Here is a 288,358-nt window from a genome sequence, read left to right on the forward strand (position 1 = left end):
TACCTTTAACCCTCACAGTATCTGGTAACCACAGTGAGACCATTTCCTTTTTGATTTTTCGTTCACCTTTTACACCTGTTGTTTTGGGTCATCCCTGGCTTGTATGTCATAATCCTTCTATTAATTGGTCTAGTAATTCTATCCTATCCTGGAACGTTTCTTGTCATGTGAAGTGTTTAATGTCTGCTATCCCTCCTGTTTCTTCTGTCCCCTCTTCTCAGGAGGAACCTGGTGATTTGACAGGAGTGCTGGAGGAATATCATGATCTGCGCACGGTCTTCAGTCGGTCCAGAGCCAACTCCCTTCCTCCTCACCGGTCGTATGATTGTTGTATTGATCTCCTTCCGGGGACCACTCCCCCTCGGGGTAGACTATACTCTCTGTCGGCTCCCGAACGTAAGGCTCTCGAGGATTATTTGTCTGTTTCTCTCGACGCCGGTACCGTGGTGCCTTCTTCCTCTCCCGCCGGAGCGGGGTTTTTTTTGTTAAGAAGAAGGACGGTACTCTGCGCCCCTGCGTGGATTATCGAGGGCTGAATGACATAACGGTTAAGAATCGTTATCCGCTTCCCCTTATGTCGTCAGCCTTCGAAATTCTGCAGGGAGCCAGGTGCTTTACTAAGTTGGACCTTCGTAACGCTTACCATCTCGTGCTCATCAGAGAGGGGGACGAGTGGAAAACGGCGTTTAACACTCCGTTAGGGCATTTTGAATACCGGGTTCTGCCGTTCGGTCTCGCTAATGCTCCAGCTGTCTTTCAGGCATTAGTTAATGATGTACTGAGAGACATGCTGAACATCTTTGTTTTCGTCTACCTTGACGATATCCTGATTTTTTCACCGTCACTCGAGATTCATGTTCAGCACGTTCGACGTGTAGTCCAGCGCCTTTTAGAGAATTGTCTCTACGTGAAGGCTGAGAAGTGCGCCTTTCATGTCTCCTCTGTCACATTTCTCGGTTCTGTTATTTCCGCTGAAGGCATTCAGATGGATCCCGCTAAGGTCCAGGCTGTCAGTGATTGGCCCGTTCCAAAGTCACGTGTCGAGTTGCAGCGCTTTCTAGGTTTCGCTAATTTCTATCGGCGTTTCATTCGTAATTTCGGTCAAGTTGCTGCCCCTCTCACAGCTCTTACTTCTGTCAAGACGTGCTTTAAGTGGTCCGGTTCCGCCCAGGGAGCTTTTGATCTCCTCAAGAAGCGTTTTACATCCGCTCCTATCCTTGTTACTCCTGACGTCACTAAACAATTCATTGTCGAGGTTGACGCTTCAGAGGTGGGCGTGGGAGCCATTCTATCCCAGCGCTTCCATTCTGACGATAAGGTCCATCCTTGCGCTTATTTTTCTCATCGCCTGTCGCCATCGGAACGCAACTATGATGTGGGTAACCGCGAACTGCTCGCCATCCGCTTAGCCCTAGGCGAATGGCGACAGTGGTTGGAGGGGGCGACCGTTCCTTTTGTCGTTTGGACTGACCATAAGAACCTTGAGTACATCCGTTCTGCCAAACGACTTAATGCACGTCAAGCTCGTTGGGCGTTGTTTTTCGCTCGTTTCGAGTTCGTGATTTCTTATCGCCCGGGTAATAAGAACACCAAGCCTGATGCCTTATCCCGTCTCTTTAGTTCTTCTGTGGCTTCTACCGACCCCGAGGGGATTCTCCCTGAAGGGCGTGTTGTCGGGTTGACTGTCTGGGGAATTGAGAGACAGGTAAAGCAAGCACTCACTCACACTGCGTCGTGCGCGCTTGTCCTAGTAACCTTCTTTTCGTTCCTGTCTCTACTCGTCTGGCTGTTCTTCAGTGGGCTCACTCTGCCAAGTTAGCTGGCCACCCCGGCGTTCGGGGTACGCTTGCTTCTATTCGCCAGCGGTTTTGGTGGCCTACTCAGGAGCGTGACACGCGCCGTTTCGTGGCTGCTTGTTCGGACTGCGCGCAGACTAAGTCAGGTAACTCTCCTCCTGCCGGTCGTCTCAGACCGCTTCCCATTCCTTCTCGACCATGGTCTCACATCGCCTTAGACTTTATTACCGGTCTGCCTTCGTCTGCGGGGAAGACTGTGATTCTTACGGTTGTCGATAGGTTCTCTAAGGCGGCACATTTCATTCCCCTCGCTAAGCTTCATTCCGCTAAGGAGACGGCACAAATCATCATTGAGAATGTGTTCAGAATTCATGGCCTCCCGTTAGACGCCGTTTCAGACAGAGGCCCGCAATTCACGTCACAGTTTTGGAGGGAGTTCTGTCGTTTGATTGGTGCTTCCGTCAGTCTCTCTTCCGGTTTTCATCCCCAGTCTAACGGTCAAGCAGAAAGGGCCAATCAGACGATTGGTCGCATATTACGCAGCCTTTCTTTTCGAAACCCTGCGTCTTGGGCAGAACAGCTCCCCTGGGCAGAATACGCTCACAACTCGCTTCCTTCGTCTGCTACCAGGCTATCTCCGTTTCAGAGTAGTCTTGGGTACCAGCTTCCTCTGTTCTCGTCCCAGCTCGCCGAGTCCAGCGTTCCCTCCGCTCAGGCTTTTGTCCAACGTTGTGAGCGCACCTGGAGGAGGGTCAGGTCTGCACTTTGCCGTTACAGGGCGCAGACTGTGGGAGCCGCCAATAAACTTAGGATTAAGAGTCCTAGGTATTGTCGCGGTCAGAGAGTGTGGCTTTCCACTCGTAACCTTCCCCTTACGACAGCTTCTCGCAAGTTGACTCCGCGGTTCATTGGTCCGTTCCGTGTCTCTCAGGTCGTCAATCCTGTCGCTGTGCGACTGCTTCTTCCGCGACATCTTCGTCGCGTCCACCCTGTCTTCCATGTCTCCTGTGTCAAGCCTTTTCTTCGCGCCCCCCGTTCGTCTCCCCCCCCCCCGTCCTTGTCGAGGGCGCACATATTTACAAGGTACTGAAGATCATGGACATGCGTTCTCGGGGACGTGGTCACCAGTACTTAGTGGATTGGGAGGGTTACGGTCCTGAGGAGAGGAGTTGGGTTCCATCTCGGGACGTGCTGGACCGTTCGTTGATTGATGATTTCCTCCGTTACCGCCAGGGTTCCTCCTCGAGTGCGCCAGGAGGCGCTCGGTGAGTGGGGGGGGTACTGTCATGTTTTGTCATTTATTATCATGTCTTGTCTCTGTGGTTCCCTTCTATTCGTTTCCCTCTGCTGGTCTTATTAGGTTCTTTCCCTCTTTCTATCCCTCTCTCTCCCCCCTCTCTCCCTCTCTCGCTCTCTCTCTCTATCGTTCCGTTCCTGCTCCCAGCTGTTCCTCATTCTCCTAACTACCTCATTTACTCTTTTCACACCTGTCCCCTATTTTGCCCTCTGATTAGAGTCCCTATTTCTCCCTCTGTTTTCCGCTTCTGTCCTTGTCGGATCCTTGTTTGATGTTCGCTGTTCTGTGTCCTTGTTCCGCCCTGTCGTGTTTTACCTTCTTCAGATGCTGCGTGTGAGCAGGTGTCAATGTCAGCTACGGCCGGTGCCTTCCCAAAGCGACCTGCAGTCTGTGGTCGCGTCTCCAGTCATTCCTCTCTACTGACGAGTGGATTTCAGTTTTCCTGTTTTTGCATTTACCTAGATAATATCCAGGATTATCGCTTTTGTTTAAGACTGGAATAAAGACTCTGTTTCCGTTAAGTCGCGTTTGGGTCCTCATTCACCTGCATAACAATTAGCTTATTCCAGAACTGTAATTTACATGTAAATAAACATAACCCTGTAGTATCTGTTTAATACTGCAGATAGAATGCTCTGTGTGCCAGAGATGGTAACATTCAGCATGTCAGGGGATGGCAGGACTTCAACAAAGCCAAAACAGAAAATGATTGGAAGGGGCCTTTTTGCTGTTAAATTAGAGACGTATAAATTGTCATGTTTTGTCATTGGTTATCATGTCTTGTCTCTGTGCTTCCCTTCTATTCGTTTCCCTCTGCTGGTCTTATTAGGTTCTTTCCCTCTTTCTCTCCCTCTCTCGCTCTCTCTCTCTATCGTTCCGTTCCTGCTCCCAGCTGTTCCTCATTCTCCTAACTACCTCATTTACTCTTTTCACACCTGTCCCCTATTTTGCCCTCTGATTAGAGCCCCTATTTCTCCCTCTGTTTTCCACTTCTGTCCTTGTCGGATCCTTGTATGATGTTCGCTGTTCTGTGTCCTTGTCTCGCCCTGTCGTGTTTTACCTTCTTCAGATGCTGCGTGTGAGCAGGTGTCTAGGTCTGTTACGGCCGGTGCCTTCCCGAAGCAACCTGCAGTCTGTGGTCGAGTCTCCAGTCAGTCCTCTCTACTGACGAGTGGATTTCAGTTTTCCTGTTTTGTTTTTTCCTTGATAATTTCCAGGATTATCACTTTTGTCTAGAACTGGAATAAAGACTCTGTTTTCGTTAAGTCGCTTTTGGGTCCTCATTCACCAGCATAACATAAATAGATGACTGTTGTGCCTTGTAACTACTTTAAAATGTGGAACTGTTGCACTAAAATGCAAACATTGATTTGGTATACAGTTTCAGATTATAAACATTGTCTACTTCATGTAGAACCAATTGCACTTGAAATGAACATTTCTTTAAAGATATTGCAAATAAATGCATATTTTGACTTTTTTTCCTGAGACAATCACTGAATTAGATTTCTTCATCTTTAAATGCAGTATTTGAGATGTTATGTATTTCTATCAAATCCAAACTGGAATTTCTACTCAAATCAAAGGTTGTAAAAGTCTACTAGACATTTATAGAATAAATCATACATAGTTTGATGATTCTGTCATCAGTGAAAACGGTATTGATTTATATAGTTTTAAATTGCATTTTATAGCTGTTATTTATTTCTATCAAGTCAACTGGAATTCTTCCTCAAAACAAAGATTGTAAAGCTATGCTAGACATTTATAGAATGAATTATACCTAGTTTGATGTTTCTGTGACAAACTGTGAATTAGTTATTGATTTATACCGCTTTAAATGGCATTTGATAGATTATGTATTTATATCAAGTCAACTGGAATGTCTACTCAAAACAACGGTTGTAAAAGTATGCTAGACATTTCTAGAATAAATCATATCTAGTTTGATGATTCTGTGACAAACTGTGAATTAGTTATTGATTTTTACATTTCTAAATGACTTGTGGTGAATGTCTGTTGAATGTCTGTTGAATGTCCGAATGTGTGAATATAAAATCAACTTCACCTTGGTGATTCAAACAGACCACACAGAGCCCCAGGACAGCAACACAATTAGACCCAACCAAGTCATGGGAAAACAAAAATATAATTATTTGACATATTGCAAAGAATTAACAAAAAAAAACAGAGCAAATGTTAATGCTATTTGGCCCTAAACAGGGAGTACACAGTGGCAGAATACCTGACCATTGTGACTGACCCAAAAGTTTAGTAAAGCTTTGACTATGTACAGCCTCAGTGAGCATATCCTTGTTATTGACAGGGGCCGCTGTAGGCAGACCTGGTTCTCAAGAGAAGACTATGTGCACACTGCCCACAAAATGAGGTTGAAACTGAAACTGAGACATATTTCCCTCAGATTACATAGACCCACAAAGAATTAGAAAACAAATTCAATTTTGATAAATGCCCGTATCTATTGGGTGAAATACCGCAGTGTGCCATCACAGTATCAAGATATGTGACCCGTTGCCACAATAAAAGGGCAACCAGTGAAGAACAATCCCCATTGTAAATACCAGCCATATTTATATTTTCCTTTTTGTACTTTAACTATTTGCACATTGTTACATTATATATTTTTGCCTTTATTTAACTAGGCAAGTCAGTTAAGAACAAATTTTTATTTTCAATGACAGCCTAGGAACAGTGGGTTAACTGCCTGTTCAGAGGAAGAATGACAGATTTGTACCTTGTCAGCTCGGGGATTTGAACTTGCAACCTTTCGGTTGCTAGTCCAACACTAGGCTACCCGGCCGCCCCAATATAGCCATATTTGAAATGTCTCTATTCCTTTGGCACGTTTGTTAGTGTAATGTTCACTGTTCATTTTGTATTGTTCCTTTCACTTTTGTTTATTATCTATTTCGCTTTCTTTGGCAATGTAAATATATTTCCCATGTCAATAAAGCCCTGAATTAATAGGGATTTCAATGGCCAATGAATGGTCACGTTGTCGTGCTGCGTCACGCAATCCCTTCCAGAAATCAGGGATTGAGTCGAGAAACCTGCCTATTTTCCTCGTAATGTCACAATTTCAAAACTATGCGAGAACAAGTTAATTATCTCACAAAATATATGTAATGCTGTGTGTCTTATTCCAGTAATTTATGCAAATGTTGGATTTTTGAGCTCGCACCCAATTGACTCCCATTCACTCCTTGAAGATGTGCGCGCATTGTCCCAGAATCGGCCAGAATGCACCGCGCGGGCGTTAATACCAATCGAATGGAGTTTACAATTTAATTTCTTAAAAGTATCTCTGGTTAGACATCAAATTAGCAGGGTCTCGGTAGATAGCACCAGTTAAAAAAAATGCTTGAGGGAGCTCACGTAATAACGTCGGTTGGGGTAATGTGGCAATTATTTTAAAACAGATTAGCATGGAATACGATGCCTGGTTTGCTGGCTAGGACAGGAAGGTAAATTAAGCTACGGAGCTAGCTAGCGTAGTTGGCATTGGCCATCTCAATTCACTAACTTTGAGACCCTGCTAGCTAGTTAGGGCTAGAAACAGTGTACATCTAATGTTAGCTAAGCCAGTCGTTTGTTCAATTATTTTGGAGGACATTGGCTATCAAGATATCTTCCGTTCAAAGTGAGTTTGTTTATTTGTGCACTTTGATGCAGTGACTAGCTAGTTTACCCACGGCAGTAAATTAACGTTACCCGCGACTGCGGTTTCGCCTGCAAAACCGTGCGTTTAAATCATTGTGGATTTTTTGGACTGATTGTCTGTCATTCATGGCCCGGGGCACTCCCTATGTTTTTATCCTCTGCTAGAGATGGTTATCAAACATTTGGGATGCTGATGAAAGTAGTTGAACAATACTGGAAATCCAAATAAGTGAGACGATCACTCCCTGCACCCTTTTCCAGTAGTTAACTTTCAATGGCAATTAAACTGGCAATTAGACTGGGACCCACATGTCTACTATATTCGGTTCATAGGGTGGTAACGTTACGTTAGTATTAAAGAGAAGAACGTTCTCCCATTTGTGTCTCATTGCAGACTCGAATTGCCATGGAGGGGATCGGTGGCGGAAATTTGCAGAAAGTGACTCCTTTAGCTCGAGAATTAACCCGGATCTTCAACGGCTACAATAAACACTCCATACAACTAAAAAATAATCTGAAAGAGACCAACGCATTTTTCCGGGAAATAAAACAGAACTACAGTAATGCCTGCGCATCGGCCGCCAGCTCCGAAGCAGCTGCTCTGGAGGCAGGTAAGATGTGCAGCTCTTCGGATTTGTTACCAATATAATTAACCATGGCATCATCACAACATAATGTAGAGTAAAACTCCCACATTTCTCAGAATACGTCGTGCTTCGCTAAACATGGGTAGGGTTAGGCCTTATTGAATGTCACACACCGTTCTTGAGGTTACATTTATCCATGGTGGCTTCATGCAGCTACAGTACTTATATGCCTGTCATTGAATGACCCTGTGATTATTTTACATTCTACAGTAATTATAATTTTGTTGTCTTACATTTGGATCACAATCAGTGATCCTTTGGGAAAGGAAGTAAATTATACAAATAATAAAGAACATGATAAACACATTTTATTAACATGTAGGCCTATCCTGACTAGCATTTGAGAAACTTATATTCAGAAAAAAAGTATGCATTTACTACTTACTCTGGATATGAGTGTCTGCTAAATTACCAAAAATCTCACACTAAAAAAATACAGATTTTGCCTTTGAGTGACCACTCAACAAACTCTTGAATTGTAATATGATTTTTGCTTCCAGCATAAAGCCCATCGACAAGCCCCGTAAACATATCTGACCACAAACACAGGAACGTCTGTCACTCTATATTAGCCATAGTTTGAATGGAAACTCTTCTGATTGTGGTCATTCTAGGAGGATTGGAAACGGCACAGCAGAATTGATACACATCCCATAATGTTCTAATTGGGAATGTGTGCAAGTTCTGCTGAGGTAGGGCATTTCCTACAGGGCACACAGGGTTCCGACCTGTACTCAATCTATATACAGTGGTGGGATGGCAAAACAGGTGGATAACTATTATTCGGGCGGCAGGGTAGCCTAGTGGTTAGAGCGTTGGACTAGTAACCGAAAGGTTGCAAGTTCGAATCCCCGAGCTGACAAGGTGCCGTTCTGTTGTTCTGCCCCTGAACAGGCAGTTAACCCACTGTTCCTAGGCCGTCATTGAAAATAAGATTTTGTTCTTAACTGACTTGCCTAGTCAAATAAAGGTAAAATAAAAATTTGCTGAACTGTCTTCTGAATGGGTGATGAGGTAGGCTTAAATGTCTTGTTTCCCCTCTGGGGAAAAAACAAGATTGTTCTCTCCCGGAAAGAGATTTCCTTGCCAACATGTCGACTGTAGAAAATGCATTAAATAGGATTTTAGAGGGAAAGAATGAAGAGATTAGGACCAGTAAGTCTTTCTCAACAATAGGACATAAAGTGCCACAAATATGCAGAGATTCCCACTTAAGGAACTGAGGCTAAAAGGAAACATGTACTGGTGGTGATAAACATAGAAGTAGTCACTAAACTAGTTGATTTGGGATTGCCTGACCTCAAAGTAAGTGGGCTGACGAGCAGGGTGTGGATGTGATTCTCACATTCCTGTTTAGGAGATTAGTTCTTTTGAGCCAAGGTATACTGGTGGTGGTGGTGAGGAGGAGGAGGAGGAGGAGGAGGAGGAGGAGGAGGAGGAGGAGGAGGAGGAGATTACCAAGTCCGGAAGCCACTTCACCATTAATTTTCTGGATTTGGGTTCACTCAAACATTGTTTGAAACTTTGTTTTACTATTGACAGGTGCAACTGATTTTGGGATTGTATATCGATTCGCTGTCCATAAATGTGTCAACTGAAGTATTAGTTTGTCTCTAAATTGTTTAATCAAACTTTTTGCTGCCAGCTCCTGATATCAGGGCATAAAAACTACAATCTGTGTCCTGAATTATCCTAGTGTGCATGTGCGCCCAGCTGTATACAGACCCAAGATTTTCCCTGGCTGAACTAGCTGGCCAGCTGAACTATGCTAGTTTTTGTCCTCATTGCCAAACTTCATAAACATTGCACCCTCAACTTCAATACTCCTTTCCTAGTTATACAATCATCGAACAAAGAAATGTACTGGAAAGAAACTTACATTATTTATTTTGTTGAAAAGTCATGACTGGTTCGAGCTATCATTGCTACTTAACACAGATCTAAGTTCAGTTTTGAGATCCAGCGCCGTCATTGGCGTAGGTTTTGCTGAACGTTTCTTACTGGTCTTGAAAATGTGACAGCTTCTCCCCGCATGGTTCAATGGGATATGTAGTGATTTTGCCAACACTGCCAGATATGTACAGTATTGTACTCTTCTCCTTTATTAAACACTCTTTGTTGTTTTTTAAATCAGACTTTATTAGTATAATGAGTTATCCGGTAATGTCAAGTTAATTCACTTGAGAAAATAGCAAATGTCAATGGCTACAATTAATGGCTAAATTACTTCCGGACAAAGGCTCTACTGAGCTCCTCCTCACCACTGTATACGGCTGTCATTTAAGCCCAACCTTCCTGTCCCAAAGGGATTTCAGTCTACGAAAGCTGAGCTACGGAGCTCTGTTTGTGTTGCATTCCAAAGAATGTTGTCGCGCTAAAGTTTGTAGAACTATGTAGAGAGCTACTCTGTAGAGCAGGGATGGGCAACTTGTAATGGGGGTGTGGGACAGAAAAAAATCTGTATTCATCATGTGAGCAGAATATTTTAACAACCCCCTCTTGACAGCAGAGAGAGAATATGTTTTGAAGTTAATTTCCTGAAAGTCTATACATTTTGCCATGGGGCATAGAGAATGTTGCAATTTTAAAGCATGTTTGCTGCAATTCTACACATTCTGTCATGGGGCGGAGAGAAATGTTTGTAGTTTGGAATATGATATCTGAGTGAGAGTCACTAACATAATTGATGTGGGCCCCCGGTTGGTAATTTGACAATGATTACTATAGGTTTAGATAAGTTAGCTGGCTAACTTGTCTGCTAGCATTATTTAGATATGGGCTAATTGACTGCCTAAAAGTAGGAGGACCTCTAGTTGTCCATTTTTAAGGCAGCGGTTCTCAACTGGTGGAATTATTGACATGAAAAAGGTGGGACTGTTGTTCCCTTGTCATACAATTGGTACATTTACTATCCAATATAGCATTAAAAGTAGTTTTTTTGGATTGGATTTTGGCAACATAAAATCACGATGCAAATATTGGATCGCGACCTGGTTCAATTTGGGTACTGAGGTAAAACCAGTTGAAAACCACAGCTTTAAGGTGTGTTTGGGCTTAGTATCTCCACTAGTACACACACACTTGCATCCACATTTACAATAATGTTTTTCAACATTCTCATTCTTTCAATCTAGTGCATCTAGAATGTCAAATTTCATGGGAAAAGCCCATCTACCCATACCCTTCCCATCAAGTGGGCCTATACAATATGTATGTATCTTTGTCAAACCTTCATAGTAAAGGCTAACAACAAACCACAGTGGTTGTCATGCTAGATGACATGCTTCAAGCTCTAGTAATAGTTTGTTTGACATTTTTAAATTGAAACATCGGAGTCTGTTATTGTGGAATTGCCCTGTAGACAGGACATTAGGTATCTTTTTTTAAATGCATTTCCTGTGGTTCAATCATTCATTGGATTGTTCCTGCATCTATAATGTTTTAGGTCAAACACTAGGCAGGGTAATACCAGATTAACAGTTGCAGAACAACAGGATGGTGATAGAGGGAGAAAAGAAGGGGTGGGGAGGGAGAAAGGAGTGGTAATTCCGTTTCTGGCCTCTGTTCTTTGTCTCTTGTTTAACTGAAATAGACAATGACTCAGCATCATGGAGGATTATGACCACTTCCTGTGATGAGCCAGGATGAATTGTTTGTTATTAATATGGGTTTCCACGGAGATGGGTCAGGAGATAACAGATGAGTCTGAGGGGCTTTGAAGTAAACACAATAGATTATCCCTCAGGCCTTTCATATGCCAGAAGTGCAGACAGAGCGATGCCAGACACCAGTTCACAACAGGTCCAGTTAAAGCTGAAAGCAAGTTATTTCTGTATTGTAAGCCAATCATTGGAATTTGCTCAAAGATAAAGTGGATTGTTTGTTGGTGTTATATAACATTACATTGTATTATCAACATATGCAGAGTGTTTCTATGTCTAATACCTGAAGAATAAAGGTTCCTTCCTTACACCTCAGAAGGGAGAGGCGCAATGACCCAAGCCCCCCCTGGCCCCCAGCACTATTCCCTTCTATACATCAAATCAAACTTTATTTGTCACATGCCCGAATAAGTGTAGACCTTACTGTGAAATGCTTACTTAGAAGCCCTTCAACCAACAATGCAGTTGAAGAAATGGTTAAGAAAATATTTACCAAATAAACTAAAGTATAAAGTAACACAATAAAATAACGAGGCTATATACAGGGGGTACCGGTACAGAGTCAGTGTACATGCTAGTTGAGGCAATTTGTACATGTTGGTAAGGGTGAAGTGACTGCATCGATGATAGTTAGCAGCAGTATAAAAAACAATTGGGGGGGAAATGTAAATAGTCTGGTGGCCATTTGATTAGTTGTTCAGCATTCTTATGGCTTGGGAGTAGAAGCTGTTAAGGAGCCTTTTTGATCCTGGACTTGGTGCTCTGGTACCGCTTTCTGTGCGATAGCAGATGACTTGGGTGACTGGAGTCTTTGACAATTTAATGGGTTTTCCTCTGACGCCGCCTATTACATAGGTCCTGGATGGCAGGAAGCTTGGCCCCAGTGATGTACTGGGCTGTATGCACTACCCTCTGTAGCGTCTTATGGTCAGATGCTGAGCAGTTGCTGTACCAGGCGGTGTTGTACCTTCTACATGTTGTACCTTCTCCTCCCAGGTCAGCTGAGCTACATCTTTTTCCCCCGGCATGAAGAGGAGTTCCTGCACAGCAGCGTGGGCAGCGCCCCCTACATCCTGGTTCTTGGCCAGGACTGTGCCGCACGCTACCAGCTGCTCAACTGCCTGCTGGGGGAGCGGCTCCTGCCCCTAGGTCCCGTGGCAGGCGAGGCCTGCAATGGCGTTCATGGCACGGCCTGCAAGAGGAGGAAGTTGTGCTTCACCCACGGGCGCCAGACGCGGCTCAGCCTGGCGCTGCCCGGCCAGTATGAGCTGGTGCACCAGCTGGCGGCCCACTGTGGGCGCTGGGATACGGTGCCCAGAGAGGATCTGGAGATCCAGGAGGAATGTGAGGACCCCGCCCACAGACTGGCCGAGCTGGAGATCACCCTGCACCACCCTCTGCTACAGGTACACCAGGGTTTCCGTTATCCTTAATTGCTTCTGATAATTGTTTCTGCTGGTGTGAAATGTGTTTAACAGTTTTGATTAGTGATGCACCGATATTACATTTTTGACCGAAACCAATATTTTCCTTGTCGCAAAAAACAATGCTGATATAAAACATTTTAGTGGCCTTTTAACCAGAAGGGGACTAGGGTTCCAATTTTGGAACAACCCCCCCCCACGTTCAGCTGGAAGGTGGCGCATGGGACGCAAAAATATTCCTAAAAATATTTAACCTCCACACATTAACAAGTCCAATGGCTCAAATGAAAGATAAACACCTTGTTTATCTACCCAGCAAGTCAGATTTCTAAAATGTTTTACGGCGAAAACATAGCACATATTTATGTCAAACCACCACCGAAGACACAGCTAATTTGCATAGCCAAGTTGAAAAAATATGCAATCAACAAACGCAGGATTAAAAGAAAAATAATGCACTAACCTTTTGAAATCTTCATCAGATGACAGTAATATTTACATTTAACATTTACATTTAAGTCATTTAGCAGACGCTCTTATCCAGAGCGACTTACAAATTGGTGCATTCACCTTATGACATCCAGTGGAACAACCACTTTACAATAGTGCATCTAAATATTTTATGTTACACAGTATATTTGTTTTTTTCAATAATATGCTATATATATATCCATAAATCTCTGTTTACAATGATGCATTGTTCAAAAAATGCTACTCAAATGTCCTGAGAAATGACGATAGCTCCGGCAGATAACGTCAGCTAACAAGGAATACACATCATAAACTTTGACTAAATATGCATGTTCTACATATATATAGTTAGATACACTTCTTCTGAATGCAATCGCTGTGTTACATTTATTTTTAACGTTACAGGTTTCGTTCACTAGGCTATACTATGAGTCGGCGCTCAAAAAGTAGCATTATGGCTCCTATCTTGGAGTCCACACAAACCCAAATTTACCACATAAATATTCCCTTACCTTTGCTGTTCTTCCATCAGAAGACCTGGAAGGAATTATACTTACCAAAAACAGCGTTTAGTTTTGCAGTCTGTGTCTTTCGTTTCTCAAACACGACACATTTCGGTTTGAAATGTAGCCAAAAGTCAAGTGGATGCGCACCAAAACGTTGAACTTACATATTATATGTAGACTAAACTTGTCAAACTAACTTCATTATCAAGCTTTAACATGTTATAAAGGTGTACAGCAATCGTGAGGACGAACAAGAAACGCATGCATTGTATAATCGATCTTGGAAAAAATACAGGACCCGAGCAGAGCGCGCATAAGTGACCTGTTTTTTCGCGTGACCGAAAGGTTCCGGCCCACCAAAACTCTCGTGAGCGCGCGATTCTCACAATGAGAAGCCCCATTGAAAGCTGAGATCGAGCTGAAGACAGAGAGACTGTTCCCAGACCTGTAAGTGCTTGGGAAGGGTAGGGGCGATGACGTAAAAGTTGTGCTAACCTTTCTGATGACGAGAGGTTTGGGAGAATGACTGCCCTGAGAGTTCTGCTTTACATACAGACATAATTTATACGGTTTTAGAATCTTTAGAGTGTTTTCTATTCAATAATATTTTTTATTTGCATATATTAGCAACTTTTGACAAAAAAAAAATAGTTTACTATGGGCACGCAATTACTCCAGCGGGGGCAGTAGACAGCCCTATCCCCAACAGGTTTTAAGCATTCTTGTACAGTTGAATAGTTAAAACACACACATGGACGCAGCGGTCCAAGGCACTGCATCTCAGTGCAAGAGGCATCACTACAGTCCCTGGTTCGAATCCAGGCTGCATCACATCCGGCTGTGATTGGGAGTCCCATAGGGCGGCGCACTATTGGCTCAGCGTCGTCTGGGGTAGGCCGCCATTGTGAATAAGAATTTGTTCTTAACTGACTTGCCTAGTGAAATAAAGGTTACACACACACACCACGCTGACCAACACATTATTTTGTTGGCATTTACATATGTCCCCATTACCAGTAAAACATAATCAAAACATTTCTTTCACTTACTTGCTGTGCTGTTTCGTTGTTCAGTTTGTCTCATTCAGGATTTCTACGGAACGCCATTTGGGTCTTTGCATGTCAAAAAAGATGCATCAAATAACACTGTTTGACATGTCAAATAAGCTCGCTTACCTGAATATGACTGCATGTCACAATTTAATGCGTTCATACATTCATACTTTTACGTAGTTATTACAAATTGATTACACTATCACTCAAATTTCATGTCACAACGATTCATTGATACATATGCTATGATGCTGGTAGTTGTCTCGCGCACCTGCAGTGCTGGTTATAAAAAAACCCAAAAAAAACATTGCAAAACGAAAATCTATTTCAGTAGCTATAGTTGGCTAGCTAACTTAATAGCTATGTGTCATCTAAAATAACCCTAATTTACAAGACAGTTCTTATTTGATTAACGGTTGTCGGACCCATCCGTGAAGCTAGCCACAATATGGATTAGCCACAATATGGATTAGCCACAATGGAGAACTTTGTGGTTAGCCTTCAAAATAAAAGTATGTAATTGACAGTGAAGCAAATAGTATAATTATGCCATAATTTAATAGATCATGCTAAACGAGGTTGGAATGTTATATAAAATCAACAAAAGACCATTTGACAATCTGACGTAACACTGGATGTATTATACTTTAGAATTGCATTGTGGGCATACTTATTTCACTGTGCAGTCTTGCCTATGGATTGTGGATCAATGACATGGGGTATCAGTCTACTCCATGACACCCAGAGAACATTACTGTCGTAGCTCTTATTGCGGGACTCTGAAACAACTGGGAATTGAGCCACATTTATTGTTAACCTATGTGTATTGAACACTATTCCTGATAACTCTGAGGAGGATGTTGGGGGGGAAAAATATATTGCATATTGAGTAGACTCATACCCCGTTTCATTGATCCCCAATCCTTAAGTAAAGATGTACAGTGCAATATGAATGTCAATACACATCATAGGCTGACTGGGGAGGTGATTTCACACACTCACAGTTCCAAGATAAGAGCTACAATGCTCATTTTTGTGTAAACTCCAAACAGTTGTGTTCTGTGGGTGTCACAGAGTAGACTGATACCCCATTTCATTGCTTCACATTCCAACCTTTAACATTATATAGTCTAAATATGACATGATTCCTTCTGCATCACTTTCAAAGAGGTACTTTTATTTTGAAGGCAAACTGCAAATTCCACTATTGTGCCCTATCCTTATTGTGGCTAGCTTCACAACACATAACCCGGTCCGGTTGAGCCTCACAAGCCAGATGAAGCTAGCCGGCTGCTTATAATGTTAGCTTTGGGCGACAGGGTTAAGTAGCTGGCTAGCTATTTATTTTCATGAAGTACAATTTCAATAGGCAAACAACAAGTGGCTACTTCGCTAGTACTTACTCACAAGGATTCCTAAATCATTGCTAAGTATAGTGAAAATAACTGCAGTTTCTACTGGTCATTGTTTACAGGCTAGTTGTATTGGTGCTAGCTAGGTACCAAGCTAAAGCTAGCTAGCTACCCCAGTTGCGGTCAAACAAATAGTGCTTTATTACCAACCTGGTATTGTTAACACATTGTTTGTGGCTGGTGTTTGCTTGTTTGCAGACTTTTTTTTTTAACAGTTTTGACAGTGCTACTGATAGTAGTGGTGGCGCTTGGCTTGCTCGTGCAAATTCAGAAAACACAACATTCTATAATAGAACTGTTATTTGACATATTTTTTTTTTGACAGGCAAAGACCAAACGGCGTTCCATAGTATGTCGTGAAACTAATAGCAGTGACGCTATTACTGTGTAACTCCGGTAGGGCAACATCTGGAAAAATTACGCACTTGGTAACGTTAGTGTGTACCGGTGCTCGACCAGTTGCGAAAGCCAACATCACCCACAACAGAGAGCGGTTGATTGTCAAGGGCAATAAATTCCATTATCTTGGCGTTAATGGATTTCGCCTTTGAGTTGTCTTGCTGAAGTTCTTACTCTATCAAATGATTGCTTGACTTGTTGACTGCTCGATCCACACAGCAGACATTATGGGCTAGGTTAGAAATGCTGTGTTGAACGTGTAGCGCAATTTTACGTGGTGTCATTACGTCATGTATCTACGTTATATAGGTATGCACGTCAGCTTTGGCATCAGTTTTGCACTGGCTTAACAAGACATTGGGCTGATACCGATGTTGGCATTTTTAGAAAATATCGTCCAATTCCGATATGTTAACTGATATATCGTGCATCCCTAGTTTTGATGGCCATGATTAAAATAACTACTTTTTATTTCTCAACATTATTCTAATATTTATGAAATGCATATTGTTATATTTGGTAGCACACTTTGTTTTTCTTCGACTCAAACCCCATTCGATGTGTGGAACGGATGTGGGTGGGGCTAGGTCTACATAAGGGTGCTAATTTGAGAAGAAACTCACAAAAGCTCTGAAGGCCGATATGTAAAGCTTATTAAAGAGCAGTGATCCTATCAAGAGTTGTGGGTGGGTTCCTAATCATTTTCCATCTCAACTGCTACCATACACCTGCAAAAAAGATAGCTCAGATGTGCGAGAGCCTTTTGAATTACTCAATTGGTAATTGCAGAGCTCCTCCATTCATGAACATAGGCAGCGATAGGCAGACTATCATCACGTCACCTAACACTTTGCAATGTGAGCTGGAGGTAGTAAGCATTTTGAAAAGCAGTGCATTTGGAAAGTATTCAGGCCCCTTGACTTCATCCACATTTTGTTACGTTAGTCGTATTCTAAAATGTATTAAATTGTTTTCCCCCCTCAATCTATAAGCAATACCCCATAATGAAAAATCAAAAACAGTTTTTTGCCATTTTTACAAATATAAACTCAGCAAAAAAAAGAAATGTCCTTTCACTGTGAACTGTTTTTTTTTTCAGCAAACTTAACATGTATAAATATTTGTATGAACATAAGATTCAACAACTGACATCAACTGAACAAATTCCACAGACATGTGACTAACAGAAATGTAATAACGTGTCTCTGAACAAGGGGAGGGGGGGCACCCACCAGCTACATTAAGTACTGCAGTGCATCACCTCATGGACTGCACCACATTTGCCAGTTCTTGCTGTGAGATGTTACCCCATTCTTCCACCGAGGCACCTGCAAGTTCCCGGACATTTCTGAGGAGAATGGCCCTAGCCCGCACCCTCCGATCCAACAGGTCCCAGACTTGCTCAACGGGTTTGAGATCCGGGTTCTTCGTTATCCTGTTGGAAGGTGAACCTTCGCCCCAGTCTGAGGTCCTAAGCACTCTAGAGCAGGTTTTCATCAAGGATCTCTATACGTTGCTCCGTTCATCTTTCCCTCGATCCTGACTAGTCTTCCTGCCGCTGAAAACATCCGCACAGCATGATGCTGCCACCATGCTTCACTGTAGGGATGTTGCCAGGTTTCCTCCAGATGTGATGCTTGGCATTCAGGCTAAAGACTTCAGCTAAAGGCTGTCATGTGCCTTTTACGGACTAGTGGCTTCCGTCTGGAAACTACCATAAAGGCCTGATTGGTGGAGTGCTGCAGAGATGGTTGTCCTTCTGGAAGGTTTTTTACAGAGGAACTTTAGAGCTATGTGTTCGTGACCATCGGGGTTTTGGTCACCTCCCTGACAAAGGCCCTTCTACCCCAATTGCTCAATTTGGCTGTGCCGCCAGCTCTAGGAAGAGTCTTGGTGATTTCTAACTTCTTCCATTTAAGAATGATGGAGGTCACTGTTCTTTGTCAGGGAGGTGCTGCAGAAATGTTTTGGTACCCTTCCCCAGATCTGTGCCTCAAAACAATCCTGACTCGGAGCTCTACGGATAATTCGCTTTGACCTCATGGCTTGGTTTTTGCTCTGACATGCACTGTCAACTGTGGAACCTTATATAGACAGGTGTGTGCCTTTCCAAATCATGTCCAATCAATTGAATTTGCGACAGGTGGACTCTAATCAAGTTGTAGAAAAATCAAGGATGATCAATGGAAACAGGATGCACCTGAGCTCAATTTCAAGTCTGAACACAGCTTTTTATTTGTAATACTTTTGCAAAAAATGTCCAACCTGTTTTCGCTTTGTCGTTATGGGGTATTGCGTGTAGATTGAACAGTTTTATTTTTATTTCATCAATTTTAAAATAATGCTGTAACATACCACTTCCCTTTTTCCAAATTGTCTGAATACATTTGGGATAGCAACAGCCATGTTTGCATTCATTTTAAAATCAAACAATAATTGTGACTTAGATTGAAAATGAACTACATAACAACATAATGGTAATAATAAACTGGGTAAATTAAGATGGCATAGTTCTCCTCACAATACAGGTGTGTGCATATTCAATAGGATTGTGCATGCATTGTTATTGAGCTTGTTTTGGCTAATGAGTACAGTGTATGGTTCTACAGATGACAATCTGTTTGCTTTCCATTTGGGATTTATTAATCTGCTGATCAACATTTGCATAGGACATAATATAGCCACTGCTGTTAGTTTGAGAATATAAAATAACATCTGTTCAATGCAACTTATTTTTTTGTTGTCATTTTCCTTCAGTTGTCAGGAAGCATCTCTAAACAACCCAGGATTAAATTTTGGATAGTAACACCATCTGTCAAGAAATGGGCGTGTTGTAACTTGATCCTATGCTACGACTGGATAGAGTGAAGCTGTAACTCTGCTTCCTTTCACATCTCTCTCCATTGCTCATGTCACTTGGTGTTGTTCACTGCTGCTATGAGAACTAGCTCAATGGCGATGCCGTTTGCTACCAAGCCATAAATGTTCATAAGGTGAAACGACGATGGAAGTTCTGTCTGAATGGCTCATATCTGCCCGTAGTTTGAGAAGTGAGAATGCACACAGGCGCGCTGATCTACAGCTTTCTTGGTCCATAAACATTCCACCTTTTTTATTTTGGAATTTTTAAACATTTCTTTCTTTCCCTATTATGACAATCATCTAATCTGACTATCAACTGTCAATTTACAGATACGATTATGGCTGGTCAGATCAGCACACTAGTAAATACATTGAACAAAAATATAAATGCAACATGTACAGTGTTGTTCCCATGGATCATGAGCTGAAATCTAAGATTCCAGAAATGTTCCATATGTATAAAGTTTATTTCTCTCCAATGGTGTGTACAAATTTGTTTACATCCCTGTTAGTGAGCATTTCTCCTTTACCAAGATAATTCATCCACCTGACAGGTGTGGCATACCAAGAAGCTGATTAAACAGCATGATCATTACACAGGTGCACCTTGTGCTGAGGACAATAAAAATTATGTCCTTCAGAGCTGTTGCCAGAGGATTTAGTGTTAATTTCTCTACTATAAGCCACCTCGGTCGTCTTAGAGAATTTGGCAGTACGTCCAACCAGCCTCACAACCGCAGACCCAGTGTAACCACGCCAGCCCAGGACCTCCACATCCGGCTTCTTCACCTACGGGATTGTCTGAGACCAACCACTCGGACAGTTGATGAAACTGGTTTCGCACACCCGAGGAATTTCTGCTCAAACTGTCAGAAACCGTCTCAGGGAAGCTCATCTGCGTGCTTGTCATCCTCACCAGGGTCTTGACCTGACTGCAGTTCAGCATTGTAACGGACTTCAGTTGGTAAATGCTCATCTTTGATGGCCACTGGCACGCTGGAGAAGTTTGCTCTAAACTGATTTAATCCTGGTTTTAACTGTCTGTGGTAGACCGCGTGTATGGCTTCGTGTGGGTGAGCGGTTTGCTGATGTCAACATTGTGAACAGAGTGTCTCATGGTGGGGTTATGGTGCAGGCAGGCATAATCTATAGACAACGTACACAATTTCATTTTATCAATGGCAATTTGAGAGCACAGATACAGCAACGAGATCCTGAGGCCCATTGTCGTGCCATTCAGCCACCGCCAACACCTTGTGTTTCAACATAAGGATGCACGGCCCCATGTCGCATGGGTCTGTACACAATTCCTGGAAGATGAAAATGTCTATTTCCATTGCCTGCATACTCATCAGACATGTCATCCATTGAGCATGTTTGTGATGCTCTGGATTGACGTGTATGAATGAGTTTTCCAGTTCCCACCAATATCAAGTAACTTCCGTTGGCAACAGCTGTTAAAGAGGAGTGGGACAACATTCCACAGCCACATTCAACAGACTGATCAACTCTATACGAAGGAGATGTCTCGCTATGTGAGGCAAATGGTGGTTACACCAGACAGATACTGAGTGGTTTCTGATCCATGCCCCAACTTTTTGTTGTTTTTAATCGTTATGTGACCAACCGATGCATATGTATTCCTAGTCATGTGAAGTACATAGACTAGGGGCTAATGATTTTCTTTCAATTTACTGATTTCCTTATATGAACTTTAACTCGGTCAAATCTTTGAAATTTTTGCATTTTATATTTTTATTCAGTGTGGCTAAATTTACACCGCAAGTCAGATGTCTTTGCCAAAAAGTGGTTCCGTGTTTGTAAACCAGCTAACGTTAGCTAGCTAAGTTGGCTATTAGCTCCTATATGACAACTCAGCACCATATTTATCTAGCCGGGTAGTTCGCAAAGTAGCTGATCTAGCTAGCTAGCACCACAGATGAAAGGGTTAGTTCTGATAATCTTTGTTAAAAGTTCACATAGCTATATGCTTAGCTAGCTTGCTTATTGCATGCATGTCAGGGCATGTTAACACGAGCCTTATTAGTGAATTCACTAATATTTGTAACAGGAGTTTGATTTTGGGCACTGTTTCAATTCATCAATTTCTCAATGCTGCACCTTTGTTGGAGATTGAGCCGCCATGCTTCTGCTGCTGATTTTCCCAGCTAGACATTCCTCGGCATTGTGCAGTGCTCATGGCTCAGGCGGTGAGTGGCGGTTGGCATAGTCCCTCTACATCGCAAAGCTGGTGCTATCGTCAAAGCTGGTAGAGAAGGGCCTAAAAAAGGCCAATATCAGCCTGATATATTGAACCAGACGATTATCGGTCGTTCTTTAGTCTTACGTAGAAAATAGTCCTTATAATATAGACCTAGGTCTACATAATATCCAAAACAACTAACACATTCATCAATTTTGAGTCATTTTAATTGTAAAGTCATGTCTTTCTACTCAACACCGAAACTAATTTTACCAAGTCATTAAAGTATTTATAATTTTAAGTGTATTTTGGATGTAATCAAAGCATTAGAATGTTCTAGAGGCCACTATTTACCCTGGGTGGGAGCGCGCGCCCCCACCCCCCCCGGCACGGAGCACCCTGGCTGGCTACTTTTTTTATTTGGCTGGCTACTCCATGTACTTGCGGAAGAAACATTAGCCACACAGTCAGCTATTCAATATCTGCACTGCCTGCGGGTAGAAGCAGTCTCCAACCAGGTGGTTTGAGATTGCCTGACGGACCGGACCGTAGGGGTGACAACAGTTAGTGAATGGGGTCCTTGGATATAGAGGTTCTTGTTTGGATGCAATTTGGACATGTGAGGAGGATTCTGATGGTGGGAGTCTGTTTACCATGTAAGCCTACAAATAGCACAGAGTCGCAGGATTAATGGTAAAGGGTCCTTTTACTTTTTGGTATGCTCATTGACGTTACAGCATTGATATTATAAATGCCTGTTTGGTTGGCACAGGAGTGAGTTTCTGACTTTGCCGTTCCCGTCATCCCACTGATGATACATTAGTTCGTTCTCTAATGGGAACTAGAAGGGTAGGCTTGTTTTTAATATTTCTCTCCAAGCTGGAAATGTAGCTCTCACACATGGCTTAGCTGACACACAGATTACTGCACAGAGTAGATTTTCCATGTTAGTCAGAACTCTCCCTCTCTGGGTTCAATTTCTTTCTGTGGCACCAGGAAAATGTGATGTAGTGTTGCATACAGAGGACTCGTTGACTCCTGTACCAGGTGGATAGACATGTAGCCCATCTTGCTCGGCTGATCAACATGCCTTGGTGGGTGGAGTGCACTGTGCTCACTTGTCACGTGCTGGCCGAAAAAAGTAGCGCTTAATCCTTCAAACAAAGGCCTCGCTTAGCTGGTTGTCGACAGGCCCCAGACAGCCCTGCAGACATTGCCTGCACTGCTTTGTCGGCCGCCTGGCCCCCCGCCCACCCTCCACCACTTATTGGCCCCGATCTGATGCGATTCACATGACCAGGGCACAACTTCCAAACCCTTCGCTGTGATGACGTTTCCATGGTTATGCCCAGATGCCTCCCTGAAGGTACTGTTTATTAGCGCATGTCATGGTTTACTTTTTTATTTTTTCGGTGTTTTGCCAAATTATTTCTAATAACAAGCTTATTATTTGGAGCCCAAAATGAGCTTATATGTCAGGTTGCCCTGTTATTGGTTTTGGTCTCTTTTTTTGTGTTAAATTGTCAAGGCAGGATTCTGAGTATGAATGGAGCAGTGACAGAGCCAGAGTAAGTCTATATGTGACGACCTGTTTGATTACTCACACACATGAGTAAACATTTAAGTGGAGGTGCTCCTGTACCCATCTTATTTTTCCTGTTTTGTTTTCAGTGTTAAGGAAAGTCAGATTGGGCTCCCGGGTGGCGCAGCGGTCTAAGGCACTGCATCTCAGTGCTAGAGGCCACACAGACCCTGGTTTGATTCCAGGCTGTATCACAACCGGACGTGATTGGGAGTCCCATAGGGCGGTGTACAATTGTCCCAGCGTTGTTAGAGTCTGGCCAGGGTAGTCAGTCATTGTAAATAAGATTTTGTTCTTAATTGACTTGCCTAGTAAAATAAGATATATGGTAGGCTAGATGGGGATCTATTGCTATTGTTTACTCAATGAAAGAGACCTTACCTTAGAAGCTGTCAAATTGGGCTGTAAATGTAACGTTTTATACACTTGTCAACCTGGTTTAAACTTCTCATGATAATTCAAATGCATGTGCCAGGATGGGTAGGTGGGCTAAGATGTGGTTTAATGGTGTTGTCAGAGCAGTGGTTCAGGGGTGTACCCAGCTGCTGTTTACTCAGGGGCTAGAGGCTGGCAGGGAAGCAGCTCTCAGCCCACTGTGACATTCACACAGCCATGGCAGAATTGTAACGCCCCATTTTGGGAGACCAGTAGAGGAAAGCACTAACTCTCTAATTACCTCCCCACCCCATCTCCCCTGGACTCCCCACACAGTGATACACAGAACTGGGATAGTGCTAACCTTTTGGGTGCGTGTTTCAGAGCTACGCAACCTCCCCGACATTAGTCTGCCACACATTCATATAGCCTAGAATGTCCTGCTTGTTTTCAACAATCTGTCGAGACATCTTTAGCATAGACTATCCAAGTATGTTATTATTGGAGAATGCTGTTTTGAAGTGACACATTAGAAGTTTGACAGCATGTTAGATGTGTCTCTATCTAGACAATTTTTCAGACTGCAAGGGGAAAAGATATGCAGATTGCGGGTTGAAACAGTCCATTGTCTGATATAGCTGTGTTAAAGTAGCCCACAGATATTCAGCTGTTGGACTACATTTGGAAATCGAATGTATTATGAAAATTCAAACATTCTATTTATTTTGATAGCCTAGAAAAATTTGTTTACAACCAATCTTTGTTCCAAAGAAACTGCTCAGTTGGCCACAGCTCTTGTTTCTTGGAGACAGGACTAACTGCCTCCTTTGTGTGGCTGCGTTTGTCATTTCTCTCTCTTTTACACTGTGCTCCCCCCTCATTTCTTTCCCCCTCTCGTTCTATTTCTGTTACTGTATAATTCATCAAAAGTGGAGCAAAAAATGTTTTCTTGCTTGGTTTTCTGTTGCCCTCCCATACCCTTTCCCATGACCAGACTGTTTGTGTTTATGGGTGATGGCACTCATTTATGTCCTAGTTAGAAACTGTTATGTGACTGTTGTACACTACTACCAACATCTTGTTGATGATTGTATGTTGGAGCCAATGGTGATTGAAGAAATATTGTGTACTTCCCTCTGTTTGCTCAACCTAAATCTTTGGATTAAAAAACGAATCTCAGAGAATTAGCCTTTTGATAAGTGTTTAGATTTCTCCACAACATTTATATAAGTGTCTGAGTGCTGCTAGGACCATTTGAATGACTGAAGTATCTTCCCTGTTCTGTCAGGAGGCGAAAATCATGGTGGTGCCGTGCCCCAGTGTCCAGCCCATCGAGGAGGCCCTGGAGGACTGCACGCGTAACGTGGTTCCCATCATACTCTATGCGCTCAACCAGGACACCCTCACTGCCGAACAGGTGGTCGAGCTGAGGAAAGTCAAAGATACGCTCCCCTTCCCCATCTTCTTCATCCGTATCCCAGCCGAGGCCTCCCCCGAGCCCAGCCGGCGCCTGGAGAGGGAGAAGAGCCCCCTTTACAAGCAACTGCTGTCCCTAGGCTTTCTCAGTACCCCAGTAGGGAACTGTTCCTGCGGAGCCCCCTCCCAGACACCCAGCCTGGCCACCAAACCCCAGAGCGTACTGGGGGAGGCCTTTGAGAGGCTACACCGCCTCCTGGTGCCCTTCACCCGCCAGGTGCTCCACTTCCAGCACGTGGAGGCTGCTAACCTGCTCAACGGGGTGCACTGCCGTTGCCTCGACCTCTTCATCAACCAGGGGAGTAGAGGGACTTCTGTGTGGGATTCAATCAATTAGCTAATTAAATCTACATAGTGTCACAATGTGTAACAAAGTTGTTTAATTTGAAGTAGAGAATAATGCTAGTGGTGGCAGAGACTGACTTATCCTTCTCTCCCTGGCTGCAGGCCTTTGACATGCAGAGGGACCTGCAGATCACGCCGCGGCGGCTGGAGTACACGCGGGAGAAGGAGGGCGAGTTGTTCACCTCCCTGATGGCCATTGCCAACCGCAAGCAGGAGGAGATGAAGGAGATGATCGTGGAGACGCTGAGCAGCATGAAGGAACAGCTGCTGGAGGATGCTGCCAACCTGGAGTTCACAGGTACAAAGGCCAACTAAAGACTGATGCTGTCAAAAGTCTCTGAGATAATAGCATACCATAGCTGTACTACTGACCTTCACTTGGTGATGGATGACACTGAGTTGACAAGACACAATCTTGAGGTGACCTGTGTAGGAACTAAAAGGACCTTAATTGTTAATGTGGGACATACAGCTGACACAAAAAGTAGATGCAACCAAAGACATGATTAGTTGCAAAATGCAGAAGTGTCAAATAGTTGGCATGGTGGGGGGAGCGAGGGGGGAAGATCCATTGTTCAGTCAGCAGCAGGTGTCAATATGGTACTTTGTCAAAAACATTGAAAACCACTTGACAGGTTACAAATGATGCATTTAATGTAAGAAAGACCATTTAGCCTACTTGAAAAATGTCACTGTGGAATTTCACCACATTATCTTTCACTCACTCTTTCATTCAATGTGTCTTTCTCTGACCTCACAGACCTCATAGTGGCGACCAATGGAGAGCCTGTCACTTCAAAGGTTATAAAATCCTGCATCCACCAGATCCAGGAGCTGATAGTTGTGAGGTTAAACCAAGCGGTGGCCAACAAGCTGATCAGCTCTGTGGACTACCTGAGGGAGAGCTTTGTAGGAACCCTTGAGCGCTGTCTAAACAGCCTGGAGAAGTCCAACATGGAGTCCTCCGTCCACAACGTCACCTCCAACCACCTCAAACAGGTGTGTGTAAAGTCACAACGGTAGCTAATAGGATTCCTCAAAAGACGACGTAAAACACTATGTAATTACAGTTTTCCCATTTTTAAAAACTTAAATAATAACATCTTGTTCTGTTTTCTCTCCATCTCTCTTCCTGTCTTGGTCAGATCCTTAACGCTGCCTATCACGTGGAGGTGACCTTCCATTCAGGATCCTCTGTTACGAGACTTGTCTGGGAGCAGATCAAACAAGTAACAATTCCCAGTCAAGCCTCTGGAATATGATTTAAATAGTAGTTTTTTGGAATAACAACAACCTTGATTTGTCATTAGCAAAATAGCAACTCACAAATGCTCTCCCGCTTTCTCTCCTCCCCTATGAAGATCATCCAGAGGATAACGTTTGTGAACCCTCCTGCCATCACACCAGAGTGGAAGAGAAATGTGGCCCAGGATGCCATAGAGAGCCTGAGTGCTGCCAAGCTGGCGAAGAGTATCTGCTCCCAGTTCAGAACACGCCTCAACAGCTCCCACGACGCTTTTGCTGCCTCCCTGCGACAGGTACACCAACCCAGCCTCGGCTAACGTTTTTGTCTCAAACTGGAAACGTTGTTTTTCATGCACCATCACACTCCATCTGGTTTTGCCTTGGCTGTTTGCAATTATGTTAAAATGAACTATCAACCATGTTCTTGTTGTGATAATGACATTTCAACCAGTTTTGCCTGGTTCTGTTCATGCTATGTCTTGGGACTCTCAGCCTGCTTACTTGCAATGTCTCACTTAAGCCACTCGTCAGTCATGGCTTTTGTTTTGCAACAAGTTTGATTTTCTGTTTGAATTTCTTTGATCTCAATTATCAAATTGCTGTGAGGGTTGTTGCCATGACTGAGAATGTGATTGTCATGATTGCTAAAGACCCACGCTGTTTTTTTTCCTGATGGTGTTATGTGGAGGAATGTCGTAAAGATTTGTTGGAGCATACTGAGAAGCTGTTTGTTTTGTACAATTGCCTATGAGATTTCAACCAATAACATGTATATGTGTAGCTGGAGGAAGGTCACACGGGGCGGTTGGAGCGTACTGAGGACCTGTGGCTGCGTGTGAGGAAAGACCACGCCCCACGGCTGGCCCGCCTGTCTCTGGAGAGCCGCTCCCTCCGAGACGTGCTGTTGCATGGTGAGTCTCTCTCTCTCACTCTCACGCGCTCATACATGTATACAGTGCCTTGAGAAAGCATTCAGTCCCCTCGACTTTTGGAGTCCACCTGTGGTAAATTCAATTGATTGGATATGATTTGGAAAGGCACACCTGTCTATAGGTCCCACATGTCAGAGCAAAAACCAAGCCAGGAGGACGAAGGAATTGTCCGTAGAGCTCTGAGATAGGATTGATGGGAGAACTTTCCAGAATGACACCAATCTCTGCAACATTGAAGGTCCCCAAGAACACCGTAGCCTCCATCATTCTTAAATGGAAGAAGTTTGGAACCACCAAGTCTCTTCCTAGAGCTGGCTACCTGGCTAAATAGAACAATCGGGGTACAATGACCTTGGTCCAGGGAGGTGACATAGAATCCGATAGTCACTCGGACAGAGTTCTAGAGTTCCTCTGGAGATGGTTGTCCTTCTGGAAGTTTCTCCCATCTCTGCAGCACTCCACCAATCAGGCCTTTATGATAGTGGCCAGACGGACGCCACTCCTCAGTAAAAGGCACATGACATCCCGCTTGGAATTTACCAAAAGGCACCTAAATACTCTGACTATGAGAAACACGTTTATCCTGTCTGAATAAACCAATATTGAACTCGTTGGTCTGAATGCCAAGCGTCACTTCTGGAGGAAACCTGGCACCATCCCTACGGTGAAGCATGGTGGTGGCAGCTTTAAGCTCGGGGGATATTTGTCAGCAGCAGGGACTGGGAGACTAGTCAGGATCGAGGCAAAGATGAACGGAGAAAAGTACAGAAGTCTTTGATAAAAACCTGCTCCAGAGCGCTCAGGACCTCAGACTGGGGGCGAACCTGATCGATCTCTGGAGAGACCTGAAAATAGCTGTGCTGCAGCAACGCTCCCCATCCAACCTGACATGGCTTGAGAGGATCTGCAGAGAAGAATATGAAACTCTCCAAATACGGAGGTGCCAAGCTTGTAGCGTCGTACCCAAGAAGATTTGATGGTGTAATTGCTGCCAAAGGTGCTTCAACAAAGCACTGAGTAAAGGGTCTGAATACTTATGTAAATATGATATTTCTGTTTTTCGACACTTGTTTTTGCTTTGTCATTATGGGGTGTAGATTGAGAGGGGGGGAAAAACATTGAATCAATTTTAGAATAAGGCTGTAACGTAAGTGTTGAAAAAGTCAAGGGGTCTGAATACTTTCCGAAGGCACTGTACACATACACACACACATACTAGTGGTGCGCGGGTCAGATGTTTGTAAACCAGCACCCACCCGCAATTGCTAATAACCCATCCACAATCGCCCGACTATGTGAAAAACTGAGGCCTGCGCCCAACTCTTACTTGCAAATATAGAAAATACACTATAAGCTACAGTCAAAGACAGCAGAATGATTTTTTTTTGACAGGGGGCAGGATTTCTTTGGGCCTGATTTTAGATGTTTCTGCTTATAATTTCTGACATTTTGGTAGGCCTTGTCTATAATTAGATGCATGCAGATTCTCTACGGTCATATGTTGCCCTAGAAGACTAGATAAACCTTTACTCGACAGAATGTCATAAATCAATAAAATGAATGCTTCAATCTAGTTGACATTGGTAAAGTTTTCTGTCATCTTCTTTAATGGAACAAAGATGTTTGGGGACAATATGCAATAACAAAAAAAAGAGATGGCAAATATTTTCCTTGCTAAATTCCATCAGTTTGACCGGTTTTAAGGAAATGTAAAGCGACCCAACATGTTTCTGATACTTATGTTATGTGGTTGAAATACTATCAGCTTTTATGACTGATAAATATGGTGCCGCTACAGATGGTATCTAACTGAGCATTCGCATTCTCTCAAGATGCTGAAAGAAATATCATATTTCTTCACTCCTGTTACCGAGTCAGCATTTTGCCTACATTTGGTGTATAATTTTACTGCAAGAAATGCTTAATTCTGCAGGCTATGTGAGTGATTGTAGGTCTAAAGATTTCAGTTTCCATTTAACCCATCTGAACAGTATACTGCAGTTCCTTTGACGTGACGGGCATATTTGAAGTCCCCGTCTTGAGACTGTCAAATTTGTATAGAGCCTCACAATCATCACACTACGATCATCCTCTTTTACCACGTCACAAAATCTTTCCCAAACATTACTTTTCTGTCCATTCCTTGATTACCCCCCCCCCCCCCCCCCCCCCCAAAAAAGAATAATTTTAAAGCCTTGAGACATGGATTTTGTACCTGTGCCGTTCAGAGGGTGAATGGGCAAGACAAAAGATTCGTGCTATTTAACGGGGTATGGTAGTAGGTGCCTGGTGCACCGGTTTGAGTGTCAACAAATCAAATTTTATTTGTCACATGCACCAAATACAACAGGTGTAGGTAGACCTTATAGTGAAATGCTTACTTACAAGCCCTTAACCACCAATGCATTTTTAATAAAAATAAAAAGAGCAATGTAATTACTAATAATTAAAGAGCAGCAGTAAAATGACAATAGCGAGGCAATATACAGGGGGTACCAGTACAGAGTCAATGTCAGGGGGAACTGGTTAGTAGATAATAATAAACAGAGTTGCAGCAGTGTAAAAGAGGTGTGTGTGGGGGGGGGGCAAATAGTTCGGGTAGCCATTTGATTAGATGCTCAGGAGTCTTATGGCTTTGGGGTTGAAGCTGTTTAGAAGGCTCTTGGACCTAGACTTCGCGCTCTGGTACCACTTGTTGTCCGGTAGCAGAGAGAACAGTCTATGACTAGGGTGGCTGGAGTCTTTGACAATTTTTAGGGCCTTCCTGACACTGCCTGGTATAGAGGTCTTGGATGGCAGTATTTTATTTAACCAGGTAAGCCAGTTGAGAACAACTGCATCCTGGTCAAGATGAAGCAAAGCAGTGTGACACAAACAGTTACACATAAAACAAACATGCAGTCAATAACACAATAGAAAAATCTATGTACAGTGTGTGCAAATGTAGAAGAGAGGGGAGGTAGGCAATAACTAGGCCATAGAGGCGAAATAATTCAAATTTAGCAGTAACACTGGAGTGATGTGCAAGTAGCGATACTGGGGTGCAAGAGGGTAAGTAATATGGGGATGAGGTAGTTGGGTGTGCTATTTACAGATTGGCTGTGTCAAGCTACAGTGATCGGTAAGCTGCTCTGACAGCTGATGTTTAAAGTTGGAGGGAGATGAGACCCTAGCTTCAGTGAATTAAAAAAATATTTAAAAAAAAGTTTTTTAAATTTAAATTTTTTTGCAATTCGTTCCAGTCATTGGCAGCAGAGAACTGGAAGGAAAGGCAGCCAAACGAGGAGCTGGCTTTGGGGATGACCATTGAAATATACCTGTGGAGCACGTGCTACGAGTGGGTGTTGCTATGGTGACCAGTGAGCTGAGAAGGCGGGGCTTTACCTAGCAAGGACTTGTAGATGACCTGGAGCTAGTGGGTTTGGCGATGAATACAGTTGAAGTCGGAAGTTTACATACGCTTAGGTTGAAGTCCTTAACGTGTTTTTCAAACTCCACAAATTTCTTGTTAACAAACTAGTTTTGGCAGGTCAATTAGGACATCTACTTCATGCATGACACAAGTCATTTTCCCAACAATTGTTTAGAGACAGATTATTTCACTTATAATTCACTATCACAATTCCAGTGGGTTTACATACACTAACTTGACTGTGCCTTTAAACGTCTTGGAAAATTCCAGAAAATTATGTCATGCCTTTAGAAGCTTCTGATAGGCTAATTGACATCATTTGAGTCAACTGGAGGTGTACCTGTGGATGTATTTCAAGGCCTACCTTCAAACTCAGTGCGTCTGCTTGACATCATGGGAAAATCCAAAGAAATCAGCCAAGACCTCAGAAAAAAAATAGTAGACCTCCAAGTCTGGTTCATCCTTGGGAGCAATTTCAAAATGCCTGAAGGTACCACGTTCATCAGTACAAACAATAGTAAGCAAGTATAAACATCATGGGACCACGCAGCCATGATACCACTCAGAAAGGAGACGCGTTCTGTCTCCTCCTAGAGATGAACGTACTTGGGTGTGAAAAGTGCAAATCAATCCCAGAGCAACAGTAAAACGAGTCCTATATTGACATAACCTGAAAGGCCGCTCGGCAAGGAAGAAGCCACTACTCCAAAACCGGCATAAAAAAGCCAGACGACGGTTTGCAACTGCACTTGGGGGCAAAGACAATCGTTATGTTTGGAGGAAAAAGGGGAGGCTTGCAAGCAGAAGACTGTCCCAACTGTGACGAATGGGGGTGGCAGCATCATGTTGTGGGGGTGCTTTGCTGCAGGAGGGACTAGTGCACTTCACAAAATAGTTTTACTTCCTCATGATGCCATCTATGTGGATATATTTGAAGCAACATCTTAAGACATCAGTCAGGAAGTTGAAGCTTGGTCGCAAATGGTTCTTCCAAATGGACAATGACCCCAAGCATACTTACAAAGTTGTGGCAAAATGGCTTAAGGACAACAAAGTCAAGGTATTAGAGAGACTATCACAAAGCCCTGACCTCAATCCCATAAACAATCGTTTATCCAGTCATGGTTGGTTTCAGTACTTTCCTCTGGATGTTTGCAACACAGCCAAATGTCATTGTTTTTTTGCGGGGAGTATTGACCGAAGTGAGCTGATTTGAAGACAACAATAAATGACTACCTTACGCACCAACAATTTTAGCGAAGCTTCATTGATTGACTACATTTCTGCACAATGACCACTGATCTTCTTGAAATCTAGCTGGGTAGATAGCCAATGAGCTGAGGTAAACGCCAGTATGTAATCGTTTGGGGTTGGACCACAATTCCTTGTTTGTAATCGCACGCGCAGGGAACTCCATTCTCGCCTTGACAATCAGAGGAGTTGCTGTAAGGCTTTTTACGCGCAGCTGTATTTCGGAAAGTTGTAGTTTCAATGATTATGGCGAATAAATCATGTAAAGCGAAGTCTAAAGTGAAAGTGAGACAGATTGTTTTGTTTGAGGAATCTTGGTGTTATGATTCAAACTGAGGAGCTGTTTCTGCAAGGACAGGACGTACTTCTGGATGGGTAAGTGCTAATGCCGTTTTATGAAATATAATGTATATAAAAATTATTTACATTTTTTTTGCAATGAAATGTGTGTGTGTGTGTGTGTGTGTGTGTGTGTGTGTGTGTGTGAATAACAATGGCCGGAGTTGAATGGAACAGCACTTCACCTTAGTGACTGTTCCCTCTGCTCTATACAATACATATATTTTTATTTTATGTGATGATAAAAGGCTCATAACATAAAAAAAATATTTGTATTGTTTCTTTCACAGTGATAGCGACTCCGACTGGGAGCCCCCGGTGCCAAGCTTGCCCGCTCTACCTGTGCCCCCAGTGTTGTTCATATGCCACAGTTCATTACTGCAGGCATGACTGTGCGTCAGGGCCAAAAGGGCACAGCATGGAGGCGTCGCTGTGTTCTGTGTCGCATGAAATGCACCACGTGTTCAGTTTGCCTCTGCTTTACATCAGAAAGAGACTGCTATGGGACATGGCACAGGCAGCAAAATATTATGACGAGGACTTCCAAGGGGTGTACTGTTTTTTAAAAATAGATTTATTTTCTAATATTTTTAACTTTTTTTTTGTGTGTGTGTTGGAATTGCTTTTTGATATGTTGTGTATATAGTTATTTGCACTGCTGTATATAGTTATAGGTCATTTCACCAATTCGGCCACTTGGGTACATTTGGGCAACTTGTGTCGGACACCTGGGTGACTTCATGCTAAATGTCATGTAACACACCCATTCCTGAAGTTATCAGTCTGAGACTTTGCACACGTACAGTTGCCCTCTTGTGTCATCCATCAAAATGATCTCCAGCATCCTATCTGACTGTGTGGCTATTCTAGTACATGTGAAATATGATACTACAACAATAAAAAACAGAAAACGTATGCTCTTTCTCTTTCCTTCCACCAGATCTACTGTGTTATATTCTCCTAAATTCAATTAACATTTCACTAACTTCAGAATGTTTCCATTCAAATGATACCAATAATATGCATATCCTTGCCTCTGGGGCTGAGCTACAGGCAGTTAGATTTGGGTATGTCTTCAGGTGGAAATTGAGAACAAAGGGATGCAGCCATAACAGGTTAAGTGTCCAGAGAAGGGCCAGATGGATACAGAATGGTGTCGTCTGCGTAGAGGTGGATCAGAGAATCACCAGCAGCAAGAGCAACATCATTGACGTATACAGAGAAAAGGGTCGGCCCGAGAATTTAACCCTGTGGCACCTCCAGAGACGGCCAGAGGTCCGGACAGCAGGCCCTCCAATGTGACACACGGAACTCTGAGAAGTAGTTGGTAAACCAGGCGTGGCATTTGAGAAGCCAAGGCTATTGAGTCAGTAATTGACAGTCAAGATCCTTGTCCAGGTTGATGAAGACAGCGGTTGTGATATTGTTTAGGACCTTGAGCGTGGCTGAGGTAAACTTAGGACCAGCTCGGAAACTAGATTGCATAGTGAAGGTACGGTGGGATTCGAAATGGTCTGGGATCTGTTTGTTGACTTTGCTTTCAAAGGTTTCAGATAGGCAGGATGGATATAGGTCTATAACAGTTTGGGTCTAGTGTGTCTACCCCCTTTTAAGAGGGGGATGACCACCGCAGCTTTATAATCTTTGGGGATCGCAGACGATACGAGGTTGAATAGGCTAGTTTAAAGGGGTTGCAACAATTTCGGTGGATAATGTTTTAGATATATCCAGATATTCTAGCCCAGCTGGTTTGTAGGGATCCAGATTTTGCAGCTTTTTCAGAACATCAGCTGTCTGGCTTTGGGCGACGGAGAAGTGTGGGGTGCTGAGATGTTGGCCATGGTAGGGGTAGCCAGGTGGAAGCATGGCCAGCCGTAGAAAAATGCTTATTGAATTTCTCGATTATCATAGATTTATCGGTGGTAACAGTGTTTCCTATCCTCAGTGCAATGGGCAGCTGGGAGGTGCTCTTATTCTCCATGGAATTTAGTGTCCCAAAAGGTTTTGGAATTAGTGCTATAGGAAGAAAATTTCTGTTTGAAAAATCTAGCCTTAGCTTTCCTAACTGACTGAGTATATTGGTTCCTGACTTCCCTGAAAAGTTGCTATTCGATGCTAATACAGAACGCCACAAGATATTTTTTTGTGCTGGTCAAGGGCAGTCAAGTCTTGGGTGAACCAAGGGCAAGGGTCATTTGTGCTTAGTTCAACATTTTTGGAATGGGGCGTGCTTATTTAACTTCTTTAGGCTAGGGTGCAGCATTCGGCATTTTGGATGAAAAGTATGCCCAAATTAAACAGCCTGCTACTCGGGCCCAGAAGATATGATATGCATATAACTGGTAGATTTGGATAGAAACACTGTTTCCAAAACTGTTAAAATAGTGTCTGTGTATAACAGAACTGATTTAGTAGGTGAAAACCTGGAGAAAATTCCATTCAGGAAGTAGTCTTTGTTTTGTAGTTTTCTATTCAATGCCATTACAGTATTACAGTACTTAAGACTCCATTTGCAGTTCCTATGCCTTCCACTAGATGTCAAGTCTTTAGAAATCGTTTCAGGCTTGCATTCTTATAAATGAGGGAGTAAGACCAGTCTGAAGGAGTGGACCCTACCGTGTCACAGAGCTTTTTCATGCACATGTGCATTTCTTGTTTACCTTTGACATTGATGACGTTATTGTCCGGTTGAAATATTATAGATCATTTTGGCTAAAAAAACAACCTGAGGATGGAATATAAACATCGTTTGACATGTTTCTATGAACTTTACGGATACAATTTGGATTTTGTCTGTTTGGACTGCTTTTGAGCCTGTGGATTACTGAAGAAAACGCGATAACAAAATGGAGGTTTTTGGATATGAAGCGACTTCATAAAACGAAAGGAATATTTATTGAGTAAATGAATGTCTTCTGATTGCCACCATATGAAGATCATCAAAGGTAAGGGATTAATTGTATCTCTATTTCTAAGTTTTGTAACGCTTCTGCTTGGCTTGTTACTGTTTGTAATAATTTGTCAACTGGGCTATGTTCTGGGCAAAAAGCATTTTATAAATATGACACTGGTTGGTTTAACAATAAGTTAATCTTTAAACCTATGTAAAATGTTTTGTTTTCTGAATTTTTATAATGAGCATTTCTGTATTTGAATTGGGCGCTCTGCAATCTCACTGGATGTTGGCCAGATGGGAAGCTAGTGTCCCACGTACCCTAGAGGTTAAGACTGTGTGGAAAGCACTTTTGAAGAGGAACCAGGCATCCTCTACTGACAGGATGAGGTCAATATCCTTCCAGGATACACAGGCCAGGTTGATTAGAAAGGCCTGCTCGCTGAAGTGTTTTAGGGAGCATTTGACAGTCAAATTTTATTTGTCACATACACATGGTTAGCAGATGTTAATGCAAGTGTAGTGAAATGCTTGTGCTTCCACAACAACTACCGTATAAACACAAGTGTAAAGGGATGAAGAATATGAATGAGTGATGGTACTGAACAGCATAGGCAAGATGCAGTAGATGGTATAGAGTACAGTATATACAGTGGGGCAAAAAAGTATTTAGTCAGCCACCAATTGTGCAAGTTCTCCTACTTAAAAAGATGAGGCCTGTAATTTTCATCATAGGTACACTTCAATTATGACAGACAAAAAGAGAACAAAATCCAGAAAATCAATGAATAATGAATTTTTTAAAATTAATGTATTTGCAAATTATGGTGGAAAATAAGTATTTGGTCAATAACAAAAGTTTATCTCAATACTTTGTTATATACCCTTTGTTGGCAATGACAGAGGTCAAACATTTTCTGTAAATTCACAAGGTTCACACACTGTTGCTGGTATTTTGGCCCTTTCCTCCATGCAGATCTCCTCTAGAGCAGTGATGTTTTGGGGCTGTTGCTGGGCAACACGGACTTTCAACTCCCTCCAAAGATTTTCTATGGGGTTGAGATCTGGAGACTGGCTAGGCCACTCCAGGACCTTGAAATGCTTCTTATGAAGCCACTCCTTTGTTGCCCGGCCGGTGTGTTTGGGATCATTGTCATGCTGAAAGACCCAGCCACGTTTCATATTCAATACCCTTGCTGATGAAGGTTTTCACTCAAAATCTCACGATACATGGTCCCATTCATTCTTTCCTTTACACGGATCAGTCGTCCTGGTCCCTTTGCAGAAAAACAGCCCCAAAGCATGATGTTTCCACCCTCATGCTTCACAGTAGGTATGGTGTTCTTTGGATGCAACTCGGCATTCTTTGTCCTCCAAACACGACGAGTTGAGTTTTTACCAAAAAGTTATATTTTAGTTTCATCAGACCATATTACATTCTCCCAATCTTCTTCTGGTTCATCCAAATGCTCTCTAGCAAACTTCAGACGGGCCTGGACATTTACTGGCTTAAGCAGGGGGACACGTCTGGCACTGCAGGATTTGAGTCCCTGGCGGCGTAGTGTGTTTCTGATGGTAGGCTTTGTTACTTTGGTCCCAGCTCTCTGCAGGTCATTCACGAGGTCCCCCTGTGTGATTCTGGGATTTTTGCTCACCGTTCTTGTGATCATTTTGACCCCACGGGGTAAGATCTTGCGTGGAGCCCCAGATCGAGGGAGATTATCAGTGGTCTTGTATGTCTTCCATTTCCTAATAATTGCTCCCACAGTTGATTTCTTCAAACCAAGCTGCTTACCTATTGCAGATTCAGTCTTCCCAGCCTGGTGCAGGTCTACAATTTTGTTTCTGGTGTCCTTTGACAGCTCTTTGGTTTTGGTCATAGTGGAGTTTAGAATGTGACTGTTTGAGGTTGTGGACAGGTGTCTTTTATACTGATAACAAGTTCAAACAGGTGCCATTAATACAGGTAACGAGTTGAGGGCAGAGGTGTTAAATGCTGAGCTGTAGTCGATGAACAGCATTCTCACATATGTATTCCTCTTGTCCAGATGGGTTAGGGCAGTGTGCAGTGTGGTTGCGATTGTGTCGTCTGTGGACCTATTGGGGCAGTAAGCAAATTGGAGTGGGTCTTGGGTGTCCGGTAGAGTGGAGGTGATATGGTACTTGACTAGTCTCTCAAAGCACTTTATGGTGACGGAAGTGAGTGCTACGAGCCGGTAGTTGTTTAGCTCAGTTACCTTAGTTTTCTTTGGAACAGGAACAATGGTGGCCCTCTTGAAGCATGTGGGAACAGCAGACTGGGATAAGGATTGATTGAATATGTCCGTAAACACACCAGCCAGCTGTTTTGCGCATGCTCTGAGGGCGCGGCTAGGGATGCCGTCTGGGCCTGTAGACTTGCGAGGGTTAACACGTTTAAATGTTTTACTCACGTCGGCTGCAGTGAAGGAGAGTCCACAGGTTTTGGTAGCGGGCCGTGTCAGTGGCACTGTATTGTCCTCAAAGCGAGCAAAGAAGTTGTTCAGTCTGTCTGGGAGCAAGACATCCTGGTCCGCGACGGGGCTGGTTTTCTTTTTGTAATCCATGATTGGCTGTAGACCCTGCCACATACCTCTTGTGTCCGAGCTGTTGAATTGCGACTCTACTTTGTCTTAGCTTGTTTGATTGCCTTGCGGAGAGAATAGGTACACTGTTTGCATTCCTGAGCCAGGATTCAGACACTACTAGGACATCCGGGTTGGCGGAGTGTGCTAAAGCAGTGAATAAAACAAATGTAGGGAGGAGGCTTCATGCATGAAACCAAGGCTTTTACGGTTACTGAAGTTAACAAATGAGTGCCTGGTGAATGGGAGTGATGCTGGGGGCTGCAGGGCCTGGGTTAGCCTCGACATCACCAGAGGAGGAGTAGGATAAGGGAAAGGCTAAAGGCTATAAGAACTGGTCTTCCAGTGTGTTCGGAACAGAGCGTAAAAGGAGCAGATTTCTGTGTGCGGAAGAATAGATTCTAGGCATAATGTACAGACAAGGGTATGGTAGATTGTGAGTACAGTGGAGGTTAACCTAGACATTGAGTGACGAGTTTGTCTCAAGAGGCACCATTTAAACCCGGTGATGTCACCGCATGTGTGGGGGTTGGAACAAAAGGGCTAGCTAAGGCATATTGAGTAGGGCTGGAGGATCTACAGTGAAATAAGACAAATCACTAAGGCAACACATACCTCTCCCTAATGTCAATATGCCAAGTGATCATAGGGTCTAATGAGTAGCTAGGCAAGCTGGAAACACGGTGTTTCAGACAGCTAGCAGGCCGGGGCTAGCAGATAGGCCTCAGGGGGACGTCCCAACGGCAGAGCCTGTTGAAACCCCCTCGGACGGTTACGTTGGCAGACCAGTCGTGATGGATCGGCGGGGCTTCGTGCCGGCAGCAAAGGGTCCAGGCCAATTGGCAAAAGAGGTATTGAAGCCCAGGAATTGTCTGATGGATCTCCTCGGCTAGCCGGGAGGTGGGCCTAGCTTGAGACTAGCTCCAGGCTAACTGGTGTTTGCTTCGGGACAGTTATCCAGGAGTAGCCACTCGGACAGCAGCTAGCTAGCTGGGACGATCCGGTGTAAAGTTTGAGCTTACGGAGGAATCCGGAGATGTGCTAGAGATAAAGCAGTCCGATATGTTCTGGGTTGATATCGTGCTGTGCAGATTGGCAGGAATTTGTTGGGCTGAGGCTGGCTGATGGCACAGTTCACAGTGATGACCGCTAGCAGTGGCTAACTGACTAGTAGCTAGTTAGCTGGCTTGCTTCAGATGGAGATTCCGGTTCTAAAGTATAACAAATAGCAGATTCATACCACATTGGGTGAGGCAGGTTGCAGGAGAGTATGTTCAGTCCGTAGATGGAAATTGACATTAAAAATATATATGAAGAAAACAATATACACAGGACGGGACAAAACAAAGACAAAGCATCTTTGAATGAGATGTACTGGGCTGTATGCACTACCCTCTGTTGAGATGTTGTCCTGGCACCACACGGCCAGGTCTCTGACCTCCCTATAGGCTGTCTCGTCATTGTTGGTGATCAGGCCTACCACTGTTGTCATCCGCAAACTTAATGATGGTGTTGGAGTCGTGCCTGGCCATGCAATAGACTGGTTCACCCCGCTACCATCCAGAAAGTGAGGTCAGTTCAGGTGCATCAAAGCTGGGACTGAGAGACTGAAAAACAGCTTCTATCTCAAGGCCATCAGACTGTTATACAGCCACAAAAAAGCGGCTGCCAACATAGACTCGAAATCATTGGCCACTTTAATAAATAGATCACTAGTCACTTTAACGCCATTTTAATAATGTTTACATATCTTGCATTACTCAACTCATAGGTACAGTGCCTTGCGAAAGTATTCTGCCCCCTTGAACTTTGTGACCTTTTGCCACATTTCAGGCTTCAAACATAAAGATATACAACTGTATTTTTTTGTGAAGAATCAACAACAAGTGGGACAGGACACAATCATGAAGTGGAACGACATTTATTGGATATTTCAAACTTTTTTAACAAATCAAAAACTGAAAAATTGGGCGTGCTAAATTATTCAGCCCCCTTAAGTTAATACTTTGTAGCGCCACCTTTTGCTGCGATTACAGCTGTAAATCGCTTGGGGTATGTCTCTATCAGTTTTGCACATCGAGAGACATTTTTTCCCATTCCTCCTTGCAAAACAGCTCGAGCTCAGTGAGGTTGGATGGAGAGCATTTGTGAACAGCAGTTTTCAGTTCTTTCCACAGATTCTCGATTGGATTCAGGTCTGGACTTTGACTTGGCCATTCTAACACCTGGATATGTTTATTTTTGAACCATTCCATTGTAGATTTTGCTTTATGTTTTGGATCATTGTCTTGTTGGAAGACAAATCTCCGTCCCAGTCTCAGGTCTTTTGCAGACTCCATCAGGTTTTCTTCCAGAATGGTCCTGTATTTGGCTCCATCCATCTTCCCATCAATTTGAACCATCTTCCCTGTCCCTGCTGAAGAAAAGCCGGCCCAAACCATGATGCTGCCACCACCATGTTTGACAGTGGGGATGATGTGTTCAGGGTGATGAGCTGTGTTGCTTTTACGCCAAACATAACGTTTTGCATTGTTGCCAAAAAAGTTCAATTTTGGTTTCATCTGACCAGAGCACCTTCCACATGTTTGGTGTGTCTCCCAGGTGGCTCGTGGCAAACTTTAAACAACACTTTTTATGGATATCTTTAAGAAATGGCTTTCTTCTTGCCACTCTTCCATAAAGGCCAGATTTGTGCAATATACGACTGATTGTTGTCCTATGGACAGAGTCTCCCACCTCAGGTGTAGATCTCTGCAGTTCATCCAGAGTGATCATGGGTCTCTTGGCTGCATCTCTGATCAGTCTTCTCCTTGTATGAGCTGAAAGTTTAGAGGGATGGCCAGGTCTCGGTAGATTTGCAGTGGTCCGATACTCCTTCCATTTCAATATTATCGCTTGCACAGTGCTCCTTGGGATGTTTAAAGCTTGGGAAATCTTTTTGTATCCAAATCCGGCTTTAAACTTCTTCACAACAGTATCTCGGACCTGCCTGGTGTATTCCTTGTTCTTCATGATGCTCTCTGCGCTTTTAACGGACCTCAGACTATCACAGTGCAGGTGCATTTATACGGAGACTTGATTACACACAGGTGGATTGTATTTATCATCATTAGTCATTTAGGTCAACATTGGATCATTCAGAGATCCTCACTGAACTTCTGGAGAGAGTTTGCTGCACTGAAAGTAAAGGGGCTGAATCATTTTGCACGCCCACTTTTTCAGTTTTTGTTAAAAAAGTTTGAAATATCCAATAAATGTTGTTCCACTTCATGATTGTGTCCCACTTGTTGTTGATTCTTCACAAAAAAATACAGTTTTATATCTTTATGTTTGAAGCCTGAAATGTGGCAAAAGGTCGCAAAGTTCAAGGGGGCCAAATACTTTCGCAAGGCACTCTATATACTGTATTCTATACCATCTATTGCATCTTGCTGATGCCTCTCGGTCATCGCGCATCCATATATTTATGTACATATTCTTATTCCATCCCTTTACTTAAATGTGTTTGTATTAGCTAGATTTTGTGGAATTGTTAGATATTACTGCACTGTCGGAACTAGAAGTACTACCATTTAGCTACATTTGCATTAACATATGCAAACCATGTGCATGTGACCAATAAAATTTGATTTTAGTGAACAGGGAGTACAGGAGGGGACTGAGCACGCACCCCTGAAGGGACCCCGTGTTGAGGATCAGCATGGCGGATCTGTTGTTACCTACCCTTACCACCTGGTGGCGGCCCGTCAGAAAGTGCAGGATCCAGTTGCAGAGGGAGGTGTTTTATCCCAGGGTCCTTAGCTTATTGATGAGCTTTGAGGGCACTATGGTGTTGAATGCTGAGCTGTAGTCAATGAATAGCATTCTCACATAGGTGTTCCTTTTGTCCAGGTGGAAAAGGGGCAGTGTGGAGTGCAACAGAGATTGTACAATCTGTGGAACTGTTGGGGCGGTATGCAAATTGGAGTGAATGTGTCTAGGCTTTCTGGGATGATGGTGTTAATGTGAACCATAACCAGCTTTTCAAAGCACTTCATGGCTACAGGTCGGTAGTCATTTAGGCAGGTTACCTTTGTTCTTGGGCACCGGAACTATGGTCTGCTTGAAACATGTTGGTATTAGACTCGGTCATGGAGAGTTTGAAAATGTCAGTGAAGACACTTGCCAGTTGGTTGCTCGGAGTACACATCTTGGTACTCCTGACCCTGTTGACCTGTTTAAAGGTCGTACTGACATCGGCTACGGCGAGCGTGATCACAGTCGTACAGAACAGCTGACGCTCTCATTCACGCTTGAGTTTTACTTGCCTCGACGCGAGTATTGAAGTAATTTAGCTCATCTGGTTGGCTCGTGTCTCCCTTTGTCGTCTAATACACTGCTCAAAAAAACTAAAGGGAACACTAAAATAACATATCCTAGATCTGAATGAATGAAATATTATTAAATACTTTTTTCTTTACATAGTTGAATGTGCTGACAACAAAATCACACAAAAATTATCAATGGAAATCAAATTTATCAACCCATGGAGGTCTGGATTTGGAGTCACACTCAAAATTAAAGTGGAAAACCACACTACAGGCTGATCCAACTTTGATGTAATGTCCTTAAAACAAGTCAAAATGAGGCTCAGTAGTGTGTGTGTGTGTGTGTGTGTGTGTGCCTCCACATGCCTGTATGACCTCCCTATAACACCTGGGCATGCTCCTGATGAGGTGGTGGATGGTCTCCTGCAGGATCTCCTCCCAGACCTGGACTAAAGCATCCGCCAACTCCTGAACAGTCTGTGGTGAAACGTGGCATTGGTGGATGGAGCGAGACATGATGTCCCAGATGTGCTCAATTGGATTCAGGTCTGGGGAACGGGCGGGCCAGTCCATAGCATCAATGCCTTTCCCTTGCAGGAACTGCTGACACACTCCAGCCACATGAGGTCTAGCATTGTCTTGCATTAGGAGGAACCCAGGGCCAACTGCACCAGCATATGGTCTCACAAGCGGTCTGAGGATCTCATCTCGGTACCTAATGGCAGTCAGGCTACCTCTGGCGAGCACATGGAGGGCTGTGCGGCCCCCCAAAGAAATGCCACCCCACACCATGACTGACCCACTGCCAAACCGGTCATGCTGGAGGATGTTGCAGGCAGCAGAACGTTCTCCACGGCGTCTCCAGACTCTGTCGCGTGCTCAGTGTGAACCTGCTTTCATCTGTGAAGAGCACAGGGCGCCAGTGGCGAATTTTCCAATCTTGGTGTTCTCTGGCAAATGCCAAACGTCCTGCACTGTGTTGGGCTGTAAACACAACGCCCACCTGTGGACGTCGGGCCCTCATACCACCCTCATGGAGTCTGTTTCTGACTGTTTGAGCAGACACATGCACATTTGTGGCCTGCTGGAGGTCATTTTGCAGGGCTCTGGCAGTGCTCCTCCTTGCACAAAGGCGGAGGTAGCGGTCCTGCTGCTGGGTTGTTGTCACATCCGACGAGCGTCGCAGCCGGTGTAGTTCTGTATTGATGCTTTGCCTGTTTGATGGTTTGTCAGAGGGCATAGCGGGATTTCTTATAAGCTTCTGGGTTAGAGTCCCGCTCCTTGAATGCGGCAGCTCTCATTTACATTTACATTTAAGTCATTTAGCAGACGCTCTTATCCAGAGCGACTTACAAATTGGTGCATTCACCTTATGACATCCAGTGGAACAGTCACTTTACAATAGTGCATCTAAATCTTAAAGGGGGGGGTGAGAGGGAATACTTATCCTATCCTAGGTATTCCTTAAAGAGGTGGGGTTTCAGGTGTCTCCGGAAGGTGGTGATTGACTCCGCTGTCCTGGCGTCGTGAGGGAGTTTGTTCCACCATTGGGGGGCCAGAGCAGCGAACAGTTTTGACTGGGCTGAGCGGGAGCTGTACTTCCTCAGTGGTAGGGAGGCGAGCAGGCCAGAGGTGGATGAACGCAGTGCCCTTGTTTGGGTGTAGGGCCTGATCAGAGCCTGGAGGTACTGAGGTGCTCCCCTTTAGCTCAGTGCGGATGTTGCCTGTAATCCATGGCTTCTGGTGGGGGTATGTACGTACAGTCACTGTGGGGACGACGTCATCGATGCACTTTTTGATGAATCCAGTCACTGACGTGGTGTACTCCTCAATGCCATGGGAAGAATCCCGGAACATATTCCAGTCTGTGCTAGCAAAACAGTCCTGTAGCTTAGAATCTGCTTTCTGACCACTTTCTTATTGACGAAGTCACTTGTGCTTCCTGCTTTAGTTTTTGTAAGCAGGAATCAGGAGGATAGAATTATGGTCAGATTTGCCAGGTTGAGGGCGAGGGAGAGCTTTGTACGTGTCTCTGTGTGGAGTTTTCCCCCTTCTAGTTGCACATTAACATGCTGGTAGAACAGATTTGAGTTTTCCTGCATTAAAGTCCCCTGCCACTAGCTGCTGGGTTTATTACATTCAACAGTTTCCCATGTGTAATCAAGCACCCAATGGACATCCAGGCAGCCAACTTGGCAAAAATGTGGAAAGCATTGGCCATCATCCTTGTGGAACACTTTCGACACCTTAGTCCATGCCCCAAAAAATGTAGATTGTTATTAGGGCAACAGGGGGTGCAAATCAATACTAGTAAGGTGTTCCTAATGTTTTGTACACTGTGTGTATATACAGTGGGGAGAACAAGTATTTGATACACTGCCGATTTTGCAGATTTTCCTACTTAAAAAGCTTGTAGAGGTCTGTATTTTTTAATCATGGGTACACTTCAACTGAGAGACTGAATCTAAAACAAAAATCCAGAAAATCACATTGTATGATTTTTAAGTAATTAATTTGCATTTTATTGCATGACATAAGTATTTGATCACCTACCAACCAGTAAGAATTCCGGCTCTCACAGACGTTTTTCATTAACTTCTTGACGCTACCATCCCTGTCGCGGGATCATTTGTCAGCAACCGCTGAATAGCAAAACTTAACAGTCAAATAATGGGTCTTCCAGCATGACAACGACCCGAAACACACAGTCAGGGCAACTAAGGAGTGGCTCCGTAAGAAGCATCTCAAGGTCCTGGAGTGGCCTAGCCAATCTCCAGACCTGAACCCAATAGAAAATCTTTGGAGGGAGCTGAAAGTCTATTGCCCAGCAACAGTCCCGAAACCTGAAGGATCTGGAGAAGGTCTGTATGGAGGAGTCGGCCAAAATCCCTGCTGCAGTGTGTGCAAACCTGGTCAAGAACTACAGGAAATGTATGATCTCTGTAATTGCAAACAGGTTTTTCTACCAAATATTAGGTTCTGCTTTTCTGATCTATCAAATACTTATGTCATGCAAATTAATTACTTAAAAATCATACAATGTTATTTTCTGGATGTTTGTTTTAGATTCCGTCTCTCACAGTTTAAGTGTACCTATGATAAAAGTTACAGACCTCTACATGCTTTGTAAGTAGGAAACACTATCAAATACTTGTTCTTCCCACTGTGTATGTATGTATGTATGTATGTATGTATGTATGTATGTATGTATGTATGTATGTATGTATGTATGTTACTGTTACTGTTACTGTTACTGTTACTGTTACTGTTTAGTTTATACAGACTTATTTTGTAACATCTCTTGGTTTGAACAGAACTTAATTGGTAGAAAACCATAAAACATTATTTATTGAGTGGTATATATATATCACACACAGTGCATTCGGAAAGTATTGACCCCATGACTTTTTCCACATTTTGTTACGTTACAGCCTTATTCTTATTCTAGCCTTGTTTTTAGAATTGTTTGCAAATGTTTAAGAAACTGTCACATTTACATAAGTATTCAGACCCTTTATTCAATACTTTGATAAAGAAGCTTTGGCAGCGATTACTGCCTTGAATCTTCTTGGGTATGACGCTACAAGCTTGGCACACCTGTATTTGGGGAGTTTCTCCCATTCTTCTCTGCAAATCCTCTCAAGCTCTGTCAGGTTAGATGGGGAGCGTCGCTGCACAGCTATTTTCAGGTCTCTCCAGAGATGTTTGATCGGGTTTAAGTCCGGGCTCTGGCTGGGCCATTCAAGGACATTCAGAGACTTGTCCCAAAGCCACTCCTGCGTTGTCTTGGCTGTGTGCTTAGGGTCGTTTTCCTGTTGGAAGGTGAACCTTTGCACCAGTCTGAGGTCCTGAGCGCTCTGGAGCAGGTTTTCATCAAGGATTTCTCTGTACTTTGCTCCATTCATCTTTCCCTCGATCCTGACTAGTCTCCCAGTGCCTGCCACTGAAAAACATCCCCACAGCATGATGCTGACACCACCATGCTTCACTGTAGGCATGGTGCCAGGTTTCAGGTTACTCCAGACGTGACGCTTGGCATTCAGGCCAAAGAGTTCAATCTTGGTTTCATCAGACCAGAGAATCATGTTTCTCATGGTCTGAGAGTCTTTTAGGTGCCTTTTTATTGAGGAGTGGCTGCTGCCTGGCCACTCTACCATAAATGCCTGATTGGTGGATTGCTGCAGAGATGGTTGCCCTACTGGAAGGTTCTCCCATCTCCACAGAAACTCTAGAGCTCTGTCAGTGACCATTGGGTTCTTGGCTCCCTGACCAAGGCCCTTCTCCCCGGATTGCTCAGTTTGGCCGGGCAGCCAGCACTAGGGAGAGTCTTGATGATTCCAAACTTCTTCCATTTAATGATGGAGGCCACTGTGTACTTGGGAACCTTCAATGCTGCAGAAATGTTTTGGTACCCTTCCCCAGATCTGTGCCTTGACACAATTCTGTCTCAGATCTACAGACAATTCCTTCGACCTCATGGATTGGTTTTTGCTCTGACATGCACTGTCAACTGTGGGACCTTTTATATAGACAGGTGTGTGCCTTTCCAAATCATGTCCAATCAAATGAATTTACCACAGGTGGACTCCAATCATGTTGTAGAAACACCTCATGGATGATCAATGGAAACAGGATGCATCTGAGCTCAATTTTGAGTCTCAATGGGTCTGAATAGTTATGTAAATAAGGTTATTTGTTTTATTTTTAATACATTTGCAAAAATATCTAAACCTGTTTTTGCTTTGTCATTATGGGGTATTTTGTGTAGATTGACAATTTTAGAATAAGGCTGTAACGTAATAAAATGTGGAAGAATTCAAATAGTATACACTGCCAGGGTTGTCCTCTCTCACAGGCCAATCACAATAAAGCAATCTCTGTTTCTTCGTCTTTTTGGCAGGCAAGCCCAAGCTTGGCCGAGAGCTGGGCCGGGGTCAGTATGGAGTGGTCTATCTGTGTGACAGCTGGGGGGGACGCTACCCCTGCGCTCTGAAGTCTGTGGTACCGCCCGACGACAAGCACTGGAACGATCTGGCTCTAGAGTTTCACTACACGAGGTAAGACGGCCCAGCCAGCAAAGAGGGAAGGATTTAAAGACAACCTGGATTTTAGCCATACCCTTTTAGTTTGTAGTTTCAACCATACTTTGTCCTAGCATTTCAATACAGCATGCCTTTAAACTGAGAACTGAGGTAGTAATAGAAACTTTTTAAAAAAGGTTAAAAAGAATATTGAAATTTGTCTCTACTCAAGTGAAGAATAGTCCTCCAATAACCAACAGTGGTGCGACTCATTTGTCATCAACTAAACTCTTCTTTATTGGTGGTGACAGGTCTTTGTATAGCGCATGTACTGGATAAATCGCCACACCCTCTAGGACACGCTATGGGCTCATTTGAGGAGTAAGGCGCAAGCTACCAACTAGACAAAAGTTGAGTGAATTCGGGGGAGTTGAATCTGCAACATCAAAAAGTCACGGATGTGGTTTTCTAACATCTAGGCTCAGTGCCACATGGCAGTGTTGCAATTGTTTCTAAATGTTTTTCTTTGTAATATTGAATTTAACAAGTCTCCAACCCCCATATCACACACTCAAACTGTACATGTGTGTACATCGTACTATCAATTGGTGAGTCTCAAATCACATTTAATTGCACATAACCACTGTATACATGAATCGCGGCAAAGTTGGTTCCTGTTTCAGTCACGTCTTTGGTCAAGTTCGAGTGGGTTAAACAAAAACACCTTAATTATTGGTTGACAATAGACCCTCTGACAATGCAGGTGATGAAGTTGAAGAAATTTGCAGTCAGTACTTCATGACCTTTGATCACATGGTTTTCGGTTAATATAGTTGTCGTGTAGGTGCAAGTTGGGCAATTTGTATCCCCATAATGCAACACACTTTGTAAGGTGGTGACCACTTGACAAAAGTGATCTGCTCAGACACGCCCATAGATTTGGGTTATCAATTAATTTTGGCCCGCTGCCATACTGCCTGTGGTGCCCTGCGCTACAAGTCCCAGCATGCACTGCCAACGTGCTGCATGCCAAACGGCAGTGCATTGGAGTGTTTGAAAGTGGGTGTGTCAACAGAAGTGGGAGGATCAACAAGTTGGTTTATGGAAAGTGAATCAGCTAATTTAGCAGACTCATTTTAGCTAAGCCTAGGCCTTTTCCTAAATGTCAATGTCATTCTCCTAACCTGTCACATTAATGATCCTAACCTCCTCCGTTAGTTCTCTTAACCTGCAATGTAAACATTAAGCTGACCAGAGGTGCACCTGGCTATGGCCGGTCTAACCAATAATGGAGTGCAGGATGTTACACCAGTTGCTGTTGATCCACCCACTGATGTTACACACACAGCTGTTGATCAACCCACTGATGTTACACACACACAGCTGTTGATCCACCCACTGACACAAACAGCTGTTGATCAACCCACTGATGTTACACACACACAGCTGTTAATCAACCCACTTCTTTTGCAATTCCCACTTTTAAACACTCAAAGTATGCAGTTACCAATACTTGGTACATTGCCACACACACCTCCATTACCGTTCTTCTGGCAGCACGATTGCAGATCGTCTTTTTCAAAATAAGGGCCCCCCTACAAAGACATGTTAAACCCTGTTTTTAACAGCATTGCAACCATCTTTTAAAAAAAGAAAAAAAAGTGCATTGTTAATATGGCTTATTGTATTTATACCAGCTTTTATTTGGAAAGTTTACACCAATATTGGTTTGTTGAAAGCTGTGTAGGCTATATGTTAAGATATGCAGTTTTAATAAAATACAAATATATGTAATTGGATTTAGTCAGAGTACAAAACTTAGACTAATTGATTTTGCTGAGCAATTTGTTTTTATTTTATTTAACCTTTTTATTTAACTAGTCAAGTCAGTTAAGAACAAATTCTTATTTACAATGACGGCCTACCCTGGCCAAACCTGAACGACGCTGGGCCAATTGTACTGCAGTGATGCCTCTTGCACTGAGATGCAGTGCCTTAGACCGCTGTGCCACTCGGGAGCCCCCACCCGGGTTTAATACAGAGCTGGTGACTCCTTACTCCATTCACTTCACTGCAATGCAATACACGGCATATGAATTCTACACTGTGCATTCAGAAAGCATTCAGACCCCTTGACATTTTCCACATTTTGTTACGTTACAGCCTTATTCTAAAAATGGATTAAAAAAATATATCCTAGTCAATCTGCACACAATACCACATAATGACAGTGCGAAGTTAAAAAATTGTTTTTATTAAACAGACATTCCGACCCTTTGCTATGAGACTCGCAATTGAGCTCCGGTGCATCTTGTTTCCATTGATCATCCTTGAGATATTTCTAGAACTTGATTGGAGTCCACCTATGGTAAATTCAATTGCATGGACATGATTTGGAAAGGCACACACCTGTTTTATATAAGGTCCCACAGTTGACAGTGCATGTTTGAGCAAAAACCAAGCCATGGGGACGAAGGAATTGTCCATAAAGCTTACAGGATTGTTTCGAGGTACAGATCTTGGGAATGGTACCAAAAAAAGTCTGCAGCATTGACGTTCCCCAAGAACAGTGACCTCCATCATTCTTAAATGGAGGAAGTTTGGAACCCCCAAACCTGAGCAATTGGGGGAAATGGGCCTTTGTCAGGGAGGTGACAAAGAACCTGATGGTCACTCTGATAGAGCTCTAGAGTGCCTCTGAAGATGGGAGAATCAAATCAAAATCAAATCAAATCAAATTTATTTATATAGCCCTTCGTACATCAGCTGATATCTCAAAGTGCTGTACAGAAACCCAGCCTAAAACCCCAAACAGCAAACAATGCAGAAGGACAACCATCTCTGCAGCACTCCACCAATCAGGCCTTTATGGTAGAGTGGCCAGGCGGACGCCACTGCTCAGTAAAAGGCACACGACAGCCCACTTGGAGTTTGCCAAAAGGCACCTAAAGGACTCTGACCATGAGAAACAAGATTATCTGGTCTGATGAAACCAAGATTGAACTCTTTGGTCTGAATGCCAAGCGTCACGTCTAGAGGAAATCTGGCACCATCCCTACGGTGAAGCGTGGTGGCAGCATCATGCTGTGGGGATGTTTTTCAGCGGCAGGGACTGGGAGATTAGTCTGGATCGAGGGAAAGATGAACGGAGTAAAGTACCGAGAGATCCTTGATGAAAACTTACTCGGGACCTCAGACTGGGTGGCGAAGTTTCACGTTCCAACAGGACAACAACCCTAAGCACACAGCCAAGACAATGCAGGAGTGGCTTTGGGACAAGTCTCTGAATGTCCTTGAGTGGCCCAGTCAGAGCCCGGACTTGAACCCGGTCAAACGTCTCTGGAGAGACCTGAAAATAGCTGTGCAGCGATGCTCCTCATCTAGTTTGAGAAGATCCGCAGAGAAGAATGGGAGAAACTACCCAAATACAGATGTGTCAAGCTTGTCGCGTCATACCCAAGAGGACTCTCCGCCAAAGGTGCTTTAACAGGTACTGCGTACAGGGTCTGAATACTTATGTAAATGTGATATTTCACTTTTTGTTTTTTATTAATTTGCCAAACTTTATAACTTGTTTTTGCTTTGTCATTATGGAGTATTGTATGTAGATTTAATCCATGTTCTTATAAATCCCATTTATAGCATGAGGGGAGGAGGGAAAGTGAACAGACACGCCATATTCCTAGGCTACTAAAATGTTGCAGTCTGGCTTCTGTTTTTAAAGCTCGACAATGAATAACCAAAAGAGAACCTGCAACAGAACACCATGCAAAGGGGAAACAACTGCACAACATTTTAGCACATAATGCAGCAATGCTGCATTTTAAGTATAAATCTTACAACCTACCTAGCTACCTTTTTTGTTATTTACAGTTTTTAAATACGTTTTGATTAGGGTCAAAGCATACTATGCACATCTGTAAGTAGGCCTATATTAGCAAAGGCTTGACAAATAGGCCTATATTTACTATGTTAAAATGCTATATCAAATCACATTTTATGTCACATGCTTTGTAAACAAAATATGTCGACTAACAGTGAAATGCTTACCTAGGGGCCCTTTTCCAACAATGGAGAGTTGAAAAATATACAATAACAAAATAGAAAGTGACGCAAGGAATAAGTACACATTTAATAACAATAACATGGCTATATTCATGGAGTACCTGTACTGATTTGATGTGCAGGGATGGGAGGTAATTTTCTGCATTTTGTGTTATAGCCTGAATTGATTATTAAATAGGGACATTTGTCACTGGCCTTGTAATGCCAAAGTGGAATTATGTTTTTTGAAATTTGTACACATGAATTACAAATGAAAACTTAAATGTCTTGACTCTAAGTATTCAGCTCCTCCTTTGTTATGGCCAGCTTAAATCTGTTCAGGGCTAGAAATGTGCCTAAGTCACAAGTTGCATGGATTGTAATAATAGTTTTTAATATGATTTTTGAATGACTACCTCATCTCTGTACACCACACATACAATTATCTGTAAGGTTCCTCAGTCGAGCAGTGAATTTCATACACAGACCAGGGAGGTTTTCCAATGCCTCGCCAAGACGGGCACCTAATGATAGATGGGTAAACAATTTTAAAAGCACACATTGAATATCCCTTTGAACATGAAGTAATTAATGACACTTTGGATGGTGAATCAATACACCCAGTCACTACAAAGACACAGGCGTCCTTCCTAACTAAGTTGCCTTAGAGGAAGGAAACCGCTCAGGGATTTCACCATGAGGCCAATGGTGACTTTAAAACAGTTAATGCAGAAAGGAAATGTCATTGTGGAAAGTGACCCACAAAGAGCCTATTGTGAATAGCCTATATATATATATATATATAAAAGCTTGTTTTACTCAGTTTCTAAACAAATAAAATTTAACCAATCACTGTGGCCTCAAAACATAGTTAAAAGCTCACTAATGCAGGTCATGGAGAAGTAACTTCTCATGTGGCCAGATTTCAGTGTTGGAACTGGGACTGGTCTGCCCCCCTGTGGCTGTCAGAAGAATTTCATACACATGCAGCTGGAAAGGAAGTTGTGTGTGTGTTAGTGAGCACTGTAAAAAGATTAGGAAACCACATTTCCACTTACACGAGGGTAGGATGTAATAATATGATACTCTATTGTGTATGGCTGCAGGTCCCTCCCTAAACATGAGCGTCTGGTGGATCTCCACGGCTCGGTGATTGACCACACTTACGGTGGGGGCTCCAGCATTGCTGTGCTGCTCATAATGGAGAGGCTTCACAGAGACCTCTACACAGGCTTGAAGGTAACCAGCAGACTCTCGCATATCTACCATGTACTCTATCTCTTCTATCACAGGTCTGCCTGATCCCATGCCTCAGTGTCTCCTTTTCCTCTCTCCCAGGCTGGTTTATCACTAAAGGAGAGACTCCGGATCGCTCTGGACGTGGTGGAAGGCATTCGCTTCCTGCATGGTCAGGGGCTTCTACACCGAGACATTAAACTAAAGAATGTTCTAGTGAGTAAGGGTTAACGGTGCTTTCTCTAATCATGCTGAATGTGTAACACTAGTGTTGTTTACCACATTGTCAAATCATATCACTTCAATTGTTTCCATTGATTTAATTTTAGACGTAGTTCTAATGTTGAACTGAGTTCAACTGTGGTCATGGCTGACTGGCCACAGTAGAAACTCTCCATTATTTCAGCATTCATATTCCGGCTGTGCTGCTTGCTTGGTTATGTAAGAATAGCCCCTCCCTGCTTACACAGTATGATGTTTGGCGGTGGAACGAAAGGGCTGGGTTTTAATGAATAAACAAGTTGTAGGTGTGTCGAGGCTTGGCCCCTCAGAACATGCTCCATGGCTAAATATGTGGTTGCTTCATATTGTGTATTTACGGTCTTTTATGTATTGCGTTCTCAATGTTAGTCCATTATAGCAGTCCATATGTTCTAATTGCATTGCTTCAATATGGAAATGCATTGTTAAACAGGCTATCATTCACACTGAGCTAGGGGCTAAACATACTGTAAATGGCTAGAGCATTCACTGATCTAGGGGCTAGGCATACTGTAAATGGCTAGAGCATTCACTGATCTAGGGGCTAGGCATACTGTAAATGGCTAGAGCATTCACTGATCTAGGGGCTAGGCATACTGTAAATGGCTAGAGCATTCACTGATCTAGGGGCTAGGCATACTGTAAATGGCTAGAGCATTCACTGATCTAGGGGCTAGGCATACTGTAAATTGCAGTCTGGACAAACGTAGTTATTAAGCTATTAAGGCTGGAAAAGACGGTGTATAATTCGAATCAAATTCTGATAACAGCTTGTTTTAAATAGGCTATGACTGAATACAGTTTTACATTTGAGTAATTTAGCAGAAATCTTATCCAGAGTGATGTAGTTAGTGCATTTATCTTAAGATTGCTAGGTGGGACAACCACAGTCTTATTAGTAAGTACATTTTCCCTCAAGGCAGTGATCAGCAAAGTCGGCCAGTGAGTTTGTGCACATCCAAACATTTCACGCAAGCTGGATAAAGATCCAGCATAAATAGAAAGGGGGAATGTTCACTAACCAGTTTTCTGCTTGCAAATGTAATGTTTTATAAACATAATGGAACCATCTTCCAGATCATATTTTCACTTCTCCAGAAATAGCAGACAACATTTAATTGCATTTGAGCCATGTTCTTTCTAATAAGTTTGATCTTGTTTTTTTGTTTAATTTGATTATAAAACTGTCTGCTTTTTAAACCAACTATTTCTAAATTGGATCGGGTCAGAAGCATGATATCATGAAGCGCTTCTTTTCCATTGCAGTGTGGTGCAACATGGTCTCAGAGCATTTCGCATTATTCTGTACGTAAATCCGGAACACTGTATTTAGTATGTTACGTTTCCTATGGTACCTATTAATTTGTGGATGTCCAACCAATTATAATTTGTATTGTTACAAATTTGCTAGCTAACGTTAGCTAAGTAAGCTAGGGGTTAAGTTTAGAAGTTTGGCTAAAGGGTTAGCTAAAATTTTCTTTGCAAAGTAGCTAAAAAGTAATTGGAAAGTTGCTAATTAGTTTAAATGCTAAAGTTGTTTAACCTTTGGGTTGCTAGACATTTGTGTTATACCATCTATCTTATGTAACAACATGTACTAATTTGACTGTCCCGGATTTACTATGTTACATGTTACACACATTCACACGTCTATACAAAATACTCTGCGCCTGTCAATTGTATCGTTACCCATCTGCTGTTGATGTAGCATTCTAGGGGGTTTGGAGCACAGGTCTTTGGTAATTGAACGAGGTGTGCTCTTTGAAAATGGGGATGGATAAAATGCTCGAACAAGCAAAATTAATTATTTGTGTTAATAGTGAAAAAGCATGAGGACAAAAACCTACCATATTTCAAAGCATTCTCAGACCATTTAAACCCCTTTTTCTTTAGAGGCTACTTGGCTAATGGCCTGGTTAAAGAAGCACCTATGTGATGCTGCTAAACAAGCCTTGATTAAGGCTAAGCTTGGTTTTTAATCAAATTAAACGGAATGGGGGAAGAGGAAACGATCGTTTGTTTCTAAATACGAGATTCATCGACACAAAATGCGTATCTCTTTTCCATGGGCACTGCGCGTCATGGTTGGACAGGCTGCGCTTCCGTTCTCTAAATCAATTTTATTACTTTTAAGACCAGCAAAAAGCAGGTCTTAACTTCCCATTAGCGCTGAATGAAATTGTTATGTTTTGAATGTGTTAAAGACACACTTCATATGTCAACCACTCTCACCTCAGTGCAAGTGAGACAGGTAAAATGCCAGTGCACCAGTTTTTACATGATGAAATTGCAAACTAATGTGCCGTTTGACACTTGTGCCTCCTTAGCGCTAGCCGCAAATTGATTTCTGTATGTGCAAGACCTCGTGTATCCTTTGAGAAACCAATATTTATGATCCTGACATGTCACGTCTTGTACACATCTTGCCAAGTGTTCCTAATGTGTTCCACTCCTCTGGCCCTCAGTTGGACAAGCAGAACCGGGCCAAGATCACAGACCTGGGCTTCTGTAAGCCAGAGGCCATGATGTCTGGCAGCATCGTAGGAACCCCCATCCACATGGCCCCAGAGCTCTTTACAGGTCAAATATCCTGTTACTCAGTCATAGTATTGCATCATAGACCACCTCTCATTCTAGGCTCTTTGATTTAACTACATGTCTGACCTCTTTCTTCAGGAAAGTATGATAATTCTGTGGATGTCTATGCCTTTGGAATCCTGTTCTGGTATCTCTGCACTGGCTCTGTCAAACTCCCAGAGTCCTTTGAGAAATGCTCCAGCAAGGACCAGTTGTGGAATAACGTTAAAAAAGGTAATGTAGAATTAAAGCTCGCGCAGACCCATATCTAAAATACTAACTGGATATGATCAAGATTTCAGCTTGCTGTAACACTTGTATTTTATTCAGGACTTAGTGTGTAGTTTCTGTTGACTGAATTGGGCTAGAGAGCTGCCAGGGCCTCAATTGTGCCTATGTTTTCAGGCGCGAGGCCCGAGCGGTTGGCCAGCTTTGATGAGGAATGCTGGCAGCTGATGGAGGCCTGCTGGAATGGAGACCCTTCCCAGAGGCCCCTGCTCGGCATCGTAGAGCCCAGCCTGCAAAGCATCATGGTACGGCTTTGTAAATGTGGCTCGCATCAGAAAAGCAGCAGCCTGGAGGACTCAAACTGACACAAGCGGACCAGACTGTTGCGAAGGATTTTGGTCAAAAGAAAAGTAATTTGTTGTATTTATGAAAAGAAAATGAAAAAAAAAAAGATATGACCAAGACAGTTTCCTTTTCCTTTAAAGGAGTTAAATATACACTATTTAAGATGAACTGAAACCGGACAAACATGTCCACATGTTTATGTCGTGTGTATTTGTATAGTACAAACTGTCTAGCGTACACTATGCTTTCCTCCATGCTAATTGCTATTTGGTTATAGAATTGTTACTAGATATGAAATGTTTAAAAAAAATATTTTAGATTGTATTAATTGAATTCCTGCATCTATGCAATTCCAACTTTTTTAAAATAAATGATTTTGACAAAATAATCAATTTTTGCTTCACTCTTTACATAGGATTCTGCTGTATTTATGAAGATGCTGACATGGAATTTTTGCTATTTGACTCTGGATATTTTTTTGTATACTTCATGGGTGAAGACCACCTTAGTGTAGTCTAAATTTATGCTCTAGTCCTGTAATTGGAACAATGTGTCCCCCTCGCATTATGTGGGAGCTGCAGCCCATTGAGGAAATACTCAGTGCAAGTTAACATTGTGTTTTGGTTGCAGTTCAGCATTCTACTACACAGTTTGATACAAATTCTTGGGCTATATGTGACCTCCATGGAATGCTCTTATTAGCCTATTTCCCCGGAAATAAAACAATACCACATTGAATGTGTGAATTCACAGAAAACTACAAGACACATCAGTAACCTACTACAGGTCTTGGTTTTAAGCAGTTGATTGCTTTGCGCTCCAATTATGACGAACTGTTTGTACAATCCAGTTAATGGGGGAAAAGTTGCTACTCCCTATCTAGTGCTTCAGTTGAGTAAACAAACTGATTCACTAGGAACCTGAATGGTTGCACTCATTTGTAGGCCTGATTCAAATGTTAACCTTTATCATAGTGTTTTCAACAATTGGCAATGCAGAAATTAACCTTGACAGTATCATGAATGCTTTCAGATGTCATTTTAGGGAGCACCAGTGCAAACAGTTACTTCATGCTGATAGAAAAATAACAGGTTCTCTTTCATACACATCAAATTGCCTGAACTGCTTTTATAAGTGGGAATGTAGAGGTGTACAGTTTATGCAACATGATTCAATTGAAGATGAAGTATTAGTGTTTCCTTTTACAGAACTCTTCACAGTAAAATTGGAATACATATCAGTATTACAGCACATATTTTACAAAAACAATGGAACGATCTAATCTATAAAATACAAAGTCGCTGATTCAAATGAAAGCATATCCCCTTGGACAAATACAGGAGCATTTATACAAAAATTCACAAAAGTAAAGATATCAAAAGTTCTTGACACGCAGGCTCTTTTCCTCCAATGATAATGCAATATGGTGGAGAAGGGCAGACATTCTCACCTCTAGTGTCTATGACAGCTGACTAGTCGCTGTTGCCTTTAAACATCCTTCAGTAGTGAGAGAAACTGTTTAGAGTGCTTCCATTACGGGGCGTGACCCCATGGCCTCCAGCCACACTTCAACAGGAGTCCTTTCCTCCAGTGTAGTGGTTTGGGTGGAGCTGTTCATCCCTCTGCAGAGACCTGTTCAGTCTAAAGACATTTTGTACCGACTCTTCCTGTCCACCAGCTCAGGCTGGCAGCTTCCTGAGACCGGAGTGGAGAAATGAGTTCTCTCTACAGCAAAACTCAAACGGAACTCAGTAGAATAACTAAATCCTTGAACAAAACAACTGTACAGGTGACCCTTTCTGAGATTACAAACTAGTTAAGCTTCTTGAGGAAATTCCCTGAACTTTTAAAATCTTACAGCTAAATTACCCAGCCAAAGGAGGACTTCATTGTTCTTAATCTCCAGAGTTTGAAACATAAAAAAAAAAAAAAAAATGAATCCTCTCCAGTAACTACCAGCACACCTGGCCTGGTAGTGTAAATTATTTTAAAAAGTGCATCACTTCAAGTATGTAAACAATGATTTACAAAGAGAGACTCATTCCATCAGTGAGCCTGGGCCCTTGCAGAGACTCCTGAGGTTTTGACACACATTCATGCGCGCGTGCACTCAGAAAAAAAATTGGGGTTGGAGAGAGGGTACTCCATGGATCTCCAGGTGAGGACAGTCCAACGCTCTCTGTTTTTCAGACATCAGCTCCTGTTACTCAGAGAAAAGTAAGCATGGCGATGAGGGCCGAGGCTCTATGACCTGCAAAGACACACCCCTCCGTCAGCCGGCTCATATGGAGGGGTTGCGGTGGCTGCTGGGAAAATGGGTGGATGGGGGACAAACATTACGCAACACGGGGAAAACAGAAGGAACAGAAAACAATGAATGAGAATGATTCACGTACGAACACACAGTGTGAGAGGTGATAACCAAATTATATGGGATTATTATTTTGGTTATAAGGGATGAAGGATCGATCCTGATTTCAAATTAGGATCAAGTGCTTCAGTGAATAAAATTAAAGAATAGGAATCTATGTTTTTTGGAGGGAGAGAGAGAGAGGACAGATATTGATGGTTAGTAAGCTACAATACTCTGCACTGTAGACACTGGTCATAAAATGATTTTGCTTCTATTAAAGACACTTGTATTTAGCAGTTTATATAATGGTTCCAAACAGTGTGTATTAACTCATCAAAAGTAGCTTTTACCAAGTCCCTCTGTTTATGGAACTAACCGTTTTTTGTTCACAACATGATAAAAATCACCTGATCATGGGAGTTACTTGACATCTTACCTCATCGATGAGAATGTGACCGGTACTCTATATATTTGACTTAACAAGCTAGCATGCTAAAATCAACACTACATAGGCAAAGAAGAACAGGGGACAGACTACACACAATGGTGAAGGGGGCACGACACATTCAGTGGGACATCAAATTGGTAGACTGGTGTGCAGAAAATATGACATGTAGTATACAACACAAAGCAACAAGTACTAACAAATATCTTAACTTCTAAGAGCTGTTGCTTTGGATTCTATGACATTGTGATCTGCACTGGGTTGTGTTCAGACAGAGCCGTGTATTCTGTTTGGACGTGAGTCATGTTTGGTGCTCGGTGTTGTGATGACACTCACTCTGACCCTGATGAGTCACCGTCCACTGTCCCCGCCTTGATGCTCATGGCAACACCATTCAGCTGATCTGGTAAACTGGGCTTGGCCCCGCCCCCTCGGCTCTCACCGGAAGAGGAGCCCTGAGAGGAAGCGTGGCCAAGAGCGTTCTCTGATAGCTCGTTATGGATGCGGTTGATACCATTTCTCTCCGCAATGGGGGAGAGCTGCTTCTTCTTCAGGATTCCTGCATTTGAAAAGACACATCCTATCCTAAACATTTCTGAAGTTCTGGAAATCCCACCTCTACAAAGATATAGAGTGGAATAACATGTGGAATGTTGCAGCAGGGTTGACGTTAGGGTTTGTTGCTGACCTTTCTGTGGGTGTGCGCTAAGGTTGGGCAGACTGGGCAGCAGCATCACATGGTCCTTCCCATAGCCCTCTGTCTTGTCCCCTGGCCTGTCGTCTGGCATGCCTCGGTGGTCCCATGTCTGGCCCAGTTCAGGGTTGCCCAGAGACTCTACTTTTAGCCTTCCTGCTCCCCCCAGGCCTTCACTGTTGCTAGCTGTCGTCACAAACTCCCCTGGCCAGTACAGCTTACTCAGGTTGTTATCTGACAAACACCCAGACAACTTTAAGACTACATCTTAAATGCTTGATGCATTACATCGTGGTGTAAGCTGTTGTCTCACAAGACCAGAATCGGGTAATTCAGGTGTTATTTATACATGTTTAAGTAAGAGTCATGTTCTGCTCAGAAGTGGATTCATTTAAACCCAGACAATTGTGTACAGTGTAGGTGTATTCTATTGAAGAGTTGTCTGGTATTTGTGTGATGTTTGGGTGTGGTATACTGTTAAAGCAGAAGTGTGTGAGCGGTATTATCAAGAGTGTTACTGCATGGGGCTGTGTTCACATACTACCTGCGTGTGGTCTACTGAGAGTGAGGTATTAGAGGCGTGAGGTCGTATAGAGTTGGTGACTCGGTGTATTATAGATGCGAGGTCATACCCTGAGGGTGTGGTCTCTTAGACACATTGGATGCCATGCTTTCCCAGCATTCATCTGGTGGGTAGGGCCCCTCCTCCTCGCTGTCAGAGGAGTGTGTGGAGGCGTACGATCCGCTCTGGTCATCCTCCAGAGACAGGTCACTGTCCGAGTCCGAGTCGTGATCTGTTGTTGCACACACACAAGTTAAGATGATGACAAATGAGTGTTGTAGAGATATACATACATTGACCATATGAAATGAATACTCCGTATGCCTCTCTGTGTTTGAGCTATGCACCAAAGCTGCTAAAAGGCAGTCACAGTGATCCTAATGACATTCAAATGGGAGACCTACCATCCAAATGCTCTTTAGTTTCATGGAAGAGTGAGCCGTGCTCGTTCAGAGCGATGTGTACCTGGCTATTATTCAGGCCACCATCATCCCTGAAAAACACAACAGGACTTGTAGCAGGACAAACAAAGCCCTGGTCTCCTCAGTGTAAGTTAGTATGTGGCTTTGAAAGGGGTGTTCTATCTGTATTACAGTACATAACAATGACCATCATAAAACCCACACATTTTCAATTAACCTGGAAAGAAAACTTTTTCTAGTGCACAATGATGCAGGAGGACCTAAACAGCATGTGTCAATGGGGCCTGTTGTTTCCCTCTGTGCTTACCGTACCTGAGGACAAAGGGGACATAGCTCTGCTGGCTCTTGCCACTCTGCAGGGTGTCGTTCAGAGAGACACTGGAGTCTCCAAAGGGCAGGTGGTACAGTCTGCCATCCATGTAGCTGGTGTTACAGTTATACGCCTGGAGGAGGAGGAGAGGAAGAAAATAGGAGAGGTATAAGTTAGTAGGTAGTATTCTGTTTTATTTGTTTGGTGCTTTAGTTAATGTCCTTAGTAATATAAGTCCAAGCATAAAGATGATGATGGGGGGGGCCTACAGCTGTGCATGTCTGTACTAGGCCTTGGATGACTGGTGACGTCCCTATACTGTACGAGAGATTTACCGAGGGCTTGGACTTGATCATGTGATCCGGGCGTTTGCGGCTGCAGCAGTAGCGCATGGCGTTCCTCGCCTCCTTGCTGAACACAATGCGGAAGAAGAAGATGAAGGGACCCTGGAAGAGACAGACCAAATAATGTCAATGGAGCAAAAGGACACTGACAGTCAAACCAGTGACTAAGTCTTTAAATCCTGGTTTAAGTTAAACTAAAAACAGTGTTTACTTGAAGGCAGTTGAATCCAGCAAACAAGTAGTGGAAGATGATCATGTCACTGTTGACTGAGAGTATAGCTAACAGACACGTGACAGTGACCAGGAGGAGAACCCCACATGACGTCCTCAGCCCAGAGCTAGACACAGACAGACAGAAAGACACAGGTAAGATGAGAACATCACAAAGGTTACATTAGGATAAGTGAGTTCAGAGGATATAGAAATATGTTTTTCACTTTTATTACAATCCATCATGAGCCAACAACCACAGTTTAGTGAATTGGCAGCTTCACTCTCCATTCAATGACACAATGCACTCTCTAAAGTGCTTTAGTCATGTACCCTTGGGGTCCAACAGCATGCTTATGTTAATGACAGAATGTGTGTTGTTTTTAATTCAGGCAGAACACTCACACAGGGGGCTCTTTCTTTTCAAAGCTGTGGTGTCTCATGGAGCAGGATGCTCTGGAGGCCAGGATATACAGGAAGATGTTCATCTGGAAAACACAAAATACAATTAAACTATGTATTACTGTATAACATAAAGGCATACTATTATATAACTAGTATATACAGTACCAGTCAAAAGTTAAGACACCTACTCATTCCAGAGTTATTCTTTATTGTTTACAATAAGCTACATTGTAGAATAATAGTGAAGACATCAAACTATGAAATAACACATATGGAATCATGTAGTAACCAAAAAAAGTGTTAAACAAATATTTGAGATTCTTCAAAGTAGCCACCTTGATGACAGCTTTGCATTATTCTACAATGTAGAAAATAGTCAAACAAATAAATAAAACATTTAATGAGTAGGTGTGTCCAAACTTGACTGGTACTGTAAATATCATACAATACACTGTATTGGAGATCTGATGAGGAGGTGGAATGTACTCACAGACACCACCATGGCGATGGGCCCTGCCAAGCTCCAGATCAGAGTATCGTACACGGACAGCCAGCAGAAGTCTGGGTTCCCATAACCCTCTGGGTCCAGTCCGACCGCCAGGCCTGGACGACACAACCACCAAACACACCAGTAACTAACAAATAACTACAGTAAGACTTTCAAACGTTCTAATGGGATACATGAGTTGGCATTGTGTGTGTGTGTGTGTGTGTGTGTGTGTGTGTGTGTGTGTGTGTGTGTGTGTGTGTGTGTGTGTGTGTGTGTGTGTGTGTGTGTGTGTGTGTGTGTGTGTGTGTGTGTGTGTGTGTGTGTGTGTGTGTGTGTGTGTGTGTGTGTGTGTGTGAAATAAGAACACGAGAAAGTAAGTCACTTAAATAAAGGATCAGTTCCAGAGTCAGTGCCAATACCACATTTACAATGTGCAGGGGTAAGGTGACAGGGATACTGGAGTGGTAGGGTTAGATATGTATAGGGATAAGGTGACAGGGATACTGGAGTGGTAGGGTTAGATATGTATAGGGGTAAGGTGACAGGGATACTGGAGTGGTAGGGTTAGATATGTATAGGGGTAAGGTGACAGGGATACTGGAGTGGTAGGGTTAGATATGTATAGGGGTAAGGTGACAGGGATACTGGAGTGGTAGGGTTAGATATGTATAGGGGTAAGGTGACAGGGATACTGGAGTGGTAGGGTTAGATATGTATAGGGGTAAGGTGACAGGGATACTGGAGTGGTAGGGTTAGATATGTATAGTGGTAAGGTGACAGGGATACTGGAGTGGTAGGGTTAGATATGTATAGGGGTAAGGTGACAGGGATACTGGAGTGGTAGGGTTAGATATGTATAGGGGTAAGGTGACAGGGATACTGGAGTGGTAGGGTTAGATATGTATAGGGGTAAGGTGACAGGGATACTGGAGTGGTAGGGTTAGATATGTATAGGGGTAAGGTGACAGGGATACTGGAGTGGTAGGGTTAGATATGTATAGTGTTAAGGTGACAGGGATACTGGAGTGGTAGGGTTAGATATGTATAGGGGTAAGGTGACAGGGATACTGGAGTGGTAGGGTTAGATATGTAAAGGGGTAGGGTGACAGGGATACTGGAGTGGTAGGGTTAGATATGTATAGGGGTAAGGTGACAGGGATACTGGAGTGGTAGGGTTAGATATGTATAGGGGTAAGGTGACAGGGATACTGGAGTGGTAGGGTTAGATATGTATAGGGGTAAGGTGACAGGGATACTGGAGTGGTAGGGTTAGATATGTATAGGGGTAAGGTGACAGGGATACTGGAGTGGTAGGGTTAGATATGTATAGGGGTAAGGTGACAGGGATACTGGAGTGGTAGGGTTAGATATGTATAGTGGTAAGGTGACAGGGATACTGGAGTGGTAGGGTTAGATATGTATAGGGGTAAGGTGACAGGGATACTGGAGTGGTAGGGTTAGATATGTATAGGGGTAAGGTGACAGGGATACTGGAGTGGTAGGGTTAGATATGTATAGGGGTAAGGTGACAGGGATACTGGAGTGGTAGGGTTAGATATGTATAGGGGTAAGGTGACAGGGATACTGGAGTGGTAGGGTTAGATATGTATAGGGGTAAGGTGACAGGGATACTGGAGTGGTAGGGTTAGATATGTATAGGGGTAAGGTGACAGGGATACTGGAGTGGTAGGGTTAGATATGTAAAGGGGTAGGGTGACAGGGATACTGGAGTGGTAGGGTTAGATATGTATAGGGGTAAGGTGACAGGGATACTGGAGTGGTAGGGTTAGATATGTATAGTGGTAAGGTGACAGGGATACTGGAGTGGTAGGGTTAGATATGTATAGGGGTAAGGTGACAGGGATACTGGAGTGGTAGGGTTAGATATGTATAGGGGTAGGGTGACAGGGATACTGGAGTGGTAGGGTTAGATATGTATAGGGGTAAGGTGACAGGGATACTGGAGTGGTAGGGTTAGATATGTATAGGGGTAAGGTGACAGGGATACTGGAGTGGTAGGGTTAGATATGTATAGGGGTAGGGTGACAGGGATACTGGAGTGGTAGGGTTAGATATGTATAGGGGTAAGGTGACAGGGATACTGGAGTGGTAGGGTTAGATATGTATAGGGGTAGGGTGACAGGGATACTGGAGTGGTAGGGTTAGATATGTATAGGGGTAAGGTGACAGGGATACTGGAGTGGTAGGGTTAGATAAGTATAGAGGTAAGGTGACAGGGATACTGGAGTGGTAGGGTTAGATATGTATAGGGGTAAGGTGACAGGGATACTGGAGTGGTAGGGTTCGATATGTATAGTGGTAAGGTGACTTGGCATCAGGATATATGATAAACAGAGTAACAGCAGCGGATATGATTGTACGCGAGTGTGTGTGAGAAAAGTATGTGTGTGTGTGTGTGTGTGTGTGTGTGTGTGTGTGTGTGTGTGTGTGTGTGTGTGTGTGTGTGTGTGTGTGTGTGTGTGTGTGTGTGTGTGTGTGTGTGTGTGTGTGTGTTGGAGTGTCAGTGTGTAGAATGTGCATAGAGTGAGTGTGTGATTGTGTATAGAAAAGAAAGTTAAAATAGACAGGTCATTGCAGACAGTTCGTGTAGCTATTTAGCAGTCTTATGGCTCGGGAATAGAAGCTGTCAGACCTCATCCACCGGTACCGCTTGTCGTGCGGAAGCAGAGAGAACAGTTTATTGCTTGGGTGGCTGAAGTCTAACAATTTTTCTGATATAGAGGTCCTGGATGGCAGGGAGCTCAGCATCAGTGATGTACTGGGCCGTACGCACTACCCTCTGTAGCGCCATGTGATGGAGGGCGGTGCACTTGCCATACAAAGCAGTGATGCAGCCAGTCAAGATGCTCTTCGTGGTGTAGCTGGTGAACATTTGAGGGCCCGTGCAAAATATTTTCACCCTCCTGGGAGGGAAGTGGCGTTGTCGCGCCTGTTCGCGTGTGTGGACCATTTTAAGTCCTTAGTGATTTGTACACCCAGAAACTTGAAGCTCTCGACCACTCTGCTGCAGCCCCGTCGATGGGGACGTGCTCGCCCCCGTTTCCTGTAGTCCACAATCCTTGGTCTCACTGACGTTGAATGAGAGGTTGTTGTCCTGGCACCACACTGTCGTCACGGACCTCCTCCCTGTAGGCTGTCTAATCGTCGCCGGTAATCAGGCCTACCCACTGTCATGTCGTCAGAAAACTTGATAATGGTATTGGAGTCGTGCTTGGCCACGCAGTCGTGGGTGAACCGGGAGTACAGGAGGGGACTAAGTATGCAACCATGTGTGGCCCCCCATGTTGAGGGTCAGCGTAGCGGAGGTGATGTTGCCTACCCTTACCACCTGGGGTCGGTCCATCAGTGTGTGTGTGTGTGTGTGTAAGGATGTGTGTATTGTTCAGACCTGTGATGAAGGCAGGCACGCCCCAGCCGATCATGTAGTAGAATCGCATGGGTCCGTAGTTGATGTCTCGTATTTCGCTCAGCATGCGGTAGACATGCAGGCCCTCCAGGAAGAGCCAGGAGAAGGTGCACAGGTAGAAAAAATGCAGCAGGATGGCAATGATTGTGCACAGAAACTACAGACACGGGGAGAGAGAGAGAGCGAGGGGGAGGGAGAGAGAGCGAGGGGGAGGGAGAGAGAGCGAGGGGGAGGGAGAGAGAGCGAGGGGGAGGGAGAGAGCGAGGGGGGAGAGAGCGAGCGGGGGGAGAGAGAGAGAGAGCGAGGGGGAGAGAGAGCGCGAGGGGGGGAGAGAGAGAGAGCGAGGGGGGAGCGGGGGGGAGAGAGAAGGGAACTTATTATACTCTTTATTTACAGGGCTCAAAGTGGGCAGAATGCTTTGATGATTTTTCCTTTGTTTTTAATCAGAACAATATCAGACAGCTATTCCAAACAGAGGAGAGGGAAGGTAGGATATTGAAAGTGGTGTACTGAACCCGAGATCGACAGGAGGCCAAATACAGTATTAAAAGGTAGACAGAAAATAACTTTGTTCCAGTAGTTTACCGGGTTGTCTGCCAGGTTAATGCCCAGGATGAAGATAAGTTCGGAGATGAAGAGGGCGGTGGCGCCGTTGTTGATGATGCTGGTCTTGTTGCAGTGCATGGCCCGCAGGCAGAGGAGGAAGAGCGTGGTGAGGAAGAGGAAGCCCAGGGTCACGCTCACCGTGCTCCACGTCACCAGCTTCACCGGAAGGATCTCACCGTTCTGAGAAGGAAGAGAGGAAGAGGAGGGTGGAGGAAAAGTTTAGTTTAAGAAGAGCTTTGTTTGGTCATTATAGTGAACAAGAGCCCTATAGGGTGTGGTCTGAGGTGTATCGAGGTTTATAAAGTGAAGTCTAGACTCGTACAGCATATGGTGTAGTTCTGTCTAGTGTTGTGGCCTTGCTCACCTCTCTCCTGGAGATGTCCATGAGAACAGCGAAGCTGGTCATGTGGTAACACTGGCAGCTGATGTGAGTGTTGTTCCTGAACACCACCTCACAGCCTTTGGCTGACCAGCCTCCGTTCCCCGCTCTGACAAACACAATAAACAGTCAAACAATGCCATGACAGATTATTGGGTTTCAACCTAATCCTTTATATAACTTTTAAGTCTTTGTTTCTACAGCTCAAAGTTGAAATAGCTTTTTTGTGTGTGTGTGTGTGTGTGTGTGTGTGTGTGTGTGTGTGTGTGTGTGTGTGTGTGTGTGTGTGTGTGTGTGTGTGTGTGTGTGTGTGTGTGTGTGTGTGTGTGTGTGTGTGTGTGTGTGTGTGTGTGTGTGTGTGTGACTCACAGTATGGAGTGGTTCCAGAAGACACAGATGGGTTTGGAGCGCTCCTCGGTGGTGACCATGCGGAACTGCACAGTGATGGGTTCGTCCAGCATGTGCTGCAGCAGCTCCTCGTTGTCATGGACCGTGATGCTGACCACCGGGGAGTTGATGACCGGACGCTTAGGCACTCTGGTGGACATCACACAAAACCACTAAATAATTCTTCAACAGGAACCTTGTTGCTGCTCTTCCTCCTCCTCATTAATAATTTTCTCCAATTCTAAATTGGCCGCTAACCCCAACACCAGGGCTGCCCAACCCTCTTCCTGGAAATCTACCGTCCTGTGGGTTTTCAGTCCAACCCTCTTCCTGGAGATCTACCGTCCTGTGGGTTTTCAGTCCAACCCTCTTCATGGAGATCTACAGTCCTGTGGGTTTTCAATCCAACCCTAATTTAACACACCTGATTCTACTAATTAGCTGCTCAACAAGACCTTAACTAGCTGAATCAGATATGCTACTACTGTATTCTTTATGAACTCGGTCAGGCTTCGACCACTGGGATCATATAAACACACAAGACACTGAAAAATGTGTCTAATTGCAAGAAATTGGCTTAAAATCTGCAACATTTTCTCTCCGCTAACATGAGGGCTGTGAACAGTTTGGGGTTGGCATGGATTGCGAGGTGGGGGTTTGTTACTACGACAGTAAAATATCAGTCTGGTCCTTTGTCATGTAGGCAATTTGTGTGACCAGACCTTATCAAATAGTACCTGCGTACCCCTGCCTTAGACCTTTGTGTAGATCTGAAATGATCCGCAATATGGCAGAAATACCACCAGGGAAATGTAGACCCATGAACATATTACTAGTATGTATCCAATTAAATCTATGTGAAGTATCTAGAGGTAGGAGGCAAGGGGTCAATATGGAATCAGGTCCCTGTCTCCCTCTGTCTCACCTCAGACTCCTCTTATCAGGGTCGTAGCTCGCAGGCAGCAACGAGGCCAGGCTGTGGAAGATGATCACGCTAGCGATGGCCTCCTGCTCAGGGTCGTCAGGACCTCGATGTCGCCTCTTCCTGCTGGACGTGTGGTTTCTCACAGAGGATTCTGGGAAGGTGTCCAGGTGGCGGTGGCCCTTGGTCTCCATGGGCGGCTTGAACACTGAGTCGGGGAGGGTGACGGCAGTCTCCTGGTCCTGAGGCCTCAGCCCTCTCAGAGTCTGGTAGCGAGGGAGCTTGGCTCCGGCAAAGTTCATCTTCTGGAGGCGATCTATTGAGATGACTGTGGAGAACACCCAACACAGATGGGGTAGGTTAGACAGCAGACAAACCACTAGAAAGAGGTAGATGGCTAGATGGTTCAGTTTGCGAATCCTACAACTTATGGAATAATATTCAACAAATATTCCAACTGATAAAAAAGTCTACATCAGGGCTCTCCAACCCTGTTCCTGGAGAGTTACCCCCCTGTACGTTTACACTCCAACCCTGTTCCTGGAGAGTTACCCCCCTGTACGTTTACACTCCAACCCTGTTCCTGGAGAGTTACCCCCCTGTACGTTTACACTCCAACCCTGTTCCTGGAGAGTTACCCCCTGTACGTTTACACTCCAACCCTGTTCCTGGAGAGTTACCCCCTCTGTACGTTTACACTCCAACCCTGTTCCTGGAGAGTTACCCCCTCTGTACGTTTACACTCCAACCCTGTTCCTGGAGAGTTACCCCCTCTGTACGTTTACACTCCAACCCTGTTCCTGGAGAGTTACCCCCTCTGTACGTTTACACTCCAACCCTGTTCCTGGAGAGTTACCCCCCTGTACGTTTACACTCCAACCCTGTTCCTGGAGAGTTACCCCCCTGTACGTTTACACTCCAACCCTGTTCCTGGAGAGTTACCCCCCTGTACGTTTTCGCTCCAAACCCAGCTGTAACTAACCTGATTCAGCTTATCAACCAGCTCTCCAGGAACAGTCCTGGAGAGCAGTCCTGGTCTACACAAAATTGTGTCTTTCTGTCCGACATAACGTCTATACCTAGTGTAAAGCAAAGTAGACCACACTCACCTATGTGTGGTGTGACAATGGTGAAGGGGCTGAGGTAAGTCTTCCTCATGTTCTGTGCCAGGGTGTTGGCGTACTCCTCATACTGGTGCAGTAGGGTCGCCGTGCCCCCCTCCGTCTGCTGGATCAGCTCCCAGTGTGGCCGTGTGCCTGGGGACAGGATGGCACTGCCCACCTGCACCAGGTTCTGATGTGGGGAGGAGGGCAGGGGGTCAGAGACAGACTGGCATAGGGTGGTGGAGGCAAATGTGTTGTGTTCAGTTACCTACAGAGTTTATCCGAGATGCATGTTGCATTGTGTCATGTGCAGAGGCTGGTGGGAGGAGCTATATGAGGACAGGCTCATTGTAATGGCTGGAATGGAATTCATGGAATGGATTCAAACATTTGGTTTCCATATGTTTGATGTGGTTGATAGCATTCCATTTTTCCATTCCAGCAATTACAATGAGCATGTCCTCTTATAGCTCCTCCCAGCATCCTCCTCTGGTTATGTGGTATTATGCTGTATTAACTGTGTTGCGCTGCCAGGTGTTGCCTTATGCTGCACTGCATGGTGGTGTGTTACACTCTGCAATATTGTGTTGTGTAGTGTTGTGTGTTGTCGTGTTACCTCAGTGAAGTGGACGTCCTGGGTGGCGGTCAGGCTGAAGCCCTGCTGGTGGCTCTCGTACTGCAGTAGGCTCTGGGTGAGGCGGTAGGCCACCTTCACGTCACTGCCGTAGTACTCCACCGTGTGCAGCGTGGCGTTGGCCAACATGGCTGCCATCTGCTGGACCCGCCCAGAGTCCAGGAGAGACACGTTATGGGAAAGCTTTTCCGACTGGACCAGGGAGAGAGAGAACAGTCTTACAGCACCATTTGATATATTGTATTTAATAAGTTGTGTATACGCAGGGCTCCCTTGTAAAAGTGACCTTGGTCTCGATGGTAACTAAAAGAAATATAAAACAAAAAGACCTAACTGCTATATTACAGCAATAAAATCAGTTCATCATTCAACTTAATAGCATAAGTCATTGAAGTGAATGGATCCATATAAATGTGAGCTGATGAGGGGTAAATGAGTCTAGCTCTAGTGGAGCTGTATGAGGGGTAAATGAGTCTAGCTCTAGTGGAGCTGTATGAGGGGTAAATGAGTCTAGCTCTAGTGGAGTTGTATGAGGGGTAAATGAGTCTAGCTCTAGTGGAGCTGTATGAGGGGTAAATGAGTCTAGCTCTAGTGGAGCTGTATGAGGGGTAAATGAGTCTAGCTCTAGTGGAGCTGTATGAAGGGTAAATGAGTCTAGCTCTAGTGGAGCTGTATGAGGGGTAAATGAGTCTAGCTCTAGTGGAGCTGTATGAGGGGTAAATGAGTCTAGCTCTAGTGGAGCTGTATGAGGGGTAAATGAGTCTAGCTCTAGTGGAGCTGTATGAAGGGTAAATGAGTCTAGCTCTAGTGGAGCTGTATGAGGGGTAAATGAGTCTAGCTCTAGTGGAGCTGTATGAGGGGGTAGCTCTAGTGGAGCTGTATGAGTCTAGCTCTAGTGGAGCTGTATGAGGGGTAAATGAGTCTAGCTCTAGTGGAGCTGTATGAGGGGTAAATGAGTCTAGCTCTAGTGGAGCTGTATGAGGGGTAAATGAGTCTAGCTCTAGTGGAGCTGTATGAGGGGTAAATGAGTCTAGCTCTAGTGGAGCTGTATGAAGGGTAAATGAGTCTAGCTCTAGTGGAGCTGTATGAGGGGTAAATGAGTCTAGCTCTAGTGGAGCTGTATGAAGGGTAAATGAGTCTAGCTCTAGTGGAGCTGTATGAGGGGTAAATGAGTCTAGCTCTAGTGGAGCTGTATGAGGGGTAAATGAGTCTAGCTCTAGTGGAGTTGTATGAGGGGTAAATGAGTCTAGCTCTAGTGGAGCTGTATGAAGGGTAAATGAGTCTAGCTCTAGTGGAGCTGTATGAGGGGTAAATGAGTCTAGCTCTAGTGGAGCTGTATGAAGGGTAAATGAGTCTAGCTCTAGTGGAGCTGTATGAGGGGTAAATGAGTCTAGCTCTAGTGGAGTTGTATGAGGGGTAAATGAGTCTAGCTCTAGTGGAGCTGTATGAAGGGTAAATGAGTCTAGCTCTAGTGGAGCTGTATGAGGGTAAATGAGTCTAGCTCTAGTGGAGCTGTATGAGGGGTAAATGAGTCTAGCTCTAGTGGAGCTGTATGAAGGGTAATGAGTCTAGCTCTAGTGGAGCTGTATGAGGGGTAAATGAGTCTAGCTCTAGTGGAGCTGTATGAGGGGTAAATGAGTCTAGCTCTAGTGGAGCTGTATGAGGGGTAAATGAGTCTAGCTCTAGTGGAGCTGTATGAGGGGTAAATGAGTCTAGCTCTAGTGGAGCTGTATGAGGGGTAAATGAGTCTAGCTCTAGTGGAGCTGTATGAAGGGTACATGAGTCTAGCTCTAGTGGAGCTGATGAGGGGTAAATGAGTCTAGCTCTAGTGGAGCTGTATGAAGGGTACATGAGTCTAGCTCTAGTGGAGCTGTATGAGGGGTAAATGAGTCTAGCTCTAGTGGAGCTGTATGAAGGGTACATGAGTCTAGCTCTAGTGGAGCTGTATGAGGGGTAAATGAGTCTAGCTCTAGTGGAGCTGTATGAGGGGTAAATGAGTCTAGCTCTAGTGGAGCTGTATGAGGGGTACATGAGTCTAGCTCTAGTGGAGCTGTATGAGGGGTAATGAGTCTAGCTCTAGTGGAGCTGTATGAGGGGTAAATGAGTCTAGCTCTAGTGGAGCTGTATGAGGGGTAAATGAGTCTAGCTCTAGTGGAGCTGTATGAGGGGTAAATGAGTCTAGCTCTAGTGGAGCTGTATGAGGGGTAATGAGTCTAGCTCTAGTGGAGCTGTATGAGGGGTAAATGAGTCTAGCTCTAGTGGAGCTGTATGAGGGGTAAATGAGTCTAGCTCTAGTGGAGCTGTATGAGGGGTAAATGAGTCTAGCTCTAGTGGAGCTGTATGAAGGGTACATGAGTCTAGCTCTAGTGGAGCTGATGAGGGGTAAATGAGTCTAGCTCTAGTGGAGCTGTATGAAGGGTACATGAGTCTAGCTCTAGTGGAGCTGTATGAGGGGTAAATGAGTCTAGCTCTAGTGGAGCTGTATGAAGGGTACATGAGTCTAGCTCTAGTGGAGCTGTATGAGGGGTAAATGAGTCTAGCTCTAGTGGAGCTGTATGAGGGGTAAATGAGTCTAGCTCTAGTGGAGTTGTATGAGGGGTACATCAGTCTAGCTCTAGTGGAGCTGTATGAGGGGTAAATGAGTCTAGCTCTAGTGGAGCTGTATGAGGGGTAAATGAGTCTAGCTCTAGTGGAGCTGTATGAGGGGTAAATGAGTCTAGCTCTAGTGGAGCTGTATGAGGGGTAAATGAGTCTAGCTCTAGTGGAGCTGTATGAGGGGTAAATGAGTCTAGCTCTAGTGGAGCTGTATGAGGGGTAAATGAGTCTAGCTCTAGTGGAGCTGTATGAGGGGTAAATGAGTCTAGCTCTAGTGGAGCTGTATGAGGGGTAAATGAGTCTAGCTCTAGTGGAGTTGTATGAGGGGTACATGAGTCTAGCTCTAGTGGAGCTATATGAGGGGTAAATGAGTCCAACTCAAATGGAGCTATATGAGGGGTACATGAGTCTAGCTCTAGTGGAGCTATATGAGGGGTACATGAGTCTAGCTCTAGTGGAGCTGTATGAGGGGTAAATGAGTCTAGCTCTAGTGGAGCTGTATGAGGGGTAAATGAGTCTAGCTCTAGTGGAGCTGTATGAGGGGTAAATGAGTCTAGCTCTGGTGGAGCTGTATGAGGGGTAAATGAGTCTAGCTCTAGTGGAGCTGTATGAGGGGTACATGAGTCTAGCTCTAGTGGAGCTGTATGAGGGGTAAATGAGTCTAGCTCTAGTGGAGCTGTATGAGGGGTAAATGAGTCTAGCTCTAGTGGAGCTGTATGAGGGGTAAATGAGTCTAGCTCTAGTGGAGCTGTATGAGGGGTACATGAGTCTAGCTCTAGTGGAGCTGTATGAGGGGTACATGAGTCTAGCTCTAGTGGAGCTGTATGAGGGGTACATGAGTCTAGCTCTAGTGGAGCTGTTTGAGGGGTAAATGAGTCTAGCTCTAGTGGAGCTGTATGAGGGGTAAATGAGTCTAGCTCTAGTGGAGCTGTATGAGGGGTACATGAGTCTAGCTCTAGTGGAGCTGTATGAGGGGTACATGAGTCTAGCTCTAGTGGAGCTGTATGAGGGGTACATGAGTCTAGCTCTAGTGGAGCTGTATGAGGGGTACATGAGTCTAGCTCTAGTGGAGCTGTACACACCAGGGTCTTGAGTTTGGTGAAGGTGACAGAGGTACAGTTGAAGAGGTTGGGGGGCAGCCATCCCTTGTGTTCGTCACAGTGGCGAATAGCTGTGCCTGAGAGAGAAGGGGGAAATCTTCATAAAAGGAGAGGAACATGCTGGAAAGACCCGAGGCAAGTTTAAGTGCATAGTATAGTATATTCCATTATAGTATGGTAATTAGCTAAACTGCTGAGATTCATCGTACCGATAGATCCCTTGGGACAGGGGACTGCTGCAGGGAGACCAAACTTAGTCCTGGGCCACCAGATACCTGCCTCCATTGCCTGGGGACAACTGTCATAGATCACTGAGAGAGAAAGACAGGGAGAGAAGGCGAGAGAGAGGAAAAGTGAGAGGGAGGGCGAAAGAGGAGGGAGAACAGGAAAGCTGATAAAAATTAATTGTCCATGTGTAACTGTACACATGACATAGAATTTGCTTGGCACAAAAACACTTTTTAAAAAGCCATGTAATCAAATTCATTTACTAAATCAGTGAACTAAATTAATCAGACTGGACTACAGATATATTTCTGAAGAATGTGACATTTGGTAATTCTTTACTGTCATGTGACGTATGTTAATGCTGACCTTCGCAGCCATTGGGCGACACCTCAGCGAAGGGGTTGTCACAGTGGTCACACTGGCGCCCGATGACCCCTGGCTTACACTGGCACTGCCCGCTCTCCCTCTCACACGCCCGTGAGAACGAGCCCACTGGGTAACACTCACATAGCAGACACACCTCGCTGCCCTCTGGACGGTAGTGGTTATCCTGAGAGCAGGGAGAAAGGGATAGAGCGAGAGATAGAGGGGGAAGGAGAAGAAAAGGGAGGAAGTCAAAAATAATACCAGCCCACAGTGCAGTTCCACCCATCGCCCCTGTCCACTTAAAACATCCTGCCATTGAGACACAGTAGTCAGCTGGCTCACCTTGCAGCGGCACTCCCCGCTGGTCTTGTTGCAGTCGGCATCGAAGCCCTTATCTGTCTGACAGTCACAGGGACCACAGGTCTTATGTCCCCACCAACCCCTGGGACATGGCAGGTCAGTCCTGAGGGCCACACATAGTCAGAAACACAACAGATACACAGATACATTCTTATAGTGTTCTTTATAGTGATATGGACCAACACAAACATAGTGGTATGATCTGTGTATAGCAAAGATTAAGATTTTTTTACTAACTTCTTCTCGCAATACTGGCCAAAGTAGTTGCTGGGACAGTCACAGGTGTAGCCGCGGGAGGAGCTAACCTTCCTGGTGCAGGCTGATTGGTGCTCGCAGGGGTTTAGCGCACATACGTCTGTGCAGTTATCGCCATAGTAACCTGGCAGGTAAACAACACAATAAGAATTCATAAGTTATGTCTGGGAGGGGATCAACGTAAGACTATATGGTCGTATAATATGGTTGTAAAATCTAATGATGAGGAAGATAACGCTGATGATGGTTGGCAGATTGACCGGTGAGGCAGGTGCAGGAGTGGCTGTCCCAGTCATCACTGCAGTAGCTGTTAGAGGGGCAGGTGTTAGAGACACAGGGGTCTGGTACGCTGCAGCCCTGCTCCATGTTCACCCTCCTGGCCTGAGACATGCTGAGAGACACTGAGTTGGAAGAGGTCTCCCCCACACGCAAACCCTGAGGAACACACACACCAGGGAGAACGCACTCAGACACACGGACAGACAACATAGTATGTGTGTGTCGTCTGTGTTTGCGTGACAAGAGGTTAACGAACCTGCACACAGCCGCGGAAGCCATGCTGTATTTTCCCATCAGTCCCAGTGATGCCCCCGACACTCAGAGTCTTGACCTTCGACCCCTTCAGTTTAGTATCCACTTCCATGCTGGCCTGGATTGGTATATCAGATCAAACAAATACAGTTTTTCTTTATTTTTACTATTGTCTACATTGTAGAATAATAGTGAAGACATCAAAACTATGAAATAACACATGAAAACTATGAAATAACACAAATAACAATCATGTAGTAACCAAAAAAAGTCTTAAACAAATAAAAACATTTTATATTTGAGATTCTTCAAAGTTGCCACCCTTTGCCTTGATGACAGCTTTGCACACTCTTGGCATTCTCTCAACTAGCTTCATGAGGTAGTCACCTGGAATGCATTTAAATTAACAGACGTGCCTTGTTAAAAGTTCATTTGTGGAATTTCTTTCCTTCTTAATGTGTTTGAGCCAATCAGTTGTGTTGTGACAAGGTAGGGTTGGTATACAGAAGACAGCCCTGTTTGGTAATAGTCCATATTATGGCAAGAACAGCTCAAATAAGCAAAGAGAAAAGAAAGTCCATCATCACTTTAAGACACGAAGGTCAGACAATCTGGAAAATATCATGAACTTTGAAAGTTTCTACAAGTGCAGTCGGCAAAAACCATCAAGCGCTATGATTAAACTGGCTATCATGAGGACCGCCACAGAAAAGGGAACCACTACTTCAAGGTCTCAGAGCGAGTGACGTCCCCGATCGAAACGCTATTAGCGCGCACCACCGCTAACTAGCTAGCCATTTCACATCGGTTACACAGCGGATAAGTTCATTAAAGTTACCAGCCTCAGAAATCAGCAATTAACTACACCTCAGATTGCAGCCCCAAATAAATTAATTCAAGTAACAGACACATCCAACATCAACTGTTCAGAGGAGACTGCGTGAATCAGGCCTTCATGGTCAAATTGCTGCAAAGAAACCACTTCTATAGGACACCAAGAGACTTGCTTGGGCCAAGAAACACAAGCAATGGACATTAGACCAGTGGATATCTGTCCTTTGGTCTGATGAGTCCAAATTGGAGATTTTTGGTCCAACCGCCGTGTCTTTGTGAGACATAGTAGGTGAACGAATAATCTCTGCATGTGTGGTTCCCACCGTGAAGCATGGAGGAGGTGGTGTAATGGTGTGGGAATGCTTTGCTAGTGACACTCAACGATTTATTTAGAATTCAAGGCACACTTAACAAGCATGGCCACCACAGCATTCTGCAGCAATGCGCCATCCCATCTGGTTTGCACTTAGTGGGACTCTCATTTGTTTTTTAACAGGACAATGACCCAAAACACACCTCCATGCTGTGTAAGGGCTATTTGACCAAGAAGGGGAGTGATGAGTGCTACATCAGATGACCTGGCCTCCACAATCACCCGACCTCAATCCAATGGAGATGGTTTGGGATGAATTGAACCGCAGAGTGAAGGAAAAGCAGCCAACAAGTGCTCAGAATATGTGGGAACTCCTTCAAGGCTATTGGAATAGCATTCCTCATGAAGCTGGTTGAGAGAATGTCAAGAGTGTACAAAGCTGTCAACAAGGCAAAGGGTGGCTACTTTGAAGAATCTAAAATTAAAATATATTTTTTGGTTACTACATGATTCAACGTATTATTTCATAGTTTTGATGTGGTCACTATTATTCTACAATGAAAAACATTATACAAATAAAGCAAAACCCTTGAATGAGTAGGTGTGTCCAAACTTTAGACTGGTACTGTACCTATTTAAATGTAATTCAAATTTCAAACCTACAGTCTTGTCTTCTAACAGTGTCTCACCGTGTAGAGGCCATGGTCAAAGGAGAGCACCGCCTTGTGCCGGGGCTCGCCGCCCGGGATATCCTTCAGCTCCATCTGCACATGGTGCCAGTCTCCGTCATTCACTGTCACCTCCTCTACCTGGGACAGGGTGGAGTCCTCGCCCCTCTGCAGGCCCATCACCACACTGCCACCGCGCAGCTAGGGGAGGGAGAGAGAGGGGGGGTCGGGAGAGGATAGAGAGATATGTGGGAGAGGACGGAATGGAATGAGAGAGGTGGGGCAAAGGATGGGAGAGAGAGAGGGGGATGTGAAGAGAGGTGAGGGACGGCAGGAGAGAGAGAAAGACCTTTAGCATGCAAACATCACATGCTCACAGACAGAGAGCTTTTCTTCTCATCATCCATATCATATCATCTATGGTAATACAGTAGCTAAGAAAATAGCCCTGTTTTTTAATGTTTTTAATTTTTTAAATGTACCAACTTTAAAATAGTTGCTGGACTGTTATACAACTTCAAAAAAGGCACCTGTCTAGACAAACAACAGCTGCTATCTGAAAGGCCTGGGTATGGCAGCTCTCAGATCTTGGGATGAGGCATTTGTTAGTTGGCGGGCTTCATCTCTCATCTCATCAAATATTTAAAGTCATGCTGCTGCCCAGACAGCCAACAGGTGGAGCTTTACATCAACTAACCCACAGTCACTCTGTGTGAGCTGCTGGGGTCATGGTGGAGTTACATGCCACAATGCACTAATCTATTCCAACACCATACTGAGGGGGAAAACACATGCACAATCTGATACAAAATGAGTGAAAGGAATTCCTATCAAAACTATTGGCTGTTTGGGTCTGTCTTAGCTTCAGATAGGATGGAATCCTGTATAATATGTATTATACCGTACGTAATGACATGAAATGGCCGACAGTAAACACCTTTGAACCTGTGAGGTGTATTTGTAGTGCTGTTCCGTATTGTTGGGTAATGCTGTTGAAGGTGTGTGTATATGTCAGATTGAGGAGGGCTGTACAGTATACTGTGATATGGCAGACCAGGCCTCTGCTGGCATGAGACACTATACGGTAGTAATAATAATACAAATAATTATAATAAATGGAAAATACATTTATATAGTGCTTTACAAAGGACTTAAAGATGCTTTACAGTTGTAGAAATGAAGAAAAAGAAACAAATCTAAACAAAATAATGCCAGGCTAAACAGAAAGAAGATAAACAAAGTTGGGAGTAGGTCTTAAGGAAGGTGTGTGTGTGTGTGTGTGTGTGTGTGTGTGTGTGTGTGTGTGTGTGTGTGTGTGTGTGTGTGTGTGTGTGTGTGTGTGTGTGTGTGTGTGTGTGTAGGTGTGTGTAGGTGTGTGTGTGTGTGTGTGTGTGTGTGTGTGTGTGTGTGTGTGTGTGTGTGTGTGTGTAGGTGTGTGTAGGTGTGTGTAGGTGTGTGTAGGTGTGTAGGTGTGTAGGTGTGAGAGGAGGGTGTGTGGGTAGGACTGTGTATGGCGAGACTATTATATGTGTTTTCTCTGTACCTGTAGGGTGAGGTTGTGGTGCTGTCCGGCGGTGAGGTGCAGCAGGGTGGCACTAGGCTGGCGCGTGCGGAACATAAGCTCCACGTGCCATGGCACAGTGACCACCGCCACCAGGTTAGTCCACTGCAAAAGGCTGTTACCCAGGAAACGCTGTGGGTTGGCCATCACTGCAACACAGGCAGGCAGATAGAGAGAGGGGGTGAGGGAAGCAGATAGCGAGGGGGAAGCAGATAGAGGGAGAGAGAGGGGGGGTGAGGGAGGCAGAGAGAGGGGGTGAGGGAGGCAGAGAGTGGGGGGTGAGGGAAGCAGATAGAGAGGGGGGAAGCAGACAGAGAGAGGGGGGTGAGGGGGTCAGAGAGTGGGGGTGAGGGAGGCAGATAGAGAGGAGGGGGGGGGGCAGATAGAGGGAAAGAGAGGGGGTGAGGGAGGCAGAGAGTGGGGGTGAGGGAGGCAGAGAGTGGGGGGTGAGGGAGGCAGAGAGTGGAGGGTGAGGGAGGCAGATGGAAGGGGGGAAGCAGACAGAGAGAGGGGGGGTGAGGGAGGCAGAGGGTGGGGGTGAGGGAAGCAGATAGAGAGGGGGAGAGGGGGCAGAGAGTGGGGGGTGAGGGAGGCAGATAGAGAGGGGGAGAGGGGGCAGAGAGTGGGGGGGAGGGAGGCAGGGATAGGGGGGCAGAGAGTGGGGGTGAGGGAGGCAGATAGAGAGGGGGAAGCAGATAGAGAGGGGGGTGAGGGAGGCAGATAGAGAGGGTGAGAGGAAAGTGAGGAGAGAGAGAGGGAAGGGGAGAACAAGAGAGAACGAGATAAATTGAGAGCGAGAATGAGGAAATGAGGAAAGGTAGGTGACATGTGACAGAGAGTCATTACCACTCTCACAGTAATATGTTCTGTGATCAAGTCTGAACAACCCAGCTCCAGTTACTGGTAGGGAGAGTATACACAATCTATGATTACCACAGAAAACAAAGATGGGGGGTACAAAGCCAGCAGTGCTATACACCTAACCTTACGAAAAAAACAAATTAAGACGTCAATGGAATGAAAAGCTTGGCACTCGCTGTATGGGTATAAAATAGCATGTGTGGCAATTTGAAACTAGATACCCCTGAATAAATACTGTTCACATACAGAGCCAAATACCAGAGAAGATTCAACATGCCCCCTACCCCTATTCACTAGTACTTGTGATGAGTGTTGGCTAGACAACGCTCAGGGGTGGGGTGTGTGTTCAGTTGTATGTGTCTGTGTATTTGACATGCAGTCTGTGCATTCTGAAGACAGCCATTCTGGCAGAGAGGCACTAGTGTCCCTTTTAGCTGGGTGTTAGACATGTTTTTCTCTCTCATTACACAGTGGCAGAGATGCAAAACACGGCCGTCCATAATTAATGTCACAAATCCAGCCTGTCATTGGCACTAGAGAGAGCGAGTGAGGGAGAAAGAGAAACAGAGGACCCAGGGGATAGTGGTTGTGGTGCAGTTTGACACTGGTGTAAAGCTACAGAAAGATTGTAAACAGAATCTCATGAAAAGAGGTTGATACACTGAGTGTACAAAACATTAAGAACACCTTCCTAATATTGAGTTGCACCCCCACTTTTGCCCTCAGAACAGCCTCAATTTGACGGGGCATGTTCTCTACAAGGTGTTGAAAGCGTTCCACAGGGATGCCGGCACATGGTGACTCCAATGGTTCCCACCGTTATCAGCATTTCACTTCTTTTTTTTATGTTATAAAAAAAATATATGTTTATTATTTTCCAATAATATCTATTTTTTTAAACTGCAATAAACAATGACATTCATTGTACTGTTGAATGGGAAGGCCAATTTAGAGGACAAAACAAAACTTAACTCACACATACACAAAATAAAACTAAGTCCTATTAGGTGGTACATGTATAAGAAGACAGCATATAGTCATTACAAGCAGTGTAGTTAAGTCAAAAATAAATATTGAGTGGAGTACAGCACAGAGTAGCAGCAGATCATCAACCCAGTTATGAAGCGGGACTAGACCATTTATCCAGTATCGGCTGCCATATTTTGTAAAACACTGGACTTCTATTGGAGGTATTGTATCGAATCTTTTCCATATGTATTACGTTCCCTAAATCCCATAACCAAATTTCAAAAGGTAGGTACAGTCTCCAATTTCCAAAATTGCAATATGAGAGCGTTTCAGTTCTTGACACAAACCGGTACGCTTGGCACCTACTACCATTCCCCGTTCAAAGGCACTTAAATCTTTTGTCTTGCCATTTCACCCTCTGAATGGCAGACATACACAATCCAGGTCTCAAATGGCTTAAGGCTTAAAAAAAAATCTTTGTTAAACCTGTCTCCACCCCCTTCATCTACACTGACTGAAGTGGATTTAACAGGTGACATCAATAAGGAATCATAGTTTACAGTTGGATTCTCCTGGTCAGTCTACGTCATGGAAAGAGCAGGTGTTTATAATGTTTTGTACACTCAGTTTCTATTTGCAGTGTGTTTGGTCTAAACAGGGTCCATATAAAAAGGAAGGCATGCTCATGGGATTGACAATGAAAGTATTTGTTTCCCCCATACCCTTGTCCAGCCAGAGTCAGTGGTGAACATCAGAAAGGAAGTGAGATGCTGGGGATTTTCTCCATGGTTACTAGCTGTTCTGCCCTTTCTAACCCCTAATGGCCGATCCTATTACATACTGGAATTTAAACAGCAATATTTTGATAGTGACCTTTGTAGTGGCGTGGCATAGTTCACGGTTCTTGGTAGAACATGAATGTTCATGCCATCGGAACCCACTATCTAGATTATAGATCAGCAGCACGGTTCTAGACTACATTCTTTTCCCCTTCCGCTCTCCCTCTCTTCTTGAAATGAAGGAGTCACATGGGTTCATCTGCTTCAGTGAGAGAGGGACCCTTTCCCCATCCCCGTTCATTATCCCTCCTCTCGGGCTCCCCTGAACTATGAGAAAGAAGTGGTCCTTTATCACTGGATTTTACTCTAAACTAAAAACAGGGATGCTTTTGTGTAATTCACCATTTATTGAGTCGCATCCCTTTTTCTCTTCCCTCTCGCAATCTCCCTCTTATGAGCCGTCCCAGCTCGTAAAACCAGCAAGTCAAACAACTGCAGAGCACAGAGGAGCTGAGAAGAGAAATGGACACTAAGTAATGCTCTAACAAACACAACTCTCTCAAACGGAGAAATAAAACACTTTACCGTAAACATGTCCACGGTGTTATTCAAGAGAACAGGTTTAAACATATAGCTCTATTCAAACGTGACATGATCCCTCATGACAGATTCATACAAGCTTATGGGATATCGCATCTGTCATACTGTATACACATCTGGGACCCTCACAAACCCTTGTGAAATGTCTGGTATAAAACAGCAATGCTCCATATTAGTATTTATCAAGATCTCCAATTAGCTGCAGCCGAGGCGGCGGCTACTCTTCCTGGGTCCAAACAGGAATCAACATAACAAATCAAATACAGTGTTCAATAGGTAACCTTATGCTTATGAAACCATCATGTCAGTAAATCAATGATGACTGGCTTTATCTGTGCCAGGAAAGAGCCGATTCTAAAACCACGAGGATATATTTCAACACTCTGCTGATTGAAGAGCCTACTTCAGTTATTTACAGCCCTGCCAATTCCCTCTACGCATCACCCTGAGCAATCTCCTCTGCGTGGTGTCTACGCAAATGTTTCCGCACTAGATTTACACTGTACACTCAAAAAGGCATGTTTCCAACCTCCGGCAATGCCGTTACTTCACTTACCCCTCTCGCAGTTCCGGCCTCCAAATCCTAGGGGGCAGTCACAGCTGAAGGAGCCCCACATGTTGACGCAGGTCCCTCCGTTCAAACACGGGTTGTTATTGCAGAAGTGCCTTTTAGCAGAGCATCCTGGGAAGTTAAAGACATCTGAGGAATAGTTCAAGCCAACCTCATTATGCTAAGAGGTAATAAATGATTCATGCTTCAGGTACAACTTAAGGTACATTCACTTCCCCAACTCAGCTCATAGTGCTCAACTAAGACAGCAGGAAAGGGTGGATGCTATAAAACAGGCACAGAATGGTTCAGTCAAATGGCAATGTGCAAGGTTACTAACCTGGTAGAGTGCCGTTGTTAGCGATGAAGCTAGCCATGTCGACATGGCGGTTGTCAATCCTCAGGTCCTTCATGCAGCCCACAAACTGGCGGTTCTGGATGGGGAAGTCCTCAGGCAGTTTGGGCACACCCCCTAGGAGGAGAGGACCAGTCAGATCCAGAGATCTACAGCAGAAAGATAGGACAGAGTGAGGCACATTTATAATCTATCACTCAGCTCTGCTTCTATACCACAACATATCATTATAAACACTGAGCTCTGCTTCTATACCACAACATATCATTATAAACACTGAGCTCTGCTTCTATACCACAACATATCATTATAAACACTGAGCTCTGCTTCTATACCACAACATATCATTATAAACACTGAGCTCTGCTTCTATACCACATTAAAAACACTAGCTCTGCTTCATTATACAACATATCATTATAAACACTGAGCTCTGCTTCTATACCACAACATATCATTATCATTATAAAAACACTGAGCTCTGCTTCTATACCACAACATATCATTATAAACACTGAGCTCTGCTTCTATACCACAACATATCATTATAAACACTGAGCTCTGCTTCTATACCACAACATATCATTATAAACACTGAGCTCTGCTTCTATACCACAACATATCATTATAAACACTGAGCTCTGCTTCTATACCACAACATATCATTATAAACACTGAGCTCTGCTTCTATATACAACATATCATTATAAACAACATATCATTATAAAAACACTGAGCTCTGCTTCTATACCACAACATATCATTATAAACACTGAGCTCTGCTTCTATACCACAACACATTATAAACACTGAGCTAAACACTGCTCTCTTATACCACAACATATCATTATAAACACTGAGCTCTGCTTCTATACCACAACATATCATTATAAACACTGAGCTCTGCTTCTATACCACAACATATCATTATAAAAACACTGAGCTTCTATACCACAACACATTATAAACACTGAGCTCTGCTTCTATACAACACATTATAAAACATATCATTATAAACACTGAGCTCTGCTTCTATACCACAACATATCATTATAAACACTGAGCTCTGCTTCTATACCACAACATATCATTATAAACACTGAGCATTATAAACACTGAGCTGCTTCTATACCACAAAATATCATTAAAAACACTGAGCTCTGCTTCTATACCACAAAATATCATTAAAAACACTGAGCTCTGCTTCTATACCACAAAATATCATTAAAAAAACACTGAGCTCTGCTTCTATACCACAAAATATCAATAAAAACACTGAGCTCTGCTTCTATACCACAACATATCATTAACACTTAGCTCTGCTTCTACGATCTTGGCTTCTATACCAAAACACATCAACACACTGGAACAGCGTTTATTAAATATTTATCAGCTTGTTTTTTTCCAGGGAGGAAAACAGATACACATCACTGAACTCAAATATGTTTACAAGCTGGACGTGACAGACTTAATTAAAAAATATATCATCTGTACCATAATGAGAGCCCTGTTTTGCTCAGCCAATTGGGATCTCTCTTTTTCTCTTGGCGTCACAACAATAGTACACTAGATCAAGAGTAAGTTCAGCTTGTGGCAAAATTTTAAAACTGAATTCATGGTTTCAAAAGGCTTTTATTCAACTCTACTATAATTGCAACTGTTGGCAAATAACAGTGCATAGTGAAATACTAGTAAGACCCTCCCCTTCCCTTACTTTTTGGATCCTGATTGGCTGCCCTGGGCAGAGCAGGTGTAGTTCCCAATTACATGACCAAATCGCAGTGCCACTGAGGTGTCACAGTTGTCCATGGTTACTACGACGACCTTCTGGTCAGAGGGACCCTGGGGCATGCTGGCCTGGTTTAGGATTGGCTGTGAGGAGAGAAGAGGAGTTGTTGAGTTTGGCTCCAGTGTTATGGTGAGAGCACCTACAGCAGATACGTGGGAAGTCACCTGACAAACTACTGGAAATAGCAGCACATGGTGATAGGAGTTTCTAAATAGTACAGCATTTATACGTTATGCTATTCCTTCCTTATACTGTATGTGTTTGGGAAGAACGTGGACATGTATACAGTATGTAGTGTTTGGTTATGGATGGCTAGATAGATTGAGAGGGACAGGAAAGCACACATTAGGCTATAATGAGCCTTCTGGTACTGTTCAGAGGATTCTTTGAAAATAAAATCACAGGTGTATCTCAAGGACTGCTTGATGCTATAAATATGCTGAGACTCTAGGTTTCTTCTTCAAGTTACAAAAGGCAGGTAAATGTGTGGAAGTTTATTTCTGTCTCAGAATATCCAATTTATTGTTTGTATGTGTCACTGTCAAGCATTTTTGGTTGCTCAGCACATAAATAGATTGCTTGTCTGTCTGAAGGTAGTGTGAAGTTGTGCCACACATCTCAGTATATCAGTGTGATCATAACCAATCCTGTCTAACAAGGTGTCAAAAACTCAGTAATCACACTTATTTTTCAAATGCAAAATACTAAGTGTAAAAACTAGCATTAAAAATCAAAAACACTCACCATCTACTTTGTCATTGAAACGTTCACCCTAGAGAAGGATTTTCTCAAGTCAAGAGCTTCAAGAAGCTTTAACAACCCTAATGAAAAGTTTGAATAAATTCTGAAGAGAAAAGTCATCCACTAGCTTTTATATTCAACCCTACAGTATTCTGGAACATCACCCCAATTTATCTCAATGTTTTCAGTGCTTCAATCATTTAAAGCCGAACATCCACAGTTCAAGTCAGAGGCTGACACATAACCAACACATGGCGGAAAAGCCCTGCTCAACAGCACACACACGGCGGAAAAGCCCTGCTCAACAGCACACACACGGTGGAAAAGCCCTGCTCAACAGCACACACACGGTGGAAAAGCCCTGCTCAACAGCACACACACGGCGGAAAAGCCCTGTTCAACAGCACCCTGCTCAACAGCACAAACACGATGGAAAACGCTCAACAGCGGAAAAGTCCTGCTCAACAGCACAAACACGGTGGAAAAGCCCTGCTCAACAGCACAAACACGGTGCTCAACAGCACACAAAAGCCCTGCTCAACAGCACAAACACGGTGGAAAACACAGCACACACACGGAAAAGCCCTGCTCAACAGCACAAACCCTGCTCACACGGTGGAAAAGCTCAACAGCACACACACGGTGGAAAAGCCCTGCTCAAGCCCGCTCAACAGCACACACATGGTGGAAAAGCCCTGCTCAACAGCACAAACACGGTGGAAAAGCCCTGCTCAACAGCACAAACACGGTGGAAAAGCCCTGCTCAACAGCACAAACACGGTGGAAAAGCCCTGCTCAACAGCACACACACGGTGGAAAAGCCCTGCTCAACAGCACAAACACGGTGGAAAAGCCCTGCTCAACAGCACACACACGGTGGAAAAGCCCTGCTCAACAGCACAGACACGGTCTTCTTCAGCACAAAGGATCTCTTTCATTGTGTGAGGAATCAATGGAGGGAGAAACAAGACAAGGAGGGGCGGAGGGGTAGAATAACGATCCCGTCAATAAAGGTCACAACCTCTTTTCAAACACAAGCGTTTCCCGAGGTCACACAGAGCTCATATAGATCGTCAGCCCGGTTAGAGCTTGTGTCAGCAGTGGCTAGCAACACTGTAATGAGAGGGGTAACCACTGTTGACTGACCAGGCCTGGGCACTGAGCTATGGACAGAGCATATAGGAATAGTCTCCATGTGCAGTGTGGTCTTGTGCTGAGCGATGTTGATTATTTTTTGTTTTTTAAACAGCTAATTGACCAACATCGGTTCAAATATTTGAATTCCATTACTTTCCTTTTTTTTCTGTGAGCTCAAGCTCAGTCCTTTAGAGAGAAATCAGATCAAGCCCGAACTGTGCGATGTAGATTGGAGTTGTAGATTCCAACAGGCCAATATTCTACATACTTTAGTGCAGAAAACATTGTAATTAACTACAATGACCATAACCTATTGCGCCGCCAATTTGTCCGGTCTGTGTGGAGCTGACACAGAGGGAAAGAAGAGATGGAAGAATGAGCGATCAAGATGGTCGATCTCGACATTGGCGATGTCATTTACAAAATAGCCTCCAACACCCTACTCAACAAATTGGATGCAGTTTATCACAGTGCCATCCGTTTTGTCACCAAAGCCCCACATACTACCCACCACTGCGACCTGTATGCTCTTGTTGGCTGGCCCTCGCTTCATACTCCTCGCCAAACCCACTGGCTCCAGGTCATCTACAAGACCCTGCTAGGTAAAGTCCCGGCTTATCTCTGCTCGCTGGTCACCATAGCTGCACCCACCCGTAGCACGCCTTCCAACAGGTATATCTCACTTGTCACCCCCAAAGCCAATTCCTCCTTTGGCCACCTCTCCTTCCAGTTCTCTGCTGCCAATGACTGGAACAAACTACAAAAATCTCTGAAACTGGAAACACTTATCTCCCTCACTAGCTTTAAGCACCAGCTGTCAGAGCAGCTCACAGATCACTGCACCTGTACATAGCCCAAAACAACTACCACTTCCCCTACTGTATTCATTTATTTTGCTCCTTTGTACCCCAGTATTTCTACTTTGCACACTCATCTACTGTCAAATCTACCATTCCAGTGTTTTAATTGCTATATTGTATTTACTTCGCCACCATGGCCTATTTATTGCCTTTACCTCCCTTATCTCACCTCATTTGCTCACATTGTATATAGACATATTTTACTACTGTATTATTGACTGTATGTTTGTTTTACTCCATGTGTAACTCTGTGTTGTTGTATGTGTCGAACTGCTTTGCTTTATCTTTGCCAGGTCGCAATTGTAAATGAGAACTTGTTCTCAACTTTCCTACCGTGTTAAATAAATGTGAAATTAAAACACATTTAAAAATTGACTATGAAGACCTACTAAAATAGATATTTTGTCAGACAGCATAGGCAGCAGCTCTATAGAGATGAGATGATGACTTGGAATGAAAGCCTAATAAAGTCATCAATCAATGATAAGCAGTAATGGACAGTCACTAACCATCATGGGACTTTTAATTGTTTTATTCTGTGTTGTATGTGTGGGCTGCTGAGCGATTAGTGTTGCTCTCTCCTGGGTGGTCTGATTGTTGAGAGCTGAGGAATACATGTGATTTTTTTATTTTAAGTATCTTCTTAACAAAAATATAATTAGCAAATTTTATTCATAGCATAAGATTATCATAAATTACACTTGTGATTGGTCTACATATTCCTGCAGAGCCATAATAACTGTCTGAGCCCTTTAATCAAATGGGGCTAAGAATACAGACCAGACAAATGGAGTATAGGTGGACATTACACACAGACAGCTGTAATATTGTAGGTCATGACAGAGCCCCATCCCTTTTCCAAGGAGCACTGCAGACAGAGGCACTGCCACATCTCCCTCACATGGTTCTCATTCCAACCCTGTATCCTATCCAGTGAGTAGATTAGATTATATCTGTGCTTGCAGCATACTATTAATACAGCTGTCCCATTGAGGGGCTGTCTGTGAGGAGCTGAATACTAGAGGAGCTCATTGTGGGTCTTGTGATCAAGCTTGGCTGCCTCTGAGAGGATGGAGACTTAATTACATTGTTCCACTGCACTGATCAAATATTAGCCCTCCTCTTTAAACACCTCATCTGTCTCCCATTAGGCATTATTATCGTATCTAATAACTGGCAAATAGGATTAGTTGCTTTGCTGATTTGAGTCTGAAATATGTGCAGATGGATTTCATTATTCACAACACACCGGCTACTAGAACAGTAGAAATAACCTCTAAACCTCTTGACCAAAATGTCTTAATCCTTTAGTTGACCCCTTGTGAGGCAATGGGAAACTAATTTGTTGGAACAAACAAACCTGCAGTGTGGGATGATCTGTTAGAATGGTCACAAACCAAATCACCCGACACGCTCTTTTCCACGGTTCCCCTCAGTTGAGAAAGGTCCGGAACAGACTGGTCCAAATTCTCTGGTTCGTTCACTGACCTACGCATTGGGCCATCGCTCCCAGCAGCAAGCATCAGTCATGGCTGTTGACTCTGCTATAATGACTCTCTGCTGATGTCTGTCAGCCGCTCAGTCTGCTACACAAAGCCCCGGCCTGTCAGAGCTGATTGGAGAGCATACTTACTCAGGACTACATGAAAACCCTGTTCCCCTCATTACAGCGGGGTGACAGGGAAACATGGGAATATGAGTTCATTGTTATCCACGATGACAGGGATGGACAGGAGGAGCATGGGAGCAAACAACAGTAATATTAGGTCTGACTGGAAACACCATGGCAACCAGAGAGGTTAGCCCTGAAGCGCAGTGTCCCGCTCAAAGCCCAAGTCAAAACCTCTCTCGCCTTTCTTTTCCTCCTTTTGCTCCTCTCCCGCCCTGTTTTTCTCTCCTTGCTGGTGAACAGAGAGCGGGGCACCTTCCCCGGGGCCGCATCATTCACTGCCTATGGTCCCTTTGGAGGCCGAGCCCAGCACAAAAGCAGTGGTCATTGCCATTCTCCACACTCCCCCTCTCCCCTGAAAGGCACATTTCAATCTAAAATGCCCCCACCTCATCGTACCCACCCCCCCGCGGACAGGGACAGGCCGGCGTGAGATACCTCAGAGGGGAGGAGCCATCATTCTACCTCTATGACTCACTGGATCTGGACCAATGAGACAATGCTGCAGCAGCGGGTGTGAACTTTGATGGGGGGGGGGGGGGGGGGGTTTAGTTCAACCAAAACTCTGGGCAGTTTTCTAGGAAAATGTCCCTTCCATTGGTCTGCACCTCTGCTTAACATTATGCTAGTTCCATTATTGAGTTCATGTTTGTATTGTGCTAAGCTGGTAAAATATGATAGAAAAGAAAACAGGTCATAAAAGGCGTTAGTGTGAGCAGTGGGCACTCAAGAGGAAGCACTTCTGTGGGTCACTAGAGACTGTTACTGTCTGTTTAATCCAAAAACTACTAGGTCACTGGAGACTGTTACTGTCTGTTTAATCCAAAAACTACTAGGTCACTGGAGACTGTTACTGTCTGTTTAATCCAAAAACTACTGTTTAAGTGTCCAAAAACTACTAGGTCACTGGAGACTGTTAGTGTCTGTTTAATCCAAAAACTACTAGGTCACTGGAGACTGTTACTGTCTGTTTAATCCAAAAACTACTAGGTCACTGGAGACTGTTACTGTCTGTTTAATCCAAAAACTACTAGGTCACTGGAGACTGTTACTGTCTGTTTAATCCAAAAACTACTAGGTCACTGGAGACTGTTACTGTCTGTTTAATCCAAAAACTACTAGGTCACTGGAGACTGTTACTGTCTGTTTAATCCAAAAACTACTAGGTCACTGGAGACTGTTACTGTCTGTTTAATCCAAAAACTACTAGGTCACTGGAGACTGTTACTGTCTGTTTAATCCAAAAACTACTAGGTCACTGGAGACTGTTACTGTCTGTTTAATCCAAAAACTACTAGGTCACTGGAGACTGTTACTGTCTGTTTAATCCAAAAACTACTAGGTCACTGGAGACTGTTACTGTCTGTTTAATCCAAAAACTACTAGGTCACTGGAGACTGTTACTGTCTGTTTAATCCAAAAACTACTAGGTCACTGGAGACTGTTACTGTCTGTTTAATCCAAATACTACTAGGTCACTGGAGACTGTTACTGTCTGTTTAATCCAAAAACTACTAGGTCACTGGAGACGGTTACTGTCTGTTTAATCCAAAAACTACTAGGTCACCGGAGACGGTTACTGTCTGTTTAATCCAAAAACTACTAGGTCACTGGAGACTGTTACTGTCTGTTTAATCCAAAAACTACTAGGTCACTGGAGACTGTTACTGTCTGTTTAATCCAAAAACTACTAGGTCACAATAAAACAAGCGATGGAGACTTTCATTGGACTTGTTGGTTTGTAACAAAGTGATTAATGAAAGAATAATGTCCCCGCTTTGATGGGAACCAAAGACTTTTCCTCCAATGGCCCACGAGATGTTGTGTTCCCTCACATTCTGCTGGCTGAATCTGACATGGCCCTGTTATTATAGACCATGAATAGAATATCCACACTAGGAGGGGGGTTGCCTGGCAACAGCTTTATGATGCAAAGTGACTTTCTGAATAGACCAAAATGTAACATCCTGTGTGTTGGTCTGGGGGGGGGGGGGGGGATAAGGGACAAGGGGTAGTGGGTTATAGTTCCATACATTCTTCACTGATTGATATGGAAATAAAAAAGTTGAAGCCGTCGTCAAGGAAGAAGATCTTGTTTTGTACGAGTTCTATTTTCTCCAACATATACTCTGAGCATAGCTGTGAAAACATTCCTCCCACCCTTTTCTAGTGTCTCTCTCGCTCTTTATCCATCCGTCTCATCCCCCTCCATCTCTCTAGCTCTCTCTCATTCCTCCTATGTCTGTCTGGCACACTGCACATTCCACTGTCCCATCAACGGTCCTCTGGAATGACACAGCAGCAGTTCTGACAGGATGCAGCAAAGTGACAACATCCACAGAGGACCCTGGGTATTCTTCTCCCAGTGTGGTCCAGCTAGAATCCTGACTCTCATCACTCTATAGACTAGCGCCGTCAGACACTTGATGAAGTACAGCTGATCTAGTATAAATGGATGTCAACAGGACACGAAGTACCGTGTAAAAAACTATATCCAGATCTACAAACACTACACAACATCCATAAATCAATTACCGGTATACAAGTCAATTGCAGGCCAAACATGTTAAGAACATATGTCTTGTATGTCTCATATTTCAAGTCTGTGGTAAAAGACAAACATAATTCAGTTTAGGCATGTACTGTACTGATGTTGGAAATGACCTGCTCTTCGTCCTCTTCGTGCTTCAGAGTGAGGTCTGATAAAGCCAAGTCTGTAATGGGCCTTTTCAGTAGCCTAGTCTGACTCAAGTTACTGTATATGGGGTGGCAGGGTAGCCTCGTGGTTAGAGCGTAGGACTAGTAACCAGAAGGTTGCAAGTTCAAATCCCCTGACAAGGTACAAATCTGTCATTCTGTCCCTGAACAGGCAGTTAACCCACTGTTCCTAGGCCGTCATTGAAAATAAGAATTTGTTCTTAACTGACTTGCCTAGTTAAATAAAGGTAAAATTACATTTCCCAGACCCAGCAAATCTGTGTTTTTTGTCTAGTGTTGAACCAGTCTATACTTTATAGGACCACAAGGCCTCGCCCAGGTTTCCCCCGACGTACCTTGTTGTAGTAGTGAACTTGCACCACATGCCACTGGCCATCACTGACACCTCCAAGGATGTAGGGCGACACAGTCGTCTTGGTCTCACCTAAAAAAAAGAACAAGCCAGCAAAGGTTATTCACACATCATTGGATCAGGGCTCGTGCCAACACTTGTCACCATCACATGTGAATATATTAATAACAACCAACTCTAGATTTGGGATGAATTGGTGACGTGCACTAACAGAAGCCCCTCCTACCAGCAGAGAAGGTGAGCTGGATCTGCTCGTTAATGATTTCCACAGCGATGAAATCGTGTTTCTCGTTGAAGCGCCCATTGTAGAGTAACAAACCATTTGGCTCCTTTGTGGCAAATCTGGAAGACAGAAAAAAACAGGGCTCAGAGTGTACATTCACAGCCAAAGACTAAGAGAGTAAACAACACTGAGGAAGGGTCTTTGTTGTGGGGGGGGGGGGGACTATGTGAAGATGCATTCTGCAAATATAACTAGGTGCTTCTACACCTGCATTGCTTGCTGTTTGGGGTTTTAGGCCGGGTTTCTGTACAGCACTTTGAGATATCAGCTGATGTACGAAGGGCTATATGAATACATTTGATTTGATTGCTGCAATAAATGCATTTTCAACAATTTTCAACCACATTGAACATTCCGTGCTGAAAAACATGTCTAAATGGTTCTGTATCAATATCATGTCTAGAACCCCATCCAGTACCCTCGCCACAAGACAGACAGACGTACAATATACTGACTGACATGCCCTATTATAGCAGAGGATAAAGATTATGAACACACCAGAAAACGTTTTTCCTTTCCCTTTAGGTTACTAGGAGGGCATATTGATGCACTGTTCCTAGTGATTCCCCATTGAGAAGCAGAGAGGACAAAATGTAATAATGCTGCAATTTTCCACATATCACTGAGCATCCAACAGGGTTAACCACCACGACCACCATTCTCTGACAGAGATGGAGAACTGCACTACAAAACAACGTAATATCTGCAGTGTTGGTGTGGAGCATGACACAGTCCATAAACTCAGACAGCATGCCGTGGACAGTGACTAAACCACAGAAATAGAATGTCCATAGAGCTGGAGGTCATTGTGTCGTTGTCTTTTACTGTAACGTTAATGGACAGTTAGACACATTTAACCAATCCAGTGCACCTCTGGCACCCATCCAGAGGCCACGCCAAGTGACGCCACTAACGCTCTCGTCCAACCTGGGTATTCAAGGAACGACGCGTTCCAACCGCAGAAAGACCACAGGGCATAGAAAAAAGACGGCACCAGTTCTATAAAAAAAAACAAATCAAAAATCAAATCAAATTTGATTAGTCACATGCGCCGAATACAACAGGTGTTGACCTTACAGTGAAATGCTTACTTACGAGCCCCTAACCAACAGTGCTGTTTCAAAAGATAACTGTAACAAGTGATTAAAGAGCAGCAGTAAAAAATAACAATATATACAGGGGGTGCCGGCACAGAGTCAATGTGCGGGGACACCGGTTAGTTGAGGTAGTATGTACATGTAGGTAGAGTTAATTAAAGTGACTATGCATAGATGACAACAGAGAGTGGCGGTGGTGTGGAGAGGGTGGGGGGGCAATGCAAATAGTCTGGGTAGCCAACTCATTGGTCACAGAGTTCTGAGGTGTCTTAATTTGATTCACCACAAAGGTAAAAAGCTCATGTGTGACACCGTGTTACCTTACATAATGATATTGCCGGCAGTCTAGGCCAAATGCAGAAGTTGCCAGAAAATTATAGAACCAGAAAATCATTTCCCCTCATTCATGTCCCAGGGGACCAAACAGTGGATGTGCTCCGTTTTACATTTGGAACATTCTGAACATCTGTGGGAGAACTGAGATCCCTGTCGTCTGTGTTACTGGTGTGACTCGTTGGCGCTTGTAGTCCGCATCTGCCTGTTCAGATGGAGACCGTGTCAGACGGATGAAGCCTACTTTCTTATTATAGATGAGGGAAAGATTCCAGAGATCTAAATACAGTCTCTCAGGACGCTTTCAGAGCACATTGGTAAATGTTGCGAGGCTATGTGTGTGTGTGTGTGTGTGTGTGTGTGTGTGTGTGTGTGTGTGTGTGTGTGTGTGTGTGTGTGTGTGTGTGTGTGTGTGTGTGTGTGTGTGTGTGTGTGTGTGTGCCAGTGTGTGAGCGTGCCAGTGTGTGAGCGTGCCAGTGTGTGAGCGTGCCAGTGTGTGTGCGTGCCAGTGTGCCAGTGTGTGAGCGTGCCAGTGTGTGAGCATGCCAGTGTGTGAGCGTGCCAGTGTGTGTGCGTGCCAGTGTGTGTGCGTGCCAGTGTGCCAGTGTGTGAGCGTGCCAGTGTGTGTGCGTGCCAGTGTGTGAGCGTGCCAGTGTGTGAGCGTGCCAGTGTGTGAGCGTGCCAGTGTGTGTGCGTGCCAGTGTGCCAGTGTGTGAGCGTGCCAGTGTGTGTGCGTGCCAGTGTGTGAGCGTGCCAGTGTGTGAGCGTGCCAGTGTGTGAGCGTGCCAGTGTGTGAGCGTGCCAGTGTGTGAGCGTACCAGTGTGTGAGCGTGCCAGTGTGTGAGCGTGCCAGTGTGTGAGCGTGCCAGTGTGTGTGTGTACATGCATTATCCCAGAGTGTAGCCATGGGGCACAGCAATGCTGACCTGCTTACTGAGGAGAATTATAATCATGACCTCAGACAAGAGGGAAGAGGAGAAAAACAAAACGCACCAACTGATTACAATAGCACTGAATATCTCAAACATGTTCACCCATGACTGCATGGCCGCGCACGACTGCAAAACCGTCATTAAGTTTGCTGACGACACAACGGCGGTAGGCCTGATCACAGACAACGATGAGGAAGCCTATAGGGAGGAAGTCAGAAACCAGGCAGTGTGGCGCCAGGACAACAACCTTTCTCTCAACATCAGCCAGATAAAGGAGATGATCGTGGATCACAGTAAACGGAGGGACGAGCATGCTCCCATCCATTGTGACGGGGCGGGAGCTTCAAGATCCTCAGTCTCCACATCACTACGGAATTAACAAGGTCCACACACACCAACACAGTCGTGAAGAAGGCACAAAAATATTTGGCAAAGATACAGCTGCACCATTGAGAGCATCTTGACTGGCTGCATTACTACTTGGTATGGTAACTGCTTGACATCTGGACGCAAGGCTCTACAGAGGGTAATGTGTACGACTTATCTCTACTACTGCACCGCAAGCGGTACCGATGCACCAAGTCTGGAACCAACAGGACCCTAAACAGCTTCTACACCCAAGCCATAATAGCTACTTGGAAGGGTTTCCACAAGATGTTGGAACATTGCTGCGGGGACTTGCTTCCATTCAGCCACAAGAGCATTAGTGAGGTCGGCACTGATGTTGGGCGATTAGGCCTGGCTCTAAGTCGGTATTCTAATTCACACCAAAGATGTTTGATGGGGTTGTGGTCAGGGCTCTGTGCAGACCAGTCAAGTTCATCCACACCGATTTCGACAAACCTTTCTGTATGGACTTCGCTTTGGGCACGTGGGCATTGTCATGCTGAAACAGGAAAGAGCCTTCCCTAAACTGTTGCCACAAAGTTGGAAGGACAGAATCGTTGAGAATGTCAGTGTATGCTGTAACGTTAAGATTTCCCTTCACTGGAACTAAAAGGGCCTAGCCCAAAGCATGAAAAACAGCCCCAGACCATTATTCCTCCACCACCAAACGTTAGTTGGCACTATGCATTCGGGCAGGTATCATTATTCTGGCATCTGCCAAACCCAGATTTGTCCGTCGGACTTCCAGATGGTGAAGCGTGATTCTTCACTCCAGAGAATACGTTTCCACTGCTCCAGTGTCCAATTGCGACGAGCTTTACACCACTCCAGCTGACACTTGGCATTGCACATGGTTATCTTAGGCTTGTGTGCAGCTGCTCGGCCATGGAAACCCATTTCATGAAGCTCTCGACGAACAGTTCTTGTGCTGACGTTGCTTCCAGAGACCGTTTGGAACTCGGGAGTGAGTGTTGCAATCGAGGACATTAGATTTTATGTGCTATGCGCTTCAGCACGCAGTGGTCCCGTTCTGTGAGCTTGTGTGGCCTACCACTTCATGGCTGAGCCGTTGTTGCTCCTAGACATTTCCACTTCAAAATAACAGCACTTACAGTTGACTGTGGCAGCTCTAGCAGGGCAGAAATTTGACAAACTGACTTGTTGGAAAGGTGGCATCCTATCGGTCAGTGAGCTCTTCAGTAAATTCATTCTATTGACAATGAGCTCTTCAGTAAATTCATTCTATTGACAATGTTTTTCTATGGAGGTTGTATGGCTGTGTGATGTCAGCACCGTGTGGCTCAAATAGCCGAATCCACTAATTTGAAGGGGTGTCCACATACTTGTATGTATTTACCTCATACCCCTGCACATTGACTCGGTACTGGTAACCCATCTATATAGCCAAGTTATCGTTACTCATTGTGTATTTATTCCTTGTGTTATTATCTTTCTATTGTTTTTCTATTTGCTGTGTTTCGAAGGGCCCCGTAAGTAAGCATTTCACTGTTAGTCTACACCTGTTATTTAAGAAGCATGTGACAAATACAGTTGGATTTGGTTTGAAACAGAACATCTTGTGTTGTTTATTATGGTTAGCATCTAGAAATATTGTTTATTTTCATCTATGGCTTGGCCTTCTTGTCATCAATGAATATGTTTCCAAGGCTTGTGCACACAGCTTCCAGTTCCCCCCCGGACTGAGTGAAATCAACCATAACTGACTCCTCTGGCAACATTATAGATGTCACATTAGACTGCCATTAGCAAAGTTAACAACCAGTCTACACATATTGACATGTGGAAGGGCCAATGGCCATGGTATAATGGCAAGTTGATGTGACTGTATTAGACATGTGCATTGAGGAAGTCTCTAGATGGCCAAACCTGAGATGAATACTAACAATGTGAGAGGTATTATTAAAATATGTGACACAAATTTCGCTACTAAGGCAGTTTCTGGTAAGACACACTTCCAACTCACAACTTCCTCTTCCTGCTAACTCTCGCTCTACTGTGGTGCAGTCTATAGGCTCCACCTCACTGAGCGTCCTCATGAGAAAAGCTCTTTACCACAGTAACCTGATCAAGCCAGGTTCAGGTAACAGAGCGCCCTGATAGACAGCCTGCTGGGTGTTAGCTGTTATATCCACAGCTTTACACACCACCTACTTCACAGCTCTGGGAGCAATCTGGGAACTACAGGCCAAGGCGTTTAAGAAAGAGATCCAAAAGACTGCCATCTGAGCTACATTTAAACAAAGTTCCAGAAAACTCACAAAGGCATATCATTATCACCACTACTCATTAATGGCTAGTTTCAAGCCCTGCCAAGAACTTCTAGAGTGAGAAAACATCACAAATGTACATAACAAATGGCCATGTAATGATAGCAACTGGGGGTATTGTCTTTGCTATGATGGGATATTACACCCACGGCAGTGCTTTTATTGTCAGTTGGGAAGGAGCATTTCATTCAAATGAATGTACCCGTGTCTCATTTACATGAATGTACATCCGTGATCGACTGTGTTCAGTGTTACTCATCTGTATTATCTAAGCACCACCATCCCCTGGCTACATCGCACAAGATACTAGTCCTTGATGTTGGACTAGAAATACAACTTGCTCTACCTGTATCAGACAAATGACACCATTATGATTTCGTGCTCATATAAAACTGGATGGTCGTTAATTGAGAGCAAATACATGTTTCCCAAAATATCAAGGCATACCAGGATGAAAGGTGTAGGAGTTCATCTCATATGCGCACACACATGTAAAAAGGTGGAAAAAGGTCTGGGAATATGGCTGAATATAAACAGTATAGCTTTTCCCTCCACAAGGAAATTAAAACAAGCAAAATGCCGTTACAGAGACAAAGTGGAGTTGCAATTCAATGGCTCAGACACAAGACGTATATGGCAGGGTCTACGGGAAATCAAGGACTACAAAAAGAACACCAGCCCCGTCACGGACACCGACGTCACACTTCCAGACAAACTAAAACACCTTCTTTGCCCACTTTGAGGATAATACAATGCCACCGCCGAGGCACGCTAACAAGGACTGCGCGCCCCCCTATTCTCCGTGGCCGACGTGAGTAAAATATTTAAACCTGTTAACCCTCGCAAGGCTACTGGCCCAGACGGCATCCCTTGCCACGTCCTCAGAGCATGCACAGACCAGCTGGCTGGAGTGTCTACGGACATATTCAAATCGCTCCCAATCCCAGTCCGCTGTCCCCACTGCTTCAAGATGGCCACCATTGTTCCTGTACCCAAGGCGGCAAAGATAACTGAACTATATTACTCGCCAACGTGCAATCATTGGACAATAAACTAGATGAGGTAAGATCACGAATATCCTACCGATGGGACATCAACAACTGTAATATCCTATGCTTCACGGAATCGTGGCTGAATGACGACATGGATATTCAGCTAGCGGGATACACGCTGCACCGGCAGCAGAGAACAGCACACTCCGGTATGATGAGGGGGGGTGGTCTGTGCATATTTTTTTTAAACAGCTGGTGCATGAAATCTAAGGAAGTCTCTAGACTTTACTCGCCTGAAGTAGAGTATATTGTGATAAACTGCAGGCCACACGACTTGCCTAGAGAGTTCTCAGCTATACTTTTGTGGCTGTTTATTTACCACCACAGACAGATGCTGGTACTAAGACCGCATTCAGTCAGCTGTATAAGGAAATAAGCAAACAGGAAACCGCTCACCCAGAGGCGCCACTCCTAGTGGCCGGAGACTTTAATGCAGGGAAATTTAAATCAGTTCTACCAAATATCTATCAACATGTTAAATGTGCAACTAGAGGAAACCAGTCTAGATCACCTGTACTCCACACACAGAGATGCGTACAAATCTCTCCCTTGCCCTCCATTTGGTAAATCCAACCACAACTCTATCCTCCTGATTCCTGCTTACAAGCAAAAATTAAAACAGGAAGCACCAGTGACTCGATCTATTAAAAAATGGTCAGATGAAGCAGATGCTAAACTACAGGACTGTTTCGCTATCACAGACTGGAACATGTTCCGGGATTCTTCCGATGACATTGAGGAATACACCACTTCAGTCACTGGCTTTATCAATAAGTGCATTGAGGACGTCGTCCCCACAGTGACTGTACGTACATACCCCAATCAGAAGCCATGGATTACAGGCAACATTCGCACTGAGCTAAAAGGGTAGAGCTGCCGCTTTCAAGGTGCGGGACTCTAACCCGGAAGCTTACAAGAAATCCCACTATGCCCTGCGACGAACCATCAAACAGGCAAAGCGTAAATACAGGGCTAAGATTGAATCATACTACACCGGCTCCGATGCTCATCGCATGTGGTAGGGCTTTCAAACTATTACAGACTACAAAGGGAAGCACAGCCGCAAGCTGCCCAGCGACACAAGCCTACCAGACGAGCTAAATCACTTCTATGCTCGCTTCGAGGCAAGCAACACTGAGGCATGCATGAGAGCATCAGCTGTTCCGGACGACTCTGTGATCACGCTCACCATCTTACGTGAGTAAGACCTTTAAACAGGTCAACATACACAAGGCTGCGTGGCCAGACTTATTACCAGGACGTGTGCTCCGGGCATGTGCTGACCAACTGCAGGTGTCTTCACTGACATTTTCAACATTTCCCTGATTGAGTCTGTAATACCAACATGCTTCAAGCAGACCACCATAGTCCCTGTGCCCAAGAACACAAAGACAACCTGCCTAAATGACGACAGACCAGTAGCACTCACATCCGTAGCCATGAAGTTCTTTGAAAGGCTGGTAATGGCTCACATCAACACCATTATCCCAGAAACCCTAGACCCACTCCAATTTGCATACCACCCACACTGCCCTTTCCCACCTGGACAAAAGGAACACCTATGTGAAAATGCTGTTCAGTGACTACAGCTCAGCTTTCAACACCATAGTACCCTCAAAGCTCATCACCAAGCTAAGGATCCTGGGAATAAACACCTCCCTCTGCAACTATATCCTGGACTTCCTGACAGGCCGCCCCGAGGTGGTGAGGGTAGGTAGCAACACATCTGCCACGATGATCCTCAACACTGGAGCTCCCCAGGGGTGCGTGCTCAGTCCCCTCCTGTACTCCCTGTTCACCCACGACTGCATGGACAGGCATGACTCCAACACCATCATGAAATTTTCTGACGACACAACAGTGGTAGGCCTGATCACCGACAACGATGAGACTATAGGGAGGAGGCAGCCTATAGGGAGCCTATAGGGAGGAGGTCAGAGACCTGGCCGGGTGGTGCCAGAATAACTACCTATCCCTCAACGTAACCAAGACAAAGGAGATGATTGTGGACTACAGGAAAAGGAGCACCGAGCAAGTCCCCATTCTCATCGACGGGGCTGTAGTGGAGCAGGTTGAGAGCTTCAAATTCCTTGGTGTCCACATCAACAACAAACTAGAATGTTCCAAATACACCAAGACAGTTGTGAAGAGGGCACGACAAAGCCTCTTCCCCCTCAGGAAACTGAAAAGATTTGGCATGGGTCCTGATATCCTCAAAAGGTTCTACATCTGCAACATCGAGAGCATCCTGACCGGTTGCATCACTGCCTGGTACGGCAATTGCTCGGCCTCTGACTGCAAGGCACTTCAGAAGGTAGTGCGTACGGCCCAGTACATCACTGGGGCAAAACTGCCTGCCATCCAGGACCTCTATACCAGGCGGTGTCAGAGGAAGGCCCTAAAAATTGTCAAAGACCCCAGCCACCCCAGTCATAGACTGTCCTCTCTACTACCGCATGGCAAGCAGTACCGGAGTGCCAAGTCTAGGACAAAAAGACTTCTAAACTGTTTTTACCCCCAAACCATAAGACTCATGAACGGACTATTTGCATTGTGTGCCCCTCCAACCCCTCTTTTACGCTGCTGCTACTCTCTGTTTATCTTATATGCATAGTCACTTTAACTATACATTCAGGTACATACTACCTAAATTGGCCCGACCAACCAGTGCTCCCGCACATTGGCTAACCGGGCTATCTGCATTGTGTCCCACCACCCGCCAACCCCTCTTTTTACGCTTCTGCTACTCTCTGTTCATCATATATGCATAGTCACTTTAACAATACCTACATGTACATACTACCTCAATAAGCCTGACTAACAGATGTCTGTATATATATATATATATATATATATATATATATATATATATATATATATATATATATATATATATATATATATATATATATATTTCAAATATCTTTTACTGTTGTTTTATTTCTTTACTTACCTACACACACACGCATTTCACTGTAAGGTCTATACCGGTTGTATTCGGCGCATGTGACAAATAAACTTGATTTGGTCCTTCTGTAGCACAGTTGGTAGAGCATGGCGCTTGTAACGCCAGGGTAGTGGGTTCGATTCCCGGGACCACCCATACGTAGAATGTATGCACACATGACTGTAAGTCGCTTTGGATAAAAGCGTCTGCTAAATGGCATATATTATTATATATATTATATATATTATTTGATTTGAGACTGACCTCTCTGCTAGCGGAGCTTCTAAAGACTCTAGAACAGCTAATCAAATTTCTAACCAGACTATTTGTAACCCCCCCCCCCCAATACGCTGCTGCTACTCTCTATTATCTATGCATAGCCACTTTAATAACCCTACCTGTATATAATTACCTTGACACCACCCCTGTATATAGCCCCGCTATTGTTGTGGGGGGTATTTTCTTAAAACTGCATTGTTGGTTAAGGGCTTGTAAGTAAGCATTTCACTGTAAGGTCTACACCAGTTGTATTCAGCATTTCACTGTAAGGTCTACCTACACCAGTTGTATTCAGCATTTCACTGTAAGGTCTACACCAGTTGTATTCAGCATTTCACTGTAAGGTCTACACCAGTTGTATTCAGCATTTCACTGTAAGGTCTACACCAGTTGTATTCAGCATTTCACTGTAAGGTCTACACCAGTTGTATTCAGCATTTCACTGTAAGGTCTACACCAGTTGTATTCAGCATTTCACTGTAAGGTCTACACCAGTTGTATTCAGCATTTCACTGTAAGGTCTACACTACACCTGTTGTATTCAGCATTTCACTGTAAGGTCTACACCAGTTGTATTCAGCATTTCACTGTAAGGTCTACACCAGTTGTATTCAGCATTTCACTGTAAGGTCTACACCAGCTGTATTCAGCATTTCACTGTAAGGTCTACACCAGTTGTATTCAGCATTTCACTGTAAGGTCTACACCAGTTGTATTCAGCATTTCACTGTAAGGTCTACACCAGTTGTATTCAGCATTTCACTGTAAGGTCTACACCAGTTGTATTCAGCATTTCACTGTAAGGTCTACACCAGTTGTATTCAGCATTTCACTGTAAGGTCTACACCAGTTGTATTCAGCATTTCACTGTAAGGTCTACACCAGTTGTATTCAGCATTTCACTGTAAGGTCTACACTACACCTGTTGTATTCGGAGCATGTGTCAAATAACGTTTGACTTATACTGTATTTTATACCATCTGTGCCGCATTCACCTCTTTAGATTGTGTGCACTAGGTTGTTGGGGAATTGTTAGATATTACTGCACTGTCGGAAGAAGAAGCACAAGCATTTCGCTACACTCGCATTAACATCTGCTAACCATGTGTATGTGACCAATAACATTTGATTTAATCCTAAGGCCCGACTGTGTGTTGCATATCTCCAGCTTCACCTTGATGAGCGAGACAGACAGAGGAGAAATAGGCCAAGCGCTGACTCAAAGCTCAAAGTGACCACTGAATGTAATCAGATCAGACTCCTGGGTCTCAGATTAATTTCCCCGGTTACACAAGGTGCCATTCCAGTCTACAGACCCCATTAGAAACCTCTCTCACCATGATACTCACCATGATACTCACCATGCTAAGGGAACCCAAACCCAGCAAGAGAAGATGAGCCTTTTAAAGACTACGGCTATCAAATGTTTCAATAACTTGTGAAACCCCAGGAAGCTTATGTAAATGAGAGGGGAGGAAAGGCCGTAAAGAGGCGTGAGCGTATAAGAGCAGTTGTGGAATGTAGGAAGTGATCATTTAAAGAGAGTGCAAGAGTAATGTTCGAGAGCAGTAAAAAAAAAAGAGAAAGAGGGTGGAGTGGTGAGAGGAAGAACGAGAGAGGTGTAGAGAAGGAGTGAATCACAGTACTATATTTAGGGAGCTACTTTGTACTACGAAAGTGAATGATTGAGATGGCACAATGTCCCACTGTGTGGGGTAATAGTTGTTCTTACGAGAGGGAGAGGGTGAAGTGGAAGCGCTGGCGGAGTCCCTTGAAGGTGAGGAAGGACTGCAGGGGGAAGTTCCTGGTGGTCATCTCACAGTAGGGCTTTTCATAACCGCCAGATGGGCACTCACACTTGAACCCCCCTACCAGCAGGTTCACACAGGTGCCCCCATTCTTACACACAGCTGGGCCGCAGCGCCCGGAGCGGGACGATAGCTCACACCGCTTGCCTGGAGGAAGAGAGATGGGTAGAGAGAGAGGGGGAAGGGAAAGAGAGACCAGTCAGAATTACAACTATCAAGGTGACACATTTCAGTGCCAGCCCTGGACAGTCTGTGGGTAACAAAAAAATAGAATTTGGTCCTCCCTTCCAGTTCAACTTCACTAGTGTCTATTCTCACCAGACTACTGCTGCGGTTTAACATGGGTCAAGACAATATGCATTATGCCTCCAGCACCACGAGCCTTCTCCGAGAGGGAGGGAATGTGTGAGAGAGGCAAAGACGGTGAGAAGAGGTCAAAGGACGCAGCAAGGAAGAGACAGATTTCAGACAGTGAACAGGACAAAAAGAGAGACGGTCAGACAGAGAGAGAGAGACAGAGAGTGCTATGGCAATGGGGCAGTGTTAGTAAGCCTTCATGCATCATGTAGCGCACTGCTTACAACTTCTATTGGTCTCCAGTCTCTGGATGAGAAGCTGCGGTTGCTATGGCGAGAATGCACGCCTCCTTGCAAGAGTTGGAATGTGTGTCAGAGGCACTCGGCAGTGCAGAACACTTCCACTGTGTGTAGAGTTACTGTACTGTTCACACCACACAGAAAAAGACAACATCTCTATAGACTACACACACACACAGGGCTTGTGTTGTACATCCTACAGCCAATCACAGGATTCTCAGTCTAAGGCAATTAAGGGAACCCTTTGTTTTACTACTGTTGTAGGGTGTATTCATTCATTCACCCAACTTTGATACGATGTGGATGTTATCCTATGATGCATTGCCATGACAGTATTGTACCGTGGTGTGCTACACAGGCAGAAGAACAGTCACTTTACCCTGGCGAACTATGACAATTTGTTGTTTCCTTGTTGATGGCGCTTGGGGACACTTGGCTACCGCTAGTAGAAAACACGCTAACTGCATGAGTGGGAAAAAACTAACTGCATGTGTCGTGAGGAAATTAATCAGTGACTCGCCTCAGGCAAAAAGTTACTTCTGTCTCTTAAAAACCAATCAGGGGAAGAGGGGACATTAGTCAGGGCTTGATGTGGTCAAGCATTGCTGCAGCCAACGCTGGGCTACTGTAGGAAACGGGCCACTGGGATAGTCTTCAACTTCCTCTAAAGTCAGCTTGGGCTCTACAGTGGCCTCATTTTCACTGAGGAGGCTTCAAAGTTATATGTGATGTATTCTTCTTTATACAGTTACAATCATACGCAGGTCAAAAATGACATATTTTTTTATGGTAGAAAAATCTTCTAACACTTAGAAAGGAGAAAAAGTAGCATTCTGTTTACTTCATAATACCTACCAGCTCAGCTACACACATTAACTGTACTGGCTATACCCCATGTAAGTACCTATCCATAAACTGTACAGAAGACAGTAAGAGACATTATAGTGAGCATCCGGTCTCCACCCTGCAGTCACCTGAGCCTGTTCTGTTGTCTATACGGTAACCTGGGAATAAACAGGGCCAATGTTTTTCTGTCAGGCATCCCTCTGGGACGCCCTCCCACAACAGGTGCAGGGTTCTGGAACAACAGCTCTCGGTTGCTAAGTGAGCTGGGCCATGTGAGGAGCTTGCAAATCCATTTTTTTGGAAGCATTTACTACCCCTGCCCTCTCCAGCTCTCTGTTTACTGCAAACATGAAACAGGAAACAGGAATCATTAAGGCTGTTAACATGGGACCAGTTTTAGGCAGGAGGAGACACACCACACACGTTAAACTACTCAAGCATGGTAAATATCAATGAGAGAAAGTGTACCATTTTGTGGCAATCCAATAGATATAAAACCGGCAATTCAAAAGCTCTGAAAGCATTATACTGTGGAGAACTTGACAAAATTGACCTATAAAATCATGTGGCACTTTGAAATACAAGCATTTCCAAAAGGAAAATAGGTTTGTTGGATTTCTCCTCAGATTTGACCATATATTAACATGTAATGTTTTCATGAGGGACTTGAAAGGGTAACCTTATTAAACCAATTACAACACACTAATGCCACACACACGCCTCGTCTCCAACCACCATATCAAATCTGCCCAGTTGACAAGGCACTCAGATTAAAAAAAAAAAAAAATGGGGTTCTGTTCTCTTCAGCAGAGGTGAGACAGAGGTGCTTATCAAACAACAACAGCCAATGAATCACACAATAGATAAGAGTCACCAGAACAATAGGCACACACAGAAACCTTTCAGTCTCAGCCCATAGCTGGCATCATCTCCACTAATCTTTATTTAATCTAATGTGGTGATAACAGAGACAATGATTACCGTGACTAATTCATAGGATCCTTAGATTAGTGTGATTGTTCAGCTGCGTCTTTTAAAACAATGGTGTGTGAAGAAACAGGGGGATTAAATGTTGGACTGTAACTAACTCCTCACTGCTGAGACCCCTTTACAGATCTAAAATGGAAACGGGCGTTTCTGTGCTGCTAGGTAACTGAAGCGCATGGTCTCCTCTCCTAAGTGAAATAGAGTGGTAGAGAGTCCTCGGATGGGCAGTTTCTCCCTAAGGACGTGAAGGCATACAAGAGTTAAGATAACTCAACGCTGGGACAACAACACTACACGCTCCTGGCACTATCGACAGTGCTTACTCAACACAACACCAACCCACCAATCATACTGACAGTTTGCTGGAAGAATACACTTCATTTATTCAGTTGCAGCTAACCTGGTGTGACTACCATGTAAAATCAGGTAGGGGTGAATCAAGGCCATATCGAGCATTTTTCTATATCCCATCCACTGATTCAAGTCACTAGTAGTGAAGGTGAAAGAGTGGCATAATTGTGATCCCACCCCGCCAAACACACTGTAGCATGGGCCAGGTGCAGTGGTGGAAAAAGTACCCAATTATCATACTTTAGTAAAAGTAAAGATACCTTAATAGAAAATGACTCAAGTAAAAGTGAATGTCACCCAATATATACTACTTGAGTAAAAGTCTAAAAGTATTTGTTTTTAAATATTATTAAGTATCAAAAGTACATGTAATTGCTTAAATGTAATTGCTAAAATATACTTGTGTCAAAAGTAGCCAGGGGAACGCTCCATCACTCAGACATCTTTGCAAACGAATAATTTGTGTTTAGTGAGTCCGCCAGATCAGAGGCAGGAGGGAGGACCAGGGATGTTCTTTTGATAAGTGCATGAATTGTACAATTTTCCTGTCCTGCTAAGCATAAAAGTACTTTAGGGTGTCAGAGGAAAATGTATGGAGTAAAAATGACATTTTCTTTAGGAATGTAGTGAAGCAAAAGTTGTCAAAAATATAAATGGTACAGATACCCCAAAACACTGAAGCAGTACTTTACACCACTTACCACGTGATGAACCTGGACCAGATGACAGGCTTACACGAAACAACACTGCTGCTTTTTAGAACTAGCTAGACCAGAGGTGAGTGGACTAAAACCGAGACTGTAGGAGCGTTATATGAATAACGGTATCTAATATCTCACAAAACAAAATCCTATGATCTGCCAAATTCAAATTCAGTTGGTGTAATATTGAAGGCTTTCCATGAGGCATTCCTACGACATGCTTTGATTTTTTAAATGGATTAATACAACATCAAACACTGAAATATAAAGCTTTCAGCAGTTGTGTGCTATAGGCTACTGATAGAACTAACCACAACATAAAGAAATGCTTGATTAGATCAAAGTAAAAGTCTGCAGCAGCAACAACCATGTTATACTGGGGCCTCCTTTCATATATGGGGCAGAGTGTGTGTAGAAATATGCTACAGTGCGATTGGAGCTGAGGAGATGGTATATAAAGCATGTTAAAGGTAAGAGCTAAAGGTTGGTTGTTGTATGTGAGTATTCTCAGTCCATTTGTCCTGTACCAGACTGAGTCAGCCAGGCTTAATCATTCGCTCAGTCCTTCCCAATATGAGTGAAATTGATGGCTGCTCTGCTCTGTTATTTTTTTCTCACTTTCCATCATACTGCCATCTGGCAACACCCACGGGCCCCTGTAGTTCCACACCACACACAAGTGGGAACACAGACACACATACATACGCGAGCGCACACACAGCAATTACCTACCCACCCACATGGAGTAGGCAATTCAGCACCCACACACACACACACACACACACACACACACACACACACACACACACACACACACACACACACACACACACACACACACACACACACACACACACACACACACACACACACACACACACACACACACACACACATACTCATAGAGCAGCCAATTGACCCCCCACACCCATACACAGTGGCTCTCAGCACAGTGGGAGAGTGTCAAATCCAACAGTCAGTCATGTTGAACAACAGGAGCTGTAGATTGCATCCAGGACAACCCCATCAACCCAGCCTAGTCTTGGATAGATCTGCAGAGGAGAGATTGACTGCTCTCTCAGAGGCTTTGTTTGAGCAAATATTAGAGGCAAAAGTTGATGATTTATGAATCACACTAACAGGCACAATGCATGTCTAGATCACATTACTACTCTGATTACCCAGCAGGCAGGCACGCCCAGTAGATGAAGTTGAAATGAGCTAGCCCGCTCAACGCGGTACAGACCCTGATCTAAGTGAGATTGATGAGGATCACTCTGCTGAGTTGACATGGCTCACACACACCATCCTCCTCCACAGTTCAGCTCTCACACACCCACAGCAGTATGGACCATGTGAAAGAGTGGTCCTCAACCTGAACCTCAGTGACACCCACTCACTATTAGAACTATTAGAATATTATGCTCTCCCACACAATCGGAATGTGTCCAATGGAAGTGGCAGAAACACATTGGGCTCCCGAGGGGCGCAGCAGTCTAAGGCCCTGCATCTCAGTGCTAGAGGCATCACTACAGACCCTGGTTCAATTCCAGGCTGTATCACAATCGGCCGTGATTGGGAGTCCCATAGGGCGGCGCACAATTGACCCAGTGTCATCCGGGTTAGGGTTTGGCCGTCATTGTACATAAGAATGTTCTTAACTGACTTGCCTAGTTAAATAAAGGTTAAATAAAAAATAAATACATTGATTTAGCAGAATATAGAAGATACCCTTAAGTGTCTAATCCACTGAAGAGACCATAAGAGACTACCACTATAATTGATCACCATTGTAATCAGTGCCGGTGGCCCATTTAATTAGCTGCATACACCTGGAGGGAATTCCAAAGTCAATATGATATCCTAAAACATAGGCAGCAGATCCTGAAAGGGGCATTCTATCTGTGAAATAAATTGGAGTGGAGACTGCAGGGTTAATTGAGGGTATCATATCTAGAGATAATATATAGAGATCATTGCATTTCAAAATGTGGTGGTGGATACGAGTCCCTCACTGTATTGCTGCAGAGAATATCTGAAACAAACAGAACTAAAAACACCCTCTACCTAGCTAGCTAACCTAAACCAGAAACACAGATCTACAAAAACGCATAAGGTTAAACAAGGTCTGGTCTTGCCAAGATTTGAACCACACAAGAGGGTATGGTTTTAAACTGAATACGCTGTTTATTAAATGGAGACAACCCAATGGTCTAGTAAAAGTGACAACAATTATGTACATGTAAGATCAACCCTTTCAAAACTGAATCCATCTTTCTAGAAAGAAGCGAGAATCCAACCACATTTCATGATTTTATCCAACTAGAACAGCAGTTAACTTCAAAGAACATAGTATATGTCACATTGGGAGAGAGCAGGGCTTGGGTGAAATCAAATTAACTCATACAACTCCATAACCATCTGATAAAGCAGAGGGCAAAAACTCTGGTAATCACTCATATTAGCATATTTCCATTCCCTTCTCATTCTCCCCATCCACTCTACTTGTCTACTTCTCTCACCTTCAGCAGAGAGAAACCAGATCGTCTTTGATATTTTCCTGATATGCATAATATTTGGAGCAGTGTGCACACCTTTCCTTCCTAAATCTGCTTCAAGTGGGAAAAGAAGACCCATTTGAGATTGAGGCTGAGGTAGTAATTGCTTAGCATCAGAGTACCTCAGTAGCTTCAAAAATTGAACATTTTAAAAGTTCTTCCTTTGCACCAATCCTCACAGCCCGTCTCTACAGCGTATTCTTTGTTACACTTTTCAATTCCAGGTATTTTTTACCAGGGGGGCATTATTAAGACGAGGCGGCGCACTCTCTTTCTCCCTCTCCATCTGTAGCCATACATAATTCAGCACTTCCTTCCGTTATTCCTCCCAGAGATACTCTGCTGCTGACCGGCCAAATTACTATTGTTTTCCCCCTCTCAGACACACTCATCCCTGTAACGCTACAAGCTCTACAGGACCTCAGGCCAAGAGAGGCCCTAGGAAGGCAATACCAAAGATACCTGTAACTAACCCAAGATATATCGTCAGCATCTTTTCCAATGGGAGCAAATTAAGCATAATGGGCAGAAAAGCAAGGTGGTGGGCAGAGCCAAGGACGACCTAGCGAGATCCTATTGCCAATGTTTTGTCATATTTTCATTAGGGAACGCCTTCTCTGTGAAGTGCGCAGTCACTCAATTCGCCCTTGCACTCGGAGCAACGCAATTTTTTGAAACTTTGGTTAAGTCTACAATTCTTAGTGCACCCTGTTCATAGCAGATTCTAGTTTGGGAACAGAAAACTGTATTGAGATTGAATGTTTAAATCGATACTGAAAACGTGCAGAATGTCAGCCAAGTTTCATCTAGCGCCATCATCTCCCACCCTATTTGCTTCAGATTTCTATATCCTGTGGGACATCTTGTTCCATCTGTGACAATACCACACTCTGGTGCACCATGATGGACCTGGCCTGTCTTCAGAGCACTCATATTGTAAGACCCTGATGTTAGCTCAACAAAAAACAGAACGTGTCGTTGATCCAGACTTCCTCCTACACCTACTTCCTTTATACTCGTCCATACTCTTTCATTGATACCTGCTGGATTGAGATGTATGGTATGGTTTTTACTCACACACAGACTGCACTATTCATTCTCTCCAACAGTGGGGAAGGGTAGGAAGTATGAACAGTTAACCGGCTGGCGCATGTTTAACGCAGTCCCACCTAATTGGTCTAGGGATTATTAAATCAACTAGTCATCACACTGCCTGTCCAGCTGAATGGGTTCCTTCACTGTATAGGCCTTTAGCCAGGCTGTAACATGTCAGGGTCAATATATAGACCTGAGGGTAGGATGACAGGAATGAATGATGATGTATACATCCATAGAATTTCCCATGGGACATTAGATATGAAAATGAACTTTATGACCACGTGGCAAGAATGATGTCGTTGCATATTGTCATGGTTGGGTCTATGACCGGAATGAGGCTCTTCACTATATATACAGGAGATGTACATACATTCAATATTTTTCAAGTGGTTTTCTATGTGAAATGTACGTTTGTTCATTTATTTATTTGAATCCACATGAGCTTTTGCAAAACTCTTCCTGGGGTCCACAGAAAACTTGGCAAGTACTAAAATCACTGATACACAAGGACAGTTACACAAATTCAAAATACAACAATGTAACAAAAAAATTATACAAACAACGTAACTAAAGAAAGTGTATGTTACATTGCGCTTGTGTGTTTCCCCTCACAGTCCCTGCCATTCCATGAGTTGTCGTTGAATCTGTTTTTAAAAGGTAATTTTTCTGTTTGCTTGAGTAATTAGAGATGGAAGGGGGTTCCATGCGTTCATGGCTCTGTATAAAACTGCGTTGCTGTGAATTCATTTTGGACCCCTGGTGGCATGTGTTGTGGGGTATGTAAGTAATCAAAATGGGACAAGACCAGGCCTGAACAACTAGTACAGTTGATTTTTGTGTTTTATAAGAAACATACCCCATCTTCACAACAATATGACAATATGACTTTACCATGATAATGTTATACCTAGGAGTTCAGCTTGCTCAACTTACTCAATGGTCACACCATTTATGTACAACTCTAATTGAGGTTTAGGTCTTAGAGAACGTTTTGAGCCAAATACAATGCTTTTAGATGTATTTAAGGACAGTTTATATCTACGAAGTGAAATTTCTTAATCTGTTATGAAACATCAAATCCAGAGAGAGGTCGCTCACCAGTATAGTCATTGAGGCACTCGCAGGTGTAGCCTCCCTCTCTGCTGCGACACAGGCCGTGGGCTCCGCAGGGTTTGGAGTAGCACAGGTCGATCTCTGTCTCACAGTAGTCTCCTGTGAAGCCCGTGGGGCAGCGGCAGCGCAGCCCGGCGATGGGGTGGATGGGCCGGAACAGGATGGTGTCGGACGCCACAAAGGGTGCCAGGCTGTCGAACTTCAACACAGACACACACTTCATGTAGTTCTCACAGGGCTCTCGCAGGCAGATGTTGTCATCGAAGGGCAGCACCTGCTGGGAAGAGATATGGGCCAGCAGGCTGCGGTTCAGGTACAGCCTCTCTTGAAGCTCCTCAGACCCAAAGAACTCTGCCCCGCCACTGGCCCCTGATGCCCCTCTGCCCACCCTGTCGCGCCCCCCTCCTCCCCCGGGCGGGTCCTCCCTGTGCGAGGGCACGGCAACAGACAGGCTGACGTTGAGGATGCGGGCGCTGACGTCCGTGTCATCCTGGATGTTGAACACCACCACGTCCTCGCGGTCAGCTGACAGCACGCGGGCCACGCCCTCCAGGAACTGGGCCAATAGCAGAGACAGGAAGTGCTCCTGGGAAGTGTTGGCCAATCGCAGTGTGATGCTGTTGGAGAGCATCTCGTCTGTGATGATGGTGACCTGGAGCAGACACTGGGCCGACACAGAGTGGATCCCATCTGACAGGAGAGAAAGAGGAGAGGAGCACAGTATTAATAATACAGAACCTGGATTTATATCACAAACAGTAGAGGTTTTTCTCTGGATATATAAGGGGCTTAGATGGTGGGAGTGGCAGGAGGCTTGGCAATCAATGCGACTGGGTTCAATCCGGGTAAGACATTTTAGAGGCCCCCCATCTTGGCAGCAGAGAGAATTTAGTCGTTTTCAAGATTGTTTCCTGCAATTCTACACATTTTGCCATGGCTAATGCAATGTTCTTATGCTCAAACATTTTGACAAAATCAACGAGGGTCCCAATTTTTCAATTCTTCCGAACTGTTTAGCTTTTATTTTGGTGATTGTTATATTATTATATATATATATTTTTAAAGGAAAGTACATTGAAGAGCTAATACACCTGGTTTATACTGAAAGCATTTTTCCATCCCCAAAATGTATAATAATAAACCATTTTTAAACTCAGTTTGGACCTTTTTTTACATGTATTCACAACACAGATATCCATCTCCCTGCATCCAAAGGGTTAATAAAATAAGGCTATTCAGTTGTCTGTATAATGAGCTATACACATCTAAAATGTCCTTTCCCCTTCACATACAAGGACAGCTCATCCATCTCTAGCCTTTACTACTGTTGTTTGAAACGCCATCCTATCAATTCCTTCCCACGGCCTTGCATTACAAATACATCTCAGCCCACAATTATCCAATACCTTATATACGTCAAACCCTATTGAGTGATTCCTTTAGTAAGCTGATTTTGCAGAACTCATTCCAGTTACTGTAAACCACATTGACAACACAGAGGAAAACATCTTAAAGAAAATATCATCTTGAGGACTGCACAGTGAGTGAAATAATGAAAAGAAAAACCCGGACAGGCTCATCATCAGAAATAACAGGAAACAAAAAGTGGAGTAACAAGTAAACCATGTCGCTAACAAGCAGAAAAGACCCATCAATAGGAAGTCCTTCCAATTTTAAAGGATCCTCTCATCAAGAGAACTTACACAACATCAGTGCTAGCATTGAAAAAATACATGGGCTGAACCTGAACCATATCACAGGCAGCTATAACCTAGGTCTCCATTAAAAATAGATGCCTTCAGGTTGCAAATGTATTCAAAGAGCAGAAATACATCATGTATTCTGTTGTTCAGAACTCCCTGATAGTAGCGGTACGTGGATACAATCACCGGGAAAGCCACGGAAAGAAAGGCCATGTTACAACCTGTGTTATGATAATTGCATTGTTTGTTTTATAACCTGTTAGTTCATAAGCCTTGACATCACAAGTACAAATCCCTATCTCCATCCATGGCTAACTTGGGAAAGGGACGATTTTAGATAGCTAGTCATCGGAGGACAACGACACGAGATGCAACAATTAAAGTTTTCAGTCAATAACATTTGGCTTCTGATGTAATTGGTGTGAAGCCAAATCCAAAATGGGCTTCCCTTATCTTTGGTGTGCCAGGACCCTTCACAGCTGAGCTTACTCAGTTTAGCTCAACGCTGATTGGCTATTATTTTATTTTTAAAATTATCAAGTGAAGACAAATGATCACTGGCTTCCCTTGCATTCAATGCTACGGGCAGCAACAATGTCATACTTTTTGTGACCAGAGATGAGATAGATGGGCTACACACACAGACAAAAGCGGGGCTGTTTCATTCGCTCGGATGCTTTCTCCGGTGAGATACATTCAGTCTCTTGCGAATTGAAGGACATTTATGAAACACAGAGAGATGAAATGTTTTTCTCTTGGTCCATTTTTTTAGGGAAACCTAGCTTCCTTGGCATCTGTGAATACATGCCTCTGCTCCTGACAAGTCAACATGATCCCAGTTCAGGAATCATAAGTTAGACAATCCCTCTCCAACATCATCCAACCATCTCTTCTCACCAACTCAAATAGACTCTGTGGTTGAAGCATTTGTAAGGATTTGTAGGTATACAATACATTTGTACAACATATTACTGATGTTATTGATGTTCTCTGTTACAGTATCATCCAATCTCCTGTCTCCGTCTGTCTGGATCTTTGTGAAAATCAATAGATAAAATTGTTCCAAAAAGATCTGAAACCAATCCTATTCTTGACTCTGTTATACATTTTATCTACAGCGTTGTGTGTTTAAGGTCACCAGAGAGAGAGAGGGTTTATTTGTAGCAGTGTTTGCTAGTCTGTTGCCTGAAGGACAAACATAAAACACGCCTAATCGAATCAAACCTGTCGTGAAAACAAGCCCCAGCCTCTTCCTCCTCTTCCCTTTCCACTGTAATCAATAGTCTCTTTGTCTGGGGGCTCTGGATGTGGGCCAGAGAACAGAACAGAACCCCTCAGCTGAGCTTTGGTGGAGGAGAGAACCCAACCAACCACACAAACAGGCAAAAACACTGTGGAAGCTACCGGATCCCAGGCTGGCACAGGGCATGTTTAAACACCCAGCGCCAAAATGAGACAGAAAGTGGGAAGAGAGTAGAGAAGCAGAGAGAAAGGAAGACTGAGCAGCATGTCTTGACACTGCTTTAATCCTTCTGCTGCCACTCCCGCACTGGAACACTTCAGGCCCTGAGCAGAGTGAACAGAGCTGGAGGGAGGACTGGGAAGGGGCACTTCTCTCTCAGACACACATATCTGTGTTGTCTGTGCACACAGAAAGGTATTCACACAGAAACAAATTGGCGAGGAGAACGTGTCAGAGGGACATTAAAAATGGAAAACAGTCAGATGCTTTGGGAAAGAGGGGCAAAGCGAGATTCAATTTAACATTTAATCTCGGGAGATGAAAGTAGTGTCTCGGTGCCTTTCCCACACAGGCTTAGCTTGTATCAATCATGAAATCGTAACTGCACAGTAAAAAAGTTGTCTAAGAAAGCTTATACCACATCCTATCCTTCAAGTCAACATAGTGACGAGTGGCACAAGTGCCATCTTCATCATGACAGCACTGGGCTCATCACAATTCAGCAAACTCATCCTTAAACGTGGCAATTCACATCTTGCTTTCACTTTTTAATCGTTGTTGACATTTGCATGCTGAATCACATGTTACATGTTAGTCAGAAGACCTTCAGCAGCTTTGATAAGTTGCATAATTGAAAAATAATGTAATATTTGAATTATGCCACATAATTGGCCTATTTAAGTATATACAGTTGAAGTTGGACGTTTACATACACCTCAGCCAAATACATTTAAACACTTCCTGACATTTAATCCTAGTAAAAATGCCCTGTCTTAGGTTAGTTAGGATCACCACTTTATTTTAAGAATGTGATATGTCAGAAAAACAGTAGAGAGAATTATATATTTCCGTTTTTATTTCTCTCATCACATTCCCAGTGGGTCAGAAGTTTACATGCACTCAATTAGTATTTGGTAGCATTGCCTTTACATTGCTTAACTTGGGTCAAACGTTTTGGGTAGCCTTCAACAAGCTTCCCACAATAAGTTGGGTGAATTTTGGCCCATTCCTCCTGACAAAGCTGGTGTAACTGAGTCAGCCTCCTTGCTCGCACACGCTCCTTCAGTTCTGCCAACAAATGTTCTATAGGATTGAGGTCAGGGCTTTGTGATGGCCACTCCAATACCTGGACTTTGTTGTCCTTAGGCCATTTTGCCACAACTTTGGAAGTATGCTTGGGGTCATTGTCCATTTGGAAGACCCATTTGCGACCAAGCTTTATCTTCCTGACTGATGTTTTGAGATGTTGCTTCAATATACATATCATTTTCCCCACTCATGATGCCATCTATTTTGTGAAGTGCACCAGTCCCTCCTGCAGCAAAGAACCCCAACAATATGATGCTGCCACCCCTGTGATTCACAGTTGGGATGGTGTTCTTCGGCTTGCAAGCCTCCCCATTTTTCCTCTAAACATAACGATGGTCATTACGGCCAAACAGTTCTATTTTTGTGTCGTCAGACCAGAGGACATTTTTCCAAAAAGTACGATCTTTGTCCCCATGTGCAATTGCAAACCATAGTCTGGCTTTTTATGGAGGTTTTGGAGCAGTGGCTTCTTCCTTACTGAGCGGCCTTTCAGGTTATGTCGATATAGGACTTGTTTTACTGTGGATATAGATACTTTTCTACCCGTTTCCTCCAGCATCTCCACAAGGTCCTTTGCTGTTGTTCTGGGATTGATTTACACTTTTCACACCAAAGTACGTTCATCTCTAGGAGACCGAACGCGTCTCCTTCCTGAGCAGTATGGCGGCTGTGTTTATACTTGCGTACTACTGTTTGTACAGATGAACGTGGTACTTTCAGGCATTTGGAAATTGCTCCCAATGATGAACCAGACTTGTGGAGGTGTACAATTTTTGGGGGGTCTTGGCTGATTTCCCCATGATGTCAAGCAAAGAAGCACCGAGTTTGAAGGTAGGCCTTGAAAAATATCCACAGGTACACCTCCAATTGACTCAAATTATGTCAATTAGCCTATCAGAAGCTTCTAATGCCATGACATAATTTTCTGGAATTTTCCAAGGCACAGTCAACTTAGTGTATGTAAACATCTGACCCACTGGAATTGTGATAGTGAATTATAAGTGAAATAATCTGCCTGTAAAAAAAACAGTTGGAAAAATGACTTGTGTCATGCACAAAGTAGGTGATTGAAAAGACTTGCCCAAACTATAATTTGGTGTTAAGAAATTTGTCGAGTGGTTGAAAAACGAGTTTTAAATGACTCCAACCTAAGTGTATGTAAACTTTCGACTTCAACTACGCCTAGTTGTCTATAAATACTCTATAAATTCACCACGATAATATAAAGCAAGATAATAGCGTATCACTTATTTTCAAGCCTGGCATTTTAGGATTCCTTTTTTCTTTGCCCATCATCACAGGCAGTCATGTAGCCACTGATCCCCAAATGGAGCAAGAGCCAGAAAATAGGAAAACAAAACACATGGAATTGAGAAGCTTAAAGTTTAGGCTACGTATCAGCAGAGCAGACATTCCCTTAATTATGTTCTCTTCCATGTGGCATTCTTGGATGAAGGCTTGGGCAGAAGTCCATGACAGACAAAGAAACTTGGAAACAGTATGCGAGGAGAATCTGCTCTTTAATAGAAACCAGACCGTCTTTCAAAAAGGGGTGCCTCTGTAGAGAAGGAAGCTCTGCTTTAGGAATGGGGCTTGTTGCTGGGAAAGGGGGTGGGGGGGGGACAGAAGGGATGGTGAAGGGACAAGGTGCCAGCTCTGGAGTGTGACAGCCCTGCCAGCCCTATGGCTGACCCCCCCATGGCCTCTGTGTGCCAGGAATGCTCTCAGCAGAGAAGTGGCGCCAGGGAGAGATTAAACACACACTGAGCCTGTATGAGCGCCAGGCCACCACAGTGTGTGTGTGTGTGTGTGTGTGTGTGTGTGTGTGTGTGTGTGTGTGTGTGTGTGTGTGTGTGTGTGTGTGTGTGTGTGTGTGTGTGTGTGTGTGTGTGTGTGTGTGTGTGTGTGTGTGTGTGTGTGTGTGTGTGTGTGTGTGTGTGTGTGTGTGTGTGTGTGTGTGTGTGTGTGTGTGTGTGTGTGTGTGTGTGACAAGATTAAGACAAAGCGTCATCGGCAACACAGCCCGCCAGACTCTAAATACAGTATAGTAAACTCTTCAGGGATCAAGCTATTCAGATAATGTTGCTGTAAATCTAGATCCCATTTATCATTTGATTATGTCAGAGAGTGAAATCCTTTTCTAATACTCTCCCTATTCAGTCCGGATCCCAAACTATTATACATAACATACACATGACTTTATGTGATTGTTACCACACACTGACCTATATCAACCCTGGGAGAAGCTCTAAATCTGATAACCTGAGGGTGGGACAATAGAGGACCTCTCCACTTTATGGGAGATGTAGGCCATACACGCCCAAAAATGCTAACCTCCACTGTTATTGTAACATTAATTTATATTGGGCACAACAGAGTGCTGGAGTACAGAGTCAAAAACTCAAATTGTTCACCGTCCCAATACTTTTGGAGTGCGCTGTACATCTGTTTTAACTTCTGTTGGAATATGTCATGTATAAAAAGAAAACATCCAGTCCCAAATCTAAATCTCTAGTCATTATTTTCTACTGTTGACGTGCTTGCTACTGCAAACTTACAGTGTGTGTGTGTGTGTGTGAGGGGGGCTTACACATACAGCAGAGAAAGTTCTCAGGCTGGGGCCTTTGGGAGGCAGATAGACAACTTTCATTGTCTAAAATATTAATAGAATCCTGTTTCCAACCATCCGGTAAATGTTTAATGGCACAGATTCAGCTCCCTTTGGTGCATTACTAAAGAAATGTCACCTCAACACAATGAAAAGGCTAGAAAGGATTGGATGACTTCCACCATCTATAGCCAACACAGTGATAAAATGACAGTTCGGGTCAGTTGAACCTAGCCTGGGTGCCAGCCTGTTAGGCAGCCAGTAGGCAGTCACCAAACAAGCCTGGCTCGCATGTCAATTCCAAAAAAGTATATTGAAAATGTGCAAAGAATTGAAATGATTTGTAGAATTTGATTGAAGTGACGCTCAACGTAGCTACAAATGTTGAAGTTTCCTGGGTGAAATTGAGTTACAGTACGGGGCAGAAGCAGAGAGAGGGAGAGCTTGAGATACATACCAGAGAAAAGAGGGAGAGCTTGAGATAAATACCAGAGAAAAGAGGGAGAGCTTGAAATAAATACCAGAGAAAAGAGGGAGAGCTTGAGATACATACCAGAGAAAAGAGGGAGAGCTTGAGATTACATACCAGAGAAAAGAGGGAGAGCTTGAGATTACATACCAGAGAAAAGAGGGAGAGCTTGAGATACATACCAGAGAAAAGAGGGAGAGCTTGAGATACATACCAGAGAAAAGAGGGAGAGCTTGAGATTACATACCAGAGAAAAGAGGGAGAGCTTGAGATTACATACCAGAGAAAAGAGGGAGAGCTTGAGATTACATACCAGAGAAAAGAGGGAGAGCTTGAGATACTACATACCAAATACCAGAGAAAAGAAAGACAAGAGGGAGAGCTTGAAATAAATACCAGAGAAAAAAAGAGGGAAGAGCTTGAAATAAATACAGAGAAAACTGAAGAGAGAAAAGAAAGCTTGAGATACATACCAGAGAAAAGAGGGAGAGCTTGAGATACATACCAGAGAAAAGAGGGAGAGCTTGAGATTACATACCAGAGAAAAGAGGGAGAGCTTGAGATACATACCAGAGAAAAGAGGGAGAGCTTGAAATAAATACCAGAGAAAAGAGGGAGAGCTTGAAATAAATACCAGAGAAAACTGAAGAGAGAAAAGAGGGAGAGCTTGAGATACATACCAGAGAAAAGAGGGAGAGCTTGAGATACATACCAGAGAAAAGAGGGAGAGCTTGAGATTACATACCAGAGAAAAGAGGGAGAGCTTGAGATACATACCAGAGAAAAGAGGGAGAGCTTGAGATTACATACCAGAGAAAAGAGGGAGAGCTTGAGATACATACCAGAGAAAAGAGGGAGAGCTTGAGATACATACCAGAGAAAAGAGGGAGAGCTTGAGATTACATACCAGAGAAAAGAGGGAGAGCTTGAGATACATACCAGAGAAAAGAGGGAGAGCTTGAGATACATACCAGAGAAAAGAGGGAGAGCTTGAGATACATACCAGAGAAAAGAGGGAGAGCTTGAGATACATACCAGAGAAAACTGAAGAGAGAAAAGAGGGAGAGCTTGAGATACATACCAGAGAAAACTGAAGAGAGAAAAGAGGGAGAGCTTGAGATACATACCAGAGAAAACTGAAGAGAGAAAAGAGGGAGAGCTTGAGATAAATACCAGAGAAAACTGAAGAGAGAAAAGAGGGAGAGCTTGAGATACATACCAGAGAAAAGAGGGAGAGCTTGAGATAAATACTAGAGAAAACTGAAGAGAGAAAAGAGGGAGAGCTTGAGATACATACCAGAGAAAACTGAAGAGGGACAAGAGGGAGAGATAGGGACAAGAGGAGAGGTAGAGACTGAGAAAGAGAGATGGAGAAGAGAGGACTAGAGAGGGAGACAACAGAGAAGCTATTGGAAGGAGTGTGCCCGGCCTAATTCGAGCACACGTCACCGGTGCCCAAAAAATGCCAGCCGAGTCACAGTTGATCAGGATCATGTGGGCAGTCACCACAACACTGAGGACAGAGATGTCCCCTATAGCTTGTCCATCCCTCCGCCCTATCCGTTTCTTTCTAAAAAACCCAGACACATTGGGATAAATGTTTACGTATATGTACATTATATGTCAGTCCAAAGATGGAAACAAGACAGTAACTGTTGTTAGCCTCCAGCTACTGTAGGGGTCATACACTTAGCATACAAGACAACCACATCAGTACCATTTATCATCATTGCTATAAATCTTATATTAATAGCACCTTTTAACCTGGTCTCAAAGCAGTTATACATCACACTGCTGTCATTACATACAGTAGGAATGTGCGAGTGTAAGCCAGGCATTACATTGCATGTGCTGATCTAGGGCAGAGTGGGGGCTGTGTCAAGCAGCAGATGTGTGTTCCAGTAGACGAGTGCCATGGCAGAGCAGAAGGTACCTCAGGGTTAGTGGGTAATGAGGTTGAGCAGAGCCACTTCCCAGAATCTTGGTTATTTTAACACCAGCAGATAGAGTATGTGCAGCACGTTCAGTGCCAACTGACTACATCAAAGCCATGGTCCCATTTCCAAGTTCAATAGAGAGCAAGGTCATAAATTAGTCATCTGCTCTGAGAGAAGAAAAAAAAAGCTACAGATATCTTCGCACCCTCTAAAATCGCAATCGCCAAGCTATTGCGTTTCTGTTACGGTTGCTAGTTTATATCAACGTGGGAACATCAAAATTCCCCGATGGAACTTGTTATTGTACAGTTTGAATAAGGGGCGTGCCGTGTGAACTCTTGCACAGATCATCTTTTCAGAGGCAATTTGTGTAACCCTCATTTCTGACGCTTCATGTTTACCAAGTGCTGACCAACCATTAAACAACGAAGTCTGAAATATCTTTGTACACACAATTATCTTGACAACAGACCAGACTGTGTGTGACCTTGGGATCACATAGTTTCATTGGGGGAGACACCTGGATCTACACCGTTCAATCTAATTAATATGAAGTGGGTAGGGCTGGCACAACTAACGTATAACTGTGTAACTGACATGTATGGATCATATATATGTTTTTATTTTTTGGAACAAATAGCTATTGAAGACGGGACAGCCAGGCATTTGTGTGAAATTTGACATGTAAACTCATGAGTATCACCCTCATGCTCTTAAGGAAATCATGAATGTCATGGATATATTGGAACTAGTGGATATATAGAGAGACTTAAATATCCTGACCTAGTGAGTTCAATCAAGCTAGTCGTCTTGAGTTCTTTCTTATGTCATTCTGGTTGGCACCAAAAATATTTTTTTAAGGTGTTGATAAGGGATAGAATGCAGTCGGACCATCAGATAATAATTGGCATATCCTCTTACTGAATTTCCACGTGGCGAGTATACTGAACATTTAATCAATGCCTATGGGATGATAAAAACAAGTAAGGCATATAGTGCCTTGCGAAAGTATTCGGCCCCCTTGAACATTGCGACCTTTTGCCACATTTCAGGCTTCAAACATAAAGATATAAAACTGTATTTTTTTGTGAAGAATCAACAACAAGTGGGACACAATCATGAAGTAGAACGACATTTATTGGATATTTCAAACTTTTTTAACAAATCAAAAACTGAAAAATTGGGCGTGCAAAATTATTCAGCCCCCTTAAGTTAATACTTTGTAGCGCCACCTTTTGCTGCGATTACAGCTGTAAGTCGCTTGGGGTATGTCTCTATCAGTTTTGCACATCGAGAGACTGAATTTTTTTCCCATTCCTCCTTGCAAAACAGCTCGAGCTCAGTGAGGTTGGATGGAGAGCATTTGTGTATTGTAACTTCCAAATTCAACTGTAGGACTGGTGGAGTTGTCACACACACAGCAAACAAAAACATATGGAAATGTCTGCTCTACCCAAAACTACAACCAACTAATTGGAACATCACCGCAAGAATGGAAAGTGGAAGGGGGGAAAAAGTAAGGAACTTGTCTGTCGGCCCTGCATTAAAGACCATAATTGGTTGAAGACAATTGTGATAAATAAAAAGTAAACCCGTTTCATTTAAGGACCAAACAATGTACAGCCGTGCCATATAGATGACAAAATAGTTGAGAAGATATATGACATACCGATTCCATGGCACATGGTTTATAAACTGATATGCAAAACGACGCTGGATTCAACACTTAGAATATTTCAATTTAAATTATACAAAATTCTTGCAACCAATAGAAAGTTATTTACTTTTCGCTGTATATATCAACGATGTCGCTAATGCTGTGGGTGATTCGCTGATCCACCTCTACGCATGCGACACCATTCTATATACATCTGGCCCTTCTTTGGACACTGTTAACAAACCTCCAAACGAGCTTCAATGCCATACAACACTCCTTCCGTGGCCTCCAACTACTCTTGAACGCTAGTAAAACTAAATGCATGCTTTTCAACCGTTCGCTGCCCACACCCACGCGACCAACTAGCATCACTACTCTGGACGGTTCTGACCTAGAATATGTGGACAACTACAAATACCTAGGTGTCTGGCTAGACTGTAAACTTACCTTCCAGACTCATATTAAACATCTCCAATCCAAAATCAAATCTAGAATCAGCTTTCTATTTCGCAACAAAGCCTCCTTCACTCACAGCGCCAAACTTACCCTAGTAAAACTGACTATCCTACCGATCCTCGACTTTGGTGATGTCATCTACAAAATAGCTTCCAATACTCTAGTCAGCAAACTGGATGCAGTTTATCACAGTGCCATCCGTTTTGTCACTAAAGCCCCTTATACCACCCACCACTGCGACTTGTATGCGCTTGTCGGCTGGACCTCCCTATAGATTCGTCACCACACCCACTGGCTCCAGGTCATCCACAAGTCTATGCTAGGTAAAGCTCCACCTTATCTCAGCTCACTGGTCACGATAACAACACCAACCCGTAGCACGCACTCCAGCAGGTATATCTCAATGGTCATCCCCAAAGCCAACACCTCATTTGGCCGCCTTTCCTTCCAGTTCTCTGCTGCCAGTGACTGGAACAAATTGCAAAAATCGCTGAAGCTGGAGACTTATATTTCCCTCACTAACTTTAAACATCAGCTATCTGAGCAGCTAACCGATCGCTGCAGCTGTACATAGTCCATCTGTAAATAGCCCACCCAATCTACCTACCTCATCCCCATATTGTTTTTATTAACTTTTCTGCTCTTTTGCACACCAGTATCACTCGTGTTAATCTGCTAAATTGTAATTACTTGACTACTATGGCCTATTTATTGCCTAACCTCCTCACGCCATTTGCGCACACTGTATATAGACTTTTTTTCTATTGTGTTATTGACTGTATGCTTGTTTATTCCATGTGTAACTCTGTGTTGTTGTTTGTGTCGCACTGCTTTGCTTTATCTTGGCCAGGTCACAGTTGTAAATGAGAACATGTTCTCAACAGGCCTACCTGGTTAAATAAAGGTGAAATAACAATACATTTCAAATGTATATGGTGGATACAACCTTCCCAGCTCTGCTGATTCTGCTGTGAAGAGACAGAATCATTAGATAATTTGTTTGGTACTGTCCATATGTAGCTTGTTTTTGGTCACAGCTCCAGGAACCCTGCAGATAGCACTACTGGGTGATCTGAAAAGTCATAGTCAAATCGATCAATAATAATAATAATACAAAATAAATACTTCAATTTACTATCTGTAGAAACAATGAGAGTAGAAAGGTTCAGAACTTTTGTGAAACATCACAGCACAGTTGAAAAAGATATGCAAAATAGAAATCCAATCTGGATGGTGTTAGGAGATAGATGGGAAGGGTTGAATGGAGCTGAAGGTTGGGACTAGTAACAAGATAACTATTGTAAAACAGACTGTGTCTATAAAATGTATATAATATGTATAAGCTGGAAATACAGGCCTAAGCATTGTTGTTCACTAGTTTACTCCAATTAGGGGAGGGGTGGTAGGGTTAGAAAGTAATAAAGGAAAACTTTTTTTTATGTACAAAAACAATACTAAATCATGGGTACACTCGCAATGGCTGCATGGTAATGCAATAATTTCCATGGTAATGTAAAATGTTCATTAAAATGTCAACTGATTTTTGTAATGTCAGTTAAGTTGAATCACCAAATCACAGCACATATTTAAGTGATAATGCCCGATAAACTGGTGTTTGGAGGATATATTGGCAGGGGTGTTAGGCCTGAGACGAAGTCTGAGACGAATCCGTGCCAATATATCCTCCAAATGACGGCATTATAACTTTTATACAATGGGTTACCAACATATTCAAATAATGATTTACATATTTTAATTAAAAACTTTATTTTGATTAATTTATTTATTTATTCCGACTCCAGACCCCGACACATTCATTACTATGTGTCGGGTGGATTTTGAATATGGAAACGTTGCAAATGTCAAAGAGATAGACAGCAAGGTGTATACAAATATCTGCTGTTGAAAACTAAATGTTAGTCTAAAACAAATGTGAAATAATGTCTAGATGCTTTTTATAATGGCGATCAAGTTTATAAATAGCATGGGTGGGCTGATGGAACAGAGTAAATAGTCATTTTAACATCATAGATTTAGCCGGCGGTAAATTGTGGAATAGACACCAGTTGGAATGCGCTTTTAACAAAAACAGCATTCAGGATTAGACCCACCCGTTGTATAATGACAGATACACTTCCTGCTTTTATTTGCTACTTCCTGCTCCTCGCAATGGCAGCCAGTCTACCCAATATGCCATTATTATTGACTTGAATAGGGACGCCCGTTCTATTCATTCTACTTCTATGCAGTCAGAAGAAGAGGAGAGTCAAAACAAAATGTTACCTTTTTGATATTGAAACTTTTATTAAGGTGACGCAGTCATTTGGCTGTCCAATAACGTCATCCAAAATTCAATGACAGTCACAGCCCTAGACATAGCTGACCTAGGACCACTGTGGTAATACATTCATTATAGAGGGACTTTTGCACTTGGATGACCCTGGATAATTTATTACAGTTATTAAAGCTTCCTCTGGCTCGAGATTGTGGTAGTCATGGAACAGATTTGTTCTGCCAGCACCTTGACAGGATTATATGGCCCTGCTTCCAGTGGCCATTCATTACAGTCAAGTGCAATCAAAAAAGAGACCTACCTTTACAAAAAGATGTGTCAGTGCACAGCCACATCAAAGTGGAGGCATGTCATAGTCCATAAGGTTGAGTCTGTATAAAGTAGGCTACCTTTGAATTATCCACATGGATATGAAATTGTGTAAAAGACAGACTGGAACATTCAACATAAAATAAAGACTGGTTTGTAAACACAAGGTGAAAATCGACAATTTCATGGGAGTATTTTGAAGCCTGGCCGAGGTTGCCTAGGGTTTCATGGGAACTAAATTCAGTTCTCTTCCACCTGAACAGAGCACTGACATACAGGAGCAGAGAGCTCTCAGCAGGAAAGAAGGCCTAATCCACTGCTACAAGCCAATCAGCAAGCAGGGATCACAGTCCAATCAGAATTCCATCAAAGGAGTGGGGAAGTCAGTCGTCTGGAGACATTAGTGGGTTCACCTGGGTTAAAGATTTGGGGAGGAGCAGCCGAGCAGGAGTTTACCACATGCTGCTATTGTAGACGGGGCATTTTAGCAGGGTTGGAGTTGGGAGGTTTAAATCTCTGACTGTGGGAGTAGTAAAACCAGCAAGAGAGCCATTTGTTAGATCATGCTAATCAGTGGGTTAGGTCGCTCATTAAATCCGCTGAGCATGCTCGCTTAGTGATGTTCTTTTAATTAAAAAGCTGAAATTTGAAATCCTGGCGATCAAAAGGAAAAAGCGGCTCTTGAGAACATATTAAAACGTCATTGGGGAATGTGCTGGATGAATTAACCAGGGCTGAAACATGAAACAGGCTGCAGTCGCTGCCTGCCAGCCTACACGGTGGTTAGTTAGTTCGTTGGGGGTGGGGGTTGCAACTTGGGGAGGGATGGAGCGAGGGAGGGGGAGTACTTGATGCTTTGCTCCAGTCACTCCTCTCCCATCCCCCACTGCATGATCCCCCACAGGACCAGCAACGCCCAAAGCGACACTCCCCTTCTGGATACAGTCCCCCTAACGCCACCCCCACCAGGCAGGCGACCAGACCCCCTCCCCAAAAAAACAGTTCACGTCACCATCTTTACTGTTCGCATTCCCACAATCCTCCTCAAGACCTCACCCTCACCACACATCCAATGAGAGGTTGTCTGACAACGCTGTAATGGACTGACTGAAGCTCAGACAACAAAGCATGATAGCGGATTTAATTCTCTAAGCTCCCACAATATTGTCCATTATACAACACCAAGTGCACAATGAACCAAGAATGGAAGAAGAGGCAGTTAACTGACACCTCAATGTAGACATCTGACTCAGAGACCAAACAGTCAAACCATATGAGCTCTGGAGGGATGGGCGAGTATAAAAATGGTTTAAAAACTTTTGGAATTGTTCACACTTTCTACACTAACGTAACTGTGGCTTGGATCACTAACTAAAGCATACATTATCCTGTAAGGAGGGCAGATTGGTGATTGTCCAAAACCAATGTGCCCTTGGCCTCCAGCAGCGTGAAGGGGTTAATGGCTTGGTCCCATTGTTGGGAGACATCTGCTGTATGATTAACATGAGCACTTCATATAACACACAGCGATCCCACGTAGCCCCTCTGTGTTACTGGGGAGGGGTGACCGTGGAGAGAGCATGTTCTAACGCCTACGCAACACATTTGATGTAATTCATCTCGGAATGATGCAAAGCCAATTAAATTGCACAAAATTTATTCATTTGTTCGACTGCATCATAAAATGACTGATGAATGGAGCCAAATCTTCTTGCTCCACAATAAAACTAACAGTTGCCAAATGAATTAGTCATCTTTGGTCTGTGTCAGCGTGCACGTACGTGTACATGAAAATGGTCTGAAATGGGGGGTTATACAGTGCCTTCAGTAAGTGTACATACTGCTTGACTTATTCCAAATGTGTTACAGCCCGAATTAAAAATTACTTTTTTTTTCTCTCACACATCTACACACATTACCCCATAATGACAAAGTTATTTATTTATTTTTTAATTGCAAAATGTATTGAAAATGAAATACAAAAATATAATTTACACAAGTATTCACACCGCTGAATCAGCTGAGTCAACAAGTTACAATTACTAGTCTTTCTTGGTATGCCTCCAAGAGCTTTGCACACCTGGATTGTACAATATTTGCACATTATTATTCAAGCTCTGTCAAGTTGGTTGTTGATAATTGCTAGACAGCCATTTTCAAGTCTTGCCAAGCCAAGTCAAAACTGTAACTAGGCCACTCAGGAACATTCAATGTGGTCTTGGTAAGCAACTCCAGTGTAGATTTGGCCTTGTGTTGTAGGTTATTGTCCTGCTGAAAGGTGAATTTGTCTCTCAGTGTCTGTTGGGAAGCAGACTGAACCAGGTTTTCCTTTAGGATTTTGCCTGTGCTTAGTCTATTATTTTTACCCCAAAAAAACTCCATAGTCCTTGCTCATGTCAAGCATACCCATAACATGATGCCTTTACCACCATGATTGAAAAATATGAAGAGTGATACGCAGTGATGTATTTGCCCCAAACATAACACCTGTTGTATTTGCCCCAAACATAACACCTGTTGTATTTGCCCCAAACATAACACCTGTTGTATTTGCCCCAAACATAACACCTGTTGTATTTGCCCCAAACATAACACCTGTTGTATTTGCCCCAAACATAACACCTGTTGTATTTGCCCCAAACATAACACCTGATGTATTTGCCCCAAACATAACACCTGTTGTATTTGCCCCAAACATAACACCTGTTGTATTTGCCCCAAACATAACACCTGTTGTATTTGCCCCAAACATAACACCTGTTGTATTTGCCCCAAACATAACACCTGATGTATTTGCCCCAAACATAACACCTGTTGTATTTGCCCCAAACATAACACCTGTTGTATTTGCCCCAAACATAACACCTGATGTATTTGCCCCAAACATAACACCTGTTGTATTTGCCCCAAACATAACACCTTGTATTCAGGAAATAAAGTCAATTTCTTTGCCACATTTTGTTACCGTTTTACTTAAATGCATTTTTTTCTTCTGTACAGGCTTCCTTCTTTTCACTTTGTCATTTAGGTTAGTATTGTGGAGTAACTACAATGTTGTTGATCCATCCTCAGTAACTGTTTTAAAGTCAATATTGGCTTCATGGTGAAATCCCTGAGCAGTTTTCCTCCTCTTCGGCAACTGAGTAACGAAATCAAATCAAATTTTATTGGTCACATACACATGGTTAGCAGATGTTAATGCGAGTGTAGTGAAATGCTTGTGCTTCTAGTTCTGACAGTTCAGTAATATCTAACAATTCAACATCAACTACCTTATACACACAAATGTAAAGGGATGGAATAAGAATATGCACAAATAAATATATGGATGAACGATGGCCGAACAGCTTAGGCAAGATGCAGTAGATGTAATGAAATACAGTATTTACATATGAGATGAGTTATGTAAGATAAGTAAACATTATTTAAAGTGACATTATTTAAAGTGACTAGTGATACATTTATTAAACTGGCCAATGATTTGAGTCAGTATGTAGGCAGCGGCCTCTCTGAGTTAGTGATTGCTGTTTAGCAGGCCTTGAGATATAAGCTGTTTTTCAGTCTCTCGGTCCCAGCTTTGATGCAGCTGTACTGACCTCGCCTTCTGGATGGTAGCGGGGTAGACAGGCAGTGGCTCGGGTGGTTGTCCTTCATGATATTTTTGTCCTTCCTGTGACATTGGGTGCAGGTAGTTTGCCTCCGGTGATGCGTTGTGCAGACCATACAACCCTCGGGAGAGCCTCCCCTCTCTTCACTGGCTCTCGGGTGGTTGTTGACTCTAACCCTATTACGGGGGCTGAGTCACCGGCTTACTGGTGCTCGTCCATGCCGTCCCTAGAAAGGGTGCTTCACTTGAGTGGGTTGAGTCACTGACGTGATCTTCCTGTCCGGTTTTGGCGCCCCCCTCGGGTTCATGCCGTGGGGGAGATCTTCATGGGCTATACTCGGCCTTGTCTCAGGGTAGTAAGTTGGTGGTTTGATGATATCCCTTTAGTGGTGTGGGGGCTGTGCTTTGGCAACGCGGGTGGGGTTATATCCTGCCTGGTTGGCCCAGTCAGGGGGTATTGTCGGATGGGGCCACAGTGTCTCCCTACCCCTCCCGTCTCAGCCTCCAGTATTTATGCTGCAATAGTTTGTGTCAGGGGGCTAGGTTGTTATATCTAGAGTATTTCTCCTGTCTTATCCGGTGTCCTGTGTGAAGCTCTCTCTCACTCTGAATGATCAGCTATGAAAAGCCAACTGACATTTACTCCTGAGGTGTTGACCTGTTGCACCCTCTACAACCACTGTGATTATTATTATTTGACCCTGCTGGTCATCTATGAATGTTTATAACAGTACATGGCCAAGATGTTCAATCTCCACTCGGCACAGCCAGAAGAGGACTGGCCACCCCTCAAAGTCTGGTTCCTCTCTAGGTTTCTTCCAAGGTTCCTGCCATTCTAGGGAGTTTTTCCTAGCCACCGTGCTTCTACATATGTATTGCTTGCCGTTTCGTGTTTTAGGCTAGGTTTCTGTATAGCACTGTGTGACATCGGTTGATGCAAAAAGGGCTTCATAAATACATTTGATTGATTGATTGTGGTTGATGGTGGTGCAGTTGCCGTACCAGGTGGTGATACAGCCCAAAAGGATGCTCTCAATCATGCAACTGTAAATGTTTGTGAGGGTTTTAGGTGACAAGCCAAATTTCTTCAGCCTCTTGAGGTTGAAGAGGCACTGTTGCGCCTTCTTCACCACGCTGTCTGTGTGGGTGGACCATTTGTTTGCCCGTGATGTGTACGCCAAGGTACTTAAAACGTTCCACCTTCTCCACTGCTCTCCTGTCGATGTAGATAAGGGGGTGCTCCCTCTGCTGTTTCCTGAAGTCCACAATCATCTTCTTTGTTTTGTTGATGTTGAGTGAGAGGTCCTTTTCCTGACACCACATTCCAGGTGCCCTCACCTCCTCTCTGTAGGCTGTCTCATCATTGTCGGTAATCAAGCCCACTACTGTAGTGTCATCTGCAAACTTGATGATTAAGTTGGAGGTGTGCATGGCCACGAAGTCATGTGTGAACAGGAAGTATGGGAGGGGACTGAGCACGCACCCTTGTGGGGCCCCAGTGTTGAGGATCAGCGAAGTGGAGATGTTGTTTCCTACCTTTACCACCTGGGGGCTGCCTGTCAAAAAGTCCAGGACTCAATTGCACAGGGCGGGGTTGAGACCCAGGGCCTTAAGCTTGATGATGAGCTTGGAGGATACCATGGTGTTGAATGCTGAGCTGTAGTCAATGAACAGCATTCTTATATAGATATTCCTCTTATCCAGATGGGATAGGGCAGTGTGATGGTGATTGCATCTTCTGTGGACCTGTTGTGGCGATATGCAAACTGAAGTGTGTCTAGGGTGGCAGCTAAAGGTGGAGGTGATATGATCCTTGGCTAGTCTCTCAAAGCACTTCATGATGACAGAAGTGAGTGCTACTGGGCGATAGTCATTTAGTTCAGTTATCTTTGCCTTCTTTGGTACAGGAACAATGGTGGCCATCTTGAAGCATGTGGGGACAGCAGACTGGGATAGGAAGCGATTGAATATGTCCGTAAACACACCAGCCAGCTGGTCTGCACATGCTCTGAGGACACGGCTAGGGATGCCATCTGTGTTTAGCTTGTCTGGAAGCAAGACGGTGTCTGTGATGTGGCTGGTTTTCTAGTTGGAGTCCATAATTGCCTGTAGACCCTGCCACATACGTCTTGTGTCTGAGCCGTTGAATTGCGACTCCACTTTGCCCCTATACCGACATTTCGCTTGTGTGATTGCCTTGCGTAGGGAATAACTACACTGTTTATATTTCGGCCATATTCTCCGACATCTTTCCAAAGTTTTGAATGTGGTCGTTCACGCTTTCAGTTTTGTGCGACATCTATCCACGGTTTCTGGTTAGGGTAGGTTTTAATAGTCAGAGTGGGTACAACATCTCCAATGCACTTCCTAATAAAAACTCACTCACAGAGTCAGCATATAAATCAATGTTATTCTCTGAGGCTTCCCATAACATTACCCAGTCCGCGTGATCAAAACAATCTTGAAGCATGGATTCCAATTGGTCAGATCAGCGTTGAATGGTTCTAGTCACGGGTACATCCTGTTTGAGTTTCTGCCTATAGGACGGTAGGAGCAAGATGGAGTCGTGGTCGGATTTGCCGAAGGGAGGGCGGGGAGGGCCTTGTATGCATCGCGGAAGTTACAGTAGCTGTGGTCCAGTGTATTGCCCACGTGGGTCCTACAGTCAATGTGCTGGTGTAATTTAGGTAGCCTTGTTCTCAAATTAGCTTGAGTTGAGTTCCTGTATGTTGTTATGATTACAACATGATTCGTTAATGATGAAGCATACACCCCTACCCTTCTTCTTCTTACCAGTGAGATGATTGTTTCTGTCGGCGTGACGCCGTTAGGAAGAACGCCTGTGACTTTGTAGTGACTGGGTGTATTGATACACCATACAAAGTGTAAACTAATATCTTCACCATGCTCAAAGGGATATTTACTGTCGGCTTTTTAAAAATTGGTTTACCCTTCTACCAATAGGTGCTCTTCTTTGCAAGGCATTGGAAAACATCCCTGGTCTTTGTGATTGAGTCTGTGTTTGAAATTCACTGCTCAACTGAAGGACCTTACAGATAATTGTATGTGTGGTGTACAGAGATGTGGTAGTCATTGAAAACAAATCAACAACTTGTTAAGCACATTTTTACTCCTGAACTTATTTAGACTTGCCATAGCCAAGTGGATGAATACTTATTGATTCAAAACTCCAGTGTTAATCTGCAAAATTGTAATTATTCATCTACCTCCTCATGCCTTTTGCACACATTGTATATAGACTCCCCCTTTTTTCTACTGTGTTATTGACCTGTTAATTGTTTACTCCATGTGTAACTCTGTGTTGTCTGTTCACACTGCTATGCTTTATCTTGGCCAGGTCGCAGTTGCAAATGAGAACTTGTTCTCAACTAGCCTACATAGTAAAATAAAGGTGAAATAAAAAATATATTTAAAAATATTCAGCTTTTCATTTTTTATGAATTTGTAAACATTTCTAAAAACATAATTCCACTTTGACATTATGGGGTATTGTGTGTAGGCCAGTAACAACATCTCAAATTTAAATTCTCCCAATCCAGCCGGTTGTGATACAGCCTGGATTCGAACCAGGGTGTCTGTAGTGTCTCTCGCACTGAGATGCAGTGCCTTAGACCGCTGTGGCAATCGGGAGCCCTATGCATAAATCTGATCCAAACCTGCAATCAAAACAATCAAGTGTAATTACCGAATGATTACTGGATATCCATTTTCTCCTCCTATAGAGCAAACCAAAACACTATGTCAGTCAGAAAATCAAAAAAGATCAAAAGCATCACAACCTAGCCTCACATTTCCTTCAACTGCTAGAATTAGAAAGGGCCTCTGGAGCACAATTAAAACCACTCAGACATTTTAATCAAGAATATTTTTGAAGCAGCCACATAATGCAGGGTCTCATTCTCACAGCCCAAGGGGAGATCTGGTTGATCTGGGCGAAGTAGAGCTAGGCCGTTCCTACTGTTTTTTTTGGACACCAAGCACTACAGCCTGACACAGTGGACAACTCTCCTCTGTATTAAAACCAAAGTAAATTCATTCTCTAGCATTCCACAGATATTTGTTTGTTATGCGAGAGCTACGCACCAAAGAAGAGGATCAGTGCAGTTCAAATCACAACATTTGCATATTAAAAGGAAAATCGCTGTCAACGCTATAGTAAAGAGACAGCATGCAGAGAAGTAGCCAAGCATAAGGCTGGTATTCAAGCATACTGATACTCATTCAATATGGATGTGATGTGGATGCAGGCGTGATCATGTCCATCAATGTCACGTGACTCAAACAGAAGAGTGGTTGAAGTTGAAAAACATAGGCAACATCCAATATTATAGACATTTCTCAAATAGTAGAGACTCTCAAACAGTGACCGATGACCCACTGCAAGGTAGTCTAACACTTTCTGAGCCATGGCTTAAGATTTTTAGAAAATGTGGACCTGAAACAGCCAATAATACCCTTGGAAAACCTCCATTTGAAAATAAATAATGGAGGTGACCTTGTTAAAAAATAATTTATTCCTGAATGCTGTGCAAGTGGTTGAAACAAAACATGTAAAATAATCAGATTCTGCCCAGTCCTTCGTGGCATGGCTGACAATCATGCCACTTAAAGAAAACAATCCGCCTAGTTTAATTGGAACAGCTGAAAGAGTAAGATTGATGCCATCTTCTAACAATGCCACCAAGCCTAGATGGCACAAGATCGTCATTGGCGTGGCTCCAGAAAAGAAACATATGGCTGGAAGGCCTCAGATTATTGGCATGACACCCTAATTGGTGCTAATAACCATATGAGTTTCAGCACACACTAGGAACCATTTCTTCATACCTACTACCAAAGCCTGAAGGCCCAATGCTGACATTCTACCCTCTTCAGAAAGAAGCCCATGAAACCAGGTCACTGTATAATTTCTCGATGGTTTGATGGTAAATGAGTGCAATGTAGCTTGCAAGTCAGCGATCTGTTAAATAAATATATGTGTTGCTCACAGCAGCACTAGAGCAACAAAACATGTTCATGTGACAGATTTTTTTACTCCACCAGACTACAATTACAGTTTCAAATGATGGAGGAGGAGGAGTGGTAAAGGGGTTTTATTGTATACATAATAGAAAGAGTACCCCAGGTCAGAAATGTGTGGCAATGCAGTGGATGGCTGAGCTATGAATAAAAAAAAAAACATCTAATCTATGGGGAAAAAAAGTATTTCAGGAAAAAACAGTATCTTCGCCAGTCTGTATATTAATCTGAAAGTAACCAACTCATACCTTAACAACATGGCGGCACAGACAGTACAGTATGAAGATAAGCATAGAAATCCCAGATCACACTTGTAGGCGATGTCATGGCAACGTTGGCTAGCTAAGCTCATGCGTAGAAACACGTCATCGGGTTGAACGTCTCACACCGAACTACGCATCTGCAGGCCGTCAAATCTGTTGTTTTTGACAAATGAGAGCATGTCAGTTTGACAATTTCACGAGGTTGGAGTAATAACTTGTTCAACAAAAGACATTGGCTCTAGTTTCTAAAATGAACAACTATGGGAGAATTTTTCACTTCTCTCGTTGACTTCTCAAACTCCGGCTTGGTCTGCTTGGTCTGCTTGGTCTGTGTTGCAAGCATTCCTGGAAGTCTCGCGATGTTGCGTCTCTGGATTTAGAAACTCTGAGGTTGGTGCTAACAGGCATGGTCAGACTCCCCCGAAGACTACAGGACCAGAACAAACAAGGGGGACAAAGACAGAGGGGTACAGACCCAGACAGAGCTAAATTCCACACCCCATTGTCTGCAGTGATAGTGGGGGACAACACAGATGACCCTAGAATATGTGATAATGCCACCAGGCCTGACCCCTACCAGCTCTAATCCAAAACACTGGGATGATGTCATCCCTGCTTATCCAGACCGTAAGAGCAACAAAGCGGAGAGAGAGAGAGAAAGAGGGAGAGTGAGAGAGGGGCTAGTCCCACAAAGGAGTCGCTCCCATAGAGAAAGCAGCCAACGGAAGGAAATCAGATACCCTCTCCACACATCTGTGTCACAAAACAAAAAGTTTAGACAACACAACCTGCCCACCCGGTGCTTTACTCTGGTAAGGGTTTCACAGAGAGGTTACAGAACTGTGAGTTGTTGACATCCATTAAACGTTAGCTTCTGTTCTCTCACCGTAAAAACAAATAACTAAGTGGTATCGTTCAAGAAGACAACCAAAGGCAAATAGTGCTGAAGGTTTCGGTCACCTTCTCCAAACTTAAAGCAATCAATTGTTTTGTCAGTAAAAAAATGGTAACCACACAGCGGCAGAATAGATTGTGTGTATCAAAATGGTTTGTCCCCTTCAAAAAAGGTCTAATGGTGAGAGAGAACAGTCAAGCAGTAGGACAGGTCACTGTGGCTGGCCTCACAGACCCCTGTGTCCAAAGAAAGACTCATTGGGATCTATGCTTCACTGGGGAGCGGGAGAGGGCAATAATTCGCTCAAAAGTAACCCTGTTGCACTTTAGAACTTATGTGCTGCCCCTCCCCCCATATTCCCTCCACAAAGGGACCTTGCCCCTTGTCCCCACCCACCAGGAATTTCTCAGGCATTGCTGGGGTCACCATGACAACTGGGTGCTTAACAAAGCATTTATCTTATGCATTCTTCCTTTCACAGGGGAGAGAGGGAACAACAGTCAAAGGAGAATTGGGGAGAAAAGAAGGAGGGTGGAGGAGCTTGAAAGGATGGGGAAGGGGGCCGTGGAGAGGCTGCTGAGAATCATGGACACGGGGAGATAGAAGAGGAGGGATACATGACTGATGAATGTAAGAGGGAAAGAATCAAGGTGATAGGTGATGTTAGAGTGAAGAGCAGAGGTGGTGGACAAAGTGCCACAGACATTCCAAGCAGAGCTGTGACTAATGTCTTCTTGGGGGGCAACAGAGGTATGGAGAGAGATAAAGGGCCATTACAGACAAGTCAGCACAAACATACACACCGACAGACAGGTGCTACACATCATGGAAATTGTATGGCATATTGCAGGACAGTGTAAAGGCCAAGGGTATTTCTGAGAATAAGCACAAGTTCTCAACTTCTTGCTCCCCCTTTATCCATGTCTGCGTAGTCATGGGGAAAACCCATTGGCTTCAAACACTAACCGTTCTGCCCCTGAACAAGGCAGATGACCCACTGTTCCTAGGCCGTCAGTGAAAATAAGAATTTGTTCTTAACTGACTTGCCTAGTTAAATAAAGGGGGGAAAAGGGCGAGACAAAAACTGCTACACTAGTGCATTCACCCATACCTCAGCTAATATTAGAGCCAGTCAGACCATGTCCCCTGGCAGCAACCAGCCACAGAGGAAGTCCATCCACAGACAGTCTTAATACACTGTAATGGAATTACATCAACTGGGACTGGCTTGACGCAAATTTAGATGTGATGAATGAGTGGCTTCCTAAAAAAGTCCACTCTTGTCCTGTTATGTTGTGTGGTGAATGGTGACGGTGGGAATATGGACACCTTACAAAACACAGAATATGGACTCACTGCCTGGGCTGTGTGGGAGTCGGGAGAACTGTCTCACATTCAAATAAGATATTTCAATATTCAAAACAAGCTGAACATTGTAAATGCAGTTAGTCTTTTCAAACAATATTTGCATGTGTAATGGTCTTGAAATAGGATTTGTGACAGATAATCACAGTGCAATGTACTACAGAAATTGATTCTGTTGTCAACATCTTAGTCCTAATTCCAAATTCAGATCCAACTCCTTTCACATTTCCTTAATCCCAGTGGAACCGATAAATGTGTAGTCTGATGACATAGGGAGTTCACCAAGACTGGAACTGAGAACAGTTTGAGGTCAGGGGTCAGCTGTGATGCTACAGAGGGTTTGGTGAGAGGAGTTTCCCTATGGAAAATCCCCAGTATACTGACTACTGATGATAAAGCCAGTGACAGTACCTCCCGGGGCAGAGACCACCTAGGTAGACAACATAGCATGCTTGCTACTAGCATGTCATCTATGAGCTAATGCATGCCTTGCCGTGCACTCTGAGGCAAATCAAGCTGCTATGTTCAGTCAGAGGGGAGAGCTTGACCATTTCATCTCAGTGCTGATGACTATAACAGTGGGTATGTGCAGTATGTTGCCTACAGAGGCATCTGGCTTCACACATTTCATCAAAGGAACAAACATTCCAAAGTAAATACCATGGTGTTTATTCTAGAACGATATTCAGGTAAGAACACAGGGGGAGAGTATTGCATCAAACTCAGTAGTGAGGATGAGAGGAAGGAAGATAAATCCCCTCAGCATCAAAAGCACACACACATTAATGCAAGCTCACACATTAATGCAAGCTCACACATGCAAGAAGCAGCAGTAGATCAGCTCAGCAGTATATCAACGCTGGAGCAACAGTGCACAGGTTCTGCCACATCAATTATCCATCTGCCAGCCTGGTACAACTCCTGGTTGGGCTGATCTGGTGTCAGTTCTGTTGCTCAGCTCAGGAGGGAGAATAGGATCCAATAATCCTCACAAATCTGTAATCAGATGTATTTACAACCGTAATCTGGGCAGCAGCAATTAATCCAGAGATTTCAACACCCACGACCAGTGACACGGAACGTCTAATCCAGCACATTAGCCAGGTTATCCCTCGTACCCAAGTTTATTGATAAGGGACATACGCAGAGCACCATGGCTGAAAACTGGCTGCCTAATTGGCTAAACAAAGGATTCATTCAAATGTATAATTGCCAGGGCTGCTATCTGAGCAGCTACAAAGAGTGCAATATGGACCCACCATGCCAATCAAAGGCTATTCAACCCTGCACCACTCCGATTAAACAGTATAATAGAGATGTAATATAGCTCTTTTCAACCCTTTTCAGACCTTTTGTTGTTCCTCAGCATATCTAGATAGTGTAACAATATATACCTGAAGTGATGCACCTTAGCAGTATAATGTATGTGGTTGAAGGGATATGACCTGTTCCATTTCATCACAGACTAGCTAAGGTTAATGGAATCACCCATCATATGGCATCACCTCATAAATCACAGAGCAGAAAGGGAAGATAATGGAAGGATATGAAGTCGTCAAGGGAAGAGCTCTCAGAATTGGGGTCAACAACTTCTATTCTACAGGCAGGCACCAGTACCGTTCATTTAAGTCTCTCCCTCCCTCTCCATCTCTCTACCATAAGCCCTCTTTATTTACCTTTCTCATTACCTCTGCATCTTCACAAGTTCTATCCATCTTACACCAACGTGATTTTCCTATCCTTTCTATGAACCACCTCCCTCTCTCCTTCTTCCCCTCTTTCACCCGGCGGGGTATTGACACACATACCCCAGCAGGTGCGGGACGCGGCGAGAAGCCGGCCGTCTAATTGGTCCTTGGTAGAGTCACAGCTGTTGCCCCCAACAAGGGCCTAGCATGAGCTCCTCTCGCCTGCCTCTGAATCGATCGCTGGCCATTGTCTCCCAGAAAGACAGACAGCCATCTCATCTGTCACCGGGGACTCACCCATTAAAGAGGCTCCAGGGAGGAGAAGCAGTAAAAACACAAAACAACAAAGCAGCGCTCCAATACATTATAATGGCTACCCACTGCTGACCATGTAGTATCTGGCACTCAGGACCAACTCAGCCAGCCTAGCACTGTCTATTGGTCTAGTAAATAACTCAAAATAGGAATGCTATACTTATATTCACCAATCATTCCATGATGATATCTGACCCTCTCACATTAGACTACACCTGTGCATCCATCAGAGTAAAGATTTTTTAAAATAGGAAAGTTTTAATCCATCTGGTTAAACTTATTTTATCTAGTTATATGGGCGCTTTGATGTCAAATCCCACATTTAAAAAGGTGCCGTTTGCTGCGGTTGCTCCTCGCTTTTAATTAGAGCCAAGGCCATAAAGGAATCAGCTCTACAGCCTGGCTCCCAGAAAGCAAGGGCCACAAATCTCTCTTCCAACTCTCCCGCAGGGATTCAAGTTTAGTCACATTTTGTAGCAAATAAGATGCTCTGTAATTAGTGCTGACAGGTGAAAATACCAGTGCAGAGTGCAAACTCAAAGACAAACACGAGGTTAGAGAAGACCACGCAAACTCAAAGACAAACACGAGGTTAGAGAAGACAACGCAAACTCAAAGACAAACACGAGGTTAGAGAAGACCACTCAAACTCAAAGACGAACACGAGGTTAGAGAAGACCACGCAAACTCAAAGACAAACACGAGGTTAGAGAAGACCACGCAGCTCCCTGGTTTCCATGAGCTGGCTACTAGAACTCTCCAAACGCTTTATCTTTGCAGTGAGTCAAAAATTAATTACTTTCCGGTCTAAAAGGTGTATGTTCATAGATGGCTCTGTCCATCATGGCTTGAAACATGACATATATAGGCCTAGCATAAAATATAGCCATAAGGCCTATGTTTGGTTCATGCTATATTTGTTAACAAAGGCAATTCAAATGCTGAGAGAACAATGTAAACACAGGGTGTGTCGTGCTCAGTCTGATATTACAAAGAATGACTGAGTAACTAGGGAAATATCATGCCAATCTGGTATGTGATACAAAATATGTGGGGAAAATGTTGTTTTATCCTAGTTTGACATCAAATGTCATATTAGTGTGTCATCATAGCGTGAGAACACAGACTATAAAACAGTCCATAATTGAATTAAATATTGTGTGCTTGCTGAAAATGAAGGTTTTATGTTGGCCAATTATAGAAAATGATACAGATCTACTGGAGTGCATTTCCCACAGGAGCAGGCCATCCAGTTGCAGACATGCACAGATGAATTTAAATAGCAGTTTAGGACAACACATTGATCTACATCAGGCCTGGTTATGGCTGCCTGCTCTTTAACAAGATGACAAACACTATAACATACAAATAAAACCCAAGAAGATTAACTAAAATGCACTAGTAAACCAAACAAATCTCCTGACCTGTGATATTGCATCTCCCTGCCCGGATGCAAAAAAGCACAATCTAGTCTAGAAATGACTTCTCCCTAAAAATTAAAATTACATTTTACATTTTAAATTAAAATTAAACAGTGAGGAGACACACTAAGATTACCCCCTGAATGTTAAATTTAACTCATGATTAATATTGAATTAATGAAGTTTTAATATTGAAACACTGAAGCAGAGGAGGTCATACGTAAAAAAGTGGCTATGGCAGTCAAATTGTGTCATAAAAAGTACATATCGTAAATTGTAATGTTGAAAATGTTCAAGTGAAAAACACAAGTAGGAACAACAAGCATACCAGAAAAGGGCCTAGGTATTAAAAACAACTGAGGACAGGGTTAGTCTTACCTGAGACAGATATCCTCATGGAGGCCTCCAGGGGTCTGTTGTTGTCCAGGGCCTGGCTCAGCCGGATCTCCCCCGTGCTCTGGTTCAGGATGACCAGGTTCAGCTCATTACCAGCCTCAAAGCTGTACTGGAGCTGGTCTGAGGCGTCTGGGTCATGGGCAGGGATCCGCCCGATCACCCCTGTGGGGAAGCTACTGGACTTGTCAGTGACATAGTTATTGAAGATGATCTGGAAGTTTTTCAGCACTGGTACGTTGTCATTCTTGTCAACCAGCTTGATGTGCACAATGGCACGGCTGACAAGTGGGGCAGAGGTGGCCTGGACCACGATGACATACTCTGACCGTGTTTCGTAGTCGAGATCTGTCAGAGCAGTCAGTTCTCCTGAGAAGATGTCCAGCTGGAACACCTCTGGGATGTTTCCCTCTACTATCTGGTACATGATCTGGGCGTTGCTCCCCTCGTCTGGGTCCGAGGCAGATACGTGGGCCACTACCAGGCCTATTGGGCTGTTCTCCTCCACAAATATGTCAAACTCATCCTTCTCAAACACAGGAGGGTTGTCATTGACGTCTAGAATGGTCACCTGGATGTCCACGGATGTCTTGAGAGCAGGAACACCTTTATCCACAGCAAAGGCCTGCAGGTTGTAGAATGGCATGTTCTCTCGGTCCAGGCGACGCAGCGTTCGCACAATACCAGAGGTAGACTCAATTATGAAGTCTCCATCGCCGTCCTCTCCCCCCTGGAAAGTGTAGAAGACACGTCCATTGAGGCCAGAGTCTCGGTCAGTGGCAGAGACTTGGACGACGCTGGTAAACACTGGCACGTCCTCCATCACAGAGCCTAGGTAGTGGTCTCGGAGGAACCGAGGAGAGTTGTCATTCACATCATTCACCAGGATCTCCAGGTAGGTGGTGTCAGACTTCTGTGGGATGCCGTTGTCCCGGGCCGTGATGGCTAACGTGTAGGACACCTGATCTTCATAGTCCAGCTCCATCTGGGTGGTGACAGCACCTGTGTCGGAGTCGATGTCGAACTGGGGGATGCTGTCATCCATGAAGTAGGTAATACGTGCATTCTCCCCAGTGTCCTCATCTGTAGCACTGATCACCACAACGGTGGTGCCAACAGGTCTGTCCTCATTGATGTTGACGGTGTAATGGGAGCTCTGAAACACGGGCCTGTGGGTGTTGGCGTCGGTGACGTTGACGACCACCTTGGCGGTGTCGAAGAGTGTGCCGTCAGACGCAGTGACACTTAGAACGTATTGGCGCTCCAGCTTGTAGTCAAGGGGCAGGGCCAGGGTTATGAGGCCCCCTCCACTCTGGCTGGTGATGGAGAACCTGTTCCTGGTGTTCCCACTGGAGATCTGATACGTCACCACACTGTTGATATCCTGGTCCACTGCAGACACCGTCACCACGCTTGTCCCCACGATGGCGTCCTCATTGAGGCGCATGTAATATGACCTCTGTGTGAACTCTGGGTTGTTGTCGTTGACGTCAAGGATGGTCATGCTAACGCTAGCTGAGGAAGACATCACCGGGTGGCCATGATCACGGGCCTCCACCCCAAAGTTGTAGAAGTCCATGCTCTCCCTGTCCAGATCAGCGGCTACGACTATCCAACCAGTGCTGTTGTTGATGGAGAATGGGAAGTTGGGCATGGTTTCAATGAGGCGGTACTCCAGCCTAGAATTGTCACCAGAGTCTGCATCAACAGCCTGGATGTGAATGATGGAGTAACCCACCGGCACATTCTCTAGCACAGTGGCCTGGAAGGGGGTGCTGACGAAAATGGGGGTGTTATCATTGACATCCAGCACCTGCACCGTTACCAGGCCACTGATGTTGGAGAGCGGCGGGCGTCCCCCATCCTGAGCGCGGATGCGAATGGTGTATTCCTTGTTAGCCTCGTAGTCCAACTGACTGACCAGGTCCATCTTGCCTGTCTGGGCGTCAATGTAGAACTGGCCCCTGGTGTTGCCACTCATGATGCTGAAGTGAACCATGGCATTACTCCCTCTGTCCTGGTCTGTGGCAATCACCTGCAGGATTTCTGTGTTGGGTGCCATATCCTCCGGAACCTGCACCACATATCGCTTTTCACTGAACTGGGGAGCATTATCATTGTCGTCCTCTACAATAATGTGAACAGTTGCGGTGGCACTGCGGGGGGTAGGGTCACGACCCTGGTCGTTGGCCTCTACCAACAGCATGTAGGCCTCCACCATCTCTCTATCCACTGGGCCCTTCGTGCGGATCACCCCCGACCTGGAGTCAATCTCAAAAACATTGTTCGAACCGTTGCTGTTGAGGACGTGGTACAGGATGTTACCGTTAACCGGGGCGTCTCCGTCTGTGGCCCTGACGGTCAGCACCTCATAGCCGATCTCTAGGTTCTCCCTAACACTCTCCTTGTAGTCCTGTTGCTCAAAGACGGGATCATGGTCGTTACTGTCACTCACTGTGATGGTGAGGGTGGCCATGGCCGTACGGCGGGGAGTGCCATGGTCAACAGCGGTCACACGGAATACATGGGTGTCCTTCTGCTCTCTATCCAGCACCTCCACAGTGGAGACTGCACCATTGACTGGGTCCACAGCAAATAGGTTGTTGGAGCGGCTGTCAAACAGGGCCTCTATGAAGTACTCCAGCCTGCCTGCATCCCCCTCATCAGCATCTACTGCCTTCAAAACAACTACAGGAGTTCCAGCTGGCTTATTCTCTGCCACAGCCACCTGGTACATAGGAGGCTGAAACTGGGGGCTACTGTTAACAGCCCTCTTGCTCCTGCTCACAATGCCTGATTCAGACTGGGCAGCCTGTTGTAGTAACTTCCCTAAGTGGCCCTGTTTGAAGGAGCCCTGACCCACCCGCCAGTGGACTGAGATGCTGTTCACTCTGGATTCCCTCTCATCTCCTGTGTATTGGTTACAATGTAAGTCTAGCTCAAGAAGTGTGTCGTGTTTCAAACACAGCGTCTTGGACGCAAACAACTGCCCCTCAGAAAAATATAACTCCGAACTCCGAATCACCTTGCAGTGCATACTGCTGTGGGTTGGAGAGCCGGGTAGTAGATCCCATACCCGGAGGAGCGCAGTACCAGACTCGTGGCATTCTAACTGATGATTATGGGCTTTAAACAAACTGATTATCTCCAAGTCCCATTGTGATTTCCTTTTGTGTTTACTTGAACAGTTCCTGCCGTGTACGTACACATCATACTGGCTTGTGAGGAGGTGCCTCAACCCTGGGACCTTGTTCATGCAGTCCACAACAGTGTACACGGTGAAAGGGTTGGAGCTGAGCGAGGCACAATTTAAACTACCCGAAAGGAACACAACGCGCGCGGACGCATCAGTTTCAATAAAGGTCTTTGAGAATTTAGGAGCGATTACCTGATCCAAAGTGCATGCCCCGCTCTGTTCAACACTTGCAATCACCGTCCGCTGCTCCGCATCCTGACTGATGTGTACATTGTAGCAATTCGACAGTGAAATGAGTTCAAACCAGCCGAAAATAATAAACAACAAATCCCACTTAATGACGGGCATTGCTCCACGATGATGTTCAACCAGGTTTGAACGTAGGCTAATTACTGCCGCTTTCCTTAAACTTTCAGTCGAGTCGTTCCCTTTTGTTGCCGCGTATCCATGCTTTCACTACTATACAGTAGCTAATCCAATTGAATTGAGAGAAACCGCAGTCACCTTGCTTGCCAAAGCTTCTCACTATGCAAACAAGCCGACACCACCACTCCATCCGCGTGAATGATTAAAATGGCTCCAACTACCCCTGCGCCTTGAGGCTTCTCATTACCATAAACCTGTTTCAGTGTGTTAGAAAGAGAGAGATAGAAAGAGATGGAGTGGAGGGGGACGTTCTCACAGGAGCCACACTGAGCTGTAAAGAAAGAGATGACTGGCCTCCTAGTCCCCTTTGAGTGTTTTTGCAGTACATGGATTGCTAAGACTTCCTATAATGCAAAAACGTTTTCCTTATGCCTTCACAAACGCTCTCACTATTTAAACACAGAAATAAGCCTAAACTTGTGAGGGTCTTTCAGTTCTCATCCTCAAAACACAGAAAGAGAGTGAGCAACATTTACTATATTTTCCTACCACCTGCTGGTACATCTGCATTACTGCAGACAGCAATCAGATTGCAACTAATCACATCTACCAGCCAGCTATTTCGGTAGCAATTGAGACTGGGAATGAGGTTAGACTGCAACTCAGCTTTCAAGAGAAGTCCACAGATGTCTTTTACAGTGATCCTGCCGTAGTCATTCAACAGTCTTGATACAATACTCTTAATTCAGCCACCTATCACTGTGAAATGATGTTCAGTTTACAACGTGCACTTAAATCCACATATGGTCAAAGGTACCTGAGACGGCACAAGTGCACATTTAGAAGGCACACAAAGGTCTAGTTCCAGAAGAGATGAGAAACGTATTCCTACATTTATTGATGCGAGTGAAAATCACCCATGCAGTGTGTGGAGCTGAACACCTGTGCCCAATGAGTCCTGGTGTCACTAATAAGCTGACCAGTACTGTAAAAGCACAGTAACCTCAGTGTCCACATCGGTTCTCTATAAACAGGTTTATTAAAATGATCATCTTTAGATGACCTAAAACCACTCTGAAGTAAAACATTTCATCCATGTGAGTGATGGACATGCAGAACAGCAAAAATTACAATAAAGATAGCTTTTTACTGTTTTTATTGTTGTTGGAGGCTCTAATACAATATGAATCATAAGCTTTACAAAATTAAAACAAAATACAACAAAATATTCCCCCCCAAAACAGAAACTGTCAAAAGCTTCTGTCAAGACGCAAAAAGACAAACTGTGAACCCCAACATAGACAAGGGTGAAAGAGAGAAAGAGACAGAGGGAGGGACAGAGGGATGCAAATCGTCATGTTATACACAGTGTAGGAGGGGGGGGGGGGTTAATGACATGGGTATACACAGTGAATTTAACAGTCCATCCCCAAGTTTTAGCAGTCTACATCTCCATCTAGCCATCCCAAGATCCCACAGACTCAACGCATGAGGATAGAGTGGGACAAAGAGCAAACCGTTGAACAATCCTGACCATACATAATATCGTGAGACACCCTCTCCCATTCCGTTCCCTCCAATACATCGCTCAGGAAATTGACAGCATATTGACAGCTATAGGTCCATACAGATATATAAGGTGGTGGCATAGACACTTTGATATAATGGGTGCAAGTAAGAAAATGTTGGTAAAAATGTCATGTTTGTATGCCCAGCCTGCTCCATCTACAGAACAGTCCGTCAGCCCCGTCCCTTAACCAGAGGATAGGAGAGCTGCTGTCACTCATTCAAAACTGACTCAGCTGTGAGAGCGCTATAGGGATAAAAACATTACCGCCACACTGTAAGATTATCATTAACCGTCATAATACTATCATACTATTCATAACAAGTCAGAGAGAGCGAGAAGGTGAATGGCTCCATAGAGAATGAGATGCCTCAAAACAATGTGTGCAAATAAAACAAATGGAAAAAAATGCTTATCCATTTTTCTCCTTTTTTTGTTTTTCCATGAATGAACAAGGACGCAGCACTGAAACAGGCATACAGGGATGGAAGGAGAGATACAAACAGAAACAGAACAAATATGGCGGGAGAGGTGGAAGAGGGTGTGAGAGGAACAGACAGAGAAAGACAGAAAAAATAACAATAGCATCTCTAGCTTTGCTGTTTGCGTTTAAGTGCCAACATCAGGTCGTTCTTCAGAGCCTCCTGCTTCGATTTGTCAGCCAGGGTCTGAACACTCCTATCAGGGGAGAGAGGGAGGAGTGAGTGGGGCAGATTAAATATACAATAGATTACAAAATCAACCCAACACCTACCCCCTAAGCACTTCTGTAGAATGTTTATTTTTCATCTAAGCAATATGATAAAAGTTCCACTCAGTCTTACAGATGCTAAGGTGAGGCAAGTACCATACAACTATCCAATAGTTTCAGATATACAGGAGTGTCAAGGGGAATAGGGGTCCATTTGAAACTCAGGAATAGATGTAGTAGCAGTGAGTTTGTCAGAAAGCAAATAAGGTACCTAGGTACATGCAGGTTTCATTAAGTCGAATTTAAGATTATCATTGGTATTTTTACCACCTTTTTTCGATCTCGTCTCATCGCTGCAACTCCCCAAAAGGCTCGGGAAGCGAAGGTCGAGTCATGCATCCGCCGAAACATGACCCACCAAACCGCGCTTCTTAACACCCACCCGCACCGGTGTCGGAGGAAATGCATTTCACCTGACGACCGAGGTCAGCCAGCAGACCTTTTTAAAGCCACTTGGAAAGCAATTTAATACCAATTTAAGGTCTGCGTGCACCACACACACCTGCTAATGTTCCTCTCCAGAAATGAGCAAAAATTTTGGCAAAAAGGAATATTTTTGCCAAAGGCAAGAGCCTACATGGATCATATTATCAGGCAGGTGTGCTATTTGAGCAATGAGCATTCTCCTCCAGCCTAAAGGATGTAGTACCATAGTGGCTATGCTACCGATGGCTGAAACATGGTGTTGCACATCTGCATTTGTTTAGGCTACCCCAGTGGGCTAATCGTTAGATAGTTTGATCTAAGTGTTCAGAATTCTGGCTTCAATACCAACTTAGTACAATGATACTCAATACCACTTTGAAAAAGTGCCTTAAAGTCAAATATACAGCACTGTTATTGTATAAAACAGAGTCAACACTCCATTGCGCTAGGTCACCAGGTGTACAGGCTTAGTGTTGTTTATCAAATTGTATAGGCTACCTTGTGCTCTCTTCTCTCTCACTGGCACATGACGCACACACAGAGGAGCACGTGGTTTAGATCTCTAACATCTTGAAAGTGCACCTGGAGTATTATTTTATGTTCCATTTCTTTCTTCGTAGTGGCAACAATTAAGCAGTGACACAATATAAAACTGAAACACTGTAGTCATGTCCACCGCAGTTTGGAAGAACTTTGAAAACCGAATTTAATATATTTTAAGACTTAAGGCCTTTAAATCAGATACATTAATTCAAGCAAATGACTTCAAGGACCCGTGGACGCCCTGAAGAAAGCCTGATAAACCGATGGAAAAACAGCATTTTGAAACACAATAAGCGGTGAGGATTTCACACAGTCTTTCACTGTTAAGAGGAGGTGCAATCAATGTTAAATGTTTAGACAGGTCAGTTAATCTAGGGCTCTTCCTCATGCAACTCCACGTTGGAACAGCTGCGACAAACACTCCTTGAGAAAACGTCAGGGGGTTGCAACTGTCTGAGAAACCACTCACTCACCACAAACAAAACCACACACCATGCCACTACATTACTTGCCAAATCTCTCTTTTTCTCTCACGCGCAGGCACACACACTCCAATGCCACAGACACACACGGCGTGTTGTCCCATGCCAGACGATACCTCTGGCCCTAGTCAATGAAGATCTGGCGCTGGGTGAGGACCTGAGACAGCTCCTTCTGGAGCTGCCGGTACTTTTGGTTATCAGGCAAAGAGTCAATAGATCTAAAGCACAGTGGAGAGGGGGCAGGAGGTAAAGGAGGAGAGGGACAGGCAGACAAATGAAGGACAAGGCAATATAGAGTAGAGATGGAAGGACAGCAGGAGGAGGTGGAGAAGGAGAGGAGATAGTGGGATGAAAGAGAGAACAGGAAGAAAATGGGATTGAATAGGGGAAATGGAAATAAATAAACAGGGTTGGAATTATAGAACTGAAAAACATGGGAAGCAGATAACACAATATGGAAGAAAAAGAGGGAAAATCCCAGTTCACAGGTACAGCCATGGGTAAAAAGGAGTACGGAGGAACTACTGAGTGGCGCAACGGTCTAAGGCACAGCCGGCCATGACCGGAGACCCATAAGGCGGCACACAATTGGTTCAGCATCGCCCGGGTTAGGGGAGGGTTTGACCGGACAGTATTTACTTGTCACATCGCGCTCTAGCTACTCCTCATGGCTGACCAGGTGCCTGAAAGCTGACCTCAGTCGCCAGCTGGCCGGTGTTTCCCCCGACACATTGGTGCGGCTGGCTCCTGGGTTAAGCGAGCAGTGTGTTCGAGAAGCAGTGCGGCTTGACAGGGTCGTGTTTCGGAGGAAGCATGGCTCTCGACCTTCGCCTCTCCGGAGTCCATAGGGGAGTTGCAATGGGACATGACTAACTACCAATTGGATATCACGAAATTGTGGAGAAAATGGGGTAAAAGAACATTTTAAAAAAAAGAGTATGGGTGAAAGACGCCAAACAAAAATGCAGTAGATGAGTATCAAAACCAGGGATGGGCAACTGATGCGGCCCACGGCACCTCTTTTGAAGGCCCTCAGATCAAATGTTTTATAATCGCTGTCAAGTGGGGACCAACTCCTCGATGAGTTCAGATTGTGGTTCGCACCCCCATCGAAGTTGCCCAAACCTGATCAAAACTGGTGTATCATGGGTAAATTATGAGACTGACTGATCTACAAATAATATTGATTAGCTACTAAGGATACAAGGTGATTTGTAGATCAGTCAGTCTCAACTCGCCTTTAAAAGGTAGATGCAATGTCGAATGCGCACACTGACTTTCTACCAATGTGACATGTGTGTGCCCCTGCATACCTCAAGCCATTGACGATGTCCTTGGTCTTCCCAAAGTAGATCTCGTTGAGAGTGGAGCGAATCTTATTCTCCATATCCTGAGGTTACAAAGTAATTCACATACAAACATTAATCTTGTGATATCAATATACTGCAGTCATTTTACTGTAACTAAACACAGTATTACTGTATACATTTATGTATTACTTGGTTCACATGGGTTTACTCTATAATTATTTCAGCTAAGGAATCCATGTGAACCACCATGTGCGTAACTCTATATGTCAGTGAGTCAGTGTATAAGGGCATGCACGCATAAGGTGTAGTTCTGCCCACCTCCACCAGGCGGCCAATGTTGGCAATGTGTGGGGAGGACTCTCCAACGGTCTCGTCTTTCTCCATCTGGAAGTAAAAGATAGGGATGAGGGTATTATAAAGTCCAGTACAGTAGTAGTGGAGATAAGAATGTTGCAACAAGTAAACCAAGAGACATAGATCACGAAAGCATGCGGACACCCCCCCCCCCACCACATAGTTGTATTTAGACTGAAAAAAAAAAAGTTATAGTTCATAAGGAAATCAGTCAATTGAAATAAAATTCAATAGGCCCTAATCTACAGATTTCACAGGACTGGGGATACAGACCTGCACCTGTTGGTCGCAGATAACTAAATTATTATTTTTTCAAAAAGTAGGGTCGTGGATCAAAAACCAGTCAGTATCTGGTGTGACCACCATTTGCCTAATGCAGCGCAAAATATCCTTTGCAGAGTTGATCAGGCTGTTGATTGTGGCCTGTGGAATGTTGTTCCACTCCCCTTCAATGACTGTGCAAAGTTTCTGGATATTGGTGGGAACTGGAACACACTGTCGTACACTTTGATCCAAAGCATCCCAAACCTGTTCAATGGGTTACATGTCTGGTGAGTATGCAGGCCATGGAAGAAGAAACATTTTCAGCTTCCAGGAATTGTGGGGCCTTGCATTATGCTGAAACATGAGGTGATGGCGGCATATGAATGGAACGACAATGAGCCTCAGAATCTTGCGACGGTATCTGTACGTTCAAATTGCCATTGAAAAAAATGCAATTGTGTTCGTTGTCCGTAGCTTATGCCTGCCCATACCATAAACCCACCACCATGGAGCACTCTATTCACAATGTTGACATCAGCAAACCACTCTCCCACACAACACCATATGTCCTCTGCCCGGTACAGTTGACACTGGGATTCATCCGTGAAGAGCACACTTCTCTAGAATGCCAGTGGCTATCGAAGGTAAGCATCTGCACACTGAAGTCAGTTACGAAACCAAACTGCAGTCAGGTCAAGACCCTGGTGAGGACGACGAGCATGCAGATGAGCTTCCCTGAGACGTTTTCTGACAGTTTGTGCAGAGATTTCTCAGGTGTGCAAACCCAGTTTCCTCAGCTGTCCTGGTGGCCGTGAAGAAGCCGGATGTGGAGGTCCTGAGCTGCCGTGGTTACACGTGGTCTGCGGTTGTGAGGCCAGGTGGACTTGAAAAAGGAGAAATGCTCACGAATGCACAATATTTGATAGAAATTATATTTTTGTGCATATGGAACATTTCTGGGATCTTTGATTTCAACCCATGAAACATGGGAGCAACACTTTACATGTTGTGTTTATATTTTTGTTCAGTGTAAGTACCTGTCTTGTCAGACTGCCACCCAGGTTCATGGTTCCGGACCCGGTCTTGGTCGTCTGAAGCCACAGCATGACAGTGGAGGTGAGTTTGTAGTGAGCGGTCCGTCCACTGGACTTCTCCTGCACCTCCACCACATGGATGGAGTCCCAGCAGCCTTTGATCTTCTTGGAGCCGTCTCCGGCCTTCTTGATGAGGATGACCCCGGCGAAGCCATGATCCAAGTCCCACAGGTATACAGAGGAAACACCGCCCTCAAAATACCTAACAAACACAGAGGGCATGGATAATAAGACTGTCATTGGTGGTTTTATCAGGTTCTCTCATTGCGTCATAGACGTGGTATATCATCTGCCATACAAAAGGTTGGAATGCTGTTTTGGCCAATCAACATTGAGGATCCCAACTTCCCGTTTTATATAATGTGTTAAGGATATTACTATGGTAGAATGATAAGCAAACGTCTCTGTACTGGTTTGCTGGTAACACTAACGGCCTACTGATATTAACGGGTCTCTATACTGGTTTGCTGGTAACACTAGTGGCCTACTGTTACTCACAGGTCTCTGTACTGGTCGAAAGCGTTGTTGGCCTCAACCTCTAGTTTGCGCAGGCGGGCAGATGGCATGGCACCATCGTCGATGGGAGGCTCATACTTATTACTCCACGGGGATCTGAGAAACAAGAACACAAGAATGAGCAAGAGTAAATCCAAATCAAGGGATGTCGCTCTGTATCATTTGTGTGCGTGGTCATATTTCCATGTTTGACAAACAAATCATTCTAAGTAATTGTTATATATGGTTCCTGATGACATTGACTTGTGGGAAAGAAAGGACGGCGGTAAAAGAGGAGCTGCAGGCTGTCAGGTCTTACCTGTAGGAGTCCCCATCTCTGTTGTAGTCACAGAGCAGGTAGTCTTTGCCCACCACTTTGTCCCGGGCGATCTTCAGAGGCTGGTCCACAGAGGAGAGCAGGTCCTCACATAGACTGGGCACCTGGACACACACAGAGAGAGAGAGAGAGATAGCTTTCACGACATGTAACAACACACTTTTGATAGTATTCTACATGCTCACACAAACACACTTTCAACAAGAAACTTACCCGCAAAGCTTCTCACAAACTTACATGCAAACATTCAAATGATCTCCAAAACGTTTACTAAAATAAGTCTCTCGCTTTCAACTATATTTCCAAAAAGCATTTTTTTTAAGCATACTGTACAATTTCATACACAAAACAGTTTATTTAAAACAGGTACCATAGTAACTTACGAACAACCGATTTCATATACAACTAATATGATTTGAAACCTATCAATTTGTACTTGTGCATCAACCCACTAAAAGCCCATTTAAGATAAATAGAGCAATGACTCACATAGTTCGAGTCTTGAATTTAGTCTGACTACAAGGGTGTGTGTCTAGGGTGGTGGTGCTGGGGGTAGCAGGAAGCAAATTTACTAAAAGAACGTCGTCTTTGGCAATTCAATCCACCTTTAACAGTTGCCAACTATGCTGGGCTAGACAGTAGGGGTAGAGAGAGGGCATAATGTGCGTGAGAGACAGATGAGGCGGGGAGACAAGAGAATGCCGGCATATGATATCCTTGAATCAATATGAGGGGGAAATAAGGTTAAGCTGTTTTTTTCCTCATTCCGCCTCCTTGCTAAGTGGGAAATGACAGAGGGAGGGAGAGGGAAAGAATTTGAAGGGATATCAATGGGTCTCAGGGGATAAAGGGGTACAAATAACCTCTCAGAGTGACATGGACCCCCCCCCTCCCTCCTACCCACTCCTTAATCAGAACACACAGACACAATGCCTTCTCTGTTCCCTGGACACAGCCCCACACACCTGGCAACCACCAGACACACAGAGGGGGAACAGGGACAGACAGAATGGGGAGACGGTGGTCGACAGTAGAATCACAGAGGAAATAGAGTGGGTTGGGGGACAGAAGAGTAGAGAGGGAGAAAGGGTAGTGCTAGAGGAGGACATGGGAAGTGAGCTCATTGGATTCCCAGTCATCAGGAGTGAGTGTAAGGAGAGGGCGGGGGCTAAATGGGCCCATGTAGAGTGATTGACAGCTTTTCTAATGACCGCTAACAACTAGCTACATAGGAGCGGGCTGAGGCGGTCAAGGAGAGTGCTGGTGCCCAGGGGAGAGAGGTGTCAAAGGGGAGAAGGAAGGAAGAGGAGCAGACTGGGGTCTGAAGGGAAGAATGGATATGACCATAAAAAAAGTGGAGAACGATCACTGGAGAAAGTGTGGTTTGATTTATGTCCAATTCAGGTTAATCTCTCAGGTCTGGTTGCACTATGGGAGATTTCAAGCACAGTTCGGGCTGTGTATAGGACTGTGATTGGTTGTCGTCTACCGGCAGCTCACCAAGTCGATGAGGTCACTGAGGTTCTTCTCGATCTGCTGGGGAGGCAGACGCCTCATCAGGTCCAGAGCACAATCCAGCTGCTGGTCATTCTGAAATACACAATGAGTCAGCTTTTGATAGACATTCCTACACACAAAATGCATAGGCCTAGTTCTGCAAAAGAAAGTCTAAAAGCAAGTTGTACTTGACATTTTTTGTCCATTTCACAAGAGAAAATGTGTGTTTCACTGTTCATTTTACATTGATTGGAAGCAAATTTGAACCTTGCCAAGTTCACCCCTGCACAAAAATTCTCAACCGTTTAGGTGGGTCTTGGAACATAACAGGCTAGCTGTTTTACCAGTACAGTTTCATTCATCTTCTGAGATTAAATGGACTTTTAAAAATGCTCAAATGCATCACTATCACTGTCTGAATTGAATCAACTAAAATAGATTGAATTGAACACAGAGCAAACAAAGCTCCCAGCCTCTCACACAGCTCCAGCAGACTGAGGGGGCAGCCATTGATGGATGCATGTTACCTTCTTACAGTGATAGGACATGGGGCGAGCCAAGCCAAGCCAGGCAGTGACTAGGCTATGTAGGGAACATTCAAACATTGGCAAACATAGCCATACACTCACTTAGGCGGTAAACCGTATGTATTGAGGAGAATTTGGAAATATTTTTTATAATCATTTTAATATTTGTAGCTACTTTTTAAGTAAATACCTGCAGTCAACTTGTGCAATATGTCAGAATATAAAGCAGATTGTGTTCTTCATTTCACCTGTCCCATTATGAAGCTTACCGTACTTCCACAGAACAGTTTAGCCAGTCACATGTTTGTAAATAGCACAACTGGAGAAAGCAGGAGCAGGTGATTCCAGCGGTGTATTGACAAGGGTCTGGAAGCCACAAGTAGGCTAAATGAGCTTACAATTGAAAAGCCAGGTCTTTTTTGCAAAAACTATGCATATGGCCTGCACGGTCGCTTCAAAACAGCATCCAGAATGTCATCTAGTGTATATATAAATCATTGGGCTGGACTCATTGGTGGGTCACAACAAGTTCACGCGCCAGGACGGTATGAAAATCCAGATACCACTCAACTCTACACATCCTGAGATTACAAAAGTCATGGAGCTAGCTGCTTCTGGTTTCAGTCACGAGACTTTATCAAAGCAAAACTAAGTGGCATGAGACAAAGTTCTGGATTTGCCCCCAAATAGCCTAGTTGTTCATGTGACAAGCCCATCTAGTAGCCAACACTAGGTCTGGGCCTAACTGCAGTTGGTCTGGACCAATGATGTATATAAACCCTGTCTGTTGATGCTATGTTTTGACCATGGAGAGGCTTTGAAGCTACCGGTCGGCCAAATTAGCACTCCTCAGAAAAGCAATCCTCCATAGGAATGAATGGAATTCTACAGTATTTCATGTTTAGCTCACATAATATAATAAAAGTATGCATTAAGGTGTTAAATATAATAAACATGCCCAAAAACAAAATGTAGACATTAGTAAATGCATTTCTATAACTTACAAATTTTTTTTAAATGACTATGGTGGGGGAGTGGCAAGACGGCTTCAAAATAGCATCCAGTATGTAATCTAGTGTATATATAAATCATTGGCCTGGACTCATTGGTGGGTCACAACAAGTTCACGCCCCATGGCAGATTCCTTTAGGGAGCGTCTAAAACCACAACTGGGCCTTGGATAAAAACATTGGTTTTGTTTACTTGTAGGGGCAAAATAAAACAGGAAAAACCTTTTGACTGGGTCAAAGATTTGTTTTTAAATTGATAGGCCTAACCATGGTAGTTGGAAGACTGGTTACCATATAAGGCAAGGCTTTTAATCATCCTGTTATTGATACAGGCCCGTCATTTTATGGTATCTGGAAAGGTCAACATTTTTTGAATGCTTGAGCGCTCATAAATGAGCACAAGTTTCCAGCAACTGAAAACGTTACTAACCCTTAACAAAAATATGAACAATTCACTCCACTGCCTTTTCTACTTGTTCTACTAGAAAACTCTGCAAGTACAAACCTTTGCGAGGAAAGAAAAGACTGCTCATTTTAAAAATGACTCATTCGTGGAGAATGAGTAGCCATTATTAACTCAATAATCTGCTCCTACAAGCAAGGATTTTTCACTGTAATGTGAAATTGTCCAATTTGTCTCAGTTGATTGTCCATAACTAAATGGCTGGTTTAGTGATTCTGTCCTAGTCTTTTCAAACTGGCCAGAGATGTGCCCTGGGAGACCAATGTTGAGATAGATCAAGGAAGAACTCCCTTATGACTAACTAGAGGTCGACCGATTAATCGGAATGGCCGATTAATTAGGGCCGATTTCAAGTTGTCATAACAATTGGAAATCTGTATTTTTGGGCGGCATTTTTTTGTTTGTTTTACCTTTATTAAGCTAGGCAAGTCAGTTAAGAACACATTCTTATTTTCAATGATGGCCTAGGAACGGTGGGTTAACTGCCTCATTTAGGGCCAGAACGACAGATTTTCAACCTTGTCAGCTCGGGGGATCCAATCTTGCAACCTTACAGTTAACTAGTCCAACGCAATAACGACCTGCCTCTCGTTGCACTCCACAAGGAGACTGCCTGTTACACGAATGCAGTAAGCCAAGGTAAGTTGCTAGCTAGCATTAAACTTATCTTATAAAAAAAATCTTAATCACTAGTTAACTACACATGGTTTGATGATATTACTAGATGTTATCTAGCGCGTCCTGCGTTGCATATAATCTGACTGAGCATACAAGCATCTAAGTATCTGACTGAGCGGTGGTAGGCAGAAGCAGACGCGTAAACATGAATTCAAACAGCACTTTCGTGCGTTTTGCCAGCAGCTCTTCATTGTGCCGTTTATGACTTCAAGCCTATCAACTCCCGAGATGAGGCTGGTGTAACCAAAGTGAAATGGCTAGCTAGTTAGCGCACGCTAATAGCGTTTCAAACGTCACTCGCTCTGAGCCTTCTAGTAGTTGTTCCCCTTGCTCTGCATGGGTAACGCTGCTTCGATGGTGGCTTTTGTCGTTGTGTTGCTGGTTTGAGCCCAGGGAGGAGCGAGGAGAGGGGCGGAAGCTATACTGTTACACTGGCAATACTAAAGTGCCTATAAGAACATCTAATAGTCAAAGGTTGATGAAATACAAATGGTATAGAGAGAAATAGTCCTATAATTCCTATAATAACTACAACCTAAAACTTCTTACCTGGGAATATTGAAGACTCATGTTAAAAAGGAACCACCAGCTTTCATATGTTCTCATGTTCTGAGCAAGGAACTGAAACATTAGCTTTCTTACATAGCACATATTGCACTTTTACTTTCTTCTCCAACACTTTGTTTTTACATTATTTAAACCAAATTGAACATGTTTCATTATTTGATTGATTTTATTAATGTATTATATTAAGTTAAAATAAGTGTTCATTCAGTATTGTTGTAATTGTCATTATTACAACAACAAAACACACAAAGAAAAAACGGCCGATTAATCGGTATCGGCTTTTTTGGTCCTCCAATAATCGGTATTGGCGTTGAAAAATCATAATCGGTCAACCTCTAGATATAACACCTCAGGGCTCAGACTTGTCTTTTATAGAACAGACCTGTTCGACTTTGTCAGACAAGCCCATATAAATGAATGTGATTGAACTGAACTTCAGAAAGGATGAATATGGATTGAGTCATGGCATCAGTCGGTCTCTCCACAAGCTCCCTGGCTGTTCACTTACTGAGGAGATCTAGCAGGGGCCCAGAGGGGATTGTGGGTAATAGGGAGAAGCTGAGCTAGCAGACAAGGCCACATAGCAGAGCCTTCCCGGATAGTGTTCTTCTCTCACTGAACTATGCGGTAACCAGCAGAACATTAGCGTGGAGGGCAGGCCAGCCACAACATGAAACCACTGAGAAATGTACAGGACGGAGATTTGGCAAGGAGATAAGGAGCTGCGGGCCAGAGAGGGTCCATAAAAATGTTGCGCTTCACCAATACATTTGTGAAAACAAAGTTAATCTTTGTATTAGGGAAATTAATCAAAGTGCTTTGACTGATGAAGGATTATTCTTTTTAATTACATTATGTTCTGGGCCGATATAAAAGAAAAATAAACGCACACCTATTAAGACGAGGTGCTGGCTAGCGGAGTAGAAACTTAAATTAAAGAGAGCCACACACTAGGAGCTCAGATGCAAAAATTGAATACCAACGTTTCGACAGCCAAGCTGTCTTCATGGATTATACCCTGATGAAGACAGCTTGGCTGTCGAAACGTTGGTATTACATTTTTGCATCTGAGCTCCTAGTGTGCGGCTCTCTTTTATTATGTTCTGGGCCCCCAGGCATCATGAAGCGAGCTAAACTTTCTATATAATAGCACTGATTGACCGATGACAACTTTTCAGCAACCCCCAGGCAGTGTAATCTGAGAATTTTGTGTAAGTGAAGCTCGCTGCTGTGCAACAAGAGTAACATTTCAGATACTTTTTTTGTCTGTGAGGTGATCCATTGCCTGACGACTCATATTGAATTTAATTCCACTGCTCTATCACTAGTTATTAGGGAACTCGCATGACTTTGGTGCCAATACAAATATGTATTGCAATTCTCACGATTCAATATGCATGCTACTCAATATTGTGATTTCGATATTCCAAACATATTGCTCACTATAGGTCTGCTGCAGAGGGACAAGAGAGAGCCATGAGAAAACCAGTTTTGATCAGTCATGGATATAAAAGTGAGGTAAACAAATTGGCTCCCTATTTAAAAAGAATATGGAGAACAAGCTATGAGGGAAAAATACTATTTTGGTGCAGGTACAGCCAACTAGCGCAAAAATAATATTGCGATATTGTTAAAAAAAGATATAGTCAAAAATAATATCCCGATATGTAACTGTATCAACCCCCCCCCCCCCCCCCCCCATCACGACTAGCTACATACATTCAGTCCGAGCCTGATGTCAAATTGAGGGGCGTTGTACAAAACACCCACCAGAATCGTTTGAATGTGTTCACATTTGATAAGCTGTCAGGAAGGAGAGAAAATCCTGACTCATTGTGGAGACAATATGTTCGTGGGCATGGCGTTTGGTCGCAGCGTTGTGGATGGGTAACCAGGCAAGATGATCTCTGTGCTGTATTGAAGTTATACTGTAAAATACTTCCATTTCAGTCAAAACAAATGTGATCATCTACCTGGAAAGTAAAGTCCATGAATATTCCTTGATCCCCACCTAATAAAATACAACGGTCAATGACATGGGATTGTTGTGCATGTATGAACTCAACCGAGGAATGCAGGTATCTGAAGCAAGTCAAGTCGCACTCATCAAATCTGCACTAATGCAGTTCCGACTATAGTCATATTATGATGAAAGTCAAGAAATCTAGTAAGTACTGAAAAATACTATCTAGCGCAGGGAACACATTCTTGAAAGATGTAAAAATTAGGCAATATCTCAGTTTGTCTGTAGAGACCACCAATCCAATTTCTCCTACTGTCATTCTCATAAACAAAACACACCAACTGACAGATTCCAATATACAATACAGATAAATTCCAACTCAATGTCTTTAGAGCGTCTGCTAAATGACTTAAATGTAAATGTAAGTCATCAGATGAAACCAAGGTAGAGACTACAAGCCAGATAAGAGCAGCTGGCTATAGGAGAATCACACACCCAAAATCATTCTTTCCTTAAACAAACTTCAGTCTGCTTTCTCCCGAACACAGCCAAGGTTTTCAGATCATGTACTGCATGCCCTCTCTCACACTTTTGGTTTCTATCTAGGCTGTTCTGGGCAGATGAAATAGTCTTTTTCAGCCGACACCTGCGCTCCCTGACACTGTGTTTACCAACGGCCCGGTCTTGTGTAAACACTGGACCAATTGCCACAGGGTTCCAGAGGCGGCGGTGAGGCTGGACCAACAGGATGGATGAGGTGAAGTCAGGGGGTGGCTGGGGAGACAAGCCATCTGCATTCATTCCAAGTGTGAGACATTCATAAAAGGGGGACTATTGAGTCCAGTGGAGTTGGAGGTGAAGAACAGTGTGAATGTTGCTAGTTGACAGGGCAGCCACACATCACTTCAAATGTTTAAATCCATTAGGTTTTTAAAAATATTTTGCTATATTGGAAAATAGACATAAGTGACAACGGTGGTTGAATTTCCTTCTTCAGGTGCACCACAATAAGCTTAAAATTCAAGGATGTTTGATGTGTGAATAATTCTTTCCCATTAGTATTTAAAAGTGAGTTACATTATTGCGCAAAACGGTGGATAAGTGGTGTAAAACGTGTTATACAAAGTTACACTGACAGTGGTGTCAACAAAAGTCACTTAACACGTACATCACATTGTTGAGGCCAAGTAAAAGTTAGGAATTGTGGTTTACGTGTCACCTCCAATCCATGCGAGGGAATGGGCGGAGCAGGCCGATTTTAGCGACAGGCAACCCGGCGCTTGTACTATTTTAACCATGGGGTGTGTGTCTGGAAGAGGAGGGGGTGGCGAGAGCGAGACCCTAGTCTAATCCCTGAACTAGTTTCTCAATCCAAAACATCCTGCAACTTCAACAAATTGGCTAGTTAACAATGAAATTCGGACTAGCAATCATAGGTTGATTAGTTAACTGTGAGTAGCGTATATACATGTCTATGCCATTTTCGAAACGCAACACAGCACTTCCTATAAAAGGACAGCTAGCTACTGTAGCTGGCTAATATCCCTTAGTAGCCCCACCAAAATCTACCCATCCCCATTCCTCCAGCTCGTCTCCGCGGCCTTACCATGTCTGCGGCGCTCGGTGACGATCTCGGAGGACAAATACGTTTTCGCCGATGGCTTTACACGTTCGTTGTATTGTGCTTGCACGACTTGTTCGTCTATGCTATTGTTGTTTTTACCCCCACCAGATAGATGTTGTTTCGCCTCCCTCACTGAACCCAGCCTTGTCAGCGAATTCACTTCCTCAACCGGGGTACAGGAAGGAAGGGGGACGGAGAAAACAAGCGGCGATTGCATATCCGGGTCACGCTACTCGGTCTCTGAAGCAGCCAATCGGAGAGGAGTAAGTAAGGTATTGCCAAGTATGGAAAGAGGAGAGGAGTGGTGAGTGGTAAAAAGTAGGCTATAATACAGAACGAACAGAGAGGGCGATAGAGGGAAGATATGATAACCGGGCTGCTACACTGAACTCTTTTAATCATGCTTGTCATAATAATACTCTGGTCTACAAGATTAATATTTGATTATTTGTAAGAAGGGTACAAGATCCTGATGTAGTCTGTATGTGACCACACCAGGACTAAGTGGTCTAACGAATAAACCTAGGACTGACTAGGTAATACTGGTTAACCAATCCGGCAAAAGATCTGTGACACATTACATAGCAGAAATATATCACAGCTAGGCTATTGCAATTGTTGGTATCAACATCATTTAAACTACCATGCATGTATGTGCCAATTGTGAATTATATTATGGGAAATAGGCTTAGTGCTTGTCTGAGATTGATGATAATAAATAGGTGATTTTACAGTAGTTCAGTCTTTTTGCTCAGACATTGACCCAATATCAATTGTTGTCATGCCTCTGAACTCATAGTTTGGTCATAATAAAACTTCCCTCAACAAAGTACTCTTAGATATACTGTAGTCTACCAGGCTCTCCAACCCTGTTCCTGGAGATTTAACATCCTGAAGGTTTTCGTGCCAACCCCAATATAGCGCACCTGATTCTAATAATTAGTTGGTTGATAAACTGAATCAGTTTAGTTAGAACTGAGGTTGGAGCAAAAACCAACAGGGGGATAGCTCTCCAGGAACAGAGTTGGAGAGGCCTGCATAGTGCATCTCTCTAACCAACTGGTACCTCTTCTGCCCATGATTGATAAGGGGATTTTTTTTGCAGTAGGCCTACATATGGGACTGATATCTGCTGCAAATAGATGCTTTTTGTTCACCTATTGCACTTATCCACATTTTTGTGTCCACTGATTAAGCAAAGGTTGCAGGTAAAGATTCTGCTTGTTTGCTTTACTGATTTAATTCCAAGCATACACAACTAACAACTTATGCAATGGAGTGATACATGACCATTGACCGCTGGATATCCTAATGATCATGGTTTGAGACTTAGCTAATGCAAAAAAAAAAACTGTAATAATGGCCATGATTGGATGATTTAATTTCTGCACGCTTCATCCAAGCTGATGCAAATCAGTATGTGAAAGCAGTGATTTACATTGTGGATGTGTGACAATGTCATACATTTCATATTTATTTCAGTGGCACAACCTACTTCACTACAGTTTCTAACATTGCAATGTTGTCGAAATGTTGCAGAAATTAAATAGTCATATAGAGCAAATCTTGTCATCACATGCATCCATGTAAAATACATATCTGCAACATTGTTGACGTAGGTGATCACATGACCTCAATCTCGCGATTTATGAAGATGTGAGGAGTCAGAAGCTGAAAACATGGCAAATGAATACGGACAGAAGTGGGACCGATGCTTAGCTGATAGCGCTGTGAAGATAGGTAAATATTGATATTTCATAAATGCATTTACTAAGAAATTGATTCCAAACAGAGTACAACCTAAAAATGCGCAGTGTAAGCCGGGGACCAGGTGCATGAGTTTAGCAAGGCCACCTGTCTACGTATAGTGTGGGCCATAACTTACCCGATGAGGTCCATTGACCAATTTACACCAAAAGCCCCATCAGAGGGCTTTTTTCCCCCTATTTTTTTGTATGGTTTGTTGTAATTATATTTCAGGCAATTGTGTCGAAGAAACGGACCAAAACATTTGCGCTGCTCATGTCCTATATGTTTTGTATTATTCTGCGACCAGTCCAGGAAGCACATTGTGCCCTTCACGCCGTCAGTTACGGGTTGAGTTAACTTTTCAGTGACAGTAACTAGTCCTATAACATGCTGTAAAATGTTGCTTACATTGCATTGAAATAAAATCAAAGAAATACTGAAACTGGCAAGACAGTCCTCTAGGGTAATATGATTAACTGCACCAATAAACTATCCCGTAATGATGCACATGAAATGCATACTCAAAGCATAGGACTGCATTACACATTGTAACATGACATATAGTTACATAAAGCATCAGTGACATTTGTTAGGTTTAGAATTTCTGCACGTGACATTAACTTGAAACCTGCATGATTAAAATGTTCTATCAACACATGTTTTAAAGTGTTTCATAACCTACACGATCCAGCAACTGTAATAGTAAAGTAGCTTTATGATTAAGTAGATTAGGTAAAGACCATATAGTGCAACTGGGCAAAAGTCTTTGCTGACGTTTCTGTAAAGTGTTGTAACAATTTCCATTAAAAGTAAGTAAAGGAAGCATACATTACATCATATAAATCTATTTAAATGGGCTTGATAAGGCGATCAAGAGGCAAAAGAAATGCACACCAATTTAGGCGAGGTGCTGGCTAGCGGAGTAGAACACTTGAAAAATGTAAAGGAGATTCCCACTCTCTAGGACCTCAGATGCAATAATTTAATAACCTAATTACCAAAGTTTTGACAGACGAGCTGTCTTCATCAGGGTGCAATGACAAACACTGCAGGGTCACTTGTTTTATATAGTGTCAAAGGACACACCCAGGTGTCTGTAATCATGGCTGGATATGGCCTGATATCATTGGTTAATTCTCAGATTTTTTTTGATTTATTTCACCTTTATTTAACCAGGTAAGTTAGTTCAGAACAAGTTCTCATTTATAACTGCAACCTGGCCTAGCTAAAGTAAAGCAGTGCGACACAAACAACAACACAGAGTTACACATGGAATAAACAAGCATACAGTCAATAACACAATAGGAAAAAAAGAAAGTCTATATACAGTGTGTGCAAATGGCGTGAGGAGGTAGGCAATAAATAGGCCATAGTAGCGAAGTATTTACAATTTAGCAGATTAACACTGGAGTGATAGATGAGCAGATGATGATGTGCAAGTAGAGATACTGATGTGCAAAAGAGCAGAAAAGTTCATGAAAACAATATGGTGATGAGGTAGGTAGATTGGGTGGGCTATTTACAGATGGACTATGTACAGCTGCAGCGATCGGTTAGCTGCTCAGATAGCTGATGTTTAAAGTTAGTGAGGGAAATATAAGTCTCCAGCTTCAGAGATTTTTGCAATTTGTTCCAGTCATTGGCAGCAGAGAACTGGAAGGAAAGTTGGCCAAAGGAGGTGTTGGCTTTGGGATTGACCAGTGAGATATACCTGCTGGAGTGCGTGCTACGGGTGGGTGTTGTTATTGTGACCAGTGAGCTGAGATAAGGCGGAGCTTTACCTAGCATAGACTTGTGGATGACCTGGAGCCAGTGGGTGTAGCGAGGGCCAGCCGGCTAGGGCATACAGGTCGCAGTGGTGGGTGGTGTAAGGGTCTTTGGTAACAAAGCGGATGGCACTGTGATAGACTGCATCCAGTTTGCATAGTAGAGTAATGGAAGCTATTTTGTAGATGTCATCGCCGAAGTCGCGGATAGGTAGGATAGTAAGTTTTACTAGGGTAAGTTTGGCGGCGTGAGTAAAGGAGGCTTTGTTATATAAAAATAACATACCAAAAACATGAATGGATAGCATATGATCATAGATACAATTTGGGTACACAGGCCTACAAACATTTTCAATAGCAAAATCACAAGAATGTCTTCAGATCAAAGTCTACGTTGAGACCGAAGGGAGCACGGGTCTTTAAATTAAAGATCCAGGCAACTTCTCATTTAACAATAAATTGTTGAGGTCACATCCTCTCCTAGGGAGGGTGACATGTTTGATGCCGATTATAATGTAGGGACGAAATCGAGTGGTTCGCTTCCAAAAAGTGGGTCGAGTTTTTGCACCTAATGGTGCTAATATGCTCCGAGATTCGTACTTTTAATTTGCACTTTGTTTTACCCATGTAATTTTTACCGCAAGGACAAGTTATAAGATAAATAACTGCCTTAGTGGAGCATGTGATAACACCTTTGATTGGGATCTGTATCCCTGTTTGGGGGTGTTTGAAGGATCTACATTTATAAGTGCCATTGCATTGGTAAATCAGAGTTTACCAATTGATCTCTGAGACAATATAAAGGTGATCACACAATGTCAACAATGCAGTGTGAAGGTGGTGTCTAATATCCATAATAAAGGAATATTGTCTAAGAACATGACACACAACATTCTGATCTGGAACCAATGATATTCCTGCACCCTTACAAATATTTGGGGAAATTGTCTACGTAAGTAGTTTTGCTGAAAGAGTGATTTGAATGATCATCTTTCTTACAGAGGTATTTGATTTTGGAATGTTTGCTAGCTTTGGAGCAACTAGCCATGAGGACTGCCAAACGTAATATTTTCCTTGTTTTTAGATTTACTGTATTCCCCGAAAAGGTATGTGGGTTGACAACAGCTGGGTTTACAATAATCTACACTTGCGGTGTAAAGAGGCCAAAGGTTGTGAAATCACGTTGCCCCCAGCAGGGAGCCTGTAATAGCCAGCCTATCAGGACAGACAGGAAAGCTGCTGCACAGTAAGAGGGGAACAACAGAAGAGAAGAATGATGGATGCACAGTCAAGAGAGAAAGGGGGAGGAGGAAGGAAAGGTAAAGATATCAGAGGAACAGAGGGAGTCAAGCTGTGGTTGTATAGAGGTTCATAATAGTAAATCTGTTGCAGATCTGGCCTCATATTTGGCCAGCTCCACTGCTTTTCGGCAACAATCACAGGGAGAGGGAGAGGGAGGAGGAGACATGGAAAGGAAATGAGAGAGAGAGAGTGGGGCTAAAGAGACAGAAGTTGTCTGTAAATCTAAAAGGCCAATTGCTGTCAAAAGTTTATTTTTTTGTAAGTTTTTAAAAATCTATATATTTCCACACTGTTGGACTAATACTGTGAAATTGTGAAGATAATAGTTCCCTTTTTAGTGTAAGAGCTGTTTGAAAATTTCAAACCCTGTTTTGGTTGGATAGAGTTTTTGCCAGCCTGGTGACATCACCAGGCGGTAAAGTAGTTTAATAGACCAATAAGAACGTTCCAAACCTCTCTGCCAATAACCACTCGTTTCCAGTTTCCCCCTCCCCAGACAGTCCAAGCAACAATCACAGTAATGTACTTAATTGTTACCCAGAACTGATTTGATATTGTGGGTTAAAAAAACTGCTGCATTGGATCTCTTTGTATTTAAAAAAAAAAAATTCAAAGTTCAAACTGGAAAGTGAGGGGGGGGGGGACAGGAAGAGGGGGGGGCTGCAGAGGTTGTAGATGAGCATCATGTGTCTGTCTATCAGCAGCAATAAACATGTCTCGGATGTTGTCCCTTTGTTTTTGTGGTCTTGTTTGACATTTGTAAGTTGTGTAATTGAGACGGAGGGAGCAGTGTCTGAGTGCTTTGGCAGCTGCGTATCGGTCATGCTGCATAGCTCTCTGAATCCAATTAAGAAGTGGAGGGGCCCAAACTGTTGTTTTTTATTTATTTCTGTGCTGGCTTGCCCTTGGAGCTGGGTGGGGCGCTGCACACAGCGAGGTGAAGCTAAGCACACAAACACATTCTATCTCCTCAAATGCCCCCTCGGGTCCACACTTACACTCTATCATTGTGTCTTATTTGTGTCTTGTATGTCCATCTCCCTGCCATGGAAGATCACCTCACCTGGACCCTCTGCTTGACCTGACTGGACTCTCATTCTCCCTAACTTAAACATCACAGATCTCTAGATCACACTGCTAGCCCTCTATCTCACTTATCCCCGCCTCTCATCTCTCCTCCCCCTTTGTGTCTTTCCTTTACAGCACTAGCTCCTCCTACCCCTTGACATTTCTCTCTCACTCAATTACATTTTTTTTGCTCTCGTTTGCTCATTATTTTATTTTTTTGTCTTAAGTTTACTTTCACATGCTTTTCTTCATATTCCCCCTCTGCTTCTCTCTCTAATGAACAATGTCTGGCTGACAGGTGCTGTTTACCAGCTCTGGGGTCAGCGGTCATGTTGCCCCTCCCTCACCTCACCTCATTAGAGCAGACTAACTTCCAAGCACACCAGGGAATTCCATACCTGTGTGTATGTGTGCATTACCCCAATACTTAATCATAGGGTGTGCTGCAGACTTGTTTTTTTTTGTTTCTATTCCTCTGTGTAGAGGTTTATGCACCTCCTTTCACCCCCTTTCTTTTCTTTCTCTCTCTCTCGCTGTCTCTCTCTAGCGACCGGCCTTGGCATGGGGATTGTGTTCTCAGTCCTCTTCTTCAAACGTGAGTATTGCCTCAGACAGCAGAGAACAGTAATTGTAATAATAACGCTGTCCATGTGTTGATCTCTGTCGGAGTTATGGTTTGTTTCATATAAGTGAATTGTCTGTCTCATCTCTAGGGCGCACTTGGCCGGTGGCATTTGGTTCAGGTGTGGGGCTGGGCATGGGCTACTCCAACTGTCAGCAGGACTTCAGGTCACCTTACCAGCTCCATGGTCACAGGGTAGAGGTGAGCAAATCACACACGTCATGACCAAGGTCGTTGCCATTAAGGTTGAAACACAGTATTCCATCTTTTTTTCCCTCAACAATAATTGCACATAATAAAATGACTGTTCTATTTAATCTCTTTCAGGAACCGTAGAAGACTGGGGAGAGTTGGCTGATGTAGAAGTTGTCTCGTCCTCATTATTTTTCTGCTTGTTTTTATTTTATTTTGCTGCTTGTCTCTCTGCCACCCAATGTAATTACTGTGTGAGTCTCACAGGGCAGTCGTGTATTTGTGTGTGTATATAAGTAATGAATCATTTGACAGAATATTATTCCTGATCTACGTCTGTCTTGTATCTGTGTGAATAAAGTTTGAATGCTAACAAAGAACATGTCTATTTTTAAATGAGTTTGGCAAGCTTTGTGTGTTAGAGAGCAGGAGGGAAAAGAAGAATGACAGTATTTTGTGTGCGAATGAGTAGGAGAGTTAAACTCCTGCTGTCCTGCTGCAGCCCTCAAGGAAAGAGGGGGAGCAGGGAAAAATGAGAGCTAAAGAAAATGAAGCCATGGATAAAATCTGGATGATGGAGAGGGAGGGTGTGGAACAAAGATATTCCTAAATGTACAGATGGGTTAGATAAATGTTTAGTGAGAGGGCTGTATACTACAGGTAAAGATGGGGCTCAGGTGGTAAATGCAAAGTGTGGGGGAAACTATCTGCTGTGTATTACTACCATCTACCAATACGACACTGTATATTGCTACCTATCACTAAGATGAATCATTTAAGCGGAGGAACTGTAGGACATGTTACATGTTGCGCTGGTAAGAAGGATTGCACTACTTTGTTCCAGGTACAGCTACACCATGCATACTGTCTTCATCTGGGAGTGTTTAGGAGCAGGACAATGGCAGAGTACCTGTGTGTGTGTGCTTGTATGTTGGAAGTGTTGGCAGTGATTGTGTAGGTGGTGCACGGAGAAAGGATCATGTTAGCTTGTGTGTCTTTTGTGAGCAATTCTCTGTGTGTGTTCATTGGCAGTACTGATTGTGTCTGGGAGTATGTTTTGGGACTCTGTTTGTCCAGCCCCCTGGTGCAGCAGAATTTGTGGAATGTTCTGGAATGCCAGTTCTGGACTGAAGCTCAGCCCTTATTACTAACAGGTGAGTTCCGCTCCGTGCACGTCTGAACACACATTCACACTTTCACTTCAAGGCACATATTTAAACACATGTTCATACGCATATGTACTGAAACTCACATGCTCACTCATAGGCTTAGACTATACACATTTCTTACAGCACTCATCCAGATATGACCAGCCCCACATATACAATCTCAAACACTTATTTGCAACAGAATACATTTCAAAATTACATTCACATGTATCTCTCTCCATAGTAGATACAGTACATTCTTCAACAGTGGTGTGTGTGTACAGTGTATAAGTATTTTTCAATAACAAAAGTGTATCTCAATACTTTGTTATATACCCTTTGTTGGCAATGACAGAGGTCAAATGTTTTCTGTAAGTTTTCACATTGTTTTCACACACTGTTGCTGGTATTTTGTCCCATTCCTCCATGCAGATCTCCTCTAGAGCAGTGATGTTTTGGGGCTGTTGCTGGGCAACATGGACTTTCAACTCCCTCCAAAGATGTTCTATGGGGTTGAGATCTGGAGACTGGCTAGGCCACTCCAGGACCTTGAAATGCCTCTTACGAAGCCACTCCTTCGTTGCCCGGGCGGTGTGTTTGGGATCATGCTGAAAGACCCAGCCACGTTTCATCTTCAATGCCCTTGCTGATGGTAGGCTTTGTTACTTTGGTCCCTGCTCTCTGCAGGCAATTCACTAGGTCCCCCCGTGTGGTTCTGGGATTTTTGCTCACCGTTCTTGTGAGGGAGATTATCAGTGGTCTTGTATGTCTTCCATTTCCTAATAATTTCTCCCACAGTTGATTTCTTCAAACCAAGCTGCTTACCTATTACCTATTGCAGATTCAGTCTTCCCAGACTGGTGCAGGTCTACAATTTTGTTTCTGGTGTCCTTTGACAGCTCTTTGGTCTTGGCCATAGTGGAGTTTGGAGTGTGACTGTTTGAGGTTGTGGACAGGTGTCTTTTATACTGATAACAAGTTCAAACAGGTGCCATTAATACATGTAACGAGTGGAGGAGAGAGGAGCCTCTTAAAGAAGTTACAGGTCTGTGAGAGCCAGAAATCTTGCTTCTTTGTAGGTGACCAAATACTTATTTTCCATCATAATTTGCAAATAAATTCATTAAAAATCCGACAATACTTTTTTGCCCTGCAGTATATATTTATATCACACACACATTACCTATCAACATTCAATGGCTTTTATTTTTCTACATTGTAGAATAATAGTGAATACTTCAGAACTATGAAATAACACATGGAGTCATGTAGTAACCAAAAAAGTATTAAACAAATTTATATTTTAGATTCTTCAAATTAGCCACCCTTTCCCTTGATGACAGCTTTGCACACTCTTGGCATTCTCTCAACCGGCTTCACCTGGAATGCAACAGTCTTGAAGGAGTTCCCACATATGCTGAGCACTTGTTGTCTGCTTTTCCTTCACTCTGCAGTCCAACTCATCCCAAACCATCTCAATTGGGTTGAGGTTGGGTGATTGTGAAGGCCATTGTCCTGTTGAAAACAAATAATAGTCCCACTAAGCGCAAACCAGATGGGATGGCGTATCGCTGCAGAATGCTGTGGTAGCCATGCTGGTTAAGTGTGCCTTGAATTTTAAATACATCACAGATAGTGTCACCAGCAAAGCACCACCACACCTCCTCATCCATGCTTCACGGTGGGAACCACACATGCAGAGATCATCTGTTCACCTACTCTACATCTCACAAAGACTTGGTGGTTGGAACCAAAATTCTCATTTGGACTCACCAGACCAAATGACAGATCTCCACCGGTCTGTCTATTGCTCGTGTTGCTTGGCCCAAGCAAGTCTCTTCTTATTATTGGTGTCCTTTGGTAGTGGTTTCTTTGCAGCAATTCGACCACGAAGGCCTGATTCACACAGTCTCTGAACAGTTGATGTTGAGATGTGTCTGTTACTTGAACTCTGAAGCATGTATTTGGACTGCAATTTCTGAGCCTGGTAATGAACTTATCCTCTGCAGCAGAGGTAACTCTGGGACTTCCTTTCCTGTGGCGGTCCTCATGAGAGCCAGTTTCTTCATAGCGCTTTAGGGTTTTTGCAACTGCACTTTGAAACTTTCAAACTTCTTGAAATTTCTGGATTGATTGACCTTCATGTCCTAAATAAAGGATGACTGTCTTTGCTTATTTGAGCTGTTCTTGCCATAATATGGACTTGTTCTTTTACCAAATAGGGTTATCTTCTATATACCACCCCTACCTTGTCACAAAACAACTGATTGGCTCAAATGTATTAAGAAGGAAGGAAATTCCACAAATTAACTTTTAACAAGGCACACCAGTTAATTGAAATGCTTTCCAGCTTACTACCTCATGAAGCTGGTTGAGAGAATGCCAAGAGTGTGCAAAGCTGTCATTAAGGCAATGGGTGGCTACTTTGAAGAATCTAACATAAACAAATCAAAATATATTTTAACACTTTTTTGGTTACTACATAATTCCATATGTTATTGCATAGTGTTGATGTCTTCACTAATATTCTACAATGTAGAAGATAGTAAAAAATAAATAAAAACCCTTGAATGAGTAGGTGTGTCCAAACTTTTGACTGGTACTATGTATGTATGCATGTATGTATGCATGTATGTATGTATGTATATGTATGTATGCATGCATATGCCGGTGGCGTTTGGTTCATATTTTTGTTCAACAGACAGTGGGGAGAACAAGTATTTGATACACTGCGTATTTTGCAGGTTTTCCTACTTACAAAGCATGTGGAGTTCTGTAATTTTTTAATCATAGGTACACTTCAACTGTGAGACGGAATCTAAAAGAAAAATCCAGAAAATCACATTGTATGATTTTTAAGTAATTAATTAGCATTTTATTGCATGACAAAAGTATCTGATCACCTACCAACCAGTAAGAATTCCGGCTCTCACATACCTGTTAGTTTTTCTTTAAGAAGCCCTCCTGTTTTCCACTCATTACCTGTATTAACTGCATCTGTTTGAACTCGTTACCTGTATAAAAGACACCTGTCCACCCACTCAATCAAACAGACTCCAAGGACATCGGGGATAAAATTGTAGACCTGCACAAGGCTGGGATGGGCTACAGGACAATAGGCAAGCAGCTTGGTGAGAAGTCAACAACTGTTGGCGCAATTATTAGACAATGGAAGAAGTTCAAGATGACGGTCAATCACCCTCGGTCTGCGGCTCCATGCAAGATCTCACCTCATGGGTCATCAATGATCATGAGGAAGGTGAGGGATCAGCCCAGAACTACACGGCAGGACCTGGTCAATGACCTGAAGAGAGCTGGGACCACAGTCTCAAAGAAAACCATTAGTAACACACTACGCCGTCATGGATTAAAATCCTGCAGCGCACGCAAGGTCCCCCTGCTCAAGCCAGCCCCCATGTCCAGGCCCGTCTGAAGTTTGCCAATGACCATCTGAATGATCCAGAGGAGGAATGGGAGAGGTCATGGGGTGTGATGAGACAAAAATATAGCTTTTTGGTCTAAACTCCACTCGCTGTGTTTGGAGGAAGAAGGATGAGTACAACCCCAAGAACACCATCTCAACCGTGAAGCATGGAGGTGGAAACATCATTCTTTGGGGATAGCTTTATTGCAAAGGGGACAGGACGACTGCACCGTATTGAGGGGAGGATGGATGGGGCCATGTATCGCGAGATCTTGGCCAACAACCTCCTTCCCTCAGTAAGAGCATTGAAGATGGCTCATGGCTGGGTGTTCCAGCATGACAATGACCCGAAACACACAGTCAGGGCAACTAAGGAGTGGCTCCGTAAGAAGCATCTCAAGGTCCTGGAGTGGCCTTGCCAGTCTCCAGACCTGAACCCAATAGAAAATCTTTGGAGGGAGCTGAAAGTCCGTATTGCCCAGTGACAGCCCCAAAACCTGAAGGATCTGGAGAAGGTCTGTATGGAGGAGTGGACCAAAATCCCTGCTGCAGTGTGTGCAAACCTGGTCAAGAACTACAGGAAACGTGTGATCTCTGTAATTGCAAACAAAGGTTTCTGTAACAAATATTAAGTTCTGCTTTTCTGATGTATCAAATACTTATGTCATGCAATAAAATGCTAATTAATTTCTTAAAAATCATACAATGTGATTTTCTGGATGTTTGTTTTAGATTCCGTCTCTCATAGTTGAAGTGTACCTATGATAAAAGTGACAGACCTCTACATGCTTTGTAAGTAGGAAAACCTGCAAAATCGGCAGTGTCGGCAGTGTATCAAATACTTGTTCTCCCCACTGTACATGCAAGCATGTATGTATGTTGAACAAAAATATGAATGCAACATGTAAAGTGTTGGTCTCATGTTTTACTAGCTGAAATAAAATATCCCAGAAATGTTCCATAAACAACAAGCTTATTTCTCAAATTTGTTTACATCCCTATTAGGGAGCATTTCTCCTTTGCCAAGATAATCCATCTACCTGATAGGTGTGACCTATCAAGAACCTGATTAAACAGCATGCTCTTTACACAGGTGCACCTTGTGCTGTAGACAAAAGGCCACTCTAAAATGTGCTGTTTAGTCACACAACACAATGCCATAGATGTCGCAAGTTTTGAGGGAGAATGTAATTGGCATGCTGACTGCAGGAATGTCCACCAGAGCTGTTGCCAGAGAATTCAATGTTCATTTCTCTATCATGTGTGTAATAAGGCCCTTTGTGGGGAAAAACTCATTCTGATTGGCCGGGCCTGTCTTCCCTGTGGGTGGGCCTATGCCCTCCCCTGCCCAGCCATGGCAGCACTCCTTCCTGGTCATGAAATCCATAGATTAGGGCCTAACAAATGTATTTCAAATGACTGATATACTTCTATGAGCTGTAACTCAGTAAAATCTTTGAAATTGTTGCATGTTGCGTTAATATTTTTGTTCAGTATATAAACAAATGTTCTTTCACACGTGCAAAGATAGACAGAGAGAGACACACTCTTACACATACATACAGTACATGTAAACACTCCTGCACACATTCTGCAGTGCATTAGTCACAAAGTAAGGAGTATATGTTGGCATCCTCTCAAAAACAGATTTTGTTATTTCACTCTTCCCCTGTCTATTAATATAGTATTTGTCTGCAAGAGAGCATGGGGCTTATGGATACAATCAAAGCTGCACACTTGCAGAGGGGGAGGGAAGTGGGGATAGATTTCTGGGGCATAAGAGTGTACCTGTCTGTGCCTGTCTGACAGATTCTCCAGAACGACAATCATAATCACTATTAACCTTGCCACTAATCAGAAAACACAGAGCTGGTTCAGATATCACATGCAGGTTGGCGTTTATTATCAGTAGTCTTATCCTGGAGGCAGAACTTAACTACTTCCCCTTCGATAGGGCAGCTGCAAAGTCAAAATTACCTATATTGTAAAAATGTATGAATACAAAAATTATATATTTGGTTTAAGGTTAGGATTAGGTTTAGCATTGTGGTTAAGGTTAGGATTTAGGTTTAAAATCTAATTGTATGACTTTATGGCTGTGCCAGAGAGTGACTGCTCAGCAGAGCTTCCTCCAGAACAAGATTCACGACAAAAAAACGCTAACCTGCATATCATACGCATGTCAGAATCATAATTACAACAATTTTTCCATCAGATGTGGTCTGTTCTGCAGCCAGAACTGACATGAGGGAGTGAGAGAGACCGAGCGCAGTGCCAGGGCAGCATGCACAGATTTTATTTGAGGAAAATAGAGTTCCATCCCTGTAGTGGCTGTTGAAGACATTTCTGTTCATAGAGAGGCAAAATTCCTCCATTATGCCAAATCCTAATGTGGAATAACCACTGGCAGTCTGGGACAGTGACTGACTGTACTAGAGTGGTGCACAGCTCATGAGTCATGATCTAAGGAACGTCTGTTGGTTTTAATTTGTCTCTGGCACTTACTTCCTCAAGAGATTTATTGGAAGGTCCATTCATTGTTGTCAAGGTATTAATCAGTGGCTTATTCAAAGATTGGGACAAAACCAACCTGAACAGCCTGGCCCTCAAGGACAGCATGCATGGCCTGCCTACTGTATCTACACTTCCACTCTGAGCCAGAGGGGGGTCTACTAAGCTAACACAGATGGTCATATTTTTTTAAAGATGGTCATACCATGGATCATTTAGCTGTTTGATTTGGAATTTTAGGACCCTTGTAGGTATATATATATATATTTGATGAAACATTGAATTTGGCCTTACTGCTACTAGCCTATAGAAACACATTGAATGACACATTCATAGATGGTAAATCAGATAGGCAATACAATAAATCAAAAGGAAGTGTGAACTGACACAAGTGATGCATTTATCACTATTTGCAATATATAGGGGTTCACAGCGAAGTTATTCTTAGATTTAAAAAAAACCTTTGACATCATCAAGTAACTCGAGCATATATTGTTTACTGTTTTTAAATTTGGCACAGAAAAAAGAGGCCATGAGTTACCTGGTAAAAATAAATGGCACCGACTGGCATGTAGGTGGAGCTGTTAGAAGGGTCAAAGATCATACCGTTTGCTAAGTCAAACGACACCGCTGGTTCTGCTCACACTGCCCTACCCTATGCTCTGACCTCTTTCTCCCCTCTCTCTCCAGATGAAATCTCGCGTCTTGTGACGGCCGGCCGCCCAACAACCTGCCCGCTTGACCCTATCCCCTCCTCTCTTCTCCAGACCATTTCCGGAGACCTTCTCCCTTACCTCACCTCGCTCATCAACTCATCCCTGACCGTTGGCTACGTCCCTTCCGTCTTCAAGAGAGCGAGAGTTGCACCCCTTCTGAAAAAACCTACACTCGATCCCTCCGATGTCAACAATTACAGACCAGTATCCCTTCTTTCTTTTCTCTCCAAAACTCTTGAACGTGCCGTCCTTGGCCAGCTCTCCCGCTATCTCTCTCTGAATGACCTTCTTGATCCAAATCAGTCAGGTTTCAAGACTAGTCATTCAACTGAGACTGCTCTCCTCTGTATCACGGAGGCGCTCCGCACTGCTAAAGCTAACTCTCTCTCCTCTGCTCTCATCCTTCTAGATCTATCGGCTGCCTTCGATACTGTGAACCATCAGATCCTCCTCTCCACCCTCTCCGAGTTGGGCATCTCCGGCGCGGCCCACGCTTGGATTGCGTCCTACCTGACAGGTCGCTCCTACCAGGTGGCGTGGCGAGAATCTGTCTCCTCACCACGCGCTCTCACCACTGGTGTCCCCCAGGGCTCTGTTCTTGGCCCTCTCCTATTCTCGCTATACACCAAGTCACTTGGCTCTGTCATAACCTCACATGGTCTCTCTTATCATTGCTATGCAGACGACACACAATTAATCTTCTCCTTTCCCCCTTCTGATGACCAGGTGGCGAATCGCATCTCTGCATGTCTGGCAGACATATCAGTGTGGATGACGGATCACCACCTCAAGCTGAACCTCGGCAAGACGGAGCTGCTCTTCCTCCCGGGGAAGGACTGCCCGTTCCATGATCTCGCCATCACGGTTGACAACTCCACTGTGTCCTCCTCCCAGAGCGCCAAGAACCTTGGTGTGATCCTGGACAACACCCTGTCGTTCTCAACTAACATCAAGGCGGTGGCCCGTTCCTGTAGGTTCATGCTCTACAACATCCGCAGAGTACGACCCTGCCTCACACAGGAAGCGGCGCAGGTCCTAATCCAGGCACTTGTCATCTCCCGTCTGGATTACTGCAACTCGCTGTTGGCTGGGCTCCCTGCCTGTGCCATTAAACCCCTTCAACTCATCCAGAACGCCGCAGCCCGTCTGGTGTTCAACCTTCCCAAGTTCTCTCACGTCACCCCGCTCCTCCGTTCTCTCCACTGGCTTCCAGTTGAAGCTCGCATCCGCTACAAGACCATGGTGCTTGCCTACGGAGCTGTGAGGGGAACGGCACCTCAGTACCTCCAGGCTCTGATCAGGCCCTACACCCAAACAAGGGCACTGCGTTCATCCACCTCTGGCCTGCTCGCCTCCCTACCACTGAGGAAGTACAGCTCCCGCTCAGCCCAGTCAAAACTGTTCGCTGCCCTGGCCCCCCAATGGTGGAACAAACTCCCTCACGACGCCAGGACAGCGGAGTCAATCACCACCTTCCGGAGACACCTGAAACCCCACCTCTTTAAGGAATACCTAGGATAGGTTAAGTAATCCCTCTCACCCCACCCCCCCTAAGTTTTAGATGCACTATTGTTAAGTGACTGTCCCACTGGATGTCATAAGGTGAATGCACCAATTTGTAAGTCGCTCTGGATAAGAGCGTCTGCTAAATGACTTAAATGTATGTAAATGTAATCATACCACCAAGGCATGCTAACCTCCCTTGTTATTGGTAATGGTGAAAGGTTAGCGTGTCTTGGGGGTTTGATCTTTGACCCTCTAACTTTCTCACTCATCTTTATTCACAATTAATTCAGGATTATCCATAATCATGGTAGCATCCACATTAATGTAGAAGTGCTCAGAAACATATGCTATTATTATTTATAATAATAAAATGGCACTACATTATTTACCATTAATTTCTATTGGGCACAAAAATATCTGAAACACAATCAAAACGAACTGCAAATGCAACCAAGTTTGTAGTCACAACCTTGATGTAGTCATTGTGCAGTGGTGGAAAAAGTAACCAATTGTTATACTTGAGTAAAAGTAAAGATGTCACACCCTGATCTGTTTCACACCTGTCTTTGTGATTGTCACCACCCCCCTCCAGGTGTCGCCCATCTTCCCCATTATCCCCCAAGTATTTATACCTGTGTTCTCTGTTTGTTTGTTGCCAGTTCATTTGTTCATAGAACCTACCAGTGTTTGTTCCCTTGCTCCTGCCTGTTTCTTGCTTCTGTTTGCTAGTCCATGCCGGTTTGACCGTTCTGCCTGCCCTGACCCTGAGCCTGCCTGCCGTTTTGTACCGTTTTGTACCCTACCCCACCTAACTGGATTATTGCCCTGACGCTGAGACTGCCTGCCATTCTGGACACTTTGCACCCTCTCTGGATTATTGACCCCTACCTGCCTTTAACCTGTCGTTTGCCTGCCCTTGTTTAGAAATAAACTTTTGTTTCTTCAACACTGTCTGCATCTGGGTTATACCTAAAATGTGATAAAAGATACCTTAATAGAAAATTACTCATGTAAAAGTGAATGTCAGCAAGTAAAATAGTACTTGAGTAAAAGTCTAAAAGTAATTGATTCTAAATATACTTAAGTATGAAAAGTAAATGTAATTGCTGAAATATACTTAAGTATCAAAAGTTAAAGTATAAATAATTTCAAATTCCTTATATCAGGCAAACCACACAGCACCATTTTCTTGTTTTTTAATTTACGGCTAGCCAGGGGCACACTCCAACACTCAGACATCTCTACAAAGGAAGTCTTTGTGTTTAGTGAGTTTACCAGATCAGAGGCAGCAGGGATGTCCGCTTGATGAGTGAATTGTGTGTGAATTTGTGTGTGAATTTGACAATGTAATGAGTACTTTTGGGTGTCAATGAAAATGTATGGAGTAAAAAGTACATTATTTTCTTTAGGAATGTAGTGAAGTAAAATTAGTCACAAATATAAATATTAAAGTAAACATACCGCAGAAAAGGAAGATAGTTCCTGCATGATAGAGTGCTTGATTTGTTACCCAACTGATCTTGTGTCCTTTCTATCATCCTGTGAACCCCGTTCATTGCTGCTTGCAGCTATATTTCACAGTTATTTTCTAAATGAATCAACACATGACATGACATAAGCTTATAAACATTTTGCTCCCAAAAACCCTCTTGTGTGAAAGCAAAGAGAGCTGACACGGTGCACGAGAAAAATGAACTGGGACAATCCCTACGTGTTGCACAGAACAGGTCATGATGCCTATGCGGTGTTGTAGGACCTATGACCTGAAATTGAGATCGGCTCCCTTCGCTGTAAAACGGTTAAAATTCAGACCTGCCAACCTCATTTTCCCCCTCGCGTTCCCGCTAGCCCAAAGACACCGCGGGACTCCTTTCTGGAGACGCAGCCGCGCCTATACCCAAATCCAGCGACCAAAGCAAAGGCGAGATAAAGTTTGAGAGAACGGAGTAGTTTACAGCTTCACCGAAATGACAGCCTACCGGTGAAACGTTTTTGGGGAGAAGAGGTGGAAACGGACTCCGGACGGGAGGGATAGAGCACGGGCGGGAGGGGAGGGACCCAGTGCGCTGATGGACTGGGAGACAGATAGTGTGCATTAGAAACTATCTCCTCACCCCTCTCCATATGACCGTCCCTCTCTGGCGGATGATGTAATTGTTTTCTATGAACCTTGCCTTTCTGAAAGCAGTTATATTTTCCATTTCCAAGTAGCAACTACAGCGCATAGACTCCACGCATCTCTCCTGTCTCCTGCGGGACGGGTGGCGAGGGAGGGTTGGGAGAGACGGGCGTTGAAGATCTAGTGAGGGGTCTCAGCGGGATATTGCTGCATTTCGGTGATTCCCAACGGTAAGTGAACGCTTTTTTAAACTAACAGCCTGTCCAGACGCAAAGTTTTGATCCCTTTCTCTGTCTCGGAGAGATGCCAAAGACTTACAACACCAAATGTCACGTTGCAAACTTCGATACAGTGTTTATTGAGAGCTGTAATTTGTCCGGAAAACTGACCTTTCCCTTTTGAGAAGCGCGTCGTAATTGTTTCCTGGGGTTCTATTCTGTGGAGCTGTCTCATGATTATTTGCTGAACATATAGTCCTACATGATCATTAAATATTTTAGCTTTAACCTATTTAATTCCATGTTTGTCAGTTATTTTGCTATAGACTGTAGCCTTGTTCTTAGAATAGTGGTTCAGCATTATACATATCTTATGACCTGATTATAAACTAGGCCCATAGAGTCAAAAGGTTTACTCATTCAAGTAATTAGACTTATAAAGGCTAAATGTGTATAATTATGTTAGTGCAAAAAAAGCGCCAGAATGCACGAAGCAGCCCATCTGTAGAATTAGCACGTATTTTAATTTTCCACAGTTTCTTGTGCGCTTCTTCTTGTAAATGCCTTCCCTCACCAATCGCCTCTCACGCTCTCAATTTTACAGCCGCAGGGCAGTTGGTCGTTGCACAGGGATATTGAATTCTTTAGGAATGTTATTTGCCCGAAGGCACAGCAAAGCGTCTTCAATACTAAAAAGTCCATGGAAGTAAAACTGTATTTGTAGAAAGGTTTGTAGCCGAAATTACGTGACCTATTAACTTTATAAGAAACAAGAGAGTTTTTTTGTAGACGTTTGTAAATGACGAAACCGACCTACGCAGCTTTAAAAGAAACCAGAGAAAATATTTTGTGGAGGTTGATAGTTTATTAGAGTCAGGTGGTACACACTAAAAACAAATGGTTCTATATAGTGCCAAATAAGGGTTATTTGACTCGTAACGATAGCGGATCCCTTTTGGGTGCTATACTAGAACCCTTTTTGGAGGTTATTTAAAGAACCATGCTCATATGGTTCTAAATTGAACCTTTATTGTGCTTTAAAGAACCCGTTCCTTAGGTTCTATATAGCACAAAAAAAGTTTCACTATCGTTACAACCCTTGTTAAATCCCCGTTTGGTGCTGTATAGAACCCACCTTTCTCTATTTCGAAATGTGCTAGAAATAACTATTCTTTTTTTGTATTTAGCCATGTTATATGGTCAAAATGGCATAGGTTTTTTTATTGTGTTAATTGTCTATTTGAATCAGGTGTGCTAGCTCTGGAACGGCTGGGGGTTCCCGAGGAGAGGTTTGAGAACCACTGAGCTAGACAACAGTTGACACAAGGCCACATGTTAGTCTTTCACAAGGCACTGTCACTGGCCATTGTCATATTTAACATGTCATGGCATTACACAACAAATTAGAAAAACTGGAATGAAACTATGTTCTTAGTGTGTATCAAGCAGACATCTCCCCTCTCTCCCCCTTTGTCTCTTCCTTTCTCCCTTTCTGTCTGCTGGGCTACTTTGAACCAAGCAAATTGTTTTTCTTCATTTGCAAAAGCCAGAGCCAATTCGGCCATGTGAGCACAGCTCAGTGCAGGTCATTACCGTGTTTAAATGGATTACTGAAGAAGAGGATCCAGAATGCTGCAAACCAGCAACTGGCTATATTAAAGCTATGTAATCCAGCATATAATGGCACACATTTTACAATTTGGTTTCTTGTGCAAAACAGTCTGCTATGTAAAACAATATACATTAAATACTTAACAACAGGTAAAGTAGGCTAGACCTATTATAACAATATATATATGTATATGTATACATATACATATATACGTATTATTATTATTTATTTTTTAAATTTATATTTTTTAATCCTCCTTAAGGTGCAGTCATGTGGAAAAGAATTGTGATTTGCTGCGCGCTGCTTGCGCTCTGTTCAGCAGCACCGCCCGCTCACATCAACCGTCTGGCGCTGTTCCCTGACAAGAGCGCTTGGTGCGAGGCCAAGAACATCACACAGATAGTCGGGCACACCGGCTGCCAGCCTCGCTCTATCCAAAACAGGTCAGTGTGGCGCACACACACACACACACACACACACACACACACACACACACACACACACACACACACACACACACACACACACACACACACACACACACACACACACACACACACACACACACACACACACACACACACACACACACACACACACACACACACCACAAACTCAAGTCCATACAACACAGCACATACGCACAGGCATTTGTTTTCAAGAGGGTGAATGACTCCTCTTAATAACTGAAAGCAGGAATGACTTTGAATGGCCAAATTACCCCAATATCACCTAATTTGAATGTGCACCCAGGGCATCATAACTGTTTTAGGATTTCCACACATGGGGAACATTTGTTACCATGGCCCGTTTTTTTGGCCTTTTAAAAAATAATTTCATGCTATTCTACATAATTTACATGACAGAAGGCATGAGCTGAATCTTTTGTAATACCACACAAATTACCGAAATCAATGGCTACTCTCACAAACTGAGATCAATCTGGTCTTTAATTCCAGCAAACAATAGCCCAGGCCAATGAAGCGTACCATATTGTACAGTATGAGGAGGCAAGATATTGTAGCGACCCGCACAGACAGCTGTGTGTTATGTGTTAGGCTAGTAGGTGGTTGTGTTGTACTTACCAGTACCCAGTGTTCGCGGGGTCCAACATGCCAATCAACCTGCTATCTACCAATCACGGGAATGCCTGGAATGTTCTGATGCCGGGCATCCTGGCGGTTGGCGGAGTGGCGTGGAGGGGGGATGGAGCATTGGAAGTTAAGACCAGGTTTAGCCTTTGTTCTCTCTCTTACGTCTGGGCTTCACAAGAGAAGGTCATGATTGGCCTGTGGGTTACCTTTCATTTATTTGGCGTGGGCTACGGCCAAACAGTAGCCTGTGGAAAGTTGGTTTAATAAACCGGCAATTCGTAAACTCAATCCTCTGTCTGGACAATTGTTCCTTTATGATCTAGTCAGGTCATTACAATATATACAGTGCCTTTGGAAAGTATTCAGTCCCCTTTACTCTTTTCACATTTTATTACGTTACAGCTTTCTTCTAAAATTTATTACATTGTTTATTTTCCTCATCAATCTACACACAATACCCCATAATGACAAAGCAAAAACAGGTTTTAGACATTTTTGCTAATTTATAAAAATAAAAATGAACTGAAATATCACATTTACATAAGTGTTCAGACCCTTTACTCAGTACTTTTGGCAGCGATTACAGCATAGGGTCTTCTTGGGTATGATGCTACAAGCATGGCACACCTGTATTTGGGGAGTTTTTCCCATTATTTTCTGCAGATCTCTCAAGCTTTTATCAGGGTTTTATGGGTTTTTATCAGGGATCTCTCTATACTTTACTCCGTTCATCTTTCCCTCGATCCTGACTAGTCTCCCAGTCCCTGCTGCTGAAAAACATCCCCACAGCATGATGTTGCCACCACCATGCTTCACCGTAGGGATGGTGCCAGGTTTCCTCCAGATGTGATGCTTGGCATTCAGGCCAAAGAGTTCAATCTTGGTTTCAACAGAACAGAGATTTTTGTTTCTCATGAGAGTCTTTAGATGCCTTTGCTGCAGAGATGGTTGTCCTTCTGGAAGGTTCTGCCATTTCCCCCATTTCTCCCATTTCCACAAAGAAACTCTAGAGCTCTGCCTGAGTGACCATCGGGTTCTTGCTCACCTCCCTGACCAAGGCCCTTCTCCCCAAATTCTCAGTTTTGCCGGGCGGCCAGCTCTAGGATGAGTCTTAATGATTCCTAACTTCTTCCATTTAAGAACGATAGAGGCCATTATGTTCTTAGGGACCTTCAATGCTGCAGAATGTTTTTAGTACTTCCCCAGATCTGTACCTCGACACAATCCTGTCTCAGACCTCTACGGACAATTCCTTCGACCTCACGGCTTGGTTTTATCTCTGACATGCACACTGTCAACTGTGAGACCTCATGTAGACAGGTGTGTGCCTTTCCAAATCATGTCCAATCAATTGAATTTACAACAGGTGGACTCCAATTAAGTTGTAGAAACATTTCAATGATGATCAATGGAAACAGGATGCACCTGAGCTCAATTTTTTGTCTCATAGTGAAGGGTCTGAATATTTATGTAAATAAGGTATTTCTGTTTTACATTTTTAGTAAATGTTTAAACATGAAAAAACAACATTTTAGAGTAAGGCTGTAACGTAACAAAATGTGGAAAATGTCAAGGGGTCTGAATACTTTCTGAATGCACTGTACTACAGTGACCAAAAGTATGTGGACACCTGCTCATTGAACATCTCATTCCAAAATCATGGGCATTAATATGGAGTTGGTCGCCACACTTTGCTGCTATAACAGCCTCCGCTCTTTTGGGAAGGCTTTCCTCTAGATGTTACAACATTGCTGTGGGGACTTGCTTTCATTCAGCCACAAGAGCATTAGTAAGGTCAGGCACTGGTGTTGGCCGATTAGGCCTGGCTCTTAGTCGGCATTCCAATTTATCCCAAAGGTGTTCGATGTGGTTGAGGTCAGGGCTCTGTGCAGACCAGTCAAGTTCTTCCACACCTATCTCGACAAATAATTTCTGTATAGACCTTGCTTTGTGCATCGGGCTATTGTCATACTGAAACAGCAAAGGGTCTTCCCCAAACTGTTGCCACTAAAGTTGGAAGCACAGAATTGTCGAGAATGTCATTGTATGCTGTAGCAGCTACCGAACCCAGATTCTACCATCGGACTGCCAGATGGTGAAGCGTGATTCATCACTCCAGAGAATCCATTTCCACTGCTCCAGAGTCCACTCCGGCTGATGCTTGGCATTGTGCATGGTGATCTTATGCTTGGGTGCGGCTGCTTGGCCATGGAAACCCATTTCATGAAGCTCCTGACGAACAGTTATTGTGCTGATGTAGTGCGTGTTGCAACAAAGGACAAACGATGCGTACACGCTTCAACACTCGGCGGTCCCATTCTGTGAGCTTGTGTGGCCAAACACTTTGTGGCTGAGCCGCTGTTAGACATTTCCACTTGACAATACAGCCTTTAACGTTGCCCGGAGCAGCTCTAGCAGGGCAGAAATTGGACGAACTGACTTGTTGGAAAGCTGGCATCTTATGACGGTACCACATTGAAAGTCACTGAGCTCTTCAGTAAGGCCATTCTACTGCCAATGTTTGTCTGTGGAGATTGCATGACTGTGTGCTCGATTTTATACCCCTGTCAGCAACAGGAGTTGCTGAAATAGCCGAATCCAGTAGTTTGAAGGGGCATCCATATACTTTTGTATATACAGTACCAGTTCAACATTTGGATACACCTACTCATTCCAAGGTTTTTCTTTATTTTTAGTATTTTCTACATTGTATAATAATAGTGAAGACATCAAAACACATATAGAATCATGTAGTAACCAAAAAAGTATTAAACAAATCAAAATATATTTTATATTTGAGATTCTTCAAAGTAGCCACCCTTTGCCTTGATGACAGCTTTGCACACTCATGCATTCTCTCAACCAGCTTACCCTGGAATGCTTTTCCAACAGTCTTGAAGTGTTAAACAAATCAAAATATATTTTATATTTGAGATTCTTCAAATTAGCCACCCTTTGCCTTGATGACAGCTTTGCACACTCATGCATTCTCTCAACCAGCTTACCCTGGAATGCTTTTCCAACAGTCTTGAAGTGTTAAACAAATCAAAATATATTTTATATTTGAGATTCTTCAAATTAGCCACCCTTTGCCTTGATGACAGCACATCATCTTGCACACTCTTTGCATTCTCTCAATCAGCGTCATGAGGTAGTCACCTGGAATGCATTTCAGTTAACAGGTGTGCCTTGTTAAAAGTTAATTTGTGGAATTTCTTTCCTTCTTAATGTGTTTGAGCCAATCAGTTGTGTTGTGACTAGGTAGGGGTAGTACACAGAAGACAGCCCTATTTGTTAAAAGACCAAGTCCATATTATGGTAAGAACAGCTCAAATAAGCAAAGCGAAACCACAGTCCATTATTACTTTAAAAGATGAAGATCAGTCAATATGGAACATTTCAAGAACTTTGAAAGTTTCTTAAAGTGCAGTCGCAAAAACATCAAGTGCTATGATGAAACTGTCTCTCATGAGGACCGCCACAGGAAAGGAAGGCACAGAGTTACCAGTGGTGCAAGAGGATAAGATCACGAGAGTTACCAGAGTCAGAAATTGGCAATTAACTACACCTCAGATTGCAGCCCAAATAAATGCTTTATAGAGTTCAAGTAACAGACACATTTCCACATGAACTGTTCAGAGGAGAATGCGTGAATCAGTCCTTCATGGTTGAATTGCTGCAAAGACACCACTACTAAAGGACATCATTAATAAGAAGAGACTTGCTTGGGCCAAGAAACATGAGCAATGATGAGTCCAAATTTGAGATTTTTGGTTCTAACCGCCATATTTTTGTGAGATGTAGAGTAGGTGAACGTTTCCCACCGTAGAGTAGGTGAATGGTTCCCACCATGAAACATGGAGTAGGAGGTGTGATGGTGTGGGGGTGTTTTGCTGGTGACACTGTCAGTGATTTATTTAGAATTCAAGGCACACTTAACCAGCATGGCTACACTATCATTTGTTTTTCAACAGGACAATGACCCAACACACCTCCAGGCTGTGTAAGGGCTATTTGACCAAGAAGGAGAGTGATGGAATGGAGCATCAGATGACCTGGTCTCCACAACCACCCGACCTCAACCCAATTGAGATGGTTTGGGATGAGTTGGACTGCAGAGTGAAGGAAAAGCAGCCAAAAAGGGATCAGCATATGTTGGAACTCCTTCAAGATTGTTGGAAAACATTCCAGGTGAAGCTGGTTGAGAGAATGCCAAGAGTGTGCAAAGCTGTCATCAAGGCAAAGGGTGGTTAATTTGAAGAATATATTTTTGATTTGTTTAACACTTTTTTGATTACTACATGATTCCACGTGTTATTTCATAGTTTTGATGTCTTCACTATTATTCTACAATGTAGAAAATACTACAAAGAAAGACAAACCCTTGAGTGAGTAACTTTTGACTGGTACTGTATATATATATTTATCACAGGCTATAGACTACTAAATAAAATTCCCTGTGGCACACAGACTCACTAATGATGAAGATAAAGCCATAGGCTACTTGTCACGCCCTGACCATAGAGAGCCCTCGGGGTTCTCTATGGTGTTTTAGGTCAGGGCGTGACTAGGGGGGTGTTCTAGTCTTTAATTTCTATGTTGGTGTGAGTATGGTTCCCAATTGGAGACAGCTGATGATCGTTGCCTCTAATTGGGGATCATACTTAGTGTGGTCCTTTTCCCACCTGTGTGGTGGGATATTGTTTGTGTTTAGTGCTATGTGTGCGATGAACTGCGCGTTCATTTATTTATTTGTTGTTTGAAGTTTCATCTCAATAAATATGTGGAACTCTACGCACGCTGCGCTTTGGTCTACTCATTATAACGAACGTGACACTACTACTCACGGTGATGGCCGATACGCTCATCTTGGCAATAGCCTATCTCAAGATGAGCTACTTTGAAAAACAGTAGACCTACTGCTGTTCCCTAAAAATTGGGAGTTGTTGAGTTATATTGATTCTACAGATATTTTTCAGCAGTCGGCCTTTGCTTTCCAAACTTTATGTTTTTTCACGTGATTGTATTTAGAAATGTACAATAGGCAACCAACCATAGAAATATAATCCATAGATGGCATTTCCCATTCAAGTCAGTACTGGCTGCCATTGCCTGTGTACACACAAGTTTAATAGTCAAATTGCAAGGGTAAGAGGTTCCAAAACCCTTCTATGGATTATATGTCTATGGCCACAATGCAACAAGTTATATATTTGGTGGCCAAATTGTGGCCTTCCTGACTGTAGTCAACTGGTACGTAGAATGTATGCACACATGACTGTAAGTCGCTTTGGATAAAAGCGTCTGCTAAATGGCATATATTATTATTATTACCTGCCAAAATAAAGGAAACACTTGAGTAAATGAGTGATACAAATAATATGGTCATGGTGTGGGGTACATTTTCCTGGCATGGTTTAGGTCCACTTGTAGAATATATGCCAAGGCGCATTGAAGCTGTTCTGGCAACTCGTAGTGGCCAAACACCGTTGTGTTGGTGTTTCCTTTATTTTGGCAGTTACTTGTATGCGCTTATGATAAAATGTTATCCACAGTTATTTTTGAGAAACTATTAAGCCTCTGTGGCTAAATTAAGCTCTCTCTTGAACATTCATAGTGGGCTCCTGTGGTTGGATAAAGCAAATATTATAAAAACAATTATGTGTAAGCCACTGACTCACAATTGACCAGTCACATTTATTTACTATGCAGTTACCCAATCAAGGCAGAGCCCCCCAGTTACCCATGTGTGCCTCCCATCCCCAATCTAATGATTAGCAGAGCAGCAGGCTGTCTACACTCATTGAAAGCGGGCTCCTGAATCCTCCTATGGTTGGCGGTTGCAGTAAAAAAATATATATAGAGAGATGACTTGTATAATATATACTGTATATATTTCCTTTATTTTATTATTTTTACATAATGTTATTTTTTTTGCTGCCTCTTGGGCCCCCCACGGTCCTGGGCCCAAGCCCCTGCGATAATCTGGCCCCGTGTGTAATGGTCACCTCCAGAATAAAATCAGCCATAAAATATACAGATATCAAAGCTGAATGGTGACATCTTCACTCTTTCTCTTTCCTCCCTCTCTCCCCTATCATTCCAGGGCATGTCTGGGGCAGTGCTTCAGCTACAGCGTCCCCAACACCTTCCCCCAGTCCACTGAGTCCCTGGTGCACTGTGACTCCTGCATGCCTGCACAGACTCAGTGGGAGGTGGTAAGTACACACGCAAACACACACACACACACACACACACACACACACACACACACACACACACACACACACACACACACACACACACACACACACACACACACACACACACACACACACACACACACACACACACACACACACACACACACACACACACACACACACACACACACACACACCAGGTAATGTAACACTACTCTTTGAATATAGACACTTCCACAAACCCCTAGTACACCTAACCACACAACCCCAGTAGCCTACAGAAACACACGACCACAACTATTGGTCCTGCATTTAATTCAAGGTTTTTCTTGTCCTTTAATGGGCCTGCCTGTTTAGTAGCCAGGGATTCCAAGGTCCTGGAACAACAAAGGCCCTGTGTTGAGGTGTATGTAGTTTAAAGAGCAGCCAGACAGGTAGGATAGGAGTGGGCCTGGGACCACACAGGTGAGGTGACTTCATGCCTCGAGAAAAAACTTGATTGATGTACTGTATACAATATTGAAAAAGGAAGTGTGCCTTATCAGTCCAGCTGTTGATACATTATTTATGACTATGATTATGACTATTTTGGATCCACAAAGGCATGCCTTTGATGCTGGATAACATTTTTGTGGATTCTTATAGCTTGACTAAAAACATTTCTCTGAGCATAAAAGTGTGCTAATTGTTTTCTCAAGATTGAATATTCTGCCGTTTCCAACCATGATGGTGCATTGTCAAATTATTTCAGATCCAACCTCCTATTGTTGATCTGGCAGCTGTATCAAGCTTGACTGATTGACTGAAATCACAACATTACTCAGAGCGGGCTACATTGTTTGAAGATGGATGCAGAGGCTTTGTCTTAAATCTCTCTGCCAGAGACTGACATGTGTGGAAGACTCTAGGAGATAGTCCTGGCAGTGCTTTGTCTTTGTGTGTTTGTATGCATGTGTGCGTGTGTTTGTGCTGAGGGGGCGGGGCGAGGGGTGCATGTGGCATGTGTGTAATGCATTGTGCGTTGTGTGAATAGGTGACTTTGGACTGCCCGGGCAGTGATGATGCTCCTCGTGTGGATAAACTGGTGGAGAGGATCCTCCACTGCAGCTGCCAGTCATGCAGTAAGGAGGGAGCCCAGGAGGGGGCACTGATGCAGCTATACCCATCAGAGAGTGCCCAAGACCCCCCTATCCTACCAGAGAGCCACCACAGTGGCACACACTCTCAGCACGCTCACACACACACAGAGCCACACACACACACATCTGATGGAGGGTAGGTCGCTCGATCACCACTGACACTTCCTCTCTCTCCATTCCTGATTCTTCTCCCAAACCTCTCCACAAGTTGTTTCTTCTACACACAGTTACAGCACTTGATGCATTTCCCTTCTCTTCCATCCAACCTCTGTTTCTACATTCAACAGCTTAAAAGCACTTTGAAAGTAAAACTTCACTTCACATGATAACTGCTTATAAAAGCACATGCAACCAAGCTCCCTTATGCTGTACTCTTCACAAGACAACCGCAGTGTAAGTGAACACATACAAAGACACGAGCTTATCTAAACTGTTTTTGTCATCTGACTTCTCACTTAGGAGGACAACAAATATAGCAATCCTACACACATGCACATATGCACCCAGGCATGCACTCTGACGCTATAGACTTTTGAAGCTGTAGTCTTATATCTGTAAATCTGTCTTGAAAAACATGTATTAAAAAAAGCATAGAGCTACAAAGTTTCTTGCCTTAATTTCTGTTTATCACCCATTTGCATTAGTATCCGACCTAATGCTATATGTTCCAATGATTGCTTCTCCTATGAGAATAAAGCTATTTTTGTTCAATCTTATCAATGCAGTTCTATCTGTTATGATTTACTTAATGAATTTTTGTCTATTATTGTCATAATGTGGTGGGAATGTGATCTTGGACTAGTCAGCTACAGTGGGGCAAAAAAGTATTTAGTCAGCCACCAATTGTGCAAGTTCCCCCACTTAAAAAGATGAGAGAGGCCTGTAATTTTTATCATTGTCATGCAGGTGAAAGAGGACCCAAAAGCGACTTGGCGAAAACAGAGTCTTTAATCCAGTAAAGTAAATACAAACAAAAAACACAACTTTCACTCGAAATGACGAGGACAAACTGGAGACTCGATCTTGAACAGCAGGTGAACAGCAGGTTGCCTCGGGAAGGCACTTGAACCAGACAGACTCAGACACCTGCTCACCACGCAGCATCTGAGGAAAACACGACACGACAGGGCGATACACAAACACAGCACGGTGAATTCTAGACAAGGAACCGACAGGACAGGAACGGAACACAAAGGAAGAAATAGGGACTCTAATCAGGGGAAAGGATCGGGAACAGGTGTGGGAAGACTAAATGATTGATTAGGGGAATAGGAACAGCTGGGAGCAGGAACGGAACGATAGAGAGAAGAGAGAGCGAGAGAGTGAGAGAGGGGGGGGGAGAGAGAGGGATAGAAAGAGGGAAAGAACCTAATAAGACCAGCAGAGGGAAACGAATAGAATGGGAAGCACAGGGACAAGACAAGATAATAAATGACAAAACATGACAGTACCCCCACTCACCGAGCGCCTCCTGGCGCACTCGAGGAGGAATCCTGGCGGCAACGGAGGAAATCATCAATGAGTGAACGGTCCAGCACGTCCCGAGACGGAACCCAACTCCTCTCCTCAGGACCGTAACCCTCCCAATCCACTAAGTATTGGTGACCCCGTCCCCGAGAACGCATGTCCATGATCTTATGTACCTTGTAAATAGGTGCGCTCTCGACAAGGACGGGAGGGGGGGAGGGAAGACGAACGGGGGTGCGAAGAAAGGGCTTAACACAGGAGACATGGAAGACAGGATGGACGCGACGAAGATGTCGCGGAAGAAGCAGTCGCACAGCGACAGGATTGACGACCTGGGAGACACGGAACGGACCAATGAACCGCGGAGTCAACTTACGAGAAGCTGTCGTAAGAGGAAGGTTGCGAGTGGAAAGCCACACTCTCTGGCCGCAACAATACCTTGGACTCTTAATCCTGCGTTTATTGGCGGCTCTCACAGTCTGTGCCCTGTAACGGCAAAGTGCAGACCTCACCCTCCTCCAGGTGCGCTCACAACGTTGGACAAACGCTTGAGCGGAGGGAACGCTGGACTCGGCAAGCTGGGATGAGAACAGAGGAGGCTGGTAACCCAGACTACTCTGAAACGGAGATAACCCGGTAGCAGACGAAGGAAGCGAATTGTGAGCGTATTCTGCCCAGGGGAGCTGTTCTGCCCAAGACGCAGGGTTTCTGAACGAAAGGCTGCGTAGTATGCGACCAATCGTCTGATTGGCCCTCTCTGCTTGACCGTTAGACTGGGGATGAAACCCGGAAGAGAGACTGACGGACGCACCAATCAAACGACAGAACTCCCTCCAAAACTGTGACGTGAATTGCGGGCCTCTGTCTGAAACGGCGTCTAACGGGAGGCCATGAATTCTGAATACATTCTCGATAATGATTTGTGCCGTCTCCTTAGCGGAAGGAAGTTTAGCGAGGGGAATGAAATGTGCCGCCTTAGAGAACCTATCGACAACCGTAAGAATCACAGTCTTCCCCGCAGACAAAGGCAGACCGGTAATGAAGTCTAGGGCGATGTGAGACCATGGTCGAGAAGGAATGGGGAGCGGTCTGAGACGACCGGCAGGAGGAGAGTTACCCGACTTAGTCTGCGCGCAGTCCGAACAAGCAGCCACGAAACGGCGCGTGTCACGCTCCTGAGTCGGCCACCAAAAGCGCTGGCGAATAGACGCAAGAGTGCCTCGAACACCGGGATGACCAGCTAACTTGGCAGAGTGAGCCCACTGAAGAACAGCCAGACGAGTGGAAACAGGAACGAAAAGGAGGTTACTAGGACAAGCGCGCGGCGACGCAGTGTGCGTGAGTGCTTGCTTAACCTGTCTTTCAATTCCCCAGACTGTTAACCCGACAACACGCCCATAAGGAAGAATCCCCTCGGGATCAGTAGAAGCCACAGAAGAACTAAACAGACGGGATAAGGCATCAGGCTTGGTGTTCCTGCTACCCGGACGGTAAGAAATCACAAACTCGAAACGAGCGAAAAACAACGCCCAACGAGCTTGACGGGCATTAAGTCGTTTGGCAGAACGGATGTACTCAAGGTTCTTATGGTCTGTCCAAACGACAAAAGGAACGGTCGCCCCCTCCAACCACTGTCGCCATTCGCCTAGGGCTAAGCGGATGGCGAGCAGTTCACGGTTACCCACATCATAGTTGCGCTCAGATGGCGACAGGCGATGAGAAAAATAAGCGCAAGGATGAACCTTATCGTCAGACTGGAATCGCTGGGATAGAATGGCTCCCACGCCTACCTCTGAAGCGTCAACCTCGACAATGAATTGTCTAGTGACGTCAGGAGTAACGAGGATAGGAGCGGACGTAAAACGTTCTTTTAGAAGATCAAAAGCTCCCTGGGCGGAACCGGACCACTTAAAACACGTCTTGACAGAAGTAAGAGCTGTGAGAGGGGCAGCAACTTGACCGAAATTACGAATGAAACGCCGATAGAAATTAGCGAAACCTAAAAAGCGCTGCAACTCGACACGTGACCTTGGAACGGGCCAATCACTGACAGCTTGGACCTTAGCGGAATCCATCTGAATGCCTTCAGCGGAAATAACGGAACCGAGAAAAGTAACGGAGGAGACATGAAAAGAGCACTTCTCAGACTTTACGTAGAGACAATTCTCTAAAAGGCGCTGTAGAACACGTCGAACGTGCTGAACATGAATCTCGAGTGACGGAGAAAAAATCAGGATATCGTCAAGATAGACAAAAACAAAGATGTTCAGCATGTCTCTCAGAACATCATTAACTAATGCCTGAAAAACAGCTGGCGCATTGGCGAGACCAAACGGCAGAACCCGGTACTCAAAATGCCCTAACGGAGTGTTAAACGCCGTTTTCCACTCGTCCCCCTCTCTGATGCGCACGAGATGGTAAGCGTTACGAAGGTCCAACTTAGTAAAGCACCTGGCTCCCTGCAGAATCTCGAAGGCTGATGACATAAGGGGAAGCGGATAACGATTCTTAACCGTTATGTCATTCAGCCTCGATAATCCACGCAGGGGCGCAGAGTACCGTCCTTCTTCTTAACAAAAAAGAACCCCGCCCCGGCCGGAGAGGAAGAAGGCACTATGGTACCGGCGTCAAGAGACACAGACAAATAATCCTCGAGAGCCTTACGTTCGGGAGCCGACAGAGAGTATAGTCTACCCCGAGGAGGAGTGGTCCCCGGAAGGAGATCAATACTACAATCATACGACCGGTGAGGAGGAAGGGAGTTGGCTCGGGACCGACTGAAGACCGTGCGCAGATCATGATATTCCTCCGGCACTCCTGTCAAATCGCCAGGTTCCTCCTGAGAAGTAGGGACAGAAGAAACGGGAGGGATGGCAGACATTAAACACTTCACATGACAAGAAACGTTCCAGGATAGGATAGAATTACTAGACCAATTAATAGAAGGATTATGACATACTAGCCAGGGATGACCCAAAACAACAGGTGTAAACGGTGAACGAAAAATCAAAAAAGAAATAGTCTCACTGTGGTTACCAGATACTGTGAGGGTTAAAGGTAGTGTCTCAAATCTGATACTGGGAAGATGACTACCATCTAAGGCGAACATGGGCGTAGGCTTCTCTAACTCTCTGAAAGGAATGTCATGTTTCCGAACCCATGCTTCGTCCATGAAACAACCCTCAGCCCCAGAGTCTATCAAGGCACTACATGTAGCACCCGAACCGGTCCAGCGTAGATGGACCGACAAAGTAGTACAGGATCTTGATGGAGAGACTTGAGTAGTTGCGCTCACCTGTAGCCCTCCGCTTACAGATGAGCTCTGGCTTTTACTGGACATGAATTAACAAAATGTCCAGCAACTCCGCAATAGAGGCACAGGCGGTTGGTGATCCTCCGTTCCCTCTCCTTAGTCGAGATGCGAATCCCTCCCAGCTGCATGGGCTCAGACTCTGAGCCAGAGGAGGGAGATGGTTGCGATGCGGAGCAGGGAAACACCGTTGATGCGAGCTCTCTTCCACGAGCCCGGTGACGAAGATCTACCCGTCGTTCTATGCGGATGGCGAGAGCAATCAAAGAGTCCACATCTGAAGGAACCTCCCGGGAGAGAATCTCATCCTTAACCACTGCGTGAGTCCCTCCAGAAAACGAGCGAGCAGCGCCGGCTCGTTCCACTCACTAGAGGCAGCAAGAGTGCGAAACTCAATAGAATAATCCGTTATGGACCGTTCACCTTGGCATAAGGAAGCCAGGGCCCTAGAAGCCTCCCTACCAAAAACTGAACGGTCAAAAACCCGAATCATCTCCTCTTTAAAGTTCTGGAACTTGTTAGAGCAATCAGCCCTTGCCTCCCAGATAGCTGTGCCCCATTCTCGAGCCCGGCCAGTAAGGAGTGAAATGACGTAAGCAACCCGAGCTCTCTCTCTAGAGTATGTGTTGGGTTGAGAGAGAACACAATCTCACACTGCGTGAGAAAGGAGCGGCACTCAGTGGGCTGCCCGGAGTAGCAAGGTGGGTTATTAACCCTAGGTTCTGGAGGCTCGGCAGGCCAGGAAGTAACAGGTGGCACGAGACGTAGACTCTGGAACTGTCCAGAGAGGTCGGAAACCTGAGCGGCCAGGTTCTCCACGGCATGGCGAGCAGCAGACAATTCCTGCTCGTGTCTGCCGAGCTGGCTTGGATCTCTAACGAGTATCGCTGTGGTGGTTCCTTCTGTCATTGAAAGAGGGCGAGAAAACAGAGTCTTTAATCCAGTAAAGTAAATACAAACAAAAAACACAAGCGTGAGACAAAGGAGCGGAACACTCAGTCGGGGCACTGCAGTCCAGTTCCAGGGGTTCCATTCTGTCGGTTCCTTCTGTCATGCAGGTGAAAGAGGACCCAAAAGCGACTTGGCGAAAACAGAGTCTTTAATCCAGTAAAGTAAATACAAACAAAAAACACAACTTTCACTCGAAATGACGAGGACAAACTGGAGACTCGATCTTGAACAGCAGGTGAACAGCAGGTTGCCTCGGGAAGGCACTTGAACCAGACAGACTCAGACACCTGCTCACCACGCAGCATCTGAGGAAAACACGACACGACAGGGCGATACACAAACACAGCACGGTGAATTCTAGACAAGGAACCGACAGGACAGGAACGGAACACAAAGGAAGAAATAGGGACTCTAATCAGGGGAAAGGATCGGGAACAGGTGTGGGAAGACTAAATGATTGATTAGGGGAATAGGAACAGCTGGGAGCAGGAACGGAACGATAGAGAGAAGAGAGAGCGAGAGAGTGAGAGAGGGAGGGGGAGAGAGAGGGATAGAAAGAGGGAAAGAACCTAATAAGACCAGCAGAGGGAAACGAATAGAATGGGAAGCACAGGGACAAGACAAGATAATAAATGACAAAACATGACAATCATAGGTACACTTCAACAATGACAGACAAAATGAGAGAAAAAAAATCCAGAAAATCACATTGTAGGATTTTAATTAATTAATTTGCATATTATGGTGGAAAATAAGTACTTGATCACCTACAAACAAGCAAGATTTCTGGCTATCACAGACCTGTAACTTCCTCTTTAAGAGGCTCCTCTGTCCTCCACTCGTTACCTGTATTAATGGCACCTGTTTGAACTTGTTATCAGTATAAAAGACACCTGTCCACAACCTCAAACAGTCACACTCCAAACTCCACTATGGCCAAGACCAAAGAGCTGTCAAAGGACACCAGAAACAAAATTGTAGACCTGCACCAGGCTGGGAAGAGTGAATCTGCAATAGGTAAGCAGCTTGGTTTGAAGAAATCAACTGTGGTAGCAATTATTAGGAAATGGAAGACATACAAGACCACTGATAATCTCCCTCGATCTGGGGCTCCACGCAAGATCTCACCCCGTGGGGTCAAAATGATCACAAGAACGGTGAGCAAAAATCCCAGAACCACACGGGGGGACCTAGTGAATGACCTGCAGAGAGCTGGGACCAAAGACACAAAGCCTACCATCAGTAACACACTACGCCGCCAAGGACTCAAATCCTGCAGTGCCAGATGTGTCCCCCTGCTTAAGCCAGTACATGTCAAGGCCCGTCTGAAGTTTGCTAGAGAGCATTTGGATGATCCAGAAGAAGATTGAGAGAATGTCATATGGTCAGATGAAACCAAAATATAACTTTTTGGTAAAAACTCAACTCGTCGTGTTTGGAGGACAAAGAATTCTGAGTTGCATCCAAAGAACACCATACCTACTGTGAAGCATGGGGGTGGAAACATCATGCTTTGGGGCTGTTTTTCTGCAAAGGGACCAGGACGACTGATCCGTGTAAAGGAAAGAATGAATGGGGCCATGTATCGTGAGATTTTGAGTGAAAACCTTCCATCAGCAAGGGCTTTGAAGATGAAACGTGGCTGGGTCTTTCAGCATGACAATGATCCCAAACATACTGCCCGGGCAACGAAGGAGTGGTTTCGTAAGAAGCATTTCATGGTCCTGGAGTGGCCTAGCCAGTCTCCAGATCTCAACCCCATAGAAAATCTTTGGAGGGAGTTGAAAGTCCATGTTGCCCAGCAACAGCCCCAAAACATCACTGCTCTAGAGGAGATCTGCATGGAGGAATGGGCCAAAATACCAGCAACAGTGTGTGAAAACCTTGTGAAGACTTACAGAAAACGTTTGACCTCTGTCATTGCCAACAAAGGGTATATAACAAAGTATTGAGATAAACTTTTGTTATTGACCAAATACTTATTTTCCACCATAATTTGCAAATAAATTCATTAAAAATCCTACAATGTGAATTTCTGGATTTCTTTTCCTCATTTTGTCTGTCATAGTTGAAGTGTACCTATGATGAAAATTACAGGCCTCTCTCATTTTTTTCAGTGGGAGAACTTGCATAATTGGTGGCTGACTAAATACTTTTTTTGCCCCACTGTATATTGGACAAGTGATCTTGGACTAGTATGTTCATATAGATGTTTATGCTGCTCTCTGTTGGTGCAAAGAAGGTACTGCAGAGGGCATCTTGCTTGAGATGAAGCAGCATGCATGTGTTGTAAATGCAATCGTCCTGTGATTAGAAGAAAAGAGACAAATGCAGCATTTGGATACAGAAGTGTAAGGATATGAAAACATGTTGCAGCATTTTCCATCTCTTTGCATTGGCTACCTCTCAATCCACAGTCCTTCTCATCTCACCTACATCATTTTCATCTAGCAATAATATAAGCAACTAACACCATAGTGTTTCTGATGTTTATTAAAGTACAGAGGCTTAGGCTGTGTGTGTTATGATCCTAACTGTAGACTTTAGATTTGTGTGTATTGGGGAGGTTTTCATCCTCACTCCTCTCTGCCTGCAGCAGTCACCATGGACACGGATGTTGTTCTAGAACAGAAACGGATTACTGATAAATAACACACAGAGCAAACACACAGAGGACTTTCCACCCATTTTAACCACCATTAAACAACAGGCATTAAATCTCCAACACAAACTCACACACACACAACAATTAGGCATTATTGTACGTATCAATGATCTGTTTTCACAATTTCAAATGTAATGTAAACGAATGCAAATTCCCACTCATTTTCCTCCACCAGCTAATTGCTCAATTATCTGTGTTTAAGTTCATATGGACAATGTGTATTTTATACCTTTATCCTCCTGAGACCCAGCAATTCATTTTTTGTCCTTTCTAGTGGACATCAGTTCTTGGTCCATATCTTTGTATTAAGTTCTGCTGTCCCTTTGTAAGGACAGTCTGGGCTTTTCAATGTTATCACATGTGTGGTGGTGTGATATTGGCAACTTTGTCTTCCTGGTTCTTAAAGAAATGTCTACCTTCAAAATTAGCACATTTTATGGAAATTTGAAAAGAAGTGTGAGTAATTATTAATGATAATTTTTGTGAGTTTGATATTCAAATTGTTTCTCGTAAGTGAATATCTCATGAATGGGTTAAGTGAGTTTTCAGGCCTGTGTAATCATTTTTTAACATTAAATTATATCTAAATAAGAGCTTATCAAGAAATGTCCTCTGTAGTGGACACCCAGATGCTGCAACTATGTTTTTTTACCTTCTATACCCATTGACTGTAATGTACATTCTTTCATATTCACGTCCGAATGACCACGACAGAGGAACATTTTGCACTTTCAATAAAAGATAAATAACACCATTTTTCTAAACAATGTCTTGGTAACATGTTTTTCCCCCACCCCAAACACCTACTTTATGTGAATAATAATAATAAATGCTAAACTTTTTTTCCTGGGTCTCAGGATAACTGTCATCTGATCATTTCATCACAAAGTGCTTTTGACCTGTACATCCACTGAAATAGAAATCTTTCTGATGAGATGTCATGGCAACCCAGAGTGGGGTGTTGTAGATTGAGCTTGGTAGTGACTAAAAGCCTGGAGGGGGAGTTCTGAGAGAGAGAGAGAGAGAGAGAGAGAGAGAGAGAGAGAGAGAGAGAGAGAGAGAGAGAGAGAGAGAGAGAGAGAGAGAGAGAGAGAGAGAGAGAGAGAGAGAGAGAGAGAGAGTACAGTTTGAGCTAGTCCATTAATCCAACTCTCTGCTCAATAGAGCTCAATACATAGGGAGTGAAGGGGATCAGTGGGGTGTCTGAGGTTAGGGAGAGACAGAGACACTAGAAAGATTCAGGCCGATTTGAAGTTCCAGTAATGTTCCAGTAATTTACAGCTGCTTTGCATTGAGAGGAAAAGGAATAAACACACAGATTTTGAGTTTTAAAAAATTCAAACCTTTCAATGGACAAATAAGCATGATTAGGTAACGAACTATAAAGATCAACCATAACCAAACAAACCAGCAGATGTCAGTGTGACTGCATGGAGTTGACCTGAGTATCAGTGAGAGAGGACTACCCAGGGTGGTTTTCCAGGGAAAAGGTCATTTTCGTCAAGCTTATTTTCATTCTCGAATCTCCTTCCCCCTATTCCAGGCGCAAACTCATCGTTCTGTTTTAAACAGGATGCAAGATAAATGAATTTACTCAAACATGTTAATTATCTCCCCTTTCTCCTCCCCTGATCCTTTCTTTTACATCCAACCTCACCATCTTCTCCTTCTAATCTGTTTCTCCTGTCTCCTTCTCTACCTCCTCCCTTCTCCTCCTCTCTGTTCCATCTGATTAACTTCAGTTTAAGTGAAATTGTAAGGATTGCCGTGCTTGTCTGTCTCTCTAGTGCAAAACAAATGGATCAATCCCTTATCTCTCAATGACAGAGTGGTCAATCAATGGAGGGAGGGATAGGAGCAGGAGCGAGAACGAGAACGAGAGAGAAAATACTCCAGGGACAGTTTTCTATTCATGGATTGTCAACCAAGTCATCATCACTCCACAACTGGGCCCGGGCCAGTCCTACAGACAGCAACGGAAGATGAGTGAATGTGTTTAGTGATTGTGTGAGTGTGTCAGTGAGTGTGTGTGTGTGTATTTGTTTGTTTGGGAGGGACTGCTGCATCCGCTAGTGTGAGAGTGCGACATTAGAAGGGGTTGTGTGGAGGCGTAGTAGGACCCCATCATGTCTGACTATCGTAGCCGACAGAGATAATTAATCACTACCTCCATGTCCCCTCTGTAGGTTACCAGTAATAGAGCCTGTATACCTACATGATCCCTGCCTAAAATAAGTGTATGGCCAAGAGATGGGTGTCTGCTGCGCTGCCCCTGCATGGCTTTGGTCTTCTCATCTTTGAGGGGTTCAAACTAATATGATCCTCCTTTACCAGGGCTTTTAATCATTTGAAAAAGCCAGATGATTAACATAGTGATACGGTGGGAGCTGTAGATGAGAGGAAGTCTATGATGCTGTAGATGAGCTTGCATAAAACATTTTTTTTAAGAGTTAAAAACGTTAGATGAGCTTCCAAAGTGAGGTAAAGGTTGTAAATGGCGATTCAGGATAAAAGAGAATAGGGGAATATAAATGGAACAGGGTCGTGCACAGACCTTTAAGGGGACAGGTGCTCAAAATGAACAAAGGGCACCCCCATGATTTTTAAAAAACTTTCATAATTCATATCTTCAAATTCATAACATTGCCTACCAAATGCCTCTGTAGCGAGACATTTTCTTTCTTTAGAATAGGCCTATTTATTTCTGCAACAACACTCACTCATCAGCCAACCAGACCGAATTATGATGATGTAGGCTAAATCAAGTGTTATCAAGTGTTAATCAAATGTTATGCTACTGTGGCAGCACTGTTGATATTTAAACTAGGTACACTAAACTAGGTACACACTTGAACTAGGTACATACTTTACCAGTGACCGCATTTCTCAAGCCATGCATGTTTGGATACCGGGTGCGCGCAATCGCCATACAGGGCAGACTGGGGAAAGGGCGCAACCGGGCGCGTGCGAGCTCTCTACAGGGCAGATTATCAGGCGCAAACAACGGACAGGGGGTGGCGACCTAGACACAGATAGAGCCCTATCTGTGCACGTGCCTGAAGTGGGAAATCATTCAATCTGGTGAATAGGCTAATAGTGTTATTGGTGTGCTCTGCTCGTCCCCGTTATTTCACTTTCACTCCACCGCGTGCATGTGAAGTCACTAATGTTGAAGAGGACAGTGCCGTTTCCGATTGTGTTGAGGTGGACTCTCTCTCTCTCTCTCTCTCTCTCTCTCTCTCTCTCTCTCTCTCTCTCTCTCTCTCTCTCTCTCTCTCTCTCTCTCTCTCTCACACATAGTAACCTACAGCACGCGCCCCGCGCACCGCTCCGCGCACTGCTCATCTATACACTCGCATCGCTGTGCTACTGTCTTGCAAAAGGCAATAGGTGCGTATCCTAAAAGGTGCTGTTTTGTTTGTTTTTACTGTTCTCAGCAAACGCCTTATTCTGACATCTTCTAGGGAGTTTGGCAGCACCTGCTCCTGTTTCTGGGGTCAACAATTGCAAAGGAGACTTCTGAGAAATAGTGACAAGACAGAGTGAGGTAGGTGCAAATGTCATATTATTCCATGTAGGCCTATTTGGAATCAAATTCAGCTTGCTTTGTTTTATTTTGTGAAATACTGTATCTTAAGAGAAAAAAAGGGGTATGAAGCTAAACTGAAGGACAAGAAACATCAACACCAAACAAACATACATTTATTGGAGGAAAATAATTGTTGTATTGTGACAGTATTGGCTATCAAAGTTATTTATAGTAGTGAGAATATCTAGAATGTATTAATGTGTTCAATGAAAGGTGATATTTCCTGGGGGTCCTGCGGTGCTGCTGCTCGGCACCCGGTCGGTGAAGGTGTCTCACTGATTGAATTCCGAATGACGGATCAATCAAAGTCTTGGCGGGGTGGGGAGGTGAATGCGGGATCGATCGCTGTTATTGATTCCACTGAGTGACAGGGATGGGGTGGGGATAGGCCTAAGTGGAAGGGCTGTGGGGGTGATGATAAAGAGAACGATAGCATATACCTTTATTGGACACAATATCATTAAATGTATCTGGATGTGATGGTAAGGGTAACTGGGACATTTTATATAAGTCTATATTGTGTTTGTGGCACAACAAGAACAGGAGAGGACAAGGTTGGAAATATAAACAGTAATCTCTCTCTCTCTCTCTCTCTCTCTCTCTCTCTCTCTCTCTCATTGACACAATATCAGTCAAAAGTTTGGACACACCTACTCATTCCAGGATGTTCCTTTGTTTTTACTATTTTCTACAATGTATAATAGTAATATTATTATAGCAATAATAGCAATAATAGTGAAGACATCAAAGCTATGAAATAACACATATGGAGTAATGTAGTAACCATACAAGTGTTAAACAAATCAAAATCTATTTTATATTTGAGATTCTTCAAAGTAACCAGCCACCCTTTACCTTAATGACACTTTTGCACACCCTTGGTATTCTCTCAACCAGTTACATGAGGTAGTCACCTGGAATTCATTTCAAATAACAGGTGTGCCTTGTTAAAAGTTAATTTGTGGAATTTCTTTCCTTCTTAATGCGTTTGAGTCAAAGTGTTGTTACAAGGTAGGGGTGGTATACAGAAAATAGCCCTATTTGGTAAAAGATCAAGTCCATATTATGGCAAGGACAGCTCAAATAAGCAAAGCAAAACGTGGAGTTTGGAGTTTGTGACAGTAACTATGTGAGCGTATTACAGTATTATAGACACTATGTCCTTGGATTTCTTGGATCTTCTATGTAGAAGAAGCCTTTACCTTCTAACAACTCCTGTGTAGCTTTTGAGCGTCATAGCGTCATGCACATGTTACAAAAGGTCAAAATTCCAAATGAATTCCGGTGTCGTGGTGGGACTCATTGTGTTAACACGGGAAAAGGAAGTTAAAACATTTCTGGACGGTGAGACAAAGTGGACTTTCACCCACTGTAATAGATGCAAAAGGGAGGTCGAGGGATCAATAAGTCTTTCCTTTCCTGGATTTGTTTGCATACCTCAATAGTCGTAAGTGTCAGGACCCGGTTACGAACCCAGGTCTCCGGAGTGAGAAACAGTCACTTAACCAACTGAGCCACGAATAGTTGGCAGAACCCAGAAGATGAGGCAGACACAGCAGTACTTGAGACGGTGTATTTAATGAAGTAAAAAGTGAAGTTCTTCAGGAAAACATGTAACTCCACAACCTCAAAAGGAATTCCACAAGAACAAAGGTAATCCTCCAAGACAAAAAGGTAAATCCACAAGGTGGAAGGTATAGCACAAAAAGCCTCAAAAGATACTCAAAAACAAACAAACAAGAACAAAAAAACAGAATTCCACAAGAGAGTCCACCGGGATCAACAAGAGTTCACAGAGTACTAGGGCTGGGTGCTAACATACAAACACAGAGCAAAGAACTGAGGAAAACAAAGGGTTTAAATACAATCAGGGGAAACGAGGCACAGGTGCAAATAATAATGGGGATCAAGGGAAAACAAAAGGTCAAAAGGCACAATGGGGGCATCTAGTGACCAAAAACCGGAACAACCCTGGCCAAATCCTGACAGTAAGGCCTACAAACCCATTTTAATGCTAAATAAAATATCTACATGACAGTCAAAACTGAGCGTTGCGTTAAATCAAGGAATTATATGACAGGATAAACATCTAACCGATACATGAGATTGGATCTCTATTGGAATGTGGAAAAGGCCAGCTGCTCCACTCATATGAGGTTCGGTGTGCTATTATCAGACTTCAATTATTGAAATAGCTTCACTCCTGGCTGCTGGCACTGGCACAAATCATGACAATCTACACAAGCAAACCTCCTCCAGTAATTCACATTCTCACAGCCTAGCAAGGATCCTATTCTGAAATTAGCTTGATCGGTAAATCGCCTAAAAAGTTGTGTTTGTGTAACTCAAAACAGTGAGAAACATGACAATCAGCCACATTAGTCATATTTCATCATCACAGATCAGACAGCTTTACACCAAATATATAGTACATTTGTTCTGTTTGTCAAAGTCTGTTTTAGAGCTGTCCATCAAACATTACTTTAGTCACAAAGCTATGTGGTGGGCTATAACATCCCAGTGATAAATGCATCAATGTGTGGGGAAATAGAGAAAAAGTGATTGTAGGAAAAGTAGGATTAAACCACAACAATGAAAAATGACATTCTCCTCCTGATAACACTACATGGTTAAATGTTTCCTCCTACTGTCTCCCTCCCTCCCTCTCGCTCAGGATGTGTGGGGTGGACCTGGATCTAGACGAGGGGGGCTCAGGTGACGAGGAGAAGGAGCAGGAGGAGTTCTGGGTGGGTGAGAGGGTGAAAATGCTGCCTCCTCCCACGGCCCACAGTGAGGGCAGCGCATGGGGTAGCCGTCGGGGCAGTTGTGGCTGTGTGGCGTGCGGCGCGGGGCTGCTGCTGTGGAATGTGGGTTTGGCCTTGGTGTGTGTCCTGGTCCTGGTGGCCGTGTTTGCCTTGGTCCTGCTGCCCGCCTCACTGCTGCTCTACGCCGGCTTCCTCTGCCACTCACGGGTAAGTAGTGGCCCGCTTATAGCGCTACTCAAAGTCTCTAACACAAACTTTGACAACAGAATATTGTGGTTAGAATTCCAATTCCTTATGACAGCCATTTCCTGGTGCTTGGTAGGATTTCATCTCAGAATTGAGGTCACAGAGCGTCTCCAGTCAAGTCAGTACCGTTCACAGTCTCCCATCCCTGGTTAATATGTGACCTGATGCTGAGCTGAACACTGGCTCACTCTGCCAGAGAACCACACAAGAATCATGATCATAGCTGATTGGCCCTGAGGTTGAGCTCTGTAACCCATGGCAACCCTTTAAACAGCTTATTTGCATTTTTACAACAGGTGGGTCTAATCCTGAATGCTGATTAATTAAAACCGCATTCCAGCCGGTGTCTATTCCACAAGTTACCACCGGCTAAATCTATGACATTAAAATGCCTATTTACTCTGTTCCATCTGACTGCGCAATCCATTGTCTCATCAGCCCAGCCAAGCAATTTATAAACTTCATCTCCACTATAAAAAGCATCTAGACATTATCTCACATTTCTTTTAGACTAACATTTAGTTTTCAACAGCAGAGATTTGTATAAACCTTGCTGTTTGTCTCTCTGACATTTGCAACATTGTTTCAATATTCAAATTCAATCTCCTGCTGTCCCATAGTAAGGAACGTGTTGTGAGTCGGGACGAGACCGACAGGCAGGCAGCGTTTCTCAGCCAGTCAAAATCATTATTCAGCTGGCATCATTTTTATGGAGAAATACAAAAAAATTGTCAATTGAAAAAGGTCAAATGAAACGCAACTCATTTGCAGTCCTCCAGCTTCAGTTTGAAGTTATTGTTTTACTGTAGCTGTGTTGTTGGCTAGCTCCTCTGAACGACAGTGTCCTGACGAGAGCACGTTTTCTATGCCAGGGCGAAATCCCACCTCATCAGCTCATTGTTATGGATGTATCCAAATAAATGTCACTAGAAAACAGCTTAAGCAAATGCAGCTACTTTGCTGTCATTCTGGCTGCACTTTTTGACGTGACTGTAAGTTAGTCGCAGTTGGCTAGCAAGCAAGGGATACGAATGTTGCCAGCTAGTATGGCAATGGAACATTTAGAACGAACGACTGGGTCGCGTCCATAGATACAGAACAAAAAGACTGAACGACTGGGTCCCATCCATGGATACAGAACAAAAAGACTGAACGACTGGGTCACATCCATAGATACAGAACAAAAAGACTGAACGACTGGGTCGCGTCTCTAGCAACCCTAGATAGCACCGGCTTCTCAGGCATTATCACTTAAATGGAACTAAAATAACCTTTACGTAATACGAAGCCCACTAGTGGATAGTTAACTGTCTGCCGTGCTCTAACATGAAGATGTTTGAACATGAGTTTAAATGAAAGATTCCTTCCTTCTCCCCCCTAACCAACACAGTAAAAGTATACCGGGCATGCCCAAGTATCTAAAGAATGGTAGAATTTAGTTCTTGTTGTGCATGGAATCGATATCGAGAACACCCTGGACCAGAGGCAAACAGACACACCCTTAGGGTGGGACAGGACGTTGAGGTTCAAGTATCTGTCCAAGTGGGAGTATGTAGAGTATGAAGAGTAAGGCGCAAGTACAGAACTCTGGGGCAAACCCTGTGTGACTTCAGCACTGGGTCTGGGAACACCCTGGATCAGGGGCAGACAGATACCCCTACATTTCTGGGTAAGATATGACGTCCCTGTCAACCTCTGTCAGCCTCACCCTTCTTTAGACATCACCCAGAAGATGACATCACTTCATTGGCCTATTATACTACAGTATATTACTCAATCCCACATGAATGAGAAAGGTAGACATATTGCTGGATGCATCTTGGCAATAGACCACTTTTAAGAACTCAAGGGGAAATTCCACTCAAAAACTATCCTGCTTCATTAGTCCACTGTTGATACAATCCCAAAAATGTTTTACATGTCAGCAATCAAGTTTTCAAGATATAGACTTTAAAAATAGAGTGTCTGATGGATTTTGTTTGCAAAAGGAAAATAATCCTGCAGCATTACAGGAAACTTTTCCTTGAACCTGTATTTTCCTTTAAAGATGTTTTATAAAGGTTTTGTATAATTTCAGCCAGTAGTTTTGAAAGTAGTGTTCACAAGCCAAAACGGGTCCCCGGAAATTGTGCACAATTGTGTACTACGTCATCCATTTTGTATATGATATGTTCCGTCCAGCAAAAAATACATAAAAATTCTGTAATCCGAATGATATGTTACCAATTCCAATTCGTACAATATGTTATGGATTTGTAAGTGCTTAAGATCCCGTTCAATCTCTTTAACACGTCTGACAAACGTCTGACAAACACAAAGACCACCTTTAAGAACAGGTGGACTTTGTCTAAAACAGGATTATGATGTGCATTTTGAAGCGGTCCTCCTTAGACACGCCACGAGGACCAGATTCATGGCGCGGACACGTCAGTAAACGCTATCAGTCTCATAATGATGCCAAAGTGTCCTCTAAGATCTACAGCTGTTGCCCTTGGCAAACTACCCAAATCACCTTCTGACAGCGCTGTGCGGTCATATTTCCTCAGCCCCTCATCTGGTAGAGTTGGCACCGTGCCAGGTGGCCTTGCTTGTCTCCATTATTGATGTTACATTAAAATATGTCTCTGTTGTATTTTGTCTTCCTTTTACTGCTGTTTGCTAACTTTTTTGACATTTGGAAGAAGTTTGTGTACGATCAAACACACTGATTGCTCTTTCTTTGGAAAGTTGCCTTTAATTAAATCAATAGCCATTTATTTAATTTATTTGATTCGATTTTAATTCATTCTTCATGTCTTAAAGTGTCCAGAAGACACTGGCATTTTCAAGACGTCTTCATTAGTGATGGCTGGGAAGGATGTACAAATATACAGAATGTGAGTGGTATGTGTAATGTGTAATGTGTAGCCTAATAGTATGTTGTGAACATTACTATATATAATATAACAGGTGCCAGTATAGACCCTTGCTGCCTGCCACAGTTGGGAATGTCAATCAACTGTTGGAGAAGTGAAGGATTGGACAGTGAGAGAGGATATCCATGAGAAGACATGATTGTTGAATTAGTGCCAATTAGTCCCCAGCTGGGCCCATGCCTATGCTGACAAGACAGAAAGAATAAAGTGGAGAAAATGTGTGCATGTGCGCGCGCGCGTGTGTGTGTAGATTGATGATGGCTCGAGGTTGCAGCGGTCAGTTAAGGTGGGTGGGGAAATTCCTCTTGAAAATGCTGACAAAGAGAGAATTATATGCCAGAGGGTTCTTATAGAATGTAGCCCTAACGAGAACACACTGAGTGTTTGTGTACTTGTATGTAAGTGTTTTTGTGCATTTTTGAATATCTGTCTGTTTGTGTGTACATGAGCGTGCCTGTCTGCCTGTCTGTCCCACTCTGTGTATCTGTATCACTCTTTCTTCCCTCTTGCTGACAGTGTCTGTATATAGTACACTATGTATACAGAAGGAATCGGCTATTTCAGCCACACCTTTTGCTGATAGGTGTATAAAAACAAAGCACACAGCCATACAATCTCCATACAAATATTGGCAGTAAAATGGCCTTTGAATGTGGCGCCATCATAAGATGCCACCTTTCAAAACAAGTCAGTCTGCCCTGCTAGAGCTGATATTGTGAAGTGGAAATGTCTAGGAGCAACAACGGCTCAGCCGTGAAGTGATATGCCACCCAAGCTCACAGAACAGGACCGCTGAGTGCTGAAGCGCGTAACTTAAAAAAATAAATCTATCCTCGGTTGCAATACTCACTACAGAGTTCCAAACCGCTTCTGGAAGCAACGTCAGCACAATAACTGTTTTTCAGGAGCTTCATGAAATAGGTTTCCATGGCCGAGCAGCCAAACACAAGCCTAAGATCACCATGTTTAATGCCAAGCGTCGGCTGGTGTGGTGTAAAGTACACCACCATTGTACTCTGGAGCAGTGGAAATGCATGCTCTGGAGTGATGAATCATGCTTCACCACTAGCAGTCTACGGACGAATCTGGGTTTGGCGGACACCAGGAGAACGCTACGTGCCCCAATGCATAGTGCCAACTGTAAAGTTTGGTGGAGAAGGAATAATGGCCTGGGGCTGTTTTTCATGGTTTGGGCTAGGCCCCTTAGTTCCAGTGAAGGGAAATCTTAAGTCCTTGCTGCAATGTTCCAACATCTAGTAGAAAGGTTTTCCAGAAGATTGGAGGCTGTTATAGCAGCAAAGGGGAGACCAACTCCATATTAATTCCCATGATTTTGGAATGAGATGTTCAATGAGCAGGTATCCACATTCCCTGGTTTATGTAATGTATGTCACAGATTATCAAGTCTAGTAAGCAGAGCAGGGGCTCCATTACCTATCTGTCTCTCTGTCTCTCTCATCTCATCCCAGTCTCTCTCTCCACCTTCCTTCCTCCCTCTCTCACCCTCCCTCTATCTCTTTCCCTCTCTCTATATATCTCTTCTGTTTTCTTTCTGTCGTGCTTACAGGTGATTGACAGCCTAGGGATTGTATTGGCAGCTCTGGGCTGCTTCTTATCTGAACAGTGAACAGCAGAGGGAAACTGGAAAAGAGTCTGTCACACACCCCAGTACCTTCCGTCTTATGGTCCCTCTTGTGTACACACACGCACACACACACCTCTTCTTCCCCCTCAGTTCTGTTCAGTTAAACTAAAGCACAAACATTTGCATCACTAACAAAAACAACTCAGAAACACATACTGTATCAATGGAATTGTCCCTATCACTGGAGTGTGTTTCTGTCTGAATGTAACAGTCTGTGTTCTACCCCCGCAGGTCCTAGATTCCCCCTCTCCTATCTGCCGTTACCTCGACGACAACAGTTGCTCCGCCCTCATCATCCTGGGCTTTGTGATGATGTCACCGCTGGTGGTGGTGGCGGCGGCCATCTTCTGTGGGCTTCTCCGGAGGCTGCGACTCCTGCTGCTGTTTCAGCCAATAACAGGTGCATGGTACCATGGACGGGGCTTGGACTGGGGGGGTGATGTCCGTGCCTGGGTCTGATTGGACCAACGCTCGAATAAACCAGTGTTCAAAGAGTTCAATAGGTTAACAGTCAAGAGAGAATCGAGTCCTGGAGAATCGCAGTGTCAAATCTATTTAGTGTCCTATTAAACTGTAATGAATGTCATACAATCGAATGGATACAATGTGAACCAGTCCAATTGTTTAAAGACAGAGCTTTACATGTGGCTATAGGGCTGTTGCTGGTCAGAAGGAAACAGCGGAGGTAAGGGTGGAATATGGTAGCAGCTCTTCTCTGTGGATTTGTATTGGTTATGTATATTGATCTATTTTCAATTATCTGCTAACTTATATGGTTGTGAATCTTGATGCAGCAGAAAAATGTAACTGTCACTCAAATGTCTAGAATGGAAGGAAAATATGTTTACAAGCTTACTTATTTAGCAGATCTTGTTCATTCTATTGATTTCATTATATTCACCATCTTGTAAAAGTGCCATGTAAGCTACCTCAATGTAAGTATAGTTCATAAAAGTAGCCTGATGCTCTGCATCAGTCATGTGTGAACGGGATGAGACACAATTATAGCCTTTTCTTTTTCTGTTGTGTCTGTTCTCGTCTTTAGTATATTGGGGCATATTTTCTGGCGAAAAATCATTCTGATGTGTTTTAACAGAGCCGTCATTACTCATTCTGTACTTATCAGATCCTACCAACGTTACATTTCTATGTACCATCGTAATTGACTTATATGTAAACACATTACTGGTAATTCCCCTTAATTGCGGCCACCGTAAAAGGAATTGGAGCTGAAATGCCAAGTCTTTGATCCGTCTATCTGTAGGTATTTTTCTAATGGCTGATAACGTCTCCAAGGATTGAAATAACACATAGTAGAGGCTAATGGTGAGGACACTTAGTTCAAATAGATATACAGTTTTAAATCCATGGACATTTCACTGTCATTATCTCACATAGATCTTTATATGATGTGTGGTATGATTCATATCAGATAATGCCTAGACATTCCTCAATCTGCTCCTGAGAGACAGTGTGGTTCTATGTGATATTACTTAATAGAGTGCCTCTCTTCCTACCAACATGGTCTACTACTTTGAAAGCATTACTCAATAGTATGTTAATCGCTGTTTATTATCATTTTTTTTCAATTGAACCTTTAACCAGGCAAGTCAATTAAGAACAAATTCTTATTTACAAGGACGGCCTGTACCGGCCAAACCCGGACGACACTGGGCCAATTGTGTGCCACCTTATGGAATTCCCAATCACGGCCGGTTGTGATACAGCCTGATCATTTGAGATCTAAAGACGTTACTCATGGAAAGATGGCATCCAGTAGTCATGTTGTTGTCTGAGGCAGACACACATTTACACAGTGTATAGAGCATAAGCACCCAAACAAAAATCCCCACCTCATAATTTAGCTATACATTTGAATCAACTTAAATTATTACTTGAAGTGAATTGAACTCAATAGACTCTACTTCTTGAACTATGAACTACTGTATATCAGAACAGTTGATGGTTGTAGCCTATCCACATTCTGTAAATGTATGTTATCGAAGAATAAACCTGTTGACATACTTGTGTTGATGTTGCATCTTACATACACTTCAAGCAGTAATGGTGATAGAGGGAGTGCCAGTACAGTGGGTGTGCAGTGGAATGACTCACTCTACATGGGAGAGGGTTTGATAGTCATCTCCAGACTGCTCAAACTCTCCAACTTCAAATGTACTGACTCGTACATGCACTTATTCATTTCCCCCTAATGTGGCCATATTAACTGGGGTTTAATGTAACCCATTTTCACATGGCAATATAATCGACTGTTTTAGTTTTTTTTATTAACTCTGGACATTACTGTAACACAGGACATATTTCAAGTAAACATTTTAAAGTAGCCTGCTTGTCTTACTCAATTACTGTGTATGAATGGAATTAAGGACATGCTGTGCACTTTGTTTAGAAATGTAAAGCCAATACAAGGGATTTCTCTGAATACATGTATATATTTATGTCATGCCTTTACCTAGACAAAATACTTGGGGTGGCAGGTAGCCTAGTGGGTAGAGCATTGGACCTCTAATTGAAAGGTTGCAAGATCAAATCCCTGAGCTGACAAGTAAAAAATCTGTTGTTCTGGCCCTGAACAAGGCAGTTGACCCCCTGTTCTGAGGCTGTCATTGAAAATAAGAATTTGTTATTAACTGACTTGCCTAGAAAATAAATAAAAATATTTATTTATAATTTTGTCATTATGAGTCATTATGAGCTCTTGCATGGCAACAACATTTTATGAGAAGAAAGAACATGAGGTAATGAAGATGCTGAATTTGACCTATATTGTCACAGCAAAATAATCCTGCAGAAACAGGATTTTAACATTTAGTCAATCATGTTGATTGATCAGTGCTTAGGCTATTAGCTGGCCAAAAGCAGGCTACATGAAAAGTTCAATATTGTTAAAATAACTGTGTTCGTGCAGGTTCAGTTAATTTCTGTAAATCCTGAAGGTCACCTGCATTTCCTGAGCAGGATTAAGATCCTACACCTGTACAGATTCCTCCAGCAGGAAGATATTCATATTTCGAATTGACTCCAGGTGGCTGCTGGAAGGTAGACTATGTATGTTTGTTTGAATTCGTACATGGATTATAGAGTACCAGTCAAAAGTATGGACACGCCTACTCATTCAAGTGTTTTTCTTTATTTCTGTGAAGACAAACTAAAAAATAACACATCGAATCATGTAGCAACCCAAAAAGTGTTAAGTATATTTTAGATTCTTCAAAGTAGCCAGCCTTTGCCCTGATGACAGCTTTACACACTCTTGGCATTCTCTCAACCAGCTTCACCTGGAATGCTTTTCCAACAGTCTTGCAGGAGTTCCCACATATGCTGAGCACTTGTTGGCTGCTTTTACTTCACTCTGCAGTCCAACTTATCCCAAACCAGCTTCATTGGGTTGAGGTCAGGTGATTGCGGTGGCCAGGTCATGATGCAGAACTCCATCAGAAGTGTGTTGGGTCATTGTCCTGTTGAAAAACAAATGATAAAACGTAAGATGACTAGTGGGACTATCAAATAGTTGGGAGGAACTATAGGATATAAGAGCAACGTCAACTCACCAACATTACAACCAGGAATATGACTTTCCCGAAGCGGATTCTCTGGTTTGCCCACCACTCAATGTCCAGTCTCTTGACAACAAGGTAGACGAAATCCGTGCAAGGGTAGCCTTCCAGAGAGACAGAGACTGTAACGTTCTTTGTTTCACGGAAACATGGCTCACTCGAGACACGCTATCGGAGTCGGTACAGCCAGCTAATTTCTTCACGCATCGCGCAGACAGAAACAAACATCTTTCTGGTAAGAAGGGCGGGGGTGTATGCCTTATGATTAACAAGACGTGGTGTGATCATAACATACAGGCACTCAAATCCTTCTGTTCACCTGACTTTGAATTCCTCACAATCAAATGTTGACCGCATTATCTACCTAGAAAATGATCTTCGATTATAAATCACAGCCGCATATCCCCCCGAAGCAGACACATTGATGTCCCTGAAAGAACTTAATTTGACTCGATGTAAACTGGAAACCACATATCCTGAGGCTGCATTTATTGTAGCTGGGGATTTTAACAAGGCCAATCTGAAAACAAGGCTCCCTAAATTCTATCAGCATATCGATTGTGCTACCAGGGCTGGCAAAACCCTAGATCATCGTTATTCTAACTTCCGCAATGAATATAAGGCCCTCCCCCGCCCTCCTTTTCGGAAAGATGACCACGACTCCATTTTGTTGATCCCTGCCTACAGGCAGAAACTAAAACAAGAGGCTCCCACGCTGAGGTCTGTCCAACGCTGGTCCGACCAAGCGGACTCCACACTCCAAGACTGCTTCCATCACGTGGACTGGGATATGTTTCGTATTGCGTCAGATAAAAATATTGACGAATACGCTGATTCGGTGTGCGAGTTCATTAGAACGTGCGTTGAAGATGCCGTTCCCATAGCAACGATAAAAACATTCCCTAACCAGAAACCGTGGATTGATGGCAGCATTCGCGTAAAACTGAAAGCGCAAACCACTGCCTTTAATCAGGGCAAGGCGTCTGGCAACATGACCGAATACAAACAGTGCAGCTATTCCCTCCGCAAGGCTATTAAACAAGCTAAGCGTCAGTACAGAGACAAAGTAGAATCTCAATTCAACGGCTCAGACACAAGAGGCATGTGGCAGGGTCTACAGTCAATCACGGACTACAAGAAGAAACCCAGCCCAGTCACGGACCAGGATGTCTTGCTCCCAGGCAGACTAAATAACTTTTTTGCCCGCTTTGAGGACAATACAGTGCCACTGACACGGCTTGCAACGAAAACATGCGGTCTCTCCTTCACTGCAGCCGAGGTGAGTAAGACATTTAAACGTGTTAACCCTCGCAAGGCTGCAGGCCCAGACGGCATCCCCAGCCGCGCCCTCAGAGCATGCGCAGACCAGCTGGCCGGTGTGTTTACGGACATATTCAATCAATCCCTATACCAGTCTGCTGTTCCCACATGCTTCAAGAGGGCCACCATTGTTCCTGTTCCCAAGAAAGCTAAGGTAACTGAGCTAAACGACTACCACCCCGTAGCACTCACTTCCGTCATCATGAAGTGCTTTGAGAGACTAGTCAAGGACCATATCACCTCCACCCTACCTGACACCCTAGACCCACTCCAATTTGCTTACCGCCCAAATAGGTCCACAGACGATGCAATCTCAACCACACTGCACACTGCCCTAACCCACCTGGACAAGAGGAATACCTATGTGAGAATGCTGTTCATCGACTACAGCTCGGCATTCACTGGGTCTCGACCACGCCCTGTGCAACTGGGTACTGGACTTCCTGACGGGCCGCCCCCAGGTGGTGAGGGTAGGCAACAACATCTCCTCCCCGCTGATCCTCAACACGGGGGCTCCACAAGGGTGCGTTCTGAGCCCTCACCTGTACTCCCTGTTCACCCACGACTGCGTGGCCACGCACGCCTCCAACTCAATCATCAAGTTTGCGGACGACACAACAGTGGTAGGCTTGATTACCAACAACGACGAGACGGCCTACAGGGAGGAGGTGAGGGCCCTCGGAGTGTGGTGTCAGGAAAATAACCTCACACTCAACGTCAACAAAACTAAGGAGATGATTGTGGACTTCAGGAAACAGCAGAGGGAACACCCCCCTATCCACATCGATGGAACAGTAGTGGAGAGGGTAGCAAGTTTTAAGTTCCTCGGCATACACATCACAGACAAACTGAATTGGTCCACTCACACAGACAGCGTCGTGATGAAGGCGCAGCAGCACCTCTTCAACCTCAGGAGGCTGAAGAAATTCGGCTTGTCACCAAAAGCACTCACAAACTTCTATAGATGCACAATCGAGAGTATCCTGGCGGGCTCTATCACCGCCTGGTACGGCAACTGCTCCGCCCTCAACCGTAAGGCTCTCCAGATGGTAGTGAGGTCTGCACAACGCATCACCGGGGGCAAACTACCTGCCCTCCAGGACACCTACACCACCCGATGTTACAGGAAGGCCATAAAGATCATCAAGGACATCAACCACCCGAGCCACTGCCTGTTCACCCTGCTATCATCCAGAAGGCGAGGTCAGTACAGGTGCATCAAAGCTGGGACCGAGAGACTGAAAAACAGCTTCTATCTCAAGGCCATCAGACTATTAAACAGCCACCACTAACATTGAGTGGCTGCTGCCAACACACTGTCATTGACACTGACCCAACTCCAGCCACTCTAATAATGGGAATTGATGGGAAAATATGTAAATATATCACTAGCCACTTTAAACAATGCTACCTTATATAATGTTACTTACCCTACATTATTCATCTCATATGCATACGTATATACTGTACTCTACATCATCGACTGCATCCTTATGTAATACATGTATCACTAGCCACTTTAACTATGCCACTTTGTTTACTTTGTCTACATACTCATCTCATATGTATATACTGTACTCGATACCATCTACTGTATGCTGCTCTGTACCATCACTCATTCATATATCCTTATGTACATATTCTTTATCCCCTTACACTGTATATAAGACAGTAGTTTTGGAATTGTTAGTTAGATTACTTGTTGGTTATCACTGCATTGTCGGAACTAGAAGCACAAGCATTTCGCTACACTCGCATTAACATCTGCTAACCATGTGTATGTGACAAACATATTTTTGATTTGATTTGATTTACCGCCTCAATAGGTCCACAGACAACGCAATCGCAATCACACTGCCCTAACCAGTCTGGACAAGAGGAATACCTATGTGAGAATGCTGTTAATCAACTACAGCTCAGCATTTAACACCATAGTACACTCCAAACTCTGGGTCTCGACCCCACCCTGTGCAACTGGGTCCTGGACTTCCTGACGGGCCACCCTCAGGTGGTGAGGGTAGGTATAACAACATCTCCACCCCGCTGATCCTCAACACTGGGGCCCCACAAGGTTGCGTTCTCAGCCCCCCCCCTATACTCCTTGTTCATCCACGACTGTGTGGCCATACACGCCTCCAACTCAATCATCAAGTTCAGTGGCAGGCTTGATTACCAACAACAACGAGACGGCCTACAGGGATGAGGTGAGGGCCCTCTGAGTGTGGTATCAGGAAAATAACCTCACACTCGATGTCAACAAAACAAAGGAGATGATCGTGGACTTCAGGAAATAGCAGAGGGAGCACCCCCCCCCCTATCCACATCGACGGGACAGTAGTGGAGAGGATAGAAAGTTAAGTTCCTCGGCGTACACATCACAGACAAACTGAAATGGTCCACCCACACAGACAGCGTGGTGAAGGCCCAGCAGCACCTCTTCAACCTCAGGAGGCTGAAGAAATTTGGCTTGTTACCAGATAGAAACTTTTACAGATGCACAATCGGGAGCATCCTGTCGGGCTGTATCACCGCCTGGTACGGCAACTGCTCCTCCCATAAATGTAAGGCTCTCCAGAGGGTCGTGAGGTCTGCACAATGCATCACCGGGGGCAAACTACCTGCCCTCCAGGACACCAACAGCACCCGATGTCACAGGAAGGCCAAAAAGATCATCAAGAACAACATCCACCCGAGCCACTGCCTGTTCACCCCGCTATCATCCAGAAGGCGAGGTCAGTACAGGTGCATCAAAGCAGGGACCGAGAGACTGAAAAACAGCTTCTATCTCAAGGCCATCAGACTGTTAAACAGCCATCACTAACATTGAGTGGCTGCTGCCAACATACTGACTCAACTCCAACCACTGGAAAAATGGATGTAATAAATGTATCACTAGCTACTTTAAACAATGCCACTTCATATGATGTTTACATACCCTACATTACTCATCTCATATGAATATACTGTACTCTATACCATCTACTGCACCTTGCCATCTTGATGTAATGTATCACTAGCCACTTTAAACAATGCCAATTTATATAATGTTTACATACCCTACATTACTCATCTCATATGTATATACACTGTACTCTATACCATCTACTGCACCTTGCCATCTTGATGTAATGTATCACTAGCCACTTTAAACAATGCCACTTTATATAATGTTTACATACCCTACATTACTCATCTCATATGTATATACACTGTACTCTATACCATCTACTGCACCTTGCCTATGCCGTTCTATACCATCACTCATTCATGTATTTTTTAATGTACATATTCTTATTAATTCCTTTACACTTGTGTGTATAAGGTAGTTGTTGTGAAATTGTGAGGTTAGATTACTCGTTGGATATTACTGTATTGTCGGAACTAGAAGCACAAGCATTTCGCTACACCCGCATTCACATCTCCTCACCATGTGTATGTGACAAATCAAATTTGATTTGAAGTCAGAAGTTCACATACACTTAGGTTGGAGTCATTAAAACTCGTTTTTCAACCACTCAGAATGTGAGGCAGAGGCAGAATGTGTCTTTTCAACTATACCCATGTCCCATAGATCTCGAATCACAACTTTAGTAGCAGCCATAGCTTCCCTGCTAATGGGATATTGTTTTGTGCAAGGTGGGGCAACACCTGTCAAGAAGACTGGTTCCATATCCAAAGTTCCACAATAATTTTTCTTCGTAGACCAAATAGGATGGTTCTGAACTGTAGATCCCTGCAGTTGTCTAATTTGCCACGTCACCTTCCCTTCAGAAATGTTCAGTGTAGAGTCAAGCTGCATATTAACATCAAGGCCTAAAATAGGTTGTTCAAATGAGCCTATCCACACCCCTGCATCAATCTCCATTGGACCAATAGAAATTGATAATGATTTGGTTTGTTTCATATCTGTCTGTTTCCCCCCACTCCTATTGCTCTCATCTTCTTTCCCATTTACTGAGGACATATATGTTTTGCATAAGATATGGGCAATACAATGACTTCAGCACCTGTATCTACTAAAACATCTACTGCACAGTTGTTTACCATCATTTTCACATATATTCCATCAAATTTCATATGTACACCAGCTGAGATGGGATGTAGGAGGGGGTCTATTAGTTTCCCTCCACAGCATCCAGAGAGCTTCTTACATTTCTGCATCAACATTGTGTCGTTGGCGCTGTTGTCTTGATTCCATTATCCCTTATATGGGCTCTGCTTCTCCTGGCCATTCCTCATAAGAACACGTCTTATTTTCGGACATTCTCGTTGCCGGTGACCAGAAATCACGCAAAAATGACATTCACCAGGTTTCTCTACTGCTGAACGAATAATGTTGGTTTCACTCGGAACCTGCACAACTCTGATAACAGCCAGTTTATTATTGACAACCTGTCGATGACGTCGCAGTAGTTTTGTCTCTCCCAGTCATTAGTTGTGGAAACAAAAGTGTTTTGCAAATCATCATGTATGGATTGCGTCAGCTGGTGGGTGATTGCCCCATTTTTGGAGGAATTGAGTGCATCTTCATCTTCCATGTCGGGTAACCGACTGTGTCTAACCACTTCTGCTCTAAACCTTTCTTCAAATTCAACAAACGGTTGTTTCGGTTTTTGAACACAATGTTGAACACATCTCCAATTGGTGGTTGCCTTGGTCAGACCCTTATTAAGGAAAACATGTATGGCTCTTCAACACCCACAGCTCTATAAACCTTTTCTTCAAGTACACCATGTTCACGGTTGTTCAAAACAAAGGCTAATATCTGTCACTTTTGCCTGTCCACGACCATTCTCCTGCCTACCCTTTTGGATTATAATAAATATCACACTCAAACCATCTGCCTCCCGTGTCTGCATCTGGGTCTCGCCTTGTGCCCGTATAGCTGACCAGATGCTTGAAACCCGATCATCCTTGTGCAACTCATTGTTAGTGTAGATTGAGGGAACAAAGGGTCCACATGTTGGAGTCAAGTCTGTTTTTAGAAACCCTTGCCTGTAATTGTTGAATTTCTCCTTTCAAGGTTTTTATCTGTTCACCAAGAGCTCTCAAACTATATTTCAATCTGCAATGTCCTGTCATGATTCTCCAGAAATAATTTCTCATCCAGTTTTGTTACTTTGGCTAAAACAGTTAAAGACCATTGTGTCTTTGTCAAGGAGTTAGACATTCTCTGTATTTTTCCCCAAGCTTTTTGTATATCAGACAGATTCCATATTACATCTTTGTCAACAATGACAAAACATTTATTTCTCTTGCCTACACCTTTTTTACTTTGAAATGGTTCTTTATCACTAGACAGTGAATTAAACATATTTTTCATGCTCACATCCGGAGGAGTTGTTCCTCCCTTTTCCATAGTGGTTTTCTCTCTTAACAATTGCATTACATTAACTTCAAAAGTTGTATAATATATTTCTATGTTTATATATTTATAACCCCTCGAGGACTCCGATCTATAGAACACATTGTCTCTGTAGGGCCTGGTTACTCATAAAACTTGTGTTCACTTCAAAAGCTTATTGAAGGCTTACATTACCCACGTGTCAAAATTTCTACTCAACTAGCAACTCACTTTTATGCAACAAGAAGGTTTCGTATAAAGGACTCCAACCTTTAATTAGAGGACTTGAATCCCTATAATAGAGATTTAACAAACTTGTAACATAGCAAATGACTTGCTCATTATAACAAAACAAAGGACTTGAACCTTATACAGTACATCACATATACATATACACTCATTGCATGTGCAAATTTTAACCTAATTTGGTTCTTTTAAAACGATATCGGTCTAGACTCACCCAGCAATATGTTAGCAGTCAATCAGGAGATTAAAAGTTGAATCTCGTTGGTTGCGCTCAGCCCTCTCTCTCTCTTTTCCCTGGATCAACACACAGTTGAGTTTTTCAAGACCAATTCATTCGGGTCACAGCACCAAGTGTTAGCAGTTGATGTTACTCTTCAATAAGACAGACCCCAAAGCAAATAAGGGGAAGAAAAATATGTTTATTCAAAGAGGAGATGTTATGCTAAAGAGGTAGATGTTATTTCTCCCCTGTCTTCAGTGATTCTCTTCTGTGATTCTCTCCACAGAACAAAAGGACAGGATGCAGTTTTATAACTCAGCCCTAGCCTGTGGTTGACCAATTAGAATTCCTTGCAATAAAACTGGGCCCATGGCCAAATAACAAATATCCTATTGCAGGCTCAGTGTATAAACAATTTGGACCAATGAGAACTTGCTATATAGCTATGAGTCCCGGACTGAAATTCCTCCCATGTCTCTGACCCATTGATCGTAGGGTGTTGTTTGTGGGGAGGCAGGGTAGCCTAGTGGGTAGAGTGTTGGGCTAGTAACCAAAAGGTTGCAAGTTTGAATCCCCAAGCTGAAAAGATACAAATATGTCTTTCTGCCATTGAACAAGGCAGTTAATCCACTGTTCCTAGACTGTCATTGAAAATAAGAATTTGTTCTTAACTGACTTGCCTTGTTAAATAAAGGAAAAATAAACTAAATTAATCCCCTATTACAGAAAAAACACTATTTACATTGATCGTTAGTACTCTATTGTCCTCTGCATCTTGGAAATATTCTTACAAAGCGGATGCTACGCTACAGGACTGTTTTGCTAGCACAGACTGGAATATGTTCCGTGATTCATCCAATGGCATTGAGGAGTATAGCACCTCAGTCAACGCTTGTCGGATGTGGCAGAGCTTGCAAACTATAATGGATGAGAGCACCAGATGTTCTTCACGACTATGTGATCACACTCTCCGTAGCCGATGTGAGCAAGACCTTTAAACAGGTCAACATACACAAGGCTGCTGGGCCAGACGGATTACCAGGGCATGTACTCAGAGCACGCGCAGACTAGCTGGCAATTGTTGTCACTGACATTTTCAACCTCTCCCTGACCGAATCTGTAATACCCACATGTTTTAAGCAGACCACCATAGTCCATGTGCCCAAGAATGTGATGGCAACCTGCCTATATGATTACTGCCCAGTAGCACTCACGTCAGTAGCCATGAAGTGCTTTGAAAGGCTGGTCATGGCTCACATCAACATCATCATCCCGGAAACCCTAGACCCACTCCCACTCTAATTCGCATACCACCCCAACAGATCCACAGATGACACAATCTCAATCGCACTCAACACTGCCCTTTCCCACTTGGACAAAATTAACACCTATGTGAGAATGCTGTTCATTGACTACAGCTCACCATAGTGCCCACAAAGCTCGTCATTAAGATCAGGACCCTGGTACAAAACACCTCCCTCTGCAAATGGATCCTGGACTTCCTGACGGGCCGCCCCCAGGTGGTAAGGGTAGGCAACAACACATCTGCCATGCTGATCCTCAAATCCAGGGCCCCTCAGAGGTGCGTGCTTAGTTCCCTCCTGTAGTCCCTGTACACAGACGACTGCGTGGCCAAGCACGACTCCAACGCCATCATAAGTTTGCTAACGATTCAACAGTGATCACCGACAATGATGAGAAGGCCTATAAGGAGGAGGTCAGAGACCTGGGAGTGTGGTACAAGGACAACAACCTCTCCTTCAATGTGAACAAGACAAAGGAGATGATTGACGGGGCTGTAGTGGAGCGGGTCGAGAATTTCAAGATCCTTGGTGTCCACATCTTCAACAAACTATCATGGTCCAAACACACCAAGACAGTCGTGAAGAGGGCACAAGAACAGCTTTTCCCCCTCTGGAGAATGAAAAGATTTGGCATGGGTCCCCAGATCCTCAAAAGTTCTACAGCTGCACCATCGAGAGAATCATGACTGGTTGCATCACCGCCTGGTATGGCAACTGCTCGGCATCTGACCGTAAGGTGCTAAAGAGGGTAGTGCGTAAGGCCCAATACATCACTGGGACCAAGCTTTCTGCCATCCAGGATATATGTACTAGGCAATGTCAGAGGAAGGCCCAAAAAATGTCAAAGACTCTAGTTACCCAAGTCATAGACTATTCTCTCTGCTACCGTACGGCAAGCGGTACTGGAGGGCCAAGTCTAGCTCCAAAAGCCTCTTTAACAGCTTCTTCCCCCAAGCTATAAGACCTCTGAACAATTAATCAAATGGCCACCCTGACTATTTACATTGATCCCCCCCCTTTGTTTTTACACTGCTGCTACTCACTGTTTGTTATCTATGCATAGTCACTTTACCTCTACCTACATGTACAAATTACCTCGACTAACCTGTACCCACGCACATTGACTCGGTACTGGTACCCCCTGTATATAGCTTCGTTGTTGTTAATTAAGCATTTTTATTGTGTTACTTTTTATTTTATTTGATCTTTTATTAACTCTATTTCTTGAACTGCATTGTTGGTTAGACTATCAAGCTATCTGCAGTGTCAACCATGTACAGTAAAAGTCGGAAGTTTACATACACTTAGGTTGGAGTCATTAAAACTTGTTTTTCAACCACTCCACAGATTTCTTGTTAACAAACTATAGTTTGGGCTTAAAACCTCTTGATGAAACTGAAATGAAACTGCCTATTTCTCAGGCCCAGAATCTAGAATATGCATATAATTGTCAGATTAGGATAGAAAACACTCTAAAGTTTCCAAAACTGTCAAAATACTGTCTGTGAGGATAACAGAACTGATATTGCAGGCGAAAACCTGAGGAAAATCCAACCCGGAAGTGCTGTTTTTCCTGAAAGCTCCCTGTTCCATTGCCTGCCTTCGCTCCATTTAAAGGGATATCAACCAGATTCCTTTTCCTATGGCTTTCCAATGGTGTGAACAATCATTAGACATAGTTTCAGGCTTTTATTTTGAAAAATTAGCGAGAAAGATTACATCGCGTGCGTCATTGTATGGCTGGGAGCATGCGCAACAGCTTGGAGCAGACATTTTCTCTCTCTCCTATTGAAGAAGCTACAGTCCCTGTTGAAATATTATCAGTTATATTTTGTAAAAACAACCTGAGGATTGATTATAAAAAACGCTTGACATGTTTCTACAAACTTTACGGACATTATTTGCGAGGGTGGCAGGGCAGCCTAGTGGTTAGAGTGGTGGACTAGCAACCAGAAGGTTGCAAGCTCAAACCCCCAAGCTGACAAGGTACAAATCTGTCATTCTGCCCCTGAACAGGCAGTTAACAGTCAGACTTTTTCTTCAGGTCTCCGACCGGATATTTTGGTTGAGAAATACACGGACAGTATTTCAAGACGGACCCCTATAGAAAACACTTCGTCTCGTGATTAATTTGATCGCTTATTAACGTTTACTAATACCTAAAGTTGCATTACAAAAGTATTTCGAAGTGTTTTGTGAAAGTTTATCGACGACTTTTTGAATTTTAAAAAATGATGTTATGTTATGAAACGCTATTTTTTTCCGTTTATCACACAATCTTCATAGATCGATATCTAGGCTATATATGGACCGATTTAATCGAAAAAAAGACCCAATAGTGATTATGGGACATCTAGGAGTGCCAACAAAGAAGATGGTCAAAGGTAAGGAATGTTTTATATTTTATTTGTGCGGTTTGTGTAGCGCCGACTATGCTAATTATTTTGTTTACGTCCCCTGCGGGTCTTTTGGGGTGTTACATGCTATCAGATAATAGCTTCTCATGCTTTCGCCGAAAAGCATTTTAAAAATCTGACTTGTTGCCTGGATTCACAACGAGTGTAGCTTTAATTCAATACCCTGCATGTGTATTTTAATGAACGTTTTGAGTTTTAACTAATACTATTAGCATTTAGCGTAGCGCATTTGCATTTCCAGAGCTCTAGATGGGACGCCTGCGTGCCAGGTAGGAGCAAGAGGTTAAGTCAACATTGAATGACCGTAATTGAAACTGTACAGCCTACAGATATTGTTTGATATCAGTCTTCATAGGAGAATTGTCATATATTGTATTGTCATGTCTTGTCCCTGTGCTTTCTCTTCTCTTCGTTTCCTCCTGCTGGTCGTATTAGGTTACTTTCTCTCTCTCTATCTCTCTCTCTCTCTATCGTTCCGTTCCTGCTCCCAGCTGTTCCTCATTCTCCTAACGACCTCGTTTACTCTCTCACACCTGTCCCCTCTTTTGCCTCTGATTAAGTCTCTATTTCTCTCTCTGTTTCTGCTTCTGTCCTTGTCGGATTCTTGTTTGCTTTGCCCTTGTTCCGTCCTGTCGTGTTCTGCCTCTTCATCAGATGCTGCGTGTGAGCAGGTGTCTCTGTCCTCTACAGCCCGCACCTACCCGAAGGGACCTGCAGTCTGTTGCCGCTAGTCCTGCAATTCTCCTCTACAACTAGAGGATTTATGTTTTCCCTGTTTGGACATCTCCTGTAAAGATTGAGGATTATGTTTTCCCTGTTTGGACATTAATAAACTCTGTTTCTGTTAAGTCGCTTTTGGGTCCTCACTCACCTGCATAACAAGAATAGCCTACCTGTGCTGGGGGACATCTGCACAATGATGCTGGCAGGCTTTAATTATAAATTAATGTCAAATCAATTGCACTAAGTTGTTGTCCTTCAGGTTTGCTGTCACAGTTGGTGTAAAAAGTTACCAATCTAAATTTTAAACTGGTACTTAAGTAGTTTTTTTCTATCAATATATTTGTCTGCATCATTTTCAATCCCACATCTATTTTTTGTTTTTGAAAAATACAGTATATCAAATATATACCGTGCCAGTCAAATGTTTGGACACACCTACTCATTCAAGGGTTTTTCTTTATTTTTACTATTTTCTACATTGTAGAATAATAGTGAAGACATCAAAACTATTACATAACACATATTGAATCATGTAGTAACCAAAAAGGTGTTAACAAATCTAAATATATTTTATATTTTAGGTTCTTCAAAGTAGCCACCCTTTGCCTTGACAGCTTTGCACACTCTTGGCATTTTCTCATCCAGCTTCATAAGGTAGTCACGTGGAATGCATTTCAATTAACAAGTGTGCCTTGTTAAAAGTTAATTTGTGGAATTTCTTTCCTTCTTAATGCGTTTGAGCCAATCTGTTGTGTTGTGACAAGGTAGGGGTGGTATACAGAAGATTTGGTAAAATACCAAGTCCATATTATGGCAAGAACAGCTCAAATAAGCAATGAGAAATCACAGTCCATCATTGCTATAAGAGGCACGAAGGCCAGTTAATCTTTTTTGCAGTTGCAAAAACCATCAAGCGCTTTAATGAAACTGGCTCTCATGAGGACCGCCGCAGGAAAGGAAGACCCAGACTTACCTCTGTTGCAGAGGATAGGTTCATTAACGTTACCAGCCTCAGAAATTGCAGCCCAAATAAATTCTTTACAGAGTTCAAGTAACAGACACATCTCAACATCAATTGTTCAGAGAAGACTGCGTGAATCAGGTCTTCATGGTCAAATTGCTGCAAAGAAACCATTACTAAGGGACGCCAATAAGAAGAAAGACTTGCTTGGGCAAGGAAACATGAGCAATGGACATTAGACCGGTGGAAATCTGTCCTTTGGTCTGATGAGTCCAAATTAGATTTTGGTTCCAACCACTGTGTCTTTGGGAGGCGTGGTGTAGGTGAACGTGGTGTAGGTTCTCCGCATGTGTTGTTCCCACCATGAAGCATGGAGGCGGTGTGATGATGTGGGGGTGCTTTGGTGGTGACACTGTTGGTGATCCCATCTGGTTTGCGCTTAGTGGGACTATCATTTGTTTTTCAACAGGACAATGACCCAACACACCTCCAGGCTGTGTAAGGGCTATTTTACACAAGGAGTGTGATGGAGTGATGCATCAGATGACCTGGCCTCCACAATCACCCGACCTCAACCCAACTGAGATGGTTTGGGATGAGTTGGACCGCAGAGTGAAGGAAAAGCAGCCAACAAGTGCTCAGCATTTGTGGGAACCTCTTCAAGACTGTTGGAAAAGCATTCCTCATGAAGCTCTTTGAGACAATGCCAAGAGTATGCAAAGCTGTCATCAAGGCAAAGGGTAGCTACTTTGAAGAATCTAAAATATATAGATTAATTTAACACTTTTTTGTAGAAGATAGTAATAATAAAGAAAACCCTTGAATGAGTAGGTGTGTCCAAACTTTTGACTGGCACGGTATATATTTGATATACTGTATTTTTTAACCGGGTAGGACGGGCTAATGGTAAAGGCTGGAGTGGAATTGGTGGAATGGAATCAAACATTTGCTCCGTTCTGGACATTATTATGAGCCATCCACCCCTCAGCAGCCTCCTGTGGTTTGTATGTATGCATCTGTGTGTGTATTGTTGTGTGTTTGCTGTCATGCTATTTCATGCCACAGCTGTCGGAGGCACAGAGCAGAACGGCCTCTCAATAATGGAGTTGTCTGCTGCTGCCATGGCTAAATAACCCCAAAACACACACAGTACAAACAGTACAGCCCAGTAAGCTGCACAGAATGGCAATCACGGCTCAGTTCACTTCATTCAAAGGCAGAAACTACCAAGGAGCTGGAGACATTTTACAACTGATCACCTACATCAGCAAAGCAATACATTGTAGTGCAGTCACACTGAACCATCACAACACCTGAATACTTGGATGTGTGTCATGTAGATGCCAGCTAAGTACCGTAGCAGGGTGATATTTGGTTACTGAGGGTGTTTAAGTGTTTGTGAACTAATAGTAGGAAGTAGGGACCATTTAAGCCTTCTGTAATTGTCAGCCTTGTCACTGAAAATGAATTTTTAAAAACAGGGAAGTTGAGCTACTGTACTGAAATTGCCAACTGACAAGGGACAGAGAAATCAAAGGTTCAGGGTTCTGATAAGGCAGGGAAAGAATTACTGTAATGAAAACTGAACACTGCATTTATTATATGAATGTAAATGAATGGCACCACTGAAGCAGATCTGTTGATGTCGATTTCATAATTAAACTTGAAGCCAATCGACACGGCTGCTGAAGGCTTGTTCCCCCCCCCCCCCCACCAAATACTCCAAGCTTCATCACAGTGCACATAACCTCCCTCCCCACAGTTCAGACAGGAGATGATTGAGATGCTGTTTTTGTTTGCAGCCCTTTTGGTCTCTATACCTCACATTTCCTTGACACAAATGTTCTGCTTGTGTGACTGTAAACAGAACATGGAGAGGCTATTGTCTGTCTCTGTCTGTCTGTGTGTGTCTGTCTGGCTGGCTGGCTCTACAAATGCCATTCACAGTCACACAGCATATTTTATACCCTCCATATCCCCCGGCATTCACCTGTTTGTCTGGCAACAAACAAGATTGTGTGTGTCAAATCAAATGTATTTGTCACATGCTTTGTAAACAACATGTACACTAACAGTGAAATGCTTACTAATTTGGTTATATACACGGGTACAAGGTAATTGAGGTAGATATGTACATATACAGTTAAAGTCGGAAGTTTACATACATCTTAGCCAAGTACATTTAAAATCAGTTTTTCACAATTCCTGACATTTAATCCAAGTAAAGATTCCCTGTCAGTTAGGATCACCACTTTATTTTAAGAATGTGAAATGTCAGAATAATAGCAGAGAGAATGATTTCTTTCAGCTTTTATTTCTTTCATCACATTCCCAGTGGGGCAGAAGTTTACATACACTCAATGAGTATTTGGTAGCATTGCCTTTAAATTGTTTAACTTGGGTCAAACATTTCGGGTAGCCTTCCACAAGCTTCCCACAATACATTGGGTGGATTTTGTCCCATTTCTCCTGACAGAGCTGGTGTAACTGAGTCAAGTTTGTAGGCCTCCTTGCTCGTACAGGTTTTTCAGTTCTGCCCACAAATCTTCTATGGGATTGAGGTCAGGGCTTTGTGATGGTCACTGTCAGGATTTGGCCCTGGATTTGGCCCTATTCCGGTTTTTGGTCACTAGATGCCCCCATTGTGCCTTTTGACCTTTTGTTTTCCCTTGATCCCCATTATTATTTGCACCTGTGCCTCGTTTCCCCTGATTGTATTTAACCCTTTGTTTTCCTCAGTTCTGGGCTCTGTGTTTGTATGTTAGCACCCAGCCCTAGTACTCTGTGTACTCTTGTTGATCCCGGTGGACTCTCTAAAGGAATTCTGTTTTTTGTTCATGTTTGTTTGTTTGTTTTTTGAGTATCTTTTGAGGCTTTTTGTGCTATACCTTCCACCTTGTGGATATACCTTTTTGTCTTGGAGGATTACCTTTGTTCTTGTGGAATTCCTTTTGAGGTTGTGGAGTTACATGTTTTCCTGAAGAACTTCACTTTTTACTTCATTAAATACACCGTCTCAAGTACTGCTGTGTCTGCCTCATCTTCTGGGTTCTGCCGACTATTCGTGGCTCAGTTGGTTAAGTGACTGTTTCTCACTCTGGAGACCTGGGTTCATAACCGGGTCCTGACAGTCTCTCCAATACCTCGACTTTGTTGTCTTTAAGCCATTTTGCCACAACTTTGGAAGTATGTTTGGGGTCATTGTCCATTTGGAAGACCCATTTGCGACCAAGCTATAACTTCCAGACTGATGTCTTGAGATGTTGCTTCAATATTTCCACATAATTTTCCTACCTCATGATGCCATCTATTTTGTGAAGTGCACAGGTCTCTCCTGCAGCAAAGCCCCCCCCACAACATGATGCTGCCACACCCGTGCTTCACGGTTGGGATGGTGTTCTTCGGCTTGCAAGCCTCCCCGTTTTTCCACCAAACATAACAATGGTCATTATGGTCAAAGAGTTCTATTTTTGTTTCATCAGACCAGAGGACATTTCTCAAAGTTTTACTGTGGATATATACAGTGGGGCAAAAAAGTATTTAGTCAGCCACCAATTGTGCAAGTTCTCCCACTTAAAAAGATGAGAGAGGCCTGTAATTTTCATCATAGGTACACTTCAACTATGACAGACAAAATGAGAAAAAAAATCCAGAAAATCACATTGGAGGATTTTTTTATTAATTTATTTTCAAATTATGATGGAAAATAAGTATTTGGTCAATAACAAAAGTTTATGTCAATACTTTGTTATATACCCTTTGTTGGCAATGACAGAGGTCAAATGTTTTCTGTATGTCTTCACAAGGTTTTTTTAAATAGTTTCTTCTATAAAGACAAATATATGGTAAAGAAAGTGTTCTCTTTCCAGTCTTTTCAGTCCTCTGAAGCAGTAAGTAGTCATCAGATAGTCACTGTCAAAAACAGAATTGCTCCTTGAAGAGCAAATCTGAGGTACTAATTTTGCACAGACTGAGCGAGCGCTTCTGAGGTGAAATAGAACTTGAACTGCCCGCTTCCTCTGTTCTTACGTAAGCCGGTTAGAATTGTGCATGTTCTAGCAAAAGCCCTAGCGACGGAAGCTAGAACTCATCGAATCCCATTGTGACGCAGAGGGGGGATAGAATACTTTTGTCAGGGGGAAATTATTTGGCATGACAGGCCCCCTTCTTGATGGTGAAGATAATTCTTATTTTTTTAAAGTCAATTTCCTGCAATTCTACACATTTTGCAGCTTTAAAGATGATTTCCTGCAATTGTACACATTTTGTAATGACTTAGGCCATGTTAATATGATATCTGAGTGAGACTGACAAAAGAAATCTACTAACTACCAATCTAAAAATTGTTAGCTGACATTGCTAATCGAGTGACTGTCAGTGATTGACATAAGTCAAAAACTGCTGATGCACAACCACCTGGTGTATTCCACTATAGTTACTTTCAATAGTAAGTTGAGACCCAAACGTTTTTTAGAATGTTATATACATTGGAACTGGCCCTCCTCTGAGCACCCACTTCTCTTTTGCTCTTTTGACTCACCCACTCGCTCTTTTGTCCTGCTGTAACCATGTCTCTGTGCCCCACAGTCAATCTCTTTCTGTCCCTGATGGCCACTGATTTTCAGATCCAAAATAAACCTGGAACAATGGAGTCTGCCCCCTGTGTCTGCCACACGCTCACTCTCATTACCCCCACCAGAGAGGGAAAAGGGTTTCACAATGATACAGTATGTAATCCTCTCTCTCCTCTCGCTCTATCTCTCACTATGTCTCCTTTCATCACTTTTCTTTCACTTTGCAGCTTAATGTTAATTTCTTTTCACCAAACAATCTCATGTTCTCTTTCTAGCCTTTCTCATGCCTCTTTAGTCTATCCCACTTTTCGACAATTGAATACCCTTTCCTTTCCCCCCCTACTTCTCATTATAGGCCACTGCTTACCCTCCATGACTGAGATCCAGGTAGGTGTCACTAATCTCTGTCTCAGTACAGTAGGGGACCTGGCTGTCAACTTGTATTTCATGAAAGAACACAGTGTCCTGGCTTCAGAAAGATAGAGAGGATTATAACTGGGATATTGACCCTCTCTTTCTCTACTACCGCCACAATGTCAGACTTGTAGGCGTTCAGACTTAACACATTACTCGAGGGTTATACTCAACCCGGGGGGGACTAGCCCAGAGCTAACATGCCGATTTGGTCATTTAATCATTTCACTCACTGACAAGTCCTTATGGCCTCATCAACTAGCAGGACCATTAGTCATGGGCTATATACTGTTAATGCAGTGGTAGATTAATAGGTATTGCAATAACAATTTGGGGGAGGTGTTTTCCATGTTAATACAAAATGAAGCCAGGATGGAAAGTAGAGTCTAACACAGGGACAGAGGAAAAGTAGAGGGGCATAGATCAAAACGATTAGAATTTCAATGAGGCTCTACTGCAGTTCTCTTTGAAACAGAACATCTAAAAACAGCCAGGACTTTATCAAGGCTACAGGTACTGTTCTCCTGCTGCACAAATGAACACATGACATAAATTGAAACAGGCTGATTTTTACATTACACATCACGGTGATTACGCAATTAGACTCTCGTTTGCAGGTTTTGTATCACAATGGCCAGGCAATTTAAGTTAAATTGACTATGAATAATAGACATCATTCATTTATCACTGAACCATACAAGTGATGTGTGCCCAGCTAGCACATTACATTCTGAGAACCATATGTTTCTTAGAGCTTGGTGAGAGCGTGGTTGCCCTATGGTTATTTTGCATACAACCTTCCCACAACTTTCTGGGAATGGTGCAGGATAGTTGCTTGGCTTTGAAACATTCTCAGCACATTTAAGGAACTTGACAAAACAAATTTTTTATTGGTATTTCATTACTTTAAGAGAACATTTCTTAAAAGTTCAAACATCGTTAATTTACATTTTGTTAATGTTCTAGGAACATTCTCCAAATGGTTTGATATAGGGAATGTTCTCAAATAGTTGAGAAATTTAAGAAACAACATTCTTCGGTGGGAATTTCAGTACTTTCCCACTGGGCACACACTGGTTGAATCAACATTGTTTCAATTAAATGAAGTTGAACCAATGTGGAATAGACATTGAATTGATGTCTGTGCCCAGTGGGTGACCATTACATTTCCTGCAACTTTCCTCACGGTTTTATTTCAAGTAATGTTCTCAAATTGTTCCAAGAACATTATGAATAAAAAACATGACATGCATGCTCCATCCTGGTGGAGCAGAAGACTAATTCCATGGAAAGAGAAGATTAGAGGTTTGAATCTCCCTGATGTTGTGCCACAATAAAATACATGCGTTTGCATGATTAATGCCTAAGGAAATTAATTTACATGTGTCCTGTCTGTGCTTGGAGTTCAACAAAGTTAACCCAAAATAAGCTAGCAGTCTTATTGAAGAACCTGAAAATAACCTATAATTTCTGTTCTCAGGACGTTAATGTAACCTCCTAGGAAAACCTTCAATGGGCCAGAGCAAAACATTCCCAGAACAGGCTAAGTGTGTACTTCTGTTCTCAGAACATTTTAAAAAACATTCAGTTTTACCGGTGAGGAAACGGCTTTGTTCCCACAACAAATGTGAAACCAAAAATGTACTTTCCAACAACATCCAAGGAACCAAATGTGCTAGCTGGGTGATGACCTAATGACTCATATTCCAGTGGTCAGGTTCTCAAATTAAATCAAATTGGTCACATACCGCCGAATACAACAGTTGTGGACTTACTTACGAGCCCATTCCCAACAGGGCAGATTTTAAGAGTAAATAAAAAAGGAAATAGTAATACAATTAAAACAATAACAAGGATATATGCAAGGAGTACCAGTACTAAGTCAATGTGAAGGGGTACAAGGTAATTGAGGCAATACAGTATGTACATGTGGGTATGGGTAGAAGTGACTAGGCAATCAGGATATATCATAAGCAGAGTAGCAGCATATGTGAAGTGTGAAATTGTGTCTGTGTGTGTGTGTATGTGTGGGTGGCGTCAATATGCATGTGTGTGTGTGTGTGTTTTGTGTGTGAGAGTATGTAGTTTGTGTGTGTGTGTTGGAGTGTCAATGTAGTATGCGTGAGTGTGTGGATAGAGTCTAGTAAGTGTGCATAGAGCCAGTCCAATGAACAGTGCAAAACAATTAAGATGAATAAATAATAAAGGGGGTCAATGTAAATAGTCCTGGTAGCCATTTGATTAACTGTTCAGCATTCTTATGGCTTGGGGGTAAAAACAGTTGAGAAGCCTTTTTGTCCTAGACTTGGCACTCCGGTACCGCGAGAACAGTCTATGACTGGGGTGGCTGGGGTCTTTGACCATTTTTAGGGCCTTCCTCCGCCCAGTGTAGAAGTCCTGGATGGCAGGCAGCTTAGCCCCAGTGATGTACTGGGCCGTACGCACTACCCTCTGTAGATGCACGCCATTGCTGGCGGAGGGTAGCAGATGTGGGGCTGTTGAGAGTAGCCCTGTGTGCTTTGTGCATATTATTAAGTAAGGTTGAGATGGTGTCAGAGTTCTCATCAAACTAGTCCTGATGGTTCCTTCCTCTGTAGCCAATGGAGTGGACCGCTGCCTGATAGAGCACTGAGCTGATAGAGGCACACTTCTGGTCCATGGGCTCCTCTGCACTCAGAAGAGACTCAGTCTTCCCCAGTCTTTCAGTGAGAGAGCGACGGAACTCTTCCCTTATTGCAGCTTTCTCAAGCTGGGTACAGTGCAGGCGCCTCTTACTGGACTTCTGCAGGCGTTGGGGCAGACATATTCTCCCCTGGAGTTTAGCCAGTATCATACAGTGAACTGTCCAGCATCCTGCACCCCTCATGGCACGTGTCAGCAGGACGTCATTAGTGTCAGAACGTCTCACCATGATGTCGTCGATCAGGTGCCAGTGTTTGGAGCGTGGGTGCATCCATGATGTTGGATATTTGTTCTTCTGCTAGAACCAGGTGTTATTGACAATGAGATCGTGCTCAGCACACAGAGTTAGCAGTCTCAAGCCGTTCTCATTGACCTGGCCAATACCATGCCTACCCAGCACTCCGCTCCATATCCTGTTGTTCTGTCCCATCCTAGCATTGAAGCCACCCGGCAGAAAGATCTTAAGAGGCTGTTCGTAATTGATAGTCCCACACCGTGTTGAAGTTGTCCACCTGGAGGGTAAACTTTCCAGAAGAAGGTGTAGCCTTCTTCCTCTTCCTTCAGGTAACCTTCATCTAGGAACCTGGTCTCACTCAGGGCAGCAATGTGTCACACCCTGATCTGTTTCACCTGTCCTTGTGCTTGTCTCCACTTCCCTCCAGGTGTCGCCCATCTTCCCCATTATCCCTGGGGTACTTATGCCTGTGTTTTCTGTCTGTCTGTGCCAGTTCATTTACTTCATTCAACCTACCAGCATTTTCTCTTGCTCCTGTCTTTGCTATAGTCCCCACTTCCCGGTTTTGACCTTTCCTGCCTGCCCTGACCCTGTACCCTCCTGCCTGACCACTGTCTGTCTCTGACCCTGAGCCTGCCTGCCGTCCTGTACCTTTGCCTCTACTATGGATTACCGACCTCTGCCTGACCTAACCCTGAGCCCGCCTGCTGTTCCGGTGCCTTAAACCTTCTCTGGATTATTGACCTCTGCCTGACCTAACCTTGAGCCCGCCTGCTGTTCCGATCCCTTACACCACATATGTCAGAGTCAAGGCCCGCGGGCCACATCCGGCCCGCGAGAAGGTTTTTTACGGCCCCTGGGATGATCTTGATTTGTTATTAGAACCGGCCCGCAGACCGCAGCAAGCCGGCAGCCCGCAGATCTTTTACACGCACCAATACTACATTTCCCACAATGCAATGGTGACGCACCGAGCTAGGCTGCTTCATTTCAATATTTATTGGCACAGCAGTTGTCAGCATCACAGTAAAATTAACTTTCAGATACCCATCAAAAATGGCAAAACGGAAGGTGGACACTGAGAACCGGGGTTTCAAACAAGGTGGGAGTCGGAGTATTTGTTCACGGAGGTAGCTGGAAAACCTGTGTGTCTTCTGTGTGGAGAAAGTGTGGCGGTACTGAAAGAGTATAATCTGAGACGACATTATGAAACGAAACACGCGGACAAAAACAAGAATATGGACATGGAACAAAGGCTACAAAAGGCAGAGGAATTAAAACGAGGCCTCAAATCTCGACAGGCTCTGTTCAAAAAGCCAAATCACAAGGCCAGGCTGCTGTCAAGGCCAGTTTTATTTTGGCAGAAGAGATCGCTAAATCAGCCCGGCCATTTACGGAGGGGGATTTCATCAAAAACTGCATGATTAAAGTTTGTGACGAAGTTTGCCCAGAAAAAGGCAACTCTTTTTAAATGTGAGTCTGAGCAGAAACACCATTGCCGAGAGAGTAGACCAGTTGTCCATCAATCTAAAAGAGCAGCTTGTGAAAAAGGGAAAAGATTTCATTGCATATTCCTTGGCTGTGGATGAGAGCACCGACATTTCTGACATTGCCCAGTTGTCAATTTTCATCCGCGGAGTGGACTCCAGCCTAAGCGTGACAGAGGAGTTTTTGGCTTTACGTCCTATGCATGGCACAACTACGGGGCATGATTTGTATGAAGAGGTGTCAAGATGTGTAAATGAGATACAACCGACGGAGCACCTGCGATGTGTGGACACAGGAGCGGACTGGTGGAGAAGATACGGGAAAAGATGCAAGAGGAAAACGCGACAGGTGAGCTGACAGCTTATCATTGTATCATACACCAGGAAGCGTTGTGCGGTAAAGCCTTGAAAATGGAGCATGTAATGAGCATCATCACGCACAGTTAACTTTATCAGAGCCAAAGGTTTGAATCACCGCCAGTTCAAGGCATTTCTGACGGAGTTAGAAACGGAGCATGGTGATTTGCCTTATCACACAGAGGTGCGATGGCTAAGCCAGGGAAAGGTGCTTCAAAGATGTTTCGAGCTTCGTGAGGAGATTTGTCTGTTCTTGGACAGCAAAGGGAAAGACACAACACAACTCCGAGACGAAATGTTTCTGTGTGAAATGGCTTTTCTGTGTGACATTACGAGTCATCTGAATGCAATGAACTTGCAGCTGCAGGGTCGGGATCGTGTCATCTCTGATATGTACAGTACAGTGAAGGCATTTAAAACCAAACTGACTCTGTGGGAGACGCAGATGCGGAAAGAAAATTTGAGCCACTTTCCCAGCTGCCAGACCATGAAAGAGAAGCTCTCTACCAGTGCGTTCCCGAGCGCACAGTTGGCTGATAAAATAGGTATGCTTGCCGCTGACTTTCGACGCCGATTTGCTGACTTTGAAGCACAAAAAAGCAGGTTGGAACTGCTCGGTAACCCATTTGCTGTTGACGTGGAAAGCTCACCACCAAACCTCCAAATGGAGTTGATTGACCTCCAATGCAATGATGCACTGAGGGCAAAATATGCGGCAGTGGGTGCTGCGGAGTTCGCCCGTTTCCTCCCCGACACAATGCCCCAGCTGCGCATCCAGGCTGCTCAAACGTTGTCTATGTTTGGCAGCACATACCTGTGTGAACAACTGTTTTCTTTGATGAACTTGAACAAAACATCACACAGAAGTCGACTTACTGCTGAACACCTCCACTCAATTCTGAGGATTTCCTCAGCTCAGAGCCTTACCCCGAACATTGATGAACTTGTGGAAAAGATGGGACACCACCAAGTATCACCCTCAACCTCAAACAAGTGAACATTACTGTGCAATCACATATTTAGAGTTTTTACTCAGTTCAAGTTTAAAAGTTAAAGTTTAATATTTGTTTTCACTGCATGTTACTTCTCCTTAAACAAAGTGTTGTTTTTGATTAATAGATTTTTGCACTTTATTTTATTGTATTTCAATCCAATTATATTTTAAAAATATTTCAGTTGAGTGGATGATAGAAAATTGCTATTATTGTTTTTTTCTTTGAAGTAAATTTAGCCCACTTTTGCTAAAATAGAAAATATAGGCTACTGATGGTGCCTTGAATACCGGTTTCTTTCATTTAATGTTCATGTTATGGGGATTTTTATATAAAGGAAATTTGTCTTTTGTGTCTGTTGAAAATTAAAGATTACTGACAGAGCCATAAGAAAATATTGCTTTATTTATCTGATCATATTGGAATATATTTGTTAGGTTTTCAGTAGGTTCAATTAGGTTCACTAGACTATATGCGTCATTTAAAAAATTTTCAATGAACATTCGAACAGTCCGGCCCTCGGCTTGTAGCTAAATTTTTTATTTGGCCCTCCGTCCATTTGACTTTGACACCCCTGCCTTACACCTTTTCTGGATTATTGACTCCTGCCTGCCTTGACCCTGAGCCCGTCTGCTGTTCCGGTGCCTTACACCTTCTCTAGATTATTGACCCCTGCCTGACCTGACCTGTTGTTTGCCTGCCCCTGCCTGTTTAAAGAATAAACTTGATTTCTTCTACACTGTCTGCACCTGGGTCATACCTTAAAGCTGTTCTCCGATGGAGTCCATCATTATTATCGTCAGTGTCCAAAAGAGTTCTGATGTTACATGTTGCCAGTTTCAGGGGAATTATTTTCTTCAGCATTTTTTGACCGCTGAGTGGAACTCCTGATAGGTGCGGTAGCCTATCCAGGAAGGAGTGAGTGGAACTCCTGATAGGTGCGGTAGCCTATCCAGGAAGGAGTGAGAGGTTAGCCTATCCAGGAAGGGAGCCTAACAAGGCTGAGTGGAACTCCTGAAGGTGCGGTAGCCTATCCAGGAAGGAGTGAGTGGAACTCCTGATAGGTGCGGTAGCCTATCCAGGAAGGAGTGAGTGGAACTCCTGATAGGTGCGGTAGCCTATCCAGGAAGGAGTGAGTGGAACTCCTGATAGGTGCGGTAGCCTATCCAGGAAGGAGTGAGTGGAACTCCTGATAGGTGCGGTAGCCTATCCAGGAAGGAGTGAGTGGAACTCCTGATAGGTGCGATAGCCTAACAAGGAAGGAGTGAGTGGAACTCCTGATAGGTGCGGTAGCCTATCCAGGAAGGAGTGAGTGGGAAAGTTTTAGGCCACCTTATCTAGGCAGCTCCCCAACTGGGGTGAGCAGTGTGGCTCCTAAATAGGGCTTCTCAGTCACACAGGGTTCTGCTCAGAGCAGCTGCCACTCAAGTCCCAACTGCTGGTGACCATAATAGTCCTGTGCCGCTGGTGTGCAGGGGTCTGATTAAGGGCTCCCAGTGCATTCACTCCTGCCCCCGTCACCAGACACCCCAATGTGCAAAGGAAGTTATTTAAAGTGTAGCTGAGGGTGTGCAGTCCGCAACAGCACTACTTCACTGTAGGAAGGTGAATTCCAGTTGGCACAGGGGGAAACCCAGGACGACCCTTATCTTCCACAGCTGCAGGAGGCTGCTGGATCCCCAGTCTGTTCGCTTCTTTCGCCTACCGTCAGGGTGTGCTCCCCTAGCCTTCGTTGTACCAGACAAACCCACAAGGTAGCAGGGCAATGGGGTGGCAGGTAGCCTAGTGGTTAGAGTGTTGGACTAGTAACCGAAATCCCTGAGCTGACAAGGTAAAAATTTGTCGTTCTGCCCCTGAACAAGGCAGTTAACCCACTGTTCCTAGGCTGTCAAATGAAATTAAGAATTTATTCTTAACTGCCTTGCCTAGTTAAATAAAGGTTAAGGGGAAAAAAGAAAAGGTTGATGGCTGCCAGGGTGTGTCGAAACAGAGGTGGGCCTGTGCAGATGTAACTGTGACCCACTGCTGCTCTGAGATCCCCTGCTGGTAAGTCTGGAGTTCAAGACAACAAGTTCATGTGTATTGCCAAGATGAGGGCCGACTGGAGACACAGACAGCGTGGTGAAGAAGGCGCAACAGTGCTTCTTCAACCTTCAACCTCAATTTGGCTTGTCACTAAAAACACAGATGCACAATCTCGAGCATCCTGTCGGGCTGTATCACCGCCTGGAACTGCAACTGCTCCGCCCACAACCGTAAGGCTCTCCAGAGGGTAGTAAGGTCTGCACAACGCATCACAGGGGGCAAACTACCTGCCCTCCAGGGCACCTACACCACCCGATGTCACAGGAAGGCTAAAAAGATCATCAAGGACAACAACCACCCGAGCCACTGCCTGTTCACCCCGAAATCATCCAAAAGGCGAGGTCAGTACAGGTGCATCAAAAGCTGGGACCAAGAAATGGAAAAACAGCTTCTATCTCAAGGCCATCAGACTGTTAAACAGCCACCACTAACATAGATAGAGGCTCCTGCCAACATACTGACTCAAATCTCTAGCCACTTTTAATAATTCAAAATTGGATGTAATAAATGTATCACTATTCACTTTAAACAATGCCACTTTTTTATCATGTTTACATACCCTACATTGCTCATCTCATATGTACATACTGTACTCTATACCATCTACTGCATCATGCCTATGCCGTTCTATACCATCACTCATTCATGTATTTATATGTACGTATTCTTATTCATTCCTTTACATTTGTGTGTAAAAAGGTAGTTGTGAAATTTTTAGATTACTTGTTAGATATTACTGCATGGTCGGAACTAGAAGCACAAGCATTTCGCTACACTCGCTAACCATGTGTAAGTGACCAATAAAATTGGATTTGATTTGACACCTCATATTGGCTGTTATTTGACCTTCCAATATGTTTGTGAAACATTGTTCCACACTGGATGGTCTTTTTTTAATGCCCTCCCATTCCTTGTGTCATTAGTGTCACATTTGGTCTGGAGCTGGCTCCCGAGTGGCACAGCAGTCTAAGGCACTGCATCTCAGTGCAAGAGGGTGTCACTACAGTCCCTGGTTTAAATCCAAGCTTTATCACACCTGGCCGTGATTGGGAGTCCCGTAGGGTGGCGCACAATTGGACCAGCGTAGGCCATCGTTGTAACTAAGAATTTGTACTTAACTGACTTGCCTCGTTAAATAAATGTTAAATAACAAACAAACAAATATTTTAGGACATTCCTTTCAAAAATCTGGTTAATCCTTTTTCTGCCCTTCAACTGAAGCCTCTGTCCATTATGGATGGCAGAAAGTTAGCATTGTTAGTCATTTTCATGGCCCTTGAGAGCAAAGTTGGCATTTCCAGTTTTTTTCTTACTCCATGTCCATACCTTTTAGAGTGCATCTTATCCATTAATTCTTCAATCTAACTTTCCTCCAATGTAATTGGCCTAAAAATGGTAATGAAGGAAGGGTATTCCTAGACATGAACTTTGCTCAATTTGTACCCAACACAAAGTCTTGTTTAATCCAGGCCACCAAAGCTTTTAATTGAGCAGCCCAAAAGTATTTGTTAAAATTGGGTAAACTCAGGCCACCTTTGTCTTTGGGGGAAAAAATGACTTTGAGTCTCACTCTAGGTCTCCTGTTTAGCCAATTTGGAAATAAGCTTATCCCACATCTTGAAGGTATACACAGGGACTAGAATGGTTGCCATGTTCTCAGAATGTAAGATATTAATGTTCTAGACACGATTCATTGGACGTTGCAAAAACATTTCTGTGTATCAGTTGTCAGGACGTCACCTGATGGTCCCAAAGAAACTTTCTCCCAACAAATATTTGGGTGGTCCTTCTGTAGCTCAGTTGGTAGAGCATGGCGCTTGTAACGCCAGGGTAGTGGGTTCGATCCCCGGGACCACCCATACGTAGAATGTATGCACACTTTGGATAAAAGTGTCTGCTAAATGGCATATATATTATATATTATTAATTACACAGCATGCGTAGTTACTGTTGTGAAGTCCATCAAGGCCCTGATTGGTGAACCACTGGTCCATTCATAGCTCGTTTTGTCTGTTGGCAAGGTTAATGTTACTCTCACACAATTCTTTTAACATTGTTTTTAATTTAGTTATTTGACATACATGATTATATTGTGCATGTTCATTTATACAGTGAATATTATTAAACATGTCCTCACCTGGGATTTAAACTCACAACCTCTTGGTTCACAGCATTCAGATCTTCCTGCTACACTTGTTCAATCCATTTCCATCAGTGTAGATGAAGGTGAGGAGGCAGGTTGAAGAATTATTTTTAAGCCCTGAGACATGGATTGTGTATGTGCGCCATTTAGAGTGCGAACGGGCAAGACAAAATATTTAAGTGCCTTTGAACAGGGTATGGTAGTAGGTGCCAGGTGCACTTGTTAGTGTCTAGAACTGCAACGCTGCAGGGTTTTTCACGCTCAACAGTTTCCCGTGTGTATCAAGAATGGTCCACCACCCAGGGCAAAAGAGGGGTACAACTCAATATGACGAAGGTGTTCTTAATGTTTGTATACCCAATGTATGTCATTTTCTGGTTTGCTTAAAATAATAATACAACAATAAAAGAAGAGGACGCCAACAGACTTGGCAGCTCTGCTTTTAGGTCCTAAGCAACTTTGCAGTATTTCGTTTTTTTGTATGTTATTTCTTACATTATTAGCCCAGAACATTTTTTGTGTTATTACATACAGCCGGAAGTAACAGAGCAACGGTAACTCACAATCATCACAGAAACCCTAGACCCACTCCAATTTGCATACTGACATAATAGATCCACGGATAATGCTGTCTCTATTGCACTCCACACTGCCCTTTCCCACCTGGACAAAAGGAACATCAATGTGAGAATGCTAGTAATTGACTACAGCTCAGCATTCAACACCATAGTGCCCTCAAAGCTCATCAATAAGCTTAGGACCCTGTGACTAAACACCTACCTCTGCAACTGGATCCTGGACTTTCTGATGGGCCGCCCCCAGGTGGTAAGGGTAGCTAACAACACATCTGCTACGCTGATCCTCAACACGGGGGCTCCTCAGGAGTGTGTGCTCAGCTCCCTCCTGTACTCCCTGTTCAATCATAACTGCACAGGCAGGCACGACTCCAACACCATCATTAAATTGGCTGATGACACAACAGTGGTAGGCCTGATCACCGAGAACGACTAGACAGCATATAGGGAGGAGGTCAGAGACCTGACCGTGTGGTGCCAGGACAACAACCTCTCCCTCAACGTGATCACGACAAAGGAGATGATTGTGGACTACAGGAAAAAGAAGACCGAGCACGCTCCCATTCTCATCGACGGGGCTGCAGTGGAGCAGGCTGAGAGCTTCAAGTTCCTTGGTGTCCACATCACCAACAAACTAACATGGTCCAAGCACACCATGACAGTCGTGAAGCGGGCACGACAAAACTGAAAAGATTTGGTATGGGTCCTCAGATCCTCAAAAGGTTCTACAGCTGCACTATCGAGAGCATCCTGACTGGTTGCATCACTGCCTGGTATGGCAACTGCTCTGCCTCCGACCGCAAAGCACTACAGAGTGTAGTGCGAACGGCCCAGTACATCACTGGGGCCAAGCTTCCTGCCATCCAGGACCTCTATACCAGGTGGTGTCAGAGGAAGGCCCTAAAAATTGTCAATGACTCCAGCCACCCTAGTCATAGACTGTTCTCTCTGCAACCACACGGCAGCACAAGCAGTCCCGGAGCACCAAGTCTGGGTCCAAGAGGCTTCTAAACAGCTTCTACCCCCAAGCCATGAGACTAATGAACGTCTTGTCAAATGGTTACCAAGACTATTTGCATTGCCCCCCCACCCTCTCCACTCCACTCCCACTCTCTGTTGTCATCTATGCATAGTCACTTTAATTAACTCTACCTACATGTACATACTACCTCAACTAACCGGTGCCCCCACACATTGACTCTGTACCGGCACCCCCTGTATATATTGTTATTTTTTACTGCTGCTCTTTAATTACTTGTTACTTTTATCTCTTATTCTTATCTGTATTTTTTTAAACTGCACTGTTGGTTAGGGGCTCGTAAGAAAGCATTTCACTGTTAGGTCTGTTGTACCTGTTGTATTCGGCGCATGTGACCTAATAACATTTTATTTGACTACAACCAGAAATACGACTTTCCCGAATTGGATCCTTTGTTCATACCCCCCAGGGCAATTTAACTTATCCCAAAGGCTGCCCTTAGACGCCGCTGGTGGAGAAAAGGTATTCAGAGTGGACTTCTAGTCCGACTCAGGAGGCGTGCACACCATCCACCACTCCAATTTACTTACTAAGGTTCCGTCCTTGGACAATAAAGTAGACAAACTCAGTGTGAGGATATCTTTCAAGAGAAACATCAGGGATCTGTTACATGGTTCACTCCGGATATACTGTCCCCATCCATACAGCCAACTGGGTTCTCATTACATCGCACAGACAAGAATAAAGAACTCTCTGGGAAGAAGAAAGGCGGTGGAGTTGTAATGAATTTCCTCCTCTTCCGAAGAGGAGAGGCGAAACGGATCAGAGGACCAATATGCGGTGTGGTAAGTGTCCATGGTTCTTTTTAATACGTTAAGGTACACATGAACAACTGACAACAAAAAACAAGAAATGTGAAAACTCAAAACAGTCCTATCTGGTGCAATCACAGAGACAGGAACAATCACCCACAAACACACAGTGAAACCCAGGCTACCTAAGTATGATTCTCAATCAGAGACAACTAATGACACCTGCCTCTGATTGAGAACCATACTAGGCCGAAACATAGAAATACCCAAATCATAGAAAAACAAACATAGACTGCCCACCCAACTCACGCCCTGACCATACTAACTAAATACAAAACACAGGAAATAAAGGTCAGAACGTGACAGGTGTACAGTGCATTCCAAAAGTATTCAGACCCCTTGACTTTTTACACATTTTCAATCTACACACAATTTCCCATAATGACAAAGCAAAAACTGTTCTGCATTTTTTCCAATTCATATTTTTAAAAATACAGAAAAATTCAATTTACATAAGTTTTCAGACCCTTTACTCAGTACTTTGGCAGTGATGACAGCCTCAATTCTTCTTGGGTATGACGCTACAAGTTTGGCAGACTTATATTTGGGGAATTTTTGTCATTATTTCCTACAGATCCTCTCAAGCTCTGTCGGGTTGGATGGGGAGCGTCGCTGCACAGCTATTTTTAGGTCTCTCCAGAGATGTTCGATCGGGTTCAAATCCGGGCTCTGGCTGGGTCACTCAAGTAGTGGTGGAAAAGGTATCCAAATATCATACTTGAGTAAAAGAAGTGGCTTCCATCTGACCACACTACCATAAAGGCCTGATTGGTGGAGTGCTGCAGAGATGGTTGTCCTTCTGATAACATATTGGATTTTGGCAGATAGATGGCAGCAGTGGCAAGGTGACTGGGAATATGGTCAAATGCAAACAGTGTAATTATTCCCTCTATAAGGCAATCAAACAGGCAAAATATCATTAAAGAGACATAGTGGAGTCGCAATTCAACGGCTCAGACACGAGACATATATGGCAGGGTCTACAGACAATCAGGGAAAACCAGCCACATCGCAGACACTGAAGTCTTGCTCCTGGACAAGCTAAACACCTTCTTCGCCCGCTTTGAGGTTAACACAGTGCCAATGATGTGGTTCTCTCCCAAGGACGGGGCTCTTGTTCTCTGTGGCAGAGATGAGTAAGACATTTAAGCGGGTTAACCCTCGCAAGGCTGCCGGTCCAGATGGTATCTCTAGCTGTGTCCTCAGAGCATGTGCAGACCAGCTGTCTGGAGAGTTTATGGACATATTCAACCTCCCCCTATATCACAGTCTGCTGTCGCCAGTTGCATTAAGTTGTACACCTTTGTTCCTGTACCCAAGAAAGCAAAGGTATCTGAACTAAATGACTATCGGCCCGTAGCACTCACCTATGTAATCATGAAGTGCTTTGAGAGGGTAGTTAAGGATCGTAATCACCTTCACCTTACCTGACACCCGAGACCCACTTCAATTTGCATACCGCCCAAATAGATCCACAGATGATGCAATCACCATTGCACTGCACACTGCACTATCCCATCTGGATAAGAGAAGTACCTATGTAAGAATGCTGTTCATTGACTATAGCTCAGCCTTCAACACCATAGTACCCTCCAGCTTAACATTAAGCTCTGGGACCTGGGTCTGAACCCGGCCCTGTGCAACTGGGTCCTGGAATTCCTGACAGGCCGCCCCCCAGGTGGTGAAGGTAGGAAACAACACCTCCACTACGCTGATCCTCAACACAGGGGCCCCACAAGGCTGCGTGTTCAGCCCCCTCCTGTACTTCCTGTTTACCCATGAGTGCGCAGCCACGCATGCCTCCAACACAATCATCAAAGTTTGCAAACGACACAACAGTAGTAGGCCTGATTAACAACAATGACGAGACTGCCTACAGGGAGGATGTGAGGACGCTGGCGGAAGTGTACCAGGAAAATAACCTCTCTCTCAACATCAACAAAATGAAGGAGCTGATCGTGGACTTCAGGAGACGAGAGAGAGCATGCCCCTATTCACATTGAAGGGACCCCAGTGGAGAAGATGGAAAGCTGCAAGTTCCTCAGCGTACACATCACTGACAATCTGAAATGGTCCACCTACACAGACAGTGTGGTGAAGAAGGTGCAAAAGCACCTCTTCAATCTCAGGATGCTGAGGAAATTTGGCTTGGCCCCTAAGACCCTCACAACTTTTACAGATGCACAATTGAGAGCATCCTGTCAGGCTGTATCACTGCCTGGTACGGCAACTGTACCGCCCGCAACCGCAGGGCTCTCCAGAGGGTGGTGCGCTCTGCCCAACACATCACCGGAGGCACACTGCCTGCCCTCCAAGACACATACAGCACCAGATGTCACAGGAAGGCTAAAAAGATCATGAAGGACGTCCACCGCCTGTTCATCCCGTTATCTTCCAGAAGGAAAGACAGCTTCTATCTCAAGGCCATTACCCCATATTGACAAAGCATACACTTTTTTTCTTGCCTATTTATAAAACAGTTAAACATTGAAATATCACATTTACATAAGTATTCAGACCCTTTACTCAGTACTCTGTTGAGGCACATTTGGCAGCGATTATAGCCTCGAGTCCTCTTGGGCATGACGCTACAAGCTTGGCACACATGTGTAATAGGAATTTTAATGTTTGTGCTTAACTCATTTCTGTGGTCTATTCATGTGCTGTTCTAAACTCAGCAAAAAAAGAAACGTCCTCTCACTGTCAACTGTGTTTATTTTCAGCAAACTTAACATGTGTAAAAATGTGTATGAACATAACAAGATTCAACTGAGACATAAACTGAACAAATTCCACAGACATGTGACTAACATAAATTAAATAATGTGTCCCTGAACAAAGGGGGGTCAAAATCAAAAGTAATAGTCATTTTCTGGTGTGGCCACCAGCTGCATTAAGTACTGCATTGAATCTCATATTCATGGACTGCACCAGGTTTGCAAGTTCTTGCTGGGAGATGTTACCCCACTCTTTCACCAAGGCACCTGCAAGTTCCCGGACATTTGTGGGGGGATTGGCCCTAGCCTGCACCCTCCGATCCAACAGGTCCCAGACATGCTCAATGGGATTGAGATCTGGGCTCTTTGCTGGCTATGGCAGAACACTGACATTCCTGTCTTGCAGGAAATCACGCACAGAACAAGCTGTATGGCTGGTGGCATTGTCATGCTCGAGGGTCAAGTCAGGATGAGCCTGCAGTAAGGGTACCACATGAGGGAGGAGGAGGTCTTCCCTGTAACACACAGAGTTGATATTGCCTGCAATGACAACAAGCTCAGTCCGATGATGCTGTGACACACTGCCCCAGAACATGACGGACCCTCCACCTCCAAATCGATCCCCCTCCAGACTACAGGCTCACAGTAATGATTAATTAATTATGGTAAATCATGCAAATAGAACTTGTTTGTGTATAGCCGTATATAAGACAATTGCTGGGTCTGCACAGCGAGATCTCCTGATTGACATGTGTACTATGGTGCATTGAGTTGGTTGGAACCTCTCCAACACACTGACAATAAACAATGATTAATTTAAGATTGACTTTGAGAGTCCCTGTGTAAGAATTTTTCCACAACACCTGTATTTGGTTAGTTTCTCCCATTCTTCTCTGCAGATCTTGACAAGCTATGTAAGGTTAGATAGGGAGCGCCGCTGCACATTTATTTTCGATTTCTCGGTCACCTCCCTAATCAAGGTCCTTTTCCCCGATTGCTCAGTTTTGCTGGGCAGCCAGCTCTGGGAGGAGTCTTGGTGGTTCCAAACATCTTCCATTTTTAAGAATGATGGAGGCCACTGTGTTCTTGGGGACATTCAATACTGCAGAATGTTTTTAGTACCCTTCCCCAGATCTGTGCCTTGACACAATCCTGTCTCGGAGCTCTACGGACAATTCCTTAGACCTCATGGCTTGGTTTTTGCTCTGACATGCAATGTCAACTGTGGGACCTTATATAGACAGGTGTGTGCCTTTCCAAATCATGTCTAATCAAATGAATTTACCACAGGTGGACTCCAATCAAGTTGTAGAAACATCTCGAGGATGATCAATGGAAAAAGGATGCACCTGAGCTCTATTTCGAGTCTCATAGCAAAGGGTCTGAATACTTAAATAAATAAGGAATTTCAGTTTTTTTGTTTTTATTTGCAAATATTTCCAAAAACCTGTTTTCACGTTGTCGTTATGGGGTATTGCGTGTAGATTTATGTTTCATTTCATACACTTTAGAATAAGGCTATAACGTAACAAAGTGGAAAAAGTTGGGTCTGAATATTTTCCGAATGCACTGTATATACTGTACTCTACTGTATTTTAGTCAATGCCACTCAGACATTGCTCGTCCTAAAATTGATATATTTCTTAATTCCATTCATTTACTTTTAGATTTGTGACCAATAAAATTTGATTTGATGTTATTATTTGCCAACAGTTACAGCATAACTATCTGATCTAATTAAAGGGGAACTGTATCCGCTGATTTGGCCTCTTTTTTTGTGTCTTACTCAAGAAATCGTGAATTGGCATGGGGTTTGGTTTTTAATCTGGGTGTTTCTTGATCACGCCAGCCTTTGCTTTGGCTCCCCCTCCCGTCCAGCTCAGGCGTTCGGCGTTCCCGGCCTTCTAGCTGCTTCTGAACCTACTGCTGGCAAATGCCCTTCACTCATCAACCCCGGACTTGTCTCATCATCATTACACACACCTGGTTCCAATCCCCATTCTATCACTGTATATATACTCCCTCTGACTTTTGTCTTTGTCGGTCATTGCAAATGTTACTTGTTTTCCTGAGAGGAATCTCTCCTACTGTTTCCTGAGTACTTTATATTTTGCACTTTGGGTTCGCCCTGTGCCTTTTTGTTTATGAATATATATTTTCAGCACAACAGCATTTGGGTTTCGTCCCACTTTGATCTATGGTGCTTAAATAAACTTAGTAATTCTAAACCTGTGGCTGCCTCCTGCCTAGTCTCTACATCAGTGACACTTAGGTGTGTCCTTGTCACCAACAAGACACACCCATCTGTCAGAACCTTGCCCTCAGCTGTTTCACACCACTCAATCACAACAAACAAACCTCCTGCAGGTTGAGTTCAATAACTACAGGCAGATGTGTGGTGAGATGCCGGAGAAAGCTTTGAATAGGTCAGTTGCCTACAGAGTAATATGAGAAGAATGTAGTTGCTGCGTTTTTATACAGTACCAGTCAAAAGTTCGGCACACTTAATCATTCAAGGGTATTTCTTTATTTTTGTAGAATAATAGTGAATAAGTCAAAACTATGAAATAACACAATTAACAGGTGTGCCTTGTACACAACCCAACCAAGCCACACTTGCTTCTTAACACAGCGCGCATCCAACCCGGAAGCCAGCCACACCAAAGTGTCGGAGGAAACACCGTGCACCTGGCAACCTTGGTTAGCACGCACTGCGCCCGGCCCGCCACAGGAGTCGCTGGTGCGCGATGAGACAAGGACATCCTTACCGGCCATGCCCTCCCTAACCCGGACGACAGAGCCTGGGCGCGAGAGCCACCCTCTTCAAAGGGGAAGACACTCTAGACCCAAACTGCTACAGACCTATATCTATCCTACCCTGCCTTTCTAAGGTCTTTCGAAAGTCAAGTTAACAAACAGATTACTGACCATTTCGAATCCCACCGTACCTTCTCCGCTATGCAATCTGGTTTCAGAGCTGGTCATGGGTGCACCTCAGCCAACCTCAAGGTCCTATCATAACCACCATCGATAAGAGACATTAATGTGCAGCCCTATTCATCGACCTGGCAAAGGCTTTCGACTCTGTCAATCACCACATTCTTATCGGCAGACTCAACAGCCTTGGTTTAACAAAAGATTGCCTCGCCTGGTTCACCAACTATTTCTCTGACAGAGTTCAGTGTGTCAATCGGGCCTGTTGTCCAGACCTCTGGCAGTCTCTATGGGGGTGCCACAGGGTTCAATTCTTGGGCCAACTCTCTTCTCTGTATACATCAATGATGTCGCTCTTGCTGCTGGTGATTCTCGCATCCACCTCTACACATACGACACCATTCTATATACCTCTAGCCCTTCTTTGGACACTGTGTTAACTAACCTCCAGACGAGCTTCAATGCCATACAACTCTTCCTCCGTGGCCTCCAACTGCCCTTAAATGCAAGTAAAACTAAATGCATGCTCTTCAACTGATCGCTGCCTGCACCTGCCGCCCGTCCAGCATCACTACTCTGGACGGTTCTGACTTAGAATATGTGGACATCTACAAATACCTAGGTGTCTGGTTAAACTGTAAACTCTCCTACCACTCACATTAAGCATCTCCAATCCAAAATTAAATCTAGAATCGGCTTTATATTTTGCAACAAAGCATCCTTCACTTATGCTGCCAAACATACCCTCGTAGAACTGACCATCCTACCGATCCTCGACCTCAGCGATGTCATTTACAAAATAGCCTCCAACACCCTACTCAACAAATTAGATGCAGTCCATCACAGTGCCATCCGTTTTGTCACCAAAGCCCCATATACTACCCACCACTGCGACCTGTACGCTCTCGTTGGCTGGCCCTCGATTCATACTCGTCGCCAAACCCACTGGCTCCAGGTAATCTACAAGCCTCTGCTAGGTAAAGCCCCGCCTTATCTCAGCTCACTGATCACCATAGCAGTACCCACCCGAGATTGGAGAACTGTGAAACAAGAGGTTGAGAGTTCAAATCTCAGGTGAAGACATGTTGAATAATAATGACTGTATAAATGACCACGCACAATGAAATCATGCATGTCAAAAAGGTAAGTTTTTAAAGCACTTTGTGTGAGTATCCCTCAGCTTGAAACAGACAAAGAGCTACGATTGGTGGTTCATTCAGGCCCTTGTCATTCAGGCCCTTCCTGCTGCTGAGTGCAAACCCATTCTGTCATGGTGAAAGAGGATGACGAGAAGTTACTGGTTACAATAAATACATGAAACAGAGTAGTGAACATATACAGATACAGACACACAGAGTGAAACCCTCCCCCGCCAAAACCCAGCCAAGGCACCCTGACACTCCAGTAGGATCACTCGTGTATAGTTAATTGTGCTGGTGTGTCAATGATGGAGAGCTAATCAATGTTTACTGGCAGTGTGCTTAGTTGTTGACTGAGCAGAGACAGGTAGACTGACAAGGGAGCCACTCATATGCTCCAAAAAACACGGCCTACGGGGGAGTACAACTAATAGTCATTACACACACACACACACACACACACACACACACACACACACACACACACACACACACACACACACACACACACACACACACACACACACACACACACACACACACACACACACACACACACACACACACACACACACACACACACACACACACACACACACACACACACACACACACACACACACACACACACACAAATAAACATATCCCTGGGGAGATCCTTACTAATACAACACAACAGACAAACACAAATCTGACATAAGCAAACACCCTCCTCTCTGGGCAACATACCCTTCAAGTCCTGCCACTGAAAGGATGAGCGTCCTAGACTCCCCAGTCCCCATAGGCCACTCCCTGGGCCAGGGAAGGAGATGAAGGAGAAGCTAGCAACAAATTTCCCCACAACTTTAGAGAATGTTCCCTTAATTAAGAATCTCAGCAGATAATTAACTTTTTCATAGGAATGTTTTTGTGATGTGCAAGGAATGTTTCGAAGAGACCATTCCCTTAATATCAAATAGAACTTACCAAGAGAGTGGTTACCATGTTCTCAGAACTTAAGATATTAATGTTCTAGACATTTTCCATTGGAACATTCATGTGTCCAGCTTTCTGTGGGTCAGGAGAATAATCCATCAACGTGTCACCAAACATACACAGGCTGAATCTCAAACCGAGCACTTTGATCATTTCGAATGCTCGATCACTCCGTATCCAAGTTCACGAGTCAAACGCTAGTTGTTGAGTCATCAAGGGCGCCACTGTGCCCTTTGGAAGCCTCTTTATCGAGTGGGCATCCTATGCCAACACTGCACCCTTGGCAGCAACTTTATCCCATGAATCTTATCATGTTACCTAGCAACAACAGTCACTCGTAAGTCACCCTCAAAAATAGTCCGAATAAATCTGTCATTAACGCCATTGTACCATCGCGCACTAGCGACTCCTTTGGCGGGCCAGGCGCAGTGCACGCTGACACGGTCGCCAGGTGTACGGTGTTTCCTCTGACACATTGGTGCGACTGGCTTCTGGGTTAATTGGGCATTGTGTCAAGAAGCAGTGCAGCTTGGTTGGGTTGTGTTTCAGAGGACGCACAGCTCTCGACCTTCGCCTCTCCCGATTCTGAATGGGAGTTGCAGTGATGAGACAAGACTGTAATTACCAATTGGATACCACAAAATTGAGGAGAAAAGTGTTTAAAAAATGTTTTAAAAGATATACAAAAAAAGAGATCTGTCATTAATTTTGAAGTTTGACTTTGAGACCGTCTTAGTCACGTGAAGGAGTTTAGTGTATTGATCAAATTGTATAATGTACACGATAACTGTCCATTAAATTGCTCTCTATGCCTGAGCCAGTCACTTCATATGAAACGAAAGAAAAGCTAACCAACCAGCTAGTGGAACACTAAATACAATGCTCCTTCCATAAGCAAGGTAGCTAGTTAGCTAGCTACTGTAGTAACATTAATTTATTGAAGCAGCAAACAGTCTGCTCTGCCCTGAGTCAGTACAGTATGTATCGAGTCTGCTGCTGCACTATGCATTTTGCTGACCCAACGTAACAATGTAGCGATTAGTGCTTTAGTGCGGACTGACTGCTGGAAACGTCTTCAACTTCATTAGGAAGTTGTCAAACTATTGTAAATAAGTGACAAGCTACACATTGTTTATAAGTGCAGTGACCAACATCCTTAGCTAGCGCTAGCAAAACTTCCATCCCTATGCCTATCAGTGAAGCTAGCTAGCAGCAGGCAGGCTATAACAAGCGAAAACTAGCTGATGAAATCACTGGAGACTGATATAATTGCACATTCAGTATTTTTTTCAGGAGTAAAGTTAGAGAGATGTCATTTTGTTTTTACAACTTTCTCACTGTCTATCGAAGTATGTGTCTGAATCTGCCCCAAGTCCTACAGTACCCATGTTTTCAGAACATAAGATATTATTGTCACGCCTTGGTCTTAGTATTTTGTGTTTTCTTTAATTACTTTGGTCAGGCCAGGGTGTGACATGGGTTTATGTTGTTGTATTTCGTATTGGGGTTTTTGTATTATTGGGATTGCGGCTGAGTAGGGGTGTTGTATGGGCTAGGCTGCCTGAGGCGGTTCTCAATCAGAGTCAGGTGATTCTCGTTGTCTCTGATTTGGAACCGTATTTAGGTAGCCTGGTTTCGCTTTGTATTTCGTGGGTGATTGTTCCTGTCTATGTGTAGTTTCACCAGATAGGCTGTAATTAGGTTTCACGTTCCGTTTGTTGTTTTGCTTTTGTTTAGTTATTTTCATGTATGGCTTTTTTCCTTCATTAAAGACATGAGTAACCACCACGCTGCATTTCGGTCCGACTCTTTCGACAAACGAAGAACGCCGTTACAATTATATTATATTGTTGTTAGTTGGAAACATGAATGTTCTTGCAACATCCCATACAACTCATCTAGAACATTGTTGTATATTTTAGAACATTGTAACCATGTTCTAGATAAGTTCTCTTTGACAATAAGGGAAGGTTCTCCTAACTTCAATACTAAAACATGCAATAACAAAACAATCAAAGTGTTTTGTTACATAGATAGAATGTTCCCTTAACTAATGGAAAACTGGACACTCAAACATTGGGGGAACATTATGGGTAACATTCCAAAAACATTCTCTCTCCTTAAAATTGTTAGCTGGGAAGGCAGACCAGGAGTCACTTAGAGGGCCAGGAGGAAAATAGAGGAGAGTGGAGAATAAGACAGGAGGTGAAGGATGACAGAAACAAGTGAGGGAAGTGAAGAGGAGGGATGAAATAGAGTATGGAACCCGGGTCAAGTCTGTCAACAAGTGAGCTGTCATCTTCCTGTCATCGGACACACCTCACACACCTGGATACCAGAACAACTTCTATGTATGTAGACACACTGACATACAGTATAACACACACTCATAAAAAATATACTGCTTCCACAATGTCATCTTCCTGTCATCAGACACACCTCACACACCTGGATACCAGAACAACTTCTATGTATGTAGGCACACTGACATACACTAACACACACTCATAAAAAATACACTTTTTCCACAATGTGTGTGTACACAGACCTTCATACTTGAGAGTAGAGTGTAGTGGAGAATCTTTATTACCCAGAGGGGCTATTTGCTAGACAATGTTCATAAAAACATATAGGTACTTCCTGGAATCATGTGGCACTTCACTGTTCGATGACATTATGTTGTTCATTTACTGTTTGCACATAAGACAAACTTGTCATCACATTCATATGCAGTTTACCTTACTTTATTAGATTTATTTGACAGGAACAATGAGCATGAATCAACATCTCTGGAAAGCAACACCCTATTGAGTTCCAAACTGCCTCTAGAAGCAACGTCAGCACAAGACCTGTTCATTGGGAGGGGCTATTCCTCCTTAGTCCCTAGGCAGCTGGAAGTGCAGCAGGTGTGAAAAGCTTGATATATTATGTTGTTCATTTACTGTTTTCTTAAGAACATCGCTGTGCTTGTCATCACAGTGTCTCATGTATTTCACTGTACTGCAACTGCAACCTTTTCCCAGCAGATACTTGGCAAGAGTGCACAACTACAAGTACAGACCATTCAGTTGCAAGAACAGCGATTCAACTCATACACAGGCAAACGAAAACCCGGGAGGAGAGCTATTTGTCCTTAAAAGGCTAACATGAACAGCTGTCTTTGACCAGAGAATCTGCACATTCGAATAAACAAGAGCAGATGAGACGTTATTTGAAATACTGAGGAGTTTAGGGGATAGGGGTTGTGGAGGATATAGGGCATGGCTTGCAGAAATCAAATGGAATGACCAAGTGGTGGTGTACCAAATGTGTGGGAGAAAAGGAAGGCAGAGGAGTAGAGAGAGAAAAAATTGATTAGAGAGAATTAACACTGAGTATACCAAACATTAGGAACACCAGCTCTTTCAATGACATAGACTGACCAGGTGAATCCAGGTGAAAGCTATGATCCCTTAGTGTTATACACTGTTAAATCCACTTCAACCAATGTAGATGAAGGGGAGAAGAAAGGTTCAGAAGGATTTTTAAGCCTTGAGACATGGATTATGTAGGCCTATATGTGCCATTGAGATGGTGAATTGGCAAAACAAAATATTTAAGTGCCTTTGAACGGAGTATGGTATTAGGTGCCAGGCACACCAGTTTGAGTGTGTCAAGAACTGCAACGCTGCTGGGTTTTTCATGCTCAACAGTCTCCCATGTGTATCAAGAATGGTCCACCACCCAAAGACCATCCAGCTAACTTGGCACAACTGTGGGAAGCATGAGTCAACATGAGCTAGCATCCCTGTGGGACGCTTTTGATACATTGTAGAGTCTTTGCCCCGACAAATTGAGGATGTTCTGACGTCAAAAGGGAGTGCAACTCAATATTATAAAAGTCTTACTAATGTTTTGTACACTCAGTCTATAATGCTCAGGACCCGGTTTCCCAAGAGCATCTTAAGGCTAAGCCCTGGGCTTTGTCATTCCTAGCTACTTCACTGAGTTGGCATGGACAGGCTGACACAAATAGGTCAGAGTTATCATGAGTCTGAACACAGACAGTGTTTGTGTAACTGGTGTGGTAGTTCCAGAAAGTAGCAGTGCAGTCCCCATAGCAACCACAGGCAACACCGCTGACTAGAGACAAGATTAGCATGTCAAGCTGAACACATCTGCATGGGGAGCTAATTAAACTGTGTTATCCACATACACTGTACATCTCATACTATTCACCACAGACAGCCCAGATACATGTAGGTCACAGGTGGTGGTGGCACATGCTGCAGCCCTGAACCTCAGCATTTTATTGGTTGCCAGCTCCTTATAAATCTAAACCTTTAAAACCAAGGCAAACCAGTGCAGGCATATAGTATGTGCATAAACACAAATGGTAAAAGTTGCTATAAGGACAGACGCTGGGAGACAAGAAGTACATTCAATGAGTGAACATTTAATAAATAACGGACATGAAACAAAACATGGACAGCGTCTGGACAGGGGAAACAATAGTGCTGACGCAGGGATCAAACTGAGGAACAGACAGATATAGAGGGGGAAATCAACAAAATGAAGGAGTCCAATGAAGCGCTGATGCGTGTAATGATGGCAACAGGTGTGCGTAATGATGGGCAGCCTGGTGAGGAGGAGCGGGAGCAGGCGTGGCAGACATTACCCCCCTCTAGGGGCGCCACCCTGCGTCCCACCTGTGCGAGCTTGTCGGGCCGGTTGAGGCACGGGAGTCGGATAAGCCGGCCGAGGCGCGGAAGCCCGATGACCCGGCCGAGGCATGGAAACCTGACAAGTCGGTTGAGGCATGACGTGGGATGGGAGCCTGCCGAGCCAACCGAGGCAAGAAAACCTCTCGAGTCAGCTAAGGCGTGGAAGCCCGACAAGCCAGCTGAGGCATCCCCGGTTCCTTCGGAAGCCACACCTGGACCTGATATCACCAACTAAAACAAAAACAAAAACTCCCTGATGCTTCCAACATTGGTGTCAGCATTCTGTAAGGGAGACGAGAAGCAAGTACAGGGAGTGAACATTGAATAAATAACGGACATGAAACAACACAAGGACAGTGGCTGGACAGGGGAAATAAAACAACATTAATGCTAACATTGGGATCAAACTGAGGAACAGGCAGATATAGACGGGGCAATCAACAAAGTGAAGGAGTCCAAGTGGGTCCAATGAAGCGCTGGTGCGTGTACTAATGGTGAAAGGTGTGCATAATGATGGGCAGCCTCGTACCCTCGAGCGCCAGAAAGGGGGAGCGGAGCAGGCGTGACAGTTGCAGTTGACTCATCAATCACTTTTATGAGGGTTTCTAATGCTGATTTGTTTATACAAAACAACAGCATGTGACAAAGTGACTAAGCAACTTTGGTTTGCTTAATCAACCAAATGAATGTATAAAGCCCTTTTTACATCAGCAGATGTCACACAGAAACCCATCTTAAACCCCAAACAGCAGCAATGCAGATGTAGAAGCACAGTGGCTAGGAAAAACTCCATAGAAAGTCAGGAATCTAGGAAGAAACCTAGAGAGGAACCAGGCTCTGAGGGGTAGCCAATCCTCTTTTGGCTGTGCCGAGGGGAGACTATAAGAGTACATGGTCATTAAGGCCAGATTGTTCTTCAAGATGTTCAAACGCTCATAGATGCCCAGCAGGATGTGTGTCTAAAGCACAAATGAGACAATTTGAAGAAATGTCGCAGAGAGCATGAGCTTTAGGAGGTGCTTTGCAAAAAGATTACAATGGTGAGCACAGAATCTGCACCACTTTGATATTCAGCTCTTTGATTTACAGGGAACAATGGGCCAAAGGCCTCACTTACCTGTAGAGAACATATTGATTTCTGTTGAAGGACAAAGTGAATTGGCATCCATAGTAACACTAGCAGGGAACAGGAAACTGCCAGTCTCTCAGACCTTGGAGACAATTATTGTTTGAGCCAAATGTATTTCTACATACTGTACAGTATAACTATACTTTTCACAACCGCCACTGTGAATGAATCTGAGCTGCTCTACAGCCTTATCCTCTCCACGACCAATAAACAATGAATAAACTAAAGAATACATCTGCATTGAGACATACAGCACGAGTATAATTTGACTCATATCTACACTATATATACAATAAGTATGTGGACACTCCTTCAAATTAGTGGATTAGTCTATTTCAGCCACACCCAGATGCTGACAGGTGTATAAAACCGATCACACAGCCATGCAATATCCATAGACAAACATTGGCAGTAGAATGACCTTACTGAAGAGCTCACAGAACGGGATGGGTAAGTGCTGAAGCATGTAGCACGTAACAATCATCTGTCCTTGGATGCAACACTCACTATTGAGTTCCAAACTGCCTCTAGAAGCAACGTCAGCACAAGACCTGTTCATTGGGAGCTTCATGAAATGGGTTTCCATGGCCGAGCAGCTGCACACAAGCCTAAGATCACCATGCGCAATGCCAAGCATGACAAACAAGGTCCATACAGAAATGATTTGTTGAGATCGGTGTAGAAGAACTTGACTGGCCTGCACAGAGCCCTGACCTCAACTCCACTGAACACCTTTAGCATGAATTGGAAGCCGACTGCAGGCCAGGCCAAATCGGCCAACATCACTGCCCGACCTCACTAATGCTCTTGTGACTGAATGGAAGCAAGTTCCCACAGCAATAATACAACATCTAGTGGAAAGCCTTCCCAAAAGAGTGGAGGCAGTTATAGCAGCAAAGAGGGGACCAACTCCATATTAATGCCCATGATTTTGGAATGAGATGTTCCACGAGCAGTTGTCCACATACTTTTGCTCATGTATTGTATATTTTTGTAGCATTACATCGGTTCAACTCACCATGAGTCATCAAGGCTATGTTTCTTAAACTTATTTTTGAGTGCTTAGTCTCTCATCACAGCCTGAACATGATCTGATTTGGTTCTGGGTGCCAGATTATTCAGTACACATACACCTGATACCGAACAACTGATGGCTATGTTGAGAAATATATAAGTTAGGACCACAACCAAATGAATCAGACTATAATGTTTGAGAAGTGAACAATCCCTCTCTTATCTGTCTTATTGTCTTTGTCTTAACACGTGAATATTTTCTTATGGAAAAATAATAGAGGGAAGGTATTTCTAACTCTGTGGACAGTTGGGACTGATTGGAAACTGGGCCACCATCATCATCCTTCTGGAAACTGGAACCCCACTGCTTCCCTCTGAAATAACAATAAAGACAGAGTCAGAGTGATCTAAACCTTCTTTTTCGTCCTCTCCATCTCCTTCATAAAGACCCATCCTATTTGTTGTAGTGTGAGTAGACTACCCTCATGACAGAGGACCCTTGTTGCATAGGAATGTAAAGTGCTTGATAGTTTAGCCTCGCAAAGCCAGCTGATTACGCAAGCTTACATTACTAATTCAATCTGTACTTCATGTCCACTTTGCCCTTCAATAAAGGCCACAGAAAAGGTCACAGAGAATGATGGAGCGGACAATCCCATATTGTCCTCTGATGACACAGTCCTCGGGACGGGAGCATTCCTTTGTTCTCCTCCTCCTTATCCTTCACTGGTCTTTTCTTTCCATCACCACTCTGCTGCCACGCTGACTTCACAGGTCTACATTACGTCAGTGGAAAGCTACTCAGACCTCTTCTCTCCCTTTGCTTCTTCTCTCTTTTCTCTCTTTTCTCGCTACTCTCAAGCCCCGTTTTAATGGAGAATAAATGGACACTTTCATCTCACACTGACCTTTTTCTGTTCATTTATCGGCTGAAAGAGCTAATACTATTGATTGGTATGATAATCACATGACTTCAACTGCACCATTGCCAAAATGTCTAAGGGGCGGTTTCCAGGACCAAGATTGAAGGCTCTATTCAATCTGTATCTGAAGAATTACAGATTGTTTGATAGAAATTAAGGTAATTTGCGATTGGGCCTATGCATATGCAGCGGTTACCGTGAATGCAGTCTCCGCTAACGCTGGAACATTGCCTTTAAATTTAAACCCCACAGTAATGCTGAACTTCCGCCATATTGATTGAATAGTAAGATGGCGTTGACAGACATGGCAGCTCTGCTTCTAGCTCCTAAGCAACTTCACAGTACTTTGTTTTTTTGTGTTATTTATTACATTATTAGCCCAGAAGGGTTTTTGTGTTTTATTACATACGGACGGAAAGAACTTTTGAATATCAGAGCGGTGGTAACTCCCCAGCATTACAACCAGGAATATGACTTTCCCGAATTGGATCATTCGTTTGTACCCCCCAGGGTAATTTAACTTATCCCAGAGACTGCTCCAAGAGGCCATAGGCGGAGAAGAGGTATTCAGAGTGGACTGGTCCAACTCAGGAGGTGTGCACACCATCCACTGTTTCCGATTATATTACTCGCTAATGTTCGGTCTCTGGACAATAAAGTAAACGAGCTCAGGGCAATGATCTTTTTTCAGAGAGACATCAAAGACTGTAACGTACTGTTTCACGGAATCCTGTTTCACAGAATCATGGCTCTCTCGGGATATACTGTCCCCATCCATACAGCCAGCTGGGTTCTCAGTAAATTGCGCAGACAGGGATAAGAAGAAATCTACGGGAAGAAGAAGGGTGGTGCTGTATGCTTCATGATTAACTACTCATGGTGTGAGTAGTGGTAAAACGTTCTACTTTTAAACTTGGACAAAACAGAGATGCTTGTTCTAGGTCCCAAGAAACAAAGAGATCTTCTGTTGAATCTGACAATTAATCTTAATGGTTGTACAGTCATCTCAAATAAAACTGTGAAGGACCTCGGCGTTACTCTGGACCCTGATATATGCCATGATCTCTCCTTTGAAGAACATATCAAGACCATTTCAAGGACAGCTTTTTTCCATCTATGTAACATTGCATAAATCAGAAACTTTCTGTCCAAAAGTGATGCAGAAAAATTAATCCATGCTTTTGTCACTTCTAGGTTAGACTACTGCAATGTTCTACTTTCCGGCTACCCGGATAAAGCACTAAATAAACTTCAGTTAGTGCTAAATACGGCTGCTAGAATCCTGACTAGAACCCCAAAATTTGATCATATTACTCCAGTGCTAGCCTCCCTACACTGGCTTCCTGTCAAAGCAAGGGCTGATTTCAAGGTTTTACTGCTAACCTACAAAGCATTACATGGGCTTGCTCCTACCTATCTCTCTGATTTGGTCCTGCCGTACATACCTACACGTACGCTACGGTCACAAGATGCAGGCCTCCTAATTGTCCCTAGAATTTCTAAACAAACAGCTGGAGGCAGGGCTTTCTCCTATAGAAATCCATTTTTATGGAACGGTCTGCCTACCCATGTCAGAGACGCAAACTCGGTCTCAACCTTTAAGTCTCTACTGAGGACTCATCTCTTCAGTGGGTCATACGATTGAGTGTAGTCTGGCCCAGGAGTGGGAAGGTGAACGGAAAGGCTCTGGAGCAACAAACCGCCCTTGCTGTCTCTGCCTGGCCGGTTCCCCTCTTTCCACTGGGATTCTCTGCCTCTAACCCTATTACAGGGGCTGAGTCACTGGCTTACTGGGGCTCTCTCATACCGTCCCTGGGAGGGGTGCGTCACCTGAGTGGGTTGAGTCACTGATGTGATCTTCCTGTCTGGGTTGGCGCCCCCCCCCCCTTCCCCTTGAGTTGTGCCGTGGCGGAGATCTTTGTGGGCTATACTCAGCCTTGTCTCAGGATGGTAAGTTGGTGGTTGAAGATATCCCTCAAGTGGTGTGGGGGCTGTGCTTTGGAAAGGTGGGTGGGGTTATATCCTTCCTGTTTGGCCCTGTCCGGGGGTGTCCTCGGATGGGGACACAGTGTCTCCTGGGGCTAGGGTCAGTTTGTTATATCTGGAGTACTTCTCCTGTCTTATTCGGTGTCCTGTGTGAATTTAAGTGTGCTCTCTCTAATTCTCTCTTTCTCTCTTTCTTTTCTCTCTCTCTGAGGACCTGAGCCCTAGGACCATGCCTCAGGACTACCTGACATGATGACTCCTTGCTGTCCCCAGTCCACCTGGCCGTGCTGCTGCTCCAGTTTCAACTGTTCTGCCTTATTATTATTGGACCATGCTGGTCATTTATGAACATTTGAACATCTTGGCCATGTTCTGTTATAATCTCCACCCGGCACAGCCAGTAGAGGACTGATCACCCCACATAGCCTGGTTCCTCTCTAGGATTCTTCCTAGGTTTTGGCCTTTCTAGGGAGTTTTTCCTAGCCACCGTGCTTCTACACCTGCATTGCTTGCTGTTTGGGGTTTTAGGCTGTGTTTCTGTACAGCACTTTGAGATATCAGCTGATGTACGAAGGGCTATATAAATAAATTTGATTTGATTTGATATTTCTGTTGAATGATGTGGCTATGTAAAATCACTTGATGTTTTTGGAACTGATGAATCTAACAAGCCAATGTAAACTCAGATTATAAATATTAACTTTATCAAACAAAACATGCATGTATTGTGTAACATGAAGTCCTATGTGTGTCATCTGATGAAGATAATTCAAGGTTAGTGATTAATTTTATCTTTATTTCTGTTTTTTCTGAATGCTATATTTGGCTGAAAAATGGCTGTGCTTATTGTGGTTTGGTGGAGACCTAACATAATCGTTTGTAGTGCTTTAGCTGAAAAGCCTATTTGAAATCGGACACTTTGGTGGGATTAACAACGAAAATAGATTTAAAATTATATAAAACACATGTATGTTTTAGGAATTGTAATTATGAGATTTCTGTGGTTTGAATTTTGCCGTCCTCTATTTTCACTGGTAGTTGTCATATCGATCCCGGTATCGGGATTGCAGCCATAACAGGTTAATGCATTAGAGCCAATCAGTTGTGTTGTGACAAGGTAGGGGATATACCTATAGCCCTATTTGGTAAAAGTTAATATTATGGCAAGAGCAGCTCAAATAAGCAAAGACAGACAACAGTCCATCATTACTTTAAGACATGAAGTTTAGTCAATATGGAGCATTTCAAGACTTTGGAAGTTTCTTCAAGTGCAGTCGCAAAAACAATCAAGCGCTATGATGAAACTGGCTCTCACGAGGACCGCCACTGGACTGGAAGACCCAGAGTTACCTCTGCTGCAGAGGATAAGTTCATTAGAGTTAAGAAGCTCAGAAATTGCATCCCAAATAAATTCTTCAGAGTTCAAGTAATAGACACATCTCAACATCAACTGTTCAGAGGAGATTGTGTGAATCAGGCCTTCGTGGTTGAATTGCTGCAAAGAAACCACTACTAAAGGACACCAATAAGAAGAGACTTGCTTGGGCCAAGAAACACGGGCAGTGGACATTAGACCGGTGGAAATATGTCCTTTGGTCTGGAGTCCAAATTGTATATTTTTGGTGGTCTGGAGTCCAAATTGTAGATTTTTGGTTCCAACCAAAGCATTCTACAGCGATACACCATCCCATCTGGATTGGGCTAGGTGGGACTATAAATTGTTTTTCAACAGGACAATAACCCAACACACCTCCAGGCTGTGTAAGGGCTATTTGACCAATAAGGAGAATGATGGAGTGCTGCATGACCTGGCCGTGAGATGGTTTGGGATGAGTCGGACCACAGAAGGAAAATCAGCCAACAAGCGCTTAGCATATGTGGGAACTCCTTCAAGACTGTTGAAAAAGCATTCCAGGTGAAGCTGGTTGAGAGAATGCCAAAAGTGTGCAAAGTTGTCATCAAGGCAAAGGGTGGATACTTTGAAGATGTCACGCCCTGACTGTAGAGAGCCTTTTAATGTCTCTATTTGGTTTGATCAGGGTGTGATTTCGGGTGGGCATTCTATGTTTCGTTTTCTATGATTTGGTGTTTCAATGTTTTGGCCGGGTATGGTTCTTAATCAGGGACAGCTGTCTATCATTGTCTCTGATTTGGAACCATACTTAGGTAGCCCTTTCCCTCCTTTCTTTATGGGAAGTTGACTTTGTTTAGGGCACATAGCCTTTGAGCTTCACGGTTTGTTTTGTAGTGTTATTTGTTTTGTTTGGCGTCATTTTGATTAATAAACTAAAATGTACGCTTACCATGCTGCACCTTGGTCCTCTCCTTTCAACAGCCGTGACAGAACTTCCCACCACCAAGGGACCAAGCAGCGTGGTAAGGGGAGCAGCGCTATCTGGAGAAATGGACATGGGAGGAGATACTGGATGGTAAGGGACCCTGGAGGCAGGCTGGGGAGTATCGCCATCCACAGGACGAACTGGAGGCAGCGAAAGCAGAGCGGCAGTGTTACGAGGGAACTTAGCTAGCAAGGAAGCCCGAGAGGCAGCCCCCCCAAAAAAAAAAAATTGGGGGCACACGAGAAGTGTGGCAGAGTCAGGTTGGAGCCCTGAGCCAACTCCCCGTGCTTACCGTGGCGGGCGTCGTACTGGTCAGGCACCGTGTTATGCGGTAGAGTGCATGGTGTCTCCAGTACGCGTTCTTAGCCCGGTGTGCTACATCCCAGCTCCCCGCATCTGCCGGGCTTGGGTGAGCATCCAGCCAGGACGGATTGTGCCAGCCCTGCTCTCCAGACCTCCAGTGCGTCTCCTCGGGCCAGCATATCCTGCGCCGGCTCTGTGCACTGTGTCTCCAGTGCATCTGCACAGCCCAGTGCGTCCTGTGCCTGCGCCCCGCACGTGCTGGGCCAAAGTCACCATCCAGCCAGGACGGGTTGTGCAGGCTCTTAGCTCGAGACCTTCAGTGCGCCTCCACGGCCCAGTGTATACGGTGCCTCGGCCAAGGCCTCCTGTATGTCTCCCCAGCCTGGTGAGTCCTGTGCCTGCTCCCAGAGCCAGGCCTTCTGTGTGTCTCTCCAGTCCAGTGATGATCCATGGCAAGAAGCCTCCAGTGATGATCCATGGCACGAAGCCTCCAGTGATGATCCATGGCACGAAGCCTCCAGTGATGATCCGTGGCACGAAGCCTCCAGTGATGATCCATGGCACGAAGCCTCCAGTGATGATCCATGGCACGAAGCCTCCAGTGATGATCCGTGGCACGAAGCCTCCAGTGATGATCCGTGGCAAGAAGCCTCCAGTGATGATCCATAGCACGAAGCCTCCAGCGACGGTCTCCAGTCCGGAGCCTCCAGCAACGTTCTCCAGTCCAAAAGCCTCCAGAGATGGCCTCCAGAGACAGCCTCCAGTCCAGAGCCTCCAGAGACGGCCTCCAGTCCGGGTCCCGCAGCAATGAGGGTGCCCAGTCCGGGGCCCGCAGCAACGAGGGTGCCCAGTCCGTGTCCCCCACACCAGAGGCGTCACCAAAGTGGGGTGAGCCAGAGATGGAGCGGAGTCTGCGTCCCGCAACTGAACCGCGGATGGATGCCCACCCAGACCCTCCCCTATAGGTTCAGGTTTTGCATCCGGAAACTGAACCTTTGGGGGGGGGGGGGGGGTACTGTCACGCCCTGACCGTAGAGAGCCTTTTAATGTCTCTATTTGGTTTGGTCAGGGGTGTGGTTTGGGGTGGGCATTCTATGTTTCGTTTTCTATGATTTGGTGTTTCTATGTTTTGACCAGGTATGGTTCTGAATCAGGGACAAGCGGCCCATCATTGTCTCTGATTGGGAACCATACTTAGGTAGCCCTGGGAAGTTGACTTTGTTTAGGGCACATAGCCCTTGAGCTTCACGGTTTGTTTTTATAGTGTTAATTGTTTTGTTCAGCGTCATTTTGATGAATAAACAAAAATGTACGCTCAGCACGCTGCACCTTGGTCCTCTCCTTTCAACAGCCGCGACAGAAGAATCTCAAATATAAAATATATTTGATATTTTTAAACACTTCTTTGGTCACAACATGATTACATATGTGTTATTTCATAGTTTTGATATCTTCACTATTATTCTAAAATGTAAAAAATTAAGAAAAACCCTTGAATGAGTAGTTGTTCTAAAACTTTTGAACGGTAGTGTATGTGGCAGGGTCTACAGACAAAATCACGGATTACAAAGGAAAAACCACCCACGTTGCAGACACCAATGTCTTGCTACTGGACAAGCTAAACACATTCTTCGCCCACTTTGAGGATAACACAGTACCACCGACGTGGCCCGCTCCCAAGGACTGTGGGCTCTCAAGCTCCGTTGCCGATGTGAGTAAGACGTTTAAGCGGGTTAACCCTTGCAAGGCTATCGGCCTAGATGGCTTCCCTAGCTGCCTCCTCAGAACATGCACAGACCAGCTGGCTGGAGTGTTTACGAACATATTCAATCTATCCCTATCCCAGTCTGCTGTTCCTACTTGCTTCAAGATGTCCACCATTGTTCCTGTACCCAAGACAGCAAAGGTAACTGAAATAAATGACTCGCCAATAGCACTCACTTCTGTCATCATGAAGTGCTTTGAGAGACTAGTCAAGGATCATATCACCTCTAGCTTACCTGACACCCAAGATGCACTTAACAAAATGGGGAGAATGTAATAAAATGGCAGACGGAAGGGAGGATGGTGCGGCAAGTGCCGCTTCTCCTACGAATGCTGCTATTTTATCTAAAACATCAGGTGTACGCCGACCCCAGCTAAGTAACTCATGAAAAGATTTAAAGCGCAAATATGTGTTTTATCTCCAGTATATTGCCATGATTGTCAGTTATGTAGCTGCCTGAGTAGCAAGGTGGGTTATTAACCCTTCTTCTTAACAGGTGGCCCGAGACGGAGAGAACTGAAGAAGGCACTCGGAAACCTGGCCAGGTTCTCCCGGCATGCGCTCTACTGATAATATCAGTGCGTCCTTGCTGGGACGACACAATCAATCTACTGCTGGAGAATATCAACACCAAACACATTGGTTCATCACAAACACATTGGTTCATCGTTCCACGGGAGCGGACAGTACACAACATACCATAATGTTCTGAATAATGGCCAAGTCTACCTCGCGCCCTATTTAACTGAACTGCTTAGGCGTAACAAACACAAGTCCAACATTTATCGGAAACTGTTAAACTACCTGTTCACTACCCTCCTGCTCTCCGGGGATGTGCAACTCAAACCTGGGCCTAACATCACCGAGCCAGTGATACTCACCGGAGTGGAAAGCAGTGGATGGCCTCATCCACTGATTGTCCAAGCTGCGGAAGTGGGGGAAATGGGTGAGTGCTATGGTCCCATGGTTTCTCTCGACTCACCCAGCTCCAGGATGGAATTTGACTCTTTAAACATACAGAAGTCGCAAAATGCGATCCCTGACTCTGCTTCTGGTACGCAAGCTGTTATAATTAGTTCCCCGCATCCAGTGCAGGCGGGAGGGATTGTTAATTGTGCTACCGAACTGCCCCTAATCAAAACGGCCTAAACCCAGCCGTCTGAAAACAACGAAAATTTGACTTTTTTCAATGTGTCAATCACTCTCGAGTCATCTGGGACACACGAGCTAAGCCCAAGGGACCACTAGGGGGGGGGGCACTTGAAAATTTGTTGTGTCATTCCAAAAACAGATCAAATTCAACATCTTCTCACAGACTCCAACCTTGACTTCCTCTCCCTCTCAGAGACATGGCTCCATAAAACCTCTCCGTCTGCTGCTGTGATTGTGCCTGGCTACAATGTTTTCAGGAGAGACAGGACTGAAGGAAGAGGAGGGGGTGTGATGATTTACAATAAAGAGCATATCCGATGTAAACAAATTGAGTGGTCATGTGATAATGAACTAGAATGTATTGGCCTGAAGGTTACACTGTCTCCCCAAATGTCTTTTACCCTTATTGGAATGTACAGGCCACCTTCCACCAAAAGTGTGTTTTTGATCAGTTTAATAACATGCTTAGGGAATGTGATTTGGGGAAAGAGGTCATCTTAATGGGGGATTTTAAAATTAATTATGAAGACAAGTCTTGTAGGAAAACCCTCAAACGGATCACTAATACCTTTGACCTTACACAGTTAGTTAAAGGGCCAACCAGGGTGACTTGTTGTTCTAAAACACAGATTTGATTTGGTTTTCAGTAATAAACCAGAGAGTGACTAAATCATTCAATATGGTTACTGGGCTATCTGATCATAATCTGACACTTATAGCCAGAAAGCTGCCTAAGAACATGTTTAACCTCTCTACTGTTAGGAAGCAGGATTGACTAAGAATACCTAAGAGTGAATTTAATTATTTTGAAAACCCAATTAAGGGAATTAGCTGGAATGATCTCTTGTTCTATACAGATGTGGAAGCTGATAGTCAGGTTTTTCTATCCACAATCCAGACTACAATAAATGGTTTCCTAAAGAAAATCAAATCCAAACCTTGCCAACAGAGCACTCATCCTTGGCTAAATGGAGAAATTGATGAAATAACAAGATTATGCTCTAAAAACAGCCCTAAAATCCATATTAGAGAATGACAGACGTGGGTTTACCATGTTGAGAAATAAGGTGATGAAAGAAATCAGACAGGCCAAGGCCAAACTTTTTTATTAACATAATTGGTGAAGCAGAGGGACATTCTAAATTGATCTGGGAGAATCTAAAAAAGTTAACAGGGAAAGACCATAGTAACACTGCAAAAAGACTAGAAATCATGGTGAATAACAATCTAACACAGGATGCAGTCGAAATAGCAATAGCTTTCAATTCCTACTCCTGAATCTGTCAGGGTACTGACACAGAACCCCTCCACTGGTTTCGTGGGCTCAGTGCTAGTAAATGACGCTCAACCTGTCTTCATCATAAGGGAGGTTTCTGAGTCAAAGGTGAACAAGGTGATTAGCTCACTAAAGAACTCTAAAGCCAAGGATGTGTTTGGGCTGGACTAAAAACTACAAGGGTCACTCATTGGCCCCATTACTAAGGTCACCAACACATCTATTGGTCTGGGGGTGTTTCCACGGGTATGGAAGTCGACCATAATAACTGCCATCTTTAAATCGGGTGACCCTGCTGACGTAACTACAGGCCCTTTAGTATACTACCTGTGGTGTCGAAGGTTGTTGAAAACTGTGTAGTAGAACAACTGATTGCCCTCCTCAACAACAGCCCCTCCACATTACACTTCATGCAGTTTGGCTTCAGAGCGAAACACTCCACAGAAACGGCCAACTGCTTTCTTCTGGAAAATGTGAAATCCAAGATGGACAAAGGGAGCGTTGTTGGGGCTGTGTTTCTGGACCTAAGGAAGGCTTTTGATACTGTTAACCATGAGATTCTCATCACAAAATTGTCCAAGTTAAATCTTTCCCCCGATGCCTTGAGATGGATGAAATCATACCTTGAAGGCAGAACTCAGTGTGTCAGAGTGAGCCATGAACTGTCGCCCACTCTTAGCTATGATGTGGGCGTGTCCCAAGGGTCAATACTGGGGCCCCTCCTGTTCAGCCTGTACATTAATGATCTGCATTCTGTCTGTACTGGGTCTGAAGTTCAAATGTATGCAGATGATATAGTGATATATGTGCATGCAAAGAGCAAACAACAAGCTGCAGAAGAACTCACTACTGTAATGGTCCAGGTTACAAAGTGGCTCAGTGACTCGTATTTGCATCTCAATGTGAAAAAAACTGTCTGCATGTTCTTCACAAAGAGGGCAACAGATGCTACTGAGCCAGATGTATATGTGTCAGGGGAGAAGCTCCAGGTGGTACCTGATTTTAAGTACCTTGATATCATACTTGATTCCAACCTCTCTTTTAAAAAGCATGTGAAAAAGGTAATTCAAATAACCAAATTCAACCTAGCTAATTTCCGATTCATACAGCAAAACTGTATCTATGATACTTACCCACTTAACATACTGCTTGACTAGTTGAGCCCAAGCTTGAAGTTGGGCCCAACATTAAACCCCATTCAGTCTGTCCACAAACGGACTCTCAAAGTGCTTGATAGTAAACCCTATTGCCATCATTACTGTTTCATCCTCAGAAAGCATGAGCTCCTGAGTTGGGAAAATCTTGCGCAATATACCGACGCATGTCTTGTATTCAAGATCTTAAATGGCCTGGCTCCCCCTCCACTCAGTATTTTTGTTAAACAGAAAACCCAAACATATGGCAGCAGATCCACAAGGTCTGCCATGAGAGGTGACTGTATAGTTCCCTTAAGGAAAAGCACCTTTAGTAAATCCACTTTCTCTGTGAGAGCTTCCCATGTCTGGAATACACTGCCATCAGACACGCATAACTGCACCACCTATCACACTTTCACAAAAAACATGAAGACATGGCTAAAGGTCAATCAGATTTGTGAACATAATCCCTAGCTGTGTATTGCCGCTTTCCATGTTGTCTGTTGTTTGTAGCTTGTGAGGTGTGGAAACACTTTGTTGCTTTTATGGATTTTGTCTTGTTGCTTTTTGTTTTATGTTGCTCTGTCTGTATGCTGCGTCTTGATTGTCCTATGTTACTCTGTCTCTATGCTACGTCTTGCTTGTCCTATGTTGCTCTGCGTGTGCTCACTGCTCATTGATTGTCTGTATTGTAATTGTTTTTAATAACCTGCCCAGGGACTGCGGTTGAAAATTAGCCGGCTGGCTAAAACCGGCACTTTTACTGAAATGTTGATTAATGTGCACTGTCCCTATAAAAATAAATAAACTCAAACTTAAATTTGCTTATCGCACAAAATAGATAGACGATGCAATCGCCATAGCACTGCACACTGCCCTATCCCATCTGGAGAAGAGAAATACCTACGTAAGAATGCTATTCATTGACTATAGCTCAGTCTTCAACACCATAGTACCCTCCAAGCTCATCATTAAGCTTGGTGCCCTGGGTCCACCCTGTGCAACTGGGTCCTGGACTTCCTGACGGGCTGCACCCAGATGGTGAAGGTAGGAAACAACACCTCTACTTTGCTGATCCTCAACACATGAGCCCCACAAGGGTGTGTGCTCAGCCCCCTCCTGTACTCCCTGTTCACCCATGACTGCATCGCCACGCACGCCTCCAACTCAATCATCAAGTTTGCAGATGACACAATAGTAATAGGCCTGATTATGAACAAGGACGAGACTGCCTACAGGGAGGAGGTAAGGGCCCTGGCGGAGTGGTGCCAGGAAAATAACCTCTCCCTCAATGTCAACAAAATGAAGGTGCTGATCGTGGACTTCAGGAAACAGCAGAGGGAGCACGCCCCTATCCACATGACGGGACCGCGGTGGAGAACATGGAAAGCTTCAAGTTACTCGTGTACACGTCGCTGACAATCTGAAATGGTTCACCCACACAGACAGTGTGGTGAAGAAGGTGCACCAGCACCTTTTCAATCTCAGGAGGCTGAAGAAATTTGTCTTGGCCGCTAAGACCCTCACAAACTTTTACAGATGCACAATTGAGAGCACCTTGTCGGCTGTATCACCACCGGGTACAGAAACTGCGCCACCCGCAACCGCAGGACTCTACAGAGGGTGGTGCGGTCTACCCAACGCATCACCGGGGGGGGCACACTTCCTGCACTCCAGGACACCTACAGCACCCAATGTCACATGAAGGCAAAAAATATCATCAAGGACATCAACTACCCAAGCCACGGCTTGTGCACCCCGCTATCATCCAGAAGGTGAGGTCAGGACAGGTGCATCAAAGCTGGGACCGAGAGACTGAAAAACAGCTTCTATCTCAAGGCCATCAGACTGTTAAATAGACATCACTAGAGAAATAATGTTTTTGTAATGTTACCCATAATGTTCCTCAGATGTTTGTGTGTCCAGTATTCTGTTAGGTGAACATTCTACAAGTATGTTAGCAAAAACCTTCTGAAAAGCTACAGTGCCTTCAGAAAGTGTTCTCACCCCTTGACCCATGCAACATTTTGTTGTATTACAGCCTGAATTTAAAATAGTTTAAATTGAGATTTTATAGGCCACTGGTCAATGCACAATACCCCATAATGTCAAAGTGCAATTATGTTTTTAGAAATTTTTACAAATGTATAAAAATTTTAAAGCTGAAATGTCTTGAATCAATTTGCATTCAACCCCTTTATAACGGCAAACCTAAAGGGGTACATGAGTACAGATTTGCTTTACAAGTCACAGGATAAATTGCATAGACTCATTCTGTGGGCAAAAATAGTGTTTAACATGATTTTTGAATGTCTACCTCATCTCTGTAACCCACATATACAATTATTAAGGCTCACGAGTGACACAGCTGTAAAAGGCACTGCTCCTCAGTGCAAGAAGAGTCAAAACAGTCCCTGGTTCAATTCCAGGGTGAATCACATCTGGCTGTGATTGGGAGTCCCAGAGAGCGGTGCACAATTGGCCCAGCACCATCCAGGTTTGGTCGGGGTATGCCGTCACTGTAAATAAGAATTTGTTCTAACTGACTTGACCAGTTAAATAACTAATAACCTTTAAGGTCCCTCTGTTGAGCAGTGAATTTCAAACACAGATTCAAAGTCTAGGGAGGTTTCTCAATGGAAGCTTACATACACCTTCGCTAAATACATTTAAACTCAGTTTTTCACAATTCCTGACATTTAATCCTAGTAAAAATTCCCTGTCTTAGGTCAGTTAGAATAACCACTTAATTTTAAGAATGTGAAATGTCAGAATAATAGTAGAGAATTATTTATTTCAGCTTGTATTTTTTTTCATCATATTCCCAGTGGGTCAGAGGTTTACATACACTTAATTAGTATTTGGTAGCATTGAATTTACATTGTTTAACTTGGGTCAAACGTTTCGGGTAGCTTTCCACAAGCTTCCCACAATAAGTTGGGTGAATGTTGGACCATTCCTCCTGACAGAGCTGGTGTAACTGAGTCAGGTTTGTAGGCCTCTTTGCTCGCCAACTCTTTTTCAGTTCTGCCCACAATCCCACACTATGGGATTGAGGTCAAGGCTTTATGATGACCACTCCAATACCTTGACTTTGTTGTACTTAAGCCATTTAACTTTGGAAGTATGCTTGAGGTCATTGTCCATTTTGGAAGACCCATTTGCGGCCAAGCTTTAACTTCCTGACTGATGTCTTGAGATGTTGCTTCAATATATTCACATAATTTTCCTACCTCATGATGCCACCTATTTTGTGACGTGCCCCAGTCCTTCCTGCTGCAAAGCAACCGCACAACATGATGCTGCCACCCTCGTGCTTCCCAGTTGGGATTGTGTTCTTCGGCTTGCAAGCCTACCCCTCTTTCCTCCAAACATAACAATGCTCATTATGGCCAAACAGTTCTATTTTTGTTTCATCAGACCAGAGGACATTTCTCCAAAAAGTGCATTCTTTGTCCCCATGTGCAATTGCAAACTGTAGTCCGGCTTTTTTTTAATAGCGGTTTTGGAGCAGTGGCATCTTCTTTGCTGAGCGGCCTTTCAGGTTATGTCGATATAGGACTCGTTTTACTGTGGATATAAATACTTCTGTGCTTGATTCCTCCAGCATCTTCACAGGATCCTTTGCTTTTCTTCTGGGATTGATTTGCACTTTTCGCACCAAAGTACGTTCATCTCTAGGAGACAGAACACGTCTCCTTCCTGAACGGTATGACGGCTGTGTGGTCCCATGGTGTTTATACTTTCATACTATTGTTTGTACAGACGAAGGTGGTACCTTCAGGCGTTTGGAAATTGCTCCCAAGGATGAACCAGACGTGTGGAGATCTATACATTTTTTTCTGAGGTCTTGGCTTATTTCTTTTGATTTCCCCATGATGTCAAGCTAAGACGCACTGAGTTTGATGGTAGACCTTGAAATACATCTACAGGTATACATCTACAGGTATACCTCCAATTGACTCAAATGCTCAGAAGCTTCTAAAGCCCTGACATAATTTTCTGGAATTTTCCAAGCTGTTTAAAGGCACAGTAAACTTAGTGTATGTACACTTCTGACCCACTGGAATTGTGATACAGTGAATTATAAGTGAAACGATCTGTTTGTAAACAATTGTTGTAAAAATTTACTTTTATAATGCACAAAGTAGATTTCCTAACCGACTTGCCCAAACTATAGTTTGTTTACAAGAATTTTGTGGGGTGGTTGAAAAACAAGTTTTAATGACTCCAACCTAAGTGTATGTAAACTTCTGACTTCAACTGTATGTGTATCAGGACGTTGTCAGGATGTCACCTGATGGCCCCAAAGAATCATTCTCGCCTTGTTACTGTTGCTGAGCCAGTCAAGGCCCTGATTGGTGAACCACTGATACATTCACAGCTCTTTGTATGTTGGTAAGGTTAGAGACACACAGTGCTTTTAACAAACAGTTTTTTCAACTTACATATTTACATTTACATTTACATTTAAGTCATTTAGCAGACGCTCTTATCCAGAGCGACTTTTGACATATATAACCACATTGTGCATGTTCATTTCTACACCCTCTTGGTTCAAGGCATGCCGCTCGTTCTACTACACCCCCATGTCTGTTTCAGTTGTCAGTTCATCTGACTATTCTCTCATCATTGATTTGAATGATGTTTTTCAGGCATTTTAGGGTCTATTGATGGTGGAGCATTTTACCCATTTCCACTACCCCTCATAAATGATCAGTATTTTTTATATATAATTTTTTAAATAAATTATGTTTATCAAAATGGATTATGTTTTTGGATTCTTTATATTATTTATATTTTTTTACTTTAAGTGTCACGTTCTGACCTTTATTTTCCTTTGTTTTGTCTTTATTTAGTATGGTCAGGGCGTGAGATGGGGAGGGCAGTCTATGTTTTGTGTTTCTATGTTTTTCTATTTCTGTGTTCGGCCTAGTATGGTTCTCAATCAGAGGCAGGTGTCCTTAGTTGTCTCTGATTGAGAATCATACTTAGGTAGCCTGGGTTTCACTGTTGGTTTGTGTGTGTTTGTTTCCGTGTCTGTGTTTTTCACCATACGGTACTGTTTTGTTATTTCATGTATTCGTTTATTGTTTTTGTATTTCATAGTGTTCAGTGCGTTTGTTATTAAAATCGTCATGAACACTTACCACGCCGCATCTTGGTCCGATCCCTACTCCTTTTCAGACGAAGAGGAGGAAATTCCTTTATTATTTCCCCTAACTCTACACACACACTCTCCTAATTTGAGTAAACTAAAGGACAACAACACGTAGCCTTCTACTTGAAGTTTATACATACTATATACATTTCACGGACACAATGCACCTTACAACAATTCTTTTGTTTGTTTTTAATCCCATCCTTCAGCTACCAACAACCCCTCCCATCCATCTCCGAAGCCCATCCAGCTTGATTTCTACTTTGCCATATTTTCAACCGTGCTGTTTCACAAAAGTTCCAAACCCTTATACATTTTGCGCACACAGCATATTTTACATTAGTTATCTTGTTGTTTTTAATCCCATCCTTCAGCCACACTCAACCCCTCCCATCTATCCCCCAACAGCATCCATTTTTTATTTCTATTTGCCATATATTTTTCAACTGTGCTGTGATTGTTTCACAAATGTTGTAAACCTTTCTATTCTCATAGTTTCTACAGATTGTAAATTAAAGAAACATATTTGCCAAAAGTATTATTATATTATTGATCGACTAGCCCCAGGTAAATGTTGCACTTCTTCAACCTTTCCTGGACCTGTGACCAAAAACAAGCTACATGTGGACAGAACCAAAGCAAATGATTTAATGATTATGTCTCTTCGCAGCACAATCGGCAGAGCTGGGATGGTTGTATTCCCCATATGCAGTGCATACGGAAAGTATTCAGACCACTTCCCTTTTTCTACATTTTGTTATGTTACAGCCTTATTCTAAAATTGATTAAATAAAAAAATGTCGTCATCAATCTACACACAATAACCCATAATGACAATGCAAAAACAGGTTTTAAGACACTTTTGCAAATGTATTAAAAATAAAAATCATAACTTAATTACGTAAGTATTCAGACCCTTTGTTATGAGACACAATTGAGCTCAGGTGCATCCTGTTTCCATTGATCATCCTTGAGATGTATCTACAACTTGATTGGAGTCCAGCTGTGGTAAGTTCAATTGATTGGACATGACTTGGAAAGGAATGCACCTGTCTAGATAAGGTCCCACAGTTGACAGTGCATGACAGTGTAAAAACCAAGCCATGAGGTTGAAGGAATTGTCCGTAGAGCTCTGAGACAGGATTGTGTTGAGGCACAGATCAGGGGAAGGGTACCAAAAAAATGTATGCATCACTGAAGGTTCCCAAGAACAGTGGCCTCCATCATTCTTAAATGGAAGAAGTTTGGAACCACCAAGACTCTTCCTAGGGCTGGCCGCCCAGACAAACTGAGCAAACGGGGGAGAATGGCCTTTGTCAGGGAGGTGACCAAGAACCCGATGGTCACTCTGACAGAGCTCCAGAGATCCACTGTGGAGATGGGAGAAGCTTCCAGAAGGACAACCATCTCTGTAGCACTCCACCAATCAGGCCTTTATGGTAGAGTTGCCATATGAAAGCCACTCCTCAGTAAAAGGCACATGACAGCCCTCTTGGAGTTTCCAAAAAGGCACCTAAAGGACTCTCAGACCATAAGAAACAAGATTGTCTGGTCTGATGAAACCAAGATTGAACTCTTTGGCCTGAATGCCAAGTGTCACGTCTGGAGGAAACCTGGCACCATCCCTACAGTGAAGCGTGGTGGTGGCAGCATCATAATGTGGGAATGTTTTTCATCGGCAGGGACTGGGAGACTAGTTGGGATCGAGGGAAAGATGAACAGAGCAAAATACAGAGAAATCCTTGACGCAATCCTTCTCCACAGCACTCAGGACATCAGACTGGGGTGAAGGTTCACCTTCCAACAGAACAACCCTAAGCGAGAATGGGAGAAACTCTCCAAAAACAGGTATGCCAAGCTTATAGTGTCATACCCAAGAAGGCTGTAATCGCTGCCAAAGGTGCTTCAATAAAGTACTGAGTAAAAGGTCTGATATTGTATGTAAATGTGATATATCAGTTGTTTTTTTCTATACATTTGCAAACATTTCTAAAAAACAGTTTTTGTTTTGTCATTATGGAGTATTGCGTGTAGACCAATTGATGGGGAGAAGAAAAAAAACATTTAATCAATTTTAGAATAAGGTTGTAACTTAACAAAATGTGGAAAAAGTCAAGGGGTCTGAACTATCCGAATGCACTGTATAACATTCTATTGGTTGCAAGAATCAAAGTTTGAATCTTGTGTGGTTTTGCATATCAGTTCATAAATCTGAAAAAGGGAAAAGGCCATTCTTGAACATGGCCATTCTTGCATTCTTACAACCAAGAGGTTGTCAGTTCTAATCCCAGGGGAGGACATATTAAATAATAAAGTACTGTATACATGCACAATGTGATCAAGTGTGTCAAATATGTAAGTTGAAAACACTGTATGCTAAATGCATTGTTTGTGTGTGATTGTTCCTTGCCAGCAAACAAAGAGCTGTGAATGAATCAGTGGTTCATCAATCAGAGCATTGATGGCTTGGCTGCAGTGATGGCTTGGCTGCAGTGATGGCTTGGCTGCAGTAACAAAGGACTTTGGGACCATCAGGTGACATCCTGATAACTGATACACAGGTATTTTCTTGCAACGCTCCCATGAAACATGTCTAGAACATTAATATCTTATATTTTGAGAAGGTGGCAATCATGTTCTGTGTAAGTTTGGTGGGACGTTGATGGAATGTTCTCCTAACCATCAGAAAACTGGAAACATGAATGTACTTGCAACGTTCCCATAAAAGATGTCTAGAACATTAATATTGAATATTCTGAAAACATGTCAACCACTTTCTGGTTAAGTTCAGTTTGACATTAAGGGAATGGTCCTTGCACGTCACTGGAGCATTACTATTAAAACGTTAGATAATGACCTGATGAGACTCTAAAACAAACATTCTTTAAAGTTTTGGGAACGTTTGTTGTTTTCTGGGTGACACCAGAACATCAGTTGTTCCCATGGTGCCATCCTCATTTTGAGCTCTGATTGGGTTTACCATAATGCCAACTGGCTAATAAAGACTTATTAAAGCATATCACACATTTGACAGTTGGATAGGGTTGAATTAGTGGTTTGTTTGTGTCAATGAGGGCTTTGTCCTGTAGAGCTCACTCATTTTCCCCATTCTGTGGGTTTCCTTTGACTTTTCCAAACCCAATACAAAAACCCTCTGTGTCGGCTCAGAACTGAGCACAGATGCCAAAGCTCTGAAATGACAAATGTTTTGATGGTTTTCACAACAGCAGCTCTTAGCCTTTCTCTCTCTCGGTCTGTCTGGTCTTGTCTTGTCTATGTCTTTTCTCTTGCTGTGTGGTGAAAGGAAATGCAGGTAAGGCTAGATTTGTTGTTTACCAATAAACTGCACCAAACACTATTACTGTTTTCCTTTTTGCAAGTGCTTATGATACCCTGATTAAAGAACAGTGTCTACACAAAAAGCCAGTTACAACATGACATACTATAGGGTTATGTCATGTTTACCTATTGGACAGTTAACCTATTGTTTTGCACAAGGATACACAATATGTCTTTTCTTACAGACATACATTGCAAGTTTACTGTATGCCCTGACACAAACTCCAGGGAAGTCATTATATCAGTGTGCTTGGGGAGGGGGGGGGGGGGGGTACTGCAGGCCCTGACAGGCAGATATAGGCTACAGTATGAGAGATGGAGAGTATGCATGGAAAGAGAGCATGAAGTTTCCATCGTTATCCCTCAATTAGACAATGCTCTTCTGAGACATCGCCTCTAACCGGAGATTGGGTCAAAGTGCTCGCTGCATGCTATTTTGTTGAGAAATGTTCTTGACAGCTCCATCAAGGTCGATGACACTTGATGTGACAATTCCACAGGAAAAGAAAATAGGAAAGATTCAGTGTCAAATGATGTCAGTGACATCCTCCAGATAGTTTTGCTATGGTATTTCCGTTCAAGGGTAATTCTGAACTAGGTATCCTTAAACCCTTTAACTATTTGACAAAGGGTTCCAAATCCCCATGTGACATTTATCTCCTGTGAAGGAATCATCTATCTCCTTGTCAGTCAAGACAACAGGGAGCCTGGGAAGATGCTGCTACAGAGCTATTGTATCATTGTAGTAGTAGTTTTGATTGTAGTGCTCACGAGCCAGAACGGGTCAACAAATTGTGCACAATTGTGGAGAACGTCATCCATTTCGTATGGTATGTTACGTCCTGCAAGAAAATAAATATGTTTTGCAATTCGTATGATATGTTACAAATTCCAATTTATACAATATGTTACAAATGTGTAAGTGATTAAGATCCTGGACTGTATCTGCCAGTGGCAACCTAATCAGCATGTAAATAATACAGAGCCACCATTTTTCTACCATCACATTGTGCAGTGGTTTTTACTGTGAGAATCTGTGATAAAGCACAGACCTCAACCACACTGACTTGGCAGAAGTAGCTTCTCAAATGCATACAGAAATACAGATTAAAGGTTTTTTTTTAAACACCCAAACCTCTGAAAGTGGGGGTGGTAGGTAGCCTAGCAGTTAAGAGCGTTGGGCCAGTAACCGAAAGGTCGCTGGTTCAAATCCCCGACCCGACTAGGGGAAAAATCTGTCGTCATTCCCTTGAGCAAGGTACTTAAACCTACTTGCTTCTGTCTGCTGAATGACTAAAATGTAAATGTAAAAATCAAAGTCTGGAGGATTACGAAGCCTGTTGTGGCTTTGGCACCAGAGCTGCTCACATTCAGTGTGACATTTGAACTCTTCCCTTAGCTAATGAGACATAATCACATTATTTAACAGGTCTGGGATAATTGGTTTTCACAGGGTGTGTAAAACGTCTTGTTTTGAAAACGCCTATGTAGTATCTCTATGAGGCAGATACATTTATTCAAGTGCAAAAATGTACTACAAAGTGTAAATAGGAGAATTTTGGTCATGAAGTCAGTCTTATCCAAAATGGAGATTTGCTAGATAGAGGAAAAAAATGGTATGTCACGGAATGAAGGGTACCATAGCAGTTTTCCATGGGTTGAGATTATTTCCATCCTGCCCACAGCTGGCAGCACCCAAGTAATCATCAATTTGGAGAGGAGCTGCACATGACCTATCGTAATGCCCATGGTCAATTTGGTTTGACATTGGATATCCCTTTGGGGCTAGTTAGGGACCATCAGTAAATGACACAATGTACATAGGACAATATTTTGAAATGTCAATAATGTGCAACATGAAAATATTGTCCCTTAGCTTATCTCTGGGGGGGCAGTCAATAAATGACACTATCGAATGTCAAGCCAACATTACCACAGTTGCGCACCAGCTGGCTGAAGCTAAACGGCGACTTCAAGACACAAGGCCTGTTTAGACTGTTTTAAGTTATCTAGAAGGGTGAGTGAATAACTCTACTGTTTAGGCAGAGTGAACGTACAAACGCTTGACACATACAAACACACACACACACACAAGAGACACACATTAAACCATCCCCCCCAGACCACTCTTGTTTGGATTCAATCATGGCTGCTGCATTTCTTAATGACCAAGCTGAAAATCGAGGCAAAATCGTTTTCACAATTTCCCCTGGATAATAATGACATGTTTTCTGTGGGGCCTGTGTTTTTATTTTTCCGACTGCTGGCTCTTTCAGTTAAAAAAACATGACAATGTCCTAGTTCAACCATTTTGGAAAGTGCTCTGCCTTCCCCTTATCTGGGGCAGTGGCACAATTTATTTTAATGATACCTTCTGAAGAACTAGAAAATTATGGACAAAAGATGAATACATTACCTTTATATAGAGGGGTGTTGAAAAGTGATATGGTATATAATCTGTTAATAAAACCATGCTGTTAATAAAACCATTTCAACCATAACCAGAACATTCACACAGTACTAGTGCCTTTTTTTTCTAATTTTGTCTGTCATAGTTGAAGTGTACCTATGATGAAAATTACAGGCCTCTCTCATCTTTTTAAGTGGGAGAACTTGCACAATTGGTGGCTGACTAAATACTTTTTGCCCCACTGTACATGTTTTTTTAACATCACATATCCCTCCACTTCAGACTTGTTCTGAAACCCAGTCCAGTTGTTGTTGTTTTTTTTACACAGTCCAATGCTAGAGCTTTGGATTTCATAATTCTGCACTTTTGCCCTGATAAGAGAACCACTGCGTGGTGAACTCGGAGCAAGAATTAAACCCCTGTAGGAATTCATACAAACTCAAGCATGCACGCATATACATACGCACACTTACACACACATCAATTTACTCTGAAAATGGTATGTGAAATATACCTCAGTGTATAACTCCCAGTCTCACATGAGGAGAGTGAGAGGAGACCAGAGCGTTGCCTTATTTCCATTCTAAATTAAAGTTATTTTCACTGTCCTCCATGGACACTAAGCCCATAATGAGCAGCAGATGTGGACTGAGAAAAAGAAAACACACCCACGTGCACACAAAGACACACACACTTTTTATTTAATTTATTCCCTATTTTTACCACGTGTATGGACTGAGAAGATACATTCTCATTTACAGAAATGACCTGAGGAAAGTTATAAAGCAAAGTAAAAATACAGGTAACTGACAAAATAATGACACTATATGAGTGATACAAAGTATAGTTTAAGCAGGTGCTCCCACATAGGTATGGTTTCTGACTTAATTAAGCAATTAATATCCCATCCGCTTAGGTTCCTATAGAAAATTGTTGCGGCTGGCCATTATTTTGGCTACTGTCACGATCATTATGAGAGACGGACCAAGGCGCAGCCTGTGTAGAGTTCCACATCTTTATTTCGGGGAAACTTCAAAACAAAACACATCACGACTTCTGCCGAAGTCGATGCCTCTCCTTGTTCGGGTGGTGCTCGGCGGTCGACGTCACCGGTCTGCTAGCCATCATTGATCCATTTTTCATTTTCCATTGGTTTTGTCTTGTCTTCCTACACACCTGGTTCCAATTCCATTCATTATCCTGTTGTGTTTTTAACCCTCTGTTTTTCCTCATGTCCTTGTCAGAGATTGTTTGTTTGTTCATGATCGTGTAGTTTGTATTGGTGCGCGGCGGGTACCCGCTTTGCTCTGTATTATGGTTTTGGAGCTGTGTTTTTAAGTTATTAAACTACTCCATTATACCAAGTTCGATTCTCCTGCGCCTGACTTCCCTGCCACCTATACACACGTCAATGACAGCACATGCACAAACACAAAACAATATCCCACAAACACAGGTGGGAAAAATGGCGACCTAAATATGATCCCCAATTAGAGGCAACGATTACCAGCTGCCTCTAATTGGGGACCATACAAAACACCAACATAGAAAAATTGAACGAGAACACCCCCTAGTCACACCCTGACCTACTACACCATAGAGAACCAAGCGCTCTCTTTGGTCAGGGCGAGACAGCTACCATGGCTATGATCCCATAGGATGACAATGCCCACATCCATAGAGCACGAGTGGTCACTGAATGGTTTGATGAGCACGAAAACAATGTAAGCCATATGCCATGGCTGTCTCAGTCACCAGATCTCAACCCAAATGAACACTTATGGAGGATTCTGTAGCGGCACCTGAGACGGCGTTTTCCACCACCATCAACAAAACATCAAAATATGGAATTTCTCATGGAAGAAGGGTGTGGTGTCGCATCCCTCCAATAGAGAACCAGACACTTGTAGAATCTATGCCAAGATGAATTGAAGCTGTTCTGGCTCATGGTGGCCTAACACCCTGTTATTATCATACTTTATGGAGTGGGAAGGTGAACGGAAAGGCTCTGGAGCAACGAACCACCCTTGCTGTCTCTGCCTGACCGGTTCCCCTCTTTCCACTGGGATTCTCTGCCTCTAACCCTATTACAGGGGCTCAGTCACTGGCTTACTGGGGCTCTTACATACCGTCCCTAGGAGGGGTGCGTCACTTGAGTGGGTTGAGTCACGGATGTGATCTTCCTGTCTGGGTTGGCGCCCCCCCCCCCCGCCCCACCCCCTTGGGTTGTACCGTGGCGGGGATCTTTGTGGGCTATACTCGGCCTTGTCTCAGGATGTTAAGTTGGTGGTTGAAGATATCCCTCTAGTGGTGTGGGGGCTGTGTTTTGGCAAAGTGGGTGGGGTTATATCCTTCCTGTTTGGCCCTGTCCGGGGGTGTCCTCGGATGGGGCCACAGTGTCTCCTGACCCCTCCTGTCTCAGCCTCCAGTATTTATGCTGCAGTAGTTTGTGTCGGGGGGCTAGGGTCAGTTTGTTATATCTGGAGTACTTCTCCTGTCCTATTCGGTGTCCTGTGGGAATTTAAGTGTGCTCTCTCTAATTCTCTCTTTCTCTCTTTCTTTCTCTCTCAGAGGACCTGAGCCCTAGGACCATGCCTCAGGACTACCTGACATGATGACTCCGTGCTGTCCCCAGTCCACCTGGCCGTGCTTCTGCTCCAGTTTCAACTGTTCTGCCTTATTATTATTATTATTATTATTGGACCATGCTGGTCATTTATGAACATTTAAACATCTTGGCCATGTTCTGTTATAATCTCCACCCGGCACAGCCAGTAGAGGACTGGCCACCCCACATAGCCTGGTTCCTCTCTAGGTTTCTTCCTAGGTTTTGGCCTTTCTAGGGAGTTTTTCCTAGCCACCGTGCTTCTACACTTGCATTGCTTGCTGTTTGGGGTTTTAGGCTGGGTTTCTGTACAGCACTTTGAGATATCAGCTGATGTTCGAAGGGCTATATAAATACATTTGATTTGATTTATGTTGGTGTGTCCTTTATTTTGTCAGTTACCTGTATATTAGCAAGCCAAAAAACATAAACACAATAATAAAACATGTAACACAAGATCAAGAATATAATCATAAGAAACAAACACATTCTTTCTTAAAAAGGTCCACACACAGCTGTCTGAACTGTCTAAGAGGCACCAATTCATCCAATTTCAGTGAACTCGGTAGACCATTCCACAAGCAAGGTGCAAAATAGCTAAAGGCAGATATACCTAAGTCTGTCGAGATCGAAGGGATCTCCAGGGTTAGCCATCCCTGAGACCGTGTCTGATAGCTTGTATTTCATAAGGTTAACAGAGAAGTGGGGTATGGTGGTAGTTTATGGGCTTTATAAACAAAGAGTGTTAAATGCATCGATCTAAACATCAAAGAGGGCCAGCCTAATATTTGATACAGCGTGCTGTGATGTGTGCTGAAACTACTGCCCATAATAAAACTGTGTCCAGTGGCTTCAATACAGTTGCACCTGCACTCATATTGACAATATCACCATAGTTTAAGACCAGAATACATATATTTTTTTATTTAACCTTTATTTAACTAGGCAAGTCAGTTAAGAACAAATTCTTATTTACAATGACGGCCTACCCCAGCCATACATGGAAGACGCTGGGCCAATTGTGCACCGCCCTATGGGACTCCCAATCACGACCAGATGTGATTCAGCCTGGATTAATGTTGACTGAATGATTTGCTTTCTGCTATTTAATGAATGCCATGGCCTCTTCCTATAAAATAAGCCCATAAGCCCAACTTTATATTTTTAAGCGGGCACATGATCAATGAAGGTACCATCCAATATATGTATGCATAAATGATCAGATACATTTTTATGTGATTTGGAAAATAACATATAATTGGTTTTATCTGCATTAAGCACCAATTTCAGTTCAACAAAGGCCTTCTGCAAGGCAATAAAGCACAGCAACATACCACTCTGGCCAGCAGTATTCCACCCTGCATCCCACTGCTGGCTTGCTTTTGAAGCTAAGCAGGGTTGGTCCTGGATGGGAGACCAGATGCTGCTGGAAGTGGTGTTGGAGGTCCAGTAGGTGGCACTCTTTTCTCTGGTGTGAAATAATATGCCCCAGGGCAGTGATTTGGACATTGCCCTGTGTAGGGTGCTGTCTTTCAGATGGGATGTTAAACAGGTGTCCTGACTCTCAGTGGTCACTAAAGATCCCATGGCACTCATCGTAAGAGTAGGGGTGTTAACCCTGGTGTCCTGAATAAATTCTCAATCTGGTCCTCATACGATCATTGTCACCTAATCATCCCCAGCTTTTAATTTGCTCATTCATCTCCTCTCCCCTGTACATATTCCCCGGGTTGTTGCTGTAAATGAGAATGTGTTCTCAGTCAACTTACCTGGTAAAATAAAAAAAAGACATCTAAGTCTCTATATTTAGGCATGGACGAATCCCCATATTTTCCGAAATGCAACATATTGGGCCTCCTGAGTGGCGTAGTGGTCTAAGGCACTGCACTGCAGTGCTAGCTGTACCACTAGAGATTCTGGGTTCGAGTTCAGGCTCTGTCGCAGCCAGCCGCTATCGGGAGACTCATGGAGGGGCACACAATTGGCCCAGCGTTGTCTGGGTTAGGGCAGGGTTTGGCCAGCAGGGATCTCCTTGTCCCATTGTGCACTAGCGACTCCTGTGGCAGGCTGGGTGCAGTGCACACCGACAAGTGCACAGTGTTTCCTCTGACACATTGGTGCGGCTGGCTTCCAGGTTAAGCGGGCACTTTGTCAAGAAGCAGTGTGGCTTGGTTGGGTTGTGCTTCGGAGGACGCACGGCTCTCAACATTCGCCTCTCCCGAGTCCGTACGGGAGTGGCAATGATGAGGCAATTGGATACCATGAAATTGGGGGGAAAACAAGGGTAAAAAAAGAAAGAAAGAAAAGTCTGTAGTCATTTATCTATCTGTATTTCTCAAAAAAATCTAATTTCAATAAATATCCTTACATGATACAGTGGGGCAAAAAAGTATTTAGGTGGCCACCATAATTTGCAAATAAATTAATAAAAATTCCTACAATGTGATTTTCTGGATTTTTTTCCCTCATTTTGTCTGTCATAGTTGAAGTGTACCTATGATGAAAATTACAGGTCTCTCTCATCTTTTTAAGTGGGAGAACTTGCACAATGGGTGGCTGACTAAATGCTTTTTTGCCCCACTGTATGTAATATTCATCCTCACATGTCTGATCGAAAATGAGCTAAATCCTACTCCAGCACCCAAATTATTTTACCTGTTCAGGCACCAAAAATCATTGCGCTTCTTCACATGATGGTGGCATATCTGAGCATCCATTTGCACATATTCAGTAGCAGGCTCTACAAGGCATGGAAGGGCAAACATTGTCATATTTAATCCACCTTGCTATTTCCAAAGCACATCTCTGTGCTTATTATTTCTGTTAAAACATTTACATTTACATTTAAGTCATTTAGCAGACGCTCTTATCCAGAGCGACTTACAAATTGGTCCATTCACCTTATGACATCCAGTGGAACAGCCACTTTACAATAGTGCATCTAAATATTTTAAGGGGGGGGGGGTGAGAAGGATTACTTTATCCTATCCTAAGTATTCCTTAAAGAGGTGGGGTTTCAGGTGTCTCCGGAAGGTGGTGATTGACTCCGCTGTCCTGGCGTCGTGAGGGAGTTTGTTCCACCATTGGGGAGCCAGAGCAGCGAACAGTTTTGACTGGGCTGAGCGGGAACTGTACTTCCTCAGTGGTAGGGAGGCGAGCAGGCCAGAGGTGGATGAACGCAGTGCCCTTATTTGGGTGTAGGGCCTGATCAGAGCCTGGAGGTACTGAGGTGCCGTTCCCCTCACAGCTCCGTAGGCAAGCACCATGGTCTTGTAGCGGATGCGAGCTTCAACTGGAAGCCAGTGGAGAGAGCGGAGGAGCAGGGTGACGTGAGAGAACTTGGGAAGGTTGAACACTAGACGGGCTGCGGCGTTCTGGATGAGTTGTAGGGGTTTAATGGCACAGGCAGGGAGCCCAGCCAACAGCGAGTTGCAGTAATCCAGACGGGAGATGACAAGTGCCTGGATTAGGACCTGCGCCGCTTCCTGTGTGAGGCAGGGTCGTACTCTGCGGATGTTGTAGAGCATGAACCTACAGGAACGGGCCACCGCCTTGATGTTAGTTGAGAACGACAGGGTGTTGTCCAGGATCACGCCAAGGTTCTTAGCGCTCTGGGAGGAGGACACAATGGAGTTGTCAACCGTGATGGCGAGATCATGGAACGGGCAGTCCTTCCCCGGGAGGAAGAGCAGCTCCGTCTTGCCGAAGTTCAGCTTGAGGTGGTGATCCGTCATCCACACTGATATGTCTGCCAGACATGCAGAGATGCGATTCGCCACCTGGTCATCAGAAGGGGGAAAGGAGAAGATTAATTGTGTGTCGTCTGCATAGCAATGATAGGAGAGACCATGTGACGTTATGACAGAGCCAAGTGACTTGGTGTATAGCGAGAATAGGAGAGGGCCTAGAACAGAGCCCTGGGGGACACCAGTGGTGAGAGCGCGTGGTGAGGAGACAGATTCTCGCCATGCCACCTGGTAGGAGCGACCTGTCAGGTAGGACGCAATCCAAGCGTGGGCCGCGCCGGAGATGCCCAACTCGGAGAGGGTGGAGAGGAGGATCTGATGGTTCACAGTAAAAAATGCAACAGCAAATCCTGAGCTCCAATCACAACATGTTTTCTGTAAAGATGCAAATGTAGGCCAATCCTTTTATTTTATTTAACAGAAAATAAAAGTTGCAGACTGTCGTGTCTTTACTATCATTAAATTGAAGACTTTAGTCTTATCAAAGATGAAGACTTTAATCTTATCAAAGATTCTCTGTAATTAGTATTACACGATCAACTGATTAATTGTGTAACTGTAATTAACTAGGAAGTCGGGGCACCAAAGAAAAATATTCAGATTACCAAGTTACCATTTCCTAATATGACCTTTCAGATATTTTCAAATCTGTTCCATAGTCTTCTGATTAATGAATGATTTACTTTACCTCTATCGATAGTCTAAGAGTTTAACCACGTGGTATGGTTAAAAGATTCAACAATGGTCAACAACCTTCATCCTCTCCTAATGGAGAAAAACATGGTCTGGTGATAATTTCTCCAAGTTGGGTTTTATTCAGAATTGCAGAAAAGGGGGTGTCCCAGGATGCCTGACCCTCACTGGGCTCAGGGGCGGTCCTCTGATTTAGTTCAAATCAAAAGGGAATTGTATTTTCCTTCATTAAACAGTCCAAAATCATATTATACAATTTTACAAACAATATCATACTCACTCATTCATCTTATACAACAATTGTAAACCTCATATCTGAGGCTATTATATAAACAGTGTTATGGTAATGTGGCCACACAGTCCACCATGAGCTTCCCCAAGTTGTAACAAACGAACCAGTTCGTAGCTGGATTCTTCACCGATCTTTTATACTTTCTCCGGAACATGAAATTTGTTCGTACCTCAAGTTCTGTGTGGTGGAAGAAATTCCTTTGTGTTCTATTAAAATGTACTCCGCCTCTTACACTATGTGGCCATGTGGCAGGGTATTCTCATGAATTTACGACCTCTTCCTGACCACAGCAGCCTAGTTGAAGGAGGTAAGGGGGAGGCAGGGAGAGGGGGGTGGGGCTTGCTATACTCAAAGAGGACAATGGATGTGTCAGCGGCAGTCCCTCACAATCCAGACCCAATGAGGTAGTGTTGGTCTGTGATCCACTCCAAACAGTCAATGCATTAATCAAAATTGTGTCGATATTGCACAAAAATACTGTCATTTGACATAACCATACCACAAGGTAACTACTCTACCTGCTTCATTCATGACGAGAAAACTAACTGGAAAAAGCTAGCTAGCCATGTTGCTAAATTAGTTAGCTAGTTAGCTTATATTAAACAGTAATAAAAAATAGGCCAAAATGTTTTAAAACGTTAGCTGCACCTTGGGGCTTGAAAGGGGGTAATAATGTTTTTCCCTGAAGGGAAGGGAATTTTGTTATTTGTGAGCTACCTAGGCTAACAGTTAGCTTTAATTCCCATATCAGGCCTAGCTACCTAGACCTACTGGCTGCTTGCCAAATTAACTAACATTCTTGATTCTAGTCACTAAGATAAATAAAATATCTCAAATTAGCTACTCACTGTAGCATTAACTTCTTTGAGGTATTTTCTTAACAGCAACTCACTTCTTTGTTTCTTCAGTTGTCAGTTCCACCAAACACTGTTAACACAATCATAGGCTACTAGTTACAAATCAAATGAAATATTATTAGTCACATGCGCCCAATACAACACCTTACAGTGAAATGCTTACTTACGAGCCCCTAACCAACATAACAATACGAATATAAATAAGAAGTAAAAGTAACAAGTAAATAAAGAACAGCAGTAAAATAACAATAGCGAGACTATATACAGGGGGTACTGGTACAGAGTCAATTTGCGGGAAGACCGGTTAGTCGAGGTAATTGAGGCAATATGTACACTATCGGGCCAAAGTTTGTCGCCACTTGGAAAGGTGCTTGTATTTTTAAAGAAAAGCAAAAAATTTGGTCCATTCAAATAACATAAAATGTATCAAAAATACAGTGTAGACATTGTTAACGTTGTAAATGACTATCGTAGCTGGAAACAGATGATTTTTAATGGAATATCTACATAGGCGTACAGAGGCCCATTATCAGCAACCATCACTCCTGTGTTCCAATGGCACGTTGTGTTAGCTAAAATGTTTATCATATTAAAAGGCTAATTGATCCTTAGAAAACCATTTTGCAATTCTTGTTCTGAGAAATGAAGGCTATTCTATGCGAAAAATTGCCAAAAAACTGAAGATCACATACAACGCTATGTACTACTCCCTTCACAGAACAGCGCAAACTGGCTCTAACCAAAATAGAAAAAGGAGTGGGAGGCCCCGGTGCACAACTGAGCAAGAGGACACGTACATTAGTGTCTAGTTTGAGAAACAGATGCCTCACAAGTCCTCATCTGGCAGCTTCATTAAATAGTACCCGCAAAAACAAGGACATTTCTAAGTGACCACAAACGTTTGAACGGTAGTGTACATGTAGGTAGAGCTATGCATAGTCACTTTCATAAATGATAACAACCGAGAGTAGCAATAGTGTAAAAGTGTGGGGGGGGGGCAATACAAATAGTTTGGGTAGCCATTTGATTAGATTTTCAGGAGTCTTATGGCTTGGGGGTAGAAGCTGTTTAGAAGCCTCTTGGACCGAGACTTGTCGCTCCGGGACCGCTTCCCGTGCGGTTGCAAAGAGAACAGTCTATGACTAGGGTGGCTGGAGTCTTTGACAATTTTTAGGGCCTTTCTCTGACACCACCTGGTATAGAGGTCCTGGATGGCAGGAAGCTTGGCCCCAATGATGTACTGGGCAGTACGCACTACCCTTTGTAGTGCCTTGCGGTCGGAGGCTGATCAGTTGCCACACAAGGCAGTGATGCAACCAGTCAGGATGCTCTCAATGGTGCAGCTGTAAAACCTTTTGAGGAGCTGAGGACCCATGCCAAATCTTTTCAGTCTCCTGAGGGCAAATAGGTTTTGCCCTGCCCTCTTCACGACTGTCTTGGTGTGCTTAGACCATGTTAGTTTGTAGGTGATGTGGACACCAAGGAACTTGAAGCTCTCAACCTGCTCCACTGCAGCCCTGTCGATGAGAATGGGGGCATGCTCGGTCCTCTTTTTCCTGTAGTCCACAATCATCTCCTTTGTCTTGATCACCTTGAGGAAAAGGTTGTTGTCCTGGCACCACACGCCCAGGTCTCTGACCTCCTCCCTAGGCCTCCCTATAGGCTGTCTCAACGTTGTATCATCGGCAAACTTAATTATGGTGTTTGAGTTGTGCCTGGCCATACAGTCATGAGTGAACAGGGAGTACAGGAGGGACTGAGCACGCACCCCTGAGGGGCCCCTGTGTTGACGGTCAGCCTGGCGGATGTGTTGTTACCTACCTTTACCACCTGGGGTGGCCCGTCAGGAAGTCCAGGATCCAGTTGCAGAGGGAGGTGTTTAGTCCCAGGGTCCTTAGCTAATTGATGAGCAGTGCTTTCAGCTTGATGTTTGTTTGTACCTTTATCCAGAGGGAATACAAAAATTATACCTAGTGTCTGAAAGAATGATATTGTTTTAATATTTGTCTAATTATTGAGCATGTCCTCAACTCAAATAAGGTTCAGAAATTGTCCTGGTTTAGCATATCAAAATGCATATCTAGATCCTGATATGGACATGTCAGCCTACTGTCAGAATTGTTCATCATATAGAGAAAATAAGATGTCCACATAGACATATCTCAGGATGTCTAATGAGTCAATATCCAGCCATACAATGTATGATATCCAGAGGGAATCCAAAAATGATTTGTGCATGAAATAAAAATATGGATTGCATATTTGTCAAATTATTGGGCATGTGCTGAAAACTCGGAAATGCATTAGAAATTGTACTTATTTTCAACATATCAAAAAGCATATCAAGATCCGAATATGGACCTCAGCCAACAGAAGGATATCCGGAATCAAAATAACTTCATATTT

General features: G+C 43.7%; 6 protein-coding genes across 15 annotated transcripts; 4 read left to right on the forward strand and 2 right to left on the reverse strand.

Annotated features, from left to right (window-relative positions):
- Positions 1 to 6,200: 6,200 nt before the first annotated feature.
- On the forward strand, positions 6,201 to 56,287 carry dstyk (dual serine/threonine and tyrosine protein kinase). Of its 4 annotated transcripts, none has more exons than XM_046312504.1 (15): positions 6,205 to 7,003; positions 7,169 to 7,385; positions 12,080 to 12,489; positions 24,658 to 25,143; positions 25,293 to 25,488; positions 25,951 to 26,189; positions 26,336 to 26,419; positions 26,552 to 26,728; positions 27,217 to 27,346; positions 47,073 to 47,229; positions 52,344 to 52,476; positions 52,576 to 52,689; positions 55,200 to 55,314; positions 55,411 to 55,545; positions 55,717 to 56,287. In XM_046312504.1, exons 2-15 carry the CDS (start codon positions 7,181 to 7,183, stop codon positions 55,902 to 55,904), a joined length of 2,769 nt encoding a protein of 922 aa, XP_046168460.1. In that variant the 5' UTR covers positions 6,205 to 7,003; positions 7,169 to 7,180; the 3' UTR covers positions 55,905 to 56,287. The 4 variants fall into 4 exon arrangements, 3 of the variants coding, with proteins under 3 accessions (XP_046168460.1, XP_046168458.1, XP_046168457.1); XM_046312502.1 differs by having other exon boundaries at positions 6,205 to 6,754; XM_046312501.1 differs by having other exon boundaries at positions 6,205 to 7,385.
- A 910-nt stretch (positions 56,288 to 57,197) lies between these two features.
- Positions 57,198 to 144,230, reverse strand: celsr2 (cadherin, EGF LAG seven-pass G-type receptor 2). 4 transcript variants are annotated; one of them, XM_046312499.1, is made up of 34 exons: positions 140,380 to 144,230; positions 111,410 to 112,114; positions 103,099 to 103,321; positions 91,995 to 92,110; positions 91,752 to 91,840; positions 84,217 to 84,374; positions 82,488 to 82,651; positions 82,154 to 82,279; positions 78,371 to 78,537; positions 76,849 to 77,028; positions 75,017 to 75,130; positions 74,742 to 74,916; positions 74,464 to 74,605; positions 74,209 to 74,329; positions 73,867 to 74,050; positions 73,482 to 73,583; positions 73,255 to 73,349; positions 69,560 to 69,769; positions 68,950 to 69,133; positions 67,844 to 68,168; positions 66,901 to 67,068; positions 66,517 to 66,640; positions 66,132 to 66,332; positions 65,529 to 65,703; positions 62,120 to 62,232; positions 61,630 to 61,712; positions 61,226 to 61,352; positions 61,006 to 61,116; positions 60,673 to 60,803; positions 60,343 to 60,431; positions 60,009 to 60,170; positions 59,371 to 59,610; positions 59,019 to 59,241; positions 57,198 to 58,135 (listed from the first exon to the last, which is right to left on the reverse strand). In XM_046312499.1, the coding sequence occupies exons 1-34, from the start codon at positions 143,936 to 143,938 to the stop codon at positions 58,129 to 58,131; spliced, it is 9,093 nt and encodes a 3,030-aa protein (XP_046168455.1). In that variant the 5' UTR covers positions 143,939 to 144,230; the 3' UTR covers positions 57,198 to 58,128. The 4 variants fall into 4 exon arrangements, with proteins under 4 accessions (XP_046168455.1, XP_046168453.1, XP_046168454.1 ...); XM_046312497.1 differs by having other exon boundaries at positions 57,198 to 58,190; XM_046312498.1 differs by having other exon boundaries at positions 57,198 to 58,187; positions 140,380 to 144,228.
- Positions 144,231 to 145,095: 865 nt separating this feature from the next.
- capzb (capping actin protein of muscle Z-line subunit beta) lies at positions 145,096 to 160,099 on the reverse strand. Of its 2 annotated transcripts, XM_046311033.1 has the most exons (9): positions 159,891 to 160,099; positions 153,080 to 153,169; positions 151,562 to 151,683; positions 151,246 to 151,359; positions 150,691 to 150,949; positions 149,354 to 149,419; positions 149,039 to 149,115; positions 147,842 to 147,943; positions 146,056 to 146,201 (listed from the first exon to the last, which is right to left on the reverse strand). In XM_046311033.1, exons 1-8 carry the CDS (start codon positions 159,891 to 159,893, stop codon positions 147,850 to 147,852), a joined length of 825 nt encoding a protein of 274 aa, XP_046166989.1. In that variant the 5' UTR covers positions 159,894 to 160,099; the 3' UTR covers positions 146,056 to 146,201; positions 147,842 to 147,849. The 2 variants fall into 2 exon arrangements, with proteins under 2 accessions (XP_046166991.1, XP_046166989.1); XM_046311035.1 differs by lacking the exon at positions 147,842 to 147,943 and having other exon boundaries at positions 145,096 to 146,201; positions 159,891 to 160,098.
- A 1,435-nt stretch (positions 160,100 to 161,534) lies between these two features.
- On the forward strand, positions 161,535 to 166,987 carry LOC124003377 (MICOS complex subunit MIC10-like). The gene is made up of 4 exons (XM_046311566.1): positions 161,535 to 161,648; positions 166,341 to 166,388; positions 166,507 to 166,616; positions 166,743 to 166,987. The coding sequence occupies exons 1-4, from the start codon at positions 161,588 to 161,590 to the stop codon at positions 166,749 to 166,751; spliced, it is 228 nt and encodes a 75-aa protein (XP_046167522.1). The 5' UTR covers positions 161,535 to 161,587; the 3' UTR covers positions 166,752 to 166,987.
- A 10,986-nt stretch (positions 166,988 to 177,973) lies between these two features.
- On the forward strand, positions 177,974 to 189,013 carry nbl1 (NBL1, DAN family BMP antagonist). The gene is made up of 4 exons (XM_046311718.1): positions 177,974 to 178,261; positions 180,124 to 180,304; positions 187,062 to 187,173; positions 188,192 to 189,013. The coding sequence occupies exons 2-4, from the start codon at positions 180,132 to 180,134 to the stop codon at positions 188,435 to 188,437; spliced, it is 531 nt and encodes a 176-aa protein (XP_046167674.1). The 5' UTR covers positions 177,974 to 178,261; positions 180,124 to 180,131; the 3' UTR covers positions 188,438 to 189,013.
- Positions 189,014 to 199,633: 10,620 nt separating this feature from the next.
- Positions 199,634 to 210,454, forward strand: LOC124003523 (transmembrane protein 88B). Of its 3 annotated transcripts, none has more exons than XM_046311846.1 (4): positions 199,634 to 199,771; positions 200,128 to 200,237; positions 202,954 to 203,251; positions 208,082 to 210,454. In XM_046311846.1, exons 3-4 carry the CDS (start codon positions 202,955 to 202,957, stop codon positions 208,307 to 208,309), a joined length of 525 nt encoding a protein of 174 aa, XP_046167802.1. In that variant the 5' UTR covers positions 199,634 to 199,771; positions 200,128 to 200,237; position 202,954; the 3' UTR covers positions 208,310 to 210,454. The 3 variants fall into 3 exon arrangements, with proteins under 3 accessions (XP_046167802.1, XP_046167800.1, XP_046167801.1); XM_046311844.1 differs by lacking the exon at positions 199,634 to 199,771 and adding an exon at positions 199,908 to 200,080 and having other exon boundaries at positions 200,155 to 200,237; XM_046311845.1 differs by lacking the exon at positions 199,634 to 199,771 and having other exon boundaries at positions 200,088 to 200,237.
- The last annotated feature ends 77,904 nt before the right edge of the window (positions 210,455 to 288,358 follow it).

This window comes from Oncorhynchus gorbuscha, linkage group LG18, assembly GCF_021184085.1.
Source record: "Oncorhynchus gorbuscha isolate QuinsamMale2020 ecotype Even-year linkage group LG18, OgorEven_v1.0, whole genome shotgun sequence".
In the NCBI taxonomy this organism is placed as follows: domain Eukaryota; kingdom Metazoa; phylum Chordata; class Actinopteri; order Salmoniformes; family Salmonidae; genus Oncorhynchus; species Oncorhynchus gorbuscha.

Coding starts and splice junctions, on each gene's coding strand:
- capzb (XM_046311033.1), bottom strand. Junction 150,950..151,245: donor TTCGACCAGTACAGAGACCT/GTGAGTAACAGT, acceptor TGTGTTTGTTAG/GTATTTTGAGGGCGGTGTTT. Junction 149,116..149,353: donor ACATTGGCCGCCTGGTGGAG/GTGGGCAGAACT, acceptor TTGTAACCTCAG/GATATGGAGAATAAGATTCG.
- LOC124003523 (XM_046311846.1), top strand. CDS start 202,955: ATGTGTGGGGTGGACCTGGATCTAGACGAGGGGGGCTCAGGTGACGAG. Junction 203,252..208,081: donor GCTTCCTCTGCCACTCACGG/GTAAGTAGTGGC, acceptor CTACCCCCGCAG/GTCCTAGATTCCCCCTCTCC.
- celsr2 (XM_046312497.1), bottom strand. CDS start 143,938: ATGCCCGTCATTAAGTGGGATTTGTTGTTTATTATTTTCGGCTGGTTT. Junction 60,804..61,005: donor TGATCAAGTCCAAGCCCTCG/GTAAATCTCTCG, acceptor CTCCTCCTCCAG/GCGTATAACTGTAACACCAG. Junction 59,611..60,008: donor TAAGAGACCACACCCTCAGG/GTATGACCTCGC, acceptor GGTGTTTGTCAG/ATAACAACCTGAGTAAGCTG.
- LOC124003377 (XM_046311566.1), top strand. CDS start 161,588: ATGGCAAATGAATACGGACAGAAGTGGGACCGATGCTTAGCTGATAGC. Junction 161,649..166,340: donor TGATAGCGCTGTGAAGATAG/GTAAATATTGAT, acceptor GTCTCTCTCTAG/CGACCGGCCTTGGCATGGGG. Junction 166,389..166,506: donor CTCAGTCCTCTTCTTCAAAC/GTGAGTATTGCC, acceptor TCTCATCTCTAG/GGCGCACTTGGCCGGTGGCA.
- nbl1 (XM_046311718.1), top strand. CDS start 180,132: ATGTGGAAAAGAATTGTGATTTGCTGCGCGCTGCTTGCGCTCTGTTCA. Junction 180,305..187,061: donor CCTCGCTCTATCCAAAACAG/GTCAGTGTGGCG, acceptor CTATCATTCCAG/GGCATGTCTGGGGCAGTGCT. Junction 187,174..188,191: donor CACAGACTCAGTGGGAGGTG/GTAAGTACACAC, acceptor TTGTGTGAATAG/GTGACTTTGGACTGCCCGGG.
- dstyk (XM_046312501.1), top strand. CDS start 7,181: ATGGAGGGGATCGGTGGCGGAAATTTGCAGAAAGTGACTCCTTTAGCT. Junction 26,190..26,335: donor CCTCCAACCACCTCAAACAG/GTGTGTGTAAAG, acceptor TGTCTTGGTCAG/ATCCTTAACGCTGCCTATCA. Junction 52,690..55,199: donor TTAAACTAAAGAATGTTCTA/GTGAGTAAGGGT, acceptor TCTGGCCCTCAG/TTGGACAAGCAGAACCGGGC.